General features: G+C 45.7%; 13 protein-coding genes and 5 long non-coding RNA genes across 28 annotated transcripts; 12 read left to right on the top strand and 6 right to left on the bottom strand.

The window, feature by feature from the left end:
* The first annotated feature begins 54,753 nt into the window (after positions 1-54,753).
* Positions 54,754-60,609, top strand: LOC125706296 (hepatocyte nuclear factor 6-like). Of its 2 annotated transcripts, none has more exons than XM_048972934.1 (2): positions 54,754-55,819; positions 60,207-60,609. In XM_048972934.1, the coding sequence occupies exons 1-2, from the start codon at positions 54,754-54,756 to the stop codon at positions 60,500-60,502; spliced, it is 1,362 nt and encodes a 453-aa protein (XP_048828891.1). In that variant the 3' UTR covers positions 60,503-60,609. The 2 variants fall into 2 exon arrangements, with proteins under 2 accessions (XP_048828891.1, XP_048828892.1); XM_048972935.1 differs by having other exon boundaries at positions 54,754-55,804.
* Positions 60,610-69,999: 9,390 nt separating this feature from the next.
* Positions 70,000-93,877, top strand: LOC125706330 (protein FAM214A-like). Of its 5 annotated transcripts, none has more exons than XM_048972990.1 (13): positions 70,000-70,895; positions 72,149-72,189; positions 85,027-85,211; positions 85,874-86,067; positions 86,786-86,911; positions 86,994-88,464; positions 88,793-88,903; positions 89,578-89,666; positions 89,995-90,094; positions 90,428-90,586; positions 90,754-90,822; positions 92,333-92,538; positions 93,280-93,877. In XM_048972990.1, exons 3-13 carry the CDS (start codon positions 85,119-85,121, stop codon positions 93,422-93,424), a joined length of 2,763 nt encoding a protein of 920 aa, XP_048828947.1. In that variant the 5' UTR covers positions 70,000-70,895; positions 72,149-72,189; positions 85,027-85,118; the 3' UTR covers positions 93,425-93,877. The 5 variants fall into 5 exon arrangements, with proteins under 5 accessions (XP_048828947.1, XP_048828949.1, XP_048828946.1 ...); XM_048972992.1 differs by lacking the exon at positions 72,149-72,189 and adding an exon at positions 84,769-84,877; XM_048972989.1 differs by lacking the exon at positions 72,149-72,189.
* Positions 93,878-94,557: 680 nt separating this feature from the next.
* Positions 94,558-97,805, top strand: LOC125706533 (cAMP-regulated phosphoprotein 19-A-like). The gene is made up of 3 exons (XM_048973260.1): positions 94,558-94,753; positions 96,603-96,725; positions 96,901-97,805. Exons 1-3 carry the CDS (start codon positions 94,694-94,696, stop codon positions 97,069-97,071), a joined length of 354 nt encoding a protein of 117 aa, XP_048829217.1. The 5' UTR covers positions 94,558-94,693; the 3' UTR covers positions 97,072-97,805.
* Positions 97,806-99,432: 1,627 nt separating this feature from the next.
* On the top strand, positions 99,433-129,453 carry LOC125706595 (unconventional myosin-Va-like). Of its 3 annotated transcripts, none has more exons than XM_048973338.1 (40): positions 99,433-99,636; positions 104,604-104,714; positions 104,939-105,110; positions 105,216-105,360; positions 106,238-106,412; positions 107,117-107,260; positions 107,851-107,932; positions 108,103-108,210; positions 108,853-108,959; positions 109,220-109,485; positions 109,748-109,829; positions 110,262-110,402; positions 110,503-110,628; positions 111,177-111,260; positions 114,733-114,885; positions 114,997-115,094; positions 115,362-115,448; positions 115,600-115,708; positions 115,929-116,140; positions 116,428-116,584; positions 118,285-118,524; positions 119,091-119,318; positions 120,073-120,166; positions 120,413-120,561; positions 120,733-120,837; positions 121,301-121,390; positions 121,506-121,562; positions 122,714-122,941; positions 123,210-123,367; positions 123,863-124,061; positions 124,534-124,596; positions 124,962-125,055; positions 125,163-125,309; positions 125,458-125,612; positions 126,279-126,368; positions 126,463-126,613; positions 126,720-127,002; positions 127,109-127,283; positions 127,464-127,544; positions 127,980-129,453. In XM_048973338.1, exons 1-40 carry the CDS (start codon positions 99,610-99,612, stop codon positions 128,130-128,132), a joined length of 5,526 nt encoding a protein of 1,841 aa, XP_048829295.1. In that variant the 5' UTR covers positions 99,433-99,609; the 3' UTR covers positions 128,133-129,453. The 3 variants fall into 3 exon arrangements, with proteins under 3 accessions (XP_048829295.1, XP_048829296.1, XP_048829297.1); XM_048973339.1 differs by having other exon boundaries at positions 121,307-121,390; XM_048973340.1 differs by having other exon boundaries at positions 106,238-106,394.
* A 2,562-nt stretch (positions 129,454-132,015) lies between these two features.
* On the top strand, positions 132,016-140,920 carry LOC125706209 (guanine nucleotide-binding protein subunit beta-5-like). 2 transcript variants are annotated; one of them, XM_048972788.1, is made up of 11 exons: positions 132,064-132,448; positions 133,205-133,341; positions 133,619-133,660; positions 133,873-133,949; positions 134,213-134,345; positions 137,347-137,490; positions 137,592-137,683; positions 137,766-137,814; positions 138,590-138,686; positions 139,810-139,976; positions 140,262-140,920. In XM_048972788.1, exons 1-11 carry the CDS (start codon positions 132,337-132,339, stop codon positions 140,271-140,273), a joined length of 1,062 nt encoding a protein of 353 aa, XP_048828745.1. In that variant the 5' UTR covers positions 132,064-132,336; the 3' UTR covers positions 140,274-140,920. The 2 variants fall into 2 exon arrangements, with proteins under 2 accessions (XP_048828744.1, XP_048828745.1); XM_048972787.1 differs by lacking the exons at positions 139,810-139,976; positions 140,262-140,920 and having other exon boundaries at positions 132,016-132,448; positions 138,590-139,609.
* Positions 140,596-141,904, bottom strand: LOC125706212 (uncharacterized). Its single transcript, XR_007381928.1, has 3 exons — positions 141,503-141,904; positions 141,064-141,130; positions 140,596-140,713 (listed from the first exon to the last, which is right to left on the bottom strand). It is a non-coding gene; the product is annotated as an uncharacterized LOC125706212 (long non-coding RNA).
* A 67-nt stretch (positions 141,905-141,971) lies between these two features.
* LOC125706210 (anti-apoptotic protein NR13-like) lies at positions 141,972-146,031 on the top strand. The gene is made up of 3 exons (XM_048972789.1): positions 141,972-142,117; positions 143,233-143,645; positions 145,474-146,031. Exons 2-3 carry the CDS (start codon positions 143,238-143,240, stop codon positions 145,594-145,596), a joined length of 531 nt encoding a protein of 176 aa, XP_048828746.1. The 5' UTR covers positions 141,972-142,117; positions 143,233-143,237; the 3' UTR covers positions 145,597-146,031.
* A 267-nt stretch (positions 146,032-146,298) lies between these two features.
* Positions 146,299-151,864, bottom strand: LOC125706213 (uncharacterized). The gene is made up of 2 exons (XR_007381929.1): positions 151,798-151,864; positions 146,299-148,111 (listed from the first exon to the last, which is right to left on the bottom strand). It is a non-coding gene; the product is annotated as an uncharacterized LOC125706213 (long non-coding RNA).
* Positions 151,865-152,739: 875 nt separating this feature from the next.
* Positions 152,740-155,544, top strand: LOC125705956 (uncharacterized). The gene is made up of 3 exons (XR_007381796.1): positions 152,740-152,780; positions 153,270-153,325; positions 154,041-155,544. It is a non-coding gene; the product is annotated as an uncharacterized LOC125705956 (long non-coding RNA).
* A 234-nt stretch (positions 155,545-155,778) lies between these two features.
* On the bottom strand, positions 155,779-163,715 carry LOC125705953 (mitogen-activated protein kinase 6-like). The gene is made up of 6 exons (XM_048972343.1): positions 163,586-163,715; positions 161,714-162,864; positions 159,287-159,431; positions 158,557-158,721; positions 158,226-158,427; positions 155,779-158,141 (listed from the first exon to the last, which is right to left on the bottom strand). The coding sequence occupies exons 2-6, from the start codon at positions 162,266-162,268 to the stop codon at positions 157,067-157,069; spliced, it is 2,142 nt and encodes a 713-aa protein (XP_048828300.1). The 5' UTR covers positions 162,269-162,864; positions 163,586-163,715; the 3' UTR covers positions 155,779-157,066.
* A 28-nt stretch (positions 163,716-163,743) lies between these two features.
* LOC125705955 (uncharacterized) lies at positions 163,744-174,110 on the top strand. Its single transcript, XR_007381795.1, has 3 exons — positions 163,744-163,838; positions 173,845-173,917; positions 174,052-174,110. It is a non-coding gene; the product is annotated as an uncharacterized LOC125705955 (long non-coding RNA).
* Positions 174,111-179,147: 5,037 nt separating this feature from the next.
* On the top strand, positions 179,148-195,906 carry LOC125705954 (tropomodulin-2-like). 2 transcript variants are annotated; one of them, XM_048972345.1, is made up of 10 exons: positions 179,148-179,266; positions 187,255-187,412; positions 187,981-188,137; positions 191,482-191,604; positions 191,905-191,979; positions 192,087-192,217; positions 192,322-192,429; positions 192,510-192,653; positions 192,752-192,896; positions 194,310-195,906. In XM_048972345.1, exons 2-10 carry the CDS (start codon positions 187,287-187,289, stop codon positions 194,339-194,341), a joined length of 1,041 nt encoding a protein of 346 aa, XP_048828302.1. In that variant the 5' UTR covers positions 179,148-179,266; positions 187,255-187,286; the 3' UTR covers positions 194,342-195,906. The 2 variants fall into 2 exon arrangements, with proteins under 2 accessions (XP_048828302.1, XP_048828301.1); XM_048972344.1 differs by lacking the exon at positions 179,148-179,266 and adding an exon at positions 182,192-182,337.
* Positions 195,907-205,879: 9,973 nt separating this feature from the next.
* Positions 205,880-215,629, bottom strand: LOC125706325 (secretogranin-3-like). Its single transcript, XM_048972978.1, has 12 exons — positions 215,295-215,629; positions 214,807-214,859; positions 214,456-214,495; positions 214,137-214,361; positions 212,399-212,541; positions 212,009-212,164; positions 211,468-211,666; positions 211,054-211,170; positions 209,069-209,152; positions 208,862-208,972; positions 207,870-207,959; positions 205,880-206,684 (listed from the first exon to the last, which is right to left on the bottom strand). The coding sequence occupies exons 1-12, from the start codon at positions 215,386-215,388 to the stop codon at positions 206,566-206,568; spliced, it is 1,431 nt and encodes a 476-aa protein (XP_048828935.1). The 5' UTR covers positions 215,389-215,629; the 3' UTR covers positions 205,880-206,565.
* Positions 215,630-215,917: 288 nt separating this feature from the next.
* On the top strand, positions 215,918-225,864 carry ap4e1 (adaptor related protein complex 4 subunit epsilon 1). The gene is made up of 21 exons (XM_048972977.1): positions 215,918-216,702; positions 216,815-216,886; positions 217,066-217,189; positions 217,355-217,428; positions 217,527-217,648; positions 218,055-218,214; positions 218,514-218,680; positions 218,957-219,030; positions 219,127-219,249; positions 219,358-219,467; positions 219,704-219,843; positions 219,952-220,064; positions 220,197-220,315; positions 220,450-220,752; positions 221,086-221,197; positions 221,334-221,472; positions 221,629-221,875; positions 222,482-222,949; positions 223,031-223,227; positions 223,370-223,530; positions 223,617-225,864. The coding sequence occupies exons 1-21, from the start codon at positions 216,562-216,564 to the stop codon at positions 223,775-223,777; spliced, it is 3,327 nt and encodes a 1,108-aa protein (XP_048828934.1). The 5' UTR covers positions 215,918-216,561; the 3' UTR covers positions 223,778-225,864.
* A 2,277-nt stretch (positions 225,865-228,141) lies between these two features.
* Positions 228,142-245,055, bottom strand: LOC125706848 (tumor necrosis factor alpha-induced protein 8-like protein 3). The gene is made up of 2 exons (XM_048973689.1): positions 244,685-245,055; positions 228,142-229,590 (listed from the first exon to the last, which is right to left on the bottom strand). Exons 1-2 carry the CDS (start codon positions 244,728-244,730, stop codon positions 229,028-229,030), a joined length of 609 nt encoding a protein of 202 aa, XP_048829646.1. The 5' UTR covers positions 244,731-245,055; the 3' UTR covers positions 228,142-229,027.
* A 6,137-nt stretch (positions 245,056-251,192) lies between these two features.
* LOC125706593 (aromatase-like) lies at positions 251,193-256,494 on the bottom strand. The gene is made up of 9 exons (XM_048973337.1): positions 255,868-256,494; positions 255,366-255,516; positions 254,968-255,122; positions 254,648-254,824; positions 253,772-253,886; positions 253,491-253,602; positions 253,253-253,415; positions 252,674-252,915; positions 251,193-252,237 (listed from the first exon to the last, which is right to left on the bottom strand). The coding sequence occupies exons 1-9, from the start codon at positions 256,070-256,072 to the stop codon at positions 252,001-252,003; spliced, it is 1,557 nt and encodes a 518-aa protein (XP_048829294.1). The 5' UTR covers positions 256,073-256,494; the 3' UTR covers positions 251,193-252,000.
* LOC125706594 (uncharacterized) lies at positions 254,662-259,747 on the top strand. Of its 2 annotated transcripts, none has more exons than XR_007382023.1 (4): positions 254,662-254,762; positions 255,435-255,543; positions 255,832-255,967; positions 258,236-259,747. It is a non-coding gene; the product is annotated as an uncharacterized LOC125706594 (long non-coding RNA). The 2 variants fall into 2 exon arrangements; XR_007382022.1 differs by lacking the exon at positions 254,662-254,762 and adding an exon at positions 254,950-254,998.
* An 868-nt stretch (positions 259,748-260,615) lies between these two features.
* On the top strand, positions 260,616-270,769 carry LOC125706736 (gliomedin-like). Its single transcript, XM_048973552.1, has 10 exons — positions 260,616-262,553; positions 262,958-263,009; positions 263,374-263,391; positions 263,546-263,635; positions 264,723-264,824; positions 264,899-265,003; positions 268,570-268,653; positions 268,732-268,857; positions 268,926-269,076; positions 269,193-270,769. The coding sequence occupies exons 1-10, from the start codon at positions 262,197-262,199 to the stop codon at positions 269,656-269,658; spliced, it is 1,551 nt and encodes a 516-aa protein (XP_048829509.1). The 5' UTR covers positions 260,616-262,196; the 3' UTR covers positions 269,659-270,769.
* Positions 270,770-283,898: the final 13,129 nt, after the last annotated feature.

Here is a 283,898-nt window from a genome sequence, read left to right on the forward strand (position 1 = left end):
TAGATAGTAAAGCGGTATTGCGTCTGTTCAGTGTAGCTGCTGAATGCTGCAGAGAGGGAACCGCCATCAGGCTGATCCAGGGCTGGAGCTCTGCCTTTTTAGCCTGCGGAGATCTCGGGGTCCGTGGGCGACACGGGGTCAGGGGGCAGCCTCTCTCCCCCCGTCAAACACGACAGGGTGGACATGGCAGAATATTGTGCGAAGCTCAGTCCAGCGGCTTGGTCTGCCGCACTCCTGGCTGCCGGCGAGAAGCGCTGTGGATGCTTAAAGCCAGAGATCAGTCCTTCACAGAGCAAGTCAAGCATAGACGGGATTATCATGTCAGCGTTACATTTTCTCAGCTTTTCCCGGAGAGGTCAGTTCATATTTTTTGGGGTTGATTCTTCTAAAGGAAAAAAAAACATGCTGTCTCCCTCTGGCAGGGTCTCTTTGTTATGGCTATACACCCCCCCCCCCCCCCCCCCCCCCGGTCATTCTTCCCCCCCACCCCCGGTAATTCAGTCACTGCAGAAACATCTGAAATATTTTATATTATAAATAAATAAAGATGCACCCAAAAAATCCCAAAATTTGGATGATTAAGAAACAACAGAATGTTCGTAAGGTGGAGATCTGACACAACTTGTTCTGTCCTCTGTGATTTTGTAGAGTAGGCCCTGATTAACTATCCAGTCACGTTTGGGCTTTTCCCCGTAGCATTTCCCCTCATTTAGCCAACCAGTGATTATGAAAGTCAGCTAAATTGGTCATAACCAACCATGCCTAGGGAGTAAAATGTCTACAACTCTCAATAAGCAATAATTGAAAAACAAATTTACAAAACACACAAAATATGTTTTTGGGAAAATTTCTATGGGCTTAGTGAATTTTGCTAATTTAATGAAAGTTCATTGGATTACATGAGGACTGAGTGAGCTTGAGCTCCTAGCACTGTAAAATGTAATGAGGTATCCTGACTTCAGCTTACTGGCGGTCTCACCTCAACATAGAACACAAGGAGTGAGTTTGGGAAAGTGCTATGGAATTCTGAGTCTTCAATAACGTCTCATAGTGTAGATTTGCACTTGCAGTTACTGAAGCTGCAGCTGGCCCAGCATTGTAGCGTATTGTCTGTAGAGAAGCTGATAGGCCCAGCAGGTGGGTAGGCGGCCTTTCTGTCTTCTCTCGGGAACCTGCAGCAGCAGTGGGGCAGACAGGCAACCTTTCTGTCTTCTCTCGGGAACCTGCAGCAGCAGTACGGCAGACAGTCAGCCTTTCTGTGTTCTCTCGGGAACCTGCAGCGGCAGTGGAGCAGACAGGCAGCCTTTCTGTGTTCTCTCGGGAACCTGCAGTGGCAGTGGGGCAGACAGGCGGCCTTTCTGTGTTCTCTCCGGAACCTGCAGCGGTAGTGGGGCAGACAGGCAGCCTTTTTGTCTTCTCTCGGGAACCTGCAGCGGCACTGGGGCGGGCAGGCGGCCTTTCTGTGTTCTCTCGGGAACCTTCAGCGGCACTGGGGCGGACAGGTGGCCTTTCTGTGTTTTCTCGGGAACCTGCAGTGGCACTGGGGTGGGCAGGTGGCCTTTCTGTGTTCTCTCGGGAACCTTCAGCGGTAGTGGGGCAGACAGGCAGCCTTTTTGTCTTCTCTCAGGAACCTGCAGCGGCACTGGGGCAGGCAGGCAGCCTTTCTGTGTTTTCTCGGGAACCTGCAGTGGCACTGGGGCGGGCAGGCAGCCTTTCTGTCTTCTCTCGGGAACCTGCAGTGGCACTGGGGCGGGCAGGCAGCCTTTCTGTGTTTTCTCGGGAACCTGCAGTGGCACTGGGGCGGGCAGGCAGCCTTTCTGTGTTTTCTCTGGAACCTGCAGTGGCACTGGGGCGGGCAGGCAGCCTTTCTGTGTTTTCTCGGGAACCTTCAGCGGTAGTAGGGCAGACAGGCAGCCTTTCTGTGTTCTCTCGGGAACCTTCAGCAGTAGTGGGGCAGACAGGCAGCCTTTTTGTCTTCTCTCAGGAACCTGCAGCGGCACTGGGGCAGGCAGGCAGCCTTTCTGTCTTCTCTCGGTAACCTGCAGTGGCACTGGGGCGGGCAGGCAGCCTTTCTGTCTTCTCTCGGGAACCTGCAGTGGCACTGGGGCGGGCAGGCAGCCTTTTTGTCTTCTCTCAGGAACCTGCAGCGGCACTGGGGCAGGCAGGCAGCCTTTCTGCGTTTTCTCGGGAACCTGCAGTGGCACTGGGGCGGGCAGGCAGCCTTTCTGTGTTCTCTCGGGAACCTTCAGCGGCACTGGGGCGGGCAGGTGGCCTTTATGTGTTCTATCAGGAACCTGCAGCGGCACTGGTGCAGGCAGGTGACCTTTATGTGTTCTATCAGGAACCTGCAGCGGCACTGGGGCGGGCAGGTGGCCTTTATGTGTTCTATCAGGAACCTGCAGCGGCACTGGGGCAGGCAGGCAGCCTTTCTGTGTTTTCTCGGGAACCTGCAGTGGCACTGGGGCGGGCAGGCAGCCTTTCTGTGTTCTCTCGGGAACCTTCAGCGGCACTGGGGCGGGCAGGTGGCCTTTATGTGTTCTATCAGGAACCTGCAGCGGCACTGGGGCGGGCAGGTGGCCTTTATGTGTTCTATCAGGAACCTGCAGCGGCACTGGGGCAGGCAGGCTCAGGCCAGGGTAGCGCCGGTCTTAGTTCCAGCATCTTTAAATACCCAAGGCTTTCAAAAACTGTGACATCTAGTCGTCTTTTTTTTCTTCTTCTTTTACTTTCTTTCAATGGTGCCTGCCTCTCCCTCCTCTCCAGAAGAAAGGGATGTATTCAGTGTCCCCAGAGCCACACGCTCAAGGTCACACCAGGGGTCAATGGCATTCAAAGCCTGGATCAGCAGCCTCTAAGTCCTTCCCCGTAAACTGCCAGCCCATGCTCCCATCTTCCATCTGAATTTGGGAGGACTGCTTTCGCAAGATAACCACCCAGACGACCCCATGCAAAGACTATCTCTCGCTCACTCGCTCGCTCACTCACTCGTACGCGCGAAAACCCTCCAGTCTCTGTGTTATCCCAGTCCTGTAGAGTGAGCTACCTGGAGTTCCATTCAATCTATTCTGTACCTGTTTGCAAGGTCCCCTGTCTCTGAGGAAAGTTGGGGTCCCAGCTGAGGCCAGCAGAAACCAAACAATGGAAGTGATTGCGCCTCCTACTGCTTGGTCATTGTAATACAGCTATATATACAAATATAAATGCAACTAAAATGGAGAACAGTAAGTCACCATTCACTATTAGTGTGCCCTTTCTGGTTAGTGCCAAACGGTAGCTTGGCCACACAGGTTGCATTACCTTTGGCTGCGTGATCATGTCCAAGATAATATTTTGATTACATGAATGTTTAGTAGGTTTGTAACTGTACACAAAAGTCATGGTTTTGTAGAAGCCTTGGTTTTGGGTTCATGGTTCGGTACAATTTTAGCACATACAGCAGGGGAAACAATTTAGAAGAACATTTTACGCAATAAAGAATTTATTTTGAAATTAAATTATTAAAACTGTACAAAGACACACAATTAAATAATTGTAAAATGAAACATAAATTTTAAAATAATAACAATATCGTAATAGTCATAATGAGCTAAATCCCATTTTCTTTGCTACCAAGTATTACCGCCTTTCTGTATCAATAAACACGCCAATAGCTGTTGTATTTTTCTAGCCCAGTCTGAATTTCCTGGCAGAAGCGCCGTAAATGCCCCGGGGTGACTAACTTGCAGAGGCTGTACACACACACACTCGGATGATCAACCCAAACGAGTTAGCATGTTGGATGTAATTCCAGCAACATATCTGACTTCAGAGCTGACAGACAGTGTAGGTCAGATCAGCTGACTCTCTCTCTGGTGCTGGTGTCATTTATTGGGAAACCGAAATGTTCCCAAACTGCCAATTATGATTGACTGCAACCAGCATTAGCCGTAGTCGACTCACCGCTGCAGCTGGTGTGATGTTTCCCATGTGGATCATCTACTTGTGAATCCACGATTTAAGTATTTTACTGTCATTGTGCAAGAACAAAGAAATCGCTGTTGCGTCTGACTGAAATGGGGCATGTTTAAAACTTCACACATATATACAAAGAATAACTAACATAGAAATATAAAATATCAGCACTGTTCAAGTTATTATGTTCCGACCATGTCAATAAATGTATTGTATGAATCCATCGTGCACATTTTTGAACATGTGAGTTACAGCCCTAATATTTAGCTAGAATAACGTGTTCAGATGAAATATATCTTCTTAGAGGCTGGTGTGGCTGCCCTAGCTGCACTAACGATGGTTCCGCGAGTGAAGCCCTTATGCAGAAGCCATTCTCCTTTCCCTGCAGAAGCTGCTCATTCCAAGGCTGACGGCTGCCTCCCTGGGTCTGGCATTCACACATGCAAGGCTGCGGGCATGTTTTGGTTCCACCGCCTTCACAGGCCAGGCCTGCTGTGAGTCTCAGTCTACTCATTCTGCTTGAGAAGGGACCCTGTAACAAAACGCCGGTCTCCATTACAGTATTGACCCGTTGCAGGGCTGGGATTGGCAGCTACCACAGATAAATATGGCTTGTCTCTTTTAGGAAAAAATACATCTCCTAAGCAGGACAGCAGATGTGAATGTAGATTAGGGAGTCACATCTCAGTCTTTGTATTCACCGAGAATGATTATGTTCTCTTTGATTTGTGTTGCTGCAGTTCAGGCTTAGTTTAAGAAAATGTGATATTTTTCTGAAACGCTGCCCTCCCTTTCTCCAGTCCTTCTGCTTTTTGGCACCCCCCCCCCCTCCCCATTCTTCTTGGCCTGAGAGAAAATTGACTTTTCAATTTCCTTCAGGCTTTCATGGTCTCTGACCTTTGACCCTCAGGACTAGCGCCACAGAGGCCACCTTGGATTGGATCCCAGCCGATCTCATGAATGAATGCAGAAATCGTTTGTTGGTTGTAATGATATGTTACTATATATGTAAAGCAGGAATGAAAATCTAAACCAGTTTCATTTTTATATTCTCTAATGGCATTGACGTTCAGGCACAAAAACCAAAATGAACACTGTACCCTGAACGCACGAGTTCTGCCAAAAAATGATAAACGGCACTACAGTAGTGTGTGTGGTAATTATCTGGAATCAATGTGTTACAGACGGGAATGAAAGACTCTCTGTTAGACGTCTCAAGGTTTCAAGATGAGGTACTTTTGGAGGACAAGGTCAAGGACGCAACTTGTCTGTCTTGTGGCCAAAGTGAGGGGGTGCTTTGGGGGGGGGGGACCGTTTATCCTTCCCATGCACCACAATTCTGAAAACCTATTTCCGCCCAGCATCTGCAAATCACGGGAACCAATTAGCGGTGATTGTCTGGTCACCCGAGAGATGAGGTGCCTTTCAGCAGGAATCAGCCTCAGCTTGGAAAGCCCTGAAGTCCCGACCGGCAGGGGGGGGGGGGGGTCATGGCCGGCATGCAGACACAGGCCTGTGCATCGCCACGGAGCACCGGAGAAAGCAAAATGAGAACTAGCACAGCTTGATTAGTGTGGTCAGGCCACATTGCTGCAAAAGCCCCAGATTGGGGGGGGGGGGGGGAATCACTGTGCAGAAATTCTCTTTACTCTGTTATCATTTAAAAAAAAAAAAACAGGATCCTCGACACCTGGCATGTAGCAACAGGAAAAAATATTGTGCGGAAAGAACTAAATTCTTTCTATATATTAGCGAGTGTCATTTAATACTGGAAATGATGCACATAATTTGTCTGCAGTTGGTGACAAATGGAGAGAGATACGGAGCTGGTAGTCTGAAATGTTTTTGTAGTTATTTATTTTTTTATGTTCATGTTGCTGGTGTTTCCTGATTCACGGATGTATAGCAAACCATGTTTGACATGACCAGTGTATTCTATGATGGATCTCTATTTCTCCTTGGGAATATTCTGGAATGTTCTTCCAGGTGATACCAAAAAAACTCCTCCTCATCTCCAGTATGCTCAAACACCTGCTTTCATCTGGATGGGGAATTGTATTTTATACATTTACGCAGTTAAAATGCATCCATCCATCTGCTTATCCTGGTCAGGGATTTGCTGCTACTCCAGTTCAGAATTGCAGATTTTAATTGGTTCTGTGTGCATGCATGCAGCACATTGGGAATATGAATGCAAATACCTTTAGAGGTGTGTGTTAATGCTGAATGAAACGCGTATGCATGTATGTACATCACAGATCGGCTTCGTAAACCTCCGCCTGTCTTCGCTACAGGATTTCATCAGACACACCGGTGCCACTCACGTCAGGACTTCATAGCGGGTTTTTCTGAGCATGAGAATGCAGTATGAGATTGTGTGTGTGCCCTTATAGCCCACGACTCCTAAATTTCTGGTGTTTATAGGCAGCGGGGGTCTGCACTGACTGTCTGGGAGATATATGTGCATGCTCCCTGGTGTTAATGCAGGACAAACTCGCGGCAATCTGACAGTAGGTAATTCCATTAGGGACATGCTGCAGCAGAGATGGACTGCCTATTGACGGCCCGCTAGCTCTTAATAAATGACTTTGCCTGAACACGGGGCTTTTCAGCTCTGGCAGTGTCGTTAACTTTGAGTCCAGTGTGTCTAATTAAAGCTTGTGGCATTCTGCTGCATCGGGACACGGGGGTGCGCAGAGGCGATCTCGCGTACGGAAACGACTGATCCTTATGGGGAGTTTGCTTATAAACCAATCATTACTGATTATTACTGATTAGGTTTTACGGATATGTATTCACGGTTGCTCATCTGCCAAACTCGCTGTCTGGTTTTGTGGGGTCGTAAGTGTCCCGGATTGACTTGATTGCCTTGAGGCTGCTCCTGCTCCCATTGCGACACGCCGACATCCTTTCAGCCTCCACCACCATTGGGTCCAGCTGGCCACAAAGGTTTAATCTCTCTGCTACGTCGGTGTCACTTGGTGGCAGGGGAGTAGCTAAATATCCCAGTCCCCTGCTCTTGGGCCCCCTGCTCGGGTTGGCACTTTCAATTGCTCAGTTGATCATGTGCACCGACTGACCTCGAAGCTAAAAGATGCTCCGTTAGCTCTAACGAACAGCACCTCATTAAGGATAAATCATTGGCAGCTCGCTGTGAATAGTATAAAAGTGCTGAATCTGTCAAAGTATCCATGCCCCTCCAACGCCCTGGTTGCTGGACGAGGGAGGAAAGGAAGGCTTTACCCAATTCTGGCACAACAAGTGACCTAACGTAACATAATGTTATGTCACATGACACCCAGCATGGATCGCATGGCACTCAGTAATATTTCCTGAAGTCCAATGAGAGTGCGGTGGGGGAGGAGCTCTCCAGCGGCAGGGCGCCTCAGAAAGGTCACCTGATGTCGATGGGAGAGCAGGCGCAGCCATTGCGAGCCCTGCGTGTAATTCGTTTAGAAACTGATTGTGTCTGTAAAGGTTAATACTGAAACAAAGTTGACAATGAAAACCGGCTGTGTAGCTCATCTCCTCCGCTTTATAGAAATGCGGTGCAATTCAGTGCTGGGGGTGACAATGGGGGATTGCTTAGGAAAAATGGAAGCGCTGCATCTTAGATCTTAGGTCACTCATCAAGTAAGGGGTCCTGGGCAGCCTGTAGCTGCAGACCGCAGCAGAGACATTCCGGAGACAGCCAGGGAGACATTCCGGAGACAGCCAGGGAGACATTCCGGAGACAGCCAGGGAGACATTCCGGAGACAGCCAGGGAGACATTCCGAAGACAGCCAGGGAGACATTCCGGAGACAGCCAGGGAGACATTCCGGAGACAGCCAGGGAGACATTCCGGAGACAGCCAGGGAGACATTCCGGAGAGAACCAGGGAGACATTCCGGAGACAGCCAGGGAGACATTCCGGAGAGAACCAGGGAGACATTCCGGAGAGAACCAGGGAGACATTCCGGAGACAGCCAGGGAGACATTCCGGAGACAGCCAGGGAGACATTCCGGAGAGAACCAGGGAGACATTCCGGAGAGAACCAGGGAGACATTCCGGAGAGAACCGGGGACACATTCCGGAGAGAACCAGGGAGACATTCCCGAGAGAACCAGGGACACATTCCGGAGACAGCCAGTTAGACATTCCGGAGACAGCTAGGGAGACATTTCGGAGACAGACAGGGAGACATTCCGGAGACAGCCAAGGAGACATTCCGGAGAGAACCAGGGAGACATTCCGGAGACAGCCAGGGAAACATTCCGGAGACAGCCAGGGAGACATTCCGGAGAGAACCGGGGACACATTCCGGAGAGAACCAGGGAGACATTCCCGAGAGAACCAGGGACACATTCCGGAGACAGCCAGTTAGACATTCTGGAGACAGCCAGTTTCATAAGCCTTGCTCAATAATATCTTGACATATGTGATCATTTACTTCATGCCATTGAAAGTTCAGCCTTTACACTGTCCCTGATTTTGCTTTCAGCTGTTACAATGGACAGCAGCTATAAAAAAAAAAAGTCAAGCATCTTTGTGTGAGGAATGATCCTGACTGGCATCTGACTAATACAGTGTGGAGTGATGGACCTTCGCTGATGAACGTGAAGGCATGTCCCAGTGCTCATGTGCATCGACCTACCCCGAAGCTAAAAGATGCACCGTTACCTCTAACGAACAGCACCTCGTTAAGAGTCAGGCATAGGCAGGTCGCTGTGAATGGTATAAAAATCAAAGCACTTTTCATATGAGGTGTCTGCATTATATGAAATGTAGAATCACGACAGAGGACAGTATTGAAGGCTTATTCTACGAGGTATAATGGGCACAGAGTTTAGTGGCCATAGATGTTCATACATCGAAGCACTGATGTTTCTCACTGCAAAACCCTTCCCTTGACCTCCAGCTCTCAGTTGCCGTGGTTTCCTAGACACTCTCATTTCCTTGTAAATACCCCCGCCCCGTTTTGATTGCCACTCCCAGCTGTAAACTTTTCGTGTTCCTACGGTGACCCTTGAGCTCTCTCATCTTTGCGAGGTATGAGAGTGACAGGCGCCCAGTTTTACTGCTCATTACGCTAATTGACCGCCGTTCGATCTACGTCCGCAGATTCTTGATGTTGTTCATGAGCGTGAGTGAGCCTGGTGCCATCAGCCTGTCCAACACAGCCCCAGACATGAATGAATGTTAATGAATATAAACATACAGTAAAACCAGCAGATATACACAGACAGTGTGGTACAGATGAGCAATGGATAGTGTTACTCCCCGATGATATATGTTCGGTACATGGTAGACAAAATTATTCTTCTGGAAAGCTGAGGCGCTGGCTGCAGTCAGGCACTGACCTTTAGCGTAACATTATTTGTCATTGGCTTCCTTATGAAGCAACCATGTGCTCGGTGGTCCAGCACAGTAGTGGACTTGCGCTGTGAACGGGCCGCGCCCAAGATCAATACCAAGTAACGGGAAACATTTAATCCACTACAAAAGGAAAAAAAAAAAGATGGCAATAAAATATGCGTCCAGCTAACCCGATAATCTGTCGCATGTTTGACATAGTCCACTGCAGTCTCCCGGTTGCATATTTAAACGTGGTGCGGTGCGATGCGTGGAGGGAGGGAGCACCTGCGGCTCGATCGTTATTATTTGCTGAACGGCCGGCGGCCCGGTGGGGCGCCGTGGCAACGCGTCACATGGTCTCCGGCAGAAGCGGGCGGGAGTGGAGCTAGCGCAGGTGGACAAGGTAATTAATGATTGTTTCTGCATGGGGGGGGGGTGAGGGGGTCCTTTGTGGCACCCGTCCTCAGGCCTGGGATACGTGCCTCACGCCGGGATCTGTCCCCGAAGTCCAGAGAACAAATATATAGGACCTTTAGATTGAAATGTCACAGTTGATCAGTCGCTGATATCTCTGTCAAACAGCAGGGCACCGTTCTGCTCCGGTTTCTCCCAGCTTGAGCCACGAGCTGTGCGCGTCCACCATGGAGGCTGCCTGCCCACTGGGGGGCGCTCCGGCCGCGGAGGCACGAGAGGGGCACATCATGGTATTTGCTCAGCAGACGCCCGTCATGCTCTCCCGTAAACGTGCTCACTGGTCATCTGTCCAGAACCATCTCCGTATCGTAAGCACACTCTTTGTCGTTCGCGGTGAATTTCCTCACCGTAAGACAGACGGCGTTTCAGAGATGAGCCCAGTTTCTGTCCGAGCTGCCATGCTAGTGATTCAGAAGCAGGCTGTCAGCAGGCAGGCGTGTGTAGTCTGAGGCTGATAAAGCCATCACAAGGGCTGCATTCAGAAGGTGGCCTTCATTTAGAGAAACCTCTGAAGATGTCAGCACCGAGGTCTCCAGGGTTTGTCCTTTTGTTCCTCCTCTCAAGTCCTCAGTGCCATCCACAGATACTGATAAGATGTAAGACATGTCCAGGTATGTCACTGTCACAGGGACAGAACATTACTAGACAAGCTGGGTAAGTCTGACGCTGGTGTCAATTCTTTGTTTTTTTTTTTTTGTTAATTTTCTTTGGGTCTGATTTATAAGCAGTGCTACCTTGATAGTTATTGGGCAATAAGCATCGTCATTTTGCATTAATAATATAAAAATAGAAAAAGTAAAAGTGGATTTATTCATTAGATACTGAGCAGGTCTATAAGCAGTAAGTGGCGTTCAAGAGTGTGAAATGGCGAATGGAGGCAGCCTCAGACAGCAGGCCTGGCAGCAGAGCGCTGGGAGCTTAACGCCATTCCCTGAGAAAACAAGCAAGTGACTTCAGCCTTTTTTCTGAAGTTTTTTTTAGATATAGATTGCTGAGCACAACTCTATTCTCAGCTAATGGGGGTTCATTCTCTCTGGTCACAATCCAATTAAAGCAAAGAGCAGCCTTTGATCAACACTGTCAATCCGGCGGGATGGACGGAGCCTTCTCCCCACTAAAAACGTAACGTGACGTTACAAGGGAGTCCGTCTGCTTTGCTCCTATTTACAGGAGCCAGTGGGGGGGAACTATCTATTATTGCTGCTGGTTCACCTTTTGGCAACAACAGACTGTTCGTTGTATGACACATTATTAAAGGAGCAGTAGCTCGCTGGGTTATGGGCCATTTGTGAGAACCTGTCCGTATTAGACCAGGCACTGTGGTGTTATTCATACCAACATTCCAGAAAGACACATCTCTGAGTTCCTGGTCTGCTAGACATAGGGCACAAAAAATGATTAGTTTGATTATACTGAGTTGAGTCTTTAAATATAGGGAATCTTTGATAGGTTTTTAATACGTCCGTATAGAGTTACTCAGCTCAAGGTAAATGTGATAGCATGATGTTTGCTTATTAAATTGTCAAGGAGATCTGCAGCATTGTTTTCCTTAAACTGATGCACAGCGGCTGCTGTAAACTGATAAGGCTTGTTTCTTGTCAGCTGCAGAACCTGAAGCTAAACCAAAGCAGCTCTGTTTTCAGGCACGTCCTGGAGAATGCTGCAGAAAGCTGCTTGGTGTCTGTCTCATGGAGAAAAGATGAATGAGCATGGCCAGTTCCACAATTTTAGCTTAACATGGTAAAATAAAAGGTGAAGACACTGAAGGCTGAATAGTGGATTTTTGCCTCCAGACAAAAAAAACGCACTTGTGAGTTAAGGACTGTAAGCCTTCTTTCCAAAATCTTTGAATTGTCATTTTTTTCTGTAAAAAGGAAGGTCACAGGTCAAGAGCAATTTGATTAGAATTGATCCATCAAGGAAAAATGTCATGGTAAAACTAGCCAGGCTATTGTCCAGATCAGTTGGCCTGAAATGCAAGCCTCGGGTACCACAAATCACAGAACAGTCATAAAAACGAAAGTGACCTTTTATTTAGTGTAAAAAAAAAAAAAAGGAAATCATCAAATTCGAAGGTGAATGCGACACATGTAACGTGCAGATTTAGGAAAGTAAGACGTTGAGTGAGCAGTAGACAATGTCATTGGGCCCGATGTACCTTAAAAGATCCACTAAATGTAGGAGTGAATCATCCAGCGAAAATAATGAAGGAACAATCCAATTTCCGTCCAAGACACAATCCAATCCCCGAATCCCCAATTCCCCCCCAATCCCCCCCCTCCCCCATACGTACACACACACACTCACGCACACACATGCGTGCAGCAGGGAGACTTGGCCTGGCGTGGCCCTGCCCCACCACGGAGGCCGCTAATGGGAGAGCCTTTTTTAGCAGGGCCCGCTTCAGAGGGGGAAAGGTTAAACACAGCGCGCAATAAAAGGGCCCGATAAAGGGGTTTGGGGCTCGTCATGCAGCATGTAGGAGGGCCATTGATTTCAGATAATTGTGAGAGGATTGTAAAGCTAAATTGCTCTGGCATCGCAGGGACATTAAGACGCCCTCTGCACACCCTCCCAAACACACACTTTGCGTCTAATCGCAAGTCTGGCTCACCATCCTCGAGCTTCCAAAGTGGGTGTCCATGCACCACCCCAGTGGGGGTTGGGTGTCCTGTTTTTCAATAAAAGCTTCCTAGCTTTTCCTGATCAATGTCACAGTGCGAATACCAGGGAACGGAACCCCCCTCCAAGATCTATGTGAGGTGTGGGGGCTCCTTATTGTCATCCAGCTCCTTAATTGCTTAATTAGGGTCATTATTTGGATAGGAATTAACCTCACCCAGTGTGTCAAATGTACATCACCGGTAAGAGCCCTCGGTAACGGGTTCTGCACCCTTCTCATATGGAGCACTGAACACTGGCAGGAGGCTCTGATTCCTCGTAAACCATGCTTCACACTCACGCCAAGATGGCCGACACATTTAATAACCCCCCTGGCCAGGAGCCTTTCTGCGGACGGGAAAAAGAAGTTACTCTGTTCTAGCTGCTTAATTGCTTTGAACTCTCTTGTAATTGTATGCTTGACACGGGGCAATTCCCTCGACCCATCAAAAGTCACCGTCCCCCTACGACAAGCCAGGAGGCACTTTTAATTAAAGAGCGAGCCTTTTGATAAACGGTGTTACACTCGCTGGAGGAGGGGGGGCTGCAAGACTGCTTTCAGTGTTCCCCTGTTGCGATGGATGATTCATTTTTTTTATTAGCAAGCTGTAAAATTTAACTCAAAATGTACCTGACAGTCTCTTTTTGTGAGCTGCCTGGAAAAAATTCCATGACATTAGTTCCACGATAAATTGACTGTTAACATTGTCGGTACCGAATCTGAACACACTGTAGGTGCGAATGTATAAAACCGCGCAACCTTCTTCAATCTACATTCATTCAACCCGTTATACCACCTGATTTCCATTCAGTGCCGATCCTGACGAAAATCAGAATGTACATCTTCCTAAACTGAGTCTTTACATGTTAACATTTTGGCTTGAATAAGGAGTTGATTTCGTTATAGACGATTAATCCCTGAGCAGGGGTTGTGACTTTATAGCTCAGGCTGTTTAGCTCTGCTTTCAGCAGTATCAGTGACTTTGAGAACGCTAATGTCCTATGGTCTGTGAACTGCCACACCCGCGTTTTATCAGTTGGTACGACCCGTCAAGGTGAAGGGTGCTGATAGGCTGAACAAATTTTGAGGAAAGCCAGCTCTATCATGTGACTGAGCCTGGACTCCCTGGAAGTGGTGACTGTGGGACAAAAGCTGTCCAAATAAGGCCTGCTACAGCATGTTCAGCCACAGGCTCATGCCTCGGGATGCACAACTGAGTGCTTCACTCTCCTGTAATTAAGTATTTAAAAAAGAACATATTACAGTATAGCAAAGAAGACATGGGCTACTGTAATTGAGACAAGAAACTCTCAAGTGAGATCAGTTTCCCAAAAAAGAGCCTTCTGTCTCATCTCGATCGATGCCACATGGTGGACAGCAGAGACCGGAACCCCCCACCCCTTGCTTCATTGCACCTTAATTGCACCATTTTGCACCTGTAAATATCAGAACTCTGCAGTGGTAGGTGCTGCACTGTCTTTGTTTGTGCCAGTGTCTTATTACACTGTCCAACACTGTCCACACATCTTTGCACACATGCATTTTATGTCACTCTGAGTAGTCCTCTGTTGTTTTTATTTTGCACTTTGGTCCTGGACAGCATGTATTGATTTCACTGTGTGCTGTACTAACTGTATGTGGTTAAAATGAGTGTAAAAGGCCACTTGACTTGAATTGGGGTCATTATTTGGGTAAGAGTTAACATCACCTGGTATTTAAAGTGTACATCGATTGCTGATTCTTACATAACAGATGGCACGTCCCCCAGTAACGAGTTTCCCACCCTTCCCAAGAACCTCTCAAGTGAAGACCCATTTGCAGAATTTAATTCCAAAATCCGAATCGCTAATCTGATCTCAGAGTCGAAAGCCAGGCGTAGGAAGATCAGACACTAACTGGGTGTCTCAATTCGTAAAACGAGAAAACAAAGAGTCAAACACAAGAGCCTAAAATTAAAATGAACGCTCAGACAGTGAAAAAGGAGCCGCGGGACTCTGCAGGGAGGTGTGAGCCCAAAGCCTTTAAGCATCCTGACTGGTAACGCTGCACAGGTGCACGTTAAGGAACCAGCAGAGACCATTTAGCATTAAGGCAGGGGGATCATGGGTTATTCTGCATAGATAAAGCAGAGGTCTGTAAAATTCATCTGTCAGAACGGCATCTGACAATAGCTAAAATACACAAATCAGTTCAATGTTTAGCATTATGGAGATTTTTTTACACTTCCCCTTTAAGAACAATTATCAGAGTCTGCTTTATTTTTGAAAAGCGTATCATAAAAGGTAATAGCAGTGAAAACCAATCGGCACTCCTGTGTGCTGGGGCACTGACAGAAGACTCTGTCGGCGATGGTCTATGTGGAGTTCCTGGGAAGCAGCGCTGAGGTACCTTCTGGGTCACCGGAAGATGAGAGCACACCCAGCAGATCCATCTGGCAGGGAGCCCTCACCTCCTCTGGGATGTAGACGTGTGCAAGTTTGGCAAAACAAATGCCAAATTAAAAGACAATGAATGGAGGGCCCCATGTCAAATTAAAAGTCCATGAGTCGTTCTGGATGTTTTTGGACCAAAGCATAGAGGATTTCTGAATATAATGAGAGATGGAAATGATTAAGCCATTTTTTTTTTATCATTCTTAGGTGGCATTTGAAACTGTGAAATGCTTTATGTGATGCTGTACATGTGTATTCAATCAGAATGCGGAATGAATGATGTGGTTGGGCTTGGAATAAATTTTAAGCTCATATGAAACCTGCTGACTCTCCTCGGCAGCACGAAATGTTACACAGTCAAGGAGGATTATTTAGAAAACAGAACCACTCAATAAAATCCCCATTTTCAATTTACAGAGCTTCAATTTATATGGAACAATTCGAGTGGCCAGGTTAAATCAATTATCAATTTTCCGATAAAGCCTTGGCTACCCCCTGAAGTGGGTGCGACTCCAGATCACACTTGAGTTTCCAAGACTCATCATTTCTCCTCCTGTAAAGGAATGGATGCCTCTGAGTAAGTAAATGACAGATTTTAATGCCATTGTTGTCTCATTAGCCGGCGACCTTGTACCAGATAAGCACTAGGAAGATGGATGTTGGGCATCCCAGTATTTTGTGAGCGTACTCTTTTTGGTCCTACTCATTCTCAGCCAGCAGACCCACCCCCCCCCCCCCCCCCCCATTTCTGAAATGCAGTCGGCTCTGGCCACAGCTCTCTCCCTCGCTTTCCCGCTGACCTCAGTAGGAGCTGATTCGGGGGGTGGGGGTGGCCTCCATTACGCTGAGGTCAGTGGTCACCTTCGCCAGAAACTCTGCTGCAGCGGTAAGGGCACAGCGTGCAGAATTAAATCAGTCTCCTATAGCTCACGGTGCCTGCCAGTTTGAATAACCGGCATGGAGCCGAAATGGGAGTTTAAATTATATATCAAAGGACCCACGCATGGATCAGCACATAAAGGCTTTCATATCGAGTCCAGGCATAACTATGGTCCAGATCCTAGTGACCTCAGGTGTGAGAAGAGAGCAGACGGCATCGCAGAGGTGCCCCGGTGGGTGGGAGACGTCCGTCACAGGGAGCTGATGGCAAGATGGGAAAGGATTCATGGCTGGGAGGAATCATGCATTATGAAACATATTTTTAACATATGAAATATTAACAAAATAAATTTGTGTGCCCTTGTGGAAAGATTAGAGTAGCTATCAAACATACTTTCCATTGAAGGTGGCAAGCTCAGTAGGTAGCACTGTTACCTCACATTTCCAGGGATGTGGGTTTTAGTCCCGCCCCCACTTGCTCAGTGGGGTTTGCAGGATTGGTCCATGTGGCAAGTACTTCAGCAAGTACTCCCAAGTACCTTGGATACCCCTATTTCCCCCAGGTACTCCCTCTTACCTTGGGTACCCCTATTTCCCCCAAGTACTCCCACTTACTTTGGGTACCCCTATTTCCCCCAGGTACTCCCACTTACCTTGGGTACCCCTATTTCCCCCAGGTACTCCCTCTTACCTTGGGTACCCCTATTTCCCCCAAGTACTCCCACTTACTTTGGGTACCCCTATTTCCCCCAGGTACTCCCATTTACCTTGGGTACCCCTATTTCCCCCAGGTACTTCCTCTTACCTTGGGTACCCCTATTTCCCCTAAGTTCTCCCACTTACTTTGGGTACCCCTATTTCCCTCAGGTACTCCCACTTACCTTGGGTACCCCTATTTCCCCCAGGTACTCCCACTTACTTTGGGTACCCCTATTTCCCCCAAGTTCTCCCACTTACTTTGGGTACCCCTATTTCCCCCAGGTACTCCCACTTACTTTGGGTACCACTGTTTTCCCCAGGTACTCCCTCTTACCTTGGTACTTGTTGCTTGCTGTCCATCAGCCTGTATCGATGAGGCAGTGAACAGGACAATGCCCATGTATCATGACCTCGTTCACATGTCGTACACATCTCTGCCCCTGAGAGGCAGGTCTGTACTGGGGAGCTGACACAGATTGGTCTCTGAGGCATAGTCTTTATGTCCCCAATGTGCCTCAGCTGTTAATCGTGAGCTAAGCCCAGTTTGATACATGCTGTCTGTATACATGCTGAATAGCCCCCAAATGCAGGTTGATTTCCTGGTTTCCTGTCTCCTGCAGAGGTGTGGATGTCACGATGCAGTAGTACATGTTTGAATCGTGCCCTGGGGATGGATGGGGGTGTCCTTGTATCATAGCCAGTGTGACAGCCGCTGATTGTCAGCACACAGCAAAGGTAATCCCGTCACAGAGTTATCTGGAAGCTGTCGAAGGTACCTGGGAACCTGAGGGGCCAAAATGCTGTTTGTGGGGGATGTCTGGTCACTGTGCTGTGACCCCCACATGGACCCTGGGCTGAAGGAGATGAGGGGGAGCTTATCTTGCTGGGCTGCCTGTGTCTCTGGGGTATTACGGTTGAATGGGGGGGTGCTGTGGTCTGTGGGCCATGTCTTCCTGAGTCATGGGGGTCCAGAGGTCCGCTCTCCTGTCCCGGCCCCTCCTGGGTCAAACCGGCTCAGCTAATGTGCCCCAGCAGGGATCTGCCTCACACCAGCTGCTTCACCATCATTCCCGATTGGTGACCACCCTCCCCCACCCCCACTGCACTGCATCTTTGTAGCACAATCCAAAAATGACCACAAGCTATTGGCGTCTTTCCTCAGTCACTCGCAGTTTAAAGAATGTTTTAGCTGACCCTTTGTGCATTGGCCCCCAACACCCATCAACGGGACCCAAAACTCCCCCACCCTGCCCAACCGAGAAAGAGTGTCACTCCCCACATGTGCCCGACAGTCTCCGGTGGGTATAAGCAGTTTATGGCGCCAGTGAGGTGTGTGTCGCTGTGTCAGCCGCGTTTAAGAGCACCATGCCGCCACTTTTCCAGAAAGATCTTATTTTTCCCTCTTCCCTCAGCGTAACAGGAACATTTTGGCTGTGGCTCGGGCTTTGAGTGCTGCCTGTAACAAGCCAGCCACAGGCGCTACATTTAAGATCCCTCTGACACCTGAAGCCTTTTTAATGCATACCAAGGATTACTCCTCCCCCCAAATAAGGAGCATCAGGTTGAAAAATACTATCTTTGTGCTTATATATAAAACATATATATTTATCTCTCTCCCGCTCTGTCCCTAATGACTCTACTCCACAGGCCAAAGTCTTTACATTTCAAATGACTGTCACCTGGGGTTTTTAAGAACACAGAGCCCGCGGACGGGGGGCACAGTGGGACCCAGCTTAGCGCCCCAGGCTACAGCCGTACTTATTAGGCAGCTGACACGCCGGGGAGCTCTTCAGAACGAGGCCCTCACCACCTGAGTGGCACTGGAGCCTCTGCCGGCTGGGCCTCTGGAGGCCGTAACACCCTCGCAGCTCCCGGCAGAGGCTGCCGGTGTCCGGCTGTGCGAAGGGGACCCGCCGCTCCCCTGTCTTCCATTGTGTTTGGAAATGAGACTTTTGTTGGAGGTTGTGCACATGTATATGGATTTGTGTGTGTGTGTGTGTGTGCGTGTGTGTTCCCAAGCAGCCTGTGTGCATTTCATCGCAAAAAAAAAATCTGTCTGTAAACACCTGGGCTATCGATCCCTCTCTATTATTATTCCCTTGTCATGTGACCTCTCTGTGGCTAGAGGGCACTGTGGTCCCAGCTCAGTGAGGCGGTCTGTGCTCGGGACTTCCTGCAGTGGGCTGAATCGTAAAATGCAACGGACACACCAGCTCTGGTGTGAGTGTTAGAGAACACGTTAGGGATGAGGAGGCTTGTTTTACATGGAAATAATCATATAAAGCAGGCAGCAATGTGCTGGCTTTGGAATTTGGAGTCTTATTTTGATTTTTTAAGCTCCACCTGGCTTGGGCTACCGAACAAAAAAGCGGCTGAAATAATCACCTTTGCAGTTTTAGCAAAATAAGTAAGCCATACACTCTCCCCAGTACTGTGTGAGCTTTCACCCAGTAAAAATGTCTTTACTTCTGGATGTTACTTAGCTCACAGAAGGAACAAAGATGTCAGCCCCTGGGGAGAAGGTCTAGAAGGGGCTGCTGGAGATGGCCTGCCTATTGTCACGGAAACGTGGGCGGGTCCTTAGAGGCCAGAGCGGGGAGGGGTCACCGGGGCAGGACCGTGGACAGCAGGCTGCTGGGGGTGGGGGATGCTGCTAGTGACTGCAATTGACCATCGCTGACCGATAGCAGGAGTCCCAGGCAGTCGGTCCAGCTGGCAGCCGAGCCCAGGAATCGTGGTTCAGCTGCTCCCTGGTGACTGATGTGGAGGTGCAAAGGCGCAGTATGAGTCTATGTGATCTTCAGCGCGTTAGACACCCCCTAGCTGCTGTGTAATCTGGTCTGGAGGATTGAGCTTTGCTTGGGAGTGAAGTTCTCACTCACGACAAAATGTGGCTTCCAAAATACGAGCCTGACAAATGGCAACGTCTTGTCTATGGGTTAGTTGCAAAAAAATTAAGCCCAATTCCTCAAGCAGAATCCTTTATAGTACAATGAAAATGACAAAGGACTGAATTGTAGTTGAGACTAGATTTTTTTAACTACGTTATTTTTTAATGCTTTGAAATGTTTTCTCTGAAAGGAGTGTAGTTAAAACGGAACAGGTGTGGTTTCCACACCTCTCATGACTTGGTAAGCTTTTGGCCCCCCCCCCCTCCCGGTGGCTGACGGTGAGGGCCGGGGGCCCTTAACCAGGTGCCTGAGCTGTCCGCTTTGTGAGCCCCCCATAGGTCAGCCTGAGCGCATTCCCAGTATGGCAGCTGGCCCCAGGAGGGCCGAGATCCAGTGCCGGAGGACGCAGACCCAGCTGCACTGCTGAATTACGCTCTTCCAGCAGTGGCAGGTTTGGTGCTAGTGGGGGGGGGAGTTGGGGTGGGGATTGGGGAGTGTGGGGGGGATATTGATTTTGGAGCTGGCCGAGTCAGACCTCACGTTGCCGTCTGTCTTGCTGAGCTACAAAAGCCGGGCTGGAACAAAGGCAGGAGGGGAGAGCATTGAAACACAAAAGGGGAGCCATTACCTAGCACTGCTGTTTCCAGAAAGGACCGACTCTGGGTGGAGAGTGCGATGCAGAAGAACCGGCCCCGGGAATTAAGAGCGTCCCCTGTTCCATCAGCTGGAACGACGGGCCGTGCTACGTGGCTAATTAGTGCCCCTCCCCCCCATCGAGCGAAGGTGCTGGGAGCGCTCGCATGTCTGTCAGGCAGGAAAAATGGCTCCAATTTGTGAGTCAGCTAGATGAATGAGAGGCCAGAGTCTGCTTGCACGGTGCTTTCTCGCCGGAACCCGGATGTCCTGCCTGGACAGTGGGGGCTGGTTGTCAGGTATCGATGGGGGAGCTTCCGCAATGTAAGACATTAACATTCCCTACATGAGCAAATATCTGCATCTTCTAGCAGGAGAAGTGTCCTGGTAATAAGAGGGTGTGTGAAATGGGGGGCAGCCTTCTCACGCCGTTATATCAGAGCTCAATATGAGAAATATGCAATGTTTCATGCGTGCCCAACACCCGCCGTGTGGGTCGCAAGTCTGACTCCCCTGGCTTGGTCCTCAGTGGGGACCTGGAATTAAGGGGTGTTTCTCAATACCAAGAACGCGAAGACCATAATTGTGGTCTTGGCAAGACCGGTCTTGGGATCATGGGAATCATGGGATTGCTATCATTTGGCGAGGCAGCGAGCGATGTATCTTTGATATCTTGGGGCGGGCCAAGAACGACGTTCAGGGTTTTTTACCGTCCTCTGTACTTCTGTTCTTGAGTTTTGGAGCTGGTCCTCGGCAACAGAAGACGACGTAGAACAGGTAGACGAAAACAAAAGCACGGGGCGAGTGCATGTATTGGGATGCCTCTGCAGTGTGCCATGTCTTCTGCTGCTTCTCAGTGGCCATCATGTCTTCTCCGACTTTCTCAAGTTAGTCAGAATTCAAGGTGAAATGTGACGTGTTGCACATATAGAACAGAATAGAAGTGTGAGGGTAAATCTGTAATGTGAGCAAGGAATGAACATCAAATGGCCGTCGCTTCCACCTTCTCTGGCCTCTCTCCCTCTCCCCATCTTCCTCATATTCACCAATGTTGCCCGGCATGTACAGATTCTGATCTTTGAGGATCTCTGCGATGTTCCGTCCCAGGAGAACCTCTGCCGTTTGATTGCAGTTTAACAGATATAAATGCCCATCATTACAGAAGTGACAAGCATTTTTCTGCTCATTGGGAAATTGGTAGCCTTTACTGAAATATTCCACCCACCTCAATGGTGATAAATGGGAGAAAGCGATTTTCTTAAGGCTATTATATGGCAGGAAACCTGCTGCCTTTCTCTGAGGCCGCTGGAAAAATCAATATCTCAGGGTCAATTACAATATTTGAGTCACGTGACTCCAAGACCAAAATACATCTGCTATATGAAACACGTCTGTAGTCAAGTTTATATTGTAACTGTGGACAGACACACTTTTATTACTGTTTTTATTTATGGTGATGTTGCGGAAGAGGATGAGGCTGAGCCCAGAAGGTCAGCAGCTATGGGACTGTACTTAGGTTTTTGGAATTGGTTAACAAAAGGCCACGCTTTTATGGTAATGTGCGTCTTTAAATTCTTAGCCTTAAAAGAAGCATATGAATATTCTAAAATAGATTTTTGACTCATGGTTAATATACAGATTTCAAAGATATTTCCAGCATGCGAAATGTCTGCAAAATGTAATAAAAACCTTTTATTTTGATATTGTAGGGAACATTTTTTTTGGTCTCCACAAGGGGAAACTCAGTTTTCTAAAAATCTGTGACTGCAGTTAAAAAACTAAAAATGGCAGAAGTCCTGCATTTTGGTCAGTCGCTTATTGTCAAGCTTAGGCAGGGTGTGGGTTACACTGCTGTTACACTGAGCTGTAAGTTTTGCACTTGCGGCCTTCTTTGTTCTTACCTACCATTCTCTGTAAACTCTAAACCCTGTAGTGTGTCATAATCCCAGGAATGTGCTTTCTGAGATGCAAACCGCTTCAAGTATGCATGTTTAGCTGAACCTCTTGACTCTGCCTGTATGTATTCAGTCGTAGCCTTATGGTTCCTTTGGGAAGCAGGTTGTTTGTGTTAACCCCCCCCCCTCCCGAGCCCCCCCAACACCCTTTACATATAACTTTACTCATTCAGGGGCCCCTGTCAAGTGCTGGACCCCTTGAATCTGAGTATCCACAACCCACCAACACCTGTGGGGGAGCCCCTAGATGTTATACTTCTATGATTATCTATAGGGAAGAGGAGACCATTTTCTAGAAAGTTCTGCTTCAGAAATCAGTTAGACTGCTTAAGCATGATAATTAGCTGCAACCTTTTTCAGGAGTGGGGGTACTGAGTGTGGCGTGTCCCCGTACCAGCAGTGGGGGTACCGAGTGCGGCCTGTCCCCGTACCGGCAGTGGGAGTACCGAGTGCGCCGTGTCCCCGTACCGGCAGTGGGGGTACCGAGTGCGCCGTGTCCCCGTACCGGCAGTGGGGGTACCGAGTGCGCCGTGTCCCCGTACCGGCAGTGGGGGTACCGAGTGCGGCGTGTCCCCGTACCGGCAGTGGGGGTACCGAGTGCGCCGTGTCCCCATACCGGCAGTGGGGGTACCGAGTGCGGCGTGTCCCCGTAACGGCAGTGGGGGTACCGAGTGCGGCGTGTCCCCGTACCGGCAGTGGGGGTACCGAGTGCGCCGTGCCCCCATTGTGGACAGTGTGTGGCATTCAAGGGCAAGTTACTGTATTCATACACTTTCAAATCACATCTAAGCAAGGCTGTTATTTCTCCCCACAGAATAAGCCGTGGTGCTCATGGTAAATCCATCCAAACAAGTGAGAGGGATCGCGGGGGGACTATCACACGTAGGTCTATTGAGGGGGCCTGGGTGATTGCCTCTATGACACAGTTTAACCAAAGCTTTTAACAGGAATGCTGATTCAGACTCGCCTCCCTCGACCTCAGGGAAGCGAATGGTGCAACAAGGTGTCAGAATTTTCTGAGATTTGCAAGCTCTGCCATTGGAGAGATTTCCCCGGTAGAGAAACTAGCCAGCCAGCTATATCTTTAATATGCTCTGAAGCACATTCTTCCCCTGAAGCCAGAGACCCTCAGAGAATGCTTTGGGCCTAGCTGGTTTTCTGTATGATGTCTCTTCCTGTATGTCACATCCTGTTTATCTATGTCAGTTAATCTATCTGTGTTCATGGTCAGCTTCCTGTTTATCTGGATCTTTCTCAATATGTGTACTTGACCGTACTTGCGTTCTAGCTGCACCCCAGCATGTCCATCTTATTGGACCACACCAGGTCCACCACATAAGGCTGATGAGCCAAGCCGGATTCTGTATGTTTGAAATAGGCTACATTAATTTTAAAGAGGGTATGAGGTAATTTATTAAATCATTTTCACTCAGACGCTCGACTCAGTTGTTTTGCTTAATGTGTTTTTCTTTTTCGTTGCACTTCGCAGGGCGTTTGTCTTTCTCACCTCCACAGACACACTGGATGTAGGCCATCCTGCCCTGAACATGAGTAGCAGCCAGCGAGCTCAACAGCACCCCCTGGCTGCCAGTCAGATGGGAATTAGGGCATCTGAATTAGGCAGATCTTGTCATGTAAGCTCGAGTCAATCTCTTCTCTCAGGTCTTTCAAGGCCTGAGGGCTTTCTTTGAGTGGCTAGAGTGTTTTTGATGACTATGGGCTTGGAGACAGAGGCTATACTTTGCATGTTGCAAACATCTGGTGGGTCTCCTGGCAACGAGGCCCCCGTTTTCGAGATGGGATCTGACATCTGCAGGAGGTCCAGGGCATCATGGGCACCTTTTATCTTCACTTTTCCCCTGCATAGCTGTACTCTCAGCAGAAGAGAGGGCCCTGGGCAGCTTTGCAGAGCTGGTGGAAACAATGTGGTCCAAGAGAACCAGAGACCTCTGGGATGGTCACCCCTGCCACAGCACAGCTCCCTAGACCTTCACGCGTCTTTTTCTCGCCTCTGGACGTTGGATGGGGGGGGGGGGGGGGGGCAGACAAGGCTCTGAAAACGAAAGCTGCAGCGCCAGGAGCTCTGCTCTGCCCATGGCCCCCATCTCACGACTTCTGTCTTTATTCAGAGTGGCACATAATCCAATTATCTCTCATTAGTCCAAAGCTGCTTATTCCATTAATCTTCGTAAATGCATCAACAAAAGCTCTCTTTAATTAAGCTCGACTGCAATTAGGTACTGGTTTATTGGCCGTTTTTAAATGGCTGCAGACAAATGGTGCGGCACGGGTGACCACAATGGGCTGCAATGTGCCGCCTGGGACACTTCACAGGAATGTGAGCCCATCATCTCACCGGCAGCCCTGATCTTTGTTTCTTAACTGAGCTTCATAGGGGACTTATTTTGAGATGTGGCCCTCTTTAGCTAGGCCCCTTTCCTTACTCTTAGTGCAGTCAGCATCCTTGAGCCCCATTCAGATCCTCTGCCGTGGTGTTTATCTGAACACCAACGTTTTGGGGCTCTCTGCGTAATGTCTTTGTCTTTGAATAGGCCCATTCATCACCCTGTTATCGACAGAGATGGGAAACTCAGAACCACTGGGCCTCACTTGTGCTGCATTGTGTGACAGTTCAGGTGTTTTCAGTAGATACATGTTGTTTACTGTGGTTTGTTTTGGTGGGAGAATAGAGGGTTTAGTGATGCTTAGGATGTGCTATTGCTGGTACACGCTTTGGAATGAAGCGTCTGCTCATTAAAAAGTGTGTTTGTGTATGTATGTAAATGTGTGTATGTGCGTGCGTATGTAAATGTGAGTGCGTGTCTGTGTGTGTTTGTGTGTATGTAAATGTGTGTGTGCGTATGTAAATGTGAGAGCGGGTCTGTGTGTGTTTGTGTGGGTGAGTGTGCGTGTGAGCGTGCATGCGTGCGTAAATGTGTGTATGGGGAGTGAAATAGGGGGTGTTGGAGTCAGAGAAGAGGCCCCCCACCTCTTATGGTTACTTAATTGCCACTTCATCTGATGTGAAGTATCCTAAACACATGGGCCAGTAGGCAGGCAGAGCAGAGGAGTAATGTCCAGCCACCAGTGTTGATATTCTTTAAGGTGTAGAAGAAATTCAATAAAAACTCCTGCTGGTGACAGAGGTGAGTTTCAGATGTTTGACGGGGGAGCGGCTGCGCCTCTTGTGGGAGGTGCGTCCTTAAATGTAAAAAGAGAGAAACCCATATCTGGGCTTTAATGAAACGATGGAAGGCGACTCAGAGTCAAGAGGTTCCCCACCTCCTGCCTTCAGAAACGGCACCTCTTCATATCACGGCCAGTGTGTGGTACGTGATCAGTGATGAAAACTATGCTTTGTTAATTAAGAAATAGATTTGCTTTCTTTGCTTATAATGGGCCGATTGACATTCATACCGAATGTGTGCGTGTGTGTGCGCGCATATGTGTGCATGTGTGTGTTATAGATTCTCTCACTATCACCTGCTAAAGGTGTTAATAGATAGCTGTCATCAGCTGATGGCTATTCATAAAACTGACATTAGCATCAAGGAAAATTAAATATATATTTCATTTACCTGAAGCTTCTACCTAAAACAACTTAGAACAGAGGTTTAGGGTTTCTATTCATGTATACGCCTGGGATTTGGACCCACTACTTTTACATTACGAGTGCAATGCACTGCATGTTGAGCTACCATAACTAGAAACACATCCAGAATCCTGCATTTCTTTGTTGGATATAAACAAAGCACATCTTCTGATTTTTACTGCGTACACTAGCCGGACGCTGCAGGGTGCGCTCATGGGGCACAGCGCATCTCAACGTGCCCAAAGCGCAGGGATGCCTTCTGGACGCAACCTGAAAGTCTGACACTGCACGTTAAGGGCAATCCCAGGACAACTGGGTGGGAAATTGGATTGTTGGGGTTTTTCAGTTGGGGAGTGAGGGACGCTGTCCTGCTTTGTGCTCCTGTCATATCACTTTAGGAGAACATATAGACCCCCCCCCCCCCCCCCGCTGTCTTGTTGGGGAAAAAAGCACGTCAGTGCATTTCATGATAAATGGTAACGAGCCCTGTATCTCTGTCCCCACCTTTTGTGCCTCGCTGCGTGAGCGCGTGCCCCGTCGCTTCTGCTCACACTCTTGGACACTCCCTGAGCCAAGATTATGAGCCAGGGCCACTTAGCGGTGGCGACAGCCGCCTCGGACGGCCGAAGACCACGGAGTGTGCGTGATCCCTGTTCCTTGTTCAGGTACCTCCAGAGTTGACTGGCGGAGTTGTAGCTTGGTGTCGTAGCTGGGCAGGCATACGGTGTGTGTAGCTATAAACAGGCTTCCCTGTAGGAGGACGCTCATAAGGACACAAATGACAATAAAGGCATTTATGATGATAGGCCAGTGACTTTTCTTTATTGATATCCCTCGCTGATATTCGCTGATGTCTTACATGTCTGCACACACACACACACACACACACACACACACAGAGTCCATGTATTCATATCTTTGTGGGGACTGCCTGTTAATTTCTGTGGGAAAAATCCCAACAGTGACAGCCTTAACACCTACCCTTCTCAGCCCTAAACTTAACCATACAAAATAAAAGATTTTTGGCTGTCATATTGAGGTTGTCATTGTGGAGAAAGAATGTCCCCACAAGGTAAAAAGTTTTTATCACATTGTGTGGAAATCTGGTCCCCACAATGTAATAATGACAAGCGCGCGCACACACACACACACACATACACACAAACGGGCTACGGGAGAAATCTGTACTGACCCTGCCACTTTAAGTAGCAGCCTCTTTTCCCAGAGCCATGCTCTTCGTGATAAATCTCGTGCACTGGCCCATCTTTAAATGAGGAGATTGGCAGCTCGGACGGCAGCCATCTCCATCACTATGAGGTCTGGGCTCTGCCTGACGTCCGCTCCGGGGGGACCAAGCCTCTCGACCTTCTGGCAGGAGTGGGGGTCACTTGGAGGTGTAACCTGAGAGCGGGGGAGGGAGTGGGACGCAGGAGGGCGGTGCTGTCTGTAAGCCGCAGGATTGACCCCAGACCTCAGACGGCGGGTGCCGTGGACAGGGCTAAGCACAGAGCTGGGGGCTGATGGACAGGGAGGCAGAACGGTCCCACGTGATGGAGACTCTGTGCATGACACCTGACACCGGGCTTTCGGATATGACCGGGCTTTCCATATGAGCCATTTTACAGTGCAAAGGTCAAGGGTCAAGGAGCAGCCTGGCACCTGGCAGTACCACACAGTGACATCCTTTACCACCCATACAAAACCTGCGAACCTGCACGCACTTTGCACATTCACCTGTTATTGGCAAGTTTACACTTCCTGTAGTCTATAATTCTTCGTCTTTTTGGTCTTCGCCCGCTACTCATTTAATCCAAACCCCTGGTCAAACATTTCCACTGGCCCCTGGGACAGCGTGACTGCCACAGTCAGTGTTTCTGCTCTGCCTTTCAGGATTACAGGCTCGTACTCCCTAAGATAGCCTTTGAAGGATAATTTATTAAGACATCAATACAAGTACTTAATTGTAGAATGACTATTGACAATGCCTTTAAACAATTCTGCAAAAGCCGGGTTTACCTAATGCAGACTGAATACCCAGCCTGTTTTTTTTTTGTGGAATAAATCACTTTTGGTGATTACTGGGGTACCGTGGGCAAAAACCAAATCGTTTGTGGATGTTTCTGGATGCGTTTGTGATCCACTGAAGTCTGGCACATTACTGTGTCGTTTGACTTACCTTTCTGTGCTAGAGCTAACTGGTAACTGTCATGCTACTCAGACTAGATGTCAATACAATAATAAAAATGCTGGGAAGAATCTAACAGCTTTGATTTCTCTGACTGCATGCTGCACTCCTGCGGATCAGTTTTGTTTCAAAGAGAGAAAGGTCCTGAGTGATGTGGCCACACTGTGTCCCGCAAAGGCCGGCAGCTGTCGCGATTATCACTGCATAACGTGAACCGGGGCTGCAGTTATACGCAGGAGATTCACTGATTCCAGTGGGGACGCTGACGCTGTGTAATGAATGTTGTGTATGTCATCGCTTGGGGGGGGGGGGCTTGTTGAAGACGCGGCTCATGTGTCCCGTAGCACTTGGTGCCCCACAACAACGTCAATACGCACCTGAGCTTCCACTTCAGCAGCCGGATGGTCGGCTGTTGACACATAGCGATGTGTGTCTGAGCGGCTGTGCTTTGTATGGAGAGTCCCAGCGAAGCTCTATGCTGTTGCGTCTCTTATACTGTAAGTTTGGGGTTCCCAACCTTTTGATGGCACCGGGTAAAAAATTCACAGTAAAACTTGTTGACCAGAGGCTGATCGATGGGTGGGACAGATTTAATAAGCTTTAAAAGTTTTAAAAGTTCTTTCACATTCAGTGAAGACACCTGATCAATGGCATTCTGCTGATTGGGAGTTAGGATCCCCTATTAGCTGACAAAGGGAGTCCTCCACCCACGAAGGGTGGAGCAGGTGCAGCTGTACCAAGGAGGTCGCTCCCCACCTACTCCTTTTTTCCCATCGTGCAGTGCAGGCCGAACATATGAGTAAATTTTGTTCCTGCAGCATGTTCTCTGAGTTCTATCAATGACTGATGAAGGTGCTTTAGCAGTAAAATATCTACTAGTCTGTTTTGAAAATTTGAATCAAACTTTATGAATATTAATATTCTTTGAACTGCTGAATTCTTTAGAGGGTATTAAAGTTAGAACATGAAAATCTGGCCCATCTGCCAAAGTCTGTAGTATGTTGTAGTATTTTGATGAAATATGTGTGCATGTATTTAATTGGCTTGATAATGTGTTCATTATTGCTGCTCATGGTGTGAGTGAGATTTTTTACGGGGAACCTAGAGAGAGACGTTCATGCTGCCCTGAACCTTCACGCAGCCCCACTTAATAGCAGCTCTGCTCTCTCCCCGGAAGGTTCTGCAACACGATCCTGCGGCCCCCAGGGACACAGCTAAACCCATTAAACTCCGCCCCACAAGCGACCCTGGCAGCTGTCACAGCCCCCGTGATTAATGGACATTTCAAACTTTCCCAGAATGCTCCCCTCCTCAGCAGCGTATCACATCAGTGCCCCCCTCCAGTGCCCTCCTTGTAAATCCTTCCCAGAATGCTCCTCTCCTGAGTCACCAACCTCGCCACGAATCAGAAGCTCCATCCGCCTAGCCCACAGATTTCATTTTCTGGAATTTTCACATCCTCTGTAGTTTCCGTCCGTAACTCTTGGCACGGTTTTCCTTCTCCTGGGGGATCCTGGAAGTGCCTTAACGTTATCTACCAAACTTGCCCTATTGCTGGCCATTCTGCTTGCTTCCTCGTTCTTGACGTGATATCATCCACCTTTTCCATCTCATCATTTCAGAAAGTTGCACCAATCAGCTAACGGCAGTACTTTGTACAATTCAGTAAACCTATCAGCATTCTTAAAATGACCTGAGAACGCTGTTTGCTGGGCTGCATTTCACCGCTTAAACCAGCTTCTCTAGCTTTTAGGCTGTGCACTCTGGCACCTTGCTTTGAAATGAGGTGATAAAGCTCAGCTTCTTTTACCTTGTTCATCCAGAACATCTCCTGTGAGAGATATAGTGGTAGCTGAGCTGTCACTTTCTTCACCAACACTTGAACCTTCTTTTGAGGGAGCGCTAATCATGTACATAGTAGTAGCATGTGACGTTCTCCGCTAGCAGTAAACTTTGAAGTGCATTCATTGGCATAGGTTGTCCATTCTTAAAAGACTACCATTTGATTGGTTGGAATTGCATTAGTTCCTGTGATGTGATAGACTGATGTGTGGTATCACTCAGTGATCCTTATAGACAGTTTATTGAAGATTCTCATTTTCTAAAATTGTATATAATAAGTCAATTTATATCACCCAGCCCTAACCCCTCAAATAATTTTTTGTTGCCTAGATTTCAAAATTTCTCCTGCTTTGTTGCTTTTGTTGATCCTTTCCCTCCTATCCTGGTTCCTCTTCCGATTTTCTTCAGTGCTATACATTTGAGTCCATCTCTTGTACTCTTTGTTCTGCAGCTACCCAGTCAAACAACAGCCCGGCCAGATACCCCATTTCCTGTGATCTACTGTGCAGTGGTCCTGGGCACCACAAGCCAGTGAAACTGGCATTGTGGTTGGGTGCTGCCATTCGGGACATCCAGCCTTGAAGTCTGTCGGATGCAGCAGTCAATAAAATGCATTTTAACTAAGCGCTTTGGGCCCTGTGCTGTGACACCTTATTGCTGTTTAAAAGTGCTTGAGCATGGTACCCACTGAATTAAACCCCACATAAAGCCATATCCGTGTTTGAGGAGTACCGGCGTCTCTGCGCCCATGAAGAATGAGAATTTTTACATTTTATGCTTTCCTGCACTGATCACCCAAGGACAAGGCGAGCATATATCACTGCTGTGAAAAGTGACAATGCTCCTTGGATTTCCACAAGCAGCTCATAAAATGTTTATATAGTAACCTGTCCAAACATCATAACGTGAGCTTTTTTTTTTACTAGGTAAGATTAAGATGGTTGGAGCCAATATGATTTTTCTCTGTCTAACCTGAAGGCTCGGAGACCACGATTACTTTCCCAGAGTGAGCAGTGGCTCCGCTCGATGTAAATTATGCGGCGTCCAATCCCCAGCTGACCTTGTACGACATTGCGGGGTGAGCGGCCACTGACGTGGCGCCGTGTGGCCCGTCACCATGGTGCAGGCTCGCCATTCCCCCCGCGCCCCCATTAACTTGCAGCCGCAGTCGCGTTTGTGAACCGACAGGAGCTCGTACTGAGACATCAGCCTCTTGTCCTCAAGGTGCATAATTATTCTGCAGGAGCCCAGCGCTGAGACGTTCATGCTAAGCTGTGATGTCTCCTTCTGGGGAGCACAAACGCCGATCAGTACAGTCCGAATGAGAAACTCACTTTGGACATGGAAGGGAGAGTAGAAGGTGTCAGTACTGCAGTCTGTGTCACAGTCAGGGTAACATTCACATTCATTTAGCAGACACTTTTGCCCAAAGCAGCATAAAAGTGAGGCAAATAGCACATGACAAACATACAACATTCAACAATTCAGCTAGTTATAAGTGCAGCTTGGCTGAGCTTCTGGTGAAAACCCCGATACAAATGTAAGCAGTATAGGGGCAAGAGGTGTACAACGTCTTCCAAACCAATCTGATAAGACTTTTCATATCAGCAGAAAGTACAACGTGAGGAGCATTTGGGGAACATAGTGTAGAATGGGAACTAGCAGTGGTGCTCCTGCAACAGAAGGGTCTCATTTCTTTAAGGCGGAAAGGAAAGCCATACTTGAGAAGCCCTCCGTACCATTGATCTACAACAGTAGCAGGGATGCTAGCTTTGGTCAGCTCGCTGGCGTGACATTTTCAGTGCAAGTCTGCAAAACATGCACACTCATTTACATGTATGTAACAGTTTTATCAGCTTGTAAATAGACTGTAGGGTTTGCAGACTACCCCAGTACTTTTGATGTAGCTAATTTTAGGTTTATAATGGAATAAAACAGATTTGCTGTAAGATTTCTTGCGCCGCTGTGAGAATCTGAAAGTGTGAGTGTCACGTCAGATGCGTGAGAGCTGGCAACCCTGCAGTAGCGCAGTCCATTTCTGTATCAGTGTAACTAAATTTAGGTAGTTAGGTGTGTCTGTCAAAGGCGGCATTTGACTGGGCTTATCACCATGACTTCCGCCTGCAGGGGGCACCCTACTCGATATCAGCCTCATGGACAGATGAATATGTACAGATTGTGGCTGACCTGTGCAGCCTCTCTGATCAAGGGTGGCAAGTCTGCTGTGACAGCGAGACGTACAGTAATGTACAGTGTGGGGTGAAAACCCAGACAGGGACCGTCCAGTGAAGCTGTCCAAGCTAGAAGCTAAATCAAATTCCTTGACAGGACTATCTCCTGAGCGCCCAGATCAAAAAAAAAAAAGGGAGTAGATTAAGTGGATGAACTTTGACCCCTCACCTCTGAGCTTTCTAAGCCAATGTACAAATTAAAAAGAATCAATACTGCCAATCAATGAGAAAATGTTTTTGGTCTCTAACTAGACAATGTGTTCTGACAGGACAGGAGGGGCTAGAGCAAAGTGGGGGGAGGCGAAGAGGGGAGGGAGGGGGAAGAGAGCTGATGAGAAATTTGGTTTGCTGCTGTCCTTTTTTGGCTTGTAGTTATAATGCGGCTTTACCGATGGGCTGTGTGTTGTCTTTATTGTGTCGTTCATACTCATTAGCCCCACCAAAGTCTGACAGAATCATACAGGGTGACTGAATTGACTGTTTTTGTGCTTTTCTCACAGCTCGTTCAAATATTCCATCCTCGACAGCCTTTCCAGACATGATGACGAGGAGGCAAGTCAAAGTGATTCTGTGTTTTGTGTGTCTTCATAGTAAAGGGTATTCAGAAAGGAAAATCTGTCGTAGTATTCTTAACGGAAGACCAAATCAGCACCTTATGAGACAGCGTACTGTAAACTATGCAGTAGTTTTCTTAAGTTTGAAAGTACTCCTTCTTCATAGCAGTCTAAAAGCTGTCAGTGGAGATTTGCTCCATTCACATAATTTAAATGGTAGAAAAATGACAGCAATCACTGAGCTGTGGAGCAGTCACAGGTGATGGATGGGGTGCTTTTGTAACACACCCCAAATCGAGTGAGTCTTTTGCACACAGTGAAAAATGCCAGCATGGAAATTCATCCCGGAGTCTCCCTTTACCTTCCCAATTGCTCTGGAAATGTTTTGGAGCAGAACTGGAGGGCGATGGATCTATCTCTCATGTAAATTGAAAAGTGCATCTTTTTTCTGGTCCATTACCATGCAAACTGATTGGTCATTTAGCCTGCTTTTATTCCGGTGATGTCATCTGAAAGTGGTACCTGTGACAAACCTCCTCACGGCCCCCTCTGTAACACTGGGCTCAGCTTATAGTGAGTTTGGTTGTGTTCTGGCCTGTGAGCCATCAGCTTGAATAGAAAGCACGGTGCAGTATAGTAAGCCACCGTGTCTCCTCAGGCTGCAGGATCGCAGCCTCTGAAAGCATCCCGAACGAGCCTTTGAGCCGCCCACTGTTCCTGCCTTTCATGACAGCTTGATTCAAATTGGTGTGCCACATGTTCATGGTTATATAAATAACCTGTTTGTCAGATCGCTTAACTGGGCTTACATGGTACTTAATAGGTAATAATGATAGTGGCAGGTTGAAAGCAGCATGGGTTGGAATGAAAACATTCTGGTGTGGGGGGCGGGGCCAGGAACAGGATTGAGACCCACTGTTTTAGGGTGTCTTTGGGGTTAGTTTACACCATGACGGAAGCCCCTGGAACTGCCATCCTGCACATTTTCCCACTGTAGCTGGTAAACAAAAAAATCCACTGTACCCCAGGGTGTTGTGGACAGGGGCGATTCTCGGGTTGGCGGATACAAAGTGGAATCGTGCCACCTTATCATTAACCAATGGTGTTATGAATCAGTGAGTGACTGGGGAGGAGTCCGTCCAGGAGCCAATCAGCTTTTAACTGTGGCCTCACCCTTGTATACGCCCCCCAACTGTTTAAAATGAGCTTCGTACTGGAGTTAATCGTGCAGTGTTCATCTATGAAGAAGGCAAGAATCCTGCCATAACCATCAAGGAAACATTCAAAGCGTGTTTCAGACATGATTTAGAGCTTTTCAAATAATATTATCTAGTCATTAGCAGAAGTTGGTTCTTCAGTGTTAAGTGAATCAGTGAAGTCTCTGATTTGTCTCTTTTTATTCTTCCTCTAATCTTTTTTCTTGAATTACACTTCTGTGGCATGTTTATCTGTGCTTCATGTGATTCTGCCCCCACTCTCCAGAGGGAGATCAGCCCGCTGCTAATACCGATTTGCGTGATCTCCAGGGTTAAATTAAAAGTCCTTTCTATGCATGTAGAGTCCTCCATCCTCTCCCCAGTGAGAGGCCGGTTTTGGCCCCAACCAGCCGCTCCGGTGATGCGGGCACGGAGGGGGCAGGGAAGCCTGGGGGATGGTGTTCGGTGCCCAGCGGGAAAGCTCTCACCCGCCCCCGAGAGTTTATAATATACTAGGGGGTAGTTGCTGCCCCCTAATGCCACCTGAAGGTGACTGTCAGCACAGTCTGTGTCCACGGCTGACCGTCCATCTGCAGGTGGTTTAACACGGGCCCCTCTCCCCACCTTACCGGCTGGGAACTGTTCTTATTGATTTATTGACTGCTGTCGGCCGGCGAACGGGGCCCGGCACGCGGGGCTCTCTCTGCTTCTCTCCGCTCCCCCACTATAGTGCCTCTTTTATTATTTTTTTCCCTTTTCTCCTCTTTCTTGCTCGGCTTGTTAGCAGTCTATACAGGAGCTGAATCCGACCATGCGGGAGCACAATTCGGCTGGAGATCAGTTCCACTCTGGCTCACTGTCTCCCCCCTACCCGCCCTCCACTTTTTCATTTTCTCTCCTCCTTCCCCCCTATTTCTGCTCCTGTCTCTTCACGCTGCTTCTCAGAAATATGGGCAATCCGTATGAGCAGCAGGTCTGGTAGTGAGATGCAAACTCTGCATTCTGAGGCTGTTTGATTATTTTGCCGTTTCTGAGCTTGGCCGTGGACCATATACCTACCTTCTCTTTTTGAAGATATCAAACGCTCGCAATTAAACAAAAGGTTACGGTTGTCATGGTCGCACTCAGACAGCGCATACATGCTAAAATGGCTAACGCTAAAATGGCTAACGCTAAAATGGCTAAGATCATGTTTACATACCCCTTGGCTGTCTTTCCTCCAAATAAGGAATTTGAAAATATCTGCCTGCCCTCTGATTTCATCTAAAAATCATTAAGATGGCATATGCCTGTGTGGAATGTAGGGTGGGTTTTAAATTCACGTGGCTGGTTGTAATTCCATGTCATTATGAAAATGCGCCCCTCTTTGGTAGTAGAGCAGGAAGCTCGGTGCCTGTGCCTTGAGTCACGGCAGTGTGTACTCGAGCGTGATGCTGCACCCTGTCAGCCGCGCTCACTGATGCCTGCCCCAGCATCACATGGCACCTTTTTCAATAATGTTCTGGTCATTTTTTCGTTTTCAAGTTGGATTCAGAGGGGCCACAATGCTTTGTTTTGGTCACAGATTCCAGAAACGGCATGCTGCGGTACCAAGCTGGGGAAAATAACCTTTGTTGTGTAGGCACACAAGCTGCAAATCCTGGCAAGCCCCCCCCCCCCCCAAGCCCCCATGTCCCTGACTCCTCTGCCCCAAACAGAAGGCGACTACGGACCCTGAAAATTGGATCACACGGCTGGACCCATGCAGGCCTCGCGTGCACCGTTGACAGGGCCGATCGATCAATACCTGGTGTGCTACTCTCAGGACTTGCTGGAAATTACACCCCGCATCAGCCCCCCCCCCACCTTCTCACAGTGCACCACCACAGCTGGAGGCTCTCCCACAATGCACCTCTCTCATACACCGCCCCAGACCAGGCCGGCTGTGACAGCTTTAGGGACACAGTTCCAGCTCTCCTGTTGGACATCTGGGGACTCAGTGCTGCTGCAAACCCAGTCAGCTCATAACCTAACCAGCCCGATTAACAGGCCGCGCTGCCGGAGCAAAGGGGGGCAGAAAAACGCAGGACTTTTTCATACCTGCTTTTCTGCAATTTTGATATTTATGTGGGTTAGCGAAATGGTCTAATGATTTAAGTGTGGGGACAATGATGAGAAGGAACCCTTAAGCCAGGGAGTTTATCTGCAGTGTCAGGGAATTTTGGTTAATGGGGGGGGGGGGGGGGTGCAAAATCTGCGGGTAAGCCGTGTCTGTCTCTAGTTAAAATCTTTATTTATCACATAGACGATCAGACACTGCACTACCGTGGGATGAAATGCTGTTGCACCTGCTGGAGAAAATATGCAATACAAGGAAAAACAAAATAGTAAATAGTAAAAAGTACAGTTTATCTTGAAGCACTTTGTATAGTTGTTTTCAACATTCTGTTGTCAAAATGAAAATGAACACTTACTGGGTCTTTCTGAATTCAAACAAATTTCAGTAAAATCAACTTATGTTGCACGGTATTCACAATATTGAAGCTGAATTCCTGAATCCTGAATATTGTATATTCAGAGTGACATTCCGCTACGCTACGAATCGCAGCCTTGCAAAATCAAATCCCGGTCAAGCCCACGATTTACACTCCTAACGTTAACGATGCAGCCACAGCAGCGTATTTACTGTACCGTAGCTGCAGTAAGGCACTTGGCTGCAGCCACAGCTTGGATGCACGTGAACCATGACATTACATTCATTTAGCAGACACTTTAGTCCAAAGCGACGTACAAGTGAGGTCAGCGAGCCTTACAGTGACACGATTGCTCTGCTGATGACAGGATTCAAACCCCTGACCTTCCGGACACAGGTGCAGATCCCTAGCCTCCCGGGTACATCGTACCTCAGTTCCCAGACGGGCAGCTTGCTCTGCCCTTGCTTGGAGTAGCAGGTTACCTGTAGGCCTTGCTAGAAGACGGCTGGCATAGCAGTATGTCAGGGATCAGGCTATGGGCCTCCGCTCGTCTCCGTGTGCGTGTCTGAGACAGGACTGCTGCTGCCAGCCGGTTAAAGTGCCACGTCGGCTGGCCTAAGAAGGAGTCATTAGAAGCCTCAGCTCTCCCTTCATAGCCTTTATGGTCCATGCAGTGTTTCAGAGACTCTCGGCAGTAGCTTGCTGGTTACAGGAAATTGCAGCTATGTAATGATGCAGGTTTTTCTCCATTCTAGAAACAACACAAACTCATCAGAGAAGGTAACCAGGCTGGTAGTCAACAGCCTCGCGTTTGTGCGGAAACGGGAAGCGTCAGGCTGGCCTTTCGGAGCACCGGGAGGAGAATTCCTCTGTCGTCTTGCTGGCCCCCATGTGAAGCTGAGAGTTTTGCCCATGCAGTGCCGCCTCTTTGGGGAGAGATACATGCATTCCAGGAGCCCGGTCCTGGCTGCCGTGGCCGAAATCACAGCATTTCCAGAGAGCCTTGGAGCAGAACCTCCCACCTTCCAGTAATTTGCACCTCGTCCTGCCGGGGGCTCGGGCTTCAGGCTCTTTTCCTGCGGACTTGCTTTTGACGCCCACTCTTTTCATTCACAAGGTAGATGGCGACTGACCTTATAATTTAGCGCCCCTCATACCATAGTTCACTCTGTGTCTTTCATTATCAACACAAGCCTGGCTAGATCATCATTGTAGGCACTGTGGCCTCCAGTGGAGATGGTGACAGTTAACTATGGGGGGAATGGGGTTGCCACCTTTTCCTACCACTATGAACATAGTATATTTGCAAAAATGGTTTAATCCCGCCCCCCACCCCCAAAAAAAGAAAAAAAAACCTGAGTGTCCCAGTTTTCCACAAATCAAAGGTGGCAACCCTAGGTAGGTAGCTAATGTCTGTCCTGTTTCTGGTTGTCCTGTTCTCTCTTTGGAGTAAAGAGACAGTAACATCACAAGACATAGGACACATAGCAAAGCACCCCCTCAAAAGACCAAGACCAAATCCAACAGGAGGCTGATTGTATGATGGTTATTCAACAGGAAGAGAGTTTTAATTAATTAAAAAATAATAATAATAATGTAAATGTTAATTTTGAGCAATATAACTAAGCCATGCTGCAGAGAATTTTAACTGTTTTATAATGTCCAGTTTATTTGAGCCATTCACCCCCCTCCTCCCCCCTCATAGACATTACTGTGATATTCTAAGGTCTGAGCAATTTTCTAGGGAAAATACTACATTATCACTGTGATTACTGCATCGTAATTCATTATTCCTTCTTCAGGGGCACAGTAATCACAGAAATAAACGGGTTACATACATTTAACTTAAAACATAAAACGTCCCCAGCTGGGGGAAAATAAAAATAAAGTGGATTTAGAACAACGGCAATGTATTTTTCTGAAAAATGTTATTTTTAACTGGGTTACGTGAGGAGAAAAAGTAATGATTCCTCTGTAAAATGTATGTATTGCCTTTGATTGGGTCGTTACTGTTGCATGATGGGATACCTTTAGCAGAACGGAATTGATTTTTAAGCTTTCTGTGCATTAGCTTTAAAATATATAATTTCATTTGCAGAGTCATTTTTGATCAGTGAGGGCAAAACACAGATTTTAAACTATTTGGATGTTAACCTTCTTTCCTCAAGAGCGGTTTACGCCTTTTTTGTCTGGAATCCGTTTCTAAGTTTTAAGTCGTCAGCGACATTGCGAGAGTTTTAGCGCTTTATCGGCAGATTTTGATGCTCTGTTGCACGGTGTAGCATCCGGTTTGACTGACCTGAAGTGTGTTTAGAGAACAGTTTCCCATGGTAATATCTTTGCTGGTTAATGGAGGCTAATATATCGTCTTGTTAATGTAGCTGATGCGCTTTCGGTTCCTTGTCTGTGGTTTGCGTCCCGCACGCCGGCCGGCAGCGTGGAGCTTGGCACCCGCAGCCACACGACCTCCTGGCGATTGATTAACAGCACTTTGCAAAACACTTACACAGTCAAAGAAAAGGTTATTTACATTGGTGGTAAAGTCATATATGCATAGAGAAAAACGCTATTTAACGTTAGAAAATATGTAAATAAACAGCGATACAAAAAATAAAAAATTCTTCTGTTCTCCAAACAATTTCTGACATCATGCTGCACGGCTAGATGATCACCGATTCAGTTCCCAAATCTCTCCTCTGGGGCACCTCAGCCATTCTGTGTATTTGTTACATTTCCCTACCAGTTCACTTAAATAATGAACTTTATTAGTTAAATAACTGAATGAGGTATTGATTAGCCAAACAAGGTGAGATACTGTTGGGATCTTAGGAGAGGTTTTGAAATGGCTAAACTGACACACTTTGACAGACATATAATCAACATGATGATCTTTTAAACATAATTTTCTTTGACTGTCTATGACTTTTGCAAAGTGCTGTGCATTTACTACCAGGCATTATATTAGTAATACTTGTGCACTAATTATTTTAGTCTTATAGTGTCCCAGAGGGCAGTATTACTCAGGCCTGTAAAGCACAATACTGTTTTATTTCGTTATACCGACAACTAACCCAGTATTGTTCTTCTAGGCCTCCCTCCCTTTGCAGTCTTTGTTCTTTGACCTTTTTTAGAGGAAACATGCAAAGTTACTGGGGCAGATAGTCCACGTTCTTCATGGATGCATGTCACCTAGTGCCGCTTAGCAAATCCAGGATTGTGAAGCGGGGGCTATGGCCCCCGAGAGGGCAAAAGCCTGAGGTCTGCTTCCCCCTCAGCCATTAAGGACACATTTTAGCGAGGCCCCTTTTGAGTCGTCCCCCAGGCATCACCTCTTGGGATTTTTCTGAATACAGCGACCGCTGAGCAGTAGGTGTGCATGTTAGTGGGGAGATGCTCCTTAGAGCCCCCCCCCCCCCCCCCCCCCACTCTGGAGGTGGGGGTGTGTGTCCTCAGATCCCAGGGAGAGGGATCATGTCCACTTCCGATTAGCTGGCCCTGCTGCACTTTTGCTTTGTAGTGGATTCCAAAGAAAACGGGAATAGCGTTTTAGATGTGATTGTCAATACAACAATGAAGCATTTTTTTTGGTCATATATTTGTCATTTTTGCTGCTATCTGAATGTCTGATATATTCGTCTATAACACCTGCTTGTCTGAAGGGTTTCTTCCAAAGTGCCACTGGCTGTCTTTACCCGAAAGTAAATGTAAACACATGCCGTCCTCTTCCATTTGGCGATTGTGGATCGAAGCCCTCGGCTGCAAGAATCCGTGGGCTGCACCACGCTCACAATGACACGCGCACACACCTTGGGGGGTTGTTTCGGGGGCTGCCACGGGCTGCGTTCAGGTGCCGCACCTCCCTCTGATTGTCTGGTGCTCAGGCCCGCTCCTGTGGAGGCAGAAGGCAGATGGGCAGCCAAGGCTCCAGGCGCCGCTGATTCCGGCTGATTGGATGACCTGTCCAGCACGGCCTCGTGAGACACCCCCAGTGCGGCAAATTAGAGTCCCCGTGGCCTGGGGGGGCGCTTAGCCTCTCCTCCCCCACCGCATGCCGCCTTCTGTATGTAAGACCAGCGTGTGGCCGTGTTCCCGCGAGTATGCTCTGGCGCGTTAGAGCGCGTGGATAGCCTTTGCTGGACATCACAGACATGGCGTGGATGAGCGGCCTCTCTGTACAGAGGCAGTACTGTTTCTGTCAGGCAGTCTGTACAGCTGTAGACCTTAGGCTGCAGGGTGTTGCGGAGGTGAGAGTGAGTCATGAGCAGAGGAGCTGGACGAGATGTGACCGGCATCGAAGCGCCGCGTGGAGGGTGACACTCCATACATTCCCTGTCACCACAGCACCATCCTGGACATGTGCGACCCTGAGCATCTACAGCAGGCCGCTGGCACTCATCTGTTAGCACTATATAAATATCCACCCTTCACTCCCCACCCCCACCCCCAATTCCACTCTGAAGGCAATTTAGCGAGCGCAGGAGGAATGAGGAAGGCCAGGCTGGAGACAGGGCGAAGCCACACTTGATTACTGTAATGAAATGTGCATTGATTCCCATGGATCCATGTGAGAGGAGCAGCAGCTGAGGGCGGGGGTTGGGCACGGCGCAGTGTGGGGGGGGGGGGTTACTGAGGCCTTAAGGGGGCGGCGACACAACACCAACATACAGGAGCCTCAGAACGGGCACCTTTACCACACGACTACTACTGGGTGGGCTCTGTGTTTCACAGAGCATGTGTGTATATACCAGTTACGGCGATGATCATCCCTGTGGTTGACCTCGCTGTGCATCCAGCCTGCAAGGCATGCTGGGAAGCCGCGGTCGTTTGCAAGGGCATTAGAGGTCAAGACTCAGGCCGGCCAAGATGAACCCTTTCATCTGCTCGGTCCTGTAATCTCTCTCTGGATCATGGTGCACCTTATCTTTGTGCCCCACAGCCACACTGAGACAACACAGCATTGTTGAATATATATATAAAAAAAAATGATCACCTTTTTATCGTTAAATATCTTCTAAATGCCGTAGGCCAGTGAAGATTTACACTTCTTTCTGAGATGTTTGCGTGTGTGATGTCATCAAAAGGAGCCTGTTTATCAGTGAGAGAGGAAGCAGCTGCCATCGCGCTCTGGACATTTCATGGATTTGGATTCCGCGTTACCCTTATAAATAACAACTTGTGTATCAGGCCTCATTATGCATCATTTAAACATCGTTTCTTCTCTCCCTTTTCCTTTCTCCTTCCTTCTCTCTTTCTTTAGCTAACGTTTCCTGCGCCTTGCCTGGCTGGAGCTGGCTGTGGTTTATAGCGTGATATTGATTTTTTTCCCTCCCTCCTTTCTTTTCTCTGGGATTTTGACAGAATCATAGATCCACTGGAACAAAGAAGGGTGAGCTCTGGCAAGGGGAAAAAAGAGCTTTCATTAGACCTTTAACAAATGACCGTTCATCATAAAAATGAAACTATTTTAACCATAAAAAATTATCTAAAGACATTTTTTATCAATAAAGGAATATTATTGTTATTATTTATTATTGTTTCATTGATTTATTCAACTGGATACTTTATCAAGGGTAATGAATGTAAGACGTAAATTCATTACATTGTATAAAGCCTCAAAGAGCCATGAAACAGTTCCTGTAATGTCCTGCAATGAAATAGAACCTGATATTCTTTTTGACACAGCAGTTAAAAAAAAACTTTCCCAATTTTTCCCAGCGCTGGATTAAGGTATGATAGGTGCGGTCAAAAGGTAGAGTAGACAGCATTAATTAATCTATGAACACATTAGTTAACACATTAATTATCGTGACGGTTTAACGAAGGGGAGACTTAATTCTCGGGCCCGGATCGTTCATCTTACATGAAATGAAGAAAAGGCGTAAAGCTTTTATTGATATGATCCGTCTGTCCCGTTCAAATGGGACACTTTGAGGTTATTATAATTAACTTATGTAATGCAGCCCCTGGGTGTCCTCTTTAAGGGTGTGCTAAGAAATATCCACAAGATGAAATGACCTTCCATCTCAGCTGGGAAGTCAATGAGCTCACTGATTACCGGGACACACTTTTTCACACTAAACCTCAGTGTGTGGTTAGAAATGAAACAGGTCATGCAGAAGGACTCCTGAGGTACTGCTGACTTGTTATTTATCCAGGGAGTGATGGAAGATGCCTGCTGGTCTCAGTGTCCTGGGTTCGAGTGACACCAGGTAAAAAAGAAAAGCAGATAGGATGGTGCATCGGTGTGTGCACTCACAGAGTGTGATGTTGACACAAGGGCTGGATTATGGGATGCTGACTGGAGGGAGGGGCTTATATTGCCTTACAGTGTACAGTCCACATTACCCCAACACTACTTTTCACAAAGAAAATTCGGTAAAATAATCAACACTATAATTCCTTATGCCTGTGAATAGAAGATGCCGTAATGCTTCATTAATTCTTATACCGACCATTATAATCCATTATGAAGTTACCTGTAATGCATTATAGATGAGGGCTTTAAGTAAAGTGTTAGTGAATATTATAATGATAAAAATATACATTATTGCTTTCTTTTCTTGACTTTTTGTTCATCCTGTCATCTTTGTGTACTTAGTATCGAAGTCCACCATATTTCATTTAATTTTACATTCTTTTCCGCTTTTAAATTTAAAAAAATGAGCGGTAGTCTGGGAAATATCAGCTGTTGTTATATGAGTAAACAATTTCAGCCTTGTACATCATCCTTACGACAGAAACACTGGAGATTCTGTAACTAAGCATATATGTTCAGAGGCAAGATCTCAGGGTCCCAATCATATTTATGTGTGCAGTATAGTAATTTACCTCAGTAATGCTAAATTCTTTGGAGGTGCCACATATAACATAGCAAACCTAAGCAAATTTTGGAAGCTTTTGACTATGAAAATAGAAGGCAAATGTCCCATCTGCCAATGTAGTCAACATCCCAAGAATGAAAATCAATAAATATAATCTTCTTAGGACTTTATTAAATCGCATACCACGTTCCTTTTCTGTCCTCGTTTTGAGTCTGCTTTTAAAGTCGTGTGTGAATGCATGACTGGGTAATTATAACACAGGTGTTAGTGAATGTTTTTGTTGTCAAATTCCAACTGATTCGCCTCTTTAAAGTTTTATTTCATACATATTGTAGGCAATTGTTAATTTGTGCTTCTAATTTGACCGTGTATGTGAGTATCAATGTTAGAATTAGCATTGATACTTTTGTGCTGTCCGCAATCTAGTCTGTTAAAATGTAACATTGCGGCAGGAATTCCTTTAGTGTTCTTTTTCTGAACGAAACATTAACAGGATCATTAGTTAAGCTGCAAACAGAAATGTAAAGTAGCGCTGAATCCTCTGAGTACACTGATCTACATGGAGCTCAAACCCGACTCTCTCTCTTAAGATGAAGGGTCAAGATCATATTATAGATTATACATTTGTAATCTACGGCAGGGTGAAACCAAAGACGACGCACTGCTCAGGGAGCGGGCTGTCACTTACGACCTCTCTGAAACCCTCTCTGCTGCTGGAGTGTGTAGAACATGCAAACATGTATGCACAAAGACAATGCAGGCATGTGCCTCGCTGGCTAACATGCACTGAGTCTGTAAACACAGCCTTGTTGTTGGCTGCCTGGGGGAATGGGCTTACTCCATACCTAGTCAGTGACAAGACAGGGCTGGATGGTGAGGGAAGAGGGAGTCATTGTGGGTTTAGCACGCGGCCGCGGCAGTACTAAGGGGTGTGGGCGGGGGAGGGGGGCAGTGCCGCACTGGTCACTGCCGTGTGCCCTTCAGCTGTCTCCAGTGGCCCTGGCCATTGACCTTGAGCAGTGAGGTCACAGAGCAGAAGGTCAACCATCTGGCCATTTTCATCTCAAAGATGCTTTCAGGAGGCCAAGGGGGAAGCTGATGCTGATACCCCTGACATACTCATAACTAGCAGGGAGCTGCAGGCAGACACTGATGTGCAGATACATTCAGCACACATGCTTTCCTCTTACACTGCCATCTCTTTAAGAGACAATCTACGCATGCAGTGTGGGCGGTTGTGACATCCAGCTTTCTGAATGGTCAATTTTTATTATTTATTTTCCCACACTGGCCGTTGTGAAGTCGCAGTTAGATGATGCGTTGGCCGTGTGTGCAGAGGAAACAGCTTGGTGCACCTGGAGATACTTTTCTGAGCTTGTTTTGAGTAAGACCTGGTAGATCCCACAGCGAGGATTCTTGCAGGGGAAACGTTTTCCTGGTCCACATGATAAACGTTTTCAAGCAAAGTCAACCCTATACAGTAAGTGGCACGTTGCTAAGGTGCATAAATTCAAGCGGGATGCCCATTTTTATGACATTCCACACCAGAGACAGGAGTCAAGTGAGGGGTCAGCCAGATCTCTAAAGCCCAGTATAGGCAGCTGTTTCAGACCCCTAAGCCCCAGCGCAGACCCTGCTTGGATCAGCGCTCACTATAGGGGCACCTGTAAGCATGGGTCATTTATCAGTTGGGAAGCATGTATTTATTACAAGAGATACTCCAGTGGAGATGACGGGTAGGAAGGGCCCTTTGGGAGGATCTTATTGCCCCCCCCCCCATACCTTCTTTGGTTCTGACTCCCAGGAACCTCCCCGTCCCGGCTAGACACTTGGTTCTATACGCAATTAGCACAGTCGCTCCTACTCTCTTCCCTTCCTCCGGACAAGCAGACCTTCACCTCCCAGGACCTATGAATCGTCAAACACACTGCGATCTCATGCACCTTTAGAAAGTAGGTGTTTGAATCCAGAACAAATTTGGTCTCTTGTGTGTAGGAATACAGAGAAAAAAAATTAAAGAAGATACTGATGGATGAGAGCATGCAAAAGGTTCTGTTCCGTAGAGTGTCTTGCTGGTTTTGGAGATGCTGGGCTTCTGGTCCGCAGTCTGTCCTTCTCCCTAGTTTCTCCCCCCCATGCAGGGAAGGTACTTTTGCTGTAATGAGCTTGTTTCTCCTGAGACTGGGCAGCTTGCGGTGCCATGGAGCCCGTTCCTGTTCTGAGCACGACAGGGATGTGCGGTGTGGCACCACATGACACTGACCCTGTAACAGTTTAACCCATGCAGCAGCACAATGGGCTACCAGTGGCCGGTTTACAGCTTTTTATTTACTCTGTCCCACCTCTGAGCCCAGCAGGCAGACACAGAAAGCGCCAGCACACTACCTGACATGCCGTTTTCCATTCCTGTTTGTCCTGTACAGGGTCACGGGGGTCTAGAGCCTATCATGGAAACGATGGGCACAAGGCAGGGAAAGGCCCAGCAGAGGGCGCCAGCCCATCGTGGGGCACAAACACACGCCCATCACACCTATGACGAATTTGGCTATTCCAATTCACCTTAACCTATTTTTGGACTGGTGGGGGGGGGGGTGGAAATCACAGAACATGGAGAAACTCCACAAGGACAAAGGGGGGAACATGTAAACTCTACACACAGAGCTGAGGACACAGCTTGAGCCCTCGTCTCGCGAAGTGTGAGGCGACAGTACTAACCACTGCGCCACCATATGGTCCTGATGCGTCAATATTCAGCCCAGTTTGCAAAGCAATGATATAACATGAAATATGTAGCACAGTTAGAGCATAACATGGTCCTCACTAGAGCTAAATAGTGTCTGAGAATTATAAAAACCGAGTGGGAATATGGCAGCACGCGGCTGGCGGTGAGACGTGCAGCAATGTCAGCTGCTCCGCACATAAAATTTGGATGCGGCCAGCGTCCTGTACATGACAAATGGATATTATTACTCAGAAAATGTCAATAGTCCAATACCAGGCATTACATGACCTTGGAATTTTGTAATCTCTCTCTTAAAAGGTGATATGTTCTGTCTGTGTTGCTGGGGCTAATGGTGGATTACCACCTTCACCAAGAGATATTACCAAAACTCCCGCATTTCAGGGGGGCCCGTAAAAACGAGACCAAAACTGGGTTCTGACGCAACAGAATAATAAAACTTATTTTAGAAATCAGACTATTGATCTATCCATGATTAATACAGAGTTGCTCTATTTTGTATTAGATGACTACATTAAAATGTTTTAAGTAAGCTAACTAAGGTAACAGAACCAAACAAACATTTGTGAAATAAAGGTATCTTCTTGTATAAGTGTCCACAAGAAAAGCACTGACCACTATATTAAAACAATTGTCACTGGGCAGTATGAGGTTGAATATATAACATTTTGACGCCTTAGCCAGCCTCACTGTCCGTGGGAAATTAAATGAAATGAACCTGAAGATTTACTGTTATTATCCTCATAGTCTTTGATTTATTTTGCTTTTATGCCCTAATGGATATTCAAGCTTGTCGTCTTTGTCCAGAAACAAAACATTTTAATTCTGCACAACCAGGCAGAAAGAATTTGATATCTTTGTGAAAGATTATCAAGCAGATTAAACGTCATAATGGCTGGGTCCGTGTATAACGTATGTTTACTTATTTGGAAAAAAAACATTGCATACATCATCCTTTGACACTAGTATAGGAATTGGAAAACAAAGTGATATGTTTTCACTTTTCGTGCTGGACATTTAATACTGGCCAATCCAATCCACCCGTTATTAATCATTGCAAGCGATCGTGCAATTAACAAAGCTGATGTACAGGGGATCCGAAAACGTCCTGCGTTTACCGTTTCAATCCCCTTCTGCGGCAGCAGGCAGCTTCATCCTGAGGTCAGTGACCCTCTGGCCCTCCATCATTTCAATGTAAGCCCTAATTGAATGACAGATGGTCACCTTATGCGAGCTGGAGTGCAGGAGCAGAGCCGACTTACAATAAACACAGGCGTATTATCGGCCATTTAGCCCATCGTCCCTGCACAGCGCCGGTCTTGGGCCGTGGCCCTGCTTCGCTATTTTCACATTGCCAACGCACGATGACGTTTTTGGACGGTGTCAACGTGAACCGAACAAGATGTAATTTCCTAGAAAGCTTGTCAGTTAATGGCGAGACAGTATAAAAATACGATATTTGCAGAGACCACTCTATGGGCACTGAAAGTTGATTTCTATTTTTTGTACTGTACTTTTATTTCTTCAGTATGACGCGCTGTTTTAGCTTACGCTTTAACGCGATGTAATGCATTATGCATTAGTGCCTCCATGATTGTCCCGGCGGTTAACCCTCGCGTGCCGGCCTGCGACGTCACTCTACCTGCAGGAGCGCAACACATGCACCACGCTATAGGTTACTTATCAAGCCATACAACGAGGCCTATATTAACTACAGTAATGGGAAGGTATACAGATTGTATCCGCTTTTAGGGTACGATGTAAATTCTGTAGCATTTGGAGCAATATCGATACAATACATAGACAAACAAAATGCATGAACTCTCACACCAACTAACTGCTTGTATCAATCGCAATGTAAGTGGTTAACACAAAATAAATCAGCGAAGGTTTGAGGCAGCTTTTAGTGACAGTACATGATTACAGAAATATAGTATATCTTATTCCTGATTCATACTCAAATTTTTAAGACATTGTATTTTATGACTGCTGGTGTCAACAAGATGTCAACAGTTTTTAAATGTATTACTGAATCGCGAGTAGGCCTGTTTTTAACTGTATGGACCTTTATTTTACGGAGAAAAAAAAACATTTCAGATGGACAGTGGAAGCGGTAGCAGTTACTATTTTATAAGTTTTATTCGTAAAAGACAGATATATACTTTTACAAAATAAAAACAAAACACTTGCAAGTGCAGGCCTGAACCCGAACACACACTTAATTGTGGAGAAAGCTGACAGCTTCCGTTACCCGGCTACTGCGGATCGAACCTTTCGATTGTAACTGAAGCAATTTGCATACTGATTCCCTTTCATAGCCTGTAGATCCATAAGAAGCCGGGCAGCTATTCAAATGGAAGTAGCATCGCTAAATGCACCAGCCGGGAAGCGCTACACGCCACGCAACGGGATAACGCTAAGGATTTCTTCCACTAAGTACTAGAGACTTCATGCTGGAAATGCCGCCGATAATGGCATCTTATTCCCGGCCCGAAAGACGCAGCGGGCGCTGAGGGAAAGCGCCGGATCCTGGGTGCGCTGCTGATCAGACGGATCGCTCGTAATTTCTGCGCGCATCCTAGCGACGTGTGTTCGCATTTGCTAATTACATTGTTTTAAATGGCATTATGCGGGTATTGTCTTGCTTGGGGTGGCGGTGAAATGCGTCTGCTCTCTGAAGGTAAACGGTGTAACATTTTGTGAAATCGGCACCTATTGCCGTGGATCGTAGGGGTAAGCATGCCTCGTGAAGAATATCACAAGGAAGTGCAGTGCATTAAAGCGGCGAAAGCGGGTGTTACTAGGATGTGTGTTTAAAGTGATTCGATGCCATTTAGCACTTTGCAAAGTTTGGGGACCTTCCGAGTACCGTATGAACCCCCCCAGAGCTCAGCGACAGCGTCACTTCGCGGAAAAAGCCGCTTAGTTGTAAAATCGTAGATCTTTAACAGCTAGAGTTTGAAAAGATGCCTCGAAGATTCTAATCAATAATTCAGCAATGTGTTTTATTTATTCATATATGTATATAGATATATATAGTACTTCATTGCGTATATGCGTATATATGCGTTCGTTTTTGCGTATACTACGTGCGTATATTTCCCAGTAGCATAAAGCAATTAACGTTTTTTTGTTTTTTTTTGCGCTGGCTATGTATTTATGTTTCAAGTATTTTTATATTTATTCACTTCAGGCGGATTATTTGGTTAAGTGTGTTTTGATATTTTGAATTACGACTTAATACTAATTCTAAAGTGAACTACGCCTTTGTTATTAATATGTTAGTTTTATTTAAGCCGACATAATTGTGGTTATGTAATTTTGATTGCAATACAGTGTTCAGCTTGCGAGTGAAATGAACTGCAGTCCAGTTTTAAACGACTTGCCCTCCCTCTCGTTTCGCTTTAGCACACCTGCGCCGGCCGCACCAGCATGCTGTCATTTACAGACATACAGACACAAATGTCACTGCACAGCTTAAGAAGGACCGGCAAAGCTTTACTGGAATTCCGTACCGAAATTTAGAGATGTACAAAGACAAGAGAGTTTTTGCTGTCCCGCCAATTACGATAGTTATTTTTCTCTTGAACTTTTCACATACGAACCCTTGGCGCATGCTTCATGGTCTGCACCTATCTCATGGTCACCATGAGATAGGTGCAGATGCATCCCAGAACGTGGCATATCCTGAAAACATTAAACACAATACATAAATGTACCATAAATTATTTGCTAAAATCAATTTAAAATCAAATCGAATAGAAACATTTTAATTACCATCTATCCTATTCTCTATATTAGAGGTTTCCTGAATTTGCCTTTCTTCTAAAGTAATATGTAATGTATAAGTACATAAATCTAAACCCTGACAATATGGCTTTTTTAAGTAAATTAGCTTTAATTGTAATTATGCCAGTGGAATGACTCGTGAACGTCGTTTGTAGAGAAAAAATGAATGACAGTTTAATGGGGTTATTACCCGGTATATAAGGTAAACTGTTATGCACCTTATCCAGCAGTACAATAATGCACTCATTTTGTCACGTGCATAGCTAGAGAGTTTTAATCCAGTTGGTTTGGCATTTCCAAGCCTTCGCGTTTTATGCAATTAAAATGCACGTCAACGTGCCATTTGTTAAAACTGGATGGTCATTTTGCTGGTCAGAATTTAAGTACTCGTTGAGAAGTTACATAAATGTAGTTCTCTAATATACACCGTTGATGGATTTTAAATTCAACATTGACAAATTATCTTTTATAAAACAGTCAGTTACCACTTTTGCAAAGAGCCGTGAAATTAAACGTAGACTCCACGTATCCGAATAATGAAATACCTAACCAATCTGCAGAAGCTTCGATGTCATGTATTGCTGTTATATTTTTCTCATTCAGTATGGAAATATTAATAAAGGTCTACACTAACTATTGAGTCACTTCGACTTGAATCTATTATAAATAGTTATTAAGGACAATTATTCTCTCTTTGCGGAACAAGGTGTCCTACTCTGTAGACGCTCGTATCTGCAAGCAGGGTGTTTTCGGCGTTAAACATGTATTGACTGCGGACCGTGACAGTGTCAGTTCAAGACGTCTTTAACCTTATGTTAAACAGGCATTGATAATTGCATAGATATCGGCTATTGTCAAGCAGGCTACAGGCAATGTGTTATTTGCATAAAAGGTGCATAAACGTTTTTTCCCCTCAAATTTCAACTTATTTGGACTAAAATAACATATTTCGACTACAATTAAAAGGTGGATCAGATATACATCATTTATTTGATATTAGCCGTATATTTATTTGCTTTATTTCCGTATGTATTTAATGTTTGCTATAATACAACGAGTTTTTATTTGTATGTTCTAAATCTTTGAATAACATTTAAGTAGCTATTTGGTGTCACGCTGCAACGGAATTTATCAGTTATCGCTGATAAAGCCACAGCATAACTAAAACACTATCCCCTGCAAAAGAAATGCTACAGTCGCCATAGGATATTTTCATGAGCACGAAATTACAGTAGGGACAGTAAACAGCATTTTTTGCGTAAATATCACATGTTCTATGCAAAAATAAAGCAAAAAATATAGTGTCGTTTCGCAGTACTTTCACAGGAAGAATTACATTTTACCAGAATTTACACATGTGAAATTTTAACTGAGGTAGGGGGACATTTGTAATATCCTACGCTGGTGACGTATACTATCTCGTGCCACCGTGAAATTCAAAGAAGAATAGTAGGCCTATTTCATAATAACTCGATTTTGTCAATTTTTAAATAATATTGCGTGGTTATTTTCATGGGTCTATATAGTACAGTTATAGTTTATGTTAATAACAGTTTTGAAATTTTGATTTTAAGTAGTATAATAAGTGGAACTCGTGGATTAATTATTGCATCTATCTGAAATTAATTTTGAATTTTATTATCCTCTTTAATTCGTTATTTAAAAAACTGAGTTGGCTCTACCAATACTTATAGAACATGTCAAAATATATAACGTATATTCTAAATGGTTCTATTATTAATAAATATGAACTTTAGTCCGCTTCAGATAAGCAGTTTGCAGCTAATAGGTAAAACTAGTTACTAAAGGGGTAAATACCATGGAAATATAATGTTCGTTATACAAAGCAAGGCAAAATCATTATAGGTACCATAAGACTTGTCTGTATTTTCGCTATATTAAAACTTAATATGCTATATTAAAAGCCCGGAGCTGCATGAAACCAGAGGGCCCTGTTACTGTTATTTTATAGATAAAAAGCACCAGTGAATTTACCCACATTCCAGTTTAGAACACAGGAATCAACCGAACACTCTGTTTGCTTCCATCCTTATTTGTTTACTTGTATAACCTAATAAGCTATTATCTTTATTGTTGTTCCCCTTATTGAGTAGTTAATAAACATTATAAGTATCACTCACTATTTCAGTTCGCCATATAATCAGTATAGTTTAGTCAGTATTTTTGTCTTAAAACGTGCCGTTTCACCAGTTACTTTTGTGTAATTGGTTTAATTTACAGGCGATGTTACACATTATACATTCAACAGATGTCCCTTTCTGTGGCAACGTAAAATCTTGCCGATAAATACAACAGACATCAAAGCCCACAAACTACTGAAACCTGCTCCTTTGTACAGCCAATCGCCTTCAAAGACATGAAACCACAAGAATGATTCTTCGACATACATAATTAAAATTTTATAAATCAATATCTTGTACCCTGGAAAGTGGGCTGTAAACTCTTGTAGCGGCTAGTAGAAAAATACATTATAGTCTGATTTTCATTGCACTCGAGGATATATAAATCTTCCGCTGTGCTTACTCATTATTTTTTATTCAAATTAAAGCCACAAAACAATAAACGGCTAACTAGCTAAATAAATAACTTGGTACATAATTTATAGTAGTATTAACTAAATTATATTTCACTCAAGACAAACTGTTCTAGAGAGCGCGCGGGCCTCGGATCTGTAATCTCTTAATGCGTGTGGCCGGTGCTGCTTGATGATTCAGCGGGAGCACAATACCAGCCACGCGTCGAGTTTCTCCTGTCTTTGCTAGCCGAGGAACGTTCCTCATCAACCACAAAATGCACCGCATAAACTGTTCTAACACTAATCAGAAACGCTTGAATGGAACCCAATAAAAAGAAATCGCCCCCTCTTTTTGCTTTTTTTTTACAACCCACAATGGCAGGAGTGCGAATGAAAAATATCGATCAGCATGCGAACGTGACCATATGCAGTTGGTGCCACGCGCGGAATTATTTTGTTAAATACACGTTTTGACAAAAATTTTATTATACTTTTTCGTAATGCATTTGCTTATTATATATATTTACTTCAGTGCCATCAATGTAATTAAATTCACCTTCTCAATTTCTTTATAAAAATTGGTAAGGAAGAATTATTGGGTTAAACAAACAATAGATCTATATTAATGTAAACAAAAAAATACAATAACATGCGTACATGTATTATCTTTACATTCCAACATAACCCTGCATGTATAAGTCAATGTGTAGTTTAATACGGATTTAACGGATTGTTCTTCCTGACCATGACTGGTCTAATGTTTATTCCGTGTTTTATGTGACCCATTTAAAATCACAGAAGAAAATGTTTTGGAAGTTTATCTGCTTTCCGGGAGGCTGTTTGCTTTTTAAAGTCTTAAGACGTCACCTTTGGCACGTTCTCTATTGTGGGAGATTTGCCGCTACAAGCTGTCCCCGAAAGCGGAGGGCGGGGCTCGGGAGACGCCTTCTCTCCCCCCCCCCCTTAACTCCTCGGCAAATGTTACCAAACGTTACCAAATTTGCCTGTTCAGACTGACAACGAGAACCTCTTATTATGGCTGTTTATTTTTTCCGAAAAAATGATAAAGAAAATATGATGAATGATGAAATGTGACTCTTTTATAAATAATGATTATTTTGATTTGTATGTGTTGCGCTTTGACCATTTAAAATTAATTTTAAGACTTATAGTTAACTTGTATGTCATTTGTACAAAAAATAAAAAAAGAAATGATACACATAGTAACTGTTTCTTGTATGGTCTTTATACGGCTTTTACTAAGCCTGTTAATTTTTATATCATATTGCACATCGGGAGTACTGCCCAAATTATTCAGTTATTATGTTTCAGCGGCGCAGTCAGATTGAGTACAGTAATTTATATTTACTCAAATGACATTGTATAGACACATGCGCACTAAACAATCAGTATTCTGATATATATTCTGCTGACAAATGGTCAGATTTAAGTTCATTTTATACTCAATCCCTGTAATGATTTAATTGCCCGGAGTTCACTCCTATCATCCATATTTTCATCACTATGAATTCGTTTTGGACAGGTTCTTTTGCTCTGTTAAACCTGCGCTTAGCACACTGATGTCATCATGTCGCATCTCTCACGGCTTCACTGGCGACAAAGAAACACACTTTGGGCTGCTTCGGTCGTCATTGTTAAAGGTTGAACAAAAGGCACATCTGCCTGGGATTTCAGTTTTTTACTTCAGTACACCCGGCGTACCTCTACGCAGATGCCTAGAAGTGTCACAAGGGAGTAGATGTCTCCTTTTAAATGGATTTACTTTTGTGGTGAATAAAGCAAAGTTCCCTTCCGTGATTCTGAACTGTGTTCAATCTAAAGAACGCGCAAAGCAGCTAACTTAGGAATAGGCCTGCTACAAATACTAATCAAACTCACTGAATATGTCTCGTAGCCTCTGAACAATATAGATTGTAGGCTGATTTCGCCCAATTTTTATTTCCGTTTCTCGTCATTGATTATAGGTTAACGAGACTACTGGATTTAGTTAAAATTACACTGAAATTTTTTAAATAAACCATTCCAGAAAAAAAAACACATGTAGACAAACATCTATCCCAATATCCGAAATGATATATAGGCTATAATATAATATAATATAATATAATATAATATAATATAATATAATATAATATAACATAACATAACATAATATAATATAATTGAAATATATTGTATATTTTTTCTTAAGTGATGAAAAAAATGTTTTTTTTTCACTTTATTTTAAAAGTAATCATTCCAATTAAACTGCCAAATCGTAACTTTTTATTACTATCGCCTCAACAAATATTTTTTTTTAAAGCCTAGGCAAATAATACAACACTGCGAGGAACCATAACGCAACTGAAGCAACTTCCTCAATAGCTGACGTCAGGCAAAGGCCGGAATGTACGCGTGTGTGTGTGTGTGTGTGTGTGTGTGTGCGCGCGCGCGCGCGCCCGTTTGTGTGTGTGGGTGCGGGTGCCCGTGTGTGTGTGTGTGTGTGTGTGTGCGCGCGCGCGCGCGCGCGTAGTGGGAGGAGACGCAATACATCTAACGCGCATGATTCCTTAGTGGGAGCCGCAGCAGCTGAGATGTGGTCAAAGAAATCGAAACAGCAGACATGGGTAGAGATGGCGAGGACTACGGCCAAAAACTGGAAGCACTGCCGCTGATGCTCTGGTAGACGGACGGGGGCCTTACACTAACACCAAAGAGGATTAAAAATAATATCTAAAAAAAAAAAAAAAGAAACTTAAAACATATGAAAAATAATCGCGAAAAGAAAAAAGAAAAAAAGTTACTACAAGTAACGACATTCTGCTTGTTTGATGAGAGGACTTCTTCTAATCTTTCTCCAATACGTCAGATAGATGATTTGTCCACAAGATCGCGCGTATAATGAATGCTCAGTTGTCGATGGAAAGTATTGGCGGTCTGCACGGAGTTAACCATGAGCAGATATCCGCCACGGAAGACCTGATGGGTAGTAACAGCCCTCATCACAGAACTCATCGCGGCAGCCAATTGTCATCCCACCCTCGCTCCATGGGCATGGCGTCAATCTTAGACGCCGGGGACTATCATCACCACCGACCCTCGGACCACCTGCACCCAGCCATGACCATGGCTTGCGAGGCCCCCCCAGGCTTGAGCATGAGCAGCACCTACACCACGCTGACCCCCCTGCAGCCGCTACCTCCCATCTCGACCGTCTCGGACAAGTTTCCTCACCATCACCACCACCCTCATCACCATCATCACCCTCATCAGCGGATCCCCGGCAATGTGAGCGGCAGCTTCACCCTGATGAGAGACGACAGGGCTCTGGCTTCAATGAATAACATCTACAGTCCATACCACAAGGATGTTACCGGCATGGGACAAAGCCTTTCTCCAATGTCGGGACCAGGTTTGGGTGGCATTCACAACTCCCAGCAGGGACTGCCACCTTACGCACACCCGGGGGCCACCATGCCCACGGAAAAAATGCTAACACCTAACGGATTCGAGGCTCACCATCCTGCAATGTTAGCCAGGCATAGCGATCAGCACATGACCGCCTCCTCGGCGGGCATGGTTCAAATTCACCATCACCCCCATGCTCACCTAAGCGCTCAGAATCACGGTCAAACATTGGGCTCGACGAGAGAGCAAAACCCGCCTTCTGTACTTGGATCCCAAGTTAACAGCGGAGGCAATTCAGGGCAAATGGAAGAGGTAAATACCAAAGAAGTAGCCCAGAGAATCACCACTGAGCTTAAGAGGTACAGCATCCCCCAGGCCATCTTTGCCCAGAGGGTGCTGTGCCGGTCGCAGGGGACCCTATCCGACCTGTTACGGAACCCCAAACCCTGGAGCAAGTTGAAGTCCGGCCGTGAGACTTTCCGCAGGATGTGGAAATGGCTGCAGGAGCCCGAGTTCCAGAGGATGTCGGCGCTTCGGCTCGCAGGTGAGCGCGCGCCAGGTAATTACCCCCCCCCCCCCCTTTTTAAAACCCTTTCTCTGTCTTTGTGCCCATTGTCGTGTTTTTCACCTGTTATATGATCTGCGATGATGATGATGATCATCATCATCATTTTTGGGTTCCAACGTTAAAAGTCAGCACTGAACACAAGTCGCACCGGCTGCCCTTTTCCTTGACATTTGTCCTGTATTAATAATAGCCATATACCATCGCTTAGTTCAAAACCTTTATTTTAATCGTTTTCCTACATTTGTAGTCTGATTACAGTAACTAAAGATTTTGCCGACCTCCAGCTTCTTTTTATTATTTCATGCATAATTCCTTCCCGAACTTGTCAGCATTAAAAATAAATTATTACGTGAATAGAATGTATAACTAACGTCTACGCTGTAGGAGTCCCTTTGGGATTGCATAGGCGTCATTGTTCTGATACGGTATTACGCAGAAAGAGCTACTTTGGGGCGATCTGTTTTGGCGTGATTGTTAGAGTTTTCCCGTACTGTCTCTATAAATTTCCGGTAATTTAAGTGTAATGTATCTATAGCACGCTGCATTTGTTATTTATTTAATTTATGTGAGTGCAACGTTTGATTGTACGATTTCTTCTGAATCGTCGAAACGACACCGTACAACTGCGGGTGTAATTGATCATTTTGATGGTCTGTTGTTGCTAAAATTGTTGCGTGTCGTATTTTATTGTCTATCCAACATTCGATCTCCTCTTTTTGTGTTAGTTCAGTCTATTTTGGGTACATGTTAGTGTCCAGTGACGTAGCCCAGAGTGAGGTTTTGTTAATTAACTGATAGGTCTTCATTAATTTGTCCCTGGAGATTGAGCGAGTCAATCCGAGCGCCAGCCAGGGGCGGTCATCCATTTCCCTGATAGGCAGGAGGCTGCCTGCATTTCCAGCGCACAAAAGCTCCATCCATTTTCAGGGTCGCGGGGGGTCCGGAGCCGCTAACCCATCGCAGGACACACTCACACATGCGCACCTACGGGCAATTTGGTAACTCTAATTAACCCCAGTAAGTTTTTGGACTGTGGGGAGGGGGTGGAGTACCCGGAGAAAGCTCCAGGACGACACGGGGAGAATATGCAAACTTCACTCACACGGAGCCCTGGCGGAAACTTGAACGAGGTCTCAGGTCTCCGCGCTAACCACTGAATTGACTATTTACTGAATCTGTATGTTTATTACATTTTTGAAAGTACTCTGAAAGCATTAGTATTTCCTCCTAATTAAAGTGATATACACGTAAAGTATGTGTGTGCATGTGTTTATATATATGTATGTGTATAAATATGAATTGACATCGTGTGTGTTTGGGTATTGGCTTGCATGTTCGGTATTATTTGTATGTATTAATGCGCATAATAATCATGATAAGTACGAATAAAGAGAAACTGAATTTCGACCTTTAACCCATTTATTTTATATTATTATTATTATAGTAATAGTAGTAATAGTAATATATAGTAATACATAGATTTGACAGTGTGAGAAATTAAGAGATCTGTGTTATGCCGTTAAACCTTTTTTTCTGGGGGACCTGGGGTGGACGCACTGGGGGATACGGAAATGTTAAAATACATCTAGAGTTCGATCCCGGAAAGATTTTACTGCTATTTTGTCGACCTGAGTCTCCCTTTATTCACATCGATCGATACTGGAAACAGCCACTTGAATTAAAATTTGTTGTCGGAGATCGTCTTTCTGTTATTGGACGTTAAACGGGGTCAATTTGGTGCGATTGTAGAACTGTTTTCATAGACAATGAGGAAGCAAAATCTTATGAATTATTATTCACTGACAACCAGCAAATGCTGGATGTCATTAATATTTAGCGTTACATAAAAATAATTTAGGTTTATTGTAGCAATTAGATAAACGATTAGAAATATATAGGACTAAACGTGAATAAATTATAAGATGCAATTATCCACGATGCAACTTAGACAAACCTGTTTCTACCTGCTGTGTTTACGTATCGTTGTTTTACTGTTGATAATCATGCGATTTGTAATATTATAGGTGGTGTCAGTGGCATTCAATAATGAAATTTAAAAAAAATATTCCCATCAAAACAGGGGGGCTGGCTATTTAAATCATGAAATATTTAGTCAATATGTCAAAGCCCTATACAGTTTATTTTCTCCATGTATATTTTATTTAATTTGTGGTTATATACTTGAATAACTAATATTTTGATATTATTACTATCTAGGTATATTGGGCCTTTGTGTGTGTGTATGTGTGTGTGTGTGTGTGTGTGTGTGTGTGTGTGTGTGCGCGCGCGCGCGCGGGCGCCTGTGTGTGTCTGTGTGCGTTCGTCTGTGTGTGTAAAACACGGCTTTTTGGAATTAGACAAAAGCAGTTCTTCCAAGTAATATCGATTATTCAAATTTCGGTTGCTCTTTCTTCCGGAGTATGTTGGTAAATAAGATTTTAACAGCGTTAAACTTTGCTGCTCTGAGTTTTTTCTCTAGTACCGTGGGCGATTTCTTCAGTACTGATAAATAATACACATTGTCTCTTCTGTGTATCCAGGCGAATTTAAATAATAATAATAGTCAGTTTCACGTGAAAATCAAACTATTGTATTAATATTTTTTTGTTTGTTTTTCTTGTGCATTTCTTTTGCTTCAGACATCGATAGGATGATTAATGTTATTGTTGAAACAGTAAGCTGAATACGTGGTGCAGAAATATGCACGGACAGCTAGTCATTTAGATTTTGACCGGTCCAGGAAATACGTGACGATAGTAATGTGCTTTATACGTGTAACGTTATCGATAGTGATTTAGCCGCCGAGCACAAGCCCTATGACTGTTTGAGTGCCAGAGATAAAGCGGCGACTGCCTGCTTCGTTAGCTGGGAAAAAGCCCGAACTGCAAAGTTTTGGATTTTTTGCTGCCGCACTGTCCTTGTAAGATGTTTGATTTAGAGCTGTTAAGGATAAAATAATCATTTACTTTTTGTTAATTTTTAAGCGAAGTGGACACTGCTGCGGGCGTGATGTTGCCACATAATCTTGGTGCAATCGAGTTTCAGTGTAATTACACGGTTTAAGGGGGTAAAAACTAATAAACGTCACGTGATTCCAAATGGAATAATCACATTTTTCGTTGTCAATCCGCGTATTCTCCTGTAAGTAGTCCGGCTCTTATATTTTAATTGTTTAGCAAAATAAATATTGAGAAAATACGCTGTATAGCACAATATTCTGTAGAATAAACGTATTTTATAGGGCTAAACACCACGTTATTGCAAATGCAGTTAGGTGCATCTTAACATGCTAAATATTTTTTTCTAATTTAAATTATTCATCACTGGATTTGTTTTATCTCGATATTTTCATACACAGTTATTTCAGAAGAAAACTTTTGTGTTCCGTCTAAGCATTGTTAAAACATTTCCATGCTTGAATGTCTTGTGGTACTGAATAAGGAGTTAGTTATGTAAAGAGTAATTGAGATTTTGTTTTATTAAAATTAAGCTCGGCTAAAGTTCGTAATCTGCATGGAAAAAGATATGCCTATGTTGATTTAATTCTGACTTGTGTATTATTCTGTCTCTGTCAATCACGTAATCTAAGGTTACCAAACTGTCGATGGACTGGTTTGAAGGGCTTGTCTGCCCCCTACTGGCGGAGACTGACCGCCGCCAGATGTAGGAGTGGGCGGCAGCGTTTATAACGAAATAACCAGCACACTCCAATAAGAAAATCTAAATTTTATATACAATAATAACAACAACAGTAATAATAATACTAATAACAATTATATATATATATATATATATATATATATATATATATATATATATATACACGCACAATTTAATAATAAGTATTATTGTTGTTATTTATATGGATTTGGCGCTTGCCTCGGCGACGCAGCGGCTCATTGGGTAGTACTGTTACCGCAGCCTCTGTGTTGGGGGTTTGAATCCCTCACCTGCTCATTGTGAGTCGGATTTGCGTGTTCTGTCTGTGTCACATGGGTCCCTCCTGGATGCAAAGTTTTGCAGTTATGGGTATGTCCCCCATGATTATCAGGTTCTGTGTGCTGGGTGGTGTAGGCCCTCCCCTCTGGAAGTCTCTCTAAGATTTGGACGTTGGAAGCATGAATGTGTTCGACACTGTTCTCTTTCAGCACCACAGACAGCACAGGCAACTGAACTAATCTGTCTGTGACACTTAGGCACTTAGTCACATGTTTTAATCATTTCCCCAAGATCCAAATAAAGTTTTTTTCATTATAGAATATTTATTACCGCAAGACGATGTCACACGCTGATGTATGCGTATGTTTGCGTGCCAGTGTGTCTGCGCTCTAAGTAATGCGCTGTGTTTTTTCTTGTGGCTGATTTGCGCCCCCTGCAGCCTGCAAGAGAAAAGAGCAAGAACACGGCAAAGGTGAGCGTGGCGGCGTCTCCAAGAAGCCCCGGCTGGTCTTCACCGACATCCAGCGGCGCACCCTGCATGCAATATTCAAGGAGAACAAGCGTCCATCCAAAGAGCTACAGGTCACCATCTCCCAGCAGCTCGGGCTGGAGCTCAACACCGTCAGCAACTTCTTCATGAACGCCCGCCGGCGGAGCCTGGATAAGTGGATGGACGACAGAGGCTCCCACTTAGCCAACTCAACTTCTTCATCCAGCACTTGTACCAAAGCATGAAGGCATGGAGGTCGCAGACTGAAACCTCGGTGGAAAAGCTTTAAAATAATAATTTTTAAGTCAAAGACCAGGCCCCTCAGGCAAAAGTTGCACCTGGAAAGGGCAAACAGACGACAAAAACATTTGAATTATCCAAAGAGAAACCAAAGACTTTGTCCATCCGCATCAATGCTTTATTTCACGACTCATTCCAGTTAAACAATTTCGTAAAAAAAAAAAAAGGAAAAGAAAAAACAAAATGGAAAGAAAGATATTCACCAGATTCTAGGCCCGTCGTGCGCCTTTCGGCGTCGACGCCACTCAGCTCACCGTCATTATCACTGCTGAATGTCATGCTTGTTTTAATGGAGGCTGACAGCAGACTCATTTTTCGTTGTCAAACTGACATGGCGGCAATTCGCTAGGCGTCGATTTTGTGCCGCCGTGCCGAGAAGGGTGTACGACAGCAGGCACAGGGAGCCACTGTGCACAGAACAGAGCTCGCTTGTTCATTGGAAGCGACTTAATGCAAGAGCTGGAGCCTCTGCCTCTGTCACACTGCGAACTCACAAACACCCGGAAGCCCACTTATCCAGACTGAAAGACTTATATCTCGGCGAAGTTCGTTTCGGAATGTCACTAAACTTAGTAGTGCTTTCTTCCCACTTGTTGAAGACATATGCAGGAAAAAAAAACCTGCTTTTAAAATATCCATAATTCCAAATGACAAGATTATATAAGGTACCAAAGAACAGACTAGATATAAATTTAAAAAACTTTACCTGTTTTTTAATGATATTAGATTACTAAAATTCACTTGACTGTTATGAAGAAATACGAGGGCTCCCACTGAACACTCGCTAATTAACAGTTAAGGACTTTGTGAGCTTAATGTCAGTAATACCATTTCAGTCAGGAAATACATGGAGAGCAGTGCCTGCCCCATTGCTGACTGATCACCGCTTAGGCGAATGCGAATGGCCGTACACAGCAGTATCCCGACCATCAGATCTTATTCCCAAATGCCGTGTGCTTTATTCCTCAAACAATCCCCTTTATTAATCAAAACCAAATGACTCAATAACAGGCACCGCAAAGGGATGCTCGCCATCGATGACTGCGGCATTACATCATTTTTCTTATGAATTTCTTTTGGAGTTATTCTCATGATTCTGCATATGTGGTATTGTCAGGGATGTACATTAAACCCAGTATAAGTCAGTTGTAGACTTTCACATGCTAGCAACCAAAGAATCGCTAATGCGGTGTTCTTTTCTTAGAACACATTGCACTCTTGAAAGACTTTTTTGTACTGCCAAAGCTAATTTTGTATTATTATTATTATTATTATTATTATTATTATTATTAGCATAGCCAAAAAGTTGTTTTCCTTTACTTACCGGAAACACATCATTTTATTTTTAACTGTTTTGATGGTCATATTAATATTTATCTTAAACAAAATCAAACAATAAATTTTTGTACGGTTTTGAAACAAAGACCGATTAACCTTTAAATAAGTAAAAACCAGCAAGTTCAATTCCTGCACATTAAAATTTCGTTTGATATCCATAGTGTGACAAACAAGCTTCGCCTAATCAACAGTATTCATCAGATGCTACATGAGAATGAAAATCACTTTCTCACTGACATTTGTGGCTTCTTAGCTACCCGTAGATTTTGTCTAGATGCAAGACTTACTCATGAAGCCAATTAGTCTGAAGTCCGTCTGGTAGGTTCTGATGGTTCACCTGAAGTAGCTTCAAATGGAAGCCTAGGCAGGAATGGCTGTTCTGATCTAGAGGAAAGTTAAGGTGATGTTCTGGGACAGGAAGATACCATCATAACTCTCAAGACACTTTCTGACATCGTCACTTCTGCTTATTGTAGAGCGCCATAACAAAACAATTCAGTTTCCATGACCTGTTCTTGCCTTGTGCGCATTTACAACAGCTGTCTGTACAAAATGTGAGGTTAGGTTTTGTTGTTTCACATTGTGTCCTCCAGTCGTTCAAGAAACTTGTTATGATGTTCAGTTACATTGACATGAAGACAAATTGCATTAAGGAAGAGGTGCTACCTTTCCATGAAGTGTAGCCCCAGTCACTGCAGGATCTCCTTTCATGCCTCCATATTCTTCACTGACACTGATAGAATCTATGCATTTCACAACTGGGAAGAAAGTACTACAGAAATCTGTGTGAAGGTACCAGGTACTTGGTGGTGATTGTTATGACTACACTTCTGGCCTTGATCTGGTTAACATTTCAAATTCATATTTCAGTAACTTGTATGACGGCAGCAAGGAAGCGAATTTGCTTCTACATGTGAAAACAAACAAAAAAAGGAAAATCAAAGTGTGTGAAGATCTTCTGATATTTATAGTGTGAACCAAAGATGCTACCTCACTCTATTTCCATTAGTGCAGTGTTTCCCAATCTTATCCTCAAGGACTCGCAGACGCTACACATTTTTGCTACCTCCCAGCTCCCTGCCAGACAGTCCACATTTTTGCTCCCTCCCAGCTCCCTGCCTGACAGTCCACATTTTAGCTCCCTGCCAGAAAGGTGGATCATCTGAGGGTCCCCACGGACTGGACTGGGAAACACTGCATTAGTGATATGAATCACAATAATGATGATACCAAAGATTACCAAAGAGTTTTTTGTTGCACGGCCTGCAAAAAATGAAGTGGTGGATAGCTTTTCTTTCATCTCCTTGGTCACTGCCCCTCATCCCTCCCACCTTTCTCAAGTTCTTCTCATCAATAATCTTTTGACGAAGCTATAGGCAGACAAATGTTGCAAACTTTGTAGAAACTCACAGTACGAGTGCCTTGCTTGAACCAAAGTGTTAAACCGCTGTTGACCTCTACAAGCCCACCTTTGACTCTTTGAATACCTCAGCCTGGAAAAAGGACGCGGTCGAAGAAAAATAAGAGAGAACAAGTCGTCGTCTCACTCTGGTGCTTTTGCCAGTGCAACCATGCAATGAAAATCATACCAAAGGAGTTCCTTTCTTCCCCACGTCTGTTGCTGACAAACCAAAGCTCATTATCTTGCCTTTCTCTCCATGCATCCCTCTCCGTCACCCTGCCATTCCTGTCCCACTCTCCTGCTTAGACGTATCCACCACGCCGGCCATGCACGTCTGCTACCAGTGTCTCTGAATACCTCGTAGTAACAAGTCCTACGGGTTACGTTGTATAGAGAGTCTATGTGATTAAGGCAGATCGTCACTAGTTTGTTAATTGTTCACGTTACTGCGGAAAGAAAAAGCTTTATGATTATTTATTTTGAGGTTTTGGCATAACCCTGTTTTGATTGTGAAAGACGTGTCGGGGAGGGGGGGGGGGGTTGCAGAGGAGGTCTGCTGGAAGAAAGGGGAAATATTTTATTTTTTATTAAGATGTTGTGTTATTCTGATGTTGTAATGATGGTAGACTGACTTCTTTTTACAGGGTATCACCAAATGCTGTAACAATGTGTGTATATGTTTCCCTTTTTAGCTGTGTTGTGATTTATATTTAATTTAACTGCATTTTGTATGGCTTAATCACTACTTTAATTTATGCATTTGTAGGTAAAATAGATTTGTATATATTAGGATTCTGGGGGGAAGAAAACCAGCCAAACTTTTATTATCCAGTTTCTCTCCGTCTCTCTCTCTCTCTCTCTCTCTCTCCCCCTTTCCCTGACTCTCTCTCTCTGTCAGTACCTCCTTTTTGCTTAGGTATGTTGAAGGCATAGGATTTCTTATCGCAGGGTTTACCTTCACAGACGTTTAAGCAAACATTTCGGCCGTAATCTCCCAACACTGCCAGGAATCCAAAGAATTCACCTGCCACCGAAACCAGAGTTTCCAGGGAGTTACTTTGCTCAGCATGCGGCAGGATGCGGTGTGTGTGTGATTTTTCTTACTTTTTGAAACTGTTATCTAACAAGTAATACTGCACATCCAAAGATTTATAGAAGAAACCAAATACAAAAAAAAAACAAGAAAAAAAGATTTTGTTAAAAGCACTGGCTTTTGTCAGATGAAGTTGTTGTGTATTGATTGGCAGTTCACACAGGTACAGGATGTTAAGTGCGTAGATCTGATGCATAGAGGAGCAATCGTGTCCATTTGGAACATCTAGTTCTACGTACACTCTTGAGCTTTAACATGGGGGCTGCCATTACCTGCTAAATTTGCTCTGTCTTACATGGAGAGAGGCGGGGCCTGGGAGGGGCAGCTGGTCTGCCAAGGGGGCGGGGCCACTTCGCTGTGTGCGGGTTTCTTCTTGTGGTCCTGCTGCCCAGCTCCACCTAGTATCTGTTATTTTGGTACGTTCTCATGTAAGGACAATAAGCAAAGTCTAACAAACCTGCAAAGAAACTCACCAAGTAACCTGTGTGTGTGTGTGTGTGTGATGTGCGAGCAGGTATACCTATCCTTATGGGGACACAATGTCCCCATAACGTGATAAATATCAGTTTTTTTCCCTTATGGGGACTGGTTTATTTTATAAAAATCGGTGACTGCTAAGAAAAAGTTAAAAATGCCAAAACTCTTGTATTTTGCTTGGTTATTTATGGTTATGGTTAGGGCAGGGTGGGGGTTAAGATTGTCATAGTTAGCGTTAGCATTTTTCCCATAGAAGTGAATGAGCGTGCCCCATAAGGATAGGTATACCCTACATGTGCGTGTGTGTGTGTGTGTGTGTCTGTGCGTGCATGCACATGTGAATATGTAGATTCGGTTATTTGTGTGCTGGTGTGTGTGTGTGTTTGGTGTTTGCCTGTTTGTATGTCAGGATTTTGTAATAGATGTTGCCATGAAGCTGAGCTTGTCCATCTCTGTTGTTCTCAGCTGGTCCTCATCGTAATAAGAACAAAACTGAATTTCTAATGATTATGGCGTTTGCTGTTACCAGTAGCAAGACCATTGTTTTTCAGGCCTGTGCTGTATTTTCTGTGTTGGTTCATTTTTACATCTTCTGCCACAAGACATAGCAACCACCTGCCTTTCTGTTCTGTGGCAGGTTTTCTCATTTGCCTTTTAAAAAAGGCATGAATCTGGGTTTACATCTTAATGCACTTAAATCCTCATACAGATTATGTTTACATACCTTCAGCTTTGTCTTGCTTGCATAACATCATTAAGTATATATTTAGATCCAGATGACCAAATACTGTTAACAAGCATTCGTTTGGTTTTGTTTCACTGAATCCTCGTCCTAAAATGAAAAGCAAATTCCCAGTATTTCTGTGTGTATATATACACAGATTCCCAGTGTCAGTGTATATGAGGGATATAACATGTTATCTGGTTATTTCGAGTTCTTGAATCACATCCCTGCTAAGAGAATGGAACCAGTAAGGGACCTCCTGTGGGATGGGCAGCCTGGCCACCAGTACTGTACCTAAAGGGGGCGCCAAAGACAATCACTGGGAGAGCAGAACGTGGTACATTTTGATTCTCTTCTAAGACGGGGTCTTCTTCCGGTGGCTAAGTAAAGCATGGAAGATTTAAGTGCGTTTGATGCATAAAAAAAACTAAATCTAACATGCAAATATGTTTCAGTTTTAAGGTTTAAATTCACTCTTTGCTTTATTTTCAAGTGAATTGACAAAATGAAGGTCATTGCTCATTGCCACAAGTCTCTCTCTCTCCAGTTCTCTTCTCTGTCTTTCTGTCTTTCTTACTCTCTCTCAGTTCTAGTCCTCGTCCAACGTATTTATTGTGAGCAGTAAGATAAATGGGTGACAGCATCCGTTACTCTCTTTTTTTTAACGCTAGATATTTTTGTAAGCCTACCTGCTTATTTTGTAATGACTTTTTAAAACGTCTTCGTTCCCCTACAGATTTGCTGTTATTCTCTCATTATGCCATGCAAAAAAAAAAAATTAAAAATCATCTGCTGTGTTTTGCCAAGCAAAAAAAAAAATGTTATAATGAAGAGGAATATGTGCTGATGTCATCATGCTTTGTTCCATTGTTAAAATGTTCAGCTTTTCTGTAGTCACCACAAAATGTTAGCAAATAAAAGGCTGGGTTTTCCCAGAAGTTTAAATCTGGAAGCACTCCTGTGTTTTTATGCCCTTGTGGTTCGTTTTGGTGTAAATTGCTAGTTTCTGTTGTAAAGCATACAATCATTTATCAATGATTTTTAACGTAATGCATATGGAGTCAACCTACAAGGTCTTTGCTTACTCTCTGCTAAATGGTAGACTACAGATACACTAATGGCCAAAACTGTGGAAACACATAGCATTTTTGCCATTACACTTTGAAAATTACTACATGAATATTGGCAGTGAAGTTTATAAACAATCAAAGAATGTTACAAATATCAAACACTGTATGATTAAACAAGCTACTGGAGTAACTGGAATAAAGTTCTGCAATCTCTAAAAATTGGAAGTGTTTCCACAATTTTGGCCCCTAGTGCATACAGAGGCGGAACAAGTGTACTCTTGGGCACTGGGCCTTGGGGCATAAAGTGGACAATTCCCCCCCCCCCTTCCAAATTCACACCAAGGGCCTGTCTACGCCAATTGCAGCAGTTGCAGATGATGAAATTTAAGTATCTTAAGTAGCCTCCAAATGTCCTACCCATCATGCACTTGCAGTAGGTAAGAACTGCTTCTTATAGTTTATTGGACACTAATCAGCTATTTTCACTGTAATAGTTTCACTTTGCAAAAATAAACTTTTTATACACATAAAAACCCTGCTATGTTTGTCACCGAGTGATCTGGAGTGTTTTTTTGTTTGTTTGTCATGTGCCTTTATTAACACAGATTGCTACCTGAAAAAGCTGGTAAATACCAGCATGACTGCGGAGCGGTCCATTTTAATGGCCTGTATTTCACAAAAAGATTCACCAGAGGTCATCGTAACGCAGTGACTGGAGTCTCTTGCCTCTCTCTCTCTCTCTCTCTCAGCCCTTTATAAAGCTGATGATTATTTTGGTGTCAGTTATTAAGATTTTGGTTATATTAATAATTATAATGTTAGGTCACATGGCTTTAATTCCTATCAGTAAAACACCAATGCTTCATTCTTATATTTGGTGTTTAATGTTATTCTTTTTTTACTGCTATTAGCAGTATTGAGTAAAACTGTAACAAATTCTGACACTTCTTTGATAACCTGGTCTCTGTCCGGAGGTAATAAATCATCCCGCATATTATCTATCCCTCATGTTATTTCAGCAAACCTACTTTATTTAGTTTCTGCTGATTAAGTCACTGCGTTTAAACACTGGAAGAGCTGCTGTAACTCTGACAGTCTCAGGACGAGCCGCCTTTGTCTGGGTGGAATGAAGAGGCTTTGTCAAGCAGATTGCCACTGTCATTTGCTTTAAACAATCCCGTCATTGTATCTGCCTTGCTATCAGAAAAATATTCCAACATTGAGCGCCTTTGTTTACAGCTTTCTGACTGCTTGATGGTGGCAGGGGTGCACAAGGGACAGTGGCCCTGCTGCCCTCCTTCCTTCAGTCTGACTGCAAAGGAACATTTATTCTTGAGCCTAGCAAACGTAATTATCGATACTAGCATCACAACTAGTTCCATACATTTATGCAGAGGTGCTGCTTTAAAGGTCAAATAGAATAAACAGATGACTGGATTTCTTTTGAGCAAGTTATAATGATAATGGTGGCCGAGTGGCCTAAAGCGCTCTATTCAGACAGCATCCTCTGCTGACATACAAAGCCTTGAGCACAGTGTATGGCTCTATAGGTTGAGAATCTATACGTGGGTTCTGAAGGTCACAGGTTTGAATCCCTTGTCTTGAAGAGCTCTCATATCATTGTTGGGCTCTTGACCCCAGTGGCTCCTGGAGCACTACATAAATGGCTAGCCCTTCACTCTGGCCCCAAGCCTTACGCTCCTCTATGCATGCATGTCCTAGCACAACAGTACGTGCAGACTGTTGTACTTGCTATCTGTACAATGACAATAACGACATTCTAATCTGTAACTGTTGCACAAATGATCAAGTCTTAATTTCTCCAAGTAATTTAGTGAATTTGACAATTCAAAATCAAAATTTAATGATTATTAATTATTATGAATTTTGAATTGTGTTTGTCCAACTCTTTGTTGTAATAAATGACACTATACATAGTCTGAAAGCAGGGGCACGGTGCTCCTTCAGCAGCGGGGTTACGGATTTGAATCCCACCTCTCTTCCGTTTGCTCAGTTTGCATTTCCATTGCATTAGCATACTGTCTTAATTGTGTTTCTAAATGAAACGCAGCGCATGACCGCGTGTGCATGACCGCGTGTGCATGTGAGCTCCCTATAATGTACTGGCGCCTTGCCTGGGATGTGAGCCAGCCGTCTGCCCTACAGTGCCTGTGCTGAGCTATGGTGACATTGTATATATCGGTATAGCACAGCATTGAGAAATTTTGCATATATTTATGTTAATTATACCTTAGGGTTTTTTTTTCTAATTAACATTTGAGATCTGTACTGGTGACTAAAACTCTGTGGAGACGTCGGCTCTTGGTTTCTTGGTTTTGTTAAGCAGCTATAAAGTGTGATACACTGTATTTTTGATCAAAGCATGTGAACAAAGTAAAAAAGATATATTTGATGTGTTGTGATTTTAAATGCCTTTCTGAAAAAAATGCATAATTTTTTTATTTCTTGGGATATTGCCAATGCCAGTTTGACAAGCCAATTATATCGCAGCCCTTTGTTAAATATCATTTTAGAATCTGTATATATGCTAATCAGCTTGGTAAAGTACATGTACCTGCTTGTTCGACATACAGGATAGTTAATATTTCATTTATATTTGTTTTTCATCTTTGATAAACGTATCAACGTTTGATTCAGTTGTCCATTCAATGTTTTTCCTCTGTTTTTATTAATAAATGTTTCCCTTAATATTGTTCTTATATGTCTGTTTATCCATTCTGCGCTGACACGTTCTACAGCCCTGACTAATCATAAACTATAAATCTTTCCAACTGCTCACATTTGCGGTTAGGCAGACATGAATAAGAAAGGCTGCTGAATGCATTAGCTTTATTTGGTGTTAATAATACGTTTAATATCTTTCGAAGCTGCACTCAGGTTAAATCTCTTCATATGCACTGTCATCTACAACGGTACTCATGGAAAATGGTGTCCTCCTTTTTTAAAGGCATTACAAGGGGGCTTAAAGCGCGGCACATCTTTTTATAACTTGTAACATGCTGCCCTACTTTGTCCATTTCAACAAGCTTAAATAGCCACGCAGTCTGCACTCTGAACCAATATCCACCCATACACTTTCTCATCGCTTGTTAGAGTTACAATATAATTATGATTTTTAAGCTTCTTTTGATCATATTCTAAGATGGCTCCGTATGAAAATTGCTGATTTTGAAGAATACTTTTGGAATGACAGCTGACGCTGTGCAGTTGCCATGGCAGCAGGTCACGTCCAGGGCCGTAGCGGGGAAGTGACGAGAGAAGGCGAGCGGCTGTGCCGACACGTGACCCGGCAGCTGCCCCGGGCTGTTTCTGTAACCGTCCACGATCTTGGGGGGGGGGTGGTGAGACAGCAGCGTGCAGTGACACGCGGTAGCGCGCATGGGAAGACGAGCCGCGTGAAGTGACACGAGGGCGCGAGAGACGAGCGGCGTGAAGTGACACGCGGCCGCGGGCGTCATGGGTGCGACCCTGAGATCGGAGCGTGACTGTGATGCAAGAAATCAGCTAGCGGCCGAGTTATATGCAGTAGGGGGCGCTTAGATAATTAGAGATTACGGCCGACAGAGTCCTGAGGGATGCAAACTTATTAAAATGCCTTTCAAAGAAAAAAAGTGAAATAGGGTAATTCTGTCGGGCGGTGGGAGGGAGCGGACGCCGGAATGATAATGTCAGCAGGGGGAAGGTGCTTGAGTGGCTTTGTGTGGACGCGATCGGAGGATATTTGTACCTGCGGGTGATCGGGGAGGAGGGGGGCTGGTAGGCAGGGACAGTTCTGCGGATGCACAGCTATTTGGCTTTGTCGGCAGCTAATTAGTTATATGTGTACGCCTTGGGGAGGTAGGAGGTAAAGAGAAATGCAGCCGGCCTCTGGTGGAAGCAGCTTCGCTGCCGATGGCATTAATCTAACCCCGCTGCTGACATAACTGGTCTGTACATGGGGTGTCGTTTACATTTGCCTGGTTGCTGGGCAGCAGTGGTCTAATCGCTCTTTGTTAGAAATACCCAGACTTTCGGGTTCGTTTGGGTCCAGTGTGTTTGGGATGTTTTTTTCCGACCACGGGGGCTTTGTGTTTCGCTAGGAGTTACCAGCCTTCGCTAGGTAGTTGAGATCACGACGGCTCGCAAACAAAAAAAGACGGGAAACCTGTGCGCGGTGACCGAGGGGCGGACGAGCTGCGGAACATTTCGACGACAACCATGAAGCCAGACCGAGGTAAATCTGTAGCATTTCCACCTTATTTACAACAGAGCGTAAATGGGGACGCGTTTTAATCACAGCTCAGAAGGGCTACTTATCCATCGGAATTCAGTGACCCCCCCCTCCGAAGTCCCGTTTGGGGGTAACTGTTTGCATGTCAGTCACAGAGTCTTTGTTCAGTCCTGTCTGGCTGTTGTGCAAGACGGGGATGTCATGTGTCAGACGGCTGATGTTTTATTATTACATGTATTACATGTATTATTACACGGCTTTGATTTGAGCATCACTCACGACCAGGGCGACACATTTACAACGCGCTTATACTTTTGTGCGCTGTGTGATTCAGGTGCGTCGTTGCTGTTGTATTGTGAATCGATGCTGCCCAATTACATTTCTATTCTGATTGGTTCTACTTAATGAAATAGTGTTTGAGAAATATATTTACGCCATTTACTAACTTAAGATTTCGTGCATGTTGAGTTATCAAACAATGAGTACACCTTCAATGTAAAACAGTGTATTAAAAAGTAGGGTCCAGACCTATATGTGATAAATTTATACTGTGTAATGCATGGCGTGTAATATAAAGGTAAAATACCTGACACCACAAAGTTTTTTGCAACCGAGTCACTGGACATCTTCCCACATGCGTTTCTAGTATTTAACACCCCATAGCCTTGCAGTTTGTTGATAAGCAACACCATGTTGAACAAACAGGACTAGTTAATATTTAATTTCTGGGCTAAATTTGAAAGCAAGCCAGTATATTGCCTGATGCCACGGAGAAAGTCGCCCATGTGGATTTTCACGATCGGACCTTGTGCGCCGTTTGACTGACGTAGCCGCTTATAAAACACTTGCGCGAGCTGCAGCGGACGCTGTTCGCGTGCCAGGACGTGTTGTTAAGTGGGCTGACGTCTGCGAAGGCAGTAACATACAGTGGCGCGTGAAGCTGCTGGCGTGCTTTCTGACTGCTCTCCTTCATAGCTCTAATAATAAAACCAGTCAGCTCTGGAGTGCTTCCCAAATCCGCACTGCGCTGCTGTGATTTGGAACATATTGTTCCTCTGATATAAGTAGCTCCCTCTCCGTCTTCCTGTCCTTACGTCTCTGCTACTTTTCCCGTCCTGCTTATTATTCTGCAGTTTCCTTGTTTGTTTGTTTAGTTTACAGTCAGCAGTGAGTTCTGTAGAAGCCAGATATTCCCCCATGATATTTTCTTTTCGCCATCCATCATTTTAATTTTGCATGGTTTTTGTATCCGCCAGGTTAAATTCTCCCCCCAGCTCCTACCCTGGGGCATTGTGTGGTAAGCCTTGTTCGAGCGATTTGTGTGTTATTTGTTTAAAACAGGAAAGACAGGGAGGGGTCCCTTTCAGAGTTCAGGGTGCCCAGCTGCATGCTGTTTCATAGGCCATTCTGGAAGACGGACTGGGTTTTGGAAAGACTGAAATGATGACTACTGATTAGTGATTGTGAGGTAGTCTAGTGGTCCAAGACACAGGATTGTTACCTGAACACTGTTCCCAGAAAAGGTCAGCTGCTGTACCTTAGAGTATGGTTATTAACCTGGGATGCTTGTCCAGCTACATTCGTGTGACCTTGCATTGAGGTGTCTGATAAGTTAAAATCTATTTGTGATTCCAATGAATGACCAACATCATTTAGCACTGTGGATGTCAAGGATCAATGATGTTTATTCGTCATTCTGCAAGTGGGCTACACATGTGCATGAAAGTGATGAAATTAAGTAGCTGCCTCCATAATGACATGAATAACATACATGCATACAAATATAAAGTACATACATGTACTGTATGCATAATTAGCCTAGTATGAAGTATATACTATGCAGATTACATACAAATGTAAAGGTTTGCATTGTAGTTTAAGAAACTCAGGATGTAGTAAGAATAGTGCAGCAGGGTCAGCTGGTCATCGTAGCATTCAGTGGTGGGGGTGAGGTGGTGCCCCATCCGTAGTGGGGGGCCTAGTGATGGCAGGTGGAATGCAGGTATTTTTGGTGTATTATAACTAGGGTTGCAAAATTGTGGGCATTTTCCTGTTAATTCCCATGGAAAGTTTCCAACTTGGAATATTTCTAAAATTTCCCAGCTAAAGTTCCCATGGAATGGAAAGTTTCTGGAAAGTTTCCAAAAATCTTCCACCCCTTTGCTACCCTAATTATAACTGGTATTCTTTTATGATATGTACGCAGTCATGTCTGTTTATACCCGAGGCAGGTGTCCATTGTCGATGTGTGTCTATTGTTGATTGGTACCCTTGTACTTCGCCTGTATGTCTTTTTAAGATTGTGGTGATGCAGAGGCCATATGGAAGCAGTGTTTACACAAGAAGCCTGAGGGAAACCGGTGGAGAAAAGAACAGCCGTCTGTTTACACAGATCACTTTATGGTTAGTCAGGGCTGTAAAACGTGTCAGCTCTGCAGCACCGAGTGTCTCAACAGAGTCATCTGCGAACAAGGAGTGTTTTGGGTGTCTCCCAAGGTCTCAGACCTTTTTGTTATGAAACCGTTTCCTTTTGGGAGAGAGGGGGGTGGTATTTATTTACGCGTTCTGGGAGCTGAGGCTGTTCATGCTTTTGATCGCACTGATTCGCCACCACTTCATGCTAGCACGCACCTTTCCTGTACAGTCTGACCAGGTCCAGCCTGAAGACTCTCGAGCACTGTTTGAGTAAATGGGAGAACCGTGTAAAGGTCACGACTCGCCGGAGTGTCCGCTTACAGCCCCGTCTGGGCGTTGTGTCGGTAGGGGGGTCTCTCTGCCAGCATGCCTTTCATGTACATGGGCAGGGGAATCAACATGAGTCATTAGGGCTGTGTGGTTTTGGTGTGCTAGCTAGCCATGGTCAAAATTAAGATGCATTAACACATAGTACTGTGGAAAATGTACATTTTGAGTTATTGTCACCGGGGCAGAATGATGGTGTGGTTGACCTGACAGTAGAAAATGTAGCATGGGTTCGATAATCCCAGATTTGACCCTCTTGTTCCATTGATCCTCCTGTTCTACGCATCTGAGTGAGCAGAAATGTGGTGAGATCGCATCTAAGGGTCGGCAGCCGCAGACTGACCCCAGGTCAGCTGTGATTAATCAAACTCAGGCAACACCGATAATGATCTGTGATCTCAGGAAGCACAGATTTAGCACATTCATTTGTAGCTGGGTTCAGCAGAGTTATTTGGCACGATGGGAGAATTACAGACTTGTTTTCTTTTAAAGTTGCTTATCTGGACCCTTACTATGAACATATTTAAGGGGAAGAAATGAATATTTAAAAAACTTTAGCCTGGTTATGAAACCGGAGCAGAGCTGAGCTTTTTGTTTATGTGTCTGGTGCTGCCATGTAACCATAACTTGAATGGAAAAGTTTGGAGACCTTTACCTTTGGGGTAATTAGATTTTAAACAAGCCTTGTTTTGTCTAACAAACTGAACGAGATGCTGAGATCTCTAAGTAACTCTTTCTCTGTGTTTTGCCTGTACTCTAGTAGAGCTACACTTGGCTTGTGTGTCCTTCCCATCTCCGGCTGCATACAGACTCTCTAGTGACAGATGAACTGTTCTGGTCGTCTTCCTTGGGATTCTCCGGAGCTTGTCAGCTGTGCCTATTTGTACTTATTTGTGTTGGGGGGGGAGTGTAACCGGAATCGAAGGCGCCGACACTTTATTTTTACGTCCCGTGAAGCCCAGGGTGTCCTCAAGAATCCTGGTTCTATTGCAGGAGGAGGATCTACCCAAAGCTGGGAAGGATGCGGGACCCAAGTGCTTGTAAACAGAATGGCAGGCTTCAGAAAAGCGTGGGGATGGCCGGCATCTGTGCGAGATCCACGCAACACGACAGGGTGTTTTTGCTTCTTTAATCAACTTAGAGTAAAGGTTCAGCTTGATGAACTTTCAAATATGAGCGGAGAACATCTGATCTGCATTTGCAGAGATGTTAGCTAACCTGTTTACAGGTAACCCGATCCAGTCTTGATGCAAGTCATTTGGAAATGTCACTGGATTACAACACGTGGTCCTTTGAATGTGCATGATTCGGAGGAAGAAGAGCTCCTGTGATATCATTATCTTATTGATATCATTATCTTATTGATATCATTATCTTATTGATATCATTATCTGCATTGATGATGTCTTCACTTGCAGAGCAAGGGCTGGGACCTGTGGCCCCCACATCTGGCATCTGCAGTCCTTTGGATATATGAGCAAGTGCCTCATTGACTCCAACTTCCCCGTGACCCCATCTGACTGCAGGCTACAACATCGGCACCACGGCAGACCGACCATGTCGGCTTTTAAGTGAAAGCGGATGAGCTCTCGTTGGTGCTGGGTGGGCTCTGAGGATACAGGGCTGACCTTTGCTACAGGAACACACTCTGCAGTGTCTCCAGTTATATTATTAACAGGATTGTAGGATGAGTAGTTTAGCCTGTTTGCTTGTTGTGGGGCAGGAGCTGAGTAGGCCGCTTAACTACAGGCTTCTGGGGGTCAGTTCCGGCCCTGGCTCTCCTCCGTGTGTGGATCTCACATGGACTTCCTCCTATAGTCCAAACGTGCAGTTTAGGTGACTCGTTCTTTCCAAGTGATCAGTAGTGAATCTGTCTGTGTGTGGATGTGTGGTGTCCTGTACTTCAAGGTGTGGCAGGGGATCATGGGAAATGGAGGCATTATTTCGGCTTTTGTACCATTATGCAGTGAGATATTTACAGTGATATTTGGATGAAGCACCGTGCTGTACTGACAGCGGGCGACACTCTGGCTGCAGTTGCGATGCTTTGTGGAGGTGCATCATGGGAGAGAGTGGGTACTGAGGCAGGTGTTTAAAAAAAGCTCACCTTCCATCCCATCTTAGCAGGCCACAGTCAGGTAGGCTGTCTCACTGTGACTGTTGGGCGGCTGTGGTAGTCTGCGGAGGTTTTCCCCCGGGTACATTCTGTCGCTGTATAAGGTGTCTCTGCCCCTGGCTGAGATGTTGGATATCCTTCACATAAAAGTCCCAGCAGATTCAGGACAGGCCAACGGTGGAGGCTGTTACAGCAGTAAGCGGATACCCCGGATCTTCCGAGTACGGCCGTTACGCAGGGCTGATGGCCGGGCAGCAGAGAGCGGCCACTGCACTGCCGTGATCTCAGCTTAAGCAAACAACTCAAACGTGTGTCCACGGGAACATCGGCATCTGAGGTGTGGCGTGGGGGCCAGGGTGTGGCACACGGCGGGGGGCTCGGGGGGGGGGGGGCTCGATCAGGGGACTGGGCTCTGAGGCTCCCAGGGAGGATGAGCATGGAGTCCTACACATTGTTATGCATGTTGATAACTTGCATACCTGTACACAGTATAATGACAATAAAACCTAATGTTATATAATGAATCTTATCTAACCTGATATACTGAATCTAATCTAATTAATTATGGTTAATATTGCTGTTGGTACTCATTGATAAATGTTGGTTTTGGGGTGATACAGCAAGCATTAGGAGTGACATAGCACACCTGGGTAGAGAGACATTGTTAAATCCCCCTTATCTGAGGCACCCCTGATGGCTCAGTGTAATATGTCTCCTCAAGTGGGGGGGTCTGATAACAGGAGCAAGCAAGGTCAAAGGGCAGCCCAGCACAGTGAATCCTGATCCTTGATCAGATGATCTCGGTTGAGTGATCGCGAGGTTGTCCACTGAAATTGGTCTGCTGCACAGAGAAGACGGGAGCCTGAGTTCTAAGAGCAGAAATGAAAGATCCTTCAAAGCCTCCGTTCTGTGTGTTTGCCTTTCCGGTCTTTGTGAATGTGTCAGGATCGTTTGCTCTGCATATACAGTGTGACTTTACTCAGCTTGCTTTGAAGTTGTCTTTTTTTTGTGGTAATTCAGTCAGAGTCATTCATTTGGTCTGTGCTTCTAATGAGTCATGACTCCCAAATGGGAATATAGAATTGATGTTTGTCCACATCTGATCCTTCATTGCTGTGTTTATTGTATTTCTAACTGCAAAGAGATCTAAGCGTTTGCACCAGTCAGAGGCTATAAATCATATAAATCATTAGTTAGACTGAGGTCTTTCAGTTCAGTCCAATTTAGCTTGATTTTATAACACCCTTCCCAGCCTGACTTTCCCCGAGTGAAACATGCAGCAGTATTTTCGAGTGGATCTGCGGCCAAGTAAATCCAGAAAGCATTACATGCAGACATAATAGCAGTCGCCATAAAGAGACTTGGGGTGCAAATACGTGTTTTTAAAATCGAACAGAAATAGTTTAGGCAGAGATTCATGGGATATGGCTGTGGGAACAAACCAGTAATGTGCAATAATGTCACATTTTTGGTTTGTTTGTGTCCCCCCCACTTAACTCTGAGAGTCAGTATCTTCTTGCGTGTCCTCACAGCTCGAGTTCCAGAGCGTCTGAGGCGCCGAGCCTGTGTCGACTCGCACACGTTCCGTGTTAAGCGAATCTCAGGGGGGAGGCTTCTGGTCGCTCCGGGGAAACTTCAGGTCGGCCAGACAGGCTATGGGAGGGGTCCTATGTACTGCGTGTGACGGATGGGTGACCCTCCACGTAACCAGACTCGGCGAGCGTGACAGCAGATCTGCAGGGAGCCCCTTATCCATCCTTCACTGTCTTTTTTAATTACAGTAATGCAGCGCGCAGATTTTCCACATCTCACCGCGTCCCCTTATCACCGCAGCAGCTTCCTGCGAAGCCCTTCAGCACCCTCACCCAAGAGGCCGCCTAATGATAGGCTGCCCGTGTCTTTAAAAGGCTTTAAGAAAATGAGCGTTTTTAACACAGAGCGTGTTAGTGATTAGTGCCTTATTAAATCTTAACTACTGGCCACGTTTTTTTTTTTTTCCCCTTGGGAACAGGGCAGCTAAGTTCACAGAGGTTGTGCCTTTTTCCAGACTTGCAGACTGTATCGAAAGTTGGCAGAAAAATACAGACTGAAAAAAGATCAGTTTGGGCCTCCTGTCCAATCAGGGCTTGTTGCCAAGAGGGTTTGAAGTCTGCCTTTGACCGGACTGGGAGAAAGCAGGTGATTTACAAGCGCCCCACCCCCACCCTCGACCATCCCATCAGTTGTAATAATGTGCCAGAAGAACACCCTATACCATATGTTGGTCTTTCTAGCCTAACACTGCTGGGACTAGAGTATCTGCAGGACAATTTACTGAAATATGACCACGGTTTGGCTCACAAGCTGAAACCGTTGTGCTTTATTGTCCCAGACGCTAGTGACCAGTTTCTCTTCATTTGTCTTACCAGGCTGAATGCAAGCCTTTCTCTCATGCTGTGACTCTCTCTGCTATTCTTTGTGCCAGCAGTTAAAACACACAGTCTTGTCTGCAAGTTAACAAAGAACGTTTGAGTTCTTCGCAGTGGGTCTACACTGGTGCCCCACTGAAGGATGTTTTAGGCTTGTGGGAGTTTTATTACAAAAAAAATGTTCAGAGGGCAGAAGGAACAATGATTGGTTCTCTCTCTCAACCAATCAGGTTATAGAGGAGGTGGGACCAAGCATCTAGAGGAGGCAGGATCAAGACATCTGATTGGTTGGTCATGTCTGTAGTTGCTTGGACCCGCCACCCCTGCAATCTGATTGGTTATTGGTTGCATTTTTTTCTTCTGCCCTCAGGACATTTTTATGCAAGTAAAATTCCCATAGTCATGTTTTTGTGTTTGGGTGTTTAACTATGTTCTGCCATCATCAACAAATCTGCAGATCTTGCAGGCCTTGAGCAATGAACTACAATGTCAGGCATCATTTGTTCCTCTGAGATGAGTGGCCCATCTAGGTCACGTGACATGTGACCTCAGCAGAGCTGTCCTCCTGCTGTGCTTAGTGTTGGCTTACTTCAGAGACCTGGGCTGAGATGAGGGGCGGAGCCGCTGTACTGCGCTCGTGTCCCGTCGCTCCTGTACTCCTCGCATGGGAGGGAAAGTGCCCTAGCCTGGATCTCACTGAGATTGTTGAAAGATGACATGATCGATTGGGTGCCTCTTCCCCCCCCCCACGGAAATGGCCATGCTGACAGCGAGCCCAGCCGCCCAGGACGGTTCCGTCCTGCTACCTTTCACTCTAATGGGTCTGTATTTACCACGCTGTCTATTGCTTTACATAAAACATCATGCTGCGTTGTGCACGCCTGTGTTGTTATGCATGAAATACTTGCTAAATGAGTCATAAATCTGGGTTCCAATGTATCAAAATCCATTTAGACGCTAACTGTGTTCCTTGTGAGCAATCGGCAGCTGCACTCCCTCTCAGCTTTGGTGCGTCGAGGCAGGTCTGTTTGTTGTTGTCATCTCATTTGTACATGGCAGATCTCATACTCCTGATGAGGGACTTCTGGGTAAATTAGCCTGTTATAACTACTGCTTCAGCGGGATCTCTGAGCCCCGCATGTGGCGTGTGATAAGCCGCTAGCAGGCATGGACAGGGAGGAGCCACCCACCCCAGCCAAGCTCATGCTGTCTCATGCTGGAGCTGCATGTGAGCTGCTTAGCCTGACGGACGAGGAGCAGATAGGGATCAGACGCGATGGAAAGCCTGCAGGAGACGATGACACAGCATGTAAATGAACTTAGGCCAAGCCTGCATCCAGATCCATGATAAAAGTAAAGCGGGCCTTTCTTTGGAACACCTGCATGTAACATGTAAATAATTAGATGTGAGGTTAATTTTTAATAAGATATTCCTGGAAGTCTTATTGAAATATTTCTCAGAAGACTTTTGCAATCCATTTGTCTTGGTTAGGCATCACATTTTAATGATTATTTTTTTGCCCTAGACTATTTAGATCAGGGCCCCCCAGGTCTGGTCCTGGAGGGCCAGGTCTGCAACGCAGGTTGTAGATTCTCCTGCTCAAACACACCTTATTCAGCCCACCAGCCAGGTGTGTTTGAGCAGGGAAATCTGCAAACTGTGTCATAGACTGGCTCTCTTTGACCGGAATGGGGGAATCCCAGTTCAAAGTCTAGTGATGGGGCCAGATGATACCTCAGAAAGAGTGGCTGTCCTCTCCGGCAGGGCTGGGAAGGGTGGACACCTGGTGTGTCTGTGATGTGACACTACTGTCTCAGCCAAGATGGCATCGCAGCCCCCCCCTCCCGCCATCTGCATCGGCAGTGATGGAGATCTCTGGCTTACGGGGGCATTAGTTGCATTAATGGGGCCGTGACCTCTCTGCTGTTCGAGCCACATCACCAAGGACACTTCCCTGTTTCAGCAGCATGCTCAGTGTGTCCAACAAGCTCGTGGAAAGACCTTTTGATTGCATTTCCCCCAAATAAATCATTAATTATCCTTGTAATTTCGTCCACATAATAACATTGCTGTGACTGTTGATTTTCTTTTTTTATTGTATGTCCAAGAGTTGCGTAAACAAATCCTTCTGCCATGTAAATCTGTGGCATTAGCAAAGGAGTGAAAATAATGGCAAAAATAAGGACAGTTTTTGCTGTAAACTCTTTGGGCTGCATGTCTGAACAATGGCCGCATTGTCTGTGACAGAGGAGCCTGGTTTCAAGTAGATGTAACACTGTGTTTGTGTGTGTGTGTGTGTATTTATGCAAACGGTGCCCGTAGGCACTGTGTGAAAGGTAAATCCTTTCTTTGCCCCAAAATGAGGAAGGAGACTTTTTCTGGTGGAACTGAGACGAAGGTAGAGGATATTTTGGATTGGGTCTCATACCTTAAACAAGCTCAGTGTGAACTCAAATCTGCATCTCTCACTGCAGACAGAAAACGGATGAATCACATGGCTGAAGTTCCCCAACTGTCAGTATTTATGTCTGTCCAGCACGTGTTTGGCAGCCTGCAGCTGCGGGATTGGTGGAGGCTGGGTCCGGGGGGAGGGGCCACGCTCTGCGGGACCTGCTCCTTCTCCTCAGAGGGGCAGTGCCGGCCATCGCCTGCTGTATCTCTCTAAATAGCCCCCAGTGACACCGAAGCCACAGAGGGGGGGGCTGAGCTGGCAGCCGTAAGACTGCATTCATGAGCTGTGGCTTCTGCCTCGCTAGATTAGATCTTTCTTTTAGGAGCGTAGAGCTAAACTGGCCAGTGCTGTGCTTCTCGGTGACTGGTCCGTCTGCTGCACGTGTGTTGGGTCATCGTTGCTTTTCTGGGTGACGTTCAAGGTGCATTTAAAGCAGGTTTTTATATGACTTGTATTGGTATTAATGTCTTTTCTTCTCAGTCTCTTGTCTTCAAATAATATGCATATCTACTTTAATATAATAAGTAAATTCGGCACACCGTGAGTGGCCGTGTCTGTTTCCCTTTGTGTGCTCCTCATCCCTAGACTCATTATCTGACGCACATTAATATGTAAATGATAGCGGAGCCCTCTCTGAATATTCATACATTCAGGCGGTACTGCCCCCGGCCCGTTCCTGTGCCGTGATGATTTCTCCGTTTCGTTATCGCTCCTGGTCGTGACTCGCCGTTACGGCGGTCGTCCCCCCCGAAGCTCTGGAACATTCCACTCGGCTACGTTGAGATTAGATCAGTGTAAATGAACTGCGGCGAGACCCTCCAGCTGCCATCTCTGCTGGAGGCTCCTCGTTCTTCCAACTGGATGTTCGTTTTGTTGGTTATTGAAGATGTTGATGCTTTAAGGCTGTGTTATTTTCTTTTATTTTATTAAAACAACAATAAAGTGGCCTTTGTGTCTCCCTTGGGTGTTTGCGTTTTGGGAGTGAATGCTCACACGCAGAAACACGTGTACTTTTGGTGAATTCTGTTTTTATCCAAAATTAAGTCATTTACCTTTGACACATTTCGGCAATATCACCGGCGTCCTGGCAGCAGGACACTGAGACTGGAACTGTTGTTGGAGCCTCTCTGCTGCCATTGGCCCCTCCCCCCCCCATATCGACAGCTGCCTTGTGCACATGCTCAGAGCGTGCAGGAGAGCAGCCCTCAAACAAAGGCGAGGTGTACCTTGCTCCTGTCCCAAGATGGTGAAACAGCGTGAGCCAGCAGGCCTTGCCTTACAGGGCCGACAGACAGCAACAATGGCTGCGATGTGTCGTTTGGCTTCCTTACCCCAGAGGGCAAAAAAAAAATCTGTCCAGAAGCCTTATTTTCCTTTAGCCTAACATAGCAGAGCTTGGAAGTATAGGAGACACGTTTATCTCTAGTTGCAGGTCAAGTGGGAGTGAGAAGCCACCTCACAAACAGAAAGTCTGAGCCTCTAGCTGGGCTGCTGCTGTGCAGAAAGCTCTCTGCTGCTGTCGTGTGGTGGGCTTCTCATTCTGCAACGAGCTGGTCATTTTACTGGTGATGTTACAGTTGAGCAGTGACAGGGGTCTCCCGCACATGTCAGAACAGTCGCTACACGCATGAGGAGACGCACATTCTCCTTACAAATCCGAAGTGTCCCGGAGATGCCCGGTCCACTCTCCTGGGGACGGCTGTGCCCTCTGTGTCACTGATGTGGCACTCAGCGGCCATGTGACGCAGCTGGGAGCCCATTCACGGCCTGTGAGATGGCGGACTGCTGATGGGAATCGAGAGAACCAAGTAAGCGAAAACGGTTCCTACCCGCACAAAGTCTAAAGCTGTGCAAAGTGCTTGTCAGTCATAGTTAGTGTTAGGGTCCTCAAACATTCAAATCCAGCCTGTTTTAGGGAATACGCCATATGTAGATGCTGTCAGGTTGTCAAAATACTGACCGACACTGGCTGATTCCGCTCTGCTTTATAATCTGGTTTACGATCCTGAAGCATTTATTAAAAGATTATATGGCAATGAAAAGTTTCAGCATGTTTATACTCATGTTAGAATTTAATGAGTCTAAGATACAATGCTTGTGTCTCTTCAAAATAAGAATGTTTTAGTCAGTTTTAAGGGGCTTCCGAACATCAAAACTGTTCATACCTGTTTGAAAGTGGCGTAAACACAGCGTCTCAGGCCTGTACACGGCTACGTCCTCTGTTGCCCACCTAAAGCGAAGTACTCCCAGACGCTGGGCTTTGCGTGGCTTGATCCTTTAGCGCAGAGGATGGCGGAAGGACTAATTTTGGCATCAGAAGAAGAGTATGACAGGCGGGCAGTGCTCTCTCGTCCACGGGGGCAAGAAAGTGATGCTGCCGTGTGAATTCCCTGAGGAAGGGTTGGGTTGCTAAATCGGCCCTGAGGACGGACGGCTTCCTACGGTGCCAAACGGCAGCATTAGCTCAGCCTGCTGTCCACCTTCACATTTCCTACAGCGTAAGAGGTACACAGCCTGACTGCTGTCTGTTTAGAAGGCTGCAGGTCCCATGGTCTGCATTTCTGCTTCGGTTTTATTATCCAGCATCTTATCTCTAAAGCAAATAAGAGCATTAAGCAGAGAACAGCAGGAATATCAGCATCCAATACATTAGGATGCTAAATTAGCCTCTTACATCTTTCCTTTATGTGTTCAGCACTTAAGAATGTCTTTTACCTTATGTGTGCAAATGCCCTGCACACCAGCAGTGTACATTTTTAGACGGGATGATAATACATGTGGTGCAGTGGTCATGTCTCCCAGCAGTGCATGCTGGGTAAAATCCCACACGACCTGCAGGGAGGTGCTTGGAGGAATGTATATTTGAATCTAATTACATAACGCTATGGCTGTATATTCATTTAGCTGTAAACGTAACTTAAATTAGAATGGGCAAACAAGTATTTATGATTATGATACAGGTGTAGCCCACGCAGAGTGCTGTTCTGAGAGGAGTTCTAGAAAATGTCAGTCGCCTGGTTTGAGCAGTAAAACTAGCCGCAGCACAAAGGCTAAAAATGAACCACTTGAATCTTGAATGGGTTTATTTATTTCTAACGGAGTGGTTTGTTGCGATCATTGTGCTGTTCAGCTGGAAATGATTCTAATGAGGCTTAGCACAATGCCAGCCGAGCCGGTCCCAATCAGGCCTCTTTCTCTGGTGGGTTAGGACCTACAGGTCAGAAGATCAGAATTTAGTTTCTTCTCGTTAGCTTTGACCATCCTTTTGTCGTTCGGTGTGGCCTGGGTCTGTTCGACACGGCCCCCGCCACCGCATGCTGCTGAAGCGAGCCGTAAGATCGCCTTCGATTGGACCGGCGATCGGTCCGGCAGCGCACGCATCAGTGAAGCGATGAGAGCACTCAGGGGGATAAAGAATCGGGGCCCCTTTGTGCAGAGAGACGCTCGGTTAAACCTTTCATGCACGGAGTCCGACCCGTCACACTTCTGAGCTCCTGTGCCTGATGGGAGGCTTCTGAAGAGCTGCAGTGCTCTCCATGCATAAAAATGCCCCCCCCGTCTGTCTGTTAGGAGACCTTCAGGCCCGTATGATCCCTGCTATGATTGCACTGCTGTGAAGTAACCATGGTTAAGTGGTTGAACCGTAGGCAGATGGTATTGTGTACGAATCTAAAGAGGCGCCATGGCTGTACTTTTGGGCGAGGCGATTAACACATGCTCAGAATGGCTGTGAAGGCGCAGTCCTGATAAATAACAGGGATTGACCTTCATGACGTTTATAAACGGCAGGGTTAACGACCAGGTAGAGGCACAGTAAAATGATCCCTGCTGCATCAGTCTTTGTTTGTTGATTTGACACATTGTTTGTTTGCCTCACTCCTAGTGACTGTACTGTGCCTACACAAGCCACCCCGATATTTATTAGAGGGTTTCATGGGAATAATTAGACTGGCCCTATGGTAGCACTCCTGCCTCATGCCTCTAGCATCAAGGGTGTGAATCCTGTCTCCGTTCCGAGGAGTTTGCATGTTCTGTATCGTGTCGGTTTTTACAGTCTATAGACTCTCCGGCTATCTGGTGTCACTGAATCGCCTCGTGTGAGTGTGCGCCCTGTGATATGTTATCTTCTCCATTCTCGTGCCCTACCTCCTGCCCAGTGCTTCCTGGACTAGGCTCCAAGTCACCTCCATGGATGGGTGGTTAGAAGGTGGATGGATGAGAAACTTTAATGTTTTACAAGCTTTTCCGTCTGAAGCTTTCGATACAGTAGGTATTGCAGTGGGCACGGTGATGGCCTCCACGGCATCTAGCCATAGCATCCATAGCACGGTGTCTCAGCCTCGAGGCTCCACTAGGGGGCCATGTGTTTTCTTGGAACGTCCTGCTTCAGCTTCCCCCGACATCGTGTCTTGCAGGTTTGCCTGAGGAGTACTTTGAGTATGACGCGGAGGAGTTTCTGGTCTTCCTCGCTTTGCTCATCGTAGAGGGCCGCACACCGGAATGTTCCATGAAGGGCCGCACGGAGGGGCCCCACTGCCCCCCAGCGCAGCCTGCACAGCCTCTCCCCACCAAGCACGAGTGCAGTGACAAACTGCCGCAGGTACGCGGGCGACCGAGGTCACTGGAACGTGGGCTGCCAAATTGAAATTTGGGTGGTGATATTAACATGCGGTATTGGGAATCAAGCCCTAACAGTTTTCTTCTGGGTGTAACCGGGGTGATTAACCTCTGTGTTGTAGGTGAGGTAAATAACTGCAAGACCCAATGGATTGTTGGAGCAGAAGATTTATTTCCGGCTCCCCAATAAAGTTCAAATATTAATCAAGTGAGACTGATGGTGAACAGAACCTCCTCAGGGTCTCCATCTGTGGATATGGCAAGAAGGGAGTTCATTTGCAAATGAACGCATTTCTTTTGAATAACAGCAGGCTGTTAGCATTCATCCTAAGTACTACTGGCTCTCCGCACAGCACTGGCTTAGGAACGAGTGAGGTGGGGTGAGCAGAGGACAGAAAAGGCAGGGAATGAGGATCCCGTAGACCAGTACAGTTTATCACTAATAATATGACAAAATGCAAAACTATAACCAGATATTTCTGTACATGGAGATTTGTATTGGTATGATAAGCAGTTAGAAGTGTGTGAATGGATGGACGGATGGACAGATGGATGGATTGATTGATTTGTATGGCTTACATGTTGTAATACCCTAAGAATGATATTCTCAGGAGGCTTATGGTGTCTCCTGTGTCCTTCTGACAGTGTTGTCAAGCTAAGAAGACGCAGTCGGAGGTGGTGATCCTCTGGAGGGACAAGCTGCCCATCATGATCGAGGTCATGCTGCTTCCTGACTGCTGCTACAGCAGTGAGGCTCCTGGCACCGACTTGGACGACCCAATTGTTCAACAGGACGCGCTGCTGCTGGAGCGATGGACCCTGCAGCCAGTGCCCAGGCAGTGCGTTTTTTTTGGTGTTTAATCCCCCTCCCCTGCAGCCAGTGCCCAGGCAGTGCATTTTTTTTGGTGTTTAATCCCCCTCCCCTGCAGCCAGTGCCCAGGCAGTGCGTTTTTTTTTGGTGTTTAATCCCCCTCCCCTGCAGCCAGTGCCCAGGCAGTGCGTTTTTTTTTTGGTGTTTAATCCCCCTCCCCTGCAGCCAGTGCCCAGGCAGTGCGTTTTGTTTGGTGTTTAATCCCCCCTCCTATGTCTCTGCCATGCCCCACCCATCATTCTCTGGTAGTATCACCCACAGCTTCAGTTTTCTCTCTTATCAGCCAGTATTTCACAATGCTGATAACAAGGATAACATCTTTCATTGCAACCCTTTGAGCAGAGTGACAAGTCTTCAAAAAGCATTGATACTAACACCAGCCATCAAACAAACATCTACCCCAAACATCTACCCTGTAAGTGGGAACTTGGACTGTTTCAGCTAGTCGAGAAGACCTGTGTGCTGCATTTTTATGTGTAGCAGGGAGGCTGAAAGCAGAGTCTCCAACAAGGACTTCATGAGGTTTAAATAAAGTCTAGAGCAGGCCATAAACCCCACAAAAGCCCAGCTTTCCATATACATGGGTTACAGTCAAATGTGCAAGCTGTGATGAAATTGCTGAGGAGCCTCCCTTCATAATAAATTTGATTGCATTGAGTTTAATAACGACTGGCTTCCCTCTGCAGGAGCGGCGACCGTTTCATCGAGGAGAAGACCTTGCTCCTGGCCGTCCGCTCCTACGTGTTCTTCTCCCAGCTGAGTGCTTGGCTCAGCGCATCCCACGGACTCGTTCCCAAGAACATCCTGTACAGGTGAGCCGCCGGATGAGATCCGCGGCCCAGTGTGGCCCGTGGAGAGCAGCCTGACGCACTCCCTGCCTCATCTCTCTCGCAGGGTTAGTTCGGCTGAGGAGCGGCTGCTTTGGAGATTTTCCCAGCCACCAGCCGAGCACGCCTTCCCGGTGCCCAACGTGTCACACAGCGTGGCCTTGAGAGTGTGCGTGCAGTCATTGCCTCGGCAGCCCAACTACCCGGCTCTTACCTGCAGCGTCCATAGTAGCCTGGCCCTGCAGACCACGAGAAGCCGGGACTGGAGGCACAGGTCTGCTCCTGGTGCCGAGCAGCTTCAGCCCCAGGGATCTCCGCCGCTCTTCAAGTGCACCATAAGCTCCAGGAAATACCCGCCCTCTGAGGCCCAGCCTCCAGGCAAGATACTAAAACAGGTCCATTCCAAGCTGAACAGCACCCCGGACACTGACCCTGCAGAGGGCTGTCAGATCTCATCAGATAGTACAGAAAACTTAAAGGCACCAGCTCCCGACGATCTCACTAGGGCATTCAAATCCCTCTACTTGGCAGATCTACTGGGTACTCCAAGTTCAGGCTGCAGGTCACACCCCCCTGAGCATCCCAGCTCTTTGATTGGCTCACTGCTTCATGAACGACAGCAAGTCATCACTCGTATTGCCCAGCGTTTACATTACTGTGATCCCTTAGCCACCCGCATCCCCGGTACCATGTCCGAAAGCTGTGAGGCACATCTTCTCAAACTCCCATGGGGCTCCTCGTTCCTCTTTGGCCCACAGCATGGTACCGTGGCAGATGGCAGAAGGAGCTGGTCCTCTCCCTCCGACACTCCCAGCAATCAGCTTAGCAGAGCCAAAATGGATGCCAAGTCAAGACCTTCAAGCAAACCAGCAGCCTGCAGGAAGCTGCTCCTGCACCCCCCTGCAGACAGCTCTGGGAATGCGGGGGCCACAGAGGACTCCTGGCTGGTCCCAGACCTCCTGTGGTATGCACACAACAGGTGTAGTCAAAGCTTCAAGGAAGACACGTCTCCATCTGCACACAAATCTTGGGGTGATCGCTGTCTTCAAGAGTGCACCGGTGAGGTTCCATTCTCAGCCATTACAGACTCCCCCATCGCCAACAGCCCAGAATCTTCTATTTGCACAGAACTAGAAGCCAAGAGGGCAAAAGCTCCCCGTGGCTTCGATCGAGACCCTTCCTCCAGACCTCAGGATGTAGCCCGTGTCAGACTTGAAAAGCCAACGGCACCAGCAGACTCAGTCCCTTTAGGCTCTGATGGTTTACAGACTGTCAAGACGGGTCCTCAGGACTCTCCTGATTGTGGGCAGAGAGCAGGAAGTCCTGAGGGCTCAAGGGGCCTCCAAGGTCACATGACAATGACAGACGCCACAGTCCTGTATCAAGACACTGTCGATTCCAAACCTCGAACCCAGGGAAACCTGCCGCTTAACAGCCATGGGCAGAACGAGAACCAGGACCAGACTATCCCTAACCAAAGAGCCTGTGGCCAGGACCAGCAGATCGGGCCTGACAGAACCCAGAATGGACCTGTTCTGGTGAGTGCAGACACATCCCTAGGAACAGTCACGACCGCTACTCACAGTAGGCCCGGCATTGTGAAGTAATTTAATAATTTTTTATTTCAATCAAGTTCATTTCAACCAAACCCAATTTCAATACTTTTAGTGATAATCTTAAATAATATTTTTTAAATTTGCAAAAATACACATTTTACTTGATGTGAAAATGCGCAGTTTACCTTATGAGGTTTTAAACTTCCAGATGGCTGTGGAGTATTGAGTACAGGAGACGTTAATGTGACACTGCATGACCCTTTCTGCTGTGATGCTTTCTAATCCCTCTCTTTTGGGCTCAAACTTCCAGTCTCCCTTGAAGTTGTGCAACATTTGGAACAAGGAGAACCATCCCTACATAGACGGAACAGCAACCAGAGCCTTCCACCCGAGCACTGGGCTTCCACTGGTCTCTAGTCCGGTACGTAAGGCCTGGATAACCCTGGCAGCTGCTGATCCTTCAGCCCCTTAGCCAGCACGCCTATGTAGCCCATTAGCACCCTTCTGGTTACTTTGTAATTTCATGGCATTTCCACAGGTGTTATGTAAAACTTGACAGGCTTCATCATTTTTAAACAGCAGGCTTTAGTGCTAAAGTGATTCTGTGAAATAAATGAATAAAACATTTAGAACAGACCTAGAGCAGACTTCCTGGGACTGGACCCTATAAGCCTGGATCCTTAATTACACTGCTATCTACTGTTCCTCGATACCATCTGCTCACAAGGGCTGTAACAAAGATTTGTCAGCTGTGGTTGGTACTCCCGCCCCTCAGGGTACAGCGGGGTTTACCGACCTGTCAGTCCCATCCACTGTGCTCACTTCCTGTACAGCTTCCTGTTAAACTTAGTCCAGAAATGCACACATGTGGCTATCAACTGTGGTGCCGTCTCTAACCTGGGGTTTATGAAATTAAAACGTATCAGGTATTTATTAATATCTTATTAGTATTCAGCAGTGACAGACCTATTACATAAACTGAGTATAATTTATTCATTTTATATTGTACATGCATTTGATGTAATATATCCTGTAACTGCATGTCAAATACAGTTTTCTCTTAGAATTGCACCTTCCTTTATTCTTCCGCTGAAGGTTCCTCAGAGGAGAGGTCAGGCTGGGGGCTTTGACCTGGACACCTCCATGGCTCACTGCAAGGGTCTGCGTTGGTTGTCCAGTAGAAGGTATTTCCAAGTGCATTTTGGGAATGCGCACAGTTTTGGGTTACCATGACTGGTCAGACACACTGACACAGGTATAAAGCTTATTCTCATTCCCCTCCATCATTTTTACGTGAGTAACGTCACCCTGTTAGGGGATCTGTAACCAAAATACCAGGATGGCCTGGTATTTCTGTGAAAAAGCATATCTTCTCAAACTTGGCGTGTCCCAGCTATCCTGACGGTGGGGTCTATCTAAGAGCAGAGGGTGGGCACAGCAGTCGCACAGATACACCACGGCCATGTTTCCAGTGAGGCACTGGTGTCGATGCAGTTTATTCTGTGTGTGCAGAGAGTGCCTGAGGCGACAGCACAGCGGAGGAAACTCGGAACAACGGGTGTTCAGCACCAGCGCCCCCCCGGCCAGCCTCAGCCTCCTGGGGAACTTTGAGGTATAAGCAGAAAGAGACACCCACAAATAGAAACCTCTGCATGACCAGACCCAGGCTGAGACCTTAACTTGAAAGCAGAGCAGAAAGTTTCTGATAGTTTACAGCAGTGTTTCCCAACCTCACCATGCTGGGGAGCTGGGAGGAAGCAAAAATGTGGACCGTCTGTGGGTCCCCGAGGACCAGGATGGGAAGCACTGGTTTGCAGGGACCATTTGAGTGGCAGGTGTTCCGATATCCATGAGCAGTCTCCTGAGCTTCCCCAGCCTGGTGATGCAGCACATTGGGTGAGGTGACACGACAAGCTCTGCACATGTCTGGGCAAACTGTCCGCAGGAGTGTGTGCTGAATCACCGGCTGCAGCCCCTGGGGACGGTGAAGGGCTTTACGGCTGAGGTGGGAGCCAGTGGGACGTTCTGCCCCAGTCACATGACCTTGCCCGTGGAAGTGTCCTTCTACAGCGTCTCTGATGACAATGCGCCTTCCCCCTACATGGTGAGTCGTGCATCTGTAAACGTCTAAGCAGTGAACGGTGACTGATGAAATTAGGAGAAACTAATTACGTTATATACATGTTTATGGTGTCGTTTCCTGTTCAGTTTAATTTTTCAGTTTTTTTTGTGCTTAGACGTTGATGTTTCTTCCCCTGTGCCTTGTCTCAGGGTGTTATAAAGTTGGAGTCCCTTGGTAAAAGGGGCTATCGGGTGCCTCCATCAGGGACAATACAAGTGGTAAGTACAGTTTTCATTCTGGGGCTCTGCTAAGGGGGTTTGGCACACACTGCAGCATAATATATAAACGGAATGTGCATTTCCATGTGTTTGTGACACCACTGCTGTTTTTTCCATTAGAAAACAAAGATCAATGAATTAATAATTGATCAATGTACAGCAAGTACAAATGCACACACACAGGCATACACACACACACACACACACACACACAAAATGTCTTCAGGTGACCTGGGGTGTCTTGTTTTGTGATCAAGTGTAGAAAGATTGGAAAATATTTCATTTACCAGTATGATAATATTTTAATATCTTTAGGCTGTTTTCTATCCTTGTGATTAATAAGCCAGGCATTGTAATAACACAGCATAGGTTACAGTTAGGAGAGGCGCCTCCCTGCTTCTGTGTTTAGTCACACTGTAATGTTATAAGATAAAGGTATAAAAAAGGCAGCTAGAGGGTAAAATAGATCGGACTTTGGGTCGGCCTGTGGTAACTGGTACCGATCAATTAAAAAATGCCTGAATCGGCTAAGATTCTTTGATATCAACTCTGACCATCACTGCTAAACAATGTTTAAAATCAGAAAACAAAACTGTAGGAAAATGTAGTTTCCAATTCAAAGTGCAGGAGAATGTGCCCTCTAGTGGTGGCAGTAAAGATACTGACTATTGGACTGTCAGTACTGAGAAATGTGCCCACAACTTTGCCATTATTATCAAAGGTGAAGTGTTCTATGGGTGCCACAGCAATCTGAGCAATACTGCTATTTTGACTCTTTTTAGTCACTTTGAATCTTTAGCAGAGACATACTGTAAATCAAAGGCAGTTTACCAAAAGAATTAGCCAATTAAATCTGAATCTGAGATATCGCCAACTTTCTGGCCCTAAGCCGGATAAGTGGCTCTCATATTCTGCACTTTGTATAGAGTCCTGGAGCCTTTCCTATGATGCAATTGGAGTAGGGCAGGGGACACCTGTGACAGGATGCCTGTCTGTATCCATCCATCCATCCATTTTCCAAACCGCTTATCCTACTGGGTCGGGGGGGGGGGATCCGGAGCCTATCCCGGAAGCAATGGGCACGAGGCAGGGAACAACCCAGGATGGGGGGCCAGCCCATCGCAGGGCACATTCACACAAAATTCAGTCACGCATGCACTCCTCTGGGCAATTTAGCAACTGCAATTAGCCTCAGCATGTTTTTGGACTGTGGGGGGAAACCGGAGTACCCGGAGGAAACCCTCCGACGACATGGGGAGAACATGCAAACTCCGCACACATGTAACCCAGGCGGAGACTCGAACCCGGGTCCCAGAGATGTGAGGCAACAGTGCTAACCACTGCACCACCATGCTGCCCTGTTCCAGTACATTACTAATGAAATCAGGGGAACAAAAGGGCTATTTGAAGTTGTTTTCAGTATTTATCCTATTGTAATACCGTTATGGCAGTCATATTGCATCGAAGAATGCAAAGCAAATCATAGGTTCTGTACTCTGCCCCTTTCCAGACCTTATTCAATCCAAACAAGACGGTGGTGAAGATGTTCGTGGTTGTGTACGACCTGAGGAAGATGCCGGCCTGCCACCAGACGTTCCTGAGACAGCGGACTTTCTCTGTGCCCATAAAGCGGGAGCCGTGTGGCTATGTGAGCAGGAAGCCCCTCCCTTTCCCCCCGAGGCCGCAGCGGACCCTGCGCTACCTCGTCCACCTGAGGTCAGCACTCCTGCATCCCCCCATAGCACTCACATTAGGACTCAGTTTTATTGAAGTTCTGATCATTTTATGGAACTTTTATATCATATTATTTTCAATTTTGAAATCCAGAACTGGTGTGTGTGTGTGTGTGTGTGTGTGTGTGTGTGTGCCCTGTGATGGGTTAGCGCCCCCTCCTGGGATGTTCCCTGCCTTGCTCCCTGTGATGGGCACATTTTTTTATTTTTGGTGTTTGTTTTTACAACAGTTAGTTCTGACAGCAATATATATAGTATTTATTTAGTTGGAGTTTTTATTTTATTTTCATGTGTTATTGTATTTCAGTTTCCGAAAAACGTTTTCTTATTTTTAGTTCTCAATTATGATAACAGCTCTGTGATAATCTAATAAATTAGTACCAACCCAGTGTCTTCACCCAGAATACCATGCCGACTCGGAAACATCTTAGTGTTGTTTAGCACTGAAGGAAAACAAAAAGGATTGATAGGAGAAACACACATCAGTCATCCAAAGTGTGGCATGGTGCCTTTCTCCCACACTTCCAGGGTGTGTGGAGTTTGCACCTTCTCCCTGTACAGTGCTGGATTATACGTCACTCTGTAGGTAATATGGTCTCCAGGGGTCTCCAAGAATCCTAGGCACTTACCATACCCTTATTAGGCAGCACTGTGCAGCCCCCACCTGCTTCACCTCAGCTTATCATTCTCCCTGCACACTTCATTTTTTTTTTGCTTTGCTCAGGTTTCAGAGCTCCAAATCCGGAAAGATCTACCTCTACAGAGACATTCGACTCCTCTTCTCCCGTAAGTCCATGGAGGTGGACAGCGGCGCGGCCTACGAGCTGAAGTCCTTCACCGAATCCCCCGCCTTCTCCCCTAGATGCTAAGCTGGCAGCATCTCCCATGGGGCCCAAACAGGCGCTTTCCTCGTTAACCCCTCAGATAATGAGAAAATGCTAGTCTCAGTTTGACTTCTGGGTGCAGCTCACCGCTAGCGAACAAAGAATTTAATTCCTTAACAGAAAAAGGATTGAAGTTGAAGGTTTCCTGTCCGGCCACACTTTTCAATGTGAGCTGTTGCACACCACGCATCAGAGCAGGAGATCTGACCGCAGACGTAACATGCGGTCGAGCTGGGGGGAAAAACTACTAGCATTGTGTTTACATGGTTTTGTCATTTATTTAATATTTAATTTGATATTTAATGTTTGTCACATGTAATGTCTGTTTTAGTAAATATAATGATGTAGTACTGCAATATATCCAGATCATACAATGTATTTTTGATGTTGATATTCAGATCTGAATGATATGAACCTATAAAATAGTCTTTAATCATTCTCTGGTGTTTCCTTTGTTATTATAGAGATCTGAAAGAAAATGTTATGGGTGTGTAAATTCCGCCACGCACGAGACATTGTTGCCCGTCCATCTTCAGATGCAGGTCCCAGGGATCTGGAGGCTCTGCTATGTGCAGTAGGACACAGGGAAGGGTCACAGCCCGGACAGGCACACACTAGCATGTGCACTGCATGCAAATAGTAGCAGCCAACCAGCTTAACTGCATGACTTTGCAGTGCAGGAGGAAACATGAGGACATAGTAAGAAAATTCAAACTCAGCCATGGTGTAAAGAGCCAGGGCTCCAACAGAGAACCAGGTGAAAAGCGTGGGACAGAACTGTGCAGCATGTTCTTCAGTTTTGTTGCCGTCTTCCTCTCTGCAACTGCTTCCAGCTGATCCAGGGTCAGTCCAGTGATGGGGCTGGTTTGCCATCTGGGTTTGTTCAGGCATTTGGTATCAGCTGAACCTACAGATGACAGTATACAGAAGAACTCTGGTCACTGTTGGCTAGAAAGACATCTTCAGCAGCTCTGCTCTTCAAGTGGAGTCCAAGGTTACCTGTTTCACTGTACCACTATTGAATATTTCATAACCTTGCTTCAAGTTTCTGCCAGGATTCCATGTGTGGGGGGGGGGTTGGGGCAAGTTAGGACAGGACGGGACATGAGACACGGCGGTCGGCACGGAAGTGACGTAGAAGGCAGGCGGCCATCTTTCCGCGGGAGCAACTTTAACTGAGCACTCCGCTGGGGCAAGAGTCTGTGGGGCTGCGGCGTTTGTGCGCAGATATTTTTTGTGTCCTCTCAGTCAAGTATGTCGGAGGAAATCGAGGAGACCAAGACATCGGAAGAGGCAACCGGCGCGGAGCAGCGGGTAATGATACGTGTAGGCGCGGCGGCTGTGAGAGCTTTCTAACCGGAGCGGGACGCCTGTCTTTCTGGGCGAACTTGTGCTGTATTATGCTACAATATGAAGCATTAAAGCGGCCAGCTGGCACTGGCTCATGTATTAACGATCATGTATGATCGATCGGAGTCGGACATGTGTCATGGTGAAGTATTAGTTTGGTACTCGTTCGATTTGGCGTATCATTCGTGTTAACGTGGAGAATTATCGCATAAGTCATCCGCCTTTTGATTACGTGTAACCAGTCTGCAGGTGCATTGCATGCCTGAGTAATCCCCGGTTTAGCTAGATTAACGGAACTGTTAGCATACATAGCGCCAAATTGCGTCTGGTGACGTAGGAAAATATCCGCCGGCGGAGGTGCTGCATTGGAAATGCAGATGGGCGCGTGCAGTTTCTCACAGGGAAACCGCCTGATCTGGGTGGCCTTTAGCCCCTGGGATTTGGAGACGTTACATTGGAAATGCAGATGGCTGCATGCCGCTTCTCACAAGGAAACCGCCTGATCGGGGTGGCCTTTAGCCCCTGGGATTTGGAGACGTTACATTGGAAATGCAGATGGCTGCATGCCGCTTCTCACAAGGAAACCGCCTGATCGGGGTGGCCTTTAGCCCCTGGGATTTGGAGACGTTACATTGGTAATGCAGATGGCCACTTCTCACAGGGAAACGCTTGTAATTAGGGTTCCAATTCCCCCGGCATTGAGAAATGTTACTGCTTATTAATTCTGATATACAGCACCCAAGCATGGCCGACATCACCCATCTGCATAACATTTTATCCCCGGATTGTACCCCAGGCCTTGATTATGGGGACCACTGCGTGTTAACGCTAGTTTAGTGAAACCGATGTTACTGAATACCTGGCATAATGTACGAGAATCACTTGTGCTAGGCGTCGGTTTGGTTCTGGTCTGAGGTCTGGTCCCCTACCGCTGGGCAGGGCATAGACGCATGTCAGTCCCAGCTCATTTCCAGGGTTCTAACTGCACGTGTTTTCTCACTGGAGTTTGATAGTGTTTTATTACTGTTTAATGGACTGTAACAAGCAAAATGGCATCTGATAGGACTTTTGGTGGCGTGCTGTTCTGTCTACATGAGTGAATCTGAAGTGCTGTAGGTGTGTTGGGGGAAATGTACCTCTGGGTTGTATGAAATGCAGCGGCCAAGGTTTTGTGGCCTTCTGTCCTTTTCTCTTGTTTCCCGATTTTGAAATTTCTCATCAGAACCCACTGGTTGTTCAAAAGTGTGACTGTATTCGCTATGTGTACCCTAACTGATTAGTCAGGTTTCAGAGTGAACAATGCTTTAGCATTTTATTTGGTGAATAGACTGTTGGGAGAACAAGCCTTTTGTCAGTCTTTGGGGGGTAGTTTGGTATACTGAGTTATTTTGGGAACACCCCCACTCGATTTGGTGAGTTTTATCACCAAGATTTCAAAATATTGTAATAGCATTGCTTTTTGAAAATGCTGTCAACCCACCATATGACGATATGAAAACTGGAGGCTGCTCGGGCTAAGCCAGTCTTAATCTTTTCAGATTCTGTGTGGGGGGGCATCAGTCTTTGTAATTCTGTTATTGAGTTCTTTGGAAGCTTTTGGTGATATCAGGAGGCAGAACCTTGGCAGCTGTGAAGAGCTGAATTACCTGAATGCATCCCGGGCTCTGCTGGTAATGGTGATGTCCCCTTAATCGGTTTGCGCACAAAAGTACATATTTAATTGCAGAGGGGTAAGAGATGGGGGGATTTCTAAAGCCAATTGAGGCAGCTCCAAGCCTGTGGCGTGAAGCCTTCTTCTCCTGTCTGTCTGCAGGAGATGGAGGACAAGGTGATCAGTCCAGAGAAGGCAGAGGAGGCCAAGCTGAAGAAGCGGTATCCCAACCTGGGAGCTAAGCCGGGAGGCTCAGATCTCCTGAGGAAGCGACTCCAGAAGGGGGTGAGTGTCACCTGGGTCCTACCTCTTAATCTGATGGCTGTAACTCCCATGCCGTCGGCTGGTCCTCACAGTGTTGTTAACAACATCCATCTTAGCTGGAGGTCTTTACTATTGGATTGTCTAGTCACAGCATAGTATCTCTCTATCTCACTGCCATGTTGTCTCTTCTCCACAGCAAAAATACTTTGACTCGGGTGATTACAACATGGCCAAGGCCAAAGTAAAGAACAAGCAGCTGCCCGCGGCCGCAGCTGAGAAGACTGAGATAACGGGGGACCATATACCCACTCCCCAGGACCTGCCCCAGAGGAAGCCGTCCCTGGTGGCCAGCAAGCTGGCTGTCTGATGCACAGCCTGGCGGAGCTGCTTTCCTCCGCCCTCTGCGCTCTAACCACGCTGCCCTGCACCTCCATGCTCTCTCATGTTGGTCTCCTTCCTGATTTCCCCTCCCGTCCCTAATTTCCTAACCATAACCTTCCAGAAGACTTGGATTGGTACTGAGTGGCTGAGGAATCCCAGGCAGGACTCTTCTAGTAGCTTAAAATGTACTGTGGTGTAAGTGACTGCAAGTGTGTGTATACAGCTGGAGATAACGTTTTAGAAGGTTTTACATTTTACTGTATCATTCCTTGTCTCTTTTTTTTTTCCCCTTAAATTATGGAGTTATGTGCTTGAACAGTTTGCTGTAACTCTGTGTAACATCCCAGATTTCATCCTAAAGGCACTTTTTTTTAATATGTATAATGTACACTTAAAGAACAGACCAAAAGAATTGCTTGCTTGGGGTTAAAATGAGTGTATGGGAGGCTGGATTGAGAGATGCTCTTTGTCCACCTCTGTCAGATTGTAAAATGGCCTTAAACTCTCATTCAGCTGTCTTGGTCATGCGCTTCCCTGGACAATGTTTGTCTACCACTGAGATCGTCCCTGAGAAACAAGTCAAGCGTGTGCTAAAAACTGACCCGAGACCAGGCCTGCTGAGGTTTTGTTTAACTCACTACATGAAAGTATGCACGTGCATTTGACTGTACTGTCACTTTGGTGCCATTTTGTTTTGTAAATAAAATAGTTTTGCATAAATGTTGTTTCTTGACATTATCTGCACCCAGGGCCTTTATTATCCTGTTAACCACAAGCTTCGACCTTTTGTTTCCAACAGTTCAGATGATGGATCTGTGTTCTTTAAAACGGAAAGCTCACACTTCCCAAATAATATTGGAAGGAATGTTTTACTTAATTCAGAGAGGAGACAATATCATCTGTGTTCCAGCTTTTTATCCTGAGCAGGGTTTTGGAAGGACCTCTCAGTAGTGATGGGCAAAATGCTGCTCCATGAACCATGTGCTGTATTTTTTGACCCCACTAGGTGGTGTTCTATATTTAAAAAAAAAAAGCACAAAGCATGCCCAAAGCAAACTAAGAATCATCTAATAGGGTCAAAAAGTCCCAGGTTTCTCTTGTAAAAGAGGTTTTAATCTCAAAGTGACTTCCTGGTAAAATAAAGGTAGCTAAGTAGGCAAATAAAGCAAATGGTGCATTGAGCATCATTTTGGCCATCAATACCTGTTACCTTGACAACTGAACAAGGTTAAATTGGAAATAATGGTGGAATACATCAAATGACATATCTTAGGTCTAAATTTGAAACATACAAGGTTAAGCACAATGGAGTAATCATTGGTTAAATAGTATAATGATCACTTATTGCATTACCGAAAACACGCTTTAAAATTAGCAAATGCATAAACCAGAGTAGCGTTAATTTGTGTAGTTAATTCAGTAGACCGTTCAATTAAACCTGAAACGCTGGTAAATTAAATGATGGGTAGATCATGAAGGCCAGCATTTCATTGAATCAGTTCTTATTTGTGGAAAATATATTTGGATTTTGATAACCATAGATCACATGTGTCAAACTCAAGGCCCATGGGCGACATCCGGCCCGGCGTATAATTATACCTGGCCCGCAAGATCATTTTATATATGTCTTTTTTTAATGGTCCGGCGATATGAAGAGCCGATAACACACAAACTACAAATCCCATAATGCTGCGCAATAGCTGCCTTACCGAACGATAGGATACCCGCGTCAATTACGTCAGATCAATCAAGCGTCAGTTGATGTACACAACCCTAATTTCAAATAAGTGCTAATGTGGCCGAGAGAGAATCTTCACAACACAGAACTTTACCCCAAACATAAATGAACTTGTTGTCAAGAAAAGATGCCAAGCATCCAGCTCTGACAAAGTGCAAAGAAAATGGAATGATTTAATTTGTAATTATTTTACCTTTCACTTAAAAGCACAATTCTTATTTATATTTTCAGGTTTTCTTTTGCAGCAAGTTCATATTTTGAATTTGTATAATTTTGACAGGAGATATTTTTATGGAGAGCAAAATATTTTAAATTATTTATAATATTGTATCCTGTCTATTTCGATTCATATTTATGTTCAAAAAACGTTTAATTTTAGTCTGTTCAATAAATGTTTATCCTGTTTGACACGTGACGTAAAGTATGCTGTGAGTTTTGCCCCCCTTTGCGAATGAGTTTGACACCCCTTCCGTAAAAGCGGTCAAACAAGCGCTCGCTACCTCGCGTCCAGAATAATGAAAGCTTCACTCCACTAGGGGGAGGTATTTACCCGTTTAATAGGGCAATATAAGCGCGCTCGGGTCCGCTGTATCCCCTTATCCATCATACCCAGAATGCACAGAGACTCGAACACAGATGCATTTTCATGCATGTGGAAATAGCGGCGGGTTCCGTTTCAAAGTGTCATTTTAGGTACGAAGACAACGAAATAAAAACTCAGATGAATGAAGTGCCCGCTTGATGCTCTGCTAGCGAAGATTGGATGAAGTCTTAAGCTTGGCGGTCATGGCAGCGTTTGAATTGTATACTAAGGTAACACCTACATATATGCAGTTTTATATAAGTTATATTTGGAGCATGAGATGACGATTGCAGCTCATAGTGTTGCATGATGTCTTGGTATTTGTTAACTCTTCGGTGCCACCTGGATATGCACGGACATTCATTTACGTAGTTAAAATGTTTCACTCATTTGTAATTTTTGCGAAACTAGAGGAAACATTTATATTGGTTTGGGTTGGACGAGGGGACAGCGCTGCATCTGTGATCTTTTTGCCCGGATCCTGTAACCGGAGAGGGAGCGTTTATATCGCCGGCTGGTTTCGTGCGGCTGCTGCGGGATAGTTTCTTACCTAAAGGCTGGGTGCTGGATTTGGGTCACGGCCGAGACCTCATGATGATCGTGGTGCCGAGGCGCGCTACGTTTCACCCTAACCTGCTTCTCTATAGTGCTTTTATGTGTCTCTGTGAGTGTTGCTGAGATGATGGATCATTCGCCCTTTCCGAGTTAACAGTGATTCGTATGAATGTTTGAACTGGGGAAAAAATGGTCTCAAACTTCTTTTTGTAAAGAGCGGTGTTCCATGGCCATCGCACCTGTGATTATGATGTTTAGAAACGCTGGCGCGATTGCCAGGCGGGATGTGTGGGATTAATGCAAAATTAATGATTTGATGCAAAGTTGGCCGCTGTGCCAAATATAGACATGTAAAAGGGGGCACGCTGATGCCTAGCATACGCTTGTTTATTAATGCGTTATTTTGTAGATTTGCACGTAAACGCGGTTTCTCAGAGTATTCAATTTAACTCAACCGCAATGCAAATGATCTATTCAGCAACTCCATTCAGGACGAGGAAGGTGGCTTCGTATGTCCGGCTTCGTATGTTAACGACTTCGTCTGATGTTTAATTTATAGGTTACAGTCCGTGTGTGTGTGTGTTTTTTTTTTTGTTTGTTTTTTTTTTATTAAATCTTAGTAGGTTACTGTGAGCAACCAGCATGAACCTCTCAGGTGTCCTGCTCCTTAATGAGAAGCTAATGTGTGATGGAGAAGCAGGGCAGCCTAAAATCACGCTGGACCGCCATGGCCGAGCTGGAGTCAAGCGGTATGTTTTTGCCCTGGACTTATCAGTTCCTGGTGTGTACAGTCCTCAGTTGAGTGCTTAAGGACTTGGATTGACTGAACTAAATTATTATACTAATGGACCCAATTTAACCTTCCCTCTCAGCACAGAGGTTGTTAGCAGTTTAAAGAGATCTAAAAAAAAAAAAAACGCACAGGGCTGGTCCACGTGGACTGGGGCTGGGACTTGCTTGCGGAGAGGTGATGCAGACATATTCCTGAATGCATTATTAGGGGCACAAGGCATTCCTGTAGAACTTGTGTTGGCGTGTTTGACGTGATAAGATGCCAAAAGTCACCTGTCAGGTTGCTGCTCCGACCAAGTTGTTCCATTTCCACAGTCAGGAGAAAGCATACAGCCCTGGTATAGATCTGTTCCCCAAGGTACAAACAACAAACGTACCTCCAATGGCATAGAAAATTCTGTACCTTGAAGCTGCATTTATCTACAGCTAAGGGTGCAATTGGTAGACCCCTGAGGGTCCAGCCCCAGTGACAAGTAATTGTTCCCTGAACGGTACAAATGTATCCTTTTTTCTGACAGTGTAGTGAGTGTTATGGTCTTTAAAGCCTATCTGTGCTAGCCCTCAGCTACTGCCATCAAAGGGATCATGCTAGGAGGGATGCTGAAATCACAGCGCACATACTGAATTCCTTTATTAGACTGTGGATTATACGCGACAAGCCAGCTTCGCACTGACTCATCCTGCATCGCCGCTCCAGGCTGCCTCCCACGACGGCAGCGAGCCGCTCCGCTGCTCGCCCTGACCCTGCCTTGTAGGCGGGGAGGCACTTAGCAACAATAAGCACCCCGATCCTGAACATCAAATGCAGGCCCAGCAGCTACAGAGGCCTGCCTAGCTCCGATGTAAGAGCACGATGGATGCACTGCTCAGGAAATGCACCTCAGCATTTTGGTGTAAGTAGGGAAAATGCAGGTTTGAAGAGTGAACCACAAACAACCAGCCATATGCGCCTTGAGGGGTGCTGCTGGTGTGTAGAATGATGTTCTCTTTCCGGCAAGGGGTTTTACAGTGAGTTAACAGGCATTTGACTGAACTGTCCTGGCAGGTCGAGGAGCATATAGAAAGCTGTATGGCTTTGGGTGGGATGGACAATTGAGTAAAATATTTTACAAATGACTCTCTACTAGATTCTTTTAAATAGTTCAGGTAATGGTGACAATGGATCTGTTTGAAAAGTCTTATTTTTACAGTCGTTTACCTCACAGATAAGTACATATTGCATTCTGAAGACTGACATCTTTGACTATGACAGTTTCATAATTGTCTACTTTATGAAGAGGATTGGAGCAGAGTTCTCCATTCTGCATCCGGTCCGTTTCAGCTCATCTTACCCACAATGCCCTGAGAAGTTTCCTGGTGACCCAGAGTCCCATTGGCTGTTCCATGCTGTACCTGGGCCCATCTAAAGCACGGAAAAAGACGGGCGAGACAAGGCTGCATAGTGAGAGAATCAGCTTCAGATTTCTCTCATTTTTCAAAGCTTTGACGGTCCAGTTTTAAGATTTACACAGCTGAGGTGAATATGGGGAGAACAGATTTAATTCCCCGTGAAGTGAAACATAAACAAAACCGGAGGCGTGGAGAGAGAAACCGCTGCAGATCTGGAGTTGAGAGTCAAGCGGCGCTCAGTGGTAGTAAGTTCATAATCTGCAGATCACCCTTCACCATGCTGTGAGTAATTTTCACCTAATACTAGTGCCAAAGTCCTTCACCTCCATTTGTCCTTTTAAGAATGTTATTGGCCTGACCTCTCATCTTTGTTTTAATTGGGACATTTATACTTATTTACGCCAACTCTGCAATGTGAGAAGTGCACAGCGTGAGTCATATCTGGTATAATTCAATGTCCATTTCACCCGTGCTTTGTTTTGTAATAGCAAACTTTTTTCCTCCTGTATAACTTTTTATAATCATGTTAGAGTTGCTGTAGAGTCAGATATAATGCATTTTCATCCACCGTGTTTCAATTAAGGTCTGCCAGAGAGTAACTGGTGAATGAAATTTGAAAGCTTTATGATTATTACTGCAGGTTATTACGGTTGTCTGACATAGATTATGAAATTGTGTGATGTTTTATAAGGACCTTCTGTCTGCGTTTCACAGGAAGCTGCTTTCTGGCTGTCAGACCAGCCAGCCTGCCCCTGACCCCTAGGTGTCTAGGTGTGTGTGATATACGTGTTGGGAATTGACCCCAGGTTGCTAGCTTGTGGAGTGCGCCCGGAGCTGATGGTGGGTTCTTGTGAAGGGATTACCTCCTCACTTCTCTCCTCTCCAGTGTCATGTGATTCCTCCACTGCCGGGGTGCTCTGTGTCCCGGTGTATGTTTGGCTCTCTGTAACTCCCTCTGGCTTCTTTTGAGGATTCTGCTTTGGCACAGTTCCTCCTAGACTCTCTGGCTTCTATGCCGTGCTGTAAATCTGTCAGAAGGAGGAGATGGGACATTTCTCTGGGCATTCTGCTTCATCATCCAGGCTCCTAGCAACTGAGACGGGAAGCGACGCAAGAAAAGATGCAGAGATGCAGATTTAGCACGTGCAGCTTCACACCTAGTCTTTGACACTTTCAGTGTTGTTCTCATGGACGGTGCTCTCATGTGTTCATGGCGACCGTCATCCGAGGATGAGGCAAGGCCAGCTCTGTCAGGTTACTGGACTTGCTGTGTGCAGTGAGGATTATTTCAGCTTATTCATCGTACTGTAATTGTTTGGACAGAAGGACATTCTCAGGACGGTAACCATCATAAACACGTGGCCATTGAATGGTCATCCTCTTGTCAATGATGGGATGAGGTTAGAGCTGTGACTTGCTGACAGCCAATCGGTCGCATTGCCCCTCCAGGTCATGTGATTAATATAAGTGGTCTTGTCATATGAAGTAAGAAGGGATCTTTTGATGTAGCCAGACACTTAGGGATGGAGTCGCAAGGTTCAAAAAGAGTCAGAGAAGCAGATGGACTTCTGAGACAGAGTGGTGACCTCTCCATTGTGGTGCTCCTGGCTCAGTTAACCATGCAGACAATTTTCCTAGCGTGCCTCTGTTTTGTTGCCTGTAAGTTGTACTGCTAGTGGAACTTGACTCATTTAGGCTATATCTGTTGTCAACTGTCAAGTGACCCAGTGGGCTGTTGCCGTAGTAACGTGTTACAGGCAGGGTTGTGAGTTGGGTTATTGCCACATTAACTAGGGACTAGGCAGTGAGGTAAGTAGGGCTGTCACAATGGTAACCAGCAAGACAGAGTGCTGTAGGCATAGTTACTGCCAGGTATCTGTAATAACCAGCGTGTTAGGCTGTAACTAAGGTAACCAGTGACCACGTGTGCTGTGAACTGTACGGGGGTGTGCAATCTGGCCACTGAAGTCAGTCACCATGGTTACCTAGTACAATTTAACCCAACCCTAAAAAGTCTCCATCACTGTCCTGTCAAACAGTGCACCTTTGCACATGTGAAGTGTCCCGTAAAGAGTCTGCATGCATCCCAAGTTTGACTTAAGGAGAAATCCTATGATAGCATGTTCCTGAAATCCTTGAACAGGCCACCCTTCATCATGAGATCCTGACCTGCAGCTTCCTCTCACGCTGCCCGTATTCTGTTTGCCTCACTGTCATGTAGGTGCTAAAACATAGCTAGCTTAGCATTAGCCTCTTGCAAGAATATAGCCAAATAGCCGTGGAATGTGGAGACTGCCGTATGTAAAGCTCAGCTGTTGTACGGCGGGCTGTAGGCTGCACGGGGATCGTCTCACTACAGTAGGCTGGTTTGAACTCTGACCTTTTGATTGTTTGCATTTTGGCCCCTTTGCCTTACTTTTCGTAGCAGAGGGCTCTCTCTGACCTTTGTTCTCTTCTACAGTATGCCCGAGTGTGGATCCCCGACTCAGAAGGCGTGTGGAAGCCTGCAGAGCTGACCAGGGACTACAAGCAAGGGGACTCTGTGCTGCATCTGCTGTTGGAGGATGGAATGGTGACATGCGGGCGCTCGCACTCACCATAATCCTCTGTCCATTTCTGTAGGAAGAGGGTGCTATGGTTTATGCATGCAGAAATGTTCCGTAGGCCTCGCTCACCTACCCGATGCGTCATGTTTATGCTCCGCAGTTGAACCGTAGAGCAGCCCATCTTCACTCTGAATAATACTGCATGGCACTTTTCCAGGCTGCTCATACCAAACCGCTCTGTGCTTTTCAGCATGTCGAGCATCCCTCGGACCCCGAAGTGCCGAACCTACCCCCCCTTCGGAACCCTGACATTCTGGTGGGCGAGAATGACCTCACCGCTCTCAGTTACCTCCATGAGCCTGCCGTCCTTCACAACCTCAAAGTGCGCTTCATCGACTCCAAGCTCATCTACACTTACTGCGGTACGTGTGGCTTCTCTTTGCGTTGAGCTCACATCTCTGTGTGCTGAAGAGCAGCCGAGCTTTGGAGTTGGCACGATTCATTTGAGCTTTGCGACATTTTTGCAGGTATTGTCCTGGTGGCCATCAATCCCTACGAAAACCTCCCGATCTATGGAACGGACATCATCAATGCCTACAGTGGCCAAAATATGGGCGACATGGATCCCCACATCTTTGCCGTGGCAGAGGAAGCTTACAAGCAGATGGCCAGGTTGGCTGCATGTGCAGACCCTCTGACCCTCCGCGGTTTGAAACATGTCCTCTGTCTGTGTGCATCGCTATGAGCTGTCGGCCACATCAGACTATCTACATGGGGCTTCGTTCCTGGCATCGCAGGATTTGTAGGTTAAGATTTGTAGGTCATCACATTGTCAGCACAATGAGGCTGGCCTAAATAGGCACGGCCGTCAGTTTTTAAACGTTCCCTCCGGAGGAGAGGTGTGTCCTTGAGGATGGAGAGTGAGATGCGTTTTAAAGAGGCAGGGCAGACCATGTCCCTCCAGCTCAGAGCTCAAAGTCAATAGCATCTGCTGGTCTACAGTGCGGTCGAGACCTGGTTCAGATACCTGGCCAGAAGGTTGCAGGTTTGAATCCCCTTGTTTTGTACTTTTGGGATTACCACCTGACCTGAAGTTGACTTTCATTCCTGTCTCTGTTGGCTTAAAAAAATACAGTATTTTTATTTCTACTAAATTCTGGTCGCATTTCGGTGTTTTTCTGCTACATTTTTGCTTAATTCTTCACTCCGTTGAAAGAGCACTGTAAGGTTTATCAGTGAGTATGGTGTGTGTGAGAGAGAAAGTGATGTGCGTGTGATGTCACTTTGCTGATTTTCGTCTGTCTGGGAAAGCAACCCCCAAGGCCAGGTGTAATGTTTAATTACCCTCCAGGTGATTTTTATAGAAAGTTGTTTACATGGATAGCGATGCTGCCTTTTTTAACTTCTGCACAACCGTTCAGAAATGACCAGAATCTTTTTGCCAGACGTCCCTTTCGTTAAATCCTGCTCCCCCCCAACTGTTATGTGCATGCAGGAATTTAAGTGTTTTATTTGGTTCCACTGGTCATCCATACCACCTGCTTTTCAGGGATGAACGGAACCAGTCCATTATCGTCAGCGGGGAGTCCGGCGCTGGCAAGACCGTCTCTGCCAAGTACGCCATGCGCTACTTTGCCACGGTCAGCGGGTCCGCCAGCGAGGCCAACGTGGAGGAGAAGGTGCTGGCATCCAACCCCATCATGGAGGTAACGGGCTCCAGCTGGGTAATCTGCCACGAATAAGGCTCTGCTTATCAGCCAGATCATTTAATTTGTGCCACTAGGGAATCTGGCAGTGGACTGTTCCGCTCAAATTCAAAATGTTTTATAATAGTGAAATATGAAAATGGAACCTGGATTAGCTGTAGAGAAATGGATTGATGATGCACTTGGCAGCTGTGATACGTCTTTCTCGTGTAGTGCGGTCGCAAATTCTTCACTGTCTCGTGTTGTGGTGACAGTAAAGCTGGGGTCCTGGTAGTATGAGGCATTGTGGGAAGGGAGAGGCATGGGGGGGGGGGGAGGAAGATGGCTTCTCGGGGGACTGCCAGGCTGCTCCTGCTGATGTTGCGGTCCCTCCAGTGAGAGAGAGAGAGAGAGAGAGAGAGAGAGAGAGAGAGAGACTCTCATCTCCCTGGTCCCTTAGCACTGAACTAGGCCAGCAGATGACTTTGAGCCTAAAAAAAATGTATGAATAATTTCCCAGCACAGTAAACTGCACAGGAACAGCCTGCGAGTGGGGCCTGGTGTGCTTGGTGACCCAAAAGAGCACATACTGCATTCAGTTATTCATTATAGCCACATGATACTGCGCTTAATAGGTGCCTAAATGAAATGCTGTTATCACCTTAATCTGTTTGTGGTTCATAAATATGCAAAGGTATTTTTATACCTGTGTGTGTCTGTGTGTGTGTGTCCTTCCTGTCCAGGCCATTGGAAACGCCAAGACCACTAGGAATGACAACAGCAGTCGTTTTGGGAAGTACATCGAGATCGGATTTGACAAGAGGCACCGCATCATTGGAGCGAATATGAGAACCTATCTGCTGGAGAAATCGCGGGTGGTCTTCCAGGTGAGCGTGCCATATGTCCCCTTGCACTTTTGACTTTAATCTCCTTTAATATATGCATAACAAAGGTCTTCAGCTTCCGTTTTGTCTTCTATTAAGTTAAAAATATTGAATCGTTGTTACTGGTGTATTTCGATGACTGCGTGACTCTCATTGGCTGAGTCCGAATTCAGGGGCTGCATCCTTGGAAGACACGGTCTGCATGACCTTTGTCGGCTGCCTCCTTCGAAGGTCCGTACAGTGAATCTTGGGGTATGTTGGGCTGTGAAGGATCCAACAGGTGGATTCTCTTCAAACTCTTCAAAAGAAGACCCGATTCGGTCCTTGAATGCAGCCTTAGATGTAGCCCCTGAATTCGCACATAGCCCTGGGTATGATATTAATGCTCCATATAAGTGTACAGTCTGGTTCTTTGGCCTACTGACTGCATGTCATTTGGGTGGGAGTGTAGCATCATGCCTTCTTACTGTAAGGCTGACTGCAGCTTAACAGCTGACATTTTTGTGTTGTCAGTGAGGCAAACTATGTTTTCTCGTTGTAGCGACAGTAGCTATACAAAGCTAACTACCTGTCTGAATCCTTGTTCTTCCCAGGCAGAAGATGAAAGGAACTACCACATCTTCTACCAGCTTTGTGCCTCCTCCCACTTGCCGGAGTTTCAGGCCCTTAAATTAGGTACGGTGGGTTTCCCCCCTGCTGGGATTGGGACTGATCACGCGAGACCCTTCTTACAGTCGGGTCTGTCAGATCTTTTTAGCTTAGTTAGACGGTCGATCATAGATGCTGGATGAAAGGTCCGTAATCCTTAAGGAGCCAGACCGCCGATGATCAGTGTTCCTCCCCAGGCAGTGTGGAGGACTTCTTGTGTACCAACCAGGGTCGGAGCCCGATTATCGAGGGTGTGGACGACGCCAAGGAGATGTCCATGACCAGAAATGCTTTCACCTTGCTGGGTAATGGAAAACCACTTGTGGTCAGCTAATCAAGTCAGATGATGCAATTTTATACCGCTAGAAATTAAGACGCCAGTAGGTTTTTTTTTAGCAAGAACACACAAAACGTAAAAATGCTGCCCATAGCTTAACCGTAGAACAACTTCATTATACATACTTTTCAAATGTTGAACAAACAAACTGATAATATGCTTCACATTTATTTTTAACTTAACAGAAGCACCCGAGACACGGATCTCCTTTGTTGTTCTCTCTCCCGGTACCGGTTTTGCGTTGGTTAGGGGGTTAGCTGTACTATACCGTCTCCTCTGCTAAAACTCTGGGCAGACAGCCTGCCTGGGTCTTTACCCCATATAGCTGCAAAGGCTTTTTGTCATGGCCTAGCTATAGAGTGAGCTGTAACACTTACTAATAATAGCAGGCTTGGCCTGGTGCAGCATTTTGCAGGAAGCATAGCCTCTCTGGATCTTCCACTGTCAGATTCCCTTTTCTCCTCGTAAATGTTCTAAGAGACATCAGTGGTTCTCCATGGGTGGGTTTGTCACCAACGCCAATAAATCCCTGGAGCCTTAATGTTGGCTGATTTTTATCAGGTGGCTGGAAATAACCGCCTGCTTTATTTGCAATTTTATTACCTTTTAGGGATCAATGACTCGTATCAGATGGGAGTGTTTCGGGTGCTGGCTGCCATTCTCCATCTTGGCAACGTGGAAGTGAAGGACCGGGATGCTGATAGCTGTACTATCCAGGTGGGGGGGGGGGGGGGGGGCATTTGGACATTGTTGGTGTTAAATGGGTTGTCTGGTTACAGCATAGTGAAATGGCCCTTGGATCTGCCCAGTTACACAGATGTAGTGTATTCTGCTGGTGTGGAATATTCTAGAGGTTCATAATACTCTAGTGTTGTAAAATACTCTGGTGCTGCAGAATACTCTGGTTCTGTAAAATACTAGTGGTGATAGTCTCCGATGGTCCAGTCCGTGACGGACACTTAGTGCTTTGATTCCAGCCTAACAACGGTCACCTGATGGTCTTCTGCGAGCTCCTGGGTGTGGCGTATCAGGACATGACCCACTGGCTGTGCCACAAGAAGCTGAAGACCACCACGGAGACCTACCACAAGCCCCTGCCCAAGCTGCAGGCCGTGAACGCCCGGGACGCCCTCACCAAGCACATCTACGCCAAGCTCTTTGGCTGGATCGTGGATCGCGTCAACAGGGCCCTGCAGTCCTCTGTCAGGCAGCACTCCTTCATTGGGGTGCTGGACATCTATGGGTGTGTGCGCTGCATGCATGTGCACCGCTCGCTAACCAGCGGCTAAGTGACAGGCTTTACACCCATGCGTTAATTGCGACGTTATGCCTACCTTCGTAAACTTTATTCCCATCAAGCTCTGTCGTCAGAGTCTGGGTTCTTTGACTTTGTACCTCTCACTGATGACACATACTTTTCAAAAAATAATTCAGCTAAAGATCTACAAGCTTTTTTTTTTGTCTTGTGTCATCTCAGTCTCATTCATTTTTTTTTCCCAATGCAGGTTTGAAACCTTCGAGGTTAACAGCTTTGAACAGTTCTGTATAAACTATGCCAATGAGAAGCTGCAGCAGCAGTTTAACATGGTAAGTCGGCATCTCTGGATCCATTTCTTGCACTTTGCTGGCACCTTGGAGATGTAGATAAATAAGAGTCTCGGTTATCTGATCAAGTGCTTCTCAACCCGTTCCTCCGAGACCCACAGACGGTCCACGTTTTTGCTCCCTTTCAGCTCCCTGCTAATACAATGCGTGTTCCTTTTACAGTTAAAGGACTTGGTAATTATCATGCTGTGCATCCCAGTAACCAGTCAGGTCCACTTTGGATCCCTGTGCTGCTGTATAACTATCTATGGTCGTGTTATTCTTTTGTCAAATGCAGCATCATTCTGTCCAGCAGCATCAGTAGCAGGTTCATCTGGGTTATGTAGTGTCCTGTATGACAGCCTCAGCACTCTGGCTGGCTGAGGATTAACGTTGAGCTGCTTTTACCGAAGCTGCTCCTTGTGACTCCTGCAGCACGTCTTCAAACTGGAGCAGGAGGAGTACATGAAGGAGCAGATCCCCTGGACGCTCATTGACTTCTACGACAACCAGCCCTGCATCAACCTGATCGAGGCCAAGATGGGCATCCTGGACCTTCTCGATGAAGAGTGCAAGGTGGGGGGCAGGCTGACTTGTTTCAGGATTGCTTTGAGCACCCACCCCCCCGCCACACACAAACACACACACACACACATCTCCTCCTCCCCCTCTGCAGATGCCCAAAGGCTCGGATGACTCATGGGCTCAGAAGCTGTATAACACGCACCTGAAGATGTCCCCCCTCTTCGAGAAGCCCCGCTTGTCAAACAAGGCCTTCATCGTGCAGCATTTTGCAGACAAGGTTCATCCTGCTCGCTTGCCTGTGTGGCCTTGATACCACCTTAGTCTTTGTCAAGTTTCTCAATGTGGGTAAGCAGGAGAGCCAAACTCCACACGCCGAACATATCACTGTGCTGAAGATACGAGCACAGGCACCCCGGCGCTAACCTCTGTGCAGTGATACGATTGGTGTATGGAGTTTGGCGGAAGATAATAGTTCCTACATTAAACTGCTCACTTAAAGTCTGTGGATTATCTTCAGTAACTTGGTCATGATTCCTGGTCAGAGACGTTGCTGTTGAATTTTTCAAATGTATTTTTCTGCCGCTTTAATCACCTCAGGAGGAATATCATTCACTCCCGTTGTATTTGAGAGAAGCCCAGTATCTCCAAAAGTAGGCAGCTCCCAGCAGAACAGCCTAGATGCATAGATCACTAAGACACCATGTTTTTCAGTTTTGGGGTGAACTGGCCCTTTAAATCCTGTGGCCAGATCCTGGTGGGGTTGTCTTCTGCTGTCAGTGTGGAACGACAGAACATGGTTACGATACTTATTGCGTTTGTTTTTAGGTGGAGTATCAGTGTGAGGGATTTCTGGAGAAAAACAAGGACACTGTCAATGAAGAGCAGATCACTGTGCTGAAAGCAAGCAAGGTGAGCGTCTCCAGGCAGAAGTCCGTAGGAACGCTGCCCTTTTCCAAGCACCTTTTGCCGGTTATTGTGTTGTGGACAACAGAGCGAAAGGCATCCATCAAGAGCATCAAACAAGATCATGGTTTTTGTTATGCCTGGTTTGACCTCAAAAAAAAAGGTTTCCATTTTCCAGAGGTTCAGCTCAGCATCGCCACCTGCTGTTCTTTCAGAGGACGTGTTATCTGGGTTATCAGTATGCATTTAACTTGCAAGGTCTACAAAAGGTTGTTGGAAATGAGAGAAACAGATGGGTTTCTGTGAGGTGAAGACTTGCTAAATATTTTTAGTGTGGGTGGATGAATTTAGTGTGTTCCCAGCACTGATGACCAGTACGTTTTGGGTTGATGTACGCACCTTTATTCAAGCTATTTTGAAGTGTATTAAATTCGCGGCACTGGACTTATTAATAATAAGCAAAGGATTTTTCGATTCTATATTCCGCACTCCGCACACTTGATGAGGAGCCTCTCTGTTATTGGTGCCAAAGTGCTGGTATCGCTGTACAGTATGTAGGACAGGATCTGATGCTCATTGCTGGAGTGCATCGTGGTGCTGTGCGCACCTCTTTCCCTGGATTTTCTCCAGCCGCGGCACTGATGTGGGACTTGGTGTGAGTAGCAGTTTAAATATAGAAGTATCTTCAAAACCTAGCTGTGGGAATTTTACAGAGGAGCCTTTTAGATGTACACGGCTTTTCAAAAGGCCCGGGCAGCTTTCCGATCCAGGCCGCGTTCCCTCGGAGACGGAGCGGGTAGAGAGGCTGTTTCGGGAAGGTGGCACAGCATTTTGGTCTCCTTTAGATGGAGGCTGTGTTTGGTCATGCTGTGAGAGTCTCAGCAAGGTGTCTTTGCCTCTCTTCTCCACATAAAGGCTGGGGACCTTTTGAGGGCCCCCATCTTGCTACAGTGTCCTCAGTGAACAGCTCTGCTCAGCATCTCATGGTCTCAGGCCAGAGGTTTCTGGAGCAGCTTGTTGACTGTATTCCAGCACATTGTAAAAAGCACCTGAAGGTTCATTTGATGCTGCTGTCAACTTATGTCCTTAAAATAAGACACTGGTGTGAAACAACGTTTAATGTGTGGTGGTAGTTACCTGCTCCGTTTCCGGCATCCATGCCTAGCAGGTGTGCTTATATATCATTTACATTATCTAATACTTCCTTCACCAAGTGTGTAGCTCTTGGACTGAGCCAATTCCAGTGAAATTTGGGTCGGATCCAGAATTGTCCCAACCCAAGTCCAACATCGATGTCAAGATAACGATAATTATCATTATATGAAAACGATAATGTCATTATGTGAAAATTATGGAGTCTACGTTCAAATGGACTGCTTTGTGTGCCTGCCTTCCTGTGCTTCTACACTGCATTTAGTAATTACTGTGTTGCTCTCCTCAGTATTATGGCAATACAGGGATGAAGCTGTTGCATGTTGTGTTTTATGTCACTCAGAAAAAAATACGATATTCATTACAACTTTACTTATTTTGCATATATTATGAGAGAAATAATGTACATTATTTTTGAGAGATTTGAGAACCTGTGGATTGTAACTTCATTTTCGGTGATTTCTCCATCCATTATTGCTGTGTATTGTCCCCACCTTGACAACTTTCTCTACAGAAGGTAAACCTCAGCATTCGCGCAATGCTGCCCCCTGCTGGTTCTTGGCTTCTGTTTTTGTCTCACTCTAACTCACTCACACCTCTCATTCTCACCCTTCATTGGACGCACTTCTTGAATTCTGGAGCTGAACTGCATGCGTCTGAACACTAGTTGGGTCTTTTGCTCTGGAGTGCAGGAGGCTGGGATAGGATGGAGGTGGGATGAAGCACGTGGGTTGAGCAGATGGGGAGGGTCAAACTTGTCCCTCAGCACAGTGTGTCTGATGTGGGTCACAGTGAAGGGGGAGGAGTTTACCTCATCCTGCAGCATGTGATTGTTGATGTCTGATATGCTGACGTTTTGGTGTCAGTGGGAAAGTGGGTGGGGTTAAGTTACTCCCAGCATGCCGTATTGATGTTTGGGGTTAGAGGTTAGTGGGTGGGGAGATCTTCTCTGACATGGTCCATTTTTCTGTTTCAGAGAAGAAAAGCATATATAATACAAAGTAGCTCATTTCATTTCCAGGGGTCTCGTCTTAACTTTTTTCATTTTATATTTCCTTCGCAAGTCTATAATTATCTTTTGCAACAAAGGCTGTAACACTTAATCCGCATAAGAGAGACCACAGGGACCGATGGCTTAGATCGCACTCCCTCCCTTTGTGTTTGTGAATGTCTGTGTGGCAGTCCTCAGAACGCTTAGTACCTGGGACTGGACTCATGCATGTACCATGTACATCTTCACTCATGTATTAAATTTAATCTTTCATACAGGTCCTGTAGCTACGAATATTTGTCGTGTGGCCCTGTAGCCACCTGCCCCCGGGCCCTGTAGCCCCCACCATTCCCTGTAGCCGCCTGCCGCCAGGCCCTGTAGCCCCCACCATTCCCTGTAGCCCCCACCATTCCCTGTAGCCCCCACCATTCCCTATAGCCCCCACCATTCCCTGTAGCCACCTGCCGCCAGGCCCTGTAGCCCCCACCATTCCCTGTAGCCGCCTGCCACCAGGCCCTGTAGCCCCCACTATTCCCTATAGCCCCCACCATTCCCTGTAGCCACCTGCCGCCAGGCCCTGTAGCCCCCACCATTCCCTGTAGCCACCTGCCGCCAGGCCTCACCCATCAGTTCAGGGCAGCATTTCACCTGTATCATTTCATTGTTATGTAAATACCAAATACCGCTATCCTCTTAGCTTAATTCTCTCTCTCTCTCTCTTTATTCATGCTGCATGATGCTGTTTGCACTTGTGTGCTGTGCTGTCTGTCGGTCTTGAGTGTTTGGTGTCTGTATATGTACACGCACCTTGCTGCCGTATGCAAAACAAATATCCCCCCAGGTTAATCTTAAAGTTTAATCTTGTGTCACAAAATGTGTAATAAACTTTTTTTTTTTTATCTCAACATATGATCATGAACTATTTAAAACCATATTTTCTCCAATAATGATCATTTTGGGTTTACAGCTAGTTATTTTTCACCGAAATTTAAATACGTTTTTCCTTTTCATATGTGGTCTCCTTTCTCTATACTTGCAACTATTACTGTGTGACACTGTGGCTGTATCTGAATGCTAATAGGTGGCCAGAATAGCAAATTTAGTTGGTGAGTCAGCATAATAAGATACATCATTAATGTACCATATAGGCTGCGTAACAGTGAATGTGTACAGTACAGATGTATAGAATAATTTAATTTCCCCGATTCGTAACTGCTGTTTCCACATGGAGTGAACTGTGTGATTTCACATTGAGTAAGTGGGGCATCCCCTTAGGATTCACGACAAGCAGGGTAGGTCATCTTGGTGCATCTGAGTGTCTCTGTTCGCTGGCAGTTTGAGCTGCTGGTAGAGCTGTTTCAGGATGAGGACAAATCGACTAGTCCGGTCGGAGCCCCTTCTGGTGGCCGGACACGGCTCAGCGTCAAACCCAACAGGACTCACCCTGGCCAGTCTAGTAAGGAGCACAAAATGACTGTGGGGCTGCAGGTGAGTTAAGATGGGAAATCCCTGCCCTGTCATTGGCTCGCTGTGTTTCTGAAGGCAGGAGGTCTGCCATCTTTGTTGAAGCGAGGCAAACCCTTCCCTGCCCTTCCACAGTTTCGTAACTCACTCCATTTGCTGATGGATACCTTGAACGCCACCACCCCTCACTACGTACGCTGTATCAAGCCAAATGACTTCAAACTGCCCTTTACGTAAGTTGTACCTCTTCTTTCTCTTTGAGTGGCTCTATTTTGATTGGTGGAACTAGCTTGGGTCATTTTGCTTCAGCGGTTTCTAAGCAGAAGGTTCCATGGAGATGGAGCTTGTCTCGGGTACAGCAAAATTCTTCCAGTCCATGAATCTCACGTTGTTTAAGTAATGTGGACCTTCTTTTTAGCTGTCTGTCTGCCTGGTGAATTTGCGTTGATTAAGATGTCACCTCCCATTGCCTCCATTAGATTGACTTTTGTTTTTCCCAGGTTTGACCCCAAGAGAGCAGTACAACAGCTCAGAGCATGTGGTGTCCTGGAAACCATCCGAATCTCTGCAGCTGGGTTCCCATCCAGGTGGCCCACACATCCACACACGAACAGACAGGCACAGTCAGAAACAAGCATATATCTGCCACACCAACTGTCCATAACCCTAACTAAACTATATCTTGTATCCATAACTCTTTATGTTATTGGCAGTTACATTCAGCTTCCGTCTTGACAGGTGGACATATCAAGAATTTTTCAGCCGTTATCGGGTTCTAATGAAGCAGAAGGATGTTCTCCCTGACAAGAAGTTAACATGCAAGAAAGTTCTGGAAAAGCTGATCAAGGTAGAGGAAATTTCAACTGAATTGCATAGAGGGACCAGTTAGGCCAGATTGCCAGTTATTTAGGCTTAGTGGTAAATTGATCCAGACATTCCAAAATCACCATTTTGGCATTTTCAAAAAGTGATTTTTAGAATTTCCAGTCCCGAAAGTGACTTACCGGTTTTGTATGTATTGCATAGTACTCACAGCAACTCCGTTCCGTCTCGCTCGCTTTCCACAGGATGAGGACAAGTACCAGTTTGGCAAGAACAAGATCTTCTTCCGCGCGGGTCAGGTGGCCTACCTGGAGAAGCTGCGAGCGGATAAGCTGCGGGCAGCCTGCATCCGCATCCAGAAGACCATCCGCTGCTGGCTGCAGCGCAAGAAGTACCTGCGCATGAAGAACTCTGCTATCACTATCCAGAGACACGTGCGCGGCTACCAGGCGCGATGGTGAGCAGCGCACCAATGGAGAGGCTGTGTGTGAGTGTGTGCGAGCGTGCAAGCACCCTCGCTACCGTGTGTTAGTCAAGAAGATGAGGATGGATGAGTGGATGGATTTTATGCACCACCAAAGCATCCAAGGCTTCTTAGATTCATGATGAGAAGATTGCAGGTTCAAAAAATGTTCTTTTAGGGACATAAACTGCACATATAATGTTTCGTAATCAAATCATTCAGTCATTTTTCAAATTATGATGAACCTCACACCGATGTCTTGATTTTTGCCCCCTGACCAGCCTGGCCAAATTCCTGCGACAGACCAGGGCAGCCATCATTATCCAGAAATACCAGCGCATGTTTGTGGAGAGGAAGCACTACAAGCAGCAGCTGGCTGCAGCCCTCATCATTCAGTGCATCCTGCGGGCATACATGGCCAGGCAGCAGTACAGGATGGTAAGACAGGCAGCAGTACAGGACGGTGAGACTCCCCCCTCATACAGACATGCAGCAGTACAGGACGGTGAGACGCCCACCTCATACATACGGGCAGCAGTACGGGACGGTGAGACGCCCACCTCATACATACGGGCAGCAGTACGGGACGGTGAGACGCCCACCTCATACAGACAGGCAGCAGTACAGGACGGTGAGACGCCCACCTCATACATACGGGCAGCAGTACAGGATGGTGAGACAGGCAGCAGTACGGGACAGTGAGACGCCCCCCTCATACAGACATGCAGCAGTACAGGACGGTGAGACGCCCACCTCATACAGACGGGCAGTAGTACAGGACGGTGAGACGCCCACCTCATACAGACGGGCAGCAGTACAGGACGGTGAGACGCCCACCTCATACAGACGGGCAGCAGTACAGGACGGTGAGACGCCCACCTCATACATACGGGCAGCAGTACAGGATGGTGAGACAGGCAGCAGTACGGGACAGTGAGACGCCCCCCTCATACAGACATGCAGCAGTACAGGACGGTGAGACGCCCACCTCATACAGACGGGCAGTAGTACAGGACGGTGAGACGCCCACCTCATACAGACGGGCAGCAGTACAGGACGGTGAGACGCCCACCTCATACAGACGGGCAGCAGTACAGGACGGTGAGACGCCCACCTCATACAGACGGGCAGCAGTACAGGACGGTGAGACGCCCACCTCATACAGACGGGCAGCAGTACAGGACGGTGAGACGCCCACCTCATACAGACGGGCAGCAGTACAGGACGGTGAGACGCCCACCTCATACAGACGGGCAGCAGTACAGGACGGTGAGACGCCCACCTCATACAGACGGGCAGCAGTACAGGACGGTGAGACGCCCACCTCATACAGACGGGCAGCAGTACAGGACGGTGAGACGCCCACCTCATACAGACGGGCAGCAGTACAGGACGGTGAGACGCCCACCTCATACAGACGGGCAGCAGTACAGGACGGTGAGACGCCCACCTCATACAGACGGGCAGCAGTACAGGACGGTGAGACGCCCCCCTCATACAGACGGGCAGCAGTACAGGACGGTGAGACGCCCCCCTCATACAGACGGGCAGCAGTACAGGATGGTAAGACAGGCAGCAGTACGGGACGGTGAGGCGCCCACCTCATACAGACGGGCAGCAGTACGGGACGGTGAGGCGCCCCCCTCATACAGACGGGCAGCAGTACGGGACGGTGAGGCGCCCACCTCATACAGACGGGCAGCAGTACGGGACGGTGAGGCGCCCACCTCATACAGACGGGCAGCAGTACGGGACGGTGAGGCGCCCACCTCATACAGACGGGCAGCAGTACGGGACGGTGAGGCGCCCACCTCATACAGACGGGCAGCAGTACGGGACGGTGAGGCGCCCACCTCATACAGACGGGCAGCAGTACGGGACGGTGAGGCGCCCACCTTATACAGCCAGACATGCTCATCAGGTGCTACATGGATCATGCCCTTTCCTCAGCCCCTGACTCACTGTCAGGGGCGCCGCTAGCAATTTTGGGCCCTATGACAAAATATGAGGTTGGGCCCCCCTACCACACCCATTCAGATCTCTGGGGGCCCCTAAAGGGCGTGGGCCCTTAGAATTGTCCCAACTTTCCCCCCCTTAGCGGCGCCCCTGCTCACTGTATCCATGTATCTCCCACCCAGCTTCTCCGGGAGCATAAGGCAATCATTATCCAGAAGCACATGCGTGGCTGGATGGTGCGGCAGTGGTACAACCGCTCCCTGGCCGCCGTGGTCTACCTGCAGAGCTGCGTGCGCCGTATGAGGGCCAAGCACGAGCTCAAGAAGCTGAAGATCGAGGCGCGCTCCGTGGAGCACTTCAAGAAGCTCAACATCGGCATGGAGAACAAGATCATGCAGCTGCAGCGTAAGGTGGACGAGCAGGTGCGTTGCCATGGAGGTGGCCCCCCTGCCGATACTGCCCAGGGGCCACGGCAACGGGCGCCCATTTTCAGAGTTGCTGTAGCCTCACTTTCTCCTCCTCCTCTACCTCCTTTTTTTATTTCTCCCCCTCCTCCTCTTTCCTTTCTCCTCCTTCCTCCCCTCTCCTTTTCCTCCATGACTGTCACATGACTGTTTTCACCCAACTATTGCTCAGTTTTGTTTTACATATTCTGCTAAATTAAGTTACTCTGCCATAAGAGCATTAATGTTACACTCAGCGTTATATCTGGATTTCCTGTTAAAACTCTCTAGCTCTAGGGTGATAGTACAGTGTATTACTTGAGTGTCACCTCCATTTGTTAAGCTCCAGGTAATTTTTTTCATGAAAGGTTTATCACCTTGCTTCAAATTTAGCGTGCAGAAATGGTCTTGCTTAAAATTAGTCGCTAAAATATTCTGCTGAACCTGGAAAGTGGCAAAGTCTCGCAGCAAAGAAAAGGCTGTGACCTTATTCGGAATTTCCAGCCGAGGGTGATGGACTCGGGCTGCCTGTGTGTCCGTAACAGCATAAGGAGAACAAGGCCATCACCGAGCGCCTGGTGGGCCTGGAGAGCTCACACACAGTGGAGAGCGAGAAGCTGCGTGCCGAGGTCACCCGTCTGCGCAGCACCGAAGTGGAAGCCAAGAACAACGCTGGCCGCATTGCCGCCCTGCTGGAGGAGCTGGAAGCCCTCCGCACCGAGAAGAGTGTGATCGAGGAGTGGGCGGAGACGTACAGAGATGAGATGGAACAGGTCAGTGATGCCAGGGGCTGCTGGGTCTAACTCTTCGGTTAAATAACCTCGTAACACCTTGCTTGAGGTGGCACAAGTGACTTAGTAACTCATGAACAAATATGGTAACTGCATGAAATACATGAACCAGTATGATTTATAAACGATGTATGAACATGGAATCAGTGTGTAACATGTATTTAGTTTCATTCAAATTTATTCTTGTAGTGCATTTTTGCAATATCACATTGTCTCAAAGGGCTTTACATTGAATGTTTGGCAGGGACAATGTAGCACTGGGCAGGGATGATTTCTGGGTAATTAATGTGTTTAAGTAAGAGTGCACTAGTACATTATTTGTGCGCTCTCACATAAAGTGGTACCAAGAACATTCATATTGCATATTGAACCTTCATATCATTGGAATTGCAGTTCTAGGTTGTTTTATACCGGAAGATTCTCCGAGATATTAGTCATAGTTTAAGACCCTGGAGGAAGCAGAGTAGGTGCAAGACTGGGCTGGCTGGGGTGTAGGTGTCAAGCAGCAGGTGTGACTGAGATGTATTGAAGCAGTTTTCTTCTCCTTGCCATGACCTTTTGCGCTCTGTGTTTACATCTCTGGTGCCTTGCCTGCTTTCCAGCATCATTTTCAGCGGGGAGGCTTTTGAGCTCAGCTGGGAATGCTGACCGCACTTGGTAGTCCGTCTGAGCCGAGAGAGACGCGTTCGTGGTCTTTACACCGGGTCTCATCTTGTGTGTTGCTCCTGGTTGGCAGATGGTGGCAGACCTTAAAGAGCAGAACACGCTGCTCAAGAGCGAGAAGGACGAGCTGAACCGGCTGATACAGGAGCAGGCAGAGCTGATGGCAGGTACTAGTTAGTTAATCAAATAAACCGGGAAGATGTGGCTCCCCTGACACTGTTCCTAGTGAAGCTGGTCAGCTGAACAAAGAGCATCAATCTACCCAATCCTGTTTTAATCAGAAGTGGCCAAATGTGAGTGCTGCTCTTAAGGGTGACCCGGTTATCACGGCAGCTCGCTCCCGCTACACCTTCCCCACCCTGAGTCACTGTAAGGAAGCCCTCAGCCTGACCCCCTGCCCTACCCCCCCCCAGAGAGGATGCAAAGGGTTCTGCAGGAAGAGACCAGGCAGCTTGAGAATGAGCTGAACGAAGAGCGCTCCCGCTACCAGAACCTGCTCAGTGAGCACCTGCAGCTGGAGGAACGCTACGATGACCTCAGGGAGGAGATGAACTTGACCTTGGTGAGAGTTCCTTCACGGCGACTTTGGGCACCGTCTTAACTAGCAAACTGAAAACGGAACGGATTCTCTTATAGCTCTTTTGACTCTGTGAATTCATGCGACAGTTACGCAAAGCTTAGCAGCTGAGTAATAACAACATCACATGACACTGGTCTGTCGCTTCTGCTCCAGCATGTCCCCAAGCAGGGCCGGCTGAGGACCGACTCCACCCAAAGCAGCAACGAGTCATACAACTCGGAGCTCATCGAGTCTGAGGATGGCTCTCGTGGGCTCGAGGTGAGGCCTTGTGGCCCGTTCACCACACCACGGGAGTTTGCAGCGCCTGGAATGGTGCTTACGACTACGTGTGTGGGATGAACGGGGCTTTGGCTCCTCTGTCTGAGTGACTGCAGATTTCGCACCAAATGTGAACTTTTTCCATGAAAACACGCCTTTCACCCTGTGCCACTTATAATGACTCACACATACGACCAAAGTTTTTAAATAAGAAATGAAGAGTTTTGTGTAATCGATTTTGGCTGGCCGTACATGCCGCAATGGTATGCGCTGCCTGGTGCCCGCCGTATGCCATGCGATGGCTGCCAGGGGAATATACTGTAGTGTATGGCGGCATGACCATCCCATCTCCCAGGCTCACACCTAAAAGTCAGTGTGATTATCCTGTTCCGACATCTGCTTGCCGTATCCCATGAGGATGTCATCATTGTACCTTAATATGTCTTTTTTTGTGTTCTTGAAGCTACAGAAGAGGGATGATGAGCAGGAGAAGCAGTCCATGCAGGACAAGCTGGAGCGAGGAGAGGGCCAGTTCCAGCGGGCCGGAGGCAGGGTACAGGCGGGGGCTGTCTCTCTGGGGTGTGAAGACGCCAGGATGAGAAGGTGGTGTCAACAGAAGTCTGATCATTAAACCACTCGTGTTGCTATGCTCTCCCCTCCCACAACAGGATGACGAGGAGCTCAAGGTGTGTCGTGGGGCAGAGCTGGAGTACGAGTCCCTCAAGGTAAAAGGCAACAGCAGGAAGTCCTCTCCAGCAGCCTGTTCTGTCCTCGCTTTGGGGTCCTGTAAGGGTGACGTGAGCCTGTCCCATCTAATTCAGGCAGATGGCAGGTCATGGGAGTCTTACTAGCTAGCTGAATGAGTGGGTTGTGTGTTGAGTCAGTGGGGTGGAAGGTTAACTCTGTAAGGTGGTGTTGACTACTGTGGGGAAGGAGTTGTTTCTCAGCCGGTCGGTGCAACGGCGGAGGTTCCTGTAGACCATCCTGTATGGGAGAAGGGTGAGCAGACCGTGATTGGAGTACGAGGGATCCCGATGAGGGATGTCTCTGATGGGTAGCTGGGTGCCAGTGATGTGCTGGGCGGATCTCCCCACCGTTGGAGGGTCTTCCGTCCTGTGACAGCTGTAGCAGACAGAGAAGCAGTTTGTGAGGATCCTGTTGATGGTACAGCGGTAGAAATTCCCCAGAATGCGGGAGGTAGGTGAGCTTCATTAAAGCCCCAACTACGGTCTTTGGAGATGTGAACACGCACAAAATCGAAGCTTGACACATGCTCTAAGTCGGCTCCATTGACGTAGATGTAGATGCGTCACGCCCCCTTGTCCGTCGCTATTCCGCGAAGAACTCCACAGATGATCGGTTGCTGCTATAATGGCGGCTGATTTTAAACAGGGGGGGACAGCTTCTTGTGCCAGGAAAATGATAGAAATGTGTGTGAAGACCCCCGCACAGTCCATGTTTTCTCTGTGATACAAATATTATAGATGTTTTCCAGACATTCAGTCTCAGTCCTGAGCTTTTGAGAACCTGAGCTTTGTAGGAATGCCATCTTTGCCAAGATGATTGCTTGCCAAAGGCGATGCGAGGCCTACCTTGTAAGGGAATACCGTGCACCGTCCATCAGAGTGGTTAACCCAGTGAATACCAATGAGGTCACATGTGGGCTTAAATGACTCATTAAAATGCGCAACTCAATGAACAGAAATTCCCCGCCGCTTTTGTAAGCTCCTCCCAAGTGGTTCTTTTGTCATCAAAGTCTGCCCACTTATGCTCAGGGGCGGACCATCCTGTGCATGAGGTCCGAGGGTCTCTGTTACCTTGTCATAAGGACATGGGGGGGGGGTGTTTATCACACAAGACCGTCATTGTTCCTCAGCGCCAAGAGCTGGAGTGCGAGAACAAGAAACTCAAGCACGACCTTAACCAGATGCGGCAGCTGCTGATGGACGAGGCCCCCGTAATCAGCACGGGGACGCCATCACCTGCTTACAAGCTGCTCCTGGACCAGTTGAACTCAGCCAGTGAGCAGCTGGACGTGTGCAAGGAGGAGGTGCTTGTTCTGCGCTCCCAGCTGGTGAACCAGAAGGAAGCCATGCAGCAGAAGGTGGGCACGTGGGCAGATCTACCAGCTAAGGATCCAAAGAGCCTACTAGACAGAGCTGAAAACAGAATCATTAGCTACCTATTATTAACTCTGAGAATTATGAATAATGCATGCATCCTGTAATTTTATGAAGAAACAGGAGCTGCAGACATGCACTAGCACTGTTTTTATAACACCTATGTTCTGTCATTTTCTTTTCTCCCACAATGCACTGCTCCTCAGGAAACGAAGGTATTTGTAACTGTTTTATATTTGAGCTTAACTTCAGTGTGAAAATGAACTCTGCGTGGGCTCATTAGTGCACCGACACGTGGAAATATCAGGAACATCATTGCAGGAGACGAAGGAGCTAACGCTGTCCTACACGGAGGAGGTGCAGCAGATGAAGGGTGAAGGAGAGGTAACATGCATGAAGGAGAGCCACAGGTATTCCCCCCCCCCCCCACTTGTCCGGTCAATTTTTCTCCTTTGCTTTTTACTTTTCCATGCCCGCAAATATCCTTTTTAAGTAATGTCATCACTAACATCATTAATTCTGGGAGAGGTTACAGGACATGTGGGTGGGATGAGGCGGTTGGCTTTGACGTCATATATTTACCTCCTCTGAAATAGTTCGGTGTGGACTGTACATGGGTGGGTCCGTCACACCCTGAATATTAGCGACATCATAGCCGTTTGCCAGGCTGACGGCTGAGTTTAGTACCGATGCAGTAATGTTAAGCCACATTTTGACATTAAAAACATCAAAAGGCTGGTAGGGTTTTAGAAAGTCCTTGAAGGCCTGACTGGTGCTGATTCTAGACACTTCAGAACTGGCATGGCAGAGATTTCATTGCATCATGAGCGCCCCCATGTGGTGATACTTCACTGATGCCCCCCCCATATTCCCTTTTCTCTTCTGCCATTCCTCCTGCCACCAAGGGTGCTGGAGGCGCAGCTGCAGACCCAGAGGAGCAACTATGAGAATGAGCTGGAGGTGTTGCGTGGGGAGCTGCAGAACCTGAGGGAGGAGAACAACCGACAGCAGCAGCTCCTGGCCCAGAACCTGCAGCTGCCCCCGGAGGCTCGCATCGAGGCCAGCCTGCAGCATGAGATCACACGGCTCACCAACGAGAACATGGTGGGGACCGGGCTATGCCCTGCCTTACTGCCCCCCGTCTACCCCCTGTCTTTTTGCCCTCCCCATCCCTGTTTTCTTTCCTTAACGCCTCCTGTTACTACCCCAATCCCACGTTATTCCCGTCTTACTCTAACACTCTGACATTGTGTGTCATCCTGCCTCTCCCCAGGTTCATACAGTCTTACTGTCTACTCCCCCCCCCCAACATCACTCCTCACCTTAGCCTAGTATCTCTCATGGATGCCCATATTACATAACCCCCCCCCCCTTACTGTATAATGGTTACGCCTCAGTAGTGCCCGCACCCCCTCCGTTTGTTCAGTGGGAGGAATTTCCGGAGCAGTATCTTCTGACAGCTGCAGGAAGGGGATACGGACTTATCTGAATGTAGGACATGGTCTCTGTGCCGTGCAGACTTCTCGCTCTGCTGCCCAGTGTTCTCACGCTGTCTGATGTGGGTTCTTCCTCGTAGGAGATGCTCACTGACCACAAGAGCGAATACAAGGTCCGACTGTTGCTATGGCAACGGATTGCCGTACGTAGGGTTGCTGGTGGGCTGTGTGTGTGTAGTATGTTTCTCTTTGTGTGTGTGTGTGTGTGGGAGTTGTTCTGGGCTGTGTGTATGTTGCTCACAAACGGCACCAGCCTTCAGATGCATGTATCACAGCCTCGGGCTGGTGTTTGGGGCGCTGGTGTCTCTTCTATATGCCACTGTGCTATCAGGTCACTTGCTTCCGAACCCACAGCAGGACAGTTAACTCACTGTTTTCGTCAACCAGGTTATTTTTAAATATAAGAGCATAATTAAGCCGTGTTGACATGGGGCTCTCAGTCTCCGTCTCATTCATGTCCACGTGTGTCCACAAGCTCACTTGAGCATGTCCATCTTTTGTCTGTAAGGATCTCATGGATCAGCTGGAGAAGCAGGAGAAGATCATCCGCAAATTCAAGAAGCAGCTCAAGATTTTTGCCAAGAAGATCGGCGAACTGGAGGGTAAACTGGAAGATGTCACCACGCTGTACCCCACCAGCATGATCTCGATGCTCCCAGTCACGCACTTCATTCCCTGTTTCTGTCCCACGATGCCCATCGTTCTCTAGGGGGACAGACAGAGGCCGTGTCCCCGGGACAGGTGTCCGACGAGCCGGTGCAGCCTGTAAACATCCCTCGCAAGGAGAAGGACTTCCAGGGAATGTTGGAGTACAAGAAGGAGGATGAGGTGAAGCTAGTAAAGAACCTCGTTCTGGGTGAGCAGTGATCTTTGGGTTCTTGATTGAAGTCCTATTTTTAGCCTGTAAATGGCTGTGCACTCCTGTACTAAGCATACCTGCACAGGCCATGTGACCTTCCTGTGACCCCTCTGTGACACCAAACCCCCCTGTACGGGATGCACAGACCTGAAGCCCCGCGGTGTGGCCGTGAACGTCATCCCTGGCTTGCCGGCCTACATCCTCTTCATGTGCCTGAGGCACTCCGACTACATCAACGACGATCAGAAGGTTCGGAGCCTGCTCACCTCCACCATCAGCAGCATCAAGAAGATCCTGAAGGTGTGTGTCCCTTTGGGGGGCGGCTACAGCATTGATGTCATCATTCTTAATTCTGAATCAGCATCTAAAGACATCGGACAAAGCCAAGCATACTGGGCTCTCTTGTTTGGTCCATGTGGACCTTAACTATGCTTGTTTTTTCAGGTATTTAGGTATTTTCCATTTTTGTCATGTTGTTCCAGTAACAAAAGACATTTCACACACGTCAGTAAACACTACAAGTCTTACTTGAACTTTTTTTTTTAACATGGTTTATTGGTATCATTGCAATAAAATTATGTAACGTAATACACCTACTCCTTATTTAGTAAATTCTGTTCCAGCGATTAGGTTCAGCGAAATAGTCACTAAATCCGGTAACCTAGGCATGACCGTGGCTGCGCTTACAACTCTGATTCAGTCTAACATACCCTGTTTCTTCTATGCTTAATGAAATGCACGCATTGGTCGGAAATTTCATTTTATAACCGTTGCGAACGGCCACTAAATGAGGAGTTGTAACGAAAACAGTGTGTGAATAATCAAAACTACGTCGCCAGGATAGTAGAAATACAGACCTGCTTAGTACAGGAAACGGGGTCTCCATGTGCTGAGAGCGCCTGCACAGGCCCTGCGGAGCTCAGCCGTGATGCCTGGTGTTAGTCATGTGACCTGGATGTCCTACAGAAACGGGGCGACGACTTTGAGACCATTTCCTTCTGGCTCTCCAACACCTGCCGCTTCCTGCACTGTCTGAAGCAGTACAGCGGCGAGGAGGTAGGCCAGGCTCCGCCGCCTGCTTCCATTTCTCCTCTCTTCCTGCTGTTCCGACGCTCCCCCTCACCCCTGTGCCTTGCTCCTCGCCTCCCAGTCTTTCATGAAGCGCAACACCCCCAGACAGAACGAGCACTGCCTCACCAACTTCGATCTGGCTGAGTACCGTCAGGTGCTGAGTGACCTGGCCATCCAGATCTACCAGCAGCTCATCAGATGCATGGAGACCATCCTGCAGCCCATGATCGGTAATCCGAACCGTGCTTCACCAGCTGTAATGCAACTACGGAAGCTATCTTTATTCGGGAATGTTTAAAAGCGGACCTTCTCCATCTGATTCCACGTTCTTGTCAGTCTCTGGCATGCTGGAGCACGAGACCATCCAGGGGGTGTCAGGGGTGAAGCCCACAGGCCTCCGCAAGCGGACGTCCAGTGTGGTGGACGAAGGCACCAACACGCTGGACTCCATCCTGCGGCAGATGACTGTCTTCTACTCCGCCCTGTGCCTGCACGGCACCGACGCGGAACTCATCAAGCAGGTTTTCCGTCAGCTCTTCTACATCATCGGCGCCGTCACCCTCAACAACCTGCTTCTGCGTAAGGACATGTGCTCCTGGAGCAAGGGGATGCAGATCAGGTGTGGCATCGCTTCGTAGGCATGGTACTGCTCAGGATTAAAGAAGGTTAATGGCGGCACGGGGGCTAAGCCGGGGGTCTCTCGTTGGCCCCTCCCACACCTCCAGGTACAACGTGAGCCAGCTGGAGGAGTGGCTCAGGGAGAAGAACCTGGTGACCTGTGGCGCGAGGGAGATGCTGGAGCCCCTGGTCCAGGCGGCGCAGCTACTTCAGGTCAAGAAGAAAACGGACGAGGATGCCGAGGCCATCTGCTCCATGTGCCATAACCTCACCACCGTGCAGGTAAGCCCCCCCCCCCCCCCCCCCCCCTCGCCCGCATCTCCATGACGCCGGGTCCCAGGAAGCACGGCACGTCCTACACCATGAGATGATTATATGTTCATGTCGTCTTGGGTTAATTTTTTTTTAAGTACAATGAACAAATTATGTCCATTTCATCTTCATTCTTTGGTCTCTCATCAGATTGTTAAAGTGCTGAACTTGTACACTCCTGTGAATGAGTTTGAAGAAAGGGTTTCAATAACGTTTATTCGAACGATACAAGTGAGTACAAAAGCGGATTTAAGGTTTTATGTTGTCTGTTAGTGTGTGAGAGAGAGAGAGAGAAAATGGGATATACAACTAACTCCTGAACAGCAGCTTTTGTGGAATCCCCACAAAAAATAGAAAAAGTAATATATAAAATATATACACACAATATAATATATACAACTAAAGAAATTAAATTTACGTGTGTGTGTGTGTGTGTGTGTATTTATGTATGTATGTATGTGTGTGTATATATACACAATATATATATTGTAAAAGAAATGTTTTTTTGTGCCACTGGGTTTCACTGGGATGCAGTCAGTATCCATTAATTACATTGTAAGGAGATTTTGTGAGAAGGCCCGCACGAAGATCTGTGCGTGCGTGTGTGCGCTTGCGTGTTTGCCTCTACGTGCCTCGCCTAACCTGGCAGCTGCCTGTTCTGTTCAGACACGCTTACGAGATCGGAAGGAGTCGCCCCAGCTACTCATGGACACCAAAATCATCTACCCCGTCACATTCCCCTTCAACCCCTCCTCGCTCGCCCTGGAGACTGTTCAGATACCGTCTAGTCTGAATCTGAGCTTCCTCGTACGAGTGTAGAAGAATCCGCTGTCAGAGATGACTGCAGATCTGGGGGACTTTTGTGCGTTTACCAAGCATCTGTGAATCTAGCTCAGGTGTCCGAGTCTCAGCTAGAGACCCTGTTAAAATCATATGCTTAGTAGAAAAAAAGTCTTACAATAAAAAGCTTTGCATAATTCCAAACAGATTTATGTGACATTTAAGATACAACTTTTATTTTGGGGAAGGGGGTGTTGGAGCCTTGTACGTTATAGTTAAAAATGAAGGAAGTGCGCAGTCTGAGGTGGGAACTCGGAGACAAAGCGAACTGCATTCGTAATTTAAATTAGTTTATTAACTAGGAATTACTGCGTAATACACTACACAAAGATTATATGCAGATAAAGAAACCTCGTGGGATAAGTAACATTACCACTATTTATTATACACATATACATTAAATAGAAAATCTATTTTAAAAAACTGAATGGTCGATTAATGGACTGATTAACGTGATTGTGTGTTTGCCTGTACTGCGATTTCAGCACGCTTAGGTAGCGTCATACTGCAGCAAAGTGCTCGTATGCTGATCTGTGCGGGTTTAAATATCACTGCCGATAAACTGGATGGGAGCCTTACAGCACATGTCGCTCTGTCGCCTTCGTGCGCTGCACTGTCAGTCTGCTTAAATAGGTTTATGTTTCTATACTCATGCTGTGGATTTCAACGCCGGTACGGATGCTGAAGTTTGGCCGTCGCTTTTCCCGGTGACGGTAGCGGTGGGCCGGCATCACCGTTCGCCGTCTACGCGGCTCCGGACTCCGCCGCAGGGGGGCGCACTACCGCCACACCGGTCCGGTTGCAACCTTGCATTTCAGTCAATATGTTTTTCGCTCTTCAATACCTCTTTGCTATATCTTACATCGCAGATAACATTGATCATATGTATATTTGAAAATCTTGTATGGGAATATTTTAGTCTTTCTCAGCTTTTACCTATGTATTTGTATTATTTTTTTCAAAAACCTTAATGACATTATTAAATGCAATTTTTCACTGCAAGCCTTTTTCTCGAAAGTAATATATGTTGCCAGCATATGCACTACGAAAGCTGGTAAGCGGCTGTATTTCCTTAACATGATACGATTCCTTCTTCAAACTTTGCTTAAGACGTTAAATATTGGTGAGACTTGATTACTGAATAAATGTTGCATATCTTTCAACTGTTCAGTGTTCTTGCTGCCTTCACGCTTTGACGTCCTCTATGTGTGGTTTGTACAGTTTATCCACAGATTTCCCAAACTTGAACCTGCAGATCCATGATTTTTTTTTTTTTTTTTTTTTTTTTTTTTTTTTTTTTACTTGATTTTTTTGGAATAAATTTCTTTTGTGCGTTTTTAGGATGTGAAATTACATTTGATTTTGCTTCTGATATGTTCTGAATGTTAGCGAAGTGAAACTGATGTTTGCACGAAAGTGAATTTCCTTTAGAATTCTGCGATATCATTTCAGTGTATTACGAAGATTTGAAATGCAACGCTGTTGACATTTCAGCCCATATCATCTCCCACTGGCCTTGTACGTAGTTTAATACTCTCTGGAAGCTGTGTGGATGGTCGGACCTAGTTTAGTTGGTCCTAATGTGACAGTTTTTTGCTTATAAGATAAGATGACGATTATTAATGCCACAAAAGGAAAGTTTTTCTATTTTATCCGTGAGGTTCCGAAGCTTGTGTGTAGATGTTTGGATGTTATCAAATTAAAGATGACAAATGATGCTGTCAACCTGCTTCTTTCAGATCTATTTTAGCAGACAGACTTTCATTTTTGGGTTTTCGTTTTTAACATTAGATAAGCCCACAAAACATTTATGAGAATAATAATCCATCAGTGAATCCAAAAAGCATCACACTGACATTAATACAACAAAATAACAAATCGTGCGAAGTGTGCGGAGCCGACTGTGACCAGCATGGTTACAGAGGGAAGCGCAAGAGAGCTTATGAATGAACGGCTGTGTGGAAATTAATATAATGGATTATTTACCAACAGTGGATCCTCTACCTTGGTTGTCTACTTGGCCACACAGGATATTCGGAGACGTTAAATTTTCAATATTTAATATTCATTAAGACACATCTATTCATGAGGATGTAATAATTGAAATATACACCCTTATTGCATGAGGAACAGCTTTCATACCTCGCAGTGCTGCCAAATGTAATGGGCGTGACAGGCTTGTATAATACATTAGATTTCATCCATGTAGGTCATGGCCACAATATAACTCTTCAGTAAATCAATCGTCTTCTAATCGCTCTAATTACCTTTTGATCTGCATCAAGCTGTGACAGTTGTCCTGGAAAAGCTGAGTAATATCTGAGTAAAGCTGTGAATTTAATATCTGGCAAAGGGATAGATGAAGTCAGAAATAGTTAGAGCTCAGAGAGGCCTTAATGATCATTACTGCCTGATTTTTCAACACGTTCCTGGGAATCCACACAGTCTTTTAAATTAAAGGGTATTTCATTCCAGGGAAACCTTACAGGTGTCAAACGTCTGTCTACTGTGAGATGATAGACGGCAATAGAACCCCGCCTTTCATCCGTCCATTCTGCATGCATAACCATTTTCAGAGTTCTGGTGAAGTTACACAGAAGTCCTTTTGGGGTCTTTGTCACCTGCGAAGTGATTATTGTCACTGATTCAGCAGACTTCAGGCTGAGCTGATGACTGTTAAACATGAACCTTTTGTACAGTTTTCAGGTGTATGAAGGGTTAGTCTGATATTCCATGTCGATGTGCCCTCTACAGATTTTCTTTACTCTAGTTAATTATTTCCTTTGCATTTAAAAACTTAATAGCTGTGAGGTGCCGTTATCCTTGCAGTGAAATGCAGACCCCCTGAATATCCTGCAGTATAGAATACGTTTCCAAATAAGGCATTAAATTAGCTTCCAGTGGTGTGCAGTGGTGTGTTACTGCACAAAGTTCAGCAGTATAGTGGGGATCAAGAGCTTTTTCTCTGAGATGAAGGTCAAACAACTCATTACTGCTACATTTCTGAAAGCAGTTCGAATATCCTTTGACATAAAAAAATCTGTTGTCAGAAGAGGCATTAATATATAGGCTATTTCACTTGTGATCCTTTAAATCCCTGTTTTTCACGCTATGCAAAATAATCTGCCTTTACCTATGATACACATACGTTTACATCTGTACGTTTTACTTATTTGGCAGACGCTTTCATCCAAAGCAACATACTGCAGGGACTGTCTGGCCCAAAATGTAACTGGGGTTATGGACTCGCCCATCCGATTACTCAGCCTTGAATTTGTCTCGGGGGCTCTCCTATCGCTGGCAGTGTCCCAACTCGCTGAGTCACGCATATAAGATCACGTCACGTCAGTAACTCGTATACACAAACGTGAGACAGAAAAACAAGTTGTTTTTTGCGGGCGATCAGAATAGTCTCTTTTTTCATGATTCATTCTTTGCAAATGAAGTTTAGTCCTGAAAAATATCCAGTTATTTCTCATGGACGCGTTGCTTCAGACTGTCTTGCTGTCCGTCACTGGCTGCCCAAACTAATGGCAGTAAGAGTGTTTTTGTTCTTCCACTGTCTTCTGAATTTTTCGAGTTTTAATACGGGGCAACATTACACTATGAAATCCCGACTGTCTTTTTTTTTTTCTTGCTATGAACTGCGTTGAAGAAGATAACAGTCTATGTACGCGAATTAAATTTATCGGATGTATACAGAGCAACCTGCATAATAATAATAAAAGATTCAACCTCTTACAGATTAAATCTGCTCATCACATTCAGAATATGTAGCTGTCACACTGCACTGAAAAACAAGTATTGTCAGGGGTGCAGAGTGCTTTTGCCTGGCTCAAGCGTAACATCATCTGAGAAATAATTAAATTACTTCGGATGGAAATTATAAAACCCTGTGTCAACTAAAGAGAGCGACTGGAAAATGACTAGGCAACTACGACAGCCCCTGGGAAAGGTGTGCGCGTAATACGTTTGATCTCGTTACAGCGTATCTAATTGACTTTAAATTGAATTTTGTGGTGTAAAACTGCTGCTTAAGGGTGCTTTGGGAACGTGTTTGTAAACGAGGAAGCGTAGGAGAGCCACGATGTCCGGCGGGCGGCGGGCATCCGCCTGACGTCACCGCATCTCCATCATAACCTTCGCTCCGGAGCGCAAATCTCCCGGACATCTCACGGTAAGGATGGCGACCCAGGAGCAGCATCCCAACGACACCTTGGTGAGCCTGCAGACGGAGTCCGAGACCTTGAAGACTAAACTGGAGGAGGAAAGAGCCAAGCTGCACGATGTGGAACGTAAGCGACTGGCGTCCGAGACGCTGCCTTGCGGCTGTGCTCCTGGGTCATGATGGAGCCCGTGATGGAGCCCGTGATGGAGGCGGTGGCATGAAAACAGCACCAGTTAAATATCCGATAAGTGTATAACGTGTGGCTTACATGCTTAGGACCTCGCTTCTCTTTAGAATAGCAACCCAAATATTCATATACATCATGGAAGCGAGATATATTTGTTTTTTACAAATGTGTGATTAAATTTAGCGTAGTTTACCCAGATGCTCTTATTTTACTTCAATAAACTAACATTTTCTGCATAGCTTTGTTATATAACTGGCTTTTTTGTTAGTATCGCTAGGGTTACCTTGCTATGCGTAGTAAACAACCAGTTATTGACCGCATATTCAGACCATTAAGCTATGACGTGCTCTAACATGCATTCATATTGATCGTTCTCAGATGTTGACATCAGTCCCTCTTATTTGTATTTCACGAATAATAACTGAAATTTAGTTTATGCGCTAATCTTAAAGTTTATCGAGCTGCTGGGGTAAAAGAAACGCGTCGCATAACTAGCAGTGAACAGATTTATTATCAGATATTAACGCTGATTGTACAGTAGTGTGATAGACCGCGATACACTGAGATTCTGATCACTCTGGGTTTTTTCCCACTCAGGGATAGATTGGGATGGTCTGAGGTTCAGAGGCTCTTTCCAGACAGTAGATTTATATATTGATATTAACTGAGGTTCTGATTCCTCTCTGGTCTTTCCAGTCCATCAGGTTGCTGAGAAAGTAGACCCACTTGGTCAGTTTGTTCTGAAGACCAGGAGGACACTGAAAGGACATGGAAACAAAGTTCTCTGCATGGACTGGTGTAGAGACAAGAGAAGGATAGTAAGCTCGTCTCAGGTGAGATTTGTAGACATGACCCATTGCTGGGTCTAATATCCATGGCCATTTAGAAGTGAAAAGCCAATATTTTGAATATTATACTGGTGAAAATCTTTCATCCTTTACTGGAAAATGGATATTAAAGAGTTTCAGTACCTGTCTGAGAATTGTTTCATTACCGTGGCAGTTTTGAGTTCTTTGTTCTTCAGTGATTGAAAACAGTTTGCATGCAGCACTGAAACGCTTTTATGAATAAATCAAGTAGCATTTATTTGGCCACTCTTGTCCTTTTTAGGATGGAAAAGTGATTGTGTGGGATGCATTCACGACCAATAAGGTAAACTGGAATTCACTTAATGTAGTGAATTTTAACTATTCACTTAATAGTTAAAAAATATTTAAACTAATTCCATGTGCAAGATTTTGGTTTGTATTGTATGAATTGCTCATCATCAGAAAGGCACTTAGAAATGATACAAATATAATTAAAGCATTCGGCATCTTTTTAAAAATCAGCTGTGTGTGTGTGTGTGTGTGTGCGCATCCCAGGAACACGCTGTAACCATGCCCTGCACCTGGGTGATGGCCTGCGCTTACGCCCCCTCTGGCTGTGCTGTGGCCTGCGGGTGAGTGGGTCCCACTGACAGTGACGTGCCAAGTACACAATCGCTGACCATTCTGCTGGTCTGTATCAGTCTAAGATCCAGAAGCAGCACTAGGATTAGTACCAGGACCTATAACTATGTCAATGCAGATGTCAGAACCCATCTCGGGGCCGACGTCACCCCTAGCTTTCTGCGGTTGTGGAAGCGGGTGGTTAATGATGTAAGAAGAGCTGCAGGAGTTCACTGTCCAGTTTGCTTAAAGATTTTTGTTCTCTGGCTCTCAGAGGTTTGGATAACAAGTGCTCAGTTTACCCTCTCTCCTTGGACAAGAACGAGAATCTGGCAGCTAAGAAGAAGTCAGTGGCGATGCATACCAACTACCTGTCAGCCTGCTGCTTCACAAACTCTGACATGCAGGTAGGAGGTGCAGTGGGAGGGGTCAGTTGTGGCTGTGGGCGGACTCACTGGATGCTGGGTGGGTCAGCTGTGGCTGTGGGCGGGTTTACTGGATGCTGGGTGGGTCAGCTGTGGCTGTGGGCGGGCTCACTGGATGCTGGGTGGGTCAGCTGTGGCTGTGGGCGGGCTCACTGGATGCTGGGTGGGTCAGCTGTGGCTGTGGGCGGGTTTACTGGATGCTGGGTGGGTCAGCTGTGGCTGTGAGTAAGCTCACTGAATGCTGAGGGGGGGTCAGCTATTACTGGCTGGACTCACTGGATGGTGGGGGAGGGATTAGCTGTGGCTGTGAGTGAGCTCACTGGATGGTGGGGGAAGGGTCAGCTGTGGCTTGGGTGCACTCATAGAACATTAAGGGAGGGGACACTTTCTCTACCATCATATCCATTCATCAAGCACTGGAATAATAGCGCCCATGTTTTTAACAAATAACCAAGCTGGTGGTTTATCACTGTTAATGCCCCCCCCCCCCCATTTTTTTGAGCACTCCTCATACCTAAGGCTCTGCAGGTCAGGAAGATCCTTTCCAGAAGATAGCAGTGTGCACTCAGAGGTGGTTTATTGCCCTTTCAACAAGAAAACAAAGCATTGGCAATGCAAGTCATGTCCATTAATAATTCACAGCTCACACTGCTGCTGCTTGTAAAAAATCACATGACATGGAAACATGGATATGCAGATGCATTATAATGTGAGAGTCGCCTTTATTCAGAAGGAATGTTTTTATCTCCATGGAAACGCTTCATGTACAACTCGGTGTCAGTCTGTGCGGCAGTTGATAAAATGATATAGCTGTGTACAGCAACTGGTCTGTTCCTCTGATACTACACACTGTAGATATAGCTAGTTGTCAAGTTAGTGCAGTGTCACATATCTCTCAGCAACTGCCTTGCAGTGAAGTTTGAGCTGCATCTTGCTGTCGATGGAAGATTATCACTGATTTCCGCTGTAGAAAGTGTGGAAGCTTTTTTTTTTATTGTGTGGACTTTTGTTGCTTTAATAATCATACACACGCTCACAGCAGTGGGTGTTTTTATGTATATCAAAGTTTAAAGCAACGACTCCTCTTTTTTTGTGAGATACCAGGATGGCACTAGTGACTGTGAATCTGTCCCGGGAGAACGCCAGCTTGTGTGGGCTAATCCAACTTGTGTTATGGTAGTACAGCTAGCGATGATGAAGAGTGAGAGCTATCGGGCCTCCAGCCAAAATTCAGAAGTCAGCACTGGGGGGATCAAACAAAAGAGAAAACCGAACAAGAGGCACCTTCTTGGTAGCTTGGTAGTTTTGTGATTCTGGAAGTCTAGCAATGAAAAAGAGCTTTTTGTTCAAACTGCATTTCAGTACAGAAATCAGGCTTAAAGGATTGGTGTTCTTAGCACACTGGTTGCACCTGAACAAGGTGAATATTTATTTTTAACAAAATCCCCAGGGCACCACTAGGGGCATAAATTTTCCGGTAAATTTCTAGAAACTTCCCATGGGAAGTAGGGTTGGAAATTTCCGGAAACCTTTCGGGGGTGGGGTTAAGCTGTGGAATTTTGGAAATATTGAACTCTGTGGAACTTCACGCGAGCTGTCAGATACAGCAAAGAAAGCAGACTGCATGAATAATACAATTATAGCATATGACTTATAAACAGTGCATTTTAATGAAGATGCTTGTTTTGGCGTGTTTTTACACACTAACTTATTCACAAGCACTAGGTTGCACAATGATATCACTATTAGTATTGTCACGACCGCGGTCGGGCGAAGCGGCGATCGTGCGGATCGGCAGGCGAGCAGGAACAGGCAAGTAGGCAAAGTCGGGAAATACTGGGGATTTACTCGTGGACAGGAAACAGATACGGGGAACATCTACTCACGCCTACGAACATCAATGACAGACAAGGAAAACTGGGGAGACCAGGACTTAAATACACAAGACTGATTGAAAGCAAACGGACACAGCTGGGTACGATCCGGGAAACACACGTGGGTAAGCAGGGGGCGTGGCACACAGGAGGAGCGGACGAGCCGGGCATGACAAGTATCATCAAGATGTTTTTTTCCCCAAATACATTTAAGTTCCCTGCTATAGACAAACCTGCAGTTTTGCAGATTTCCAGTTTATTCCAATTAATTCCCATACAGCTCTGGAAAAAAATGAGACCACTGTATATTTTTAAACAATCTGCATTGTTAACTCCTGGTTTAATCCTGGTTCAGCTGGCAGAAGACTACACTGTGATGCGGGCTGCTTCCAGGCTCAGAGTTTTCAAGACAGCAGTACATAAGAACAATGAGAAGCAGGAGACACTGGCAATGACCAAAAACCAGCCAGGTGGAGAGCAGAAGCAACTTTCTAATGCCAGAGATAACGTCAACTTATCCGGCAGTGCCTCATAAATCAGAGGATGACCTCAAGTGACCTTCAAAAACAACGGGAAAAATTAAGTGGCGTAAAGTGCACTGCTAGGAAAATTCATAACAGGCTTCTAGCAACAGCACTGAAGAAGCCCTTCATCAATGAGAAGCAGGGAAGAGCCAGGGTGGAGTTTGGAAAAAATGTAGATTTCACACAAACATTCCCATAAACTGAGAAATAGGTTAAACTAAAAATGTTGCTGTCGTCTCAGCTTCTTCCAGAGCAGCATATTCCAGTTAATTCCCATGTCTCCCAGAATGTTAACTCCCAGAATTTTCAACCCTTGGGCACCACTAGGGGGCAGTGAAAACACTGAATATATCAAAGCTGCACCCCCCCCCCCCCCAAATAGCGCTAAGAATAGGCTAAAGCATTACACGTGGTGCATTTTATATCAGCACGAGGCATTCCAGACATGCATTTAACTGAAATGCATGTATTCACGTGTATGTGTTCCTGCATTTTAACTTTCCGAAACAGGTTTGCATGTTCTTGTAAGCGTGTGTGCGACTGCGAGTTACCACTTCGCATGTCCCCTCTCGCTGCCGAGCCCAGATCCTGACCTCGAGCGGCGACGGGACATGCGCTCTGTGGGATGTGGAGAGCGGGCAGCTGCTGCAGAGTTTCCATGGCCACGGCGCAGACGTGCTCTGCCTGGACCTGGCCCCCTCTGAAACGGGCAACACTTTCGTCTCGGGGGTGGGTCGCCCGTCCTGAGCCATGAATCCGAGAAGACCGACTCTGTGCTGTCATTGGCTGATGGTGCCCTACTGTCCACCGCCCGCTTTCGTGTTTGACAGGGCTGTGACAAGAAGGCCAACGTGTGGGACATGCGCTCAGGGCAGTGCATCCAAACCTTTGAAACCCACGAATCGGACATCAACAGCGTGAGGTGAGTCTCTGACGTACCACACAGGGATTCTTCCAGCAGCCCCCCTTTCTGATCAGCTGATTCCCCCCCCCCATGACTCCAGGTACTACCCCAGCGGCGACGCCTTCGCCTCGGGCTCCGATGATGCCACCGTGAGTTACTCTGTCACACCCGTCGCACTAGGACACCTTTGTCTTGGGATTGGTGTTATTTCCACCGATGGATGGATGGATGATTGGATGGATGGATGGATGGATGGATGGCTTATTAGTGCGGTTATATATCTAAATGAATGACTGGTTGCGCTGTCTCACCTGCCCCCCCCCCCCCCCCCCCCCGGGTTAAATCCCTTGGTTGGAAGACCACCAGTAATTTTTGACTACGACTAGTTTACTCAACTAGTGTAGATGTTGGGTTAGTAAGGCAGCCTTCATACACAACATATATACTGTATTTATTTAGCAGTATACAAATGTCCAAAGCGCCATACAAGTGAGTATGAGAGAATGCAGCATCCTAGCATCCCTGCAACCATGGGATGTGAATCAGTGACTATCCGATCACAAGCACAGAAAAAGATCTCATGCCCCCATCTCACAAGAGTGAGAGCGAGAGCCTAGGGTATAGGACCACCAGCCCTGTATGGTAATAAATGCAAAATAATTATCCAATATAAATTATTTATAGAGTAATTTTTGAGAAACCAGTTTAATGAAATGCATGGAAGGGAGAAATCATGTGGAAATGCTCGGTGTGGAGCCCTCGTGTCGGTGTTCCTGCTGGCTCATGTGACCGAGGCTTCGTAGGGGCAGCCCGTGACATCATACGGCTCCCTTGTCTGCGGAATGATCTGCAGCGAGTCACAGTCTATGACCCCTGGCCCCTTCCTTTGTTACTTCCTCTTTCTACAACGTCGCTCTGCTGCAGTGTCGGCTCTTTGACCTGCGGGCGGACAGGGAGGTGGCCATCTATTCGAAGGAGAGCATCATTTTCGGAGTGTCGAGCGTGGACTTCTCCCTTAGCGGTGAGTGTTCAAAGGCAAATCAATCGACCTCTGCACTCTACCACCCTAGCCTCACACCCAGGGGGTTGTGGGTTCCAACTCTGGCTCTGCATGTATGGCCTCTTGTACACAGTGTATTCCTCTTTCCTTCACTTTCCAAACACATGCAATTTAACAATTTTAAATTGATTTACAAGGTGCCCTCATTGCAAGCTTGTGTGCCCCGCGATGGACTGGCATCCCATCCAGGGTGTCTCCTGCGCCCCTACTGGTTATTATGGAAATTCTATTATTATGTCAAATCCAATTAATCACCTCTGGAAGAGAGACCCAGCTGTGTGACCCACACATAACTGTGCCCGGCTGATGAGAATCCCAGTATATTTTCTTCTAAGAGATATGGGGAAAAACATAATATTGAAGGAAATAGAAATGACTGTCCTAATGTTAAAATGTAACATTGGCTGGGGGGGGGTCCTGGGAAGTAACCTGGCTGAGTTGCTCATGTGTGGGCGTTAAATGTCAGTCATAAAGGAACTGCAGGTTCCCCTCTGCTTATTCCACCCCTTACTTTGCTATATTTGCTATATTGCTATATTTGTTTACAGATGCATTGCTTTATGCATATAAAACCTGCCCCCCCCATTTTCTTTGTATTATGAAAACCCTCCGCTGCCTATATATGGATCATGTGACCGTAAAGACTTGACTTGATTGCAACTTGGCCCGCGTCTTCGCGTCTTCTGTCTTTTTGAGCTGCCATTCAGCTGTAACATTTGCCTGTAACATTTGAGTAGCTGCGGGGCGGGGGGCAGCCCTTGACTAATTCTCAGAAACATTTGTGGGGGGGCTTTCACCCTGGTGGTCCCTAGAGTGATGGCAGGGAGTAAACTGACTAAGTAGCAGTATTATTACCCAGTTCAATCAACACAAACAAATTACAATTAAACCCCCCCCCCCCCCGTTCAAGCCTTCATTCTTAGTCACTAATGTGATCACATGGTTCACAAGTTCTGTTTTGTTTCCATTTGGGGGGGTCTGTGTTTCAGCAAATGTGGAAAAGCCAGACCAGTTCTGTATGACTGCCGTGAAAGTGACATGCAGAAAGTTAAAAATTCAAAGATCCTCCATGTGTTGTGTCCAGGCCGGCTGCTATTCGGTGGGTACAACGACTACACCATCAACGTGTGGGACGTCCTGAAGGGGAACCGCGTGTCCATCCTCTTCGGCCATGAGAATCGGGTCAGCACGCTGCGGGTCTCGCCCGACGGCACCGCTTTCTGCTCCGGCTCCTGGGACCACACCCTGAGGGTGAGAGAGGGCCCAGGTGGGGGTGGGGGATTGACATTTGGCATACAAGCGTCCCTGTGATGTTAATGACTGCTGGACCTGGGGGCACTCCATACTGCGGAGGCGGAATGTGAAAGAGGAAGAAGGCACCTAAAGTAAAATCGTATCTCATGATTCCGCGCTCAGTCAAGCCCACGCAGGTGCTTATTATGGGAAGGAAGCTGCACAGCACGGTACTCTCACCCTTCCAGTTCTAGTCAGTGGGCTCACAAATTTTTTTCACTATTTTTATTTCTCTCTCTGCAGATTTGGGCCTAAGCTGTTTCATGGTGGGAGGGGCATAGACTCTTGACAACTCCGTGTTACCCAGCCTGCCTGGACATCCTGTTCAGGACTCTAGCTTCAGTACCCGCCTCTAGGATTAGAGACGTACGTTCATTTTGTAGGGTTTTCTAAAAACAGCAGATAGCGTGACCCATACGTGGACACCCACACCACCAGAACGTGCTTATCAGTGCTCCGTAAGCACAGTTCTGTTGGACTCCCTGGTGTTTAGCAGCAACTTAGCAACGCCTGTATATGAGGTCGTCTTACCATTTTACTGGACTTGTGTGATTTGGCTGCAGCAGTCGTTTGTCATGGCTTTTCATTTAATCTATTAATTTACCTCATATTTATGTTTACAGACTGTTGTGTCCAGCTCTTTGTCGATTCTTAATCTCAGCATGTGGAATAATATCAGTACGAAGACCATTTTTCTGTAAGATAAAAAAAAGCCCATTTCTTATTTTAATAGATCATTTAAGGCAAAACAATTTAAAAAATCACATTTTATTCTGTAATATTGCTAGATTAGAATGTCATTTAAAAATTTCTTTTGTATCTAGCAGATGGTCAATTTTACGGTGACATGACTGCATGAGACTCCTGTAACAGAATAAAAGAGATTTATTGAGAAAAACAAATCATATACCGTGGTAATTTCACATAACCACTAAGATTGTCAAAAAAGTAAGTCAGACAGTACTTAATAATCATAAATATCCATCCATCCATCCATTTTCTAAGTGTTTATCCTTATGGAAGTCACAGGAGACCTGGAGCTGACCTCTAACAGCATGCCAGTCCATCGCACAGCACACCATGTGTCATGTTCTGTGGGTGACTTACAGCACCTGGAGAAAACATGCAAACCACACACACACAATCAGATTAAGTTTCCCCTTGTGGGGACCCAAAGAAATTGTAGGAACATTGTAATATATATAACAGCACTCAGGATTCAAGCTTACAACCCTGGAGGTGTTCAGCAGCAGTGTTACCGTTAGACACCCCTATTCATAAATAAGCAAGACACAATATAAAGGACAATATGTCTATATGTATTATCCTTTATGTACATATGTGAGAAATAAAATGAAGAAACGCGTGAATGGTGGCGTAATTGCACGTCATTACATAAACACGTCAATAGGACTAAGGGACGGCAGAGCCAGACGCACTGTTTGTGAGTAGCAAAAGAACGAAAACATTTACACACTACGTACCCAGTACTTGCATCCAGAGAATACCTGAACCCCACCAGTTTGTAGGGCGGCCACCCGTGCGGATTCCGCCCTGACAGCCCGGTTTTCCTGCCCTCTGTCCTGCTGGGTGTGCTCCTCATAGCCCCTTTCTCCTCCTTTTCCCTCCCCCTTTGCCCCTACACTCATTCTCGTCAGCAACCAGCGCTGCTCTCTCAAAGCCACGAAGGCACAATAAATGTGAAACACATGAAAATACATTTTGCTTGTCAATTCTTCCAACTCAGCTTAAGTGAGCTCAAGTTTTTAACTTACAAATGCAAATTTAAAGCAAGTCAGTTTATTTTCTCTAGTTCTAACATTCAGTCCGTTCTGGAAATACCCAACTATGTGATGTAAGGTTTCCTCCTTTAAAGATGTACATGTTTGAATGACACGCATAGATGCTTTCATTTCCCTTTCCGCTTAGAGTAGTGTTCCGTCCGCGGCTGACGTCAGCCTCCAGGAAGCAGCGGAGATAGGAGTCGGAGCCGCGGCCTGTCTGCCACTGTCTGTCTGCTCGCTGGGAGGACAGGTTCCGGCTCCGGCTCCCGCTCCCGCTCCGCTCCGCTTCGCTCCGGCTCCGGCTCCGCTGAGAGGGTCAGTCCGCATCCGCTTTCTGCCTCCGTACAGTCGTGGTCGTGGCGCTCATAGCTGCTTCGCTGTATCCAGTTTCACTAGAGAAACTTGCCGACATATTTTACGCGACGTGGCCTCTTCGGGCTCGTGAAGTTTTTTCTTTTGAGTGGTTTCTTGTGTCTTGGTTAATTTTTCAGATGAAATGCTGGAAGTGGTCGCCGGTGAGGGTGACTGGGCACAGCGGCCCCCCCGGGTTTTCTCTCTGCCCGAACCTACTTTTAGCTTCATTTCGCTTTAAACCTACTTTTACTCCAAATATTTGACTAAACCGCATGTATTTATATCTCTGTTTTCTGCGTTTCCTCTTTTAATTATTAGTTAAATTAGTTAATATTTAGTTAAATTATTATTGACTATTGTTTCGCTTTTAAATAGCTGTATTAGAGCTTATTATTTATCAACCGGCATTTGATATTCATCAAAATCACATTTACGTGGATTGAACTGAACTGAACTGAACTGAACTGAACCGAACTGAACTGAACTGAAGAGTATAAGATATAACTGTTTTATATCCTGGAGTGGATATTTAGCAGTGTTAATATATATTGTTCCTGTTCATTTATTCATCTGCGATTTAAGAAAAAAAAACTGTTTCACGTGTCAGTTTCCTTCCTTGAGTCATGAGTGAATGTAACGTGAATGTTTGCTTATTTTCAAAACAAAAATAACGTTTGATTGCCGTTTCTGACTCCCGAAGTAAAATTATGGTGAATACTAGCGTCAACTTATTTTTGATGACGCTCAGCATGTCCTGTTATAGATGGAAAACGGGAATTTGCAAAGAAAATGCAATTTTCCCCAAACAAGAATTGTAAGCATTTCTCTTTATATATATATATATATATTCTTTCCAGAAAGGAAGGAACATGAAATCCCAAACATGAAGACTAAGTTTTGGTTTCAGGTTCTGTTGGTTTCATTTTGGCTAGTTTTCATCACTCTGTGTAATTTTTTCATAAGGGGGAGGGGGGGATTCAGAGCAGGCATCCTGAGGTCACAAGAAGAGAAAAGGGCATTAGTTATAGAATCACTGAGCATCTCAAGTATACCAGTGTTTCTTGTTGTCTTTGCAGTGAATATGACCAACTCGTTGCAGAATGAAACCTTTATTGTGGCAGATGATTACATGAAGTTCTGCATCGGAATCAGCGGCACGCCTCCCAGCGAGTCGGCCAAAGCAATGCGATGCCTGGCTAAGGAGGTCGAGAACAGCCAGGGTTCCGTAATGCGCCCTCTAATGCAGTCGTTCCTGATTGCCTGTGGTGCTGAGCCCTGGACCGGCCTCAGGAGCATCATGCTCGAGCTGGCTGGAGATGGAAGGTTGAACTGGGGCCGGGTCATCTCACTCTTCGCCTTCACGGGAATGCTGGCGAGCGAACTGTGTTCCAGGGGGGAAGATGTCAGCTGCAGCAGACGGCTAGCGGAGATGATAGTCGATTTTCTCAATGGAGATAAGCAAGAATGGCTGATCCAAAATGGAGGCTGGGTAGGTGTGCGTAATTATATCATGCAAACTGCTCCTCTATGGTTTTCCATTATACCGAGATCTTTTCTCTCCCAAATTCCCAAGGAAGGAAGGGCTCATTCAAACGGTTATACTTAGCATGAGAAAATGTTTATCAGATTTCCTCTGTGGCTGTCTTGCCTAAGTTAGGAAGTAGGTAGCACTCCCAAGAACGCGTAATCTGGAGGAACACATTCCCAGCATTCTTCCGAACTTTTCATTGTTCTGCGTACAAAGTTTATCTTTTCTTTAAATTGTGAAAGATCCATTTCTAGTTATCTTGGCAAATGGCAAGTACACAGACATTTTTTTTTGAGAAATGTAGTGATTATAGTCTAGTGTCTTGAAGTCAGAAGGTCTCGGCTCACAGTTCAAAAAAGCCAACAAACCAAAGACGACACAAAACAAACTGGTGAGGAGCTTTTGTGCTTGGCTGAGCCACAGACAGCATTCGGTGGCTATGGGAGCGACTGAACATGCACTTAGGATCTTGCTGGAGAGGATGCATGAGACCCGGTCATGGATTTTTTGTTCCTCAGCTTTTTGTGTCGCAGACACGGAAGATTTTGAAGCCTTTTGAGATTCCTCAGATGAATGCCATCAAACGGTCAACCCTTTTTAGCAACTGAATCTGAAGGTTCTGTCCTGACATTCGAACTCGCTAGCTCAATGTGTATATACCTTTCCAGTCATGGTGAACAGTGAATAGGGGAGCTGTAGGAGTGAGTTCTGAGAATCAATGTACATCGTTTAAAGACTTTTGTCCTTTGATGGACTCTTGGGGTTAGTACCTCAGGCAGGTGTAAAGTACAACGAGGCAGCACTTGGAACACCTGGAAAAAAAGTCACCTGGCTTTTTCAGACCGCTGTAAGGTCAGTGTTTTGGTTGCAGGTGCTTCTGTACACAAACACTGAATGGAGCAGCTGTCGACAGTCTGTTGGCTGATCATTTTAAAGGGGAATTCCACTCAGAAATTATGCTGTGGGTTTTTCTTTATTTCCCCCAATCATTTATCCATCTCTGTATTAAAATGAAATTCTGTCATACACAGGGAACAGAGAAGTCCTTTACGGGTTTCACTTCACTCTGATGTCAGCACTTCTTACAGGCCTTCTGGGTTTTCTGATGTGTGCCGAGCAGAACAGCAGTACAATGGGCTGGTATTTACATTAAAGGGGAAGTTCCCCCTGCCCACTGCGGAGTTCAGAAACTGCTGCGTACTGCAGCCACATGCTCATTATTTTGTTGTCAATGAATTTTGGTGGAGCACCAAGGAAAACACCCGGGCATTTTATTGCTTGTAAAAATAAAATGACAGGTATTCAGTGTTTACATTACAACCTGATGAGGGAGCAAAAACTTATCTTGTCACAGTGACCATCGCCTTTAAAAGCATGTGCGTTACAAAGGTCCTTACGATCTTTTAAAATCAGCTTATCCACCTTGCGAAACTGGCAACCCGACCTGGGCATGCAGAAACCTTCCCACGCAGCTGTAATGAGCTGGCGGCGTGTCTGCAGGATGAAACACCATTAATGAATGCGGGATATGATGGAATGCGTCACAAAGAGCAATGTGATAATGTCAGGAGGAACATGCGTGCTCACTGATCCCTCAGATATGAGCGGTTTGGTGTGCTGTTGACATTGTTGCCATAATACTGAAGATGTCGCAAACAATATTTCGGAAGACATGTAAGTGAGAATGACAAGCATTCTTGCTTCTACTTATACCTGTACCTGTTTGGGTGCCCCCCCGCTTTGTCTCCTAGGTTGCAGCTGGCATTTATCCTCTTTGTCTTTTGTGTAGGGAAGACTCACCAATTTTGCCCACGCAGCAAGACGAACAGATCAAGATTCATCCATGAGAACAGCTCTCTACGCAGCTGCAGGAGTAGGCATCGCTGGGATAACCTTCCTCCTCGCACGCTAGTTAAAGCGTGTCATTCAGAAAAATGTTCCTCTTGAAACATGTTTTATCATGGTTTGGTTCATTTGTTCATGTACAATTACATGAACATTAGAAATTACCTGCGTCCTGGTGGGTTTATCTATGTCATTTTATGACATTGTTACTCTTACAGTTGTATGGGGGTTAAATGGACTAAGAGTGGTTTAACAGTAGACAGTAAACTTCATTCTGGTCAGGTTTGCCTATGGGCTTGTCAACAAAGTGTCTACACTTTCGGTTCATTTTGTATCATGGAAGAAAAATAAGATTTTGGTTTTAATTTTAATTTATTTTTTGGCTCTGTAAAACTGACCTGTTTTTTTTTGTTTGTTTGGAACGGTTCATTACTTCTGTCAGTTTCTGCTTCCATTCTGAAATGGTTTTAGAAAAATAAACCTCGTCTTATACCCGCAGAAATTCCTGTTTCTCAAAAAAAAAAGTGCTGTTCCCTTCTAAAACCTGACGGTGGTAAGAAATGTCACCAGCTTTGGGCAACAGTGACGTTGCAGCCTTTCGGTGGTGCTGCTTATGACGTGAGTGTCTTATGACAAGTAGGGGCATGTTTACAGCCAAGCGGATGGTGCTGAGGAAGGTGCTGTTAGGTGAGTGGTGCAATATGGAAGGTGAGTATTGCCACTCTGGTACCTATTAGTGGCTTTTCATGTGTCTGGGGATTTACAAACCTGCTTTGGTGTCTTTTATTGGAATTGTTACTGTAATATTTGTATTTTGATCCGTATAATTTTAAACTAGCATTATTATTGCTATAATGCCAGTTCATAGTGGTGGCATGGTGTCCAACATCAAGAGTGCAGGAAACTGTGTTTCTGAGATGCTGGAGCATTCTTCGACCAGTCAGCATTCTGGACACGCCAACTGAAAATCATTCGTTTTTCAAAAAGATAACCTGGATGACTGCTAAGGTTCGTTATGTAGTAAGGATTACCTTGTGAACAAGGAAAGAGATGGAGTGCTGTGACGGATGACCTGGCCCCCACGATCCCCCGACCTGAACTCTGTAGAGTGGGTTAGGGATTGGATGATAGGTTGGATTGGATCAAAGAGTAGAAGCAAGGTAGCCAACTTGCGCCCAGAACTTGTGGAAAGTCCTTCAGGGCTGATGGAGAAGCATTCCAGGTGGTTATCTGTAAGCTGATTGAAAGAATGCAGAGAGTCTGCAGTGATATCATTAAAGCCAAAGGAGTCTATTTTGAAGAGTCTGAAATTTGAGAAAATTTTGAGATATTCAAGACTTCTTAGTCGTTGCAGTATGTGATACGTATTCTTTGCCTCAAGGTCTTTTAAAATAAGATGAATAGCATTGCTTATACAAAGACAAATGTATTAAAAGCAGATGTGTTCAGACTTTTGACTGGTACTATAGGTCCCTATAGGAGTGTGTATCCCCTTCTGATCCCAGAAGTGCCTGTTCTGTTCACATCCCACCTGTTGCTTTTGATTTCAAACTGGCTTTTGTTTCCTTACGTGACAGTGGTACTTTTTCTTATTTATTTTTTTACTGAGACCAAAAGTCCCACACTTTCCACATTGCAGTCAGAAAAATCCCACCCTTGTCCACAGATGACGGCGATCTTTCCCTGTTTTTGATGTAAATGACAGTGCCGCCAGGCCCGAAATAGCCGTCTGAGGGATGGGCACAGCGGTGCTCCGTGCTGATCTGATTTTCCATGGTGGTTTGGGAGACAGCTTTGAATGGAGGCCTTTTTCGCCTGCGTGTGTCTCCGTCTGTCCGCAGTGTCATTCACAGCCATGGAATTGGTGTCTGCAGCTTCTGACTGTGTTAACCACACAGAACTGCCGCTGAAATGTCCATTGTGTGCAAAACACGTCCGACCTTTCTAAAAAATCTCATCTTGGTCCAGCGGGACATGTTTTGGTATCTGGGGTGGCATACAGCAGCAGTCTGTTCAGTTTCTTTGGCAAGGTTGTGTTTATGCATGTTCTGGTCCTCTATGAGCATCTTCACAGCAATGTGGCACCTACGTTCATCCGCTCATTGCCGTTTAAAGCTCTCTTCTGACAGCCGTTGCTAACTGGGTAGCGGGGAAGTCGCACTGCAGCTCACCTTAGGGACTCCGAATGTGCGCCGTCCATCCTGAAGCAACTAGCAAAGAGACCATATTCTTGTGAGGGCTAAACAAGTTTACAGGAGGGTGTCCCTGGGATTACTGATGCGCATGATCTCTCCCATGGTCCTGCAACAATCCACTGAGACTTTCCCGTCCCCCGAGCCACAGATCCCAGTACGCAGCAGCCTCACTGCACAGAGCTGCTGGCGTTCGTCACACTCCTCAGCAGCTCTGCCTCGGGGACAAGGTAATGCCACTGTCAAGGATGAGGGTTTCCTCCTGCTCTCGGCATTTCTAAGAATTCAGATCCATAAAAACCGCTGAGCTGCATCCTGTCACAGTGCTGGGTGTTTTTGCAGCATTTGTGGGCAGGACTATGCAGCCAGGCTCTCCTGGAGTATAAGATGCTGCAAAGAAAAAAACGTGTTAACCTTATTTAAACGGGTCTCTGTGATGACTAAAACATAAAAGGTGGCGCCATGCATATAAACTCAGCATCACGCACCTAAAATAATACATTCTCTCATCAGAAGATGGTGACATTTCCGTCTCTCTCGTATGTAATTTGCTTATGGTATGGCTGCTTTAGTTCTTATGTTTTTTTTTTTTTTTCCCCTCATTTTCCTATGAGTTTTTGGGGTGGACAAGGGTAACCACTCAGTGTCTGGCTCTGGGTGTGAAGGGCCTCTTTCCATCAGGCATTTTGCTTTGGTCCTCATTGCTTTTCCGGGGGGCACGAGGCTGTCCGAGACGGCTGTGTTTGTCACAGTGTCTGCGTGGGCATGGTCTCTTTTAGAAAACAGCTTCCTGTTTTTTAAACTGGAAAAGCTTTGTGTTTCTACACTTTTATTAGGCCCCAAGTTTCCTAATAAAACCGAGTTAGGGTGTATAAATACGGTTTGGCAGGGTGTGATGTCACCTGTCTCAGAGTGATTAAGCTCTGTTGCATGGGTGAACCACAACTGTTTGTTGACTCTCTGCTGGACGTGGAGACGGGGGTAAAGGAACTTTCTGTGATGTTTGGAGGTTGAAGTCTCCTGAAAAGAGCTCCACAGAGCTGCTCTGTGAATAAGCCCTTTCTGCTTCGTGGCCTCTGCGGGTGTCCCACACTTACTCTCAGCTGACACATCCATTACTGGCTTATCTGCAGCTTCCTTGTCAGGGTGGGATTCCTTTCCGTACTGACATTCCTCTGTTATTTCTGGAACAATCTGAAGCATTGTGATATCTTTAACCAGTTCAGTACCGGATTTGCTGCAGATCCTTTTTATTTTAAAAAGCATCTGCTCTGGGGGCTTAATGAGACAGTGGGAGGCTAGCAGCTTAGTGGAAAAATACCCCTGTAGCATTTCTTCATGAAAGACACGCTGACTGCGGAATTATCCTGTCAGTCATGCAACAAATGGCAATGAGACTAAATGATTAACCATAAACCTCAAACACAAGACTGCTGAATTGGAAGCTCTCTTAGAACTTGATGAATATGGGATCCTGGGAACCCTTGAGCTGTGTGAATCTCACTTGTTGCAAACACTTCCTAAAATGGTCAGTTTTCTAGCATCGTCATCGTCTAGCCCGAACCACAAGACCGTCACTCCTAAACTATTCGGTAAAGCCCAAAGTGCTTAGAGTAAGCCATTCGCTTGGATGCGTGGGCCCTTGATCAGAGAACAGGCATGTGGGGGGGGGGGGGGGGCTTTGGCATCTGCCCCTTTTGTCTGAATGATCGAAAGTTCAGACCCTAGAGCAGGGCCGGGGAGCCTGATCCATGGAGAGCCGCCGTGGGTCTCGATCCCTAATCTAGGGCCCAATTAGATTAGGGGGCACAATAGAGTGAGTGAGGAAAAAACAGAGAAAACACATCTGGGCTACATTAGGTGACATTACACTTATTTACACTAGTTTTATCATTTCACTGCTTGTGAAACTTACCAGAGTATCTAGTTAGCAGCCAGCCACCCTGTGCTAATGAAATGTTTTTAATATAAATGAATTGATAAAGTTTGTTTTCTCCTGGAGATGGAGGCAGTCAGCAGAATCTCGCCTAGGGCGCCAGGGTACCATCTGCTATTCAAAGAAGCCTGTTCCACTGTTGCTGGCTGATTGCAGGCACTTACACAGCCCTGCCGACACCAGTGAGCGAGTTCCCTGCTGGATCCCAAAATTTCCCCCGGAGATCAATGAAGTTAATCTTAATCCAAACTGTCATAACGAACTTTGACACGTCCTAAAGTTCGGGCTAAGATATAAACCTGAAAAGTGCGATGTGAGACTCATGCAAAAAAACACGCGACACTGGGACGGGAGGATAGAGTTTGATGTAGTTTTTATAAAACAGTTTGAAAGAATGTAAACAAGCGGCTTCTCTGTCTGCAGTAGGAGGGGAAACAGATCGAGCCTCAGCTCATAGGAAGAGCAACGAGCAGGACCAGACCGTAATGTCCGGGTGTGTTACAACCAATAGTCAAAACAAAAGTCACATATATTATTGGTTATTTGGCACAGTTGTTTGAATAGGCTTGACACATTTTACCTCATCCTTTTATACCAACTATTATTAGTGCTCATGAAAATGAAAGCATCTTATAGTTATCAGTAGACAGTAACATTTTTAGTTTCACCTATTTCTTAGTTTATGGGAATGTTTGTGTGAAATTTAATTTTTTTTGCAAACTCCAGCCTGGCTCTTCCCTGCTTCTCATTGATGAAGGGCTTCTTCAGTCCAGTTTCTAGGAGCCTGTTATGAATTTCCCTAGCAATGCACTTCACACCACTTAATTTTTCCCGTTCTCTTTCAAGGTCACTTGAGGTCATCCTCTGATTTATGAGGCACTGCCGGATAAGTTGACGTTATCTCTGGCATTAGAAAGTTGCTTCTGCTCTCCACCTGGCTGGTTTTAGGTTACTGCCAGTGTCTCCTGCTTCACATTGTTCTTGCGTACTGCTGTCTTAGAAACTTTGAGCCTGGATTAAACCAGGAGTTAACAATGCAAATCTTAATCTTTCCAGACCTTTATATGTCAGAAATGAGCATTTTCTGTAGGGCATTTACTCAGGAAACCGCTCATGGTTAGAAGGGGATGAACACTAGCTGCCTTCGGGGTGGATAAAGCTGCTGAGATCGGCTTATGCTTCATTGTGTAGCACTGCATGCTCACAGTGATGCTATTTCCTTAGTCTTTTTCCATCAGAAATGTTAAACACCAAAGACATTATCGGGATATCGCGTTAGTTCGATTCCCAGGAACGATGGAGATTCATCCTGCACCCTGATTATTTTTCTCCTCTTTCTATAGCATTTCATGCATGTCCCTGTTTGTTTTGCATAGCCCCAGTTAATGGAAGTCAGAATTCCCAAAACCGAAATCCTAACTCGTCATTAGTTTCATTGAATCCATGACCGCTGGAATAGCTAGTCATTCTGACTAATAAGTTAATGTAAACCGCGCCCTGTATCTGTACGTGAGTATCTCCATAACCGAACTTAACCTAACATTCATGCTGAATACTTGCGGAACCGGGTAGTCTGCACGTCTGGTTTTTAACTTTCCAAAGCCACGTTATAGACTTACCATTGTTAAACTGACCTCGATCATTTTAATTCCCCGATATGATATATGTGATGTTTTATAGGGTGTATTTCATGTGTGAACCGAAACAATGCCCACAGCCTTCGCAACCATAAGCTGAAAGAGGCATGAGACCGTATCATACTACATAATAAAACTGGGACGGGCGCTCAGGAATCTTGTTCCTTATCGCTGATAGTCCAACCCCGTATAATTTTAATGATTAAAGTTTCAGAAATGTTGTACAACTAGAGGATATATACTTTTAACAGCGATATTAATTACTCATATTGCGAAATGGATTTTAGTTACGGGTTACTTTTGATACCCTCCCTGCCAGAATGTTGTGCATCGTTGCAAAGAAATGCTTAAGATTTTTGACATTTTACTTTTCCCGAATTTAGCGAGTGTTACGTATGAAACACCACAAATTCATTATAGGAGCGCCTGTGTAATTCCACTAATCACACCCCTGAGACCGAACGTCAAACGTTTGGTTTTTATATAAATAGGATTAGTCTTACTTTTACTCTTGTGGCCTCTCAGTGATGGAGATACATTTGCTGTTGCTCGGTAAGTCCATTTTAAAATGAGGTCGATGCAGTTCGTGAAGTGTAGCGACCTCTGGCGCTTACGTGTGTAATAGCATCTGTCTCGATTTAATATCTGCCCACGTGCCAAAACGCAATAAAAAGTTGCGCATGAGTACGAAGGAGTAACATTTTTCGTGTTTGCGCTATAAAGATAAGGTGTTATATTGACGGTTTTTTTTTTTTACACACAAGTTGAATTTAAAGGCACAATGACTCACAGCTCCAGTGATGAGAACCTGGATCTCACTCCGGCCTGTGTGTGTGCGCATTTCTCTCGTTCTCTTCACGTTGCGCAGGTTTCCTCTGGGAACTCCAGTATCCTCCAGCAGTTGAAAGAAAGGAAGCTAGGCTTATTGGCATCTTCGAATTTTTTGCAGCGTGGCAGTGTGTTGCGTATGTGCACTGCGGGGGGCTGCCATCCCCTCTATCATGCATCCTTGACTTGCACCCTATTCAGCCAGGGACTTACCTGGGGCCTCTGATGTACCATCCGTGCACTTAATGCATCGCGAGAGTTTCCTGCCAGAAACCAGTGGCAGAGGTACGTTCTGTCCCTCTACGGTGTTTCAGGGTGCTGCTTTTGTCTGGGTTCTATCTTGCTATCTCATTAAGCACAATGCTGTGCCATACTGTACATTTTCTGAGTGCCGACGTTAGCAGTTCCTTCCCAACGATTCACTAACCTTTTCTGCTGGATTTGCTGAAAATGTCCGGATGGGATAGGTGCTGCAGGACGGAAGGCGTCTCCTTTACTCTCATATCAAAGAGTCACTTCGGAAGGACAAACAGCCTGGAAACAGCAGGAGTGTCAAACGTTATAAGTTTCCGGTAGCACCTAATAATTCGCTAATGATGAATTCCGTCTCAGCATTTCGTTAACTGATTCCATATGACCAACAACCGTCACGGCAAATGTAAGAAGTAGTAGTTGTGGATTTGTTACAAGCCAGGTCAAGATAAATACACTTTACCTTGTCCTAGTCAGGGGAAAACACTGTATAGTCGAGCTAAATATTTTCTTCTACTTCTAAACAGAGACTGTTTGTTGTTCTGTTATAATGCTGTGCTTTCTGATTGAATGATCTGTGAGCTGATATTCCCGTTTCGGATGCGGCCTGCACGGTGATTCACGAAAGGCACAATTGCCGCACCTCACCGAAAGCCAGGCTGTTTGGAGACGCTCTGCTGCTCTTGTCATTTCTGATATAGTGTGACCTCCACTTGATACAATGGATATTTGATTTAAATCGTTATCATATTAACCGTGGAAGACTATGCTAAGAATTTTACAGTTGAAGTAAATGTGTACATAACTGACCATCCTTTATTAATCTATTTCATTTAAAGGATTCCGTTACTACAGTGCCACAGTAGCTTAACATTTAGTTTTACTGCCTTACCAGGGTTGCCAACTTCGGTCAACTGGCTGGCATGAGATTTTCAATTCAAGTCTTTACGTGTATGTAACAGTTTTATTACCTTGTAAATAGTCTGTAGGGTTTGCAAACTACCCCAATGCTTTTGATGCAGCTCATTTTAGGTTTATAATGGAATAGTATTGATTTGTTGTAAGACTTCTTGAGTGAGCGTGAGAGTCGCATAAGATGCGTGAGAGTTGGTGAGCCTGGCCTTACACTTGTAGGATTGCAGGGTCTTTGAGCAGTATACATACTGTAATGTCTGCCTGATATTGGGAGTGTTTGCTGTGATATTTTTAAAATAATGTGTGATGCCCAACACATAACAAATTGAGCACGAAGTAGTAAACAATGTGTAACTCCTTTGGATTGATGTTAAATGACAGAAAGGCAATGGTGGTAGAGAAAGCATCTATAGACTAGTCTTTTATGACCAACTGTCATTATCTATATACTTGCAGCTTGCCTCTGTGATGATGTTCCTGTGAGTGTTGCCAGTTTAATATACCACTGTTTCAGTACAGGGCTCACAAAATAGCATTTATATTGTTCTTGGGAAAAGGCAGTGCCCGTTTTAATGCCTTTACCCATCCAAACATTCATTCATTGATCTTCTAACCACATATCCCGCTTGGGGTCACTGAGGGCCCGGAGATCTGCCTAGCTACTATGACACTGGTTGCACCCTTGACAGAATTCTTAGTTCTTATGGTATATAGAAATGTAAACTGGAAGAACTCCTTTCTCATGCTACAGGACAAAGGACCCCAGCATTTTAAATTCCATTCATGGTTCTGAGTGCGGATGGGACCGTGTGAAGCCAAAGGACACAGAGTGAGTATGTCAGGTCCACTTTTTGCCAGGAAAGAAGTGAGTTGTAGAAGCTTAGCATGCTATTCATTAACCAAGGTCAACTGATGCCTTTAAATGTTTGTAAAGATAAGTTTGTTATCCGTGGGAAAATCCACGCGAAATTCTCATAAGAACTTCGGTCAGCTGCCTTTACTCAGTGAGGGTCCTGAGTTTGACTTTGGATTTTATGGTGTGTTTACCAACACGTACTTTTCCTGATTGCAAAATATGTATTTTGATAAATACTTTCGTAACTTAACAGCCTTTTCACACAAAAGTTAGAATGTTTAGACTTTTGAATGGATTTCCGAAAAATGCCGTTTGTCATCCAGCTGTTACATTTCTAGGAGTTTCTAATTCTCCTTTGTAACAAAAGATTTAAAAATAAGAAAAGCATATGGATCACTAGTCATCATTCTAGACATTTTTCGATTTCATTTTGTACTTTATAATTGGCTGGTACCTACTATTAAATATTATAACTGGCCTGAATCTTCTTTAAAAGCTGTGTTCTGACCTTGTTTTCAGTTTGCCTAGTTATCTGTAATTGAGATGTCTTTTGAAATTACACTGATGACAGTCTAAAGTGTTATCACAGGGTGGAAATGATTAAATGCAATGGGTCTGTAATTTAAGTACACATTTACCAGAAGATCTGAATGTTATGATAAAGTATCTCTGAGGATTTTGTTTTTAAAAAAACTGACATCAAAGAGAACTGACACCACCATACAGATACTGAGATCATTGCAACCCCATTAAAAACTAGTTCAAGTTCCTAGCCAGTTTGCATAGCTTTTATAGTTTTGGTTAATGTTTGTTTAGCATTAATCATTCATTGAAAAGGGTCTAGGGAGGCACCCTCCTTTTTCAACCTCTTGAACAATCACATTTTTGAGTTCTGAGTGATAATGGACTTGTATTTAATGAGACAAGCTGCTGACTGGCCCCAAAGCAGCTTATGCTTGTGTCCTTGGTCCGGGTGCTAAGGGTTTTAGTTTTAAGGCAATCACAGCTGAAACTAGTCCCAGTCACCCAAGCAGTCTGGAGTACCCCTCCACTGTTGACTCATGGGTGACTCAGCATGATGTCACACCTACTTCAGGAGGCATGGCAACAATTCACAAATGGGCAGAGGTGGCGTGACCAAGTCCAAGAGTCTAAAGGCAAGCATACAGGCAGTTAAGCATGATATTAGATCCTAATCTTCCATTCTGTGCAGAAAAACTGAGGTTCAAAGGTTAGCTAGGGCCTTGGGCACGCTGAACTGTGGAGTCTAACAAGAAAACAAGTATTTATGACCCTAGAAAAAGCATTTAGCTTCTTTCTGCTTTTCCTAACTTGACACATGAAGTGTGAGTAAGCATGGACAGTGATGCTGGACAGTCCATCCAGGTGGCACACTTGTATGGGCAATTTGTTAGTGGTGTAATCCCCAAAATACGTCTTTGCACCTGCAGTATATATCTGTGCTGAAAAAAGCTTACATTTCAATTGACTTCCTCACAGAAACTGACGCTTGTGGAGCAATTGCTTATAAAAGTAAATGGCTGAAATTTTGCATCTAACTCCAAGTGTAGCAGCAGAAGCACAGAAAGATGATCATCACAAAAACTAACAAATTTAAAAACCATGAAGCAGGTTTTATTTTTACTCGCCATTTTAATTTCAACTTTGCTTTAGAACAGGGGAACAAACGGGGAAAACGTACCAGTATTTATTAATAGGCAAAACAAGTTCTATTTTCTACTTACTACACTTAAACCTAATTCAATCATGCTTGTTTAAAGAAAAATAAAAACAATTAAAATGAATGTAAAATTAGCATTTCGCTTAAGTCCTAATGTGTTGTACCTTTCATTAGTTTCGTCTTACCAAATGAACAGTACATTATGTAAAAAAAATAAAAATAAGACTAGTAGGTCCATTTTCAATCCCATAAAGCATTTTCCCCTCTGAATGAAATGCACCTATACATAAAAGCTTTCCATAAGGAAACAGGCTGTGATAAATAAAGCTAACAAGTCATTTGCATTTGATTGTAATGACTTCACATCGCCATAGCACAGAGACCAATGAGTATGGATATTTGCCTGCTTCAAACAAAAATGTCCTTAAAAATAAATACAACTCTTTCTTAAATTGAAAATAAATAAACCATGATGATAACACTTCACTATGGCAAATGGAGGGAAAAAAAGCAGAATTTGCACTATATTGTCAGGGGCAAATGTGTGTAAAGCACTAGTGTAGTTTTCAACATTTCACTGTTACCCTGAGGTAGATAACATGTTTACAAAGTCCTACATTTATCAGTTGCTGATGTGGCAACACACTTGGTACAGTATTGTAATAGATATCAACCTTTGGGGGGAATTTATTAATCTTCAAGTTGGTTTGAAAAGAAAAGAGGGGGGAAAAGCTGAAATCTGTGTTGAGGTGTCAGTGAAAAGTTCTCCCATAAATTTTAGTGCATTTTTTTCATGACTGATCTTTCCTCTCTCGAGATTTGCAATTCTACAGCAAAGTTACTCAACTCTCGGTTACAGCAATCCAGAAAACTCCATAAAGCTTTCACAGCTGGAGAAAGTGCCCGAAACAGACTGACTGGACAGCAACTGGATGAAGCAGGTTGGTTCAGTGTCTCGGTAACTACCATAGCCTGACAGACACTGCAAACTACATCCCAGTGATGAGCAGCCTTAGTCTACAGTACACTGTGTTCAAATGATACACCAGCTTTCAAACACGGGTGAGCCTGTAAATCCCCGTAACTTTTCAGAGTGTCTAATGACGCTCGTCACAAGTGTTTAAACTCCGTGTTATATTTAAAAAAATACTAAAAGTAACCATACATAAAAATGAGATGAGTCATACAAAATAATATGAATACTACAATGAAAAATAATTCTTTGCAGTGTGACTGATCTTTAATTTAGATGTTTCAAAATGCTGCTGTATGTTTTGTGGGCAATCTGAGGGGAGCACCTGACAGTTGGTGGTGTCAGTGTGGCCTGTATGGACTTGAGGGATGAATCAGCAGGGCCTTCAAATCCAGGCAGGGCCAAGGACTCCAGCTGTACATTGAACATGATCTCACCATTTCTGGGGAGAAAGCCCTCATCCACCTCCTTCATCTCCAAGACCTCTGGCTCTAGAGCTTCTACCACCTCTTCTTTCTTACAGAAGAGCCGATCCAGGTAGCTTGTGTAGGTGGTCTCCTTTTCATCATTGCTGGATTCCCAGTGTGCCGTTTGGATCCATCCATTCTCTTCCGGCTCCGTCTCCCAAGGGCTGGGTGTGCGTCCCTCCTGCTGAGCAAGGTTCACCAGACACTTCTCTTCCTTCTCCTGACTAACAGATTTCGACATGGAGCTTCGGAGCTCCAGCTGGGACACTGAGCTATTCAGCTCATTGAGAAATCCCACTTCCAGGCTTGGCTCTGGCGGTAGGCTGAGCTGGATGGTGCCGGCTATGAAGGAATCAAAATCGAAGCCCTGGTGCTTTTCCTGCTCCTTGTCTTTCTCGGTTGGGTCTTGGGAGGCCTCCTGCAAAGCGATCTGTGCCTTGACCAGCCCGTTTTTCTCACACTTGGACTTGCCCTTCTTGTCCGTCTTGTCTTTGCTCTGCTCCTTCCAGTTGGAGAGGTTGATGATGAGCTTGGGCTCATAATAGTGGTTGACTTCACTCTCATGCCACACCAGATTATCCAGGTATGGTGAGGAGACCGCCTTGTAGTTACAAGTGTGGCTACACTCCAGGTCACAGTACTTGTTCTCATGGTGGTCTTCATAGTGCCAGGAGCGTTCAGAGGGGAAGCGAGAGACAAAGGCCTGATCGTCCATGAACTTTATGCAATCTCCGTCCAAGTACTTGCGGGGGTCCACCTGCACCTCTTCTTCGGTCATTACATCAGACATGGCCCGGGGGTCTCGCTGGACTTCCTCTGCCTCGTGGGTGCTGTGCAGATGCCAATCTTGATCTGATAACTGGCTCTCATGGTATCTAAAAGGTTAGCAAGAACAGATTTAGCACCAAATCCTGGCTTGAATATAGCTTACCACCAACTACGAAACGGAGCTCCATTACCTGTCCCAGTTGTAAACCTGGCTGTGGCTCTCATCCATCAGCAGGATGTCATCCACTTCATCTTCGATATGGAAGGGGTTACTCGAGATGGGCTCATCCAGGGGAAAAGAATAGTCATTCATGTAGGGGTGAGCTAAGGCTTCTTCTGCTGTCAGGCGGTCCATGGGGTTGAAAGTCAGGATTTTTTCCAGGAAATCAAGGGCTGTTTAATGAGAGAGCACAGAATTCCTGTCAGACCACCAACAGAATTCTCTAATGGAACTCTGACAATGAAGCAACAGCGCTGAACATAGGCTTTGGAGGCAGATGCCCATCGGTGTACACTACTAACCCTCTCTGCTGACCCCCGGGAGCAGCTTTGCTAGAGGAGCCTGGGGCTCGGACATGTCCTTCCTGACAAACACAGGAATGATGCTCTGCAGCTCCTGTCGGTCCTCCTCGTGGATCACAGGGATGGATTCCAAGATCAGCTGCATCTGTTCCAGCTCGTGGGCACCTAGTTAAGATGGAAATCGCATGAGCCAGTGCGCGTGCTTCAAAAGGAAGTTCACTGCAGAACATGCAAATGTCATCTTGTCATTCAAACAGCGGGAGGGGGTTTCCCCTGACTCCACTGTGGGTGGAAACTACGTATAGTGGAAAGGGCACAGACTGATACATAGCAGGTGACCTACTTCCCTGAAGTGGTTGCGTCACAAAAAGAAAACAAATAAAAAAACTAAGTTTGCTACAGTCTGAAATAGGTCGAATTAACTCCTGTATCGAAGTCCAGTTTAAAGCGATCGCATCAAGTTTTAAGATTCTTAAAATTTAAAGCAGATTTTAAAAGCTATAATATGCTTAAATTTACTTGCAAACTGGCATTTCTGGACATTATTTTGTGCTTACTGCTTAATAGCTTACTGCTAAGAGCAACAGAAAAGGTGGGATGGTTGTGTGTCCAAAATCAAATTCTGATAATTGGCCTATTTCTATTACTGCTTCTTCTACGGGAAACTTAGCTGTATTAAAGGACATGGAAAATGAACAGGGTCACTGGGGAACGTTGCTATGAAACAGACCTGCAAAGAGGGTTTTCCCTGTTAACATCTCAGCGAAGATGCAGCCAGCCGCCCACATGTCGATGGCTTTGGTGTAGTTATTTGGGGAGAGGAGGAGGCGGGGAGACCGGTACCACTTGGTGACGAGTCCTTCGGAGAGATGGCCCTTGAAAGCAGACACAAATGTGATGTCAGCTGGTGATTTCATCACCAAGGACACCCTCTGAGCTAAACATGTCTGAACAGGAAGTTCTGGCCTTGGCAAGGTGAAATGACCCTGTGATTAGTGTCTGCCAATGTAATCATGTGACAAATGGAGAACAAGCCCTAACAGCACAGCAGTGGTCGAAAGCACAAAAACACAGGGTGTTCCTGTACTCTCCCCCAATGGGGGAGGCCTATACCCATCTGCTTTCCACAGCTTCCTTCAGAGAATTACCCAGGAAAACTGATAATCTGGTGCAAGAATGAACTGCAAGAGCTTTACAGTAACCTTTCAGAGAAAAAAAAAACAGAAGTGACCAGCAATAGTGACATGGTGAGAAATAACGAAACAGCAAGTACGCAATGTACTCAGGAGCAATTAGAAGTGGATTAGTTGAATAAAATTAATTAGTCTGCAACAAGGCACCCTGGAAGCAGTGTAGAGCAATGTTTAATGGACATAGCTACTTAATGCCTGTGCCAAACCAAAAGAGTCACCATTCAAACCATAAGAGTCCAAAGCTGTATACCGGAACCATGACCAGAATTTCACAACAGATGAGCATCAGTCAGTCGTCACATTTTACACGGACTCCAAAAGGAGGAAGCCCCTCGTCTCTTTCAGCCGTTCACACTCTGAGCACTCCGCCCACGCTAGCATGAAGGTGTGAACTAGCATATGGAGGCCTTCTCATTACAGCCCTCAGAGAGAGGCCTGGGACCCAGGTTTGGCACCAGCCTTTTATATGATAACACTTTTGATAAAGAGCTAAACATAGTGTTGGGGCAGAAATATAACATGTAAACAAGGGACGTAGAAGTTCAAATACATGAAAGGCACACTAGGCGGTGTCGTTCTGCCTCACTGACTGTCATGTGGTGGCTGCCTTTCAGATGTCTTTTAATTAAGGGAGTCATGAGTGGTCGATGTTCAGCACCACAGCCTTCCCTGACTCACACTAAGCAAAAAGTACAGTAAGACCCAACAGTGTTTTTAGACTCCTCACCAACAAGTGGACTGGGATGGAAAACCAGCAGCACTAACCTGCAAAAGGATTCAGGGACTTCTTGAATAGGAATAACCAAATGTAAGAGATTAATTTAATCAGGATCCTTCAACAGAAGGATGCCCTACCGTTCTGTTCAAGATATTATTCAGCAATAATGAGAATTACTGACTTCATGACAGATGCTTCAGTTGAACATCATCTGCCTGGAACAAATCTGGGGGTCCTCTAAAGCCAGCTACCAGTCACCACTTACCAGTGCTAAGGAATCAATGCCGTGGAATCAACAGTCTATCAAGTCAACCAGTTTTTTATTTTGTCCAGAATCCTTTTAAAAGCAGGTTATTCATCAAGGCAGCAGTCTACCCCAGGATTCAGAGATGCCTCCTAAACAAACCATAACAACATTACCCAGCGTATACCACTCAATAATGGTTTTAAATGTTCGGTACCATATATTTGGGAAGCAGGAGTTATTCTCAAGCACCTACAGAAATCCCCAGCAATGTCAGTCTCACAGTGGTAACATTTCAATGAAAGAACTATGCAGTTCAACTAAAACCAGAAAGTCACTGACATGTCTGAATGCGCTGTGGTAATCAGCAGCAGACACGAGAGACCACATGAGCTTATACAGGAGAAAAGGCAACAGGGGAGGGATAGGATGTGGGCTGATCTAAAACATGTGTAGCATCTGACTGCTACACCCCAGGGCCCCCCCAAGACAAGAACCCTCTGATTTGGCAAATTAGCGTGCCAGAATAAAACAACTGGGTTGTCCTTTGCTAGGCCCACGGCCATTTCTTATACTAAACATGGACTCGGTATATAATCATTAAAAAATGTATTTAAGTAAAGAAGGGCATGTGAGCATTTAACCTGCATTGTGCTGTACAAAGCATATTAAGCTGTAAAGTATAGTGTATTAGTGGCAGAATACTAAAGCAGAGCAAAATTCTTACTTCCTTTGGTATCTTTGCTGTGTAGTAAGGAGTTGATAGTGACAGTGAAGTTTGAATAGCAGTGGCAGGAAGAAAATTCACTGGACTGAATCTGAATAAAGCTGTTTGTTTGACGGAAGGAGGTATCTTGTATGCACTACCAGAAGACTGAGTTAAGCTCACAAAATGCAGTGTCGACAAAGTCTGCATAGTTATGGGTGTGTGCATAACCGAATTGATAAATTCTTTCTTTCTTTCTACAGAAATGATACTGTACTACATGCAATCGGCAATACCTTGTGCGAGTAGTGTGGGTCCAGGACACGTGCCAGGCCAAAGTCCCCGATCTTAAGCACCAGGTTCTCGGTGTTGACGAAGAGGTTGGCGGGCTTGAGGTCACGGTGTAGCACGTTAGCGGAGTGGATGTACTTCAGGCCACGCAGCAGCTGGTACATGAAGAGGCGGGCGTGGTCCTCAGAGAGCTGCCCTCGCTCCAACAGCCGGCACAGGTCCGTCTCCATGTACTCCTGTACAATGTACACTGAGCTGACCTCCGTCAGGGAGCCCACGTCCTCAACTAGCTGCCGCCCGCCAGGGCCCAGTGTCTCAAAAACCCGCACAATATTGTCATGGTCTAAGCGACGGATGATCTTTATTTCGCGCAGTGCGTGCTTTACGCTCTGGGGATCGGTGAGCACAATCTTCTTCACTGCCACACGCTTGTCACAGTCGTTGTCCACCGCCGAGAACACCAGGCCACTGCCGCCATAGCCCATGGGCTTCATGTCCATGTAACGAGGGCCCAGATCAAAGCCATGAATGTTCATGAGACTTTCAAACTTCTCAGCCATTTTCTTGAGGTTGTGGTGTTTTTGTTGTTTTTCGGGAGACCCAACGCACTTGAATTGTAATTTTTTCCCCCTCCAGTAACACTGGCAAGAGGGGATTAATTTCTTGAGGGTGACACAATCTTTTTTCTGCTAGTCTGGCTCTCACAGTTTCCCCCGATGCAGTCTCAGAAAACACTCCAATATGTGGCCAGGATATTCTGTCATTTCTTATATAAACTATATGAAGTTTTTAGAACGGATTCCTTTCCAAATCTTAACACAAATGAACGTTGAAAAGACTACAGTGGGAGGAACTTTGAGGCCAGTTTAAATAGATCTTAATATATGACACGCTATAAAAATGTTGGATACCATCTTCACAGTGCAGGTACATTCAGTGTGTGACTGATCTCAGGCCGTTTCATTCTACACTGCCCATTAGCAGTACTGGAATTTGTTTGTTTATTTTCTCCACTTTTCCTTCCTGTTTTGACCACGTGGTCAAGGTTCTAGAGTCTCAGCTGTCCCTAGCACAGTACTGCTCCCCTCAATGATCAGGTGGCTCAAGCTCACCACAGTCACAATCAAAACTATCCTCCATTTTACAGTGAGGTAACCTGAAACAGAAAGGAGAAAAAACAAACGTTAGTGCTCACACTATTGTCTGTCATACTCTATGGCTTGCTGCATTTCAAACGAACCATTAAGCAGTTTTATTTAGTGTACAAATCGTCAGTCATCAAATTAAAAAATATATATATATATTAAGGTGTTAGATAAAATGTCAGTGGCCAAATTCCACTCCCCAAAATGAATATCAAGTCCTTTACGTGTAATCTCAAAAACCCCCTAAAACAAAATCAAAAACTGCATAAACTTTTTTTTTTTAATTGGCGCATCAGGTCCAGATGGGAGCACAGTGGCACACAGACAAGCCCTGTAGTGTAAAGCGGCTTGACCCACTTTGCCCTCGCAATGATTTCACTGCGGAGAGAAACGGCAGCGCAGCCGCTCTTACAACACCGACCTGTAACGTCTGAGGACAGACCGGGTCAGATAACGGTCGCTTCACGAGCCAGTTAGCTTAGCCTTCATGTGTTAGCAACCGAGTGCTTAACAAGCGAATTTGGAGACGTCAAATTAGGATTTGGACCTATAAACTGCTAATACATGCAACAGGAAGCATCACAAAAAGACGATAACGGGACAGCTTCATTCTTAACTAACCAAGTATCTCGTTAAGACTATGAGCACGCTGTAATTTTACGGGCGACGAAGTTACACATCGGTCATCGCTATTTGAATGAGCAGCGCCGTCATAACAACAGTATCGTTTACCCGGTTAGCAATGAATAAATCCATCCAGTGGGATAAACCGGGAACTGTTGACGTTTTTATACAAAGACAAATAGATCCATAAAAAAAAGTGAGTCGCGCTTAGCGGCGGCCCGGCGCGTGACGTGTCCGCCTCACCACGCGCCACTTTTACTCCTTCACCATATTTGGCGGAACAGGAGCGGCAAAGCGGCCCAAGTTAGTATCGGTATAGACGAGAAAAACGACTAACTGTTACCAAAACCAGCGCCCGTGGGTAGGTACGCAGATAACGGACACGACCAACCACACTGAATAAATACCACTAAACTGCCCATTAAAAACGTACCTACGCAGCAGACAGCGCACGCCAGATACAACTTACCGTAGAAGCGACCGCAGATATTAAAGAAAATTGGCTAGTTAAAGGTCAGCGAGCCTGGCGAATTAATGTCGATTATCTCTCAGCAGACGAGAATAACTCGTTAGGTGACTAGTTCTCCATGTACGTGGTAAATACTTGGAAGCGAATGGGTGTGAAAAGGACCGGTATTTTCCCAAATGAGCATAATAGCTTATTAAACGGTAAACGTTGTGTCGCAAGTACTTAATCTCCATAAAATCTGAGAGTATGTATTTGAGGAGTCGTACTGGACGCCGCTTTGTGATATTCAGCTTCCGTGCGGCGTAACTGGTCGGATCGGCTGACGAGCAACCGTAAGGCGAGGTGGGCGAGTGGCACGTTTTTTTCTTATAACTAACATTCACGGCGATAATACGTTAATTACAACGCCTGTTTAGCCAGACAGCCACTGGTTAATACCGTAAAGAGGTTTGTGGGCATCTACAGCGTACAAAACTGCAGCAGCAACGGCCGTGCCTCACGGCCCGAGGTTGAGACAAAGGGTCCGATGCTATCACACAAAAGACCGCCATCTGGGCGATAGGCTCCTACGGCAAAGCCCGGGCTGGTGGTCTACAGCTTATCCCGCACGGACCCGTATTACTTACAGTTCGCATCCGTCTCATTTGTGACTTATTCCAAGCGGCGGTTTCTTCGTTCGGCGCTCCGCACCCTTGGCCCTGCGACTCTGCCGCAGTCGCCATTGACTGTGACTGAAAGTCCCAAGGAGGCGATTGCGTCAGTCACTGAGAGCGAGGCAGAGGCGGCGGGGGCCGAGTAGCGCTACACTTAAAGGCATCGCGTCGCGGGACAAGCTGTCAGTGGCTGGCCATTGCTGATAATCGGTATATGTTAATCTACTGTATGGTTATTTTTCGAAATCAGTGCTGGCAAATTATGTACAATTTTGTTTAGCCATATGCTGAAAATACTTTGAATTCCGTCATTTCTTCGGGAGTTATTATATAGACTACCTCGATAATGGGAATTGCTCGGACATCCTCCAAACTATTTGATTGTCTTTGTGTGTTTGAAAGCGATGACACAAAACGTGAAGACGTATGTGTTCTTTGCTTGGCTCCACAGTTATTTCCCCCTTTAAATACGTGCAAGAACGGAGAGAGGCCAAGTAATGTTAAAATGTTAACTGTCCGTCCATAATAAGAGTCAGATTAGCTCACAAAAGCTGGTGGTTCCCAGGCAGGGGTGCCTTTGGAGATGGGCCCCATAAAAGCACATGCTGTATATTATTATCGTCCTATTTCTCTCTCTCCCCCCCCTTTATGGAGCCCCTGTTTCTCGGTATGGAATCAATCATCAGTACCATGCTGGTATCCCACAATAAGAGGCTTCTGCGACTTGGCTAGCTGGTAGTAGGATGTGGCGTACTTTGGTGACATGCATAAACACACCCACTGTCTTGAGCGTGTGTTTGGTTAAATGCATACGATAAAAAGATCCCACACTTGTGATGTTTACTGTGGAATTCAGCAATAATCTGTCATTGACAAAAAAGATACATCTCAAAATTTATTGCAAGGTATACTAATTGAGAAATGTGTGCTCCTGTTGCATGTATGTGGTTCAGCACAGTGGGAGCAAGTGTTCTCATCATTCAAGTGAAACTATTACTATTATTGTAATAATTATGCTTTTTAAGAACCAAAAAGTTATATGTCCCACCGACAGTAAATTATATCAAAACTGGCCGGGCATTTGGACCCTGTCAGTTTGTGTGGCAGCCCGCATGTCAGAATAAGGTTCTGTAAGGACAGAGGGGACGGGAACACTCGTCTCGGTACGGTAGTTTCAGCATCTGTTTAAATGCCGGTAGCTGGGCCTCATGCCAGTGAAACGCTATCCTTCACTAAATCCTCGTTGGAGATTCTGCTCATATTACAAGACGTATATTGTTTAATAATAATAGCACCATAGCTGTGATACCGACGTACTTCAGATGTTATGTTTTATAACACAATGGAGGGTTTTCTTGGTGCTTTATTAAAAGCGTCCATAGAAATCGAAGTGGATCTCATTTCGCATCAAATTTGTTGTGGAACTTAATAGCTTTGTCGCTATTAGGCTACTTGGCTCTAGTCATAGGCTCATCTTTGTCTCCAACAATACGTCACCAAACGCACTGACTACAATACGTTTTGCATTTTGCTTAGTAACGTTATTTAGTTTTTTTAAATCTTGTATTTGGGATCATTTGTTATTCGATGTACTTGCTGGGTACTTTAGGGAATCGAGATGCGGAAACAGTTAGGTACACATATATGTAAAAGGTGAACAGCATGCCGAGTCAATACGTAGGCCTAATTTTTTCTGAACGTACTGTCATTCCTAGAGCAAAGGATAAAAATAATGAGGACGGCGAAATACTATAGCCGTTCTCCTTCCTTGTTCTTAAATAATAGGGTACATGTAACTGTATTAACTGTTTTTATAATATGTACTACTGATCAACGGAACACGAGATCAAGAATTTTCCAGTTAAATTAACGCTGGTATGGCGGTTCAGTAAGTGGTATTAAATACATATGCGACCCCCATTCAAAATTTTGCAAATCCTAATTCGCTCCAACAATCCCAGCTCTTCTAATAAGTGACCTACGATGTATTACTCATCCCCTCCACACTCAGACACACCTAAACACAAAGTTCTAAAATAAAAATTATTATCCTGATACCACATACACAGAATAGGTAAAGTTTTGTAGGCCTATAACGTCAAAGTCAAGAATGCATATTAATATGCAATTAATGCAATTAATATGCAAAACATGCTACTGTTTTCATCCTCTTAATTTGTCTGTTACTGAGCTCCGGTGACAACTTCAGCAACGACCACATATAGTTTTTTATGTCATAATTACGGTCAGTTGTTACATAGTTGTACCGTCACATAAACACAGCGCAGTTGACTAAACGGAATCGGTAAAACACTACAACAGTAATCGGTGAACTTCGCAGAAATGTCCCTTAGCGTGTGAAAGCGTGATCTCACGGGTAGATAAAAATCATGTCACTCCGAGTTTCTTAGAGCAACGTATAATGTTCCATAGCAGCATTTAATCTTGCGAGTAGTCTATGGATGTTCTATATATTGTAGGTAGGTTTTCAGTCATATGTTTTTGCGCTGTCCTGCCACTTAATTGCTTTCTGCAGCCTCTAAAAAGCCATGCTGATGAAGGTACAGCGAAACCGAAAGGCTGTTTTGAAGTAAGTGACAAATGCGCTCCATAACGCATGCTTTCCACGTCACGAGGAATTATGAAACATGCCGGTGACTTAATAACATGTGATGTAACTGAATCTTTTCGTCCCGTTAATAAAGGCAAGCGGGCGCAATACCGCATGTTTACCACACACCAGCAAGAAAGTTTCAAAAAGTTTCACTGACCATGGCCGGGATCCTCCAAGTGCTTCTGCGAGGTAGTAGCCCACCAGCGACAGTTATCTAGTTATCTGTATTTGAGTAAAGCTTTGCCGCAAAGAGACTGCAAAGGCAGCTCCTCACTGGCAGGAGGAATAGGGGAGTCGGTGAGGCTACCTTGTACTGCGCACCACAGAAAGACACAGAAGAGTCAATAGGGTACTAAGGGGAAAGGGGAGGAGATTACTCTGTATGGTGGCTTGACTTTCCTGCCACTGCTCTAGACCTATGGTTGGCCAGTCTCAGCAGCACTCTGCCCCCCTCCCCTTTCCCTGGTGCTCTCTCTGTCCCTGTGTTATGCAGTACAGAGTTGTGAGCTCTGGCCCTACAGTGTTTCAGCTGCCGCTGCAGAGGGTCACAGGGATGTAAGTGTGTGTGCCACATCGGTTACAGAGTGCATGTATGTGTGTGATGCCCATGGTTACGGAGAAGGAGTACAACAGGAATCCCGGATGGAAAATTCTGTGCTTCACTCGAGTGGATGGGCGCTATGTGTTATTACAGTGTGGACCATAGTTAGGAAAGAGGCCATGTGTTGAAGTACCAGGAGACGGTCCCCTTGTGCTTAAGCTTAATACTTTACCTGTCTAACTTCAGTAAACATATCTAGTAGTCAAATGTGAGAATAAAATCTAAGCTGAGTAAACAGGTAGAAACAAAGACTGTGATTGTCCCCATAACCCAGACTCTCCTGTACCATTCTTGCCTAACTATCAAGTATCAGTGATCATAATCCAAGAACAGGAATTTGCCCAAAATACCAATAGATATACGTAAGAGTTTTGGCAGGTCATTCAGTGCTTTAAGGAGCTGAGTAAGAAGGACCACTGTACTGAGTTCAGGAATAAAAATAAGGTTTCCCTCATAATCCCCTGGTAATAATGTCCTGAGCCAATTACTGGATAATGCAGTCTTTGTGGCCACGATTACATCTTTCCTTTTTAGCACCTGAGTTTAAGATGAGCTGGTGTTTCACGTTTGAGCAATGTTCTGGGATTTTGAAGAACTTTAGAAAATCTATTCATTTTCAGCAGCTGCTTATCCAATTAGGATCCCTGCGATTCCAAGCATGGAGCTTAAGGGTGGACCTCTTCTCCATTATTTGGTATTCACATAATAAGTGCGAGTCACTTGTCTCCTTTCCTGCATCGCAATATACTGTCAAAGTCAAACATGTGACCAACTTCATAGCATGAATCAATTGTTTTCGGTTTCATAGCTGAATACATATTCTGTTTAATGATTCTATTGTACCTAATGCTTTATATATTGTGTTTATTTATATTTATTATGTTTATTAAATCATTCTTGGACACCTGGGGAGGCATAATGAAAGAAGAGGGCAATCCAAAGAACTGCAAATTAAAATGAATAGGAATGGATGATGAAATGGGTGATGGTGGAGCTGTTTTTATTTTCTTAAACTTGCGTGAAATAGTGTTTTTTTCCACAAAAGAGTGATAGTCCCATTGACCTGAAAGTATTGGTTCTCTTGTCTGAGAGGGGAAATAGATATCATGCACCCCCACCTTACAAGCCAGACACAGTTTCTTGGAATCTCGCAGACAACTTTATCACCCTCTGCCAAAAGAGTTCACAAGTTTCTTCGGTGGTTTAATCTTTTTGTTTTTTTTTTACCATCTTACTTAGCTGCGCTTAGATCCAGCAAGTTTCAAATTTGTTGTTAGATTTACAAGTTTTATTTATGGTGTAGTTCCGCGTGTCACATTTGTAATGATTATTATCGTGGTGTGCGGTCACTGCTTTTCACAGAACACTTTCTGATGACAGCGGTGTGTCGCAGTGGTGATTCACTGCATTTGACCTCCCTTTGGGTTGGTCCCTGAAAGATCTGAATTTCTCGTTAACCTCTTGTCCTCCTATGGTCATTCTTGTTTTTCTCATCCAAACCTGTTGGAACTGAATGTCCTGTATGGCCTAAATTAGGGGGCAAATGGAAAGAACCTTTCGTATGTGACCTCTCGGCTCTCAGGTCCTCCAGTCGCTTAATTCCTCCAGAGGATTGACTGCCTGCCACATGTGCGTTTCGTGTGGTGGCATGGTGGTGCAGTGGTTAGCACTGTTTCCTTACACCTCTGGGGACCAGGTTCAAGTCTCTGCCTGGGTTATATGTGTGTGGAGTTTGCATGTTCTCCCCATGTTGTTGTGGGGTTTCCTCCGGGTACTCCGGTTTCCCTCCCCAAAGTCCAAAGACATGCTGAGACAAATTGGAGTTGCTAAATTGCCCGTAGGAGTGCATATGTGAGTGTGCCCTGCGATGGGCTGGCCTCCCCATCCTGGGTTGTTCCCTGCCTTGTGCCCATAGCTTCCGGTAGGCTCCGGACCCCCTGTGACCCAGCAGGATAAGCAGTTTGGAAAATGGATGGATGGATGTGCGTTTCCTACTCACCCCTCTCACTGTGCCCACGCCCCCCCCCCCCACCCAGCCACCCAGAGCCCACCATCAAGCAAGTCTCTGTCTGACCTGCACTGAGATCAGAAAGCTTTAGTATACAGTGTCTACAAGGATCACACCTTATAGGCAAATTTGGAGGGCAACTTCAGATTAAGGACAGCTAGGGCATTACACAAATGGAAGCTAATATAACTGGGGCAGACACGTAAAAAAACGGTAAATGGACAAGGACACATTTTCAGACTTGCATTATAGGTTTTGTCAATTTTTTGGTAGCGACCACCTGTAACATTTTGATATTTTCAGACATTTTAAGTTAAGTGAGAAACACAAATAAAGTTCAGTGAAACCCATGGCTGCAGTTCAGTGCTGATACATATCTGCCTGTTCATTGGGCTCTCTTCTATGATGTTTTGTTTGGACGTGTCACTTGTCAGCTTGGTGTGTTAAGTGACAATACACAGTTTGTGCAAGCTTGGCATGATGCACTGCCATCATTGTTTATTTATGAAGATATCAGATGCTCATGGTTCAGCTACGTTTCAGTCCAGTTCCTTTGTATGCTGCTCTGAGGTTCTGAAATAATGACGTTACGTTAACAGGAGGGTCTCTGTGTAGTTTTCATGTTCTGAGCTCCAAATGATGTTCCCTTTCTGTTATATTACATGTATTCCAGCCTAATGACTAGTGTAATGGCTGTCTAAGGAAAGAAGCTCTGCTGAATAATGGCTCACACACATGGGTCGAATGGATTGTATCAGAAACGGACCAGATACAGTAGGTCCAGAAGTAGGAATGAGTATGAGCCAGTTGCAACCACAATAAATCTTAAAATATATATATTTTAAAGGGCATTTAAGGTGAAGATGGACAAAAAGCAGCATTAGTTGCTTAGCATTTTTGGGTTTTGTTTTTGGGGTAAACCAAGTATATTTTAAATATTTGATGAGGCAATAAAATATAAGCCAAAAATAAAACAGTGATTAATTATAAAGCAAATCTTGTCCCTGCTGCCTGGTTTTGACTTGTACAAACAGACGCCGCTTAGGTGTCTCAGCCTTTGGTAACTGTCAAGACCCTTTCATAATAACGACGCAGCTTAACTAAAGTAGTGCACAAACAACAGCCTTTCAGATAGCGCCTTGAGCAGCTAAGACATTTTTTCTTGGAAAAGCCCAGACCAGACTGACGGGATGCCCTAATGAATCAGTGACAGAGGTTGCTTATTTATGTGAGCTGTTGGACAGGGCAGATTTGGAAATGCGTACATGTGTGTGTGCATGCATGTGCATTCAGACACATGCAAACAAATGGATATTGACAGCTTGAACTTTCGGTGAGTGACAGAACTGGCAGCAGGGACTTGGCAATAGGTCTGTGTGCATTTGGCTGTTAAATGGGTTGGGGTTTCTTTAATGTAATGTCCAAATGACAGCTTTTTTGGGGGAGGGGGGAGTCATGATAAAATGCTGCCTGGGAGAAAACAGGAGTTGGAACTTTCTAGAAGACGAGTGGGTAACTGAATGTCCTATTATGCATCTACCCGTAGCTCCCTCCCAGGATGTCGTTAATGTCCTTACGAACAGGATTTGGGAATCCTTCCCAGAATGGAGCCTGCTTTGTAATCCAAGGCAGCCTTTAATTCTAACAGTTTCTTCTGACATTGCTGCAGATATATATCTTTTTTTCCCAAAGCGTCAAACAAACACAAGGCGTCTGCCAGTTTTTAAGGGTCCTGCATAATCAAACCACCCCCAGCTCCCACCGGCATTTTCTGCATCTCCAGATCTGCTCTTTACTGTGGCTCATGCCAGCTCGTTATTTAGAGGTGAAAAGGCTTGGTCGTCAAGGCGACCGTGGCCCTGGCTAAGTGGACAGAGGTAGATGGTGGGCAGTTTGTTCTCATTTGGGTCTGTTCCCCTCCGGGACAGAATGACACTGCTGGCCTGGGGCATTGTGAGTGCCGAAGTGTGCTCTGTGGGCTGCAACGCCAACCACAATAAAAGCAACACCCAGGGGAAACAGAGCAAGGACTTAACACAGCTGCAGACAGCAGCAATGGTGACATGCAGTGATGCCAGGTTATATAGTTTTGGGTCAGTCAGCTTTCAAGAGAGATTATAGAACATCTGTCCCATTTGATTATTCTTCTGTTTGCACTTCATCAGTTCAACAGTTATATTAGAAAAAAACATGTTAAACTATATACCACAAGGCTAATTTTTGTCACCAGATTTTAAGAACTCAAAGTGCTGTTTTCCTTATTTTAGCTCTGCTGTGTGGTGCCGTATGACTAATGATGTGAAACAGACAAGCAGGGCGCAAATGTGATAATTATCCTTCTCAGTCGACAAGACAGCAGTTTCTCAGTCACAATGAGAAAGAAAATGCTGTTATTAGAAAAGTGGGTCAATAGATTGGACATCTTCTTTTGAGTTCATGTCTCAAGACAGTACTGGGGGCGGGGGTGGTGGTGGTGGTGGTGGTGGTGGTGGTGGGGGGGGGGGGAGTTTGGCGATTTCTGTGGTTTTTTCCTACAGCTTGATCCATAGGACACTCCTCTTACCCCAGACCTGACAAACAGGTGATATATAATAATATCCCGCCCACCCACATGGATGTTAGTAGTGTGATTCGAGTCAAGGCTGTCATCTTGTCTCCGACTGCTCACATGTTAGTTATGCACAGTTAGTGTCAGAATGAATAACTGAGGACACATCAGCACATAAAACACTCCCAGGGGTTCCTACATTTTTATCCTGCTCCTACCATAAACCGTCTTGAAGACTGGTGGTTGGTGGCGTCATGGGCAGGAGGTACGCGCCTGAAATGTTTACTGTAATGTGGATTGTGTTTCAGATAGGAAACAGGCTCCGACGAGCAGTGAGAGCAGATGAGGGCCGCCCGCAGTGGGGAGGATGGGAGGTTTGAGTCTTGTTTACCATGAGGGAAGTGGACTGGACTGGGTTTTGTGCTTGAAAACAACAACTCTTGCAGACGTGCCATTTGCCGGGGAACCTGAAGACTTTACTGGGGCTGAAGGCACTAAGGCCTAGAGCTGCCAGCACCCATGTACAACCCCTCCCCCATATAGGGAGCTACCTCAGTGCGTCACCTGCTCAAGGGAGGGGCTGTGCTTTCTCTGTCACATGTAGCAGAACGCTGAAAGGCATTCTGGGGGATTTCGACTGGCACCAGCACTCTGGAGCAGCAAGAGCATTTCTGAGATTTTTTCAGCGGCTTCAGATGAAGGGTGCTACGATGGAGCAGCTTGGGGTGTGGGGCACTCATTTGGCCACGCCTCCTTTGGCTGGGAGCCATTGGGAATACTGAGGATACTCTCACTAAAATGTTGGTTTTATTAAGAAAATGTTAACATCTCTTTCCCTTTCCTTGTTCTTCCTGCTCAGCAATGTGCTCCAATCTTCCTGAAGCCATTTTAATCCAGCCAGCTTCCCTGGCACGCCGAAAGGCTTACTGTAGGTCAGATTTAGTTCAGACTAAACTATTTTTACCATACATGCTTGGATGTGGACAATCATGTATGAACATGTATTTTCCTTTTTTGTGTGTGGTTTTACGTATATAGGTATCTTGGAAAAAAAAATCAAAACATTATGTACTGGACTATTTATTCATCCTGTTCATTTTTCAACTGCATCTCCAGTATGGGAGCCAAGACCTGTATGTTTATGTGTTGGTTTAGTGTTGGTACGGTGTCCCCAGAAATGAAGTAGCTTTTCATTTACAACAGTGGTCGCTGATCACTGTGTGTTTGATTGCATTACATTGATCAATATATGATCAATGTCATTTCATATATGTACCTTTCATATACTCCTTCTCTTCTCGTGGCTGCATTGTGTACTATGGTGTTCTAAACGACTGTATATAAATGTAAATCAAATCAAATGCTATAAAGCGATACACGGGGACCCCAAAAAGCAGAGCCCACTTCCTGGGCAGGGTTAGGGTTAATGTGGGCATTCTGCTGCTTTGTTACTGCATTCTCTTCATTCATTAAGGTGCAAAATGTGGCCTCATCAGCAGCCAGCGATCGTCCGCGTCATCCCCTGATCCGGTGGGCAACACATGCAGGTTGGTGTCCTCTCTCTGGCCTCTCTGCTAACCTTAACCCTTAAGGATCCTCTGGAGATGGAATTAAGGTGACCTTTAACCCAAATCCTAAGCAAAACAAGCCATGTTTTACCTCAATGTCATTCCTAGAGCAGAAGAGCCAGCTCAGCACTGAAGCACAGAAGCACAACATGGTCTGTCTTTGTTTGCCAGGCAAGTTGGACAGAGTAACGACTTTTTAACACCCTGGTTACTTTGGTTAATTTTTAATATGCTACAACCACCAAAAGTACAGCCACACTGTATAAACCACTGTAGACAGCCCTGGAAAGTCTCTGCAGTTAATAGTTATTACCTACAAGACTGTGGACTTGGCATAATAGAGCAAGGTTGACAATTTTTGGTCAGCAGGACTGGAGTGAGATTTTCAATTCAAAACAAGTCTACACACACATGCACACACATTTACATGTATGTAACAGTTTTCTTACCTTGTAAATAGTCTGTAGGGTTTGCAAACTGCCCCAGCGCTTTTGTTGTAGCTAATTATAGGTTCATAATGGAGTAATATAGATTTGCCATATGATTTCTTGCATGAGTGTAGGAATCTGAAAGTGTGCATGTCGCGCCAGATGCGTGAGAGTTGGCAGGCCTGGAACAGAGGATGGGGTTTGTTCACAGGGGGCGCTGCCCTATTTGGGCCACCCCTGGAGTTCCAGGGCTGTTTGACCAGAAGGGAGGTGTAGATGGGAGGGGTCCACAGAGTGTGTGCTGGGGGAGAAGCTCAGAGGGGTCTGTTGAGTGGTATCCCAGCCATGCGTTTCATCTGATCCTTGGAAAACAGTTCTTGGATAGCATGGGAGAGTTGCACAAGAATTCCAGATACATTCCGGCTGCATTCATTAATCTGTTATGCAATACAAAACTAGATCACTGCCTAGAGGGATGGTTCAGTGTCAAAATGTTTGCCGTAATTATTCATGCTAAAAAGCAGCATAAAAAAGGAACTGAACTGCAGGACTTGAGTAGTATTTGCTTGTATTTCATTGGTTAATAATCCAAAATTATAGTGTTATATAAATGCATTTAGGACTAAACTGATTTATGAGATGTGTGGCATGAAATTCTGCAAAAAAAAAAAAATCAGTGAATGAGAGTGTCGAGCAGTGATTGAGAGTGTCTCGCAGTGAATGAGAGTGTCTCGCAGTGGTGTTGTTATGCATCCAGCTGTAAAAAAATTAGAGCTGACTCACAGGGCTGGGATTCTGCATGCTTTCGGATTCTGGGAAATTGTCATGTCTGCCCCCCCCCCCCCCCACCATTCAAATTCTCTAATCATCCAGGTGTGTCATCCAGCTGTTTCTGCCCCCCCCCACTCCTGCACTGTAAATGCCTGGGCTTGTCCAGTGCATTCCTCCCGTGCTGCCAAGAGACAGACACAATTGCAGGCAGAACCTGTCCCCCTGATGGATCGGTTCAGGAGGTGAAACAGCAGGTGAGCTATTCTGTAGCTGAGAAGAAGCTGGCCAAGTCAATCCCATGATAGGGACAGGCTGTTGTACCTTACATGGTGATATATAACTTTATCTACTTTAATATCCAAACGCATACACAGAAGACTGGGAAATGTGGGCTAGTTAATCTGAGTTTGAGAGGGAACATGAAGTAGTGAAAGTGGAATACCTCTCCTTTTATTAGAGAAGTGCCTTTTTGGGTGTCTGAGCCTGGATTGTTGGACAGGATGGCATTCCACTGCAGAGCAGTACATAGTAGAAAAAGTCTGAACAGACAGTGGGTATTTATAACAGCGAGATCAGTGACTGGGGCAGGCACAGAGAGGCGCTCATAAGCGATATGGCAACAATAGGGACAAGTCGTGGCAATGGTGGGGGGATTTCATGCGTGGGGTGGAGGGTGCTAACAGGTTTTGATCTCCAGAGGATGAATCAGTTAACAGACACCTTAGCGGCTTTGCCGGAAACATTCTGGGAAACCAACTAGCACGCTGCTGCTTGTGGGCATTGAAGCGGTTTGGATCAAAACATGCAGCTATTTAACCTCTTTAACTTGAGATGGGGGGGCCCATGGTGAGAGTTGTGTTACCTGACTCAGACTGCTTTCCTTAAGTATCAGGTTAGATTTGGTCCCGGCCCCATGGTACGAAGTCTGCCTGGCTGGCTAGAGTCCCGGCAGCGCCCAGAGTATCGCATGTCTGCAGTGGCATGTTTACTGTGAGAAATTTCCCTCCGGGATGGGGCCACACGCTCCTGAGCCAATGCTCTGATGTCATCACGGAGGGGACACATTCCTTTGAAGTGACAGCATCCGAGCGGCACCGATGACTGAAATTTGGGTGCAGATAGATTGGGGCGTGCGTGGATTGCTCTGAAGCCAGCTGGACACTCCTGCCCCTTTGTGGTGATTGAAGGGGGTAACGCAAAAAGCAGGGAGGAACTGATGCATGCTTCAGTTTCCATATAGGTTCATAAGTCAAAGCAAAAGTAACATTTATGAATAGTATCAAAAAGCTCAGAATCCCTGCCTTTCCATCTTATACATGTTGCATTGCAGCAAGATTATCAGCAGCCTGGTTTCTGCTTCCCAGCAAAACCAGTGCAGAACTGAGGTGCTACCCAGGCAACTGAAAGCACTGGATGAATCAAGTGCAGCTGGTCTGTTTTACCTGAAATGCCTAAATTGCCAGAGCCTTATGCTGAATTTGTCACATTTCATAGCGAATATTCTTACTATAATCTCATTGTCCTACTTGAGAAATATGAGATTTATTGAATTATCAGCTTCAGCTTTGTCACTTAAATTGCTTTTCATGTTTCAGTTATAATTGAAAGTGACAGCTTTCTGTAAGGTAGCACTGTAAAGAATATGCTCATGTGGCTGTGTAAAGACTAGCATGATCCCCATAGCAGTATGTCTGCATATTCACCTTGTAACAGAAATCCCAATGCATGTTTAAAAGCATCTAGTCAAAAGTTAAACACATCCTTTTTTGGAGGCAACATTCCAACCTAGATCAGCAACATTCCAGCTTGGATGGGCCTGGGTGGGGCGACCAGAGGAGCCCCCCCCCAGGGCACTGGTGGTGGTCTGGTGCCCCTGGCCCTCGGCTCAGCCCAAGCCGTGAAGGACTCTGTCCAGCTCTATACACTCCTGCACTCCAAGTACAAACCTTCTAAATGCCTTATTTGCACTGAAGGGACTGCATCCAATGTCATTGTACTTTGTATGATGACAAAAAAGATTTTATTCTGACACGGATGATATTTACTGACACCATTTGTGTGCCAGAGAACGAAATCTAAATGAGAGGATACCGATTCTTTTTTATTTATTATCCAATCATTCAAGTCATGAGAGGACTTTGGGGCCACAGGGGAAAGTTACATTTCCTGTCCAGCCGGGGCTGGACATTTTGGCATCAAAAACTCCCGAATGAAAATGAAAGCCTTCCAGTCATTTCAGTGCCACTGACTTTGAGGCTGTCCCAGAATCTTCTGGGGTTTCTCACCGACACCAGACAGGGCGTCCTTCTGTCTGACTGAAATCTCATTTGTTCAGTTCTAAGGAAGGTATCAGTGTAGCCATCCTTAGCAGCATGAGCAAAAATATCTACTGGTGTTGAAAAACACGTAGAGAGTAACACAGGCCCAGTGAATGGATGCACAAATTTAGAATTTAGTGATTAGTTGTCATTCTTGACACACCACAGCACACAGTGCACAACAACGAGATTATGTTCTCTGCAATTAACCCATATGTGACAATGTGACATAGCAGGGGGCAGCTAAAGCTTCTCTCATTGTTTTTTTTCATCCTCGGTTTTCCAGGTTGTACTTCACATGACTTGCCGGTGGTGGGGTAATGGTGACAGAATTTTATACTGTGCCAATTTCCTTCTTAGAACCTGATGCTACTGTAGAATGATATAATCAGCTGTAGATGTTGTAAGGCAGCTCTGGTATGTGAGTTTGGGTAGCTGATGCATCACATGGCAGAAACATGCGGAAGGAGAAGGAAGTGTCATGTGGGTCCCTTATGTCATGCCAGAATGTGGCTTTTCCTTCAGAGAAGCAGCTAGATGAAGCGACGATAGGGCTGCTCTCCGTCTGGTGGCTGCCTGGATGAGAGAGTGACAGGTGGGGAAGCAGTGCTTCACTGTACATCACTGTGAGCACTCAGACTAGACCAGTAACCGGTGTCCTCCTCATCTGCCTAGATCAGCAGGACTTCCACACAGCTAGGGGATGTGGAGATACCGGACTTTGCACTTTCTACTGCTGGCTGCAAGAAGCTGCCCCCAGCCCGCCCTGAGAGCTCACCGGGATGTGCGATACTCCTTGCTCACCTCAAGTCTTTATTCAAGATATTCATAACTCTCAACCAAGTACTGGGTTAGGTCCAGCTTTGAGTCTTAGCCTAACTGGCTTATGCGAGATGACTCTGGTGGCATGTTAGTCTCAGCATAGCTCTACAGCTGGGTGAGTGGATTACAGCTCAAAAGCGCCCCGGAGACTCACTCAAGAACATGATAGCATTTGTGCCTCTCGGTTTTGTTGCCAAGAAACATCCTTGTTGTGTTCCATTAGAACTGGCCCATGTTTGTACCACAACCTTGAATGGTTTATTTTTGGTTTCCAAGCCATTGACCATTTTTCACCCATACTTCCTTCTGTCAGTCTTGAAACCATTCAGGATCACATTCCATGTAAGTATATAATATACGCTTACTACTCAAATAGCTTTAAACATTTCCTTTGACTGCCTACAGCTTTCGCGCAGTACTGCATCCTTCAAAGCCAGCTCTTATTCTTTGAGAAGTAACACTGACATTTCTGTCCAAGGTTTACAACATAGGTGTGTTTTGAGGCGCTGAAAAGAATATATCACAGTAAAGAAAATATTATACACTGTAGCCGCACCGTGAATCTGCATTTGAATACCCCTGTAAATAGGCCACAGCCTATTGTACGACTTCTGTGAATAAGAAGAAAAGGCAATATAACATTGTCCGTCCATTATCTCTTACTATCACCTGCAGGCAAACCGGAAACAAGCAGGGGAGCCCAGCATCAGTGACATGGGCTAATCGATTAGCTTTAACCCGGAGGACGTAAGTTCCCTCTACTCAGCCATCGTCCTGTTAAACTCACTCCAGCTCGTTTAGTGATGATGTGCCAGAAGGAATACCAAGAAACAAAGGGACAGCCTGCCAACCGCGGCTGTGATGACCTCACAGGAAGGAGCCTGGTTATCCCCCCCGGCCGGTTCCCCACGTTCTCATCTGCCTTTAGTGAAGCCGAGATGATGGACATTTCTGTCTTTTCCACCAGCACCCAGTGGCTCTCAGACAAGGTGAGGATTTGCAGCTCTGGGCAGGTGGATGTGTACATGTGAATAAATACATGCAACAGTGTAGGATAGAGATGGGGCTGGGGCTGGGGTGGGGGTGGGAGGGAGGCATGTCATATGCTTTCTTCCTTATTATAGAAACCATCCTTGGAATGGTAGTCTGTCACCTGCAAGCCACAAGTTACTGGTGCGGTTAGCCCAGCTGTCAGATTCATTTAGCACATGCTACCATCCCTGTTCTTCAGCAGCTAATAGCCCATCTACTGTTTTCTAGAGATGCTGGTGGAGCCCCCTCCTGGTTACTGTGGAAAAAATCTTTAAATGTAATGTAGTTAAGGCTGGCTTTCCTTTTCCCAAAGAAGTGAAATAAGAAAGAACAAAGGAGAAAAAAATAGTTTTTAAAAAAACAGATCAGTCTAGAAACTGATTAAATCTAAACGAAATAAAAAACAGAGAAGAATCATTTCTCAAGTTCTGAATGGGGATCTGTGGTTGTTAAATCTTAGGAGGAATGAGCTTCATATGTTTATTCATCCATCTGAGTTAATGTTGCATTTGTATTTAATTTTGAGGATTTCTTATGAAACGGCTATTATGTTTGCTTCATTATGCTGACATTATGGCTCAGTTTATTATTGGTTTATACAGTGTGTCATCCGATTCAGGGGAATTGCTGTCAGCTGAATGGGCCCTGCAACCCACAAGCTAATTCTCCCACCCATGGCACCTATAAAGTCATACTATCAGACCACACCCTCCATAGCAATGAAGTCATCACAGAAAATTCTAATTAAGATCAGAATCTGTTATTTGGGCTAAAACACAGATTGCATCAAAACTGAGTCATCAGTAAACCATTATATGTTACAAGGGTCATAAAGTGGAGCTATTTAACTGGTATGTATGTATTATTGGCCAGATGGGCAAAACACCAGGATAAATGTACTTTCATATTGCAATTCTGAAAATATCCTCAGGGTGGAGATAGAGAAACGTTAACGTATCACTTACATGATCACGGCATTATCACCCTCATACGGGGTTCATAGTCAGTTATGATGGCATAAAATCCTCAGTGATGTAGGGGTGATGCTCTGTGATCATGTAAGTCAGATGTGAGAGGCAAGTGGCTTCTAACAACGCCGCTGTGATACAGACCGGTGCCGTTTCTAAAGAAAAATGCCTTAAAACAGACTGGCATCTATTAGCACCCTTTGAAGAAAGACATAATCCCTGTGGGAGAGCTTGCCCACGTAACGGTGCCGGGGCATTCTGGACAAGTATCTGTATGTTTGGGTTCCAGAGCAGTGACTACAGTGCCTCTGTTTGGAGATGAAGGTGGGGAACTGAATGGAGGCTCTCAGCCTTTAATGTGTTACTAAGTAACTGTTACTGAGGGTATATGTAAGTCCACATGTGTGCTAGAAATTCAGACTGAATTTCAGAAACTGATTAGTTATCGTAAACTCCGTAGATGTCGGCTAGAAAATATGTTTTCATGTGAGGTGGAGCGCTTGCACCACGAGGTGTGGCTACGTGGTTTTGCTGTAGGTGCTCCTGTGGGGGAGCCTCGCTGAATCTGCAGTGTGCTTTCAGCTCATTTGAAAGGCGGCCTCTAACTGTACATCACAGGGCGAAGCAGGGAACAGGGCTCATTTTTCAAAGCGTTATTGTACATGGAACTAGGTGGAGCCAAGCGGCTTTCTAACATGCCGCTGAGGAACGTTTTTTGGAGACTTCCCACACAATGAGGCCTGCAAAGATACTCTCAAAGCTTTGATTTTTGGCAGGCAAAAGTGAGAAAGTCACATTTCTTTGACTATACACTGCTTCCATTGAGCCACAAATTAGTTTTTAGATACCGGAATGATAGCGCAGATGGTGTTATGCAGAGCTGTTTCCTTTAGCTGTTATTCCAGGGACCTCTGAAGCAGCTAAATATAGCCATTTTTTTATAACTGAAAAAAACTTTTTCCATATAAACAGAGATGAAAAACAGCTGCATCCTTGGGTTCCCATGGAAATGATTTTGAAGCCCTGATCTCACAATTAGTCCACTGATTCATTTGTGATTGTCTGTGAATCACCAGTCAGTGATGTAACCAAACAAATGGCCTTTTACAGGCCTGTTGTACACTCTGGGGTACTAGGCAATCCACTTGGCTCCATTGTTCAGCCTCGAAAAGGGATCTGTTATTTATACCTTTAGTTTCTTCCTGCAAAATACTGAGAGAAGTTTTACAGAGATTCTGGGAAAGATTCTGAAAAACAGCGCATCACTAAGTATACAAAACCTATGCTATTGTCATATTTGTCAATTTCAGGAAATTACTAAAAACCTAACATTGTTCTTTGTGAAATTTTACACCCCATAAGAAAATCGTTCCAAACCGTTATCACAAAAAACACACCTTCTCCACAATGCGGCACTCACTTTATTGGGGGGTATGTTGCACATTTCTGGTTTTCAATTCTGGTTTGTCTTTTTTTCCTTTTAATCCATTATAACGTTCCTTATTTATTACATATTTATTACACTGTTATGTTTTTATTTCTATTATTATTTTTATTATGGTGGAGTTGAGCACTTCCACTTAGTTAGCTTGTAGGAGTTTTACTTACACAAAAATTATCCGAGGGCAGAAGGAAAAATTATAGGTTCAGAGAAAGAACCAATCAGATTGTAAAGGAACCGGGTCCAAGCAACTAGAGGAGGCTGAACGATTACCTTACATGTGACAAATGAAAATCCTCCAATGCCTGAATACTGTAAATACTACCATCCTACCGCAACGTTAAAGGTTTTCTTGTGTACTACTAACCCCAGAATACTCTCCTTCAACCTCGCGTCCTACTATACTACAATCGGATTGGTGTAGAGGCAGGCAGAGGCGGGTACCTTATGCACCATTCGTTGACGAAGCTGTCAGTTCGTTTACTACCATATAGGAACGCCCAGATCTTGCTTTCCTGCGTAACCGCCCTCGAATTAATTAAATGGGCAGATACTAGCCGTAGTATGGGACTTGCGTAAGAGTCGAGGTGGTTTTTCATAAAAGTTGAGAACGAGCTTGGTAAGTATAATAATAACTATGTATTTTTTCTCAAACGTTAACTGCCTTTGGTAATCAGTCTTTGTCAATCACGTATTGGTTAGTTGAATGTTATTCTAGTTGAGCTGCAGGGAGCTTCGGCATTGCCACCTAGGTGTTTTTTAATTTGGTTGTTAGTTATTATTGAGTTAGCTCTTTGCTAAGGTGGCGTTATGGCTGACTAAAGTAGACGGTTTCGAAGCAGTTGATTGACGAGTAAAACGCTCACGCGCTTTAGTTATTCACTTACCCTGTTTGTTTCGTTAAGCTTTCAATCTCTCCTATTATACCGGCGTCTGCATTGCGAAAATTAATCAGTGTAATGCGCTGAGTGCACGATGTGGTCGCATAAATACCTGTTCTTGAACCAGAGGGACTCGCTCCAAATGAGCGGTTTTTTTTACTGGTTTAGCTGACAGAAAATGTGTTAAGTGTGATTAGTGGGCTTTGCGGCTGCTAATAACACGTTTTATGCTGACTTCCTTGCATTTAGGGGTGCATGCCTATTCCGCCTTGTGGCATGGCTGCATTATGCGCCCACTTGATGCTGGGTTGTCTAGGAAAACCGAATGAGTTCGCTTTTCACGGGAATGTGATTATGCACAAATACGTGCTTTTCCGTTTCCGTAGAATGCGCACGAGTATTTTAACCAAGTTCAGCTATCGCGTCCGTTAATTCCTATACCATGGTCAAGAATGAAATACGGAGAATATGATAAATGGGGGAGAAAGTGTATAGCAGCAGTAATCATTCAGGAAAACGTGCACTTTATTTGTACCTCTTCAAATGTTGCATACACCCCGTCTTCAATTTAAGCAGGTTAATTCAAAGAAAATTATATTGAAGCAAAGATCAAAAATGCTTTGGTTTTGTCAAATTGAGCATGGTCTCTTGCAGTGAGAGCACCCTCAGAGTTGCTCTGCTCCTGCCATGGTAAGATTCATCCGGACACTCCTTAAATTCCATCTCCATGACACAAACAGCCGCTCTGCAGATGCTGCAACACCACCGGGCTCACTCGCTATCAGACTGACTCATGAAGAGCATGGTGTTGTGAAACGCCACGTTCAGATTTTACCACTGTGGGCCTAAACGACGTAGCAGATAATTCAGGGCTGATTAAAAGCTGCCCTCCTTTTTCCATGGCTGCTGTTCAGCCAAGCAGTGGTTTCTGTGAGCGTCTGGAACTCTCATCAGCTCTTCTGGGACGGCAAGTTTGTGTTTAATTCAGGAAAGTGTGGTTTGTAAATGGCCTGTTTTTAGGAGATGTCCTGGGAGGGGCTCTACCCAGATTATCCTGGCCACTAATTTTGTCCCCTCCCCCTTCCTCCGTGATGTCAGTCTTACCCCTGTATTCAGCAGCCATTCCATTTTTGATGTCTGTGACTTAAGTGGAAGTTATGCTTCAGAAGTGTCTCTTGGGGCTTCCCAGATGTAACCTTTGTGAAAAGAATGTGCAAGTAGCCTTACCAATATATTAAAGTCCCAGTGCTTTGTGCAGTGTCTGCTTTCTTCTGCCCCCAATGTTTGGGGGGAAAACTCAATGGTTTCTACTGAAGGGCTGACAAGAGTAGCCTGATCAATCAACTATAAAGTGGGTGTATCATATCTCTGTAACGAACGAGCATCATTCTTCCCGCACCGCAGATAGAACTCCAGTTGGATATGCCGACTGATTGCTTCATTGGCCGAGTATGCCGACTGATTTGGGTTTCTGCAGATTCTGCAAAGTCCTTTCTTTGGGTTCCAGAGATGGTGTTGGTATTGACCCTGGGACTGTGCTGTAATTGGATTGTGACTTAGCAGAATCTTCACCATGTAGACAGGTGATATCCTGGATGGGACAACGTTCCTCAAACTCACACATACAGCATGTAATAAGGAACGATTTAGAGGTGCCAGCTCGCCCAACAGCATGTTTTTGGATTACGGCATGAAACTGTGGGGTCTTGGGTTGACGCAAGGAGAACATGGAACGTCATACATTTTGTAAAATTAAACAGAAGCCATGTTTTTCTGTATTCTCAACCTTATGTCGATTTAATTGCCTCTTCCTGTGTCTTCATTGTGAATTAGGATTGGGGCTGTAACTAGAACGGTCTCTTTTGTGAAAAGATGAAAGCAGTTTCTGAACAGGTGTGATGTGTGTGCTGAATATTAGCTTCAAGTGTCTTTTTGTTCGTGGACTGATTGTTGTGACAAAATAATGCATTTAATTTTGCATATCTTGGTGGACATGCATATATACATTCATCAGCACAGTGTTTTGAGAGGGTGTTAAATCGTCTGAGTGATGCTATCAATGTGTGTCAGTCACTATCCATGTAAAATGTCTCTGCGACATGGCTCAAGGTGAGAGTTTGTCAAATGCTTGGGAAAATGGGGATGGCTTTGTTCTATGGTAGCGTTTACTGGAAATTTGGGCTGACAAGCATCCTGGAACAAGTGGATGCAACACAAGCAAGGAGGTATTTGGTGAAATACAGGACTCTCTTCTTGTACGTGTAGCATGATTAAATGAAAATCTGTGCTGCAAACCCCATAAATGTGTAAGTGCTATGAGTCATCACACCTAAAATGACTCCAAATAAGCCACAAAATAAGGACATGAATCGTGAACTATATTCTGTTGTGCTCAGGCAAATCTTTACCCCGTATTGGGCTATGCTTCCCGGCTACCTGCTGTGCTAACTCCCCACACCTTCCACATGCTAACTGAATGCACACCCGAATGACCTGACAGTGAAGGGTTTTCTCACCATGTTAATGTTTAAGTAAAAATCTATTTCACGTTATTGCAAAATAGCACATGTTGTCATGGGCAACGCCTGAAACCACTAAGTGCACTTAATAGGGTAGATGAGTGTCTTTCTGCAGTTACCGAGTCTGCGAGCTTCTACTTCCTGAGCATTTTATAGCCCCAGCTAATTTCTTCATTAGTGGCCTTGCTGCCAGGATTTTGTGCTTTAAAAACCTCCCCATACTGGGAAAATACATGTAGCTGCTGTGTGAATTTGGCTGCAGGTACAGCACTGGGCAAGGTGTTTTGGCTCTTGTCAGAGGAACGGTACATTTCTATGGCTTCAAAGTGCTGATTACTGTTTTAATACCACTGGTAAACCATATGTTCAGGTTTTTTCCCTTTAGCATTGGGGGGTCTCACCCCTTGGAATTTTTTAGTGAAGGTGTACTAGAAAAGTGTTATTAATCGTGGTAGATCTATAACTGGGTAGAAATGGCTCGTATCCTATTTCCATTCCTACTGGTGTCCACACCAACTTGCTGCGTTATTCACTGCCTTTCACAACCTCTTCTTTTTTTTTTTTTTTTTATAATACGGCTCTCCTAAATAATACAAAAGTTTCTAGGAAATGGCTGTGCTTTATGTTCGAAGTTCCCTGTGCTGGTTCTGGAAGCACAGAACATTCTGTAGTTCTTGGTGTTGGTTCTCACCATTCGTGGGTCTTGGTTTTCTGGCCGAACGTTAATTCTTAGCATGAGGGAGTCATACGAGTGAGGCTTTCGGGGAATGCTTTTTAATTCTCATGTTGTGCTTGGTTTTCTCCTTGGTGCTCTTGTCTGCTTGCCTTACGTTGGAGCTGCAGTGAATCCTGTCACCTGCCTTTGACTTGCATAATGTTCTGTTATGAAACATCTAGATATCTGTTAAATGGAGGTTCTGCTTTAAGCGAGGGCAGAGAGGGAGGGAGTGGAGGATTTTGCTTATTTAGCAAAGGAGGAAACACATAGCCAATCAACAAACTTTAATATATTTTAGGTATTTTTGATATAGATATGTTTTGAGTAGGAAAAGCTGGCCCTCCAGGACTGGAATTGGGGAACCCTGGACTTTTACTTATGACTCATTTCATTGATTTTTCGGAGAGATGTGTATGGAAACAGAAATGGAGATGTGACCTACACGCAGACATGAGGTATGAACATCATGAGCAGTAATGAATGGGCTTGTGCTATGCAGCAGTTGGCGGTATCGTCACTCCTATAGGGATTGTAAAAAGAACAAGCAACGATGGGAAAAGCACAGGGGAGAAAACATAACTGAGCTAGAGCATAACAAACAGGCAAACAAAAAGGGGCGGGTGGGGTGTGTGTAGCCTCAGTGTCCAAGCATTTAATGTAACTATGGTGAAGCAAGAGGGGGCGTTATCGTAATCCAAGAATGTTGCCCATTTCCTTCATTTGGGGAGCTCCGGGCTAGCAAGCTGAGGGGCCGTCTTCCTGGTGAATAGTTCCTCACAGTAGGACATGTCATGTTTTATGGACCACGCTGACGTATGGAGATCAGACCGACACTGCCATCAGCAATTTCCACTGAAAACCTTACATTCGGTAGACTGTACTGGTCCTGGTGCATTTAACTGTCCCAGTCAGGACATGATGTCTTCAGAAATACACAGCACTTGGAGGGTTTCTCCAAGCATCATTCATGGCTCTCATTTATAGAGAGCTGGTATGTTACCAGTGAATGTGCCTCTTTTTGTAGAAACTCCTGCAGGTCTTTTCTTTTCATTTGGAAAATGTTGTCGGAAGTTTTTTTTCTCTTCAGTTTTGAGTTTTCCTTCAAATCAAACACACACAAATCAGCCTTGTGGTTTTGGCATTTAGTTGGCGATTGGTTTTCAATTCAGTATTTTTGGAACGGGGGAGGGCCCTGGTATTCCAAACCCCGTTAGCGATGGATAACGCTTCGCCTTCGCTCTCATCTCATTGGGAACCTCACCTTGTCATAAGAACATAAGTTTACAAACAGGAGGAGGCATATCAAACTTGTTTGGGGAGAACTCAACTAGTAGCTCAGTTGTTAGTCTTATCTAGCTCTGATTTAGAGGAACCCAAGGTTTTAGGTTGCACTGCTCTAACGGGAGCCTGGTCCCCAGGAAACCGTGCTACGCCTCAGGACTCTGTTAGCATGGCGCTGCCCTTCTCGAAGGACCTGGAGAAGTACAAGGATGTCAACGAGGATGAACTCCTCAGCAAGCTGACTGAGGAGGAGCTTAAGCAGCTGGAATGTGCTCTGGAGGAACTGGACCCGGAGGTGGGTGAGCAGATGAGCTAAGGTGCTGACATCCCTGCTAATGTCAGGTTCAGAATTGCTGCATGTGCGTGTCTGTGTGGGTTTGCTTAGATCACATTTGAGGACCAAATTGTCCCCAAAGTGCAGTAAAACCTGAAATTTCCCTACTTTCGGGGACATCTTTTGAGGTCCCCATTTGGATAACCTCAGTTTAATAATCTGTGAATGTAATCAAAAAAGTAAAAATGCCAAAAGTCTTGTATTTGGGTTGGTTACCATATGGTTAAGGTTAGGGATGGGAAGAGGTTAAGGGTGTCGTGATTGGGATTAGGGTTTTTCCCATAGAAATGAATGGACGATCCCCATTTAGATGGGCACACCAACGTGTGTGTGTGTGTGGGGGGGGGGGGGGGGGGGTGATTTTTGTTTTTACAGGTAAGAAAGGTAATTCTGTCTTTGCTGTGCTAAATGATTGTCTGCCCGGTGTGTAATTTTGGTAAACATAACCTGCACTGCCTGTACTCTGTGTCTGAAGTTTTTGCAGCTGTTGCACTCTTGTCTTTTAAGCTCCATTCCTGTCATTACCCAGAATGCACTGCTGCCGGCAGGCATGCGTCAGAAGAGCCAGACCAGCAAGGCTGCCACCGGCCCCTTGGACAGGGAACGCCTGCTGAGCTTCTTGGAGAAGGAGGCGATGGAACTCCAGGACCGAGAAGACGTGGTTCCATTTACGGGCGAGAAGAAAGGTGTGTATGGGCTTGCTTCAGTTTGCCCCCCTTCTCCTGATTTGGGTTCCTCAGTTTAGCATGTTTATTTAGCAGTACCTGGGCTGATGGAGATAATCAGCGTTGAAGAGGACAGGTGTCATCTCTGGGATGGTGTTTGCTGGGGTTCCTGCAGTTGCCCTCTGCCCATTGCTTGGGGGCGCCATTTGGTCATGGGTGTCTTGAGAACATAAACCTAATAATTCACTCTGTGTTTATGTGCATACACTTGTGTGGAAGGTGTATGATTCTGCTAGATGTTGGCGTTTTTAGATTGACTATTCTGGGTGTGTTGTGTGTCACTGGACCCAGCAGAAGACATCTTGTGAGGCGTCTTGTTACATTGGTTTATAGGGTTGTGTAAATGGTATAATTTCACGTTCTGGTTCTGATTTGGGTATATGCTAATCTCAGCTTCATCTTTGAACAGCATAATCTGGATGGAGTAAATGTATAACTTGTACTTCCTAAAATCCCAAAAAAATCTGTGTGGAGCTGCGTGTGTGGAGCTGCATTTGCGCTTCTGCGTACCTTTATTGCATTTTACGCAACTAGTTTCTAAGATGTAGAAGTGTGGACCCGTGATGAAATAGCAAAAAAAAAAAACAACCTAAAAGTTTTAATGAGTGTCACAGTGCCCTCGCTTTGCTGTGGTGCTGGGTTCTCTGCCTCACTTCCTGGGGGGCGCTGAAGGACTTGGAGGACGGCCATGCTGAGTGAAGCTTTGTGTTGGCATGGCGCTGCAGGAGAGTGGAGGAAGTGTAGAGAACAGCGGGTTGGCTTGGACGGGCAGCTATCGCCATGGAGACCGCCCACGTCCGCTCCTGCGGGATGCTTTTCGAGTCCTTGTGCTGCGATTCAGAGCCATTAGGGTGTGTGTGTGTGTGTGTGTGTGTGTGTGTGTGTGTGTGTGTGTGTGTGTGTGTGTGTGTGTGTGTGTGTGTGTGTGTGTGTGTGTGTGTGTGTGTGTGTGTGTGTGTGCAGAGGACAAATACAGGCTTGCAGGTTTCTGTTGAGGCATGCAGTGCAGTGTCGCATTTCCTGCATCATGACTTATTTATTTCAAATCAAAAGCTGCACTATTTAGGGCACATTTGATGAGTTTCTGCATGACTGGCCTGCTGTGATCTGGGGCCTGGATTAAGCCTGGTCTGTTTCCCTCTCTCTGTAGAATTGAATAAATCTCAAGTTTCTTGTGCAAACTCCCTTTTTTTGCTTCCTCACTGCTATCATCGGCTGTATTTGTATGTTTTGTATGTGCACTTCACATTCAATAGCCCAACTGCTTAAAGTCACTGGTGCTGAATGGTCACAGTACAATTATTAATAAATACATATAAAACACATAATGTTAGTTACATGGTGTATATTGCCCCCCCATAGTTTAATCCTTAAAGCACACTTTACAGGACATGTCTCTCTTATTTATGCTTAACCATGCTGTCACATTTCAGCAAATAGCAAAATAGCATACTATTGTGAGTGAACACAAAACCATTTCAAAATAATTTTTACTCACCCAAACCTCTTAGGAGCTCTGTAACAGTGCGATCTGGAGAAAAATCCACAAATCAATAGCAGGGAAGTCACAATCCACAGACAGGACGTGATCCACAAATGTGCAAGACATGTTCCACGTGTTAAAATCGCTCTGCGGAACACAAGTAAAATAATACATTTGTGGGTCATGCTATATATTTGTGGACAGGTAAATGTTTGTGGGTCAGAGGAGACTGACCCGTCTCATTAAAGGTAACGGGAAGGCGAGTGGAGTACTGGATGACTTCTCTGAATACACCACTCATTTGCCCTTGAAACGGACTGTGACCATGAGGAGTGGGTATGGATGTGAGCCTTAGTTTTCTATAAATGCATTTGGAGTCATAGGATTTCTTAAGTTTGCTGAAACCTGCATTCTTGCTCTCAGCACAGATACTCTTTTACGGTTTGTGTGAACTTTCACTCTGGGAGGGAGACCCATTGTCCCTGGTGGAGACTGAGGTGACTCCATCTCCAGGAGCTTCTGTTAGGGTGGTGGGATTTCTCGGTACTGGGTACAGGATCATGGCATTATGTGCTTCAGCACAGTCAGCTCCTCCTTACTGCTGTGCAGTTTCAGGCTTGTGATTGCAGTTAATACCCTAATGTGGTTCCCTAAGCAAATGCTCTGCTTTACTGATTCCAAAAGCAAATAAGTCTGTGTACTGCAGCAAAGGAGCATAAAGTGCACAGACAAACATATGGTAAGGCTGAAGTGTGAAGACGGTACACAATTTGGACTTGCGGTCCTCTTTGTCCGTATGTCTGAAAGTTTGTAAGTTGAAAGTTCGTAAGTAGAGGAGCGTCTACACATAGTACACAAATAAGGGATTTCTGCAAAAAACCAAAGGGGGGAGTGTGCATGTAATGTGTGTGTAGTTGTTCACAGTGTGTGTAGGTATCATGACTTGGGGTCCATGTTTTTTCTACATTTTTTTTCCCTGGCTTGCAGTGATCTGCGACCTGGATGATTTATGTGCAGGGTGGCCTGATTTATGAATGTTGTCCTGATGTGTGCTGTAGGTGCGGTGCGTTGGAGTGGGGTGTATGAGGCAGTGTACTGCCTGCTGACAGTGGGCAGGAGGGATCTCCAGAATCACTCCTTAGTGCATTATGGTGGAATGTACCAGTAGCTAAAGGTTCTCCAAGAGGGGGCGCCATAGAGCAGATGGACAAAGGTCATGGGTGTGTTGAGAACACAAACAAAGGATCTCCGGGTTCCCTCACCCATTATGCCCATGCAATTGCCCCCCCTTATCCTTCAGTAACAGTGGGGTGGTCCCTGGACCCTTCCTGTTCAGTACTCAGTGTTGATATTGTTGTCAAGACCCTGTCTGCGTCTTAGAGTGGAGCAGTGCTGTTTATGGGGAGACTTACTGAATTACAGGAAATGTGGGTGTGTTTGTTTTTCCAGGCTACAGTTGTAAATAAGAAACATGTTCTTAATCTGTCTTGCAGTTTTAAATAAAGGTAAATAAAATAAGTGTGTTTGACATTTTTCTGCTTTGTTTTGACAAGGAAACAAAGAAACATTGAATTGCAAATTGTTTTTACTGAGTTTTAAAAAACGTTTTGTTGGATATAAAGGTAAATACTGCAGCAGTAAATGCAACCTGCATATTTACTATCCTCCTCGTTATCGTTAAGGCTTGTTTTCTGTCCCCCTGAGACATGGGCCCTCCAGTCCGCCTCCATCTTTCCCCCCCCTTCACCCCCGGTTGTTCCTTTTGGCTTCCCACCCTGCCTTTGCTGTAAACCACTCCGGCTCTGTCATGTTCTCTTTCCAGGCAAAGCTTGGGTGCCGAAACGGAAGCCAGCTGAAGCTCTCCAGGAGGACACGACCACACTGGACCCAGAACTGGAAGAAGCCCTTTCGGGGGCCACAGACACCGAGCTGTGCGACCTGGCGGGTAAGTGGGGGTCGCGGCTTTCAGGACACCGCACGCTGCCTCTGTACTTCAGCCTGCTCCCTTTCCTATGACACACAGTTGAGCAGCCGCTGGGACTCTCGGCTGCGTTTACTGTTACATTTTAGATTTAATTATCGAATAATAATAGGCAGGCAGGTGCTCCGGGTGCTGGGTAATTTAGTGTGTGTTAGTGCAGTTTCAGCGTTTATCTATGTACTGTTGTCTGAAGTTCCACTTTTCACCATCTCATTTAGAAATCTTAAGGTTCTTAAAGTCAGACGCATTGTCCCCTCTCTCCAGCTATTCTTGGAGTGCATACCCTGGTGACTAATGCGCAGGGCTATGATGGCGCCTGCAGTAAAGGAGGCTACAGCAGTGAGTACCGCTGTCTCAGGAGCTTGCTGCCGTGTCACGTCTAACGGTGTCCCTGCAGCTGAGCTGCAATCATGGAACTTCCCTTCCTACCTGTTGGCGCTTTGCAGATGTCATCAAGGGGGAGACGGTGAAGCCGGTCTTCGACGAGCCGCCCAACCCCACCAACGTGGAGGAGACCCTGCAGAGGATCAAGGCCAACGACCCGACTCTGAAGGAGGTCAACTTGAACAATCTCAAGGTGCACCTCCCTGCTGTCCCAGGCTGGAACCAGGACTGTCACCATGGCAACTGCTCACCTTTTGCGTCGTAGTGGAGTCTGACTCCTGTGCTCTTATCCTCCAGAACATTCCCATCCCAACACTGAAGGACTTTGCCAAAGCCTTGGAGAAGAATACTCACGTGAAGAAGTTCAGCCTTGCAGCGTCTCGGAGCAACGATCCCATTGCTGTGGTGAGGCCTCTCGGACACTGACCGTCTTGGGCGCCCTGGGGGCAGCGTGCCTGAGTGCGACTGAGGCAGCTTCTCTGCAGGCCTTTGCTGACATGCTGAGGAGCAACAAGACCCTGAAGAGTCTGAACCTGGAGTCCAACTTCATGACCAGCGCCGGTGTTCAGGCCCTGGTGGAGGCGCTGCGGGATAACGACACACTGACAGAAATCAAGATCGACAATCAGGTAAGAGCTGCGCGAGCCTGTTGCAGTGACATGCCATCTGGGCCGGTGGCACCCGGCCGCCTAACTCCATCGATTTTGCTTTTGTCCCTAATCCTTAGCGACAGCAATTGGGGACCAAGGTGGAGATGGAGATTGCCAAGATGCTGGAGAGCAACCATAGCATCACCAAGTTTGGCTACCATTTCACCCAGCAGGGTCCAAGGGCGCGGGCAGCGGCCGCTGTCACGAAGAACAATGATCTGGGTAGGAAGTCCATGGCCGTCGTCCTCTCCCTCTGCTTATGGTCTCTCCAGCCATGTACCTCCCGAATGAGCGCCACCGTGTCTCTCCCGGCCTGACGCCTCCCTGTTTGCTGTGCTGCTGTTCCCATGCTTGTTTCCAGTGCCGTCATCTACCCTGATCCTCTCCCCATCCTCTTGATGTGTTTCCACCATGCTCATGGATTTGTGGATGGCGTACCATCTAGCACAGGGGTGGGCAACCTTATCCAGAAAGGGCCGCTGTGTGTGCAGGTTTTCGCTGTAACTCCCCAATTGGATTACTGATTAGAGGACTGATTGGTTGAGGAGTCCTCACACCTGGGTTTGACCAGCTGCCCAACAGGTGATCCCAAAAACCTGCACACACACTGGCCCTTTGCGGATAAGATTGCCCACCCCTGATCTAGCAGCATGCCCCTAGTAAAGCAGTTTTTTGGGGGTCTGCTCAGTGTGTGAAATACAGTCGAACCTCGTTACTACATACCCCTGATACGTTTTCACATTTTCAACGTACAGGTTTCTAATTCCCGTTTTTAGCCTATGTATTATTCCAATAGCAGCCATTGTTTACAGCGTACACCCTTACAGCGTAAACTTCGGTACAACATCCAATTTTCTAGAGAAAATACGAAAACTAACCATCGTTACAACGTACAGCGCTCTCCCGGCCCACCACAAATTGTGTCGCTACATCTACCTGATCTTCGCCCGACAATGCACATTTGTCTATTGCGTTGCTTGGCGTTAAATGAGTTGCCTTGACCGATCGTTACTGGACTTCGTAGTAATGGCTTAAGTGTTGTGTGCGTATTCTTTGTTTATTAAACCTTGTGAAATACCGGTCATGCCGGTAATTGTGAATTCAGAATAATAATGGAAGTAAAGGATCTTATGGTTTTAATTTGACCAATATTTCATTAATATTTTCTGGCCAAATGCCAATTTGGATGCGAATGTTTATTTTAAAAATCCATTTTGACCAGCCGTTGTGTATTTTTGTTGCCGTTTATCGCCGGCCGGTAATTGTAATTGAGTAATTTAAGGATCCAAATGAGCTTTGTCGAATTATTTAGTAAGTAATAATGTGTTCGTTTGTTTTGTAGTCAATTTAAGAGTCTGCTCTATTAAAGTTTTATCATTTACATGGATATTTCTTGAGTTCTTTCATCCATCTTGCACTAAGTGGTTACAACGTTTCTACGCTTATAACGTACATGTTTTTGATATCCCGTCTTGTACGTAGTAACGAGGTTCGACTGTAATCATTGTCACATTTAAGAAACGCTGCTTCACTGTAGGCTGTGTTGCACGGTTACTCCCGTCATGAATCGGGTGTACGGGGAGGGTGTGTCCCTCGTGTTTTGCGAACTCTCTTGCGTTCCCCCTTTTCACACAGTTCGCCGAAAGCGGGTGGAAGGCGACGCGTAGATCTTCGGGCAGCTCATCCGACTGTGGACTCCTCCACCTCCCATTTTCCTGCAGTCATGTGCCAAACTACAAGGCATGACCTCCTTAACCTAGGAACAAGGGAACTGACTGGAATCCACCCTCTACCATTCTCACTCCTCCTGTCATATAGTCCACTCCCGTAGTTTCGTCTCGCTTTCTCTTGCCCATGCGTGCATCACCTGTGGCCATTTGCAGGGGGAGCTGCTTGGCAAGCAGACGTTCCATATGTCGGCCATGCAGGGCAGGACCTGGGGGAGGGACTGGGACTTCATCTGGAACGCAGTTCTGTCATTTTATTTCTTTTGAAATATTTTTTAATATTGTGAAGCTGAAGTCCAACAAAAGGCCAAGTTATGAACCCAAGGAGTGTGCATGTATGTGTGTGTGTTCTGTGTGGGAGAGAACTGATGTTATTCCATTAACTTACTCACTATACTTAGGTCATTAATCTCCTTCTGCAACTTTTCCATCTGCCTGCCTGTGCTCTGACTGTAGCTGTGTATTTGCCGGTGCTTCTGCTGGTTGGGCACTTTATTGAAGATCTGAAGATCATATGGAACTGATCTCTGCAACAGCTGTTAAATGACGCTGCCTGCGGGCCCCGGGACCTTGGAAGCCATGCGTTCACCCCGCCTGCGGGCCCCGGGACCTTGGAAGCCATGCGTTCACCCCCCTGCAGCAACAGACCTTTGGATTCTGTAGCCTGGTAGCTTGAGCTTCTGCAGACATTAATCTGCTTGGTTCTGGTTCTCTGATCCAGCAGCACTGCCCAAGGCGACACGTTCTTGGGGCAGATGTCTCTAAGGACCCCCCTCACTGGAGGTGGCCACCATGTGGGCAGCTAAAGACCTTATGGACCAAGAAGCATGAGTATTAATTTAAAAGGAAGAAGTATCAGACCATCCATCTAGTTCTGTGCTATAGATGGCCATTCCAAGGACGCTTACGCTGCCTCTGTCTCTTTAATGTGCTGAGTATCTTGTATGCAGTGAGTGCTTCTCCCCTGTCTGTGTGGGTGTTTTCTCACCAAGCCTGTGCAAGTCGAGAGCTCCGAACCCTGCTGCACAAAAAAAAAAAAAAAAAAATCATCCAAGCTGCTGTTTCTCTAGAGATGTGTTTCCTGGTCCTTGGGCACCCACAGCCAGCTCTCTCCCTCCCCTCCCTCCCAGCTGGACTTGTCTAATGGGAGCAGAAAGATGGACCAACCGTGGGTCCCCGAGGACCACATTGGGAAACGCTGGTCTACAGAATGTAAATTTTGAAGCAAAATAAATGCGGGCGTATTCTGAATGGTTCCACTCAGCTGGTGGCTTCGCATCAGCGCGCTGTCCGGATGCATGGGGGTGTTTATGTGCCCTAAATGTGAAAACAAACATTCCCACAAGCTGCTGCCTCCGATGTCCGTAAAACACTGGTGTGGAAATGGCTTCTGACCTGTTTTTATTTGTGTTTTTTTTAACCAGTTCCCAGACCTTTTCATGGATTGTAAAATGTTCTTTTAATATGTTTTTATAGTTTTGTTAATAAACCATCATTCTCTCAAACCATGCAGGCGTGACCTTCCTGTGGTCCTCGCTGTGTTTTTTGTGGAGCACCTTTGGTAAAGCGCGTGGCTCCGAGACAGTCGGTAGGCAGGGTGTCCCCTGTGACAATCGGGAGGCAGGGTGTCTCCTCCTGTCACCTGTCTTTCAGGCCCACCTGGGATAGTGACACTAATGGTGCGATGCTCACATGATGATGTATCAACTTGAAGCAGGGCTTCTCAGCCTGGGCTGGGAGGGAGTAAAAATGTGGACTGTCTGGGGGGGGGGCGGAGGAAAGACTGGATTGGACTGTCATACACACACGAACACTCTTTGAGGGTAAAGAGAATATTTAATGGTACATTTAAACACTAAAAACACACAGCTTACTTATTCATATTAAGTTGGCATCCTGGCGAGGAATGAATGTTAGTGGCTGTTTCCAGCAGTGTGGTGGTGAAGTTTGTCGGGGGGCGTCAGTGTGTGGTGTGGAGACAAACGGACCTCATCGTCTGTCTGGGATGTGCTGCCGTTTGGTCGTATTAGTGTGTGCTGGAATCCCTCAGCTGCTTTGCAGGACATCTGGGCTGCGTGTCACTAGGGCGCCCCCCCCATGTTGATGCATGCGCCTGCAGGGTGATGTCGCAGTGCCAGGCTCTCCGCTGCTCCGTGTGCTGCTGTTTTAATTGGCTTTGGGGAAACCGCAAAAACCAGTTTCATTTTTACAAGGGTAAAAATGCTTGGTACTTTCTGCTTGGTACTTTGCAGCCAGTACTATTTTGTGAAAAAACATTTCTCTTACAATTCAATTTGTTTTTATATAGTGTCTTTCAAACCATTGCGAGGTGCTTTACATGGGTTTGTTACGTTACAGCACCATTAAGACAGAATAATACAGAAATGGCAAAGAAATCCGAACAACGAGGGAGGAGAGGAACCAAAAACTCAGAAGGGAAAAAAAAAAACTCTTGGGGTCCAAGGTCATCTGGCTGCCCAACCCACCCCCTGAGTCATGCTAACATTAAAGGAAAAAGCAAAGGGTGGACTTGCTTGCTAAAAGCAGGTGTAAGCTGTGATTAAGGTCAAGCCAAAGTCCATCAGTGAGTCAGTTCTCCAGGCCGGCCTGTGTAAGGTGGCAGATTGAGGGCCTCACCCACGGTGTTACCGTTCGCAAGTCACATCCACGATGTCACCCCTCACATCGAGCACCATCCAGACATGTGCGAAGGAAGAATGTATTTCGTCAAAAAAAAAAAACCTACAGTATACTGCACTAGTAAAGATAAACCTGGTGTCCTTGACTAGTTTGCTAAACACCCAAGTCTCAGAAATTAAATGGGTACCTACTTACACGATGGATGTTAGTGTATGATTAGACGGGCCAACATCGTCCTGATGTGATGAAATGGTTTCTCCTGCTGGCATGATGGTGCAGCGTGTGCTTCTGTGAGGGTGCTCGATTGCTCTCCCTCCTCTGACGTCAGCGTGGACAGCCTGGAGCCCCGTGTTTTACCGACTGCGTGCCCACGTGTGCCCAGCCTCCTTGGCCATCTGAAGCACTTCTTGGAAATGATCCGGCGCTTCTCCGGCGAGTTCCGTCTTCAGTAAATGTACGGCGGGTTGCTAAATGCTCAGGAATTAAAACCCTATCTTCAAGTTGCTGTGCAAAACACAGACGGAACCTGAAGGTGCCACGAAAATGCCCAAGAGGGAAGGTGCAAGGTAACCATGCTATCGTTGAGCTGCCCACATGAAAATACTAAAAGGCTATTGACTTAAAAAAAAAAAAAAAAAAAAAACACCAACACTTTACATTACATTAACTGTATTTCATAATGAATTTATAATTCATTCATAGAACATTCATAAACAGCATGTAACATACATATGAAAGCTGTTGATGTTATGAATGTTCTACGAATGCATTATAAAGGCATTATGAATGTGCGGTTGATATTAAGTATTAGGTGTGTTGATACAGATGTCAGCAGAAAGTGTGGCTTATTTCAGCAAGCAGAGAGACGGTAAGCAGCCAGAAACCCTCTGTCCCTAGGCAGACTCCCATTGGCATTTGTGTGCCATGCTCACGAGGCAGCTGGTAATGTGCTGGTTCAGGACAGAGGTTTCAAATCACAAGGTTGTTGGTTCGAGTCCAGGAAAGATCACGCCATAGCTCCTTCCCTATAATAGGCTGTTGTTAATCTTGTAGAACTATGTCACCCTGTACGGCTGTGTGTTCTTTCAGTGAAAGTTTGTCCAGCGTGTACCTGAGTGCGCGTTTGTGCCCTAGCCGTGGCTGCGTGTGCCCTGGCCTGTCTGCAGACACTGCCTCTGCAGGTTTGCAGTGCGAAATCGCTCTTAACTGTCAAACTTCTAGCTGTACTGTGAGAGGGGCTGGTGGGGCTTATTTGTCTGTATCCAGCTGCCAGTCGTCCTATTTTGCTCCTCTTCAGTGGCGTGCTGTCTTCCACTGAATGTTCTGACCATTTAATGACTCGAGGAATGTTGTTTTCCCTTTGACTCAAGATTACATCGAGCTTCGCAGCCTTAGCTGAGATATTCTTTCATTGATATGTTCTCCTTGGATGAAAGATTGTGCCCCTGGTTATGGATAACAGCAGGTGCACATCAGGCAGGGGTTTCCGAAACTCTTACAGCTGTACTCTCTGGCATTTTCTTAGAGTACCTCAGTAAATGGGTACGTGGTATTTCCCATTTATACGTTACATTTTTCTATAATATACTTGAACTTTTGCCGGCAAATTATACCCTTCTCTGGGTAGGCGTCTTGATGCAGCTTGGTTTCTGTCTCAAAACCGACACCTTGTGTCAATAAAATGAAAAACATGCATTGAGCAGATTGTACAAGCAGGGGGCGCAATAGCCCATATTTACTTAGAATATTGCCGTGTTCTTGTTATCGTGAAGGGTAACTAAAAACCATAAAATCCGACGTATAGTAACGACTTTCAGTTCACTTTGTCGCCTTGTAACAAAGTTAATCTGCTAATGAGAGAATTGGACGAGAAATAAGAAATGAACTGGAGTAAAATGAAGGGTAATTATCTTATTTTGGTGCGTATTTTGGTAGAACATGTCACACTTCCAGTACTATTGGACAATGGTGGTTGTCAGAAAAACGTCTTTTGATTCTCTGTGTTATTTGATATGAGGCCAAGGAGCTAAGAACCTTCTGATCTTTCTGTTGTCATGACGGTGTTCCACAGGCAAAGCCGTCTGACCCCTGGAGCATCATCCAACCACGTTACAGGGACTCGCAGAAGGCGGCCCTGAAACTTTATATATATATATATATATATATATATATGTATATGTATATATATATATATATATATGTATATATGTATATATATATATGTATATATATATATGTGTATATATATGTATATGTATATATATATATATATGTATATATATATGTATATGTATATATATATATATATGTATATATATGTATATGTATATATATGTATATGTATATATATGTATATGTATATATATGTATATATATGTATATGTATATATATGTATATATATGTATATATGTGTATATATATGTGTATATATATGTGTATATATATGTATGTGTATATATATATATATATATATATATATATATATATATATATATATATATATGTATGTGTGTATATATATATATATATATATATGTATATATATATATATGTATATATATGTAATATATATATAAAAACTAAGCTAAACGCTCTGGGGCTTAGCTCTGGTTTCTGCCATGGAGGTCACCCTGAACTGGGACTTGTGGTCAGGCTGTCAGCTTGAATCAGGGATTGAGTTACTTTACCTGCTTCACGTACTTGGACAAGGTTATCAGGGCCAAGCAGTCCCTGTTTTATGTAAGATGCTAAGAGATATTAGGGCAAACGGAGCCGGAGGACAAGGAACACAAACGGCGGTTTATTGCATCGTCATAACAACCAGCCGCTCTCCTCTAAACCTTGGTAATAACCTGACCTCCGGGATGGTCCTTGGAGAAAAGATCATTCGATATCCGCTTAGTTTGACATGATTGTAAGCTTAGAAATCTGCTCTGCTTGTTTACCTTCATCATTATTGCTTCACGCTGCTTATCAGATGCAACTGTGCTTAGTAAACATGCTGTTTTGTATATTATTCTTTAATGAAATTAGGAGGGAGAAATGTAACCTCGCCTTGAACATGAGGGTGTGTGAATATGGATGAGCTGACAGGCCAGGTATGGTTCTTGTTTGCTTCACCATGGCGACCAGGTGGAAAAGATGCAAGGCATTTGTATTCTGCTTTAGTTGACTTAAGCTGAGCCCCACCTTGCTTGATGACTTCAGCTGCCAATTGTGACCATCATTAGTCTCTGCTACTTAGAAGTATTATGGCTATAACTGTGTTCTGTGCAGAAATTGTCTTTGTGAGCAAAACATTTATTGCACTGAAAAAATGTGGACGTCGCGATATGATCTAACGTCTATGAAATACAGCAGCCCCCCCCCCCCGGAATCAGGTGATGTGGGCGTGTGTGATCTGATACGACATCCGTGGGTTACACTGCCTTGGTAGTGTCTCTGAATTTATAGAGGTAATTTGATTGCTCAGCCAAAGGTTAGCAGCTGCTGTGCTTGGGGTCAAGTACCCTCAATGAACGCCATTTCCTTTAGTCACCTCGTATGCTCCGATGCTCTGGCATAATCCATCGCTCTTCAGGCACGGTGGCTATTTTTGTGTTATTAAGGATTTTATCATCGCAATATCAGCCGCTGCTTACTGAGCTCGCAATACCCCCTGAAAACCTGTTGATGTGATATTATGAGAAACTCATAAATTACTCGTTTTCTTGTCGTACTTGTTGCTGGTGTTACCTCTGTGCTTGTGCTCTTTAATGTTTTATTAATGCTTCCTCTGAGACTGTCGTGATTGCCCTCTCTCCACAGACAGGACTTGCGGCTTACGCTGATGACCTTTTGTGGTTGATCTTTAAGTACGGTAATAATGACTCACTGAATTTTTACAAGAAACCATCTGTGTTCTCCGAGCTAACAGAGCCTTTCCAGGTGACACTTGGTTATTAAAGATTCCCTGCTTTTCTCATGAATTACATTTTGCTCCACTCTTGTGATTGTACATCTGACATAATCTTGTCCTAATTGAAGTGGATATCGGATCTCTATGCCCTTGCCTAATTAATCTATTCCCAGGCCCTTATGTAATGCTAATTTTAGTTGAGATGTTTTCCTTCCAGACAGAGCTTCTCAGCACTTAATTTCATCAGGGTTTGCATGAGAGTAAAATAGGTGGCTTTGGCATACAAATGTTTTGCAGCCCTTGCGCTGTAAGTGTGTTGATTCTAATTCAAAATCGGCCTTAACCTGGTACAGCCTGAGTTATTGGCAGGTGCTGCATGTCCACTCACTCAGACTGTACCGGCATATTCTGAACGGCCAAGCAGAACAGCGGAGAATTCTCACCGTGCAGATCATCGCTGCATTTCCATGTCTCCTGTTCCCTCTGCTCTGCTGTAATAGTAAATATGGGAACTGAGCTTAATGGCTTAGCTGAGTGTCTTTTGCAGCTCAAGTAATCGAGGGTAGGTACTGTGCCCTGTGCTGCCTGCGACTGGCTCCGAAATCATCCCAATTTTATACTGGAAACAGTTTTGGAAGAGAGGTTGAGTGGATGAATGCTAACTTGTTTCTGAACTGCGTGACAGTGCCCACTATGATCTGACGAAAAATTAAAAGTGGGGGGGAAAAAAACTTAATTAGTCCAATGTAGTCCTCTATCCCGATTGGTGCAGTAGGACAGAAGTTCACTGTCTTGCATCACATAACAGAATGAATGGCACATTACCTCTGACACCGATGAAGTTAGTGGACATTTACTACAAGAAGCTGCTATCGATTAACGGACTGGGTGCTGTTTGCTGTATGCCCGTTTTCACGTGTGGTTACAGTTTAGCATTATTATTATGTAGAAGCATATTTACAGTTTAATTCAGTTAATCTCCGCAGCCCGCAAAAGCCCTTCACCTCTGTCACAGTTATGACCAGCCAGTGGCATTGCTCTGTACCATCGACAGATAACTGACTTTCCTTTAATATCCGGCTGCTTTTGTTCTGTGTCACTCAGGGATGTTTATTGTCTGCAAATGGCTCTGACTGTGTGGCGCTGCCTTACCTGACAGGCAACAGAACAGGAGCAGTTCTAGTCCAAGTCATAAGAGGCAAACATTTCATACAAACAAATAGTAAATTGATTTTGTGTGTGTTTGTATACACACACTATATGGCCAAACATACTGGGACACACCTCTTAATTATTGAATCAGGTATTTCATTCAGACCCATTGCCACAGGTATATAAAATCAAACACATACCCATGCGTTCAAGTTCACAAGCATTTATGGAAGGCTGGATCATTCTGAAGAGCTCGGTGACTTTAACCGTGCTACCTTTGTAAAAAACTGTTCATGTAATTTCATGTGATATTCCAGCGTCAACTGTAAGCAGTATTTTTGCAAAGTGGAAGCGTTTAGGAACAGAAACTCAGCAGAAGTGGCAGATCATGTTAAGTAGCAGACGGGGTCGGTAAGGGCTGAGGTGTATCGTGTGTAAAAGTCACCAACGTTCAGCTGACACTAACTGCAGAGTTCCAAACTTCTGCTGGTATTAACTCCAGCACAAACGTCTGTGCCTGACCTCGCAAATGCTCTTCCGGGTGAATGGGCAAACGTTCCCATGGATTTAAAATGTTCCCGTAGTTGTAATGGTAGCGTGTGTGTGCACGCACATATATACAGGTATATCTAATATGCACACGCACATGAACATTTTATTTTTTTTAATTATTTTATTACTTTATTTATTACTATTTCTTGCTATGGGAGCTCTTAGGGAAACAGCTGGCCAGTTGTGTTTACCTACCTGCTACCTAATTACAATGCCTTAATAGTCTGTAAGCTTGTTTGAGACGTATTGAGTGATATATCTTTCTAAAAATACGCTGTCTATAGAATGAACACTTTGGGGAAAATCACAGATGTGCCAGTTACTGATTTCTGGAAATGTACTGCTGTTATAAGATGTCCGTCCATCCATCCATCCGTCCATCCATCCAAGCATCTTTCGCTTTTGACTTGCGGACATACAGTATTTTTCTTAAGATTTTTTGTCTCTCTCAGTCAAATGAGTGCCAATGAACGTTTCTCTGTTTTATGGCCTTTTAAGAAATTCAAACCCAGATAAAATGTCCGGACCTTGAAACTGGAAGGGGGTAGTGGGGGGACAGCAGGGTGTAGTAGGGGGGACAAAAAGGCCCATCGGTGTCACAGATCTCACCAGTGTACCGTTCAAGGTCCCCAACTTTGTTTTTGAAAGGGGTAATCGTCAAGTGAGCTCTCCCTGGTGCCAAGATCACAGGATGAAGAAGAATGATTTGGATAAGTCAGACCACAGACTGTCCCTAAACCTGAGAAGGGATTGTCTGGAAGACTGGCTAGAATTACGGCCTGGACGTGTGGAGCTACGGTCACCACCGAGACTCCTGAAGTAAAGCTAATCGCATTTCTCAGCCTTCTGCTGTCCTGTTATCCCAGATTATGGGGATGGAGACGCAGCAGAGAGCAGCACTGTGCTGTGTATCTAACTGGAGTCGGAATAAATCACACCTCTGTATTGTTCGGAGTTTCTACCAAGGCTCGCAAATGATTTATTGCTCAATGGTAAAACTTTTGCTTTCTTATTTTTTTTTGTGTGTTTTTAAGAACAAATAGCAACAAGCTCAGAAGCAGTGGCTGTGTGCTTCGACCTCCCAGTGATTTCTGAGAAGCACAGTGAGTTGAATTGCCTGAGCAGTGGTGGCAGAACTTTCTGGAAAGGTTGAGTGGACATGCAGGACCTTGAGGGATCTGCAGAATCTTCTTCAATACCTGCACAGTGGGAATCCGAATTATGCTCGGGGGCTTCAGAATGAAAGAAGTGTTGGCGGCTCCCATCCTGAAATCATGTTCATGCTGTATGGGCTGCGGTCTCACCGAGTCAAAATCAAATGAATGAGCACTGGAGTCAATGAGACAGTGACATTGCCACGTTGCTGGCTGAGCGATCCGCTGCCTGACCCTGAACAATGAAGCGTGATACGTCAGAGTGGCAGGCATATGGTGGGTGGTTTATGGACCAGAGGAGATGCTTCGGTTCTGCAGAACCAGTCACATGCTGCCAGGCTGCAGATGAAACAGAACCAGTGACCCGGTCCCAGCATTCCACGAGGCGCAGATAGAGCACCGAGCCCCTGAAATCCTGCACTGCTATTTTGATCTAGTTTTTAATAATGCATTCTGCATGGGGAGCGTGTGACTTTGGCCAGCTAGCACTTTCATTGCTGAGTGCTGAGTAGCAGATTACAGAGTGGGTGTCGGATGCTGGATAGCAGCCATTTGGGGGGGGCGGGGGCATCTCGACTGGCTGGATTACGTGATGCATGGGAGGATCAAAAAGGGGGCAGCCTCAAGCAGGCGACGGAGATTAAAATGAGAAGTGTGCTGATGACAGGCTTAACAAGTGCAAAAACTGCATACTATGAAATTTGTTTAATTTTGAGTTCCTGATTCCTTCCAGAGGCTGAAGAAGGCAATCTGCCCACAATATCTTTCACCAGAAAATGTGACCAAAAAAACCAGCTTCTCATAGTTGTTGGAAGCCTGTATAGTGAGCAGGTACCCTTCTCTTAGAGATGCCTTTAATGTCGCACTGTTTGCATCCCTGTCAGCATAGTGTGTACAGACATTCTGTTTGTACCATAAAGGCTTTTGGTCTGTGTTCAGAATTTTTTCCCCCACGTACATGTACAGCCGTGGCCATATTAGCCTTAGCAAAGCACTGATTATTGTTAGCACACCGATTGGTTTTTGACCCTCCTCTGCCTGTCGGTGTTCTCACAGCAGCAGGGACACCCCCCTGCCCCCCATTTCTGCAGAAATCAGACTGCTGTGTTGTGGCCTCCAGCACCCATTTGTTTTGTCACGTGTCTGTTTTCTGTAGTCTGCAGGTAACTCAGTATTTGAGATTGTCTCTGTACAGAACATTGGGGGGGGGGGTGAATGCTGCATGTCTGGTCTTTGCAAATGAAACTGTTACTTTCCATCTATCCAAGGTCATGGGGGTGGAGAGATGGCGCTAATCCTGCACATACAATTACAATCATCTACAGCGGAGGTGGCCAGCCTGGATCCTGGAGCACTGGAACCCCGGCAGGTTGTTTGTCCTGCCTGATAAGTTACTATCTGCCTGAGATCAGGTGAGGTTCATCAGAGACCAGGTTTGATGGACTGGGCAGGATCAAGGTTGCCTACCATTGATCTACAGATTACTACAAAAATCAGAAATGGAAGAACCCACTTCTTATAATTACATGGTTTGGACTGAAGAACGTCACGCAACATGGCGAGAACATGCTAACTTCACACACATGGAGTGTGGCTGCGACTGGAACATCGGAAGCTTTGAGATGTGAGAACGAGCGCCATGCCCAAGATGTTACCAGATTGTGCCTGTTTAGGTTAATCTCTGAATGCATATTTTGCTTAAATACATTCCTTGATCCAATACAGTACTTTCAGTTAATGAGTGTATGGCATGGATGGATGGTAAAAAATGTGTTATTGCATATTAAGAATCTATTAGTAAATTGTGGCATGTTGTATAAATGGTCTGTATTGTGGTATGAATATATATGACTGCTGTTATTTTTTCCCAGACTCACCATAGACAGCAGCAGTTAGACATTACAGACAGTGAGATGTTGCATTGGAGTGTACAGGACTCGGTTAGTAACTGACCCCCACATCAATTTAATCACTTAATTGGTAACAGTATTGGCGTAACATGGAGAGTTAAGGGAGTGCAATTCGACACTTTAACGATTCCTCAAAGAAAAGCAAAGTTTACGTTCTAAATAGTATTGAAAGCAGACGTTCATAATGAAAATCACTTCCCCGGTATGCATCTATTAAACTCATGCTATAAAGGCGCGCAGAAAAATGTGTAAAAACGGCGTGAGAGAGACTGGAATCCCATGCAGGGAGGAACGTGAATCACACAATCCTGCAGGACTGTTCCATGGAAACGAAATGAAGGTCAGTTTGAATGAGATTTTTTTTTTTTTTTTTTTAACATAACACCCATAATACAATTAAAACAAAAATAGACATGAAATGATAAATCCTAGAACAGAAGACAAATTACAACAGGTAAACACTTTGATGATCAGATGTTTCGTATGAAAACGTATGTAATGCAAAAGCTATTCTCTAGACAAGCAGTTTGCGACTTGTTACAATTCCAGTTGTTATAAACGGTGAAAGAGAGAGTTCAGCCATGCCCTGTGTTGTAACAGTTATAGCACTCAGCTGGTCTGATACTCTATTTGTAAATAGTATTAGTGGCTCTCACACTGAAAATGCCTTTGACAGAAGCCTTAATGTTATTGCAATGTTCTTTAAAGTTTAGATGGTTTTAGAAATGTAAGGGAAAGCCACTGGAAACAGTGACTTAGTTTCTTTGATTAAATATTTTTTTGCCTACATTTATTCTCACCACATACATGACTTAACGTTTTTTTTGCCTCTGTGCCTGGGTACAGGTTGGTCGAGTCTACAGGCTGCTGTAAATCCTCTTGATGACCTCACCCTCATCCGTCCCCAGGATGCCCTTGTTGATGTAGGTCTCCACCTGCCGGTCCATGAAGTCCCTCAGTTTGGGTAGGTCGTAATCTGGAACAGGTGAAGAGAAATGTGTGTCTTACATTGGAACTGCCAGAGACATTCATGTAACAGTCACACCACAACCACGCGGCAAATATCCCACTGCCATCTCATCAACAGAAAGCAGTGAATCCTCTGTACACAAATGTCTACTGATTGCAGTTTGATCAGTGACGCAAGAAAAGTGCCATCCCACTGGATTTTAGTGCTGAACGTTTAAGCTCCAGAATTACTCAGATTCGCTGCTCTTATTTTAAAACCCCCTACAGTACCATGTGATTTCGCATCACAGTCTGAGACAACACTCTGGGTGTTTCTCAATATGCATACTTCACTATACCCGTGTTCTTGTGTACCTGTTTTACATCATCTTTTATTGCCGTAGACCGGTTCCAATACTCAAGAACAGAATTACAAAGGATAGTTAAAATCCCCAAACGTCGTCGTTGCCCTGCCCCAAATATCAAGGATGCATCCTCCCTAAACGAGACCGAGATTCATTGTGACCCAAGTTTTGTTCTTGGGAGGCAAGTTAGCAAGACTGTTCTTGCCAAGACCACAAGTACGATTATGGCATTCTTGGTATTGAGAAACGGTCTCTGTTAACGCATTGCAGCAGTGACAATAACGCTCGTCCATAGCTGTCCGTAGGCAGCGACTGAATCAAAATCGGGCAGGTTAACAAAACACTACAACGGATCTGGTGTAATTAGAACAGGATGATAAATATTCACACTGACTCCTGGGTGATCTAACCATTCCCACTCACTCCCTGAGATTATCACCGTTGCAAATTGTGGGCAGACGAAACAAAAGAGCCTGTAATTGAGCTGTTATTCACCTGATCACCAGATTGCCTGTCTCTTTCTGCATAGAGGATATTAGTCTATTTACCCTTCAGCACAGCTCAGGGACTCTGGGGGCTGCTTGGCGCTAATTCTGAGAAGTGCGTGTGCCCTGCAAGGCCGCAACATCCTGCCCGGTAGTCAAGTGGTAAATATGCAGATGCCATGTATCGTCTCATGAGCTGAGAACAGTGAAATGGATAAAGTGTATAACTCTTGAGCAGGGTTGCGGACTCGGCAGAACCTCTGACACGCTACCATATATATAACAGTGTTTTGGGTATTTAATAGCTAGTCCAGACTCCATGATGAAAGGATTTTCTTCTGTCTCCAAGTGCATGTCTCTTACCTTCCTTGTTGCCTTCTTTATCATGTTTTTTGAGCCAGGCAATGTTCTTTCTGATGGCTTCGAGGTAGGATTCTGACCTGCCAGAGTTATCTGTGGACAGGCAGAGAGTGAGAGTATGCTGGGATGTACCCTCTGTCAATCATCCCTGCGCTTCTCTGAGTTTGGAAAATTAATATGGCAATCAGCGATTCATCCCAGATCCCGGCAAAGTTACCGCCCTAGAATATGTTGCCAGCAAATGAATCCAGCACCATCAAGCGAAGTAACCCTAACTCTGACTGCGCCTATAATATTTCTGCCTCAGTTAGTGTTCTTCCATTTATATGTAAAACAGTCTCTTCAATTCTTCATTTTTTTTCTGGCCCAGTTATATAGACCTTATTACCATACTAATGGTCATTATGATGGGGGTGGAACCTCTTCTGTACTTTCGGTAACTTATTTCTTGGGGTGACGTAGGAAGTTTTCTTAATGTCCTTCAAAGGAAAAATACACCAGCGATAACTGTTCTAAACTGCCCTTCATTCATGTATTACTAAAACAAACCCAGACCAGCACTGTGAAGAACATGGAGCATCAATCAATCCATCCGTCAATCAATCCGTCAATCCATCAATCAATCATCAATCTGTCAATCCATAAATCTGTCAATCAATCAATCAATCCATCCATCCATCCATCCATGTTTTGCAACTGCTTGTCTTAACAGGGGTCCAGAGCCTATTCTGGAAGCTATGGGCACAAGGCAGGGAATAATCCAGTATAGTAATGGCCGCTAAATGTTCTGGTTGGTGTTATGGCCAGGGAACGAGTACCACTGTCATCCAGCAACCCTGTAGTCAATAACCAGAACTCCCTTTGGTCATGTTAAATTATAACGCACCTCACTTTGAAGGCGAATGAATGAACGTGGTGACGGAGGTGAGAAGACAGCTGCGAGAATTTAGGAAACGCGTCAAACAGCAGGAGATCCGAAAGCCCCAGACACTGACCTGTCTCAGCCAGCGCCTGGTTGTCCTTGGCTGTGTCTCTCAGAGGTTCATATACTTTCTGTATCTTGGTGGTCTCCTCCTTCGTGCTGTCCACCACGCTGTTGGGTTTCACTTAAAAATCAGGAACAACATTAGGTGCTGCGGAGGCCAGGGGTGGAAGTACCAACTCCATCCCAGCTTACCAATGCCCCCCTCCCCACTGCTTACCAGTGGGTGCCTGGATGTCAGGGGTGACCAGTGACTTCCCCAGTTTGTTCTTCGTCTGGACAGCGATCATTGTGTCCAGGTTTTCTGCAGTGAACATCAGCCAGAACACATGCAGGCTGAACAAGGCTTATCTCTTTAAAGGCACTATCTCATCTTCCAGTGTAAACAGGCCATCGTTTAAAAAAAAAAAAAAAAGATGCTGTTTGCGTTTGTGGCTCATTGTTGCGGTAATGAGCTGAGGTCTTATCCAGGTTTTCCCAGGAACACAATTACACAGAGGTCTGGGATCATCACCCATCTGACACACAACAGGCCCAGCCTGTGCCATGGGCTGCTGACGCAGACGATGAAACGTGCCATTTGAATGCCATTCGTCCATATCGCTGCCATATAATTACATTCCGCCTATATTATTGTCCTATCTCCTGCAGCTGGACATCATCCCCATTAAGCAGATTAAGGACAAGCAGCAGGTGAATCATCCACGGAATACACAGTCTCGTAAAACAAAGGGAGCATGCATTGAGCCGTTACCAGGCAACCAATCATTGTGCTCTGGTCGCCATAGAACCGTAGTCCTGTGATGCTGGTTATGGTGTTTCATCTCATTGAAGTTCCTTTTACATCTTCATAATTTTTACTGTGTCCAAATATTTGGCCATTTGGCCTTTACTGATTATTTATCCTGTTCATGGTTGCCTCGATCTGCGCAATGGCTGCTATTGCTTATCACACTTGTGCAAATGGCGACTGGCCATGTTAATTTCACATTGGCTCAAGAGCACCAATGTAGGCACCATGCATCACCATCCCGTCGTCAGAGCATGACGTGGCTCCATGGAAAAAATTAGTAATTGGGGTCAGTTTTGAGAAACACCCTGGGTGGGGTAAGTGGTCCATCAAGCTAGGAACCTGGAGCACACAATTAAGGAAGGATATACAAACTCCACAAAGGGGTGGAACTAAACCCCCAAACTTGGAGTTGAGGCTTCACAGCTACCCACTGCTTCCCCCTTGCTAGACCACAATAATACATGCAGTATTTTCTAGTTACTATTCGTGCATCTAAAAGAGGACATTCATTGCTTTGTGCTTTACTCATATTTGTTAGTCCAGCAAAGCACATCAATTTATTATCATCACAAAAATGTCACAGCAGGAAAAAACCCAGAGGAAATGAATGTGTTTTGTCGCCCTCGGCTTCCCGTACATGTCCATGCGGCAGATAAAGAAGGCTGTCTATTGGCTGGCTGATTAGCCCTCCCCGGCAGCAGTCGTGCTTTCTGAGACAACCACGCATCAGCGATGCCTCCCAGAAGCTCGGCCCTGAGCCGGGAACGCATCTTACAGTAAAGTTTGCAGACTGAGTTAAGTTGGCTACGCTAGTCACATGGGAAAGGACGGTTTTATATAGAGTTGCTTGACGGGGCACTCTAAGCTTAAAAGTGATGCTCCTGGATGGCATTTTCAGGCTCTGCTGGGGTGTAGCAGCATGTGTCCCACCACAGCAAGAGGCAGCAGGCAGCTGTGCGCCGATGCGCTGATGAGACTAAAGAATCATTCACTGCAGGTTTCGGGTTCCTCATCAGCGGCAAACAAGCAGCTGCACTTCATGGGTGACGGGAAGCAGAGAGACGCTTCCATGCCATGCGGAGCTGTGCAGCTGCTCGGTATCCCCTTGTGGATGAGGTGAGTTTTATCAAAATGAAAGATCTAAATTACCTTCAGTTACTTTTCCGATGCTGTTGCCCAAAGACCTTTAATTCTTCTAGACATTTTACTAGATTTTTCAATCGAAATGTGGTGCTAAAGAGCAGCACAGAAAAACTCCCCCTGGGATGTGAACCAGCAGCAAGGTTAGGGATCCCAATGCACTCCCTCTTCTACGACGACACCTGCTGCTCTGCAGCAGTAATAATGCATCTGCTGCTCTGTAGCAGTAATAATTCACCTGCTGTTCAGCAGGACAGGATGTGGGCTCTTACCCAGGTACGACACTCCTTCTTCGGGTGTGATAGTACCGTACTTGACCATCATCTTCACGAAGTCAATCAGGGTCTTCATGATGGTGATGAGTGTTTTTCTCTCTTCTGCATCCTCCTCTGTTTAAAACAGTAAGGGATTAAACTAGGCCACCGTCCTCATGGCTGCAGCACACTGAAACAGCCTGGTTGTTTTTCTGTTGTTCATCTGGCACAGAGATTTCCCTGTGGATCTGCTGCAGGCAGGCCTCCTGTCCAGCCTGGCCTCTGTGTTACGGCCCAACGCTCCTCTGCATAGACTCACTTCTTTAAATAGCACGTCCTAAAAATGTACCGGCCCGTGGATCTGGGGCACCTGTGCTTGTTCCTCATTGGATGTCTGGTTTCTCAAAGCATTGTCCACACCGTCCATCCTACCTGAATCGAGGCTTTTAAGGAGGTTGTAGAAATTGGGGAAGTACTGCAGGTCCTCAAGCCCACTGTCCGCAGCCAGCTGACTCCTACGGTCCAGCTCGGTGGGAAGCTTCCAGGTGTTTTCCACACCTTCAACAGCTTCCTCACCATCCTCCATGTCTGGTACTTCCTCAAAGTTCCTGTCAGAATTTTCCACTGCTTCCTGGAAGAAAATTTTTAAAACGCTGTCATCATTGCAGGTTTATCCTAACACATGAAGCCCTTGGAACGCTACAATAACCACGCACAATTACATGTTTGTCAAATCCTTGCATCAGTGACCACAGAAAGATATAAATGCATTCAATAGTGACACTTTCCAAAGCAACGCCGATGCTGTTTGGGGGTTCAGTCCCACCTGACTAGCGGTGATAAACCAATTTGTGTTTCGCAGTTAGATGCTCATGATAGCCTGCTGCTATGAGGTGATCTGTCATTAGCATTGGCATTAGCTTAGCATTTGGACATGGAGATGAGCCAACTCCAGGGATTCGCGGCCGCTCACCTCAGGGTCTTCCTCCACTTCATCGTCTTCTTCCCTGGCGACGGGGTACTCCATGCTGCGGTCCTCCACCTCGTTTTCCCTGGCATTCTTGGAAATGAGATCCTGCAGGACTTCTGCCACCTCGTATTCCAGAGTTTCTGCTTGGCTCTCTGTGATCTGCGGAAAGGAAGGACCATTGGGCACTGGAAAGCTTCATCACGCCTGCAGTGAGTGAATTACCGATGTCCTTTCAAGATGTCCTGCTTTGATCACTGTTTCAAAGCCTTTTCAAAAGCCTTGCCACTCTTTTTAAAAACAACAGTATTAATATTCACTGATTCTAGTATCTTAGCCAATCTTCTTAGCCATACTGTGTTATAAGGAAAAAATGCTCTACAAAATATTTCCTACCAGTCCCAGTTTCAGGAGTTTGGACACAATCCTGTCGAACACCCCCCTGTCATCTTCCTCATATATTTTGGCTGCGATCTTCTGCACAATGTCCTTGGCCGTCAGTGGGGTGCCATCAATTGTACGGAAACTGTCTGGGTCATCTGGAAATACAACCCAGTCTGTCAGAAAGGCTCACCCTTGACTCGGACTGGTAAAGTTCAAGCATGGCACGGTCCTAATCCCATTCATTGATTGGTTTTCCTCTGTTCCTCAGATGCATACATGGGCACCTTAATCTGTGGCTGCACATGTGCCTGCAACAGACCCAACATGGCTAGTGTCTCTGTAGATCTGCAAGTTCTCTTCAACTGATGACAATGTTGGTACGGAGAAATCTAAATAGACTGCACACACGTGTCATCAAGGGTAGCAAACCTGAAAATAAGCCAGTTTGCTAGATGCAGTGCTGAAAATCTTGTGCTAGAACCACCTCTTTGTTGCCGAGATTGTTTTAGCTCCAGCTTAAGTGACACAATATCTGCAGTCATAACTGTATGCCTTGGTGAAGTGCAGATTATATTGCCAGAGCTCTCGGAAGGGGCTACAGTATCGGCCAGCAGGGGGTGCACACTCCCTTCTGAAGTGCTGAATGTGGACAGAATCGAGGGTTACAGTGGGAGCAGCCAAAGCTTACTGTACAGGGGAACAGCACCGATCAGCAGGAGGCGGACAGGAGATGTGCTGCATTCCTAACTCCCCCTCATTGCAAGAACCAGTGCAAGGACTGGGGTCGTACACCTCAAATACACAGCACTATTTTGTCGAAAACGATAGTAATAATAATGCCTGTGGATGAAATCGTTAAATTACACTATGTCTTCTTGATAACTGTCGTTTTACCTGGTCGTGATTCTCTTCTGTCCTTTTCTGTGGTATGTTTCCTGATAAAACATTAGCAATGTATAAACCAGCTCAGATGCAAACGCTCCACAAACACCTCGGCTTTGCTGAAAGGATGAAGGAGAGCCGGCTGTCGTTCGTCGGGTGTGTCGTGCGTATTACGCGGTGGCCGGCGCAGCACAAAGCAGCTCCCACTGACAGACGGCTTACAGATAATCTCGGTCTTTTTCCCCTTTAAACTAAATGCCCTCCCAGTGAACTAAAGGTGCAGGGCTTTTCTCTCCAGCAGGAAAGTTCAAAGGGCCACCTTAGCTCCCTTTCAGTAGCTCTGACTAAGGGGGTCACCCAGCTGATCTGCACTGGTTTTTTTTTTTTTTTTTACAGCAGACAGCAGCAGAGTGATGATACTGAGTCGGGAAGGGTATGGATATCAGAGCAGTAGGACCAATCAGGGTTCGAAGGGCCACTTAGCCTCATAAGCAACAGCCTGTACATTTCGGTGGAATGGAATTACTGACGAACTCAAGAAGCTCGTTACTGAGAACTTCAGTTAAAAAGTATATGGCACGAGCCTGTCAAAAAGAATCAGTGAAAATTCAGTTAAAACTAATTCTTAAAAAGTCTGGATTAAACCCGATACCACATTTGTATACGTATACAATTGTGGTATCGGGTTTAATCCAGACTTTTTAAGAATTAGTTTTAACTGAATTTTCACTGATTCTTTTTGACAGGCTCGCTTTTTCTTTAGTTTCATTTTCATATTATGAAAACCTGCCTATACTGTATTACGCTGTATGATTACTTCAGTTTTTGAACTAGTCAAGGGGTCAAACAATTTTTCACGCCTGCGCACCTTCGTACTTGTACGCCACGTCACTCTTGGTAGAATCGTAGTTTTCGGCCAGCCGCCTGTTCTTTGAGTCTGAATCGTCAGGAAAGTAGTTTCTGCCGACAGTTTCGTCCGCGGGGGCTTCACTGTCAGACACCTTTGACTTGTCTAGCAGAGATTTTAGCATCCTGAAGTCATCCTTTCCCAAGTCCGTGTGCGGCGCCCTTGGCTCAGTCTGCCGCTTGTTGCCTGAAAGTAAGACGAAAGACAAGCGGACTCAAAAACGTGCCACTGCGATGTCGGAAAGTAAAAACTTCATTAGCGGTGGAAACATCTGACTCACCTACAGATTTACTCTCGCTTACACGGTCCGCTTCTGCCATCTGTCACACAAACAAAGGACCACTTATCACTCCGATTCTAACCCACTTCTTTCACTCGCAGAAAGACAATGTGCCGCGATTCCTTCTTCCTTTGAACTTGCGCTCTGTCTACTGTCCTCTAAAAATCATCTGTTTCTATTACCTACAGCTTTTATAATACCGCCAGTATTTCCGCCTGTATCCACAATCAAAACACTCAATCCACAGATCAAAGGCTTTTTAGCATCAAAGTGTGATTTATGTTCAAAGCCGACTTCTATAGGACAGCAGGTTTCCGACGTAGAGATAAATGACTGAGACTGCATGGATACCTGTTCTTGCAAAGGTCTCTCCTCATTCAGTTCTCGGATGTGGATTGTTTTATCTAGATTTAAAGAAAAACAAACTAAGTCTGAAGACATATTATTTGAATACGTAATATAGCCAAAAAAACATCAAACGGGCCATTACTTATTTCCATAAACAACTTAGTTACGAGTTCGCGGCTCTCTGATTTGCGGATACATTTTAAAGTTAAACCAGCACATGGATAATTTAATCGGATCTGCAATCCAACGATTAAGCCTCATGGAAATGGAACACGACTGAATTAGCGAAGTGTGATGAAGTCAGAGAAGAAACACGGTCATCGTCATATTCTTTATCAAGTTTGTTAAATTCATATGCCGATGTTGTGGGACGATCCCGCCGCTCAGTGTTCATTTTATGTTGTCTTTGTCGAAACAGAGCGATAATTTAGAATGAATAATATATGGGAGAAAAGAATAAGTCAATAATAATTTAGTTATTTTCAACTTACCGTCAGGCACGTTAGGTGTGGGAAAGGTACAGATCTGATACACGCTTATAGCGAAAATCTGGAGGAAGAAGAATGTTATGCACTTAGACGCCATTCTCAAAAATGACTGCGAATAGTTTACGCCTTTTGAGTTTCCGCCTAAAAGAATTTCTGAATATAAAAAAACTAAGAATTCATTAATTTGTGCTTATTCTCTTTTCAACGCTGTTCCGCTGAGTGTGGCTTGCATGCAGCGCTCGGGAGCTGTTGAATGCTCGCGGTGCTGAAACCGGCTCTCCTCCGGATTATCTGCTCCAAGCCTCGCTTACGGCTGTGCGGCTCCAGGCTGCGGTATCCGGCTCTCATACGGCCAGCAGAGGCGCGAGAGCGCATGCAATCCGCCCATGTGCGTCAGCTGTTACGCAACCTGCGTCACTCCGTCCCTGAAATGCACTGGTTTCCATACGGCGACAGGAACCTCTGTATTGGAGTAACAAATAGATTGATCCATGTCTTAATAGCTACGAGGGCAACGATTCACCATCTAAGCAATTTGTTTGCTTTATAAGTAGCAAAAGCAGATTAAGGTGTCTGATGTGATATTAATATGAATTAATGTGAAGATGATCTTGTTTCACAATAAAGAACACGAATGCAAATACAAATCAAAGGACTTTCAACCTTATTTGTGATACTGGCAACGTGTTTGACTATATATGCTTTTGAAGTTTAATAGAGTTATTGCATTAACGGGATAAATACTACTAAAATTATGAAACTGGAATTATGTTTTGGAAAAAGTATGGTGTTACTCCTGTAACAGTGTACGCCTGCGTATTTATCACGTACTAATTTGCTGGAACATAATTTTGAAAACGTTTAATGCGTGTACTGACTAGTTTGAGAGTTTTATGGTAACGTAAATAACTGAAAGCGGTTTGTATTTCTTTTTATAGGACAGTAGGGACATTAAAACAGAATACGCCTTTTTCTAATGTCCACGATTAGTCAATTTACAAGCAAGTGTTTTTCGTCCAATTTGGAAACCATGACTCAGTACTGCCCTCTAGTGTCTGAAAGTAAATGTGCATAACGTGTTTATGTCGTGTGAAAGAGCGAATAAAGTTTGGGCTTCAAAATAACAGGAAGTAGTGTAATTGTTCAGCAGTGTTTGCTGGTCCCTGGCAAGTATACGTCCAGCACTTATATTTGTTTCGTTTCGTTTCGTTAATATCCAGGACTAATTCCATATAGTTTTCCAAGCCAATGTCTTAGCAAGGTGGCTGCAATGAGTGATGTGGTTGAGAAAACACTGACGGCTCTGCCAAGCCTTCTGTCGCTGGACTCGCAGCCGGGAGCCGGTAAACTTTCTGTCACTTCCAAACTGGGGAGCCTGATCAGAGGCATCACTGAGCTGACGTCCAAACATGTGAGTAAAACCCGGCGCGTCTTCTGCTGGCACAAGGGAAACCGTGATTAGCTGAAGGGATACCGGGGCAAATTCCCTTACGCTTAACCGCTGTTTTTTCTTTTTTTCGAAGGAAGAAGAAAAGCTTATTAAAAAAGAGCTGGCTGCCATAAAAGAGCAGGTGTCATCCCCCAACACCACGCTGGCAAGTACTTCCACTTACTATTGTGTCTGAATACAATGCAGTATGCTGGAAAACCAAACTTTTACCTTGTGAAAGAAACAATCATTTAAATGATTAACGATGTGATTAAATGAATTCCTTAATTTGTGCCGTTCCTGCAATGTTTAATTATAGTGAACTTTTTCATCTGGTACATTCAGAGACAGATGAAGGAGATCATGGTGAGGGCGATTTACTGTGAGATGCTGGGATTTGAGGCATCCTTCTGCTACATACATGCTATCAAACTGGCACAGCAAGGAAGCATGTTTGAGAAAAGAGTTGGTAGGTATTGTTCTGACACGGTCTCTTAGCATGTTTAAGTGCTCCCATTGCAGCTGTAGGTTAATTCCAGTGCCGACTTCCCAGAAGAAAGTGTGAATGCTTTCAAGGCGTCTGTCGACAGTATATAGTGAGCTGCTTTGCACTGTGAACTTTCCATGCTGCTAGGCTACCTTGCGGTTTCGCTGTTCCTGCGTGAAGGTCATGACCTGCTGCTGCTGCTTGTTAACACCGTGCTGAAGGTACGTGTACACACACACATCCACAGAATGCAACATCACCAAGCATTCAGCACAGAGGCCCAAGAAGTGTATGGGTGGTGTTCTATTTATATTTACAGGACCTGCAAAGTACAAACCTTATTGAGGTGTGCATGGCCCTTACCGTGGTAAGCCAGATCTTCCCCAAGGATATGATCCCTGCTGTGCTGCCTCTGGTGGAGGACAAGCTGACACACTCCAAGTAAGTTGTTATGCTGAAGGTGCTCTGTGCTGTCAGGTACAGCATGTGAATTACTTTGTTAGGATATTATCAGTATTTTCAACAAGAACATAGTACAGATACTGTGTTTTAGATACAGTGGTGTTTTAAAGTAGAGCACTGTTTTGAGCTGTTTGGGGCATTTACCCAAATGTCTAAGACACTATTGGTCTCATTTTAGCGTCTGTGCTTTTAATTTTTTTTGCAATTTGTTCTGTATACCTGACACCAAGTAGTTATTGGATATATACATCATTATGTATATTATACATGTTATATCCATATTGATTAATTATATATGATTGTTACATAGATAACTCATCTGGTTAAGGGCATTTTTATTACTTCACATTTGTATGGGTTGAATTGTTTTTGAAATTGTTTCCAGGGAAATCATTCGGAGGAAGGCCGTCCTGGCACTGTACAAGTTTTACCTGATGGCACCCAATCAGGTGCAGCACATCCACGATAAGTTCCGGAGAGCGCTCTGTGACAAGGACCCCGGGGTCATGACTGCTTCCCTGCACATTTACTTACAGATGATCAAGGTGGATTTCATGAAAATTCGCTTTGCAAAAACCACAGCTGTTTTTTCTGTCGAACTCAGTAGCCCAGACTCAGTGACAGTTGGGTCAATAACAGCATGTAAATGTTGAAAAATGATAAATATTCACAAAGTGAAAGTTCCCTTCTTATGAAAAGGATCTGCATTAACTCATCATTGTCACTCTGGAATACTATTGCATAAAAATTAACCTGATATCTGATGTGTGCATGTTTTTCCTGTAGTTCATTTCCTTGTCCTTGAGGTCTGCCTGTTCCTGAGCATCTGTGCTGCCTGTTGCAGGAGAACCCTGAGAACTACAAGGAGTTGGCCGGCAGCTTCGTGGTCATCCTGAAGCAGGTGGTCGGCGGGAAGCTGCCGGCCGACTTCAGCTATCACAGCGTTCCTGCTCCCTGGCTGCAGATGCAGCTGCTCCGCATCTTGGCGCTTCTTGGAAAGGAGGACCAGAGGTGGGTCTCCATCTCACAGAGGTCTGACTCCACTGAGCCCTTCCTGGAGCTCTTTTTATGGGAGCAGAGGCATCCCATAATACATCCCATAATATTATTTTGCCCGTCTCATGAATACTGTCCTGCATTTTTGGCTTTATTTAATAAAGACGTCCAATCAGTAGCCTGCGTTAACATTACATTTTATGTTAAGGATCTCTTTTCTAAGGATTCTTTTTCTATAAATGCCAATAAAAATTAAGTACGTACATAAAGATACATTTGTTTTAATTGCAGAACAAGTGAGATCATGTATGAAGTTTTGGATGAATCTTTACGAAGAGCTGAAATAAATCACAACATCACCTACGGTACTATATACCACCATTGCATCATTTCAGGTTTTTTTTTTATTTATTATGCATTAAGGTCCCCATACGCTAATGAATCTCCTCGCTTTCTCCTAGCCATATTATATGAGTGCGTGAAAACTGTCTACACTATTCACCCAAAGTCAGAGCTGCTGGAGAAAGCAGCAAAGTGCATTGGGAAGTTTGTTTTGTCTCCTAAGATCAACCTGAAATACCTTGGTAAGATGCTCATGTACTCTCTCCTGTGGTGGATGCTGGTATTTACAGCTGCAAAGAGATGGCGAAGGTTTGGTTGGGTGGTGACCAGTTCTCCATGTGCTGTTTCAGGGTTGAAAGCACTGACCTATGTGGTCCAGCAGGATCCCAACTTGGCCCTTCAGCATCAGATGACCATCATTGAGTGCCTGGATCATCCTGACCCCATCATCAAGAGAGAGGTGTGGCATGTCAGTAGGGCCTGAAATAAGCACCAGATCCCCCAGCCCAAATCACCCTGGATTGGGTGTTTCTCTAGGCATGAAAGAGGGAATCATTGTCACTCTTAGGAATCCCCGTAATTGGTAAATAATTAGCTCTGCCCTGTAAAAATCTGATTAGCTTGGGTAAGGCTCCCTTCACCGCTGAAGGCTGCCTCGTCCTGGGACTGCCCGGCATCAAACTAGTTTCCCCGCAGACCCTGGAGCTGCTGTATCGCATCACCAATGCTCAGAACGTCACAGTCATTGTGGAGAAGATGCTGGATTTCCTCCGGCACAGCAGGGACGAGTACACAGTGATTGGCCTCGTGGGGAAAGTGGCTGAGCTGGCTGAAAAATATCCTGCAGCTGATCCAGGCGCGTGCTACACTGGCCACTTTGTGTTTGTTTTTTGTTTTTTTTTTACAAAGTTGCAGTAATGTTTTTTTCCTATAAGCCGCCATACATATGCCCCAGACAACAGCTGGTTTGTTCAGACCATGAATGCCGTCTTCTCCCTGGGAGGCGACGCCATGCAGCTGGACATCGCTAATAACTTCCTCCGGCTTTTGGCGGAAGGTGAGTTTCCTGGAAACGGGAGGAAGCATTAAGAAGCGCATTCGGCTGAGGTTTTAACCCACAGTCTAACAGATTTAACTGGACCCTGACATAAAAAGAAGAATGTTTCTGCTTTTCCCGCTTTCCCTCCAGGTTTCGATAATGCGGAGGAGGACAGGCAGCTGAGACTCCTGGCTGTGGACTCGTACCTGTCTTTGCTGGAGGGGGAGGCAGCCAGCCTGCCTCAGCCTTTCCTGCAGATCATCAGCTGGGTGAGGAAGCTGTGTGCTGCCCCCTGCTGGGCGGAAATGGCATGTGCTGAAGTGCAGCCTGTAATGACGGGAATGTAACCTTCTGTGTGATGCACATGCTTCAGCAGTGAGTGTGCCCCTCCTCACCCCCCCAGGTCCTAGGGGAGTACTCCTACCTAAAAGCGGGTCTGGACCCCACGGATGTTCTGGCGCGACTGGGGGCGCTCCTGGAGCGGCATGACATCACTACGGAGACACAGTGCTGGGTCCTGGCAGCCATGGGCAAACTATGCACCACAGACGGCGCCCTCCGGAGGGCAAGGGAGGCGGCACACCAATATAGCACCTGCCTGGACACAGCACTGAGGCAACAGGCGATGGAGCTGGAGCTGCTGGGCCAGGATGCCCCGCTGAGGCACCGGGTCCTGCCACATGATGCCAGCTGTGAGGAACTGGAGGTACCAGTGTGCCCGTCGGTTTAACCTCAGACAAAAAATGACTAAAATTGGGGCAGGGGAGCCTAAAGATCACTGCTGATGTCTCCTGATGCTAACTGCTGCTCTCTCTCTTGAGCCCATGGTGCTCACAGCAAAGGAAGCAACCTATACCTATTTCTGTATGAAGCCCTGATTTTAAAAAAGTTTCATTTTGTATTAGTGATTGTTTTTTAGTGTGACTTTATCCGCCAGAGACTGTATCAGAGATCTGGTCACTTGTACTGCAGGGATCCAGGGAGATGTCCCCTTCCATGAGACTGAAGGCTCTAGTGACCGTGGCCCTTGTGTCCGCAGGTCGACTCCTCCTTGTCCTTCCTGGATGGCTTTGTGTCGGAGGCTTTGGCGCTGGGAGCGGCTCCATACAAACCTCCTCACCAGAGACAGGAGGAGCTCTCCCAGCACAAAGGTGGGGGGTGGGCCAGGAGAATTCTGGATGCACTTCTGCTAGTTACTGCCAAGAGGGTTTGCTGTTAAAGTTCTAGATGGTTTTCAGTGGGTCTCAGTTTGTGCGGTCGCCTCGCTAAGCTTCTCGCCCCCCGCAGCACTGAACTTCGAGCCGTACGGCCCATCGCTGCCTGCTAGCCTGTCCGCCTGCAACCTCACTGACCGACAGTCCCCCACCACCATGTCCCTCAGCTCTGGGATCTCGGGAAACAGTGCCGAACAGATGCAGAAGGCCAGGTGGGTTAGGCCACCCAGCACTACACCGGAGCTTCTAGAAGCTTCCTCACCGCAGGCGGTGCCCACGCCTGTCTGTACAATTAGTTCTTTTGTGAATGCTGCGATCCGATGCCCCCCCACAGTCCCATAATTCCTCTTGCTTGCTTTGCCATGCAGCTCTAATACGCTGAAGCTGGACGGAGTGAAGAAGGTGTGGGGAAAAGAGGGTTACCTTCCCCAGAAGGAAGCCACAGAAGAAGCTCCTCCCCCAGTGGCCTCCAGTGCCCTGACTCCCTCCTGCCAACAGGGCGGCGCTGAGCACACTCAATTGGCTGTCTCACCTGCTGGTGAACAAGAACAGGAGAAGCGGCAGCTGGCTGCCACTCTCTTTGTGGGTCTGGGGTCCCAGAATTCTTTGTGTCTGGTAAGATGTATGTTTTTGTGGCTAACTCAGTGGCGCTAGTGGATGCCTGTATATGTGTAGGTGGTTTCTGTAGCTATAGAACACGCAGAGATATAATGCCATAAAGTAATAACCTGTTTTTGTACCAGTAAGTGATGGTTTCTTATATATCTCTCCCTAGATGTCTGCAGTATTTCTGGTGTGACTGTAAGCACTCCATGCTATTTACTGTGACTAATTCACCCCACCAGTGTACAGTGCCTTCTGCTGATGCCAGCCACTGCTCTCTCTGTCACCTGTTTGGGTGATAGTCAAGATAAGGCGGGCATCTGTATGGCCCTGAATAGACACTGGATTTAGCTGCTCTGCTTATCCCATGAGCACCCGAGGGCGTTTATATTCATGGGGGATTGTGTTCTTAGCTGGACGGGGTCCTCATCGCTACGCCAGAAATTTGATCATGTGAATCAGGGTAACGGGACATGGAGTAACTTACCACCAGTGGCAGGTGCTGGTCTTAAGCAGGCATGTGTGTTGGGCTCATTAATTTTGGGGGTGATCTATGAAGGAAGAAAGCAGATGTCCAAGCAGTAACTCTGATTGTGCAGATGTCCTCTTGTCCTACAGATGGGGAAGCCGGACGCAGCACCCAAGCGTATCTGGCGCCGGCAGAGGCCTGACCAGGAGGCCCTCGACTGCGGGAGCCAGCAGTCCATTTCCTCCACGGACAATACACTCGATGGCCTCTTCGACGATGCCGTCCCTGATTCTGCTCTGCTGTATTCACTGGATGGACCCTCTGTTCCCCAGAGCCGCTTGGACGGTGGAGGTGAAGCGGGGGGAGGGTCTCTGAATGCTGGCATGCTACGGGCGCCCGCACTTAGCCCTGGCGACGTGCCCGGCTCCCTTTTGCCACCAGCGGTGTCGGCATTGCCGCGCTCGGACATGGAGGCGCTCTGCTCGGACGGGACCCTCTCTGTCTCCGCCTGCAAAGTCTACCAGCGAGATGCCCTGCTTCTCGCCCTCTTCCTGTCCAATGCCTGCGATTTGCCCCTCGAAGAGCTGTCATGTGACGTGACCTCGGAGGAAGTGAAGGTGCTGTTCGCGTCCTCCTTTCTGAGCCAGGATGGCGCCTGCGCGACTCACCGTCTGATCTGGCTCACTCTCCTCCTTTAGGTAACAGACGGATACACCACGGCAGCCTCCATCTCTGTGCTGGCCGGCCACGGTGTGGCAGTGGTGCTCCACCAACTGGTGATGGAGCTTCCCAGCAGCCAGGCCAGAGTGGCGGTCAGAGTGTCGTACCTCCCTGGGGCTGGGGAGCCCACACAGCTGGCGGTGTCCCTAAGCCTCTCTCTGGCTGACTTCATCAGGTACGGGGCCGGACTCCATCGTGGCTCGCGTGGTGCAGGCGACTCCTGCTGACCCTTTACACCGCCAAGGCAGTAGCCGAGCAGGAGTGTATAAGCCAGTCTCCGGTGCCTGTTACGAACAGATGTCTGCTGATGCCCACAGGCCCCTGCCTGTGTCCACGGAGGAGTATGGCAGACTCTGGCTCTCCTTCTCCAACGATGTAAAGCAGAACCTCAGGCTGCTCGCAGGCGGCGAGGACCCACTTGCGGCCACACTAGCCGCTCTAAAGGACAAACTGCGGCTCCACGTAGTGGACATCATAGGTAAGTGTGAGAGGATGGTGCCGGCATAGCGCCCAGTTTGTCTGATGGTGGTGTTTGCTGAATATAGGCACCCTGCCCCCCTGCAGGTGCTGAGGGCATCGTGGCGTGCCAGCTGGTCACAGGGCAGCCGTGTCTCCTTCACTGCCATGCCCATGGTGGCACACTGGCGGCCTGGCTGCGCTCGCCCCTGCCCACCCTCCCGGACTGCCTGCTCTACCACTGCCAGAAGGCCATTGAGGAAAGCTGAATGTGACGGCTGGCCAGAGGAGGGGGGGACAGACTGTGAGAAGGGGATGGACTTGGGTTGTGGTGTGGAGAGTCCCTAGGAGGCGGGGCCAATGTTGAAATTTAGGGCTGCTGGCTAGCGGCTGCGTTTTTGCGTTAATGTGCGTGCATTTGTGCTTGTACGCGCGTGCATGTATGTACCGGTGTGTATGCCTGAGTGTGCATGTATGTGCGTGCGTGTGTGCATTTGTGTACACGCTTCAGAACAGCCTTCTCGAACGTGCTGCTCAGCATTCACTCCTTATGAAACCTCGAGGCCTCGTCCGCCCTGCAATTCTCACCGCTGTATTTATTGTTTTTACTGTTGGTCAGTTTTTTATGAATGTTTTTTTTTAGGTGTTCTTGTTTTGTAGGAGTGGGACGAGGGTGATGAAAATGTTGTTGTATTAATACCTGTGACCCCAAGTCACAGAAGGAGATGACAATCCAGCTACCTGACCCTGTCTGCCAAATTGTCCAACTCAGACCGCCACTCCCCCTCGTTGGACGATCATTATTCCCAAACTTGGAATAGAGCCGATCGATGCCCCGATTAGCAGCAGGGGAGTGAGCGTGTGTGGGACTGTGCTAAAAGGAATTGCGGTAAAACCCATTAACACTAATCTAGCTTCCTGACTACTATATTAATGCCAAAGATTAATTATTTTTCACGTGAGTGGTGAATGTGCTCCTGTGAAGTCTCCCAGTATCCAGGTTCGTAGAGCAAATCTCCAGAAAAGATCAAAACAGATGCATCAGATCTAGTAGCGTGAGTCTGATATCTTCAGAAAGAGCTGGTACACTGGAGAATACCCAAGCTCCGTCTCTGGCTGTGCCCAGCCTGCCCCCCGCAGGCTTTTGCTTCCAAGGTGGCTTCCTTCTGAATGAAAGCTGACACTAATTAGTCCCCCGTTAGTGCAGCCTTCCTACCTCCCATGGTCCTCCGGTAGCTCCTGCCTTGTTCCGTTTCACTTCACCTGCTGACTGTGGGAGTATGAGCGGCTGTGCTTGATCCCCCTTGTTGTCTGGTTACAACATTAAACTGGTGTCACCTACCAAGGGGGGGCGGTGGGGGGGTAGGGTTAGTGCTACAATTTAACCTTAAATATACCCAGGTTTAATGTGCTGTTAGCAGTCAAAACTCTCAACTAAGGTATGGTGTGTGATGTGTGGTTGCAGTATGAGACATACTGGTCCTACACTCAGAGATTCTTAACGATGTATTTCATTTTCGACCACAAGAGGGCAGCAGGATTTCATTGACTGAATGTCATTATCAAATGTATCTGTATCTTGCTCTGTGGTTGCATGTCATGTCACTTGAAACTACTGTACTGCAGTGATGCTTCTAACTCCGTGGAGCACCGATGTCTGGATCTGACCATGTACCTCCAGTCCAGGTATCTTAATTGATTCTCATTTCATGAAATTACCAGTTAACTAGTGGTTACTAAAGCTAGTTGAAGTGTTTCAAATAATATGTTAATATAATAATATTGACTTGTTTGATTTTTTTTACTTAAAGAAGTTTGGTATGAAATGTATGTGCGATTATCCAGATGGGCAGTTCTTAGGTAAAGACTTGGGAACTGCAGTTAGTGTAAGTTTCCCGGGGGTTTCACCTCTCTTTCGTTGGCTCCTAATTCAGTGCATGGGGGCTGTTGTTTTGAAATATCAGCTTAGTTATCACCCTGGTCACCTGTCCTCAAATTCAGTTTTCTGTGGCCACTGAAATCAGTTGTATCTGCTGGGGAAAAAAAAACATACATGCATGCTACTGTAGATGGTCGCAGTGCCCCCAACACCTTCATCCTCATCTTAATAATCATTTGCCTTTTTCACTGGTGTGTCTGTGGTCAAAGCAGAAGTTTTGGGATGGTTGCTCAGGTTTTGTGTGGACGTCGCTGCTCCCTGTACGTTATTTGTGTAATAGCCTGGGTTGCGTGCACAGATGGGAATAAAGGTGACCGAATGCCTTATGTTTGACACACTCAGGTGGTGTGTTCATTAGGGTCACTGGTACTTTGCTTCCTGTCATATAGCTTTGATTAAACGTCCCTCTCACAGTTCTGCTCGATCTTTCTGCGGTCTCACTCTCTGTTGCTAAATTGTCTCCAACCCTCACACAGTAATCATGAGCGTTTGTATGTCTTATTTACCCCCCCCCCCCCCCCCCACACACACACACACACGCATACACTCACTGTTTTTAGTCTGCCTTGTACTTAGCTACAAGTTGACAAATTATAAATACTATGTGTTTGAATTTTAATTGGTTGTTCAGTCCACAAGGGGGCGCCAGTGTTTTCTACTACAAATGTTCAAACGTGAACGAGGATTTGAACCCTTATACTATATGTGACATGGAACCTGCCTCGCCTATGCTGTGTGAGATCCTGGGATCTTACTTGGAAATACGGAAAGGTCATTCTAGTGCCACATCCAATGTCTGTTGGCTCTCAAAGCCTCATCAGCTTTTTTTCTGGTTAAGTTCTTTACAATGCCTACTTAGAAATCGCCATCTCTAGTGTCACTCAGACTGGAATCGGTGCCATTTTGTACCCGAGTCGTTTAAAATGTGGAGAAAAGACGGAAGATCCGTTCATTTCTGATTCATTCCAGAACGCAAGACTTGATTCAGTATCGTAAACAGCATGTAATTTAATCAATCTAAACCTAACATCGCTTCTCCGAATTCACGTTGCCGGCTACGTACGTATAGGACCCGGGGGGTGGGGGGGGTAACGTTGTACTGAATACGTATGGCTAAACAGACCAATAATAGGAGCTTGTCATATTATAGCTACCTCGGGATGTCAAAAAATATCCTTTGAAAAAAAGACTTTGAAACATAATACAAATGTTACCGAAATAACCCAAATCATTATAATCAACCATATAATCAAGATTGAGAGGATGTATTTACTAATTTCAGCAGCTAATTTAATGGAAGGTTTTATATCTCTCTAAACAGTTCTTCTTTCGAATAGGCTATAATGTAAGCTGTTCTATCTTTAAACCCACAAACAATGTAATACATATATACCTTTTAAGAACTTTTACGTGAAGTTTTAAAACCCAATGGCCACACAGTTTGCGTTGTGAATTTTACCGCTTGATTTTACCTCAGACTGCTTCCCGCCTTTTTCACCGAGTTTAAAAGCGCGACTGGCACGCTGTAGTTCGCCGTGCGTCTTTTCGTTGCTGGTAAAATGGAATTTGGCTGAACTGGGTTACTTTGTCACTGTCAATTAGTAAAAAAACATATTTCCATTAATATTTATCTAAACGAACCCACTGCAAAAATATAATCACAATGTTGTATTTTTTCAGGGGCTGAGCCCCCCTATTTTTCAAATCCTAGACTCGTTCCTGGTAGTAACCATTAGCCAGTGCAGTGTGTGTAGATCATCGAGGGCTTGCTAACCAACCATACACACAAAACAGTGCAGTAAGCCTGCTGTTACAGTACCATGGGAAAAATCTGGGTCGTGTACATGTGCAGAGGTTTATCTGGTATTTGGAGGCGTTTTCCTCTTGGGTATGTTTTACTCTTTTGAATTCCCCTTAAAAACCCGGAGCAAAGGGACCGGGAGGCGTACTGTGATGGGGGCGAGTCGATGCAGCACTTCATTGAAAATTCACACTGAGAAGCATTCTTCAGCAATCTGTATGGGGAGCGTGAGCCCACAACTCCTTGTAATAGACTTTTCAGACATCTGCAACGTCTTTGCTGTTGTGGTCATTATTCTCAGAATGTATTACCCAGTCCTAGAGGGGAAGAAGACGTTCAGCTTGATGTCCTGCTTGTTAGGGTTAGGCTTTTACCCTTGTGTCCGCTCCAGGTTGTTCTCCTAGGGTGTTATGACACCTCGTTCTGTATTATACTCACCCTGCTGAGTTTCGTTTTTGTTGCTTTACCGTAACTCTGCCTACTTTTCACGCGTGGTGCATTTTCTGTGTTGTTGGCTGGGTATTCACTACACCCAACAAGCAGTGGCTGATTCTTTGTCTTCTGTCCGGGTGGGGGGGGGGGACTAGGATTCTAACAATCAGAACTTTGGCCAGAAAAAATCCCCACTCCCCAGAGCTCAGAAAGAGAAGCATGCTTGAGCAGAAGCCCTCAGGCTGATGAGGCCTCAGAGAGGCATTCAGATGAGGTGATTCTGGGTGGTTTTGCCCGCACTGAGAATACTGCACCCCCTCTTAACACAACTCAAAGTCTCTGTCACAGAGAGACAGATATTACAATGAGACTTGATAATGGATTCGACAGAACTCCATCACTTTCATCACTTTGTTTGATGCTTCTGTTAGGAAATCAAAAAAAGATGGCAATACTCTAGATTCATTTCATAAGTAACCTTTAATAAAAGACCTTTTCTTATACTCTTTACCAAGTAGGGAGTATGAAATAACTGCATCCACCCATTCACATGGCTTCTGGAGAATCTGCACTGTTTAGCTAATTTGGAGTCACCAGGCAGTCAGCAATGAGATGTAGTGTGTTATGCTTAAAAAGATCATCTCACTGTTTATCTTTGTCATGGTCGCAGAAGGACCTGGAGCCTATCCCAGGCATGCTGGGGTTACACCCCGGACCACACATACACATCCACACTACAGGCAATTTAGAGACACCGATTAGACCAACTGGACATCTTTGGACAATGGGAAAAGATCTGCATGACACAGGGAGGACATGCGATGTCGAAGCGCAGAATAGGGGTGCTATTCGAATCACTGACCCCGGAGAACTGCCCTGTTTAGAAAAGATAATAAATATATAAATAAAAGATTTGCAGAAAGTGCAGCGGAGGCTGTTAACGGTCGCTTGAGATCCATGTAGGAAAGGTGACACATCACATTCCCTCCCGAGTTAAGCGGTTGGATTAAAAAAAGCTGCAGTGGCTAGGTATTTTTAAGTGGGCGTAGGTGTGACTGGAACCACAGCAATAAATGTGGAACAGTGCTGCATGGTTGCTAATGTACTGTTAAAAATGGAGCAGGGCATGACCGGCGCAATGTCTATAAAATATTCATAATCATAATTAGTAAGGCTTTTCTAACTCTGAAATATACAACAATAAGAAGACTTGCACCAGAGAAACCAGGGAAAATATTTGTATATATAATAAATCCATGAAGACCTCTCCATCCGGTCAAGATTTATAATACGCAACAAGGCAACGCGAAAGAAAATGGAGGCAAATGTACAAGAAAAGCACGTGAGTTAAAGCACACCCTCCTCGAGAAGTTTGTTAATCCCCTGGCAGATGTTCTTCAAGTAAAGTCCGTACTCCTCGGAGGAGCCGTAAAGCACAGCCAGGAACTCCACGTCTGCAAAGTGGTTGAAGACGTGGTCAATGCGGCTATGGGAGCGAGCTGTCAGGTGGGCCTCCACCAGCTCATGCAGAAGGTCCCGGCACTCCAGCAGCAGCTCTGAGAGAAGGTTTCGGTCAAAGGTGTATTCCACCTCATAGAAGCTGACCGTCGTCATGGCCGCCTGATTCATCTTCTTCTTGAAGCGTTCTGCCGTCTCCATCTCATCTGGGCTGAACTGGTGGTTGCGGTAGAGGATGCCGACCTTCAGAGCAATCTTGATGACATCCTTGATTATCTTGTGCGCCTCCTTCTTACTCTGTGTGTACTCGCGGGTTGCCTTGTACAGCTCGTCCAGGATCTCGCTGCTGGTGTCATCAGTCAGTAAGTTGGCCACCACCATAGTAGCCATCTTGCTGAGGATTTTCTTCTGGGCTTGCAGAGTCAAATTCCTGGAGTTGAAGCTCTCAGGACCTGAGGGTGAAAGACAGAGATGTGTCAGCCTCTATGGAACTGTGTGACAACATGGTCACCCAAACCAGTCAAGTAGGAAAGGTAAGAATGTCTTAATTTGATGACTGTGTGGAGACAGCTGGAGGTAAAGCAAACAAGGCAGTGTAAAACTGTTAATAAGAATAATAATAATAAACTCACACTGTAAACGCAAGCCAGACATGCCAGGCTGAGTATGATAGTTTGTAAACAGAGAAACACAATATGAGAGTAAAACTGACAGTACAGTTTCTGGGGGGAAAAAACCCTGAACCTTTTCCCCCCATAGCTATAGAAACATAATGAACCTGAGTGTGGTTTTTTTAAACAATACCTGCTACTTCAATATGCCAGTTCTACTCTAGGTCTCATTTAATGCTTTTAAATTACTTGCTGCTTTCATCTCCCTAATAACCCACAGTGTGTTCCCCTGGCACCCATTATTCCCTTCTGTTTTAAATTCATTGCGTGTTAATTGTGACTCCATTTAAAAATTCTGCGTGAAATTCTGTCCAAGTTTACCTTTGAATTCTGGGGCTTTGAAGTGGCATTTTGATTTTGAAGCTAATCCGTTTGGCATCGAGTGCTGCTCTGGATGAGAGCACATGCTAACTGACAAGAACATGAACCTTGATAATAACAATTAGCCAGTTTGGCGTTGGTGGGAGGGGTGCTGTGACTAGAACTACTGTAACTTTTTTAGAAGCCTGGCATCTGTCATAACCCTCAGTTTGTCTTTGCAGGGGTGGGTAAATGGCAATAATGCCCTCCCCCCCAAACTAAGTAGATGGTGTTTTAGCAATCAACTTCGAAGCGTAGGTCAAACAACAAGCCCATTGCTTGTTATCATTCAGCTCTGTTTAGTCTGTCAGCTCCACTGCAGTCTTTTCTCCTTTCTACAGTGAAAAGAGGACGAGTTAATCCAGGACATTTCTAAAGACCTGGTAGTCATTCTTGCATAAATTGTGGTATATAAACAAGTTTGCTGAAGGCTTTCTGCTGTTTTGCCAACTGTGTTCCGGGCTTATAGATGTCCAGGGAATCGTGATGAGTAAAGTTTTTAATTGCCGTGTAATTGACATAATAATGCAGTAGATTAAATGCTGGGTTCTCATGTTTTGCCCTTTGTGGTGGTAAAACAAGGGTTTTTCTCTCGCTTTCATTTTCCTTAGTGCCACATTTGAGAGGCATTTTGACATGGCACAGGGTGGTTTCACGTAATATGTTTTAAATACATACATTTGCTGTAGGGGACACTGGCACAACAGAGAGATGCAGTCAGTCTGATACTGTAGCACACAGAGATGGCTAGGCACCAGGGCTCTGTTTGTCGGGGGCTCAATGAGGCCTAAGCTCATGCTGCCTGTCCCAATTTGAGAGTCTTGAGTAACTCGAGCCTTTTTCTGATTTCTAGCATCCAGACCCGCAGTTCCTGAGACAGTGGAATTTCACAGGCTTTCTCAAGCTCATAACTACTTACACAAACCGATATCCCTGCGCAAAAAGCACATGGGCTTATGGCGACAAATGAGCTGCCGCCATGAGGCTCGGGGTGCCTCTGGGTGGGCCTCCAAATTGGCTTGCAACAGAGACACGCTGGCAGAAACGAATCCTCCCCAGCCTACAGTGATGTTCTTAATCATGCCCTGTTGGAATGGCTATGGAAGTCATTAAAATCTTTAAATATGTACAGCTTGATCCCTTTTGCCTCAAGAGTATAATAAAGACTTCTTTCAAGTGCTTGCTCTGTGATGGCAAGTTGGCCATGTGGCTACTGTTTTGAGGTGTCTTTCTCTTCTGTTAACATTGCTTCATCTTTTATAATATCGCCTGTGATTCTCCGAGCCATATATGCTGTGCCTGAGCAGCTCCCCTAGGGTTTGTCTGCTGTATCTTATTGGGATCCTTTTGATTCGTCTCAGCCACAAAAAAATACAAATCTAATAAGGCCCATCCCAAAGCAGAACATCTGAAAGAGTTCTTGATTGCTGCTTATGATCGTGGTTAGATGAGACAGTCTTCCAGCTGTGTAGTAGGCCGTGACTGATGGCGGGTTCTTCATTTGGGAGATGAAAGGAGTGCTACTGAAAGTCAGTGCACTGCTGTTTAACCGTCTGATATCACAAAAGGTGGAGCGTGAGCAGCAGATTCAGGGGATCAAAGACCGTTCGGCAGTCCCCGGGTGTGGCCTCTGGCCATTTGCTTCTCAGCCTTTGACTGCAACTGAGGCTGCATAAAGTCGAGTAACATGTGCAGTGTTTGTTGTCCTGTGAAAAGACGTGTGGTAGGGATATAAACAGAGGAGCGAATGGGCGCTGGGAATGAGTTTACTGAAGTCTTCATCAAAAGTGATTGGCTGTCATCTGTAGGAAGCAACAACAAAACATGTTGTAGTCATGGCCTGGCTGACAGGATGAGCCGAGATCCTGATGTGACCAAGTGTGGTCCATGTGTGTTCACAACTATAAATGGGACTCTGAGTTTTAGTAATGAAATGTATTTAGAAAGGTCTCGGTGCAGTGACTCTTATTTTACGAGAACAAATTGAGGATTTGCTTTATAATAATTTTAAAGCCACGTGGTGGTGTTTTCTGGCACACTTGCCGTGACCAGAGGAATGTCTGCCTGAGGATTTCTCCTGTGTCTAGTGGTCATATATCGGCTGTTTTTAAACAATATTCAACTGAACGACTGAGAGCTCAGAGTTAACAGGGCAGTAGTGTTGTACTGTAAACAGACAATCATCTCAGGGCACATTTGCTGTTAATCATCTTTTCTTCTGGGCCTTGCTTTTGTTGAAATAATAGGCAAGAAGAAAGATGGTATTCCTTATCATAGTGTGTTCATTTACATGTTTTTACGTGTTTTTCTGGCATTTACGTGTTTTTTTTTTTAAACTACCTTTCTCAAAATTGCCATAGCAAAATCCTCCTGAAACTGGAAGTTTTGGTGAAATCATATGTCAGCTGCTGGTCAACAAAGTCATCACTTGATATGAATGTTTTTAGGTTAATTTATGTATGTGTATGCGCAGCTGTGTATGCGCAGCTCTGGACACGCTGAGCGTGATCGATTCGCTAGCGTCCACTTTCAATACCAACATGGATGCTTTTGACGAGCATTGGGGTAGTTTGCAAACCCTACAGACTATTTACAAGGTAATAAAACTCTTATATACATGTACATTAGTGTGCATGAAAGTGAAAATCTCACACCAGCCAGCTGACCGAACTTGGCGGCCCTGTGAGCTTGCTGTCTGAGTTTGTAAAACATAGAGAAACGATAACAAACCTCACTGCTGTAGTACGTGTGCAGGGAGTATCAGAATAATAATTTATGTTATTGTTATTTCTGTGTTTCCGCAGAGTGGATATGCGAGTGTTGTGCTTGTGTGGAGAAGTATGAACCAGCCTCTAGGTTAACTAGTTGTTCTCCTTTTGCTCTCAGTGCAGCAATGTCATGTAGGGACCCACTGCTGCTTGGGTGTGTGATCTTTCTAAAAAAATAAATAAAGCCTCAAGCCTATATCTGTGATACCCTTAATCAGCTGGTTTAGACACATTGATGCCATGTGGCGCTGAAGCTGTTCCTGCTGCCACAGCATCCTGGGTGTAACACAGGCTGTCAGTCACACTGTTTGCCATTAATTGAGAGGGGCTGTTACTGGAGATGGAAGGGGGCCCAGACAGGGCTGATGGCAAATCCCTTGTCAATCTTCATGCTGTCAACACACCCCCATAGATGCTGCAAGAACGCACCATCAGCTGGGTTGGAGTAATACTCTAAGGCGGTGTTCCCCAACCTGGTCCTCGGGGACCCACAGTCGGTCCATGTTTTCCCAGCTCCCTGCCAGACAGAGTTTGCATGGTCTCCCCGTGTCATCGTGGGGTTTCCTCCGGGTACTCCAGTTTCCCCCCACAGTCCAAAAGCACGCTGCGGCTGATTGGAGTTGCCACATTGCCCATAGGTGTGTGTGTGTGCACGAGAAAATGGCGTGTGAATGTGCCCTGCAAAGGGTTAGCGTCACATTTTGGGTTGTACCCTGCCTTGCACCTGTAGCCTCCAGGATAGGCTCCAGACCTCCACGACCCTGAATAGGACAAGCAGTTACGGAAAATGCGTGGATGGAAGAGTGACCATTTCGTACAGTGCTTATACATTTGTCTTAAGACTGCAGTAGATAAAACATCTAAAGTTCCTGAATCATAGCTGTGAAAAATCACCAATACGTCTGCAGGATCCTCGGTGCGAATGACTGTATTACTGGCAAAAATCCATAGGTGTGTTTTGTAAAGCACTGCATTTGTGCTTTCAGAAGACAAAGAACTTTCACTTTACAGAACTGTCCCTTCAGGGTATATTGGGGAAAACAAATTATTTTTAACTACAAATAGAAAATGTGTGTGTAATTTGTTATATGTTTTGGTAACACTTTACTTGAGGCGGCATAAATAATATTGTGTTATGCTATTAGTTATGTACTAATTAACCACAAACTAAATCATAGTTACATACTGATCTCAAGTTCATTCATCGCTAATAAATTGTGACACATCTTTTATGTGAAGCAGTTTCTGTATTTGTAATGCAGTAAATGCATTTGTTTCTATATCAGTTTTGTAAACCTTTGTGAACTACTGAAAGAACTAGTGAAGGAACAAGTAATGAATAATACAAGTGAAATACTGATCTCATATTTGTTCATCATTACCGAATTGTAATTCGTGCATATTTCATCCCAAGCAATTACTGTGTTTACCATATTCTGTAAGCCTTTGTGAACTACTGAAGGAACCAATAATGAATAACACAAGTGAAATTGTGATCTCATGGTTGTTCGTCATTAATGAATCATGACGCATCTTTTTACCTCAAGTAGGTACTATATTTGTTCATGATTTGTACTTCAGTAATAACTGTGTTACTACTTGGTATTTGTGCCGTTTTATTAAAAAATGATTAAATGTGAGACCCTATACTGGATAAGCAGTTGAAAGATACATTGAACAAATGAACAAACGTGGCTTAATCAGCTGCGATGTATTGGCATCCCAGCCTTGTGTCCTGTGCTGCTTGAGATATACTCCTGACCAGACTAACTAGCCGGAAGATCAATGGGTGTAACCTAATCTGCTGTGATGGGCAAAGATCCCATCCAGGATGTCCCCTGCCTTGTGCCATGTGCTTCCTGGGAGAGGGTAAGTGGTTATGGAGAGGGCTTAGTTTCTAATAGTATTCCATTTTTTTCTGGACAAAAGCCAGAAACATTGAATCTTGGATGAAAGTTTTGTTATTGTAGAGTGAATCTCTTGGATGAATTTTCTATGATTTTTATAGCATGGATGGGCTGACCAATTTTAGTAAGTTGTTCCATCCAGGAGGAGATGGTGCCTTGGAGATCCTCCAGAGTAACTGAAATTTGAGTTCATTAGCACAAGATTAACTGGCCCGCTAATTGGTAGATTTAGTATTAAATGCCTTGTGAGGGTGTTTGTTTTGGTTTATCCCAAGCAACAGTGATGGTGGCTGCATTCCCCCCCTACAAGTGTACCAGTCACTGTGGGTTTGCGAGCCTGACAACTTATTTAATGGTGCTTGAAATGTCTTACGCTCCTATTTAATTAGGTGCCGTCTTCAGTGATGCCAGCCCACAAAAATAGCCCACGTCTTTTGGTCATTAGTATATCAGTGCTTTAACAGTTGGGCTGGAAGGAAGCATTCAGCAATAAAGAAAGCTAAGAATACTGTCATGTATAGAACTCTTACAAATTATTGAATGTATTTGCGTTTTGAACCAGGGTAATGAATTGTGTTAAGCATTATCAGATGCTTAATGCTTATTAACTTACTATGTTACTGTTAATACTATAATTCTGTAATATCGCAAGATGCTAATGATCTTTTTCCAGAATTGTATCAGTTTCGTTCATTTGGGATATTGCACGCTGTCTGAACATCATTTAATGTCAGCCAGAGAGTCGTAATAAGTGAACATTTGCTTTCTTGTCCTCGGCACGTGTACACCGTCCTTGCAGGGCCAGCTGCCATCACAGATTGTTCTCCCTCAGCTGTCTGAAGGCCGATCGTAAGCAGGCACATCTGCCCGGCCAACCGAGAGCCCCCCGGCAGCTGTTAGTGAGCATCACCCACGGGCTCATTGCTGCCAGGTGCATTTACCGTGGGCACGAGACTTCCCCGAGGTCAGCCCAAATAGAGGGGGCTATCAGCCCCCTGTGATATCTGACATGGCGAAGGTCACTTTACATCGCTTTCACCTGCTGAGTGTGAGGAGAGGAAGGGAAGTGGTCTGCCTGTGTCTCCATCAGCAAATAATCAGCCTCGCCACGGAAGGTCTGCCCCCTCGGCTGTGAGGTTGGGCGTCCGTCTCCCGTCGCTTGTTCATTTGCTTTCCTGAATATTGTCGCTGTACATACAAGAAAGGCCAACAAGCTGCCTGTTTACAGCAGCCTTGGGTAGGCGGCCTTAGAGCCCCGAAGCCTTGCAATTTTATTAGGAATACTAGTATGCCAGATGACACCCAATGACAAACCACTGATGACAAACAACTATTATTTGTTGTTTTTTGCCCCTGTGCTAATTTATACAGAGCTTCTGTTTCCTGTTGCGCTACGCAAGGAATGAGTTTTTGCCTACAGTTAATGTTGCTTTTGCTGATAATTTTAGATCAGTCAAGGAAACAAACTTGTGTTTAAAAGAGTGAAGGCCATATAGGTGTCTTATCTCTGTCAGATGAGAGGGCCAAAGCAACACGGTCTGTCACTTTATATGCCAGTGTTATCACCTTAAAATGGGCCTTTATCCAGCTGGATGGAAAGGGCACACACTGAAGTATCACTGAGCTCTTGGCACGTGAAGCCACAGTGCGACTCAAACAGCTTATGGCTGAGACAGCCCGTGGTTTGTGCATGTGTGCGTATGTGAGTGTGTGCACGTGTGTGTGTGGGTTTTATGTGTATTACATCATGGGGACTAAATGTCTGCCCCGTGAGATTAAAAACCTGTTAATTTGACGTTCTGGGGACCATTTTTTCGGTCCCCACGAGAGGAAATTCACTCTGATACTTACAGGTAATACCTTTGCTCCACTATAACTACTGAGATACGCCTAGATTCCACCGCTGGTCCAAGTCCCAAATATGGTGCAATGCAAAGTATCAGACCTACTTTTTAAGTGATAATTTTTATTTGTAAATAATTTTTTAAACACATTTTTTACTGCGTCATCATGTATGTGACACAATCGCTAAGCCAGCAGGGTAATTCAGAGCGTTTTACAGCTCTTAACTGGTTTACAATAAGATATGAACTGATGATGCTTAGGTTAAGCACACTGTTGAAAGGTAATTCAGACATGCCCTCTTTAGAATCCATTTTCTGATATGTTACAAAGCTGAACCCCATCAAGGAACTTTCCAGCTTTCTGAGGGCTCGTTTTCTTAATCTGAAACATGGAGAGTCGTGGCGTATGATGCTGTCCTTAGAATGCCTCTCAGAGGGACTCCTTTGAAGGACCGGCTGTGTAGTGTTCTCCTCTGGACTGAAAAGCAGCCTCTCTCTTCTTAAAGCATGTGGGGTGAAACTCAGTGGAAACTTCACTGGAATCCTTGACAGCCATGTGCTTGTAACGCACTGTCTGCCTCAACTGTATGTCACTATGGGCATGAGTGTAAACTTATGCAAGGATGCATATGCAACCAGGTACGGCTGCTGTTGCATTAAATCTCCATCACTGGCGTCTCTGTCAAACAATTAAAAAGAGCTTGTAGTTTACATCTCCGCTGAGCTGGATTTAATGTACTGGGAAGGGTCATCCTGTTCCCCTAAGGAAGTTTCCAGTATGGTAAGAAAAAGTTTGTTATACCTCAGGGGACGTTATCTGATGTGATAATGGGGTTATATAATCCTATTGATGTAGCTGTAGATTATTTCCTAAGATTTCTTGGAAGCTTTCTCATGCTTCATTTTACTCAGTGGGTCAGGAACATGTGCTGAGATGAGGAACTTCTTGTTCCTCGGTTCCAGGTCAGCAGATAGCCCATAGATACATTTTTCCGTTTAATAGCTTAGCGTAATGCAAAGGAACTACCGGTCCCGGTGGGTCTCCTGCCAGCCTCTGCTAGGCTGGAAGCTTCTGCCTTATGTCTTTGGAGGGAGCCTGTCCCAATGATGTGGAGTTTCCAGAAATAACATATGGAATATACCTTCGGAACCTCACCACCATGCCTTGCCCTGTTTTTTTTCCCAGGATGTTTCCCTGTATAGTTTGAAAAGTGAGCTTGGGGGAAAGTGTAAATTCAATATGTTTACATTGACTGCCTTTATTTTATTGAGTTATTACCATAGTTTAGGAGTAGGCAGCCCTGATCCTGGAGTACTGGTGCCCAGCAGGTTTTCCATCCTTCCTCTGATGAACCTCAACTGATCTCAGGCAGATAGGAATTCTCAGGTAGGATAGAAAACCTGCCGGGTACCAGCACTCCAGGGTCCAGGTTGCCTACTCATGCCATACCTCTTTGTGTCCTTTAATTGGAAAAATGAGGCTTTGAAATCCACTGTGACTTGGGTGACTGGCACTGCTGATTGCTTCTGTGACCCAGGGGGAGCCAACAGTGTAAACATGGGTGGACAGTAAGTGCACAGTAATTTCCCCTGCCGTGAGGTTTCAAAACCTTATTGTCATTACTTAGCTTTCTGTCATTATTTATATCTCATGGGTCGTGACTGTTTCAAGCGAATAATTAGCTTATGTGTGATTTCAGTCTGTAATTCAAGAAACTAAAATTGGTTTAGGTGTCATTTTCTTTTATGACTGCTTGTTATTCTCGGAAACACGAGCAGCAGTGAGAAAACGGCATGATGCAAAACGGTCCAAAAAATATGCAAATATCTTTCACAGAAATATGCAGATTCATATGGCATTTCAATTTATTTGACTCTCTCTTTTGTCCAAGGCAACATAAAGTTGAGAAAGCAGGGTCAGCCAGTCCCTGGAGCATTTGGGCTTTAGGGCCTTGACCAGGGGCCCGACTGTGACATCACTCTGTTGACCACGAGGCCCAAACCAGCCACCTACCCCGCAGTGCCACATGCAGAAGACCACAGAAGAATTTTCTGTGAGTTTTTATGTCTAGTAAAGCCTTTCCTCTGTGGCCTGCCCTCTACGACCTGCCCAGTGGCCTTTCACCACACCCAGCCCCCTCTGTTACCATCGCCATGGGGATACTGCTTACCCCAGTCACTTAAAACAAGCCGGCGTCAAAAGGTCAGGCTGTGTAATGGTGGCCGCACACTTCAAATGACGTCTGGGCTGAATGAAACCGAACACGTTGGTGAAAACAATCTGTCGCATACTTCAAACGCCTCGTTCGTATTGTGTGTCGCCACACCCCTACATTAGTGTTTCCCAATCCAGGCCTTGGGGACACACAGACGGTCCATGTTTTTGCTCCCTCCCAGCTCCCTGCCTGTAGGTCCCCAGGACTGAATTGGGAAATGCCCAAAAGGGTGCAGAATGTTTTTGAAGCAGCAGACTCGTATACCGAGCACATTTACACGTATCCTGGAGAGTGAGTCATTTTAATAAAATGACAGCTCTTTTAAAATGAAAGTGACTGTCTTTATTAACTGCCACTGTCGATTTAATACTAGCAGCAACACAGACAGGGAAGCCAGCAATTTACACCACACTCACGGTTACATGCTAACAACACATGCATTCCATGGGAAATGTGATACTGGTATGGCTTGTACTCATTACAGAAATACTTGAATATACATATTAATTTTCACTATTTAAACTCTGTGCAAATCTGGTAACTGCATAATTAATCCTGCTGACCAGCCTTGTGGCATGACATTTATGTTAGTCAGCAGTGCCCCTGAACAGGGATGACCGCAGTGATTATGCATCATTCGTCGTCGATTGAGAAAATGATGTCGATTCCATCGATTTTCTTTGAAGTAGGCAGCCACCTTAAGGCTGGGCTGTAACAAACACCCATTTTTAATCAGTTATGTCATTTTGTGGCTGAGAGCTAGTACACTAGAGATGCTACATTTACACTGTTGCTCTCGGTTTCTTTACCTCCCTACTGAATTTTTGCTTCTCTCTTTCGTGCATCATCAGTGGGTTTCCGCTGGGAGCTGACTCCAAGGTGGTAATGTCCTGTGACCCTGTGCCAGGCCATCGTGTGCTATCCCTCGCCGTGGAAACTGGGCCTGACAGATGGACACGGTGGGTAGGACATGGCACACACAGGACAGGTGGCCTGTTACGGGAGCCGCCTTTATCAAAGGAGACGCAGTGTGCCAGCTCAGAGGAACTAGGCCACAGCCTGGCCAGCGTGCTCCCATTGCTGCGATGTCCGTCTAAGTGTGCCTCGATGGGACACGGCGCCGCTCTCTAAGTGTGCTGTGCTCTGACTGGGCCGGTGATCATTCTGTGAGGGTTTGCCCGTAGTCCTCATGAGTATGCGGCTGACGTGGCTTCCCAGGGGACGCCAATGTAAGAGAATTAGACTCACTGGGGCCAACCTCTGCCGTTCCAGGAATAACAACCTTCCCTCTGCCTGGCTGTGAGCGATTGGGGGGAGCTCTTCGCACCCACCTGGGGTCTGCTAATCACCTGATGCCCGTCGCATGACTGCCTTTGGGCCGAGGACGGTACAGCCTCCTGAGTCCGGGAACAGGCCGATGGGTATGAATTGTTTCCCTCCAGGGGCCACCGTGTAACAAAAACAGGAAAATGGAGGGAAAAAAACCAGAAGCCCCCCCCCCCTTTATACAGTCTGGGTGTTTATCCTCTCTGAAAAGCTAAGGGTGCCTTCCTATTTGCAGAGAATCTGTAAATAGCTGACAGAATCTGACAGGGAGGCTCCGCTGCGGGGTGGGGGAGCCAGTGGCTTCTCTAGTGGAAGCACGTGGTGGGGCTGCAGTGTGGGGGCTTCCACTTTGCTTTCTGACTCACAATGGGCTGCCGACATATGCTGCAGGCTCTGTCTGGCCACAACCCCCACCCGGAAGTCTCCGGCAATCTAAATGGAAAAATCCAACAACCCTTTAGAGCAGCGTTTCTCAACCCGGTCCTTGGGACCCACGGACGGTTCATGTTTTTGCTCTCTCAGCTCCTTACCAGGGAGCAAAAAACGTGGACTGTCCACGGGACCCCGAGAACCGGATTGGGAAACAACGTTTTCGAGATTCTTCATCTGGCTTTGAAAACAAATAAGTTTTTTTTTGTTTTTTTTTTTTAAAAAAAGGAATTTTCAGGAGAGTCTCATAAAATGCTGTTATTTCAGGTTCACTTCATTTTCTCTGAGGTTTACGTCTTGCTTAGCTTTTCTCTGTGCCGTGGTTGCATTTATTCTGGCTCTCAAAGTCCTTGGCCACCCTGTTTTACGCAGTTTGCAAAGTTCCTGGAAAAAGTGGCTCCTAAGGAGGAATAATACAATAATGATCAACTTAGTGCTGGCAACTACGGTAGAGGGTTAACAGAGTCCAGGAGCTCCTCCCGTGTCTGACTCGCTCGCCCTGGCCCCGCTCGCTTATCTGATCGCGGCTTGGTCGTTTTCCCCGTGATGCCGACGAATGACTGATAAAGGATGGGCCGTCAGCCAGCGTGAGGGACCAGAGACCCCGGAGGGAATCCCGGCTGTGCGGCCACGGTGGGAGTGGTGAGGAGGTCTGGCCAACTGCACGGAGGAATCACTTGCTGCGCCTGGCTTTTCAGCATATGGAGTATGACCATCTCACTGGGCTCTCCTCCCATTCAAAGCAGAAAGAAGAAAAAAAAAAAAGTTCTTTTGCCGAGTAGCATTTGGGATTCTGGGATGTTGACCCCTACCATCCATAGGGGCGAAGTGACTGCTGTTACCACGGCAACCGAACCTCCGAGCCAAGTAGCCTCTGTTGATAATACCTTTACTGCATCTTAAATACTCACATGGAAAGTACAATGGACAATGCTGGGCAATGCCAACTTAATATCCAATTGTCTCTCTTTGGGAATTACAATATTTCACCCCTCACGCTTGTCCACATGCTGGGGGAAATAACTGTGGTGTCTGAATACTTGGCCCAAAATAGGCTCGACAGAATACTGGGTTGATTACAGCCTGTGTTGGCGCTGAGGCTGGGGTCTGTGTTTCCCGACTCCACTCAGATGAAATCTGGCTCGCCGTCCCCTCCGGAAAAACAGCTCTGCCTCCGTCACACATAGAGTGTCTCTTTAAGCTGCAAGCAATGTTCCTCTGTTCCTCCAACAAGCCTCTGTGGATGCCAGGAGGGCACCGATGCCACGGCTACAGGCTGCCAAAGGGAGCCTGCAGACTGCTGAGTTTCTCAAGGAGGACCGCGCTGGGCTTTATGAACAGAACTTAACGCCGAATTCCACTGTGGCCAAATAAATGACCCTTCTTCATCCCCCTGCATCAACTTTTCCAGCGAAAGATGCCCCCATTCCCATTCCGGAGTTTGACGGATTTTCCGGTCTTGAGCATTGGCATCTAATCCAGTCACCAGAATGCAAATATACATCTGCAGACCAGATTAAAACTAGGGGAGGTTTATAGTGCATCAAAATGACTCTCGTGATTTTTTTATCAATCAATATATTTAAGGTAGGATTTTGGTGTTCTCCATCATGCCAAATGGATGTTTGGAAGATGCATTTCAGGATATGCACACATCTTAAACGCAAGAGAGGGAACTGTCGTGGATTTTAGCTAGACTTGTGTGACGCGTCATTACAATAAATTACGAGGCATCCATAGTGTTCATGATGTTCTTGGAAATATTAGAAGAATAAATTCTTCGGTCCATCAGACATACCTATGAAGGGCCGGGAGGCACACTGACGCAGAACAAAGGAAAATATATAACAGAATCATTCGATACCACCAGTGGATGTGATCGAGGGTCCCTTTAATCGCATTCTGTCAGCCTTGGGAAAAATGGCCCCATCTTGCTAAAAATACAGTATACCTTTTCCTCGAGGACTGTAGCACACACATATACAATAGAAGAGGGACAAAGCGGGTTGCTTTGCTGGAGCCGTGAGGTAAAGGATACTAAACGGACAGTTTTGGATGCACAATTTCCTTTGTATGCTTCCAGCAAAACAGTCATTTTTTTAAAATGAAAAGACGAGTGCAAGAGTATCAGTGCAGGCAGACACAGCACCTAGACTAAATATAGACTACATTTTTCACCGGCTAAGGGTTTCCTGAAAAGATATTCCAACCATTTACACGAGAGAACTTTCACAGTCTATGCAGTATTAATAGCCAAGTGCATAAATTCATTGTTAATATGAATATATTAACCTATATAAACCTATTTAAATCACCAGTGCTAAAGTCAACTGGAAAGGTTTTATTGATGTTTTGCAAACATCCTTATTCCTGAGGGTGACTAAGCTTTCTGGCCTGGCTTTCACAGTATTCATAATGTTTTGCTGCTGAAACCGGTTCTGTTTCGGTTTCATTTGGAGGATTTGCTTGGCTTAAGGCAAATGTCCAAACAAACCATTTAGGTCAAGTGGCATTGAAATGGCATTTTTCTGTTTTGTTGCTGGAAGTGCCCGCTTGTACCTGCTTCTCCAGCACCATATGGGCAGCGAATGTGCATCCTGATGACTCAATCGCAAGCCAATGGCTGTGCATCACATTGCGACAAAGACCACGCATGCACTGCAAGGAGTAATTCAACTGCATTTAACTCACGCATGCCTTAATCTTTTGCTTTTTATCTGAAAGCAGTGCCGAACAGTAAATTATTTTTATTGCAAAAAATCGGATATCGCCCTATACACTCCTACAGATAAATATTGCCGCTGCGACATTTCTTTTTACTTTGCATTATAATTGTTCATAAATGTTGCCATGCCAGCCAGTCTGTATGTATTTTACATTTATGTAACCTTATTTACTTACTCATTTATTTATATCACCTCTTTGTAAATATTGCCTCATAAGCACCTCATATTGGTATTTGCACGTCTGGTTAGATGCAAAACCGTGTTTCATTGTACTTTTAAGTTGTGTCATGAGTAATGACAATGAACTTGAATCTGAATCTTAACCTAGCTGCAGGAAGGACACAGCTCACTGCTAAGATCCCTGCCACTGATTTAACGCCCCCGCCCCCCCCCCCCCCCCCCCCAGGTATCATTCCCATTTCTTCCTTGAGAAATTGCAGCAGTTATGCTTTGCTGCTCTACATCTCTCATGAACAAAACAGCGTGCTGATCTTGATCCTGCACAATCACTTTGAACTGATGACAAACCCATCTGTGGACGAGGCGATCATCTTTGAGCCCAGAGCCAGCAGCCTGGCTGTTTATCCGTCCCCTTTATTATTTTGGCAACAACTCGACACCAAAATGTTTAGGACTAGCAGCCTGTATATATTTCTCTATCTGAGGTTCTGTCTGATGTCATGAGTTACACAAGGTCACTGAAATGAACCTCTCGCCTAAAACACTGGTTGGTTTTTGGAAACACGGCACATTTTGGTATTGGGCACAAATCTTCTGGGTTAATTCACACTCCTGAGTGATATTTATATCTCCAGCTCGTAACCCCATGAATCAAATCGCGGGGAGGGATTCGTTCTACACACATTTAGCAAATTTCTTGCAGGTATATCCTGTGTTGGTCTAACAGCTGCCATTTTTAAGTGACCCCTTTCTCGCCATTCTGTGACTTTCTTGTGCACATTGTTAAAATGCATCAGGATCTACGGTATCTTGATGAACTTCTGATGCAGACGTGCTTCTATAATCGTCATTATAAATATTTCCTTCCCGGTGTTCTGGCTTGGCGAACTGAGGAAACCGCGTGTGTCTGGAACTGATCGCGTGTGACAGCAAGCCACGGGGTGCTGTTAGATAACCGGGTGCCATGCTTAAGGGCAAAATATGACAAACATCAGAACCTGCCGGAACATGCCAGAGCTCACAGATATGACCCCCCCCCCCCGATCAGATCAGCAGCAAAAGCACAGAAAGGTAAAGGCCCAGGTCCCATAAGTTTCCCCATAATGAAAACCCTCTTACCTGGAGAGAGCTCTCCCTCGCTCAGTTCTCCTGAGTCTGAATCCATTGTTCCAAGTGCTTTGCTTTCCAGAGAGTGCCTCTTCAGCCTGGATGTGGAGTTTTTTTTGTCCTTTTTTCTATTTTTTTTTATAAAAGACTCAGACTGTGGCTGTCTGCTGTTCAGAAGGCTTCCTCTGCTCTCTCTCTTTCCCTGTCTTTCAGAGTATCCCCCTCCCTCCCCCCTCGCTCTCTCCTCTCTCTCTCTCTCCTCTCTCTCTCTCTCTGGGCTCCTGTTGTACGACTTCTTCAATTTTGAGTTCCCCTTCTCTCTCTCTCTCTCCCTCCTTTGACTTCACCCAGCTCGTTCTGAGTATTGCCTGGGGGGGGGGGTGGTATTGAGTGTCTCTGGCCCCAGGAAACAGCCACCAAACAATCGCCAAGTTACTCACGGTTAACCTAGAAGTGAAGTTTTAGCTATGTGCTATTTTTGTCCCTGGTCTGTTTAAATATTCAGGCACAGCTGGTTTACAGCTGTTTAGAAGCCTTGAGAATACCTGTGTAATAAAGTTTTCAGTGTTTAAGTTATTTGAGAAAGTAGTTTTCTTTATACAGTTGAGAAACTATGGAGCAGCCGTTGGGACATTAATCACTGATAACTCGGGTGGTTCGAATGTTTTATAGAAGGTAGTACCAGGTTTACTTCTCCATGGGAGCTGTTGGGTCCTCTAGCTCACAGTAATGTAAATATCTATGCTCCTAGCAACAGCTTTGTACTGGTTTTACATACTGATAGGTTTGACATTCTGGAAATGTAGCTTATTTCCATATGTACCGACTACAATCAGTTGTCTGTTTTCAAGCGGGTTGTTGGTCTCCCTGGGTCCCCCATGTTAAAATGTCCTGTGTGTGTGTGTGTGGTGGGGTTGGGTGTAATGTATACGAAAATACCGGGAAAAACACTTGATGATTAGTCAACAGTAAGTAGTAGCATGAGACGGCAATAAGGACAGGAACCATAACAAACAATAAGTAACAATAACACTGTACAGTACATAAAATAAGTATCGTAACAAAAACAGATGGCAAATGACAGCGGTGGGGATGAGGTGTGAAATGGACAGATATACTGGCCTTATATATTGTAAACAGCAGCTGTTAAGTAGTCTAATTTCTAGCGGGTATGAATTGTTCATGAACCTCATGGTTTGAGTGCTGATGTTTATGTACTGTCTGATGGGAGGGATACAGAGTAAAATATGGCTGTGCAGAGTGACCGGAGTCCATGATGATGATGTCAGCCTTCTTGAGGCAGGATGTGCTGGAGATATCCTGAAGTGAAGGCAGGAGCGTCCTGGCGGTCGCCTGAGCAGTCCCGACTGAGCAGCTGCCGCGTCATGAAGCAGTGCATCCGGTCAGCATGGACTTCACTCTCGAGAAGGAGGCACCTGAGAACAGTAAGAGCTTAAGGTGCATGCCTGGTTGCCGCTGATGTGTGCCGCATCCACGTAGGATGGAAAATGCCGGAGCTCAATGTGCACTTGCATACAATACCGTGGAAAAAGTCTTAGGCAGCCTAAGAAATTTTGTTTAAATGAGCTTCTTATTGGTGTGAAAGTATGATATAATGTCTGTCGAATTGTCAGCTTAGCCGATTCCAAACCTCTCCCAAAATCACCCCTGTAATCGCAGCAGTCATCCAAATCACCCATGTATTTTTTTTAACTAAACCACAAGCACACCTTCTCTCCCCTCCCCTCCGCCCATATGAATGGCCAAGAATTTCCAGCAAATAGAGTTTGATGCACCTTTAACAAGAACATATGCACCATATCTTATTCTGGCATTTGGCTTTTGCTTGGCTGGAGCGGGTGTCCCAACCACAGCTTAGTGGAAGGTAAATGCTTGCTCAGCTGTTTCTCGTGATCTTTAGCTGAAACCCACTGAAAGTCTGCTTTGTATGTCTGGAGTCAAACAACCACAGACACACTCTCTTACAGAGAGTCTGGCTCATTTTTCAGCTTTTTTTCCAGTTTGATCTTGTGCTTTATCATTAGTAGTTTCCACATGTTTACAACCACTGAGATGTTCAAGACAGAATTAATCTTCTGATGTTGTTATAAAAGTAGTGGTTATGCTACTGTTATTTTCATAACTCTTTTGTTTCAAATGTGTTTTATAGGCACAATAGTGTACTCAAATATAGGTCTGGTACTTTGTATTTAGGTCCAACATGTGAGTATTCCTTGGACTCAGACCATCAGATTTTTCATTAAAAATGTAGTTTATAGTCCTGGAGAAATTACTGTTTTTTTTTTTTTTTTTGGAAAAGGGGAACTTGAGGGAAAAATTATTTTAATCATGACAGAACGTTCTAAATACTTAAGAAGGATGTTTGTTATGTAGGGAAAGAGCCTCCACTCGGGAATCTAAAAGTGATATCAGGCTGAAAATAAGCCTTTAAAATAAGGGTCTTATTATGATAAATGTGACATAAATTCCCCTGTGCTCTCGTTGTCCCAGTTCGGTGACACAAGCCAAGCTCCGTGTAACAGCACTGTTGACCAGCGGTGGTAGCTCAGCGGTGGTAGGCCAGTGGTGATTGCTCAGCGCTGATAGGCCAGTGGTGATTGCTCAGCGCTGATAGGCCAGCGGTGATTGCTCAGTGGTGGGGCCTGCAGAGGAGTCTGTCACGCAGATGGGTGTCCTGCTCAAAGTTCAGGTAGGCGTGACCATGGCGTGACAGGCAAACTGAAGAATACCTACGTCTCCTAATTGCTTGTCTTAGATTGTCTTTCTCTGCTCTCTCATCCTCCTGGTTCATTATGGAGGAGCGACTGTTGGTATCAGTGGTCGTCTTGGATCACCTAAGGTCGCCTAAGGTGATTTGCTTGTCACTCCATTCTCAGAATTCCTACCAGTACGTAACAGATTAGGAATAAAGGGAACAAAATATCAGAACATAAAAATTTCAAATCAAAACCATGTAGTGCTGAAAATATGAGATCCTTGAATTGCTTTGGGTAAACATGTCTGTCGAATCTGAAATACAAAATGGCAGCAATGATATTTGACTGGCAAATGTATTTTTTTTTTAAAGAAAAGTGGGTTATATTTTGATATAATCTATGATGTATCTAAGTAAAACCTTTGAATCAGCTTAATTCAACAGTAATAATTCAGCAACAGCTTCACCTTAATGAAGGGTAGGCTCCATGTTCAGTGCATTATGGGAAATGCAGTCTTTTTTTGTAAGATGTTGCTGCGCAGCAGCCACCACTTGACCAGCATTCCTAATTCCCGGGTCTTCATTATGTTTTTGGGGGTGCAATTCTCCCCCAACGAAAGCGCCCTTTCAGAGCTTTTGCCACTCAAGTGAGCGTGTTTGGATTTAGGAATGCCGTTATTCATCCCTGCAAGTTACAATCTCTGCGTGTGATAATCACGTTCCTTGTTAAATTAAAGAAAACATTACCAATTTTTCTTCTGTTGATGGCTTCAGGCAGAAAGGTGATGATTAGACTTGGGGATCTAACAGAATAATACGAATTTATAAATACATAGAGGTGATAATAAGGGATTTGCAGCAGTAACAAAAATGCTGTGGTGTGGGATGATGATAAGGTAAGATGGCAGAGTTAGCACTGCATCACTGCAAACGGAGGTCGGGTCAGCCTCTGCTCTGTCCTGTGCCTATTGCATCCATATATATATTCCTCTCAAGCTAAGCAGAGATACAGTACCAGTTTGAAAACCGCAGGTTTTTACCACTTTTATTTCATAACTGCAGATTTTTTATACATAAGTACTGGAACAATTAAAAATTAAATTTTAAGTCAAATAAAACAAGGTTCCTTTTTGACATGGAAAGAGTATGTGACATACTCTGACATTTCTGACATTTTATTAACTGGTTGTGCGGTGACGGCAGAGTAAAATCTAGCCCGTCCATTAACTTTAAATGCACTAGTTACCTTTCATCCCATGAAACTGAGCAGTATTTAATGTCCCTTTTACAACGAATGCTTTGAATTTTTCTGGTGTTATAACTGCTACAGGAGCTTACTCTGAATCAAAGGTATGACATTTGCTTGCTAATAAAAGTACTCAAATAGTGAACATAATTGTAAATTTATTTAACAAAAAGAATGTTGAATATATTTTTACTAAATGTTAAGTGAGTGACATGCAAATGTACAGTAGAAAATCTCAGCGTGTACATTCACATAGTACATTTTTAATACACAATTTACAACTGAGTGCCTTTGGGTGGGGTGTGGCTGTGTAGGTTTGCACTTTGTGCCCACAACTGGAAGGTGGCAGGTTTGAATCTTACGGTCGGCAGGGTGATGTCACCACTAGGCCCTTGAGCGACGCCCTTAAGCACGGCTGCTTCAGAGACTGGCTGGCTCCATTCTCTGTCGCTTTGAATAAAAGCCTCTGCTCAATAAATACATTTAGTGCGGCATATGGCTGTTTTCCCAAAGTGTGTTTCATGGAAAACAATTTGAGCAAGTTTACGGTTCAGGTCAATGTCTGTCGAGGAGAACAGAGAACAGGTAGCACGCGGACTCATTTGTAGGGTGAGTCGTTCGTAGGGCTTCTTTTTAATTTGAAAGTGACCTTTTCTCATGAAAAAACTTAACAAGGAAAGAGGGTTTTTTATTATTATTATTTTAGAAGGATCACAATTCACACCTTTAAACACAGTCTGTTGTTATATCTTTGGATGGTCCGTTTGAAACCAGAATCAGTGGCACATTATTCAATTACATTCATCCTGGTATCCAGGTGGGAATTTGAAAATAAATGAACATGTTTTCCATGACCAGCTCTGAGCAGAGCTGGGGCAGGCAAGAAATATGAAATATGAAAATAAAGAGGACAAGAGTTATTATTTTCATATGCAGTTGCTTCAGCACACAATGCTGTTCTCTGTGAGTCACATACAGGAGTTCTTTCCTTTTATTCTTTTTTAAGCTAGACATTTTTACAGAAGATGTCAAGATGCTCAGGATCAGCAAATCACACAACGGATCAAAGGTGTGACCCCGACTGGCGTCTGAAACCGCGATCCCTGGGTTGCCTGTGGACGCTTCATTCGAACGGCTTTCATCAGCCGTAGTGTCAGCCTGCCTGAAGCAGCTGGGCTTCAGCTCACAGTGATCATAATGCCTGTCGATGACTCTCGCTTTGGGTCAGCCGAAGGTCACCGATGGCTGACGTCGGGCTCCGCACCGAACTTCACAGATGCAGAACAGTGGTGTTCAATAGCACACTCCCGCTGAACGTCAGTATTAAAGTTAGTCTGTCAGTAAAAGCAATCGACATGCCTTCAGTATGTTTATGGTCCATACGACTGGGTCATTGAAAGGCGAGAAAATAGATTGTAATTTTCCAGTTTCTAATGAAATATGGCTGTATTTTTAGTACCACCTCCTCATGTCTCCGAACTGCCCCCGAAGCTGCATGACAGTCTTGAATATGCCTTGCATTTACAAAAAAAATGAGATGGTTTAATTTCAGTCAAAAATATCAGAACCATTTAAATGGGACACATTTAAAAACGCACATAGATATCGAACTGCTTATCATTCAGCTTGCTTAATGCCGGAAATCACACATTCCCTCTTTCTTGAGTTAAATACCTATATATTGATGCAAAATGGCGAAATCAACTGGATTTTTTGATAAGGATGTATTTGATGTTAACTGCGTACGTCAGCTGGCTTAGATGTTTGTAGAGTACCTAACAGTAGAGTGCGAAGGTGTGCAAATGAGTGAGATGCAGTGATTCCTCCCAACCTGTAGGTGTCAGGCAGTGTGCTAGCAGGAATATTTAGGCACCGACAATCATACCGATCATAGATATAAGCATAGCTAAATTTCTGTCACCTAAATAGCATGTTTAACACTTGAAAATTAATGGATGGATAGTATTCACCTTTGTGGTTCATTCTATTATTCAAGTGAAAACTGTACATTTGCATATTTAATACAGTAGTATTGTCTGTGATTGAAACACATTTAATATGGATACGGCATGTGGTCCATTTCAATTCATGCTTTAAATCCCCCTGAAAGTTAGTCTGCAGACAAAACTCAGATTGTCACTCTTTGACCATCTAGAAATCTAGGGTATCAGAATTTCATGATTGTACCTTGAATGTTCCATTCATCCATTTTCTAAGACCACTTATCCTGTTCAGGGTTGCAGGGGCCTAGAGCCTACAGGCACAAGGCAGGGAAGAACCCTGGATGGGGTGGAAAACCATCACTGGGCACATGCACACACCAGTCACTGACACATACACACACCTACAGGCAATGAGGTAACTCCAGAGGAAAACATACAAACTCCATACACATGGAACCCTGGTGGAGACTCGAACCCAGGTTCCAGAGGTGTGAGACAACACCACCACATCGCCATACCTTGAATGGTATATATATTCCATATATGCATTTATGGTTAGCTAGACATTCTAGAAAGGAAACAATAAACGGCACATTAAAAACTGACAGATCTCAGTGCAAGTAGAATAGTTTATTTGTTAATCGGTGTCTGGACCATTTACTAACATTATGCAGGGTATTTGTTAATGTAGGTTTCCACGTTACCTGTCAGTTCACGATTCGTCTGTTCCAAACAAATCTTTTCCCTCATGCCAACAGCATGGAAGGAAGTCACGGGACCACCCTACCAGCAGTTAGTAGGAGAGTGGAACTGTTTAAGTGCACAGATAGATTAAAATTATTACTTCCTGGCCCCTTATGTCTATACCGATGGTGAAATTTCCAGGGGAACGAATCTTTCATACTTAAAAACACTTTTTTTTTTTTTTTTTTGCTTTTTTTTTTTAAATACAGTGCTGTATTTAGCTTAGCGTCTCATTTTATTTGAGGCTGGTGCTGTAACGTGCCCCATCTTAGACTACCACCTGCTGGTGAATCTACGAACTACACATTACAACATCTTCCGTCTAGAGTAAAAGGTAGAAACGAGGCTGAAAGGGAAAAAAAATGTCAGAAGTCTTATCTTTATCGTGGATCGATCTTGTGAAGTAGAAAAGAAGGCAAAGTACTTAAGCAGTGAATTTTAAAGTAAAAATGAGAAGCGCTGTAACAGATCTGTACGGAGGGCTGGCTGTGTGGTTATGCTTCTACACGTGATTCTGCTCCTATGAAAGTCGTTCTGAGATATGTCCAATAAAACTGACAAAATACATGATGATCTTTACAAGACACTTAAAAAAAACTGACTGTACAATATAAAAGGCAAATAAAAGTCCAAGCAGGAGCTCAGAGGAAGCCTTAGCTGAAAGCGGGGAGGGGGGCAGCTACTTGGTGCGGGGTAGGAAGCGCATGCTGAGGCTGTCGTCGTGCTCCTCCTCCACGGGCTGCTGGGAGATGTTGTTGGTCTGCCGGATGCTGCTGAGCGTGCAGCCTGTACGCGGACACACCGTGTAGCGCGCCAGCAGCGTGGCCAGGATGGCCTTCATCATCACCATGGCGATGTGCTTCCCCACACAGGAGCGCGGCCCAGAGCCGAAGGGTTGGAAGAAGCGCTTGGGCACCTGGGGATGACGAGGGTGGAACGTTTAGGACCAGGTGTGGCGGCGGGGCATTGAGGTAAAGACGGAGCAGCAGGCAGGTAATTCATAGCAACTGGGGTTCCATTCGCCCCTCTGCCGTATTTGTGTGGAGTCCTCCAACCCAAAGGCACGCAGTCACGCTATCTGGCATCTCTAAAATACCCATAGAAAGTTAGGTTTCCACAGCACATGCAGACTGAGTTTACCCCTGCCCTGTGCTGCCTGGGATAGGCTCCAGACCAGCCCCCCTCCCGGGACCCTAACCAAGCGGTTGGAAGATGAACAAATGGAATAATGATGGGAACACTTTAAAAACCTCGTTCCAAAGTCTAACGATGATACCGCTTTACAGTCGAGCGGCAATAACATTTTATAATGTTTTCTGAATTTCTGCAGCAATCCCGTGGGGCCCACTTACAGTTTTCTCAAAGTTTTCCAAGCTGAATTCATTTGGTTTGGGGAAGAATTCCGTCTTGTGCATGCGACCGACGTTGAGAATGACGTTGGTTCCCTTGGCCACCTTGTAGCCCTCGATGACGTCGTCTGTCAGAGCCCTGCGCATCGTGAAGTCCACGACGGGATGGAAGCGCAGCGATTCGTTGATACAGCTCTCGAGCACCGTCAGGCTTTGCAGGTCCGCATTCTCCAAGGCCTTTCCTCCTGTCGATTAACAACGAGAGGGGTCACACTCGACACACCAAGGAGCTGCACTGTCTCTAGGTGGATTTTCCGTTTTGGCTCAGGGGAACTTGACTCATGAGGTGAGGTTACCCAGTTCAGGTCAGTCAGTCGGAAACCTGTGTTATGGTACCTTAACCAAACAGATGCCGCAAAGTAACCAATGACAAATGGATGGAACTAGTTAAAAACTCGGCAATGTTCCCGCCCACCACGAGTGCCGAAGCCCAGTTTCTCCCAAACCATCCGCCAGCATATCTGACCGCGTCACGTAAACATCGATGGCACTCTGACAGGCGTGTGGAATGGAAACTCTTACCCACGACTTTATCTACCTCCTCCAGCACCTTCTGCTCCTCAACAGGGTTCTGCTTCAGCAGCATCAACATGAAGAACAAGCTGATCGATAAGGTGTCGGGGGCTGCGATGACCATCTCCAGGACACACTGTCTGACGTCGTCCGCCGACAGCTCGCCGTGACCCTGCGGCGGAAGCACGGCACATCAGACCGAGTCGCAGCGCGCGACGGACACCCAAGCGAGGGGACGCCGACTGACCTGCGCAAATATCAAGTCGGCCGCGAAATCCAGTCCGTCCAGTTTCTCTGCCCGGAGGAGAGCAGTCCGCTTCTTCTCAACGAGGATTTCCATGGCATCCTGGAGCTCCTGTCTGCAATTAAAAGAAAAAGCAAAATTCAGTCACATAAGATGAAATTCATTGGAACCAGACACTGTCGTCATCCCACGCCGGAGTGTTTTTGGGAGAGTCTCGCACCACTAATTTAAACGGGAATCACACCACTCGCCGAAATGAAAAATTAGCACATTGGGAAACTTACGCGGAGTCTTTATATTTTTTATAGATCCACTCAAACTTGAAGAAAACGGCAGGCTTAATCAGCACAGTCTGCCAGGTGTCAAAGTATTTCTGAATCTTCAACAGGAGCTCCTTTCCTGAGAGCAAAAGAAGCACAAGGCAGAAGTTTCTGGTTGGATCCGGCATAGATGTGAGCGACGTCTGCAGGCTGAGCGGCACCGCCAACTTTGGTCAGCCGTGAGACTGCACACGCATTTACGTGTGCGTAACGGTTCTATTACCTTGTAAATAGTAGGGTTTGCAAACTACCCCAGTGCTTTTGATGTAGCCAACTTTTAGTTTTATGATGGAATAATATACGTTTACTGGAATACTTCTTGCATGAACGCGAGAGTCAGAAAGCGTAAGTGTCACGCCAGAACAAGGGTGTAATTTTTGTAATTTAGGGGGAGACATTATTATCCGTGAGGAGCTCGTATTAGCCGGTTTTGATAATTTATGCCCATGGCCAAATGCACGAGAGCTGGCAACCCTTCAGTCAGTACAATACGGTAATGATTACACTGGTAATGGGGTTCAGAAAATGTGGATTATTACCTCAGTTTGTCCCTGGGTCAGCCCTTCAGTAGATATGAATAACTAGGAATCGCATAGCAACAATATTTCTTAAATCCTAATGTACAAATGTGTGGGTTGTTTACACAAAGCCGCAGTAGTTAAATGTAGAACTTTATAGATGAGGACAAGCGACTGACATGTACCGCTGAAGCATAATGCATTCATGTCAGAAAATTACTTTAATCGGAGTTCTGTCAATTGTTTTTTTTACAGTTTCATCCTATGGGACCACGCCTGATTATATACCGCATAATCGACGGGTGGATATCAGTTTGCTCACCGTCGAGCGGAACCCTCAAGAAGAGGTTGTTGGAGACGTCCACAACGATGCAGCGCAGCAGGTGGAGGGTGTCCACGTGACCCTGCGCGTCGGTGAAATCCCGCAGCTGGTCCAGGTGCCTATTTGTAGACGCGACACAGATGTCCGCGGTTTGCTGCAGTCCGGGACCTGTCAAAGCTGTCACACGGAGTGCGCTCTTAACAGCGGCTACCGAAGAACGGAGGTGAATTAACTTGAACGTGTAAAAGGGACGTTATAGTTCTCTTCATCCTCGTCCCCTAGTGACTTTGTGACACTACTTTTTTTTCAGGGAAAAGTACCTTTGGCAAAGTACGCACGACATGTTTTCCAGTGAGTGACGTTGCAGTTAAAGATGATGCCTCTTTCGTACATGCCAATACACTGCAGGCCTTGTTTACTGGCGAACCTGGAGGTGTACTGGGCGCTCCTCAAAACCTGATACACAGCCGAGGACCTGCGCAAAGAAAGGCGCACCTGCATTAACCTCACCCGTCAAATCTATTCGAAATATATCTGCCGCAACTCGACATAGCATATCGGTTTCACTCGGAATTAAACACAAGACAAATCTGACTCCAGTTACTGAGCATTTAGTCGATCGTTCCATATTTGCTTGTTGATAATTCTTCGCATTTGTATGAAACTGCAATATTTAATTGCACGAGATGCAGGCGGAAAAAAATGTATCTGTACTCGCCTGCTTATAATAAGCGTCTCTTCGCCGTTTATCCAGACCCTAACGATATCTCCATACTTTTCGTTGTAGTAGTTGCAAGCGGTCCCTATTCCCGTCCAGATGAACCTGCAGTAGGTAAGAAGGGGGCCGATCCCCATGCAGAAGGAAGGACCTAAGGAGACGCCGGGACGAAATGCGGGTCAGTCTATAGTTACTGCATCATTTTTTAGGACCTACATTTAAACATTTATCCGATGAAGGTCATAACCTAAGTGACTGCATATCTCAGAATAGGATTTTGAGAATTGGAAGCGATTTGTAATAAAATATCTTCCCGTTTATGAAAGCATACAAAGAGGGATACACGTGTGTAAAGTGGTTTCAGCGGCTCTGCGTGACACAAAATAACCAAATGTTAGTACTGCGATAAAAAAAATTAAAACACAGATTAATGAGTGCGTGAAACTATCGCTCTTCTGTCGTCCAGCAATGAGCTCGAACGGCCGTGATTCGTATCACTCGCCTGGTACAGAGGATTTGTATGCACGAGTCCGAGCGGCGAGCAGCAGGCACAACAGGACCAGCAGCGTGGCGGTGGCTCCGGTCACGACCTCCGCAGTCGCGTGAGTAGAGTTGTGTGGAACTGGCACCAGAAACTCCATCGTCGCCTCTCTCAGGTGAATCTGATTCAAAGGTCCGACACGCGGTGAGGGCACATTCGCTACCATACCGACGGCTTATGTCGCGTCTTCCGATTTAGCCGTGTCACCTGTCCGGTTTGCTAGCATCGCAGTCTTATATCCGGCCAAGTTTGGTTAATAGACAGGTCAGGGTAATTCAAAAGTCAAAACAAAAAGCGAAGTTTTAAACAAACCCGAAGTAGCCTTGATTTATAAAGAACCTGCCAACAAACGCCGTCCTTGAAAATACTACAGTAAAATAAAGTTAGGACATATTGTGACACGTGTAACCAAAACACGCAAGCATTAAAGCTTTTCAGCTTGACCCCTGACTCGGCGCGTCTCCGTCTATCGAACTGCACTTTTAATTTATTCTTCAAAGAGTGTGAAATTCGATTTTCCATGCGTTTATCTTAGATACAACACGTGGGCCCTGTATTCGGTTATAAATATATACCACCGTACCACTTTCGGTTCAGACGTAGTCCTCCACATCTGGGACCTAGTGGGTTAGAAGCCCGAGTACGTTTAACGCCAGCCACGTCTATGTGCTCAGCTGTAACAATATACTACGGAAGGTTATAAAATTTACCCAGACCCCTGAAATTTACAGTATTTTGAAAATCACGTTGCAGAAATTAGACATATATTTTATGATCTCTGAAACATTGTTACAAAATGATTGTCAAGTTGTGGCGTGTCTCACGACATGGTGGATAATCAGCAGGAGGATGGATGTATGTATGTATGTATGTATGGAAGTTAAGTTTCTTACCCTGTAGTTGTCTGCCGTCAGTCAGAGCTGGGGGGGGGGGGGGGTACCTAGAACTAAAAAACAGATCTGCCTTCTGAATATTTAAGTCTTAGAGTCTTCGAAATGTGACATCAGGGCCCTTCCCCCTCGTGAACCGCCAATCTTCTAGCTCTGGATTACAAAAAGAAGACTGCGGTAAGCTGTTAATTTAGTGGTTGCTAGGAAACACCTACAGTTTAGGTTTCAAGTACCATCAAATGTCCTAAACTTTTTTTCATCGTGGCCTCCCCAGGCAAGGCAATGGGACAATAATGCAGGCTAACAAGCAAACACCCTCAGAATGAAGCGCTACACTGCCAGCAGACTTGTACCCAGCCAAGTGTTTGGGAGCGTAAAAGCAGTACTGTCTTTTTTTTTTTTTCGGGGGGGGGGGGCAGGGGTGTACCTCCCCATTATGTTTGCTGGCTGAACAGGGCTCTGTGAGGCGTACAATACGCCTGGGTCAGTCTGACCCAAGTAATCATGAATGGCGTCTTTTTAAGAATAGAGAAGCAGACCATACCGCCACGCAGCAGCTGCGGCCAACCGCATAGGATGCATAAAAGCGTCGTGTTGGACGTACCCCTTTGCTGACCTACCCCTCTATCTGCTGGGGGAGCGAGGGGGTGTGTAAATCACATTCAAACTCGTGGAAGAATCGCACAGACACAGCGCCCCCTATTTGCAAAGTCGGCAAAGATCCAGTCCATCAGTGAGAGACCCAGCAGGGGGAGGCCTCTCTGGATAACGGCTCACCCCGAAGCACACCGGCCGGGTGGTAATAGGGCTGCCACAGTGACGACACTCTAGATTTTATAACGATGATCAAAAGAGGGAGAAGGAGAAAAGTGTCTCGGTCAAGGTCGGAGCATCAATCCCCCGTCATCGGGACAAAGGAGACCCAGCTGACGGAAGGACACAAATGTCATTAACTTAAATATATAAATGAATGTTTTATAGTCTCGGTACTCTGTAATCGCCTCGGTCGCATTTTTCGCTCGGTCTCGACCGCGCGGTTACGAGTTTGTCTTATATTAAGCGTTCCTTTCAAAAATAGAGGAAACGAGGAACGTTAAAGAGAGACGTCAAGTTTAACGTTCGGGGTTAGTTTTCAAATGTTCTGGCTCGCTTTCAGTCCCCCGGCAAGAAACGGTCGTCGAGCGAACATGAGTGGAATTCATTGAGAAACGTCATTCTGAATGATCCTTTAACAAAAAGCACATTTTAAAGCGGCGCTGTGAAATCCGCGCTGGCATGAGTCGCCTGCCGGACAGCACGTGCTCTGTATTCCCCCGTACGTCTCGCCACATTAACGTAGCCGTCGTACTGTAACATTATTCTTGTCGGTTTCACGTATTAAAACGGTCTGCCACAGAAGTCTTTTGTGTGACCATAAGACCTTTGTTTTATCTCATCAGAGTAAAAGGACTTGCAAATTCACTGGACGCCCACACGCCCGGGGAAGGAATCCAGAGGGCTCAAGCGGGCATCAGACCGTGACCCCGACGACGTCGTGTCACGGAGGAGCAGTAAGACTCGCACCCATCACGGGCCTCGAGTGCTCTATCCACTCAAGTGGACGGACACAGCGGTCACGTGCAACAAACGCACCTCTTTCGGGTGGTCGGGCCAACCGTATCGATAAGGACACACTTGAGTGTCCATAGCAGTAGTAGCCTGCCGTTCAACGGACACCTGTGGCAAGTAACGAGCCACATGAGGGTAACAGATGCTCAAAAGAAAAACACTAAGCCGCTATATAAAGCAATCCACGCTAAGCCGTGCTATACAGAGCATCATTTGCGTCACGCTTGATTTTTAAACGCTATAGATGCAGAGTTGCCGTAGTCACGCGCCGTACCGCAGTCGGCATGACGGAGACGACCTAACCGACGTTGGGTGATTTGCAAACGAACGGCTTGCGTTCGTTTTAGTCTTTATTGTTTTTACTATGTGAAATGTTTCACTTAATTAAATGTGACGCGTGTCGAGAGTCACTCTTTTGTGCCAGCTAATCTGAATCTTCCTGCCATTACGTGAAGACGATACAGGAAGCGTAAAGGGACGAAGAACCCACGTGCTTTGGATATAACTGCGCTCCGTTCACTGCAGGCGCAGCCATCTCTAGTGTCGCCGAACGATTCCGCGCCTTTCTGTCTTTCATTTAGTGTTTCTTTACTTCCGTCAGGCTGGAACATTAGTTGCGTAACAGTAACTGTACATAAACAGATGGAGCGGCACACAATGATCCAATTCACACGGCTTTGTAGGCACGACGCAAAGAAGGCGATGAATTGAAGATTTGTTTTGTTCTGGGACTTTTTTTTGATCCCAAACATTCCGTAATGGAACCGGAACGGGCCTCCCATGTCGTCCCTATGCTCGTGAAGACCCTTTAATCTGAAAATCACAAAACTCGGTGCCAGGGATAGGCATTGTACGCCGTCACGTACGGAACAGCTGCTGTCGCCGTACCCGTTTAGTTTTTCAAGTCGTCGATTCGACTCGCATCCGTATCATCATTCTGGTACCGGGTACTCGGATCTCTTCCTAAATTGTATGACCCTCTCTGGTGTCTGGGCTCCCCCTTTGGGGGTCTAGTTAGGGTCAGGGCTTCCTCTGCCGGCCCCTGGAGGACAGGCTCAACCTTTTGATCCGGTTAGGGTTTCCTCTGCTCCCCCCCGGAGGACGGGTTCCTCCTTTGAGTCTGGTTAGGGTTAGGACTTCCTCTGCCGCCCCCTGGTGGACGGGCTCCCCCTTTGGGGGTCTGATTAGGGTTTGGGCTTCCTCTGCTGCCCCCCGGAGGATGGACTTCCCCTTTGGGTCTGGTTCCTCCCAAGGGTTTTTGCTTCTAGGGAGTTTTTCTTTGCCGCTGTACCCTCTGGCTTGCTCTCCTGGGGGCTTTGGGCGGGGATGCCGTAAAGCACTTTGAGACGATGTAATGTGCAAACAGACCGTATAAATAAATCTATTTTATCTATAATAATTATATCTAACTCAATTTTAAATTGAACTTTCAAATTATGACTGAGTTTAGCGTTTGTGCAAATGATGCTTCCCTTCTTCTCACCCTATACCTGTCTCTCTCTGAGGATCAGGCATTACTCTGCTGCCACGTGAGCAGTGAACCATCTCTAAGCACTGTAGCCCCCCCTGCCGCACCTGCGAACGGCTCCTCCTTGGATCCCCGCTCAGTAACTTTTTTTTTTTTTTTTTTTGCTTTAACCCGCACTTTTTTTTTTTCGAGACTGCTGGATTATGCCCCCCCCCCCCCCCCCCCCCCCAAAAAAAACCAGCCACTGGACTCTGATAAAGATAAGGGTGAGTCTGTGTGTTCTTTCAGTTTGGTTCCTTTTGTCACACGTCATAGACAATACAAGGAGTGAACTTGGACTAAACTCATGTTTTGTTTTTTTTTCTTGGAATATACCAAAACATTGACAAATGGGGGTATCACCGCGATTGCCCTTTTACAACTGAGTTTAATGTGACAGACGGAGTCAAATCGACTTTGTTCATTAAGGTCGGTGTTTACCGGCAGTAGTCGGCAGTGTGGTCGCCAACGTGAGTAAATGGTGCGAGCAGAGCACTCTTTCAGGCACTCGGCGCATCTGGCGGCCCGGGCCCACGCTGCCTGAGCGTGTGCGCACGGAGGCGCTTTGCTGCCGTTTCATCACTCTCAGGATTCATTTCCTCTTAATTCTCTCTGTGTTTACACCGGACAAGCAGATATGGTAGCACTCCCTCACCCTCGCTTTACTAGATACATCATCAGACCCAGGTTACCATAGAATTCTACACTTTATTCACCATTTATAAGGGACGTTTAATGTTAAGAAGTCCCTTATGCAGAATGTTCAATCTGGTCTATTTAATCTATAGATATAATGAATTTGCCCGTTTCATACTTTTGTCTGTTCCAGGCATGTTGCCAGACATGAAGCTGTACTGGGGCACAGGCTCCCCCCCACCCCACCATCACCGATAAGATTCTTGAAAGCTTAGTGTGAGATTTTACCGGGACTGTCCCCCACTCGTGCATGAATTACTAAGGCGCATCATAGGCGTCATTCTTTGACATACAGCGTCGGACATTTGCACAGTATGCGTTAATGCATGCAGCCATCCCTCGTTAAAAGAAAATGCAGACGTTCGCCGATTCCTCAATGCTGATGACCTACATCCTCGGGGCAGGTCACCCACAAGGGTCTCGCGCTAAGCGTTAATTCGAGCGGAGCTGTGTCAAAATGATTAGGGAGATTGGCGCAGATATAAAACGGTCTATTTCGTCTGACCTTTGTTGTTGGAGAGGAACGGTCGCGTTTGGGGATGTGCACGTACAAACTACTAAAACGAAGCAGAATTATGCCTCGCCATTAATACGCTCACCTTTCTTTAGACGTCAATGGCTTGTTGTCACGAATTACAAATCTGTTAAAACTATACCTTACGTCTGCAGTAATATTACAGGAATTCTATAGGGGTAAATATTATTTGGGGAGAAAACAGTAACGCTGACACGTTTTCTATGCACACATACTAGGTGGGGAAAAGACGAGGGAGTTTGATTGTTATGATTATGCTTACTATACTTTATTTAACCACATTATGATTAAAGTCCATTTCAAGAGTCTGTGATACAAAAATGAATACGCGCGAAAATCCCGAAGCGAAAAATGACCATTATCAGATTATACAGTTTTTTTCCTGATTCAAAACACTCTTTCATCGTGAAGCCATGATGTGAAATTAAACAAATCGCATAAAATTCGTGTGCCCGATTGTGTTTCACGGGCAACTAGATTAAATGAAGCCGAACGGTTTGTTCCTAACATGTACAATTCCACAAGCCGGCGTTTGAATTAGAAAAGATTTGAATAAAGTACGCGAAAGCTTTATCACCGGATACGAGTGCACTGTATTTTAAATATCCTATTTGTGGATCCTTCGGGATTTAAAGCCGCGAAGAGCATACTCTGTTATTACGGTAACCTTAAAAAGGCCCGATGTCAAATCATTAAACGGTCATTTTTAAATACCACAAGCAAAACCATTGTTCTGGAAGTAATTACGAATCTCGCCCCAAGACCCTGTCCTATTATATGAATGTGCATTATGCAAAAACAGCCCACATGCCAGTCTGGAGAATGGGTACCGGGGCATATAAATCAGACGACAGCGAGCCTGAAAGCGCTTTTCCATCCGATTAGAAAAACTATATAACCGCAAAATAAGCTTCGATCTATCTTTTAAATGGATGTCTATCTTTTCTATGTTTAAAGTAGATTTTTCGGGGTAATATAAGCGCGTATTTTTATTATAATATATATATCACAAGTTTTATTATAATTCTTTTTGCTTAGGTGAGCGAACGATAAAATGCCGCCGGGCAGTAAAGATGAGAAACGTCATAGTGGTCTGTCATGGAAGTTACGAGCGCTGCTGCTCGCCATGTGCGTCCCGATAGCGGTTCACACCGCTGGGCTGCTTTTCGTGCTCCACCGGATCACGCGGCTCTCCGGCGAGGTCTCCCGGCTGGACGCGCGGATGCAGGAGCTCTTGGAGAGGGCGGCGGTGGAGTTTCGCACGGAGGTGACCCGCCAGCGCGGCGGCCAGCGGGCAGAGCGACATCAGTACTCCCGTGACAAACGGAGCCACGAGCGGCACATTTCGAGCGGTCTTGACAGTACGGAGAATCGGGACATGATGATGATGATGACTTACTCCATGGTTCCGGTAAATTCACGCGAGCGCCGTTTTATAAGTACTACCTCTTTGCTGGTATTTTGAAACGAGTACCTCATCAGAATGTTTATTTTTTTATTAATTTTTTTTTTTTTTTGGGGGGGGTTAAAACTTTCGAAGTGTTGTGCAGTCATATGCCGGATATATATAAAATCCTTTTAAGGTGTACTATGTTTGTCTGACATCAAAGAGATCGCAGGCCAACAGTGTTATAAAATTGTGACATTAACACATAACAACATCGCACCCCGCAGTTTTGGTTAAACAAGATAAGAGGTGGTCTTATAAATCGTATGTCCACGCCTGAACCCAGAGGTCATGGGTGCGGCAGTGAAGCTGATCAGGTCTGCCGCACGGGGAGCCGATCTCGTAACCCCTCGCTGCCCTTTTTCTAGGTCAAAGTGCTGGTGGATCTCTGTAACGGCACACACGGAATCTGTCTGACAGGTACAGCGTCCGTTTCCTTTCTCGTTTAGCCTCATCGAGGGGGCGCGAATAACGTACACCATTACTAAATGTATTAATTAACCAGGAACTAAACGATCCCACATTAATCAACCACATTAATCTGATTCATCATTATTGAATCAGAATGGCTCATGTATTTCCCGTGGTTAGTATATTTGTTTATGATTTGTATCCAAGCGGCGACCGAGTCGCCAAGTCACACGAGTGAAGCATTACCTCATCTCAATAATCACTCGTGATTGTCGTTAATATATTTGACTTTAAAAAAAGGAAGGTGGAGGGTGAACGCGGAGGCCTTCACAGATACAAAGTCCTCTTCTGACATCATCCTCCTCTGTTTCAGGCCCCCCTGGATCGATGGGTAAGCGACACGTTTGGGAAAGAGAACCTAGCAAACAGAGAGAGCGTCGGGCGAGAGGCCGGGGCCCTCTTTGGGTGTGGGGGCGCGTGTTTGTTTTTCACCCCCAAAGCATGTGCCATAGCCGTGACGGATGGTGTGTTCGTGTGGACCGCAGGACCACGTGGAGCCGACGGGTCGCCCGGACGCGTGGGGCTGCCGGGTCCGAAAGGGGAACCTGGAGCCGAGGGCAGACGTGGGCGGAGAGGTGGGTCACGGAGCAGCGTCTGGCTTTACGGGCCCGTTCATCCACTAGCCGCTTCAGTTAATGCCACTATCCAGATAAGGCGGCTATTCGGAGCACGGCAGCGATAACCGCTGCGCATAATCCCCGAGCTGGGACCGTATGACGCACAGCCAGGCGGAATGACTGAGTTCTTAGTATGCAGAGTGCCGGTGGTGAAATATGAAGGGGGCGGGGTGCCAAACATTATAATTCTCAACAACCCATAACGCAAGCGTCGATCTGTAACATTCCATACCCCACACATCAATAGGTAATGACCCACGACTCGCGCATTAATCCGCCCCCGGGCGCAATTTCTCCCAACCGGCCTCTTTTCCGGCCACCCCCCTCACCGAGCCTAGCGATGACAAAGACGTCGGACGACGATGCCGAGCCAGGTCTCTGCCCACCGGGTATCACGACTTTGGGAAATGTGAAATATCGTCAGACCGAACCGCGTTGTCTACAGAGGTTATTTAGGTGGCGCAGCAGGATGAGCGCCCCGTGTTTATCACGAATACTCTGAAAAGATGAAACAAACTGTGCAGGGTGTGACTAGTTGCCATTATTGCTCAGATGGCTCCAGCGAAGTCAGGCTGCGCTCTCTGCCTCGTGACTCGCAGAGCTCACGAGAAGGTGGCGAGCTGTGGCGTTCCCAGGCCCTTCTGCCCCTAGCCCCATGTCACGTCTACATTCTGGCAGACGTCGGCCCGCGGGAGTACCGCTCACGAGCGCACGAGTGGACATTCTTCTGCGGATGACCTCGGCGCCCGACGGCCCACACGCATTCTCGAGGAGGTCGGCGCGTTCGATTCATTAGCAAGAGAACGGGACCTCTGACGGCGCAGTACGCCGTCAAAGAAAGCACTTTGACAAAATGGAGCCCTACCTCTGTCGCGTAACTGTCGAACAGTCATGTCTCTCCCTGCCGTTTTCTAAATCTGGGGCACCTACGGTAACGGAAGCGAGATGAAATCGGCGGACCCATTTAGGATTTCGGGTATCGGAATGTCAAATGCACAAGGTCCCACGCACAGATCTGTCGAAGGGTGCTTTCTTTCTTCCTCAGGGCCCATGGGTGTGAAGGGAGACCCGGGAGAAAAGGGAGACTCGGGCGATCACGGGCCTCCAGGAGCGAAGGGAGAGATGTCAAACGACATCGTCGTAGAAGGTCAGGTGAAAAAGAGCACGCGGTGTGAAATCATCTGCCGCGAGATCCACTGACCTGCGCTGTCCCCCCTAAAGGCCCACCGGGTCCGGTCGGTCCACCCGGAGCTCCCGGTCCTGCCGGTCCCCCGGGACCTCCCGGCCCACCCCGAATCCGGAGCGGCGGGCGCAAGTCGCAACAGGGTAAGGAGCTCCGATGAGCACGAGAGTAAAACTAAAATACAGGTTCCCTGCCGGTTGCTAGCCAAAGGGAATAACCCCCCTCCTTCTGGGGGTGTGCCTAAATTCTCGTCTAAAACCGTCCATTTATTCACTTGCAGGGTGTTAGCATGAGATGGCGCTTTCTTTACAAAAACACATTTTAGTTGCGGTCACAAGTTTACATACACAAGTACAACAGGTATCAACCAGAATATTTTGGTAGCCATTGGCAAGCCTCTGGCATAATTCTGGCTGAATATCTGACCACTCTTCTTTGCAGAATTTCTAGTTCATTTAAACTAGTTGGGTTCCTGGCACGGACCTGGCTTTTCAGCATAACCCAGAACTGTTTTGAAGCTTGGCATCCTGATGAGGAGTGACAATTTACATAAAAACATAAGAAATTCACAAACGAGAGGAGGCCATTCGGCCCATGGAGCCCGTTTGAGGAGAACTTAACTAATAGCTCAGCAACTATCCATCCGTCCATCCATCCAATTTCCAAACCGCTTATCCTACTGGGTCGCGGGGGGTCCGGAGCCTATCCCGGAAGCAATGGGCACGAGGCAGGGAACAACCCTGGATAGGGGGCCAGCCCATCGCAGGGCACACTCACACACCACACACTCACCACACACTCACACACATGCATACCTACGGGCAATTTAGCAACTCCAATTAGCCTCAGCATGTTTTTGGACTGCGGGGGGAAACCGGAGTACCCGGAGGAAACCCCACGACGACATGGGGAGAACATGCAAACTCCACACACATGTGACCCAGGCGGAGACTCGAACCCGGGTCCCAAAGGTATGAGGCAACAGTGTTAACCACTGCACCACCATGCCGCCCCCACTCAGCAACTAATAGCTGACTAATTTGTTGTTTTAATATTCATTTATTGTATTGTATTATTCCTGTAATATAATATGATTTTTTTTTTCAGTTGCTAAGACAGAGTAGAATCTACGGTACTATCTCTTCACATACATGATTCCATCCTTGGCATTGCTCTGGAGAAATTTGTTGGCATACAGCATTCGTTGTTTGATCTTGTGGCAATTAACATAATTTTTATGTGGTTTTTACAATATATTTTAGAAAGGGTCTTGATAGTAATTTAGCAAAATTACATATTTCAGTCTTGACGGTTTTATTAGCAGTTTTAGGGTCACTACGTAGGCACGTGCAAAATGGCCTCTGAAAATGTAATGTTGTGAGTGAGATAGGAATCCATGATTTTTGAAGCATTTAGTTATCGATTGCATTTTGTATGAAAGCAAAGCAAAATGCTTAACGGGTCAGCCCACATAAAGTAATGTTGTGGTGACTATGAAGAGTTTTGAGAAAGCAACTTGAGTATTGCAGGATGTCTTAGCAATTGGAAAAAACCTGTAAAATTCACACTGCCTTTCCAAACTGATTAGTGTGAGGAGCAGTGACAGACAGTCCAGACTGATAGGCCAATGACAGTGTGCAAAGGTGTGGTGACTCCAGAGTCACTTCAAAGTTGTAACACTTTAGTAATCAAACCTCATACAATTCTTTGAATGTCTCATTCACCTTTGTGTAGCCAGCGCCTATGTCTATAAGCTTCAGAGCTCAAAAGTCTTGGCTAGAAATATTTATAATGTGATTTTTTTACAATCTGTCAGCACCACTGAAAATAGGTTTTTGAAAAGCGTTTGTTTAAAGTAGATTTTAACAAAAAAGTATAGTAATCGCATTCAAAATGATGTCAGATTATCGGTGCTGAGTTTGTGCTGGATAAAAGCATTCGAAGCACTTTGGGATAAATGTTGTTTAGATAAATATAATATTTTACAGTTTTTCTGAATTGCTGAAATATTAAAGATAATTTTGGGAACAAAACTGCATGCAAAAAACACACACATTTCTAAATGTGTGAAGAAGCCAAAGAGTGACTAGAACATAGAATATGTGCCATAGGTGAATAGGAGCTGAATCTCAACGTCAAGGTACAGATGGGTCACGCGGAGGATTCTTTCTTTCTTTGGCAGTCGCACGACATTTTACTGTGATATGCCTCTCATTTGTTTATTTTTTTGGCTTTGTTCTTTACAGTAACTTTTCTGGAGTACTGAATACGGCAAAAGTTACATATTAGTCATCAGTCATAACCGTACAGCATACAAATATTTTTGGTAGACGACCATACTTTTTTATTATAGTCTTACAGTTTTTAATTTACATGCCAACAACTATTTTGACTGGCGGTGTTTTCATTTTTTGTGAGTCTAGCTCGAATTGTAGGGTTTGTGCTTAGTGGTTTGATTAAAGGAGAGGAGATTTTAGGAAATGTGTTTTAGCAATTTAGAAAAACGTCAAGGCATGTCAGACTACTTTGAAAGTGGGTGAGAGGCTTCAGTACCATCAGCAAAACGGCACGATACTGCTGCCACCCTGCTTGACCATCGGTTCAGTGTTCTTAGGTTAAGAAAACAACCTCACCTCGATCCCCTGCAAACAAGTCGTCGTGACTGCCCCCCCCCCCCCCACCCCGTGAATATGCAGCCATTGGCAGCCTTTCAGACCGTTAGCCAGACTGAACACTCTAAGGAACGTGTCTGTTTTATTCAAGCCCAGTATAGAACCATATGTTTTTTTTATGTTTCATTTTCCACTCTGTCTACCTTTATTCTCCACAATCAACCTTATTACTTTGTCTAAGCCTGTAATTAGTCTGCCGGTCACATCTTGGGTTACTCTCCTCTCCCGAAAAAACTCTATCGCTTGGACACGCTGCCGCTTTGTACCTGGCTTGGCCTCCTTGCACGTCTCATCATGTGCCAAACAAGGTCGATGGGCTTCAAATCTGTTCAGTTGTCATATATCAATCTTATTACTTTGTTTAGGTCTGTAATTATTATACTGCACACATCTTGGATCCACCTCATCTCCAAAAGGTGAAGTAAAATACAAAATCCTAATTTCATCAATAAACTGACTGAAAACACATTTTGCTAGTTTTAGGCTTCACGACAGAAACAATCTAAGTTTCACAGGCCATTTATTGCGGTGTAGTCAGTTTATTAATGAAATTGGAATTTTGTCTAAATATAAGAAAATTATACTTGCTTAGATTTTCATTTTCAGTAGCGAAGTTAAGATACCTGAAATCAGGTAAGTCACTTGAGCTTTCATAATCACCGCTCTCCCTGGTGGATGGATAAATCATCGCAAGTAGTTTACACACAGAGAGGCAAGGGGTGGATCACGCCGGCCCCCTTGTTCATTACATCGTCGTGGGAGATCTCTTTATAGTCAAGAGGCCAGCCAAGGACCGGCCAAGGCCCCATCATGCAAACGTGGGAAAATTCAAGTGGCTACATCCGTAAATGAGGTTCTTTTTCCTTTGAGCTCTGCGACGTAGAACGGTGTCGAAAGGTGAACTGTGATGCTAACGTAACGATACCTTTGCTATGCGATCGAGAGCTCTTTGAGTGCGGGTGGGCTCCCCCCCCGCCGTTGTTTTAAGCCATCTAAAGTGACGATGATAGAGATGACGGCGACGTTCACTGCCTCAGGTCCGTCTCAGTCTGCCCCGAACGATGACACCCCCTCCGGAAAAGCGGCTCAAAGCGTCACAGAGGCGGCCTTTGGGAAAGCAGGTAAAATATCTGTCGTCTTAAGCGCGGTTTTGGTCACGGGCCGGCCTTCTTTCTGAAAGCCGTGTCTTTACCCGATAGAACGCATCATTAAATCCATAAGCAACCCCAGAGACGTCAGCAAGATGGCAAGCACCTTCGGGACGTGGATGCGGGACACGGCGCGGCGAGACGACGAGCGCATCTGGGTCGCGGAGCATTTCTCGGGTACGTGTGTACGGTCGTCGACGTCCTCTGTGTGAGACGTCCCTGAGCGGGGTCCCTGTTTGTTTCAGGTCGGACGGTGAAGCGGTACGAGAGCGTGGCGGCTCTCCGGAATGACACTGGCGACCCCGTAGACCTGAAGAAGTATTTCCAGGGCTGCGGCCACGTCTTGCACGACGGTTCTATCTACTACCACGTCGCCGGGACCTCCAAAATTGGCAAGTGAGTGCCGGCGCCTCGTGGTTCTGAAAATAAATCTCTGAACTGAATATCACGCATGTCATATATAACGTCCAACATATTTAGGGCTTATTTCTTCAATTTGTGTTTTTTAACAGGTTTCACGTCGGAAGCCAGACGTTACGCACCCTAACCGTAGAGAATGCCCTCTACCACAGCCTGACCTACCTCCTTTCCAACTCTAAGACGTACTTCAAGCTAGCGGCGGATGAGAACGGACTGTGGCTCATATTCGCTTCGAGCACCGACGAAAACATAGCGGTGGCCCGACTGGACGAGAAGAGCCTGTCCGTGGGCACGTCTGCGAACACGTCCTACCCCAGGGCCAAGGCCGGTAACGCTTTTGTAGCTCGCGGCGTGCTGTACGTCACGGATGCCGAGGACGCCGAGGTGGTCTTTGCCTTCGATCTGCTGAAAGGGAAGCCGGTGAACGTGAGCCTAGACTTTAGGTCGTCGAGCGGCGTCCTGGCTATGATGTCCTACAGTCCAAAGGATCGGCAGCTGTATGTGTGGGATGGCGGCTATGTGAGAGCGTACGACGTGCATTTTTTCTCGGACCAATGAAACCAGTTAGCGATGCATGATTTCCCCATAAAAGGCTGTATTATGAATGTTAGTCCGAAGTAGATAATGATCACGTCAATGATATTTTACTGTGTATATAGAAATGGTGGGGAGGGCAGGGCAGAGCGGCATGATTTTTCCCATGTAAAGCATTTGTGAGGCTGTGCCGCACGTTCAGTCCTTTGTACGTATTTAGAAGCACAGTGGTTAGACTGAACTGCTGTGAGTATGCCGACCAAAATGCAGTGATGTTTTTTTTTTTTTGTCTTTAGTGAAACTTATCAAGGTACAATTTCAGTGAGACGTATGGGAATGAAAGTAACGCGATCAGCGTAAAGGCAAGGCAGTCAATAATGTGAAATTGTCCACCGACTGAATCGTACAGCCTTTGTCGTCTAAATGAGGGAAATTGGGCCGAAGCGTCGCGCCACCAAAGGGAATTGTGGAGAAGTGTGATTTTACGTCTGTGAAAACGTGTCAGTTTAGCCATTCCAAAACCTCTCCCACAGGGAACCTTGTATTTGCAGCGACCCTCCGGGACCGCTAGCGTGCCACGTAACGGAAACCTCACGAAGTCATTTGATGAAATTTATTTATTATGTGAACGGTGACCCCGAGGAGCGATTTGGCAAGCGAAGCGGCGATGTAGCCGTCCGACGAGAAAGCAGTAGATGTGTATTTGCATATATTCCAATATAGAAATATAAACGTCTCGTCTGACACCCTAAGACTTTCACAGCTCATTGGGGAACATAGACGGTGTCTCCGTACCGCTATGCTAATCGCTTTAATCTTTATCGCAGACCGCTTAACGTAAACATCCATCGTCTTGGGACCAGTGCATGCCCATAGCTTTGGCTGGCTGCGCCCAAAATCAGTTTTTCTGCCGTTCTTCAGACACATTACATCCTAACGTGACGTAGTAATGCTCCTCGGGAGAACTGTAGCAGCGCGAGTTATCTTTTGGTTTTCTTACCCTTATCTCGTCTCTCATAAAAAGAAAGACCTTGGTAATCGTCGTGGAAAAAGATGAGGCCGTTGTTTTGTCGAGGAAATATTGTTTTGTATCATCACCACGATAAAAAGAAATCCTACGCTGAGGATCACAGGGGCTACGCTGCAGTATTTTTTGTGTGATGTTAGAGCAGTACCTAACATTGACAATGATCCATTTTCCAAACCGCTTGTCCCACCTGGGGGGCTGGAGCCTATCCTGGAAGCAACAACGGTAACCACACCCTTTTAAAAATATGGTGTTGTAAACCAACATACATATTTTGAACACATGTACATGACATGGAGAAAGGCATCAGGTTAACTGGCTAGTACACCTAGGTGAAGTTTTACAATGTGCTGCTGTAAATCCCCCAGGTTCCCACAGAGCTGGTCTCCCTGCCCCCTTTCCAGCTCCAACAGCCGTTGCTCTTTTGGGGAGGCTCTGGACAAGATTGTGGAGTGTGCAATCCAGCACAAATTCACAGCTGGCAGGTAATGGTCTCCTGGCAGAGTTTGCCAGCTCTGGCCTTTATGTGCATCAGATTGAAGCAGTGGGTAAGTATCAGGCAACATGAGATTGTGGTCATGAAATTCTTCTTCGCCACTGTTGCCTGGATTCAAACCTCCGACTCGCTGCTCTGCAAGACAAACACTTACCATGCTGAGCCACCAGCCATCCACTGACAATCCTACTCCAATACCAGCATATCTCCTACGAAACGATGCCCGAATTTAAAATACAAGACTGTCTCAGGCAGGGTTTGAACCACCAACCTTCAACTCACAGAAACACACACTTAGTTCACTGAGCCACTCACTATCCCCACTCAGTCAATATCTCAATCTAACCTGTGACTCTGTTGCAGAGACAGGCCAAAGCACATGCAGTCCACTCAGGTGTGCCAATTTCTCAACGCCATCCCCTCGCATGCTGCAGCTTCGTCTGGTCCACAAACACTCACTGTGCCAGTCTGTGGTTCAGCTTCTTAGTGCTTCCCCTTTCTGATAATACCACTTACTTACAGTCAACCATACGATATCTAGCAGACACCACACTTACATCCTTCATTTTATACACCTACCAATAACTCTGGACTTAAGCAAGGGCTGTGTGCCCATACCACTTAATACTTCACCTGTCCATACGCTGTACATGCAAAACTAACTAAATATTTATGGTAAAAAATATCTAGTGAGATAATTGTAATTTCAAGCCATGCGGAATAAAGACAAGTACACATTGCTTTTTACAAAGGCCTTTGGTCACTGCAGGTCCGCTCCTCGGGGTGGGGACAATCCGCTTTCCTCAGTGCTCCAGCTGAGTGAGGTAATACTCGAAACAATTCTGCCCTTCCACATACCTGTGCGACACTGACAGCACAAGAACAAAGGACAGAAACAGTCTGAACTGGGTACACATTGCTTTTTACAAAAGGTCTTTGGTCACCAAAGGGGCACGTTATTTGTACAGGCCTCCCTTACATCTTCCTGCTGGGTCATTGCAGTAGGTGGCGATCCATCCTGCCAGGGAGGTGGGGACCAGAGTTCTAGTCGAGTGAGATTGCACTTGAAACGATTCTGCTCTTCCACTCTGCATATCTGTGCGACACTGACAGGACAGAAACAGGCTCAACTGAGAAAACACACTCCAAGTGGCTGTGGCAGCCTTCCTCATTTCGACCAATTACTGGCGAGAAAGCAGGCACACCCATCACATTAAAATGTCAATTTCACATTTTTGCTGCCAAATGACCCCTGTGGGTGACTACACCTGTAATTTAACTTATGTTAAAAGTCAATTTGCACGTTCAGCACCCCTTGGCAGTTTTCAAAAATGTACATTTCTTGTTCCTTATACTGCATACGTGCATAGTAATACAAATAACAGCCTGGTTACTATATGTCACTGAATTCAAATTTAGCCAAAGCACTCCTGTTACATCATATGTGATATTATTTTTACGTAGCCATAAGCCCTAATAAAACTAATACTAACAGTAGTGATGTAATAATATTTATGCAGCCCTAATGACTGCTCCCCTGCACAAATAACTTTTATAAACACTGCCCTAGGCGCCTGTGTCACCGGTAGAGTTGACCAGCCCTTACTATAACTGCTCTGCACCCTGCTCTGGGTTGTGGCCAGGGGACTAGCGTGCACCAACCACACCATTAATCAAACACGACAGGAATACTCTCATACATACAAGGAATAAACCACTAGAAGCAATTTTGTGTGACGACACTTTCCCAATGTGTGATATATGGATACTCTTCATCTTTGCTTATTTCAATCTATTTCATTTAGCTGTATATAGACACTCCTCTACTTACACACTTGCAGACAGACAGAGAGGAACGCAAGTCCTAATTCTGCCTAGTATGGCTTCTGGCCAGCATCCTACTTCTTTCTACCTGCGTACACCCTTAAAATAAAACATTTCAAGTTACAGACAGCTGTTCGCGAGTAGAGGAGTGGTTTCCTCTGGGATTTATAAAGTTTTCTGACTCTGATTCTAAATGAGGGAAAGCGCTCGCTCCTGCTGTCTAGCTTGCGCCTGACCAATCACGACACACCCTCTACACCGGTGTCTCAAGCTCGACGGGGATGATAATTCCCCCGGCCTGTAGCAGCAGGTGCCCCGGGCTACTTCTTCTGGGTGGTATCTGCTGTTGTGACTGCATGCGGGGAGCAGGAGCGTAACGCTGGCGCTTACGTAACACGCTATCGCCAAAGTTTAGGCTACCATTCCGTGATCCCAGCTCTGCGGGAAACCAGCTCTTTCAGGGCCAGAATCTTTTCCCTTAGTTTCCTATAACTTTCTGTGGCCGACAGCTAAAACTCTTATTCGTTTGTTTAGATGATACCTGTACGAGGCTGGCATGTGCTACACAAAAACAGACCATACTCAAAGACTGTCGGCGGCGATGGTTAAACGATACGATACGGCCATTTATACAGGAAAAATGCAGTGACCTCACTTAAGCGTATCGCGAGATGTAAACTGTGACGCGATCCTAAACCCTAAGCCTCAAGACAGCACCGATGCTGATCCTAACCCTGATGGCAACCCGAACTCTAAAACTAACCGTAACTTCAGGCCTCTGACACCGATCCTAATAATCTCAACAGTGATCTTACAGCAATACTGACTCGTCGCTAAGAATATTGACCGTTATGTGTTGAGTAGGACATGAACTCAGACCCTCAGAAATTATGACTGAAAGCCTCACAGGTTCCTCATTTTAAGCCTTCGCTACCAGAGACAAAGTTTCACGCTGTAAACGACAGAATAGGTCGCTTATAGATTTATATACTCTACAAAAAGCACATTGAGGACTCTTCTGGTGATGATCTTAAGGGAACGAACCAGACCCGACGACCGGGTTCAGAAACACCGGATACGACATGCAAGGTTCTCCACGTACGGCCGTCGGACCTTACGGCTCACAACTGGTCATTTCGGCCTCGCTGATAGAGCCGCGCGTCATCTGAATACAGATGCAGATTGACAGCATCGTCGGGAGGCGCTGTCAAAGTACGGCGGAAAAACACAGGTTACCCATAAATGAAATACAGATTTTAGTCCAGATACTCAAACCTGAACGGCAAACCGCTGATAGTGTGGGTCCCTTCTCAGTCGCACGCGGTACATTTTGCTGCACAAAAAGTTTCTAGGCCAGACTTTTACTTCAGATAAAAACTTAAGACATTCTTTACGTACCATGTACCTAGTAGACGCTTTAATTCAGAGCGACGTTTTCTCACGATATGATATTATCACAATCTCATTAACACATCTGATGCTTCCCAAAACAGGGTGCTGTGCAACCAGTGAAGCATCGGTGTTTATTATTCAAAATGTACGCGAGGGATTCAACCGGAGCATTTCTTTGCCGTAAAAATGGATGATGCCTTCCGCTGGGTAATTTGACAGGAGGTGACTGGAGTCATTTTATCGGGGCACGACCAAAGCTGAACGGGATCCTGAAAGAGCTTCTGTTTCAAAAAACAGGGCCAGAACCATTTTGGGGGGAGAGCTGCGGCACCCTTCGCTAGCTGTGACTGTGGGGGAGGGAGTCAATTTGCTGCTCGCCGAGGAATCCCATTCATACGGGAACATTCTGTTCCATAGTCGTAAGGCCTGAGGTTTCTCATCTACAACAATTATATACTGTACAGTGACACAGACACACACACAGATAGGCAGGCTCACACGCATGCACAAACACACACACACATACGTTTGTATTAATGTCCTTGTGGGGACTCCCCATTCACCAATATGGGAAAAAAAAATTTCCCCACAGTTCACCCATGGAGCCAGGGAGTAACCAGATTATGGGAGAATGACTGCCTTCGTTATGAATATTGCATACAGTTTCATTTAGACATACTTGCCTTAAATTTTCAATCTACATTTCTGTATGATCGCTCTCTGCACACGAGGCTACAGGTTAAAAAAAAAAAAAAGAAGTTTGACCTGAGCAGACTTTCACATGCCTAGTAATGTCTAACTCTCATTTTCACCATCCATCTGCAAGAAAGAAATGTTCTGTGACATTACAGCATTCAGAACCAAAAAGGCGGTGCGACGTCGAGAAGATAAAAAAAAAACTAAACTTATAAAAGGAACCTACGTTTAAAGACCCCTCACTCATGCATAAAGCAAAGCAGGGCAGTAACACCCCCGCGAGCCCGCTAAGGTGATACAGTGTGTCACCGTGACTCGGTAATTAGCCAAACTGCGTGACAGTACATGACCAATCGCCTTGCTGACGCAACAGGGCACCTAAATCCACCAAATTGTTATACGTTCTGCTTACTCAAAGTACACAGCTGTCATGGGAGACATTCAGGAAAACTTCATCAAAAGTATTCTATTTAGAAACAAACAATTTGTTTGTTTATTTTTGTCGCTTATTATCTCAGCTAGCATGACGTTACAAGAATACAGAATACTTATGCACCTACGAGGAATTCTTCCGACTTCCACGAGATGGCGCTAAATCCAAAGAGACTTAGCCAAAACAGCGATATGGGATATTAAACATTAAACGAAATGTCTGAAAACATTTTGACTGCAATTTTTTTTAGGACCGCTTATTAAATTTTGCATTTTATTTTAGGCCTCCGTTACAGTCTCGAAACACATTTCGTACAGCGCGGCTCAAGTGGTCACATTATATGTGAAATGAGTTCTGGGAACTGCTCCGTTATGCAGATGAGGTTTGGGGCGGGGTGAGGGGGGCCATCAGATGATTTAAGTGAATCGGAATCAGCGCCTTGACCTCAGAGAATAAATTATCTCGAGTACACTTATTAGTTTAAAATACAATCCCATCACTGTTCACCATTGCCCTTGCAATTAAATAGGCTTATGCAAACCTAGGCTGCCAAACCGTCAGTTTTCTTGACCAAAGTCGGTCGTACTGCCGCTGAATGCTTTGCATAGCTTCGAAAGGCATGCGCTGGCAATGGAGTGAATTCGTTCAGCCGGCGGGGACAGCTTGGTACTAACCACCCCTAAATCAAAACCCACTTTACCTTTTGTGCTCTGACTTCAAAGTCTCTTGATTCTTTATCGAGCTGCCTGGTCCATCATCCAAATAGAAGATTATGCACCTGAACAAACTGAGAGCATCAGAATTTTTTTGGAAGCCGGTGGGACCCGAGTCAGAACGCGGCCGGACATCAGGGGTCCTATTCTACACACGCGTGATATATTTTACATACATGTCAAATTGTATTACAGTAGAGCAGGTCCCCAGTACATCTGTTAATAGATACCTCAGTTTTTTCATATTTATAAAACACCCATATATGTGGCAAAGCCGATCCACTGGCTCTTCCGATATTTTGATTAGGGTGCCGGTCCCTCGTCTGCCTGACCTGACCCGAGTGATGAGCCAGAAAACAGACCTGTGATCTCTCACCTCAGCCAGGCACCTCCCAGACGCCCGTGTCCTGCCGTCATCCGCATCCCTGATTGGTCTGCTGCCCGTGGAGAACATCCACGTTGTCTAATGCAGTGTTCACACTTTCCACATAAAAAGTGCGAGGAAGCCTCTTTTCTTAGCATCCCGCTCAATAGGCCCTGATTATCATGCATTTTTCCAGATTCCCTGCCCATAGGGTTTCCGTGAGGTTCCGCAGGTTATTTCGCGCAAGCGCTAATCGCAACTACGCGACACACAATGCCAAAGCCGCAGCTCAGACTCCTTAACATCACGGGACGAGCTGCACCGGCAGCTTCCCTGTTACGTCATTCCTCAGCCCTTTCGATCGCTCGTGTGAAAGGGGCGCCCCCTCACCTCCGCACATGCCCCCCATGTGGACTGGCCTGGAAATGGTAGCGTGGGACGCTCCGTGGCCTTGTTGGATTTGGCCATCGGGAACCGGGACGGGGAACGTACCTGGGGGGAACGGGTGCAGGAGCACGGGTGCAGGGGAGGGGGTCAGTATCCCAGTCCGTGCTCAGAGAGACGTCCGGCGCATGCCAGCTTGGTGAAGCTCTGACATGCGCGGTTTGCACAGATACAGACAGTGCCTCATGCTCCAGGGGCTGTTTGAAAAGCGCCTGCCGGGTTTTCTTGCACGTATTCTACCCCAGAAAAACAGAGCGAGGCTTATGCTTGGCTGCTCTGAAGGCCTGCCAGTTCAAAGCCGGTGGGTGATAATTGATTCCCGTTCACAAAATCATATAAACACCATGGTCTCTAAGCACATGCAGGCTTGCTTTGTCAAAACAAAAGCTTATATCCTTTTAAAACATTAAATCCACCATACCCCGTTTCACGGAAAAAAGAAAACACGTGACGATGAAGGCCTGGCTTCTTCCGGCCGACGCAGATCGCACCCGCGGTTCCAGACGATGGACACGCTTGAGCTAGACCGTGTCGTACGCCAGATATTGATTAAATCCACAGGCAGACGAGATGCGGTGGCGAGATAGTGGCTTCTGCGTTCTTACAAACGACGACTCGTTAGCTGATGTAAGATCTAATTATCACATTAATAAACAAATGTCTCTCTGGGTTACCGTGAGAGACTGTCACTTAGATCCTCCATAGCCTGCATCCACTCTTTTTTGCCATTACTGCTTGCGGAGAAGAAAACAAAGGTATGGATTTCACGTTCCGGCAATTCTGACTCCTAGGTTACCCGTTACCTAATGCCCATAAATAACGCGTCGTACTTAATAGCTGGGGGCAGACCGCTTCGAGGCTTAGAGCGACTGGGCCGACGTTTTATTTGAGTGTGTTTGCTATTTATTCAGTCAAATGTTTTATGAAAGAAATGCAGATTATTACATGAATAGCTCTGATCGCTTCGCAGGTATTTTTACTCAAGGCGATCTACTTATAGCCAACTTTATTTCCAGATCGTTTTCTGAGGCGACTCAGAGTCTTTTGTGTGAAAGATCTCATTCTGCAACTTTATGGCAGAGATATGACTTTTGCCTCGCGCTTTGTCTCACCGTAGTCAGGGCTGTGAAATAGCCCGTGGTCAGGAAGGCAAATGGAAACACGTGACTGCAGGCTGTGCGGGGAATAGGATCTCTACGCCCTATTCAGGGGAAATGGGGTTGGTAGTGATAAGCGGGAGACTACAAAATAATTAAACATGAATATAAAATTGCCCTTTTGATAGGTTGGCTGACTATGAGCTTTACTAAGGGCTGAAAATCAGAACACACCACTTAACGGAGGAACGCGTCAAATTAATCGGCCTGCCAAAGTGAGGCTTGTGGGAGTTTGACCTTAAGCAAAAATGTTCAGAGGGCAGAAAAAGAACGATTGGTTCAGAGAGATAACTGATCACATTACACAGGAGGTGGATCCAAGCAACTGAAGGAGGCTGGTCCAACCAATCAGATGTCTTTGTCCGGCCTCCTCTATTTCCTTGTACCCATTTACTCTACAATCTCATCGGTTATCTCTCCGAACCGATAATTTTTTGTTCTGCCCATTCACACACACAGATAGGCAGGCTCACACGCATTCACACACACAGATATGCAGGCTCACATGCATTCACACACACAGATAGGCAGGCTCACATGCATTCACACACACAGATGGGCAGGCTCACATGCATTCACACACACAGATATGCAGGCTCACATGCATTCACACACACAGATATGCAGGCTCACATGCATACACACACAGATATGCAGGCTCACACACATTCACACACACAGATATGCAGGCTCACACGCATTCACACACACAGATAGGCAGGCTCACACACATTCACACACACAGATAGGCAGGCTCACACGCATTTACACACACAGATAGGCAGGCTCACACGCATTCACACATGCAGATGGGCAGGCTCACACGCATACAAGCACACATATGGGCAGGCTCACACGCACACAAGCACACAGATGGGTAGGCAAACACACACACAAGCACACAGATGGGCAGGCAGACACGCATAGAAGATCACAGATGGGCAGGCTCACACGCATAGAAGGACACAGATGGGCAGGCTCACACGCATTCACACACACAGATGGGCAGGCTCACACACATTCACACACACAGATAGGTAGGCTCACACAGGTGGGCAGGCTCACACACATACACGCACACAGATGGGCAGGCTAACAAACATTCACACACACACAGATAGGTAGGCTCACACAGATATGCAGGCTCACACACATTCACACAGAGTGATGGGCAGGCTCACACGCATATACACACACAGATGGGCAGGCTCACACGCATGCACACACACAGATGGGCAGGCTCACACGCATTCACACACAGATATGCAGGTTCACATGCATGCACACACACACACAGATATGCAGGCTCACACATATGCAGACACACAGATAGGCAGGCTCAGACACATTCACACATATAGATGGGTAGGCTCACACGCATACATAGACACAGATAGGCAGGCTCACACGCATTCACACACACAGATGGGCAGGCTCACACGCATTCACACACACACAGATGGGCAGGCTCACACGCATTCACACACACACAGATGGGCAGGCTCACACGCATTCACACACACACAGATGGGCAGGCTCACACACATGAGCACACACACAGATGGGCAGGCTCACACGCATTCACACACACAGATGGGCAGGCTCACACGCATACACGCAAACAGATATGCAGGCTCACACGCATCCACACACACAGATGGGCAGGCTCACACGCATTCACACACACAGATGGGCAGGCTCACACGCATACACACACACAGATGGGCAGGCAGACACGCATAGAAGCTCACAGATGGGCAGGCTCACACGCATAGAAGGACACAGATGGGCAGGCTCACACGCATTCACACACACAGATGGGCAGGCTCACACGCATTCACACACACAGATGGGCAGGCTCACACGCATTCACACACACAGATGGGCAGGCTCACACGCATTCACACACACAGATGGGCAGGCTCACACGCATTCACACACACAGATGGGCAGGCTCACACGCATTCACACACACAGATGGGCAGGCTCACACGCATTCACACACACAGATGGGCAGGCTCACACACATTCACACACACAGATTGGTAGGCTCACACTCATACACACAAACAGATATGCAGGCTCACATGCATTCACACATACAGATAGGCAGGCACACACATACACACACAGATACACAGGCACACACATACACACACAGATACACACAGAGATACCACACACACAGATATGCAGGCTCACACACACATGCATACACACAGATAGGCAGGCTCACACAGGTGGGCAGGCTCACACACATACACGCACACAGATGGGCAGGCTAACAAACATACACACACACAGATAGGTAGGCTCACACAGATATGCAGGCTCACATGCATTCACACACACAGATAGGCAGGCTCACATGCATCCAGACACACAGATATGCAGGCTCACATGCATTCACACACACAGATATGCAGGCTCACACGCATTCACACACACAGATATGCAGGCTCACACGCATTCACACACACAGATATGCAGGCTCACACGCATACACACACACAGATATGCAGGCTCACACGCATTCACACACACAGATATGCAGGCTCACACGCATTCACACACACAGATAGGCAGGCTCACACGCATTCACACACACAGATAGGCAGGCTCACACACATTCACACACACAGATAGGCAGGCTCACACGCATTCACACATGCAGATGGGCAGGCTCACAAGCACACAGATGGGTAGGCAAACACACACACAAGCACACAGATGGGCAGGCTGACACGCATAGAAGGACACAGATGGGCAGGCTCACACGCATTCACACACATAGATGGGCAGGCTCACACACATTCACACACACAGATGGGTAGGCTCACACTCATACACACAAACAGGTATGCAGGCTCACATGCCTTCACACATACAGATAGGCAGGCACACACATACACACACAGATATACACAGAGATACCACACACACAGATATGCAGGCTCACATGCATTCACACACACAGATATGCAGGCTCACATGCATTCACACACACAGATATGCAGGCTCACATGCCTTCACACATACAGATAGGCAGGCACACACATACACACACAGATATACACAGAGATACCACACACACAGATATGCAGGCTCACACACACATCCATACACACAGATAGGCAGGCTCACACAGGTGGGCAGGCTCACACACATACACGCACACAGATGGGCAGGCTAACAAACATACACACACACACAGATAGGTAGGCTCACACAGATATGCAGGCTCACACGCATTCACACACAGTGATGGGCAGGCTCACACGCATATACACACACAGATGGGCAGGCTCACACGCATGCACACACACAGATGGGCAGGCTCACACGCATTCACACACAGTGATGGGCATGCTGACACGCATACACACACACAGATGGGCAGGCTCACACGCACACAAGCACACATATGGGCAGGCTCACACGCACACAAGCACACAGATGGGTAGGCAGACACACACACAAGCTCACAGATGGGCAGGCTCACACACATAGAAGGACACAGATGGGCAGGCTCACACGCATTCACACACACAGATGGGCAGGCACACACGCATACACGCAAACAGGTATGCAGGCTCACATGCCTTCACACATACAGATAGGCAGGCACACACATACACACACAGATACCACACACATAGATATGCAGGCTCACACACACATGCATACACACAGATAGGCAGGCTAACAAACATACACACACACAGATAGGTAGGCTCACACAGATATGCAGGCTCACACGCATTCACACACAGTGATGGGCAGGCTCACACGCATACACACACACATATAGGCAGGCTCACATGCATTCACACACAGTGATGGGCATGCTGACACGCATATACACACACAGATGGGCAGGCTCACACGCATACAAGCACACAGATGGCCAGGCTCACACGCATAGACACACACAGATGGCCAGGCTCACACGCATAGACACACACAGATGGCCAGGCTCACACGCATAGACACACACAGATGGGCAGGCACACACGCACACAGATGGGCAGGCACACACACATTCACACACAGATATGCAGTTTCACACGCATGCACACACACGCACACAGATATGCAGGCTCACATGCATACACACACACAGATCCCTGATCTGTCTTTTTTTTTACCTCCCGAGATAACTGCACCCTCATAATGACTGGAATTTCCTAAATCATGCGCATGGGAAAGCATGGCCTTAGTCTGCCAAAAAATGATCAACTGCACCTGTATTTGTTTTTTCCCCTTGCACTTCAATAATTGCTTATCATCAATGAAACCCGATGCAATTTCCTTCTTTTTCTGTGTCCTATGGTCCTGCTCTGACCGAGAAGACTTTACTCGCTCGGATTAGCTACGGGAAACGCTGATTTTTGGTTGACGGCGTGAAATGGTTTGTGGGGCCGGGGACTCAGAGAATCAAAGACCGGACAGAAAGCAGAGCTCTTCCACGGAGCCTCTGGGGCACGTCGCGGTGGGCAGTGTCCAGCAGTGGGGGCCCCCCTGTGCCTTTGCTGCTGGGGTGCCGGCCCCCACGCTCCCCTTCCACCTTTGAAAGAAAATTTCTCATCTATATTCAGGCTGACCTATGAATGTACGAGCTGAACTGGCAGTAAATATCCGTATGTCAGTTTACTTCTTCCCCTCCGTGCATCGTCTCATTCTTTTTGAATGGACGGATCCGGCCAGTGCTGCGCACGTCGATTCAGGCGATAGGAGCGAAGCCAAAATCGACACTTTTCACTTTTGGCAGGGACACAAAAGTTCACACTGCGTGTTGTCTTGCAGCCTGGACTGGGACTTTGCGCTATGGATGATGTAGCGTTTAAGAAATTGCATTTGTGAACAAAAGATTGCCTTTTTAATCATCGGGACTGATGTAGCAGTGCGATTATAAGAGGTACTTAATCTGAACAGTGACACTGCAAATGGATAAAGCTGAAAGGTATACTGTAGCTTCTTCGGACAAAAGCACCGCCTACATAGACGACTGCATACTGCATACTGTGACGAATCTGGAATGTGTTCACTAAGGCCTTCTGCTGTGTCTCTAGTCTACCTGCAGTGGTGTGGACTGCCAGACGAGCAGCTCTGGCATGTGACCTGCCACACACACTGCTCCGATGCTTGTGGGACAACAGATGCCTGCAGCTAGCACGACCCCAAGGCTTGAGGCAGACGGAAGGTTCACAAGCTAATGCGCCCACCCAAACGGCTCCTATAGTCCCCCTGACCTGCATCTCTGAGCCAATTGCACAGTCTAGCCGCTGCCCCCTCCCAAAGTGAATAAATTCAGTGACCTGCGGCTTATGAGGCATAAGGGGGTGAGGTACCAAAAGTTTTCCGTCATAGTTATTTATCATCGTCATCATCACAGTAATCATCATCATCGTCGTCACCCACATCTATTGTTCCCTCTCGGAAGATATTAAAAGTAATACTGTTACACTGTAATCAAAATTCAAGAGTTTGCTCTCATTCTACATAAAAATAAATTGAAGAAAATAAAAATAAATAACTTATTAGTCAACAAACTTTAGGCAGTGTGAACTGAATGCGAGATGACAGGCATCCAATGAGTCAGAAGTCACACATTATGTAGCGGTCACATGCTTGTGGCTGGGGAGGGGGTGGGGTTATCACCCTTATTTCAGTTTTGGCATCAAGTTCTTGCCAACATCAATTACTGACAAACTTGGG

This window comes from Brienomyrus brachyistius, chromosome 13, assembly GCF_023856365.1.
Source record: "Brienomyrus brachyistius isolate T26 chromosome 13, BBRACH_0.4, whole genome shotgun sequence".
Classification (NCBI taxonomy): Eukaryota; Metazoa; Chordata; class Actinopteri; order Osteoglossiformes; family Mormyridae; genus Brienomyrus; species Brienomyrus brachyistius.

Excerpts from the sequence above, each read along its gene's own strand:
- LOC125706296 (XM_048972934.1), top strand. The coding sequence starts at position 54,754 with ATGAATGCTCAGTTGTCGATGGAAAGTATTGGCGGTCTGCACGGAGTT. Across the intron at positions 55,820-60,206 it reads CGCAGGTGAGCGCGCGCCAG|CCTGCAAGAGAAAAGAGCAA; the intron begins GTAATTACCCCC and ends CGCCCCCTGCAG.
- LOC125706330 (XM_048972988.1), top strand. The coding sequence starts at position 78,913 with ATGGCCATGCTGACAGCGAGCCCAGCCGCCCAGGACGGTTCCGTCCTG. Across the intron at positions 78,980-85,026 it reads GCTACCTTTCACTCTAATGG|GTTTGCCTGAGGAGTACTTT; the intron begins GTCTGTATTTAC and ends CGTGTCTTGCAG. Across the intron at positions 88,465-88,792 it reads CCCAGAATGGACCTGTTCTG|TCTCCCTTGAAGTTGTGCAA; the intron begins GTGAGTGCAGAC and ends TCAAACTTCCAG.
- LOC125706533 (XM_048973260.1), top strand. The coding sequence starts at position 94,694 with ATGTCGGAGGAAATCGAGGAGACCAAGACATCGGAAGAGGCAACCGGC. Across the intron at positions 94,754-96,602 it reads CAACCGGCGCGGAGCAGCGG|GAGATGGAGGACAAGGTGAT; the intron begins GTAATGATACGT and ends GTCTGTCTGCAG. Across the intron at positions 96,726-96,900 it reads GGAAGCGACTCCAGAAGGGG|CAAAAATACTTTGACTCGGG; the intron begins GTGAGTGTCACC and ends TCTTCTCCACAG.
- LOC125706595 (XM_048973338.1), top strand. The coding sequence starts at position 99,610 with ATGGCAGCGTTTGAATTGTATACTAAG. Across the intron at positions 108,211-108,852 it reads AAATGCTTTCACCTTGCTGG|GGATCAATGACTCGTATCAG; the intron begins GTAATGGAAAAC and ends ATTACCTTTTAG. Across the intron at positions 114,886-114,996 it reads AAATGACTGTGGGGCTGCAG|TTTCGTAACTCACTCCATTT; the intron begins GTGAGTTAAGAT and ends GCCCTTCCACAG.
- LOC125706209 (XM_048972787.1), top strand. The coding sequence starts at position 132,337 with ATGGCGACCCAGGAGCAGCATCCCAACGACACCTTGGTGAGCCTGCAG. Across the intron at positions 134,346-137,346 it reads TCACAAACTCTGACATGCAG|ATCCTGACCTCGAGCGGCGA; the intron begins GTAGGAGGTGCA and ends TGCCGAGCCCAG. Across the intron at positions 137,815-138,589 it reads CGGGCTCCGATGATGCCACC|TGTCGGCTCTTTGACCTGCG; the intron begins GTGAGTTACTCT and ends GCTCTGCTGCAG.
- LOC125706210 (XM_048972789.1), top strand. The coding sequence starts at position 143,238 with ATGACCAACTCGTTGCAGAATGAAACCTTTATTGTGGCAGATGATTAC. Across the intron at positions 143,646-145,473 it reads TGATCCAAAATGGAGGCTGG|GGAAGACTCACCAATTTTGC; the intron begins GTAGGTGTGCGT and ends TCTTTTGTGTAG.
- LOC125705953 (XM_048972343.1), bottom strand. The coding sequence starts at position 162,268 with ATGGCTGAGAAGTTTGAAAGTCTCATGAACATTCATGGCTTTGATCTG. Across the intron at positions 159,432-161,713 it reads ACCCACACTACTCGCACAAG|GGCCATCTCTCCGAAGGACT; the intron begins GTATTGCCGATT and ends TCTGCTTTCAAG. Across the intron at positions 158,428-158,556 it reads CCCGGGGGTCAGCAGAGAGG|CCCTTGATTTCCTGGAAAAA; the intron begins GTTAGTAGTGTA and ends CTCATTAAACAG.
- LOC125705954 (XM_048972345.1), top strand. The coding sequence starts at position 187,287 with ATGGCGCTGCCCTTCTCGAAGGACCTGGAGAAGTACAAGGATGTCAAC. Across the intron at positions 191,605-191,904 it reads CGAGCTGTGCGACCTGGCGG|CTATTCTTGGAGTGCATACC; the intron begins GTAAGTGGGGGT and ends CCCTCTCTCCAG. Across the intron at positions 191,980-192,086 it reads CAGTAAAGGAGGCTACAGCA|ATGTCATCAAGGGGGAGACG; the intron begins GTGAGTACCGCT and ends GGCGCTTTGCAG.
- LOC125706325 (XM_048972978.1), bottom strand. The coding sequence starts at position 215,388 with ATGGCGTCTAAGTGCATAACATTCTTCTTCCTCCAGATTTTCGCTATA. Across the intron at positions 212,542-214,136 it reads CGTGGCGTACAAGTACGAAG|ATGACCCAGACAGTTTCCGT; the intron begins GTGCGCAGGCGT and ends TTGTATTTCCAG. Across the intron at positions 206,685-207,869 it reads TAAAGAAGGCAACAAGGAAG|ATTACGACCTACCCAAACTG; the intron begins GTAAGAGACATG and ends CACCTGTTCCAG.
- ap4e1 (XM_048972977.1), top strand. The coding sequence starts at position 216,562 with ATGAGTGATGTGGTTGAGAAAACACTGACGGCTCTGCCAAGCCTTCTG. Across the intron at positions 219,031-219,126 it reads AAATCACAACATCACCTACG|CCATATTATATGAGTGCGTG; the intron begins GTACTATATACC and ends GCTTTCTCCTAG. Across the intron at positions 219,468-219,703 it reads ACCCCATCATCAAGAGAGAG|ACCCTGGAGCTGCTGTATCG; the intron begins GTGTGGCATGTC and ends GTTTCCCCGCAG.
- LOC125706848 (XM_048973689.1), bottom strand. The coding sequence starts at position 244,730 with ATGGATTCAGACTCAGGAGAACTGAGCGAGGGAGAGCTCTCTCCAG. Across the intron at positions 229,591-244,684 it reads CGAGGGAGAGCTCTCTCCAG|GTCCTGAGAGCTTCAACTCC; the intron begins GTAAGAGGGTTT and ends TTTCACCCTCAG.
- LOC125706593 (XM_048973337.1), bottom strand. The coding sequence starts at position 256,072 with ATGGTAGCGAATGTGCCCTCACCGCGTGTCGGACCTTTGAATCAGATT. Across the intron at positions 255,123-255,365 it reads GAGACGCTTATTATAAGCAG|GTCCTCGGCTGTGTATCAGG; the intron begins GCGAGTACAGAT and ends TTCTTTGCGCAG. Across the intron at positions 252,238-252,673 it reads TGGAAAACTTTGAGAAAACT|GTGCCCAAGCGCTTCTTCCA; the intron begins GTAAGTGGGCCC and ends CGTCATCCCCAG.
- LOC125706736 (XM_048973552.1), top strand. The coding sequence starts at position 262,197 with ATGCCGCCGGGCAGTAAAGATGAGAAACGTCATAGTGGTCTGTCATGG. Across the intron at positions 263,636-264,722 it reads GGGCAGACGTGGGCGGAGAG|GGCCCATGGGTGTGAAGGGA; the intron begins GTGGGTCACGGA and ends TTTCTTCCTCAG. Across the intron at positions 268,858-268,925 it reads GGTCGCGGAGCATTTCTCGG|GTCGGACGGTGAAGCGGTAC; the intron begins GTACGTGTGTAC and ends TGTTTGTTTCAG.